At 40.5% G+C, this 288,358-nt stretch overlaps 3 protein-coding genes and 2 long non-coding RNA genes across 5 annotated transcripts; 1 reads left to right on the forward strand and 4 right to left on the reverse strand.

Moving 5' to 3' along the window:
* Positions 1-4,475: 4,475 nt before the first annotated feature.
* fzd1 (frizzled class receptor 1) lies at positions 4,476-8,157 on the reverse strand. The gene is made up of 2 exons (XM_076148552.1): positions 7,240-8,157; positions 4,476-6,807 (listed from the first exon to the last, which is right to left on the reverse strand). Exons 1-2 carry the CDS (start codon positions 7,815-7,817, stop codon positions 5,712-5,714), a joined length of 1,674 nt encoding a protein of 557 aa, XP_076004667.1. The 5' UTR covers positions 7,818-8,157; the 3' UTR covers positions 4,476-5,711.
* A 1,692-nt stretch (positions 8,158-9,849) lies between these two features.
* cdk14 (cyclin dependent kinase 14) lies at positions 9,850-139,725 on the reverse strand. The gene is made up of 15 exons (XM_076148578.1): positions 139,242-139,725; positions 133,700-133,731; positions 94,444-94,689; positions 90,676-90,770; positions 90,016-90,095; positions 86,255-86,349; positions 83,812-83,874; positions 75,385-75,508; positions 66,797-66,917; positions 64,972-65,065; positions 54,104-54,167; positions 49,966-50,014; positions 45,599-45,738; positions 40,842-40,985; positions 9,850-14,521 (listed from the first exon to the last, which is right to left on the reverse strand). The coding sequence occupies exons 1-14, from the start codon at positions 139,333-139,335 to the stop codon at positions 40,870-40,872; spliced, it is 1,413 nt and encodes a 470-aa protein (XP_076004693.1). The 5' UTR covers positions 139,336-139,725; the 3' UTR covers positions 9,850-14,521; positions 40,842-40,869.
* Positions 139,726-147,327: 7,602 nt separating this feature from the next.
* LOC142999064 (pituitary tumor-transforming gene 1 protein-interacting protein) lies at positions 147,328-160,150 on the reverse strand. Its single transcript, XM_076148459.1, has 7 exons — positions 159,898-160,150; positions 159,593-159,639; positions 158,770-158,878; positions 157,937-158,045; positions 155,817-155,882; positions 150,410-150,456; positions 147,328-147,581 (listed from the first exon to the last, which is right to left on the reverse strand). The coding sequence occupies exons 1-7, from the start codon at positions 160,010-160,012 to the stop codon at positions 147,532-147,534; spliced, it is 543 nt and encodes a 180-aa protein (XP_076004574.1). The 5' UTR covers positions 160,013-160,150; the 3' UTR covers positions 147,328-147,531.
* A 39,612-nt stretch (positions 160,151-199,762) lies between these two features.
* Positions 199,763-201,048, forward strand: LOC142999025 (uncharacterized). Its single transcript, XR_012963246.1, has 3 exons — positions 199,763-199,966; positions 200,384-200,499; positions 200,757-201,048. It is a non-coding gene; the product is annotated as an uncharacterized LOC142999025 (long non-coding RNA).
* Positions 201,049-201,596: 548 nt separating this feature from the next.
* LOC142999024 (uncharacterized) lies at positions 201,597-204,056 on the reverse strand. The gene is made up of 3 exons (XR_012963245.1): positions 203,908-204,056; positions 203,263-203,365; positions 201,597-201,860 (listed from the first exon to the last, which is right to left on the reverse strand). It is a non-coding gene; the product is annotated as an uncharacterized LOC142999024 (long non-coding RNA).
* Between the last annotated feature and the right edge of the window lie 84,302 nt (positions 204,057-288,358).

The raw sequence follows: 288,358 nt of genomic DNA on the forward strand, positions 1-288,358 counted from the left end.
ACAACACATCAGACATTCAAAGGTGGAGAATGACAGGGAAGTGGAGTTCACAGTGTCAGGCAGCATTGGGAGTGCTCATTTGGTGAGGTGCTGCTGTGAGAGCAGCAGAAAAACACAGCTGACCTTCAGGGAGTTTGGGCTTCAACAATGAACATTAAAGGAGGAATCATCTTTGGAAAAACATGAACATTGGATGTCCATTCAGGGCTCTAATCCCTTTTTTATAGTACATTCCACTATGAGTTCAAAAATTCTGTTTAATATGCAAATAGGTTATGTGCACTGAAGATATCATGGAGAAATATATACATAATATATATCCAGAGACTGTATTGGATGTTTCTGGTAAAGATCATTTTTGCACGTTTTAAAATCTGTTTGTATTGGCTGAAACGACCCATATTACACAAGAACGATTTTGTTCCTGCCTCCCCTCACATAACTCGGTCATCCTTGTCTGTAACAACCCAGAAAATGGGCCAACAAGGTTGAGAGTATCAGTTCAATGAGAGGGATTCAGACTGGAGTGAAATATTGCGTCACATTTGGCTGAACTATAAATCAGTTCAGTTCTGTCATCAAGGGAAGACAGATAACTAGTCTACAACATTTTAAATTTTTGAAAAGTCTTTCAGTCTGGAGAATCTCACCATCATCCTGTTTAGCACAATCAGCAATGAGGAACAACCTGCCAGTCAGCTGGGTGCCACATTACAGTAAATGTAACTTTCACATGTGTTCAGCAGTGATTTCAAGTAGATTTTTGCGTGTTTAAGACAAAATTCTGTAGCAACAACATACACAGGTCTACACAAGCAAAAACGTACGCTAAATTGAACAAAATTTAAGCTCTGACTAATTCGCCAGATCTTACTGTGTGGTAACAGCCTCCTAATTTTGCTCCATGCATGTGTTTGGAATGCAAGCTTGCTCGTGTGCTACATGTTTGATACTTAGCTCAATCAGGCACGGTGGCCAAGTGGTAAGGCTTCGGTCTCGTAAACCGAAGATCGAATCACAGGCCACAAATGAGCATGTCCACTGGGGGACTTGGCTTGGGAACCGGAGGGTTCAAGAGCATGGACAGCCAAGCCAGTTTGCCTCCAGGGGCGTTTGCCTGAGGGTGCCCTTGAGCAAGGCACTGAAAAATACATGTATCTGAATGTAAAAATTCTTTTAGCTCATTTTGATTTGTCCAAGTATTGCTACACTTGCTGTCACAGATAATTTCTCCGATAATTTCTTCCACTTTGACAACTATGTTGTGCTTTGAACCAATTAGCTATGATGCAAAGTGAACACAAGCTACAAAGCTATACTGCATGGTAAGGTGAAACTGCTTGTGTACCAAGTTTCTCCTCTTCATCAGCCTGTCTGTGTAAATGTTCTTGTGGAACCTCAGTCATTCCAGGTCGTTCTTCATTGTTTTTACAAATATTTATGTTTCCAACTTTTAAAAGAAGTGAATCGAAACTAAATATTCCAATTTCTTCAGTTCTGTATTACGTTGCAATCAACGATTGCTATACATCACTTTACTGTTACTTAGATTTTAACAAACCGACACTTGGTGTAGGTGCCGTTCCTCAAGCATGATATTGTCAATCTTGCAAATTATGAATTACGTGGTAAACTAGGAAATAATTCAGCATTGTGGAAAATTGCAGCATTTTGTTGACTTTGCAAAAACAATACAGTCACGGGTCGGTGGAAAGCTGCAGGGACTGTGCAGAGCTTATTCTGTGCTAGAGGGAGCTTTGTTTTTCAAAAAAGCCTCTGGGAGAAAAACTTGCAAATCTCATATTAGCATTTTATGTGTTTATTTATAGCTGGCCAGTGACACAGGCTGCTCATTTTAGGGGCAGGCTGTCAACAACAAACAAATCCTGATAGGCCTACAGCAAAAACAGCTGCTGCTGACAAGCACAAGGTGGAAAACCTAAGTGAAGGTGATGATCTGTGACCCCTGACCTCAGGATGTCTCCATTACACACTAAGTGTGTTTTTCCAGACCTGTAGTTTGTGATTTCTTGTCTGAATTAGGGACTAAAATGTTACAATGTGACATTTACCCTGTGGTTGAAAAAATCCTGCTCGTTGCTTCCAAACCTTGGCTCTCGAAGGCTGCTGGACATTCTGAACACAGCCACGGAATAAGACAAATACGCCACTACACCCAGTGGCTTAATGATCTTCAAACCACTTTCCTCTCCAGTATTACACACTACTTTTACGAGCAAGTGAGGGAAACGATCCTGGTAGTAACTACAGACAGTCAGTACATAAACATGCAATATATACTATTTTTCCCCCTCTATACTGCAATTATGGCAAAAATACCTAAGTAAGACATACATAATTAATATTAGTTGGCTGAGTATAGATGAATCTTAATATAAGTGTGAGGAGAGTCTGCAAACACATTATATTCTTTGTTGCTTGATAAATATAATTCTAATAAATGATTCAAATCTTATTCTGGTCTTTCCAGTTTCTACTTTTTTGTCATTTATATACTACGTCCACAGTAAAAAGGTCTTGAGTGATTTAAATTTAGAGATGCAGGAATAGGGTACGCAGCCTGGAGGTGTGAGTAGAGGAGAGGCCTGGAACAATGACTGAGGCAGCTGACACCTGAACATGGCAGCCAAGCAGGGGTCAAACGCTATTTTCAGAGCTGCGGGCATTAGTACATGGCCTCATGGGGACCAGATTAGACTGCATTCCACTGAGACAGATGATGCTCTTTTCAGGGTTTCTATATTGATGGGATTCCTGAAAAAGTTATAGAATTTGGAAATGTGTTAACCAGGCCTGCCAAAGCTTCCTCATGGTGATTGCGACCAAAGCTCAGATGACTCAGGCTGCACTCATGATAAGCTTGAAAAAACAAACATAAATTATAGAGAGATACATAGTATACCTAAATAGACAACATTGTACTTGTTGGAACATGTTTTTCACTTTAAACTGAGATAGGCCAGCAGTTTGTCCCTGCTTCATGACGTTTAGAAATTTGTTGCGTAGATCCCAGACCAATCAACATACTGATAGACAAAGAGACAGAATGGATACTATTTGGGTTTTACTTCAAAAAAGTGGTTTTCCCAAAATAGTTGGTCTGTTCCTTTAATAATTCAAGTAAAACAAATAATAGACATTCTACAAGGCTGTGATAGTTGAAATTGTCTTTTTTGTTTTCATGAAGCAATCATTATGGAATATGTATGACTTTTATCTATAAATATAAAGGTTCTCTTGACAGTAAATGCAAAGGAAATGACTTCAAAGCCATGACAATAGCAGAGCCATCAACACATGAAAAGGATTATTATGAAGCGGAAGCACCGTGCGGAAGAGCATCTGACAAGAGCACAAGTCCTGATGTGTGTGTGTGTGTGTGTGTATCAGGCTTCACTGACAGGAGACGCTCTGCATCCCCGCACAGGCCTTCCTTTGTCCTGCACTGAAGACGTGCTGGCTGGTCTGTCCTACTGTACACACACACACACACACACACACACACACACACACACACACACACACACACTCTCTCTCCACTGGCATCTCATCAGGCTCAGACTCTCCACATAAAGTCTCTTGCCAGCCATCACTCATATTTTCATCCGTCAGATTTGGAAAAGGGTACCAATAAAAGATAAAAATGTATCAACTATTATTTTTGTGGTAAAGAATTATATATGTGCACAATGGATACCTTCTCCTATTAGATGACTCCATATGTAACCATATCTAATATTTACAGTGCGAGTATAAATGTTTGGACACACCTTTAACCTTTGCACAATTTGTTGTGCTGCCAAATTATCTCACATAAATATATGCAACATATAAAGTAGGTGTACTCACTTCATCTGTTATTGTCCTGTTCAGTATCCTGGAAGATTAACCCCTACTGGAACACTTGATAAAGGAAGGATGAATAAGTTGCAGAATGTAAATAAACATTACATCCCACTATATTGCATGCATGCTGGATCTATAGAACTGTTAGATTCAGCCTTCTATATGACTCTTAGTCTATGCATTAAATGCATTTTCAGTCAACTTGAGAGCAACTGCAGGTTCTAATCCCCTGGTTTGATTTTTGGTGACAGGTAACATCTGCTACATTAGGATCATGTTTGAAATCAGCAGCTAAACCTAAATATATGAAATAATGACGTCATCAAGACTTGATGAGTGTGTTAAAAATAAGATGGCTCTTGTTCCATGTTTAACAAGTATATTAATAATTACATATATTTTAATGTTATATTTTGGAACACTATTCAAAACCATAAAGGCTGTCCAATTTGTTAGACACAGTGCCGCACAGAGACAGAAAACTTCATTTTTAATGTATGCTGTCCTTTAAGTCGTTTCTTATTCAGGTTCAGTACATATACAGACCCTATTAATATGATATGAATGATGACAAATCACCGCTTTAAAGAACCAGACCAACATGTGTGCATGTTCTAGCACATTTATTACAAATCATACACTTACATAATGATTGCATATACCATGTCCCAAAGTACACATTTGTTTTTATTGTGCTTTTCTACCTTCCAGAAAGTCACTGGTTTGGTTCATTTCATTATCATATCAAAATCAACCTGCAGAATGTGGAAGCTTGTTAGGTAATCATCTGTCACAGTGAATTTTCACACCATATGTATATCATGTATCTGTACACATACGTGTGCATGTAGTGGTTTTGCTGTGACTTCAAAAGACAGTGAATATCAAAAAACAACCCCATCACTTTTTTAAAACTTTTGGAATATTTCATTTATTTCAACATTTCCAGCTCAGAAAAATACATTTTAAAATTTCACGACTTTTCCAAGATTTTTCGTGACTATAGAAATGCTGGTTTTCCTTCTGCTGAAAGGAAATGATTATGATTGTAGTAAGAATAACACATTCAGCACAGTCACACTTTGATGATTATTAAACTCAAGTAACGTTGAGTCTCTGCAAGTTGATCATCATACCATCTTGAAATGCGTGAAAACAAACGGTTTGGAGGGAGAAAGGAAAAAACAAACCAAGTCTAAAAGTCTTTAACAGCCCACTGTGAGCTAAAACAGGCAAAGACACTGGCACTGGTCCTTTCATCTGCTGTGATTGTTTGTGCTTTATTTGGAGAGGGATGAAATGATGATCAAAGTCTGAGCTACAGGTCAGATCCATCTGTCACATTCACAACCTGCTGATCCTTTATTTTCACAGACTACTGACTTTTCAATTCATAACCCTGGCACTTCCAGCTTAACTGTACAACAGACAAAACCTAGAGCTGGTTAATCAGGATCAGAGGGAGCCACAAGGAAGCACTTGGGGTTCACGGGACTGCCTAGAATAGAATCATCACTAACTGGAAGTTCACTGATCAAAGACAGTCTTAGTGGTGTCCAGAGAAGGCCAGGTCCTGAGCCCGCTAGATCCTTAATGCTCAGCTGGTAATATAGTACAATAATATAGTATAATATATACAATTTATGGCCAAAGTATGAAAAAGTCTTAAAAAAGCATTTTTTAAATCTTTAAATACAAATATATACTGTACTTACAAAAATCTCACAAAATGTACATTATGAAAACATGCCACGTCTCCAGTAAGTCCATGGAAACCAAAAGAAACGAATCAAAGGGGTTTATCATTCACTTTGTCACTGAGTGAGGGAAGGGGCAGAGACACATCACACTGTGGTCTCCCCCTGTTTACTGTTAGCTAGTCTCGTGTAAAACCTCCTCCAGGAGTTGAGGGTCTTTCCAGACCAGATCCAGAAACCAGAGGTGATGCCCACTATGAGTGTCATCAGATACTTGATCATGAATACTGTGAAGTCAGGGCTCATGTTGGGGTGGTTTTGGATGGGACAGGGCACAGCGTACGTCTTACATGTCTGGCTGATCCACGTCCTCTCCCACTGCTCTCTGAAAGCCTGTTCATAGAAGTAGCAGGCGATAACGATAGTGGCTGGCACGGTGTACAGCACGCTGAAGATCCCTATTCGCACCATTAGCTTCTCCAGTTTCTCTGTTTTGGTGCCATCGTGCTTCATGATGGTTCGGATGCGGAACAGGGACACAAAGCCGGCCAGGAGGAAGGACGTTCCGATGAACAGGTAGACAAAGAGCGGCGCCAGGACAAAGCCTCGCAGGGCATCCACGCTATTAATGCCAACAAAGCAAACCCCGCTCAAAACATCCCCATCCACCTGTCCTACTGCCAGGATGGTAATGGTCTTGATAGCAGGCACGGCCCAAGCTGCCAAGTGGAAGTACTGAGAGTTGGCCTCAATGGCCTCGTGACCCCATTTCATCCCTGCGGCCAAGAACCAGGTGAGAGCCAGGATGACCCACCAGATAGAACTGGCCATGCTGAAGAAATACAGCATCATGAAGAGAATGGTGCAGCCCTCTTTCTTAGTGCCTTGCACCACAGTCCTTATTTCATTTTCAAACCTATCATTGCAAACCACTTTGTCCTCCAGCAGAAACCCAGCAATGTAGGCGATGGACACCATAGTATAGCAGCCAGAGAGAAAGACAATGGGCCGCTCCGGATAGCTGAACCGCTTCATGTCCACCAGGTAGGTGAGCACAGTGAACAGAGTAGACGCGCAGCACAGAACCGACCAGATCCCGATCCATATCCGGGCGAATTTGAGCTCCTCGTCACTGAAGTACATCATCCCGTGGGCTCTCTTGGGTTCACACGGAGCGCCGCAGTTCTCCTGCCCGAGAAAGCGGTAGTTGAGATACGGCGGCACCTTCAGCGAGGCCGGGCACCTGTGCCAGCCACACAGGGAAGACGGTTTGAGTAAAGGATGCACAGATTTACAACAGCATATATGCAGCCTGTAGTCTGACTAAACACCATGCAGAGACACAGTTTGGGGGTCAATTTGTCTTTCATTAAACGAAATCGTTTGGATAATTCCCTTCAGCACGACGCCTCCTTTTCTTTACATACACAACATGAAAGAACAAACTGATGACCAGAGGGTAGATAACAATACTCAATGCGCATTGCAGGTGAGGGGGATCAACATAACTAAAAGACAATTAACTTGCTAAATAGAAATTAACAAACAAATATTCAACAACCAATAATTCATAATCAATATGCCTTAGTCAATAAGCAAACCATTTATCGATGTGTTCATTTCACTTTGAACATCGCATTGATGGAACGCTGACAGTAACGGACGCGTCACTGACCTGAACTGACCCTTTCCGTGGCGGTTGTCAAAGGTCGGGGCCTCGGTGAGGTACGCGCCCGGGCTTTCGGTGTCGGTGTTGCGGTCGGACATGTTCTGTCCCACGCACAGCTCCCCGGCTCCGTGGACCGGGAACGACTCACACGCGAGGCTGTCCGGCCACTGGAAGCCGAACTTGTTCATGAGCGCCTCGCAGCCCTGGCGAGCCCGCTCACACAGAGAGCGGCACGGAGGCAGCGCCTGCTCCAGCACCGTGCACACCGGCGCGTACATGGAGCACAGGAAGAACTTTAGATCCGGGGAACACTGCACTTTCACCAGCGGGTAGAACTGGTGGACCTCCAGCCCCGCGTCCTCCTGGTTGGTATGACCCAGTAGGTTGGGCATAATGGTCTCGTTGTACGCGATGTCCGTACACAGCGGTATGGATATCGGCTGGCAAAATCCGTGCTCCGGTATAGACATTCCTCGGTCCCCGCCGCCGCCGTACTGCCCGTTCACGCGGTAAATCCCAGCATTCAGCAGCAGAACGAAGCAAGCCAAAGTCAAACCCGTACGGACGAGTCTTTTGTAATCCATAATGAAGGTTAATGGCTGCTTGTCGCACTTTCAATTTGTTGCTGAACTAACTTGGGTCGCCACTGCTCCTCAGACTGTGAGCCACTTCCCTGAACGCTCTTTGTCGGATTTCTTTCGCTTCGTAAAAACAGTGCTTCTTCCAGCGTAATGTCAGTGTTCCTTCAGTCCGCTCAGTCCCCGAGGAAAGTCAAACGTAACGTAGGAACGTAAAAAAAAAAAAATCCAGATATTTAATATCAGAGTCGATTTCTCCTGAAGAAATCCATAACGTTGAGCTGGACACAGTTAACTGCGCTCCTGCCGGCTAGAAGCGTCGCTCCGTCTGCTCAAGAGGCAGAGGCTCGCGACTCTCGCTCGCTCACTCTCGCTCTCTCGCTCTCTCTCTCTCAGAAATAAAATGTGACTTCCTGCCAACCCTTTCTAAATAAAAGTCTATTTACTACTCTAAATAAAATGACTAGCATATAAAACGACATATTTCAAAGCACTATTTAATAATGGCCTCACAGGTAGATATCAAAGTCAACCCATATGAAAAATAGTGAGGAACAATGAATGAAACCATTCAGCTGGTTCTGTGTGTACATGTAGATGTACAGTACGTAGTCGTCTGCTCGAAGACTGAAACAATTACTTCCTGTTTTGCTGTCTTGTCTCTTTCTTCGAGTAGCTTTACATTACAGCGCTCTCTCTCTCTCTCTCTCTCTCTCTCTCTCTCTCTCTCTCTCTCTCTCTCTCTCTCTCTCTCTCTCGCAGGGATTTAGAAGGTTTTTGGGGTTAGGGAGAGTCTGTAACTTCTTTCCTAATGTTTACCCTATTTGCATGACTTTTGTTTTCAATTGACCTCTGTAAATTTACTTTATATTCTGAATGAACAGCCTGACAAAGCGTAATCAATTAGTAAATTACCATCAATTAATGAACCAATCAATTAATTAATTAACTGTCACCAAATTAACCTTTTGTTAATTTAATTTTGCAGCTATATTTATTAAATCTAAATCCTATCCCAAATGTTCATGATCTGTAATATGTTTTCCTTCCTTGCTACTTTTTACACCTGGCTGTTACAATTTTGTTACCCTCCTTTTCTCCAAAAATCCAGGTTCTACACTGGTGCACTTTTAGGCTATTTAACTAGTTTTTAATGAGATTGAGGTCAAGTCTGCAGTGGATGAGTTTAGTCATTCATACCAACAACAAAGTCCAAGAAAGTTCCCATGTAAATTCGCAGTAAACTTCATAACCATGTGACTGAGCATGTGACACTTGATGCAAGCCACATGGATACATATCTGCATTTGTGATTTCTTTAACAAATAACTTAGTGTTTACTCCATTGTTAAAAAAGCATCGTCAAGTGATTCAAGAATGCATCATGCTCTGTGTAAAAATAGTGCTATCAAATATTGGCTTCTAAATACTATGCATTGAGACTTTTTCTTCTGCAACGAAAAATACAGATGATCCCTAATGTAGACAAGATGAGCAAAGCTTTCCAACTGGGAATGTAGCCTGTCTACCTGTCAGGAGGAGAGAGGCGAGGAGTGTCAAATGCACACTGACAGGAATGCCAGAAAGCCACCCAATCCAGCCAGATTATGGGTTATATTCCAAAACATGATGCGGTCCATGAAATCATACCCCAGAAAAGCAATGTTTCATATTCTGCCTTGTTTATATGAAACCTGAGGTGCAGAAATAATAATAATGACAATTGTGCTTGATCAAAGCATAGCACATTATTTTACCTACCTTCCAAAGAGCTGCTGGTTTCAGTTTATGTGATGATGTAATGCTATATGTGCACCATAAGTGAGGCCCCCGTTAATGTAATATCAAAACATCTAATAATCTATACATTTGAAAGTCTATTGTAACAGATGAAACAAAGTTGCAGTGACATTGAAACAACAGAGGTCACATACCAGCAGAGATCAGATTTGAATCAGATCCAGGACCACAAATATGATCTGGAAAATAAAATCAACCAGATTTGGTTTGTGGGATGAAACACACAAACACACACATGTGGAGCATTAATAAATTTTATTTTTGGGTAAAACAACATTTAACAACATTTATAGAAGGACATTACATCTTCCATAATACCATTACATACAGGTTGTAACAAATAATGCAACAGCTAATCTACTGTATACTATAGTGTTTCACTTGAAGTGACCAGCGACACTTTCCAAACCACTTGTGAAAAGGATATATTTCAGTGCAGCATACAAAAAAATAATAGTAAAATGCAAGAGAAGCTTTGTACAAAACCAAAGTTATAAACACAGGTTCATTTTTCAGGAAAGCAAGGATGCACGTTAGATCCATCTGTATATACTGAGTGTGTTTCCAACCTATAGTTTCTGTCCACATGGTAAAGAACCTGAGAAGGCCAAAAATAGAAGCGTTTCAATATTCATATGTGATTTATCTTTGAAAGATAAGGGGACATCTACAACCCTGTATACAAACATAGAGGAAGCATCACTATTTTATTTTACAGAAGGTGTCTCATCACCTTAATCATTTCCGTCTTTGACTCTTGGTATTATTAGAATTTTAACACATTAACAACATTTGTCACAGTGCTAAATGTGCAAATTCACTACTTATATCCAAGTTGTCACTTCATTGAATATACAGTATATTGAATGAATTTACATTGGAAATATTCAAGTTTTTTTTGAAGAGTGCTTTCATGTACTCCAAAGTATTAGTTTTCCTACAACATTGCAGGGCCTTAAAGCTCCATAGAAGTACAGGGGTGGGTGATGATTACCACACAGAAAGTGTGCACCAGGAGAAACATACCAAAAGTAATTATTCAGCTGCTAATACTGCCTGCAATCCCTTAAAGCCACACAGGGCTGAACAATCTTAGCACAGCTACATGGTATTAACCCTCTTCTGTCACGCTGCTTCATTGGCATTACCGACCGCCTCTACTCCCTTTTTTTTTCCACCACACAATCGCAGCCTGGGGATGACATTGAAAAGCTGCAAGATAACTTCGAGTGCAGCATTTCTACACAAATCACTTCAATCTGTGGTTCAAAGCTTGAGATCGTATTAACATCTGGAAGGAAGGCCGGTTTGCTTTGTGCATCAAGCAAAGCAAGTGCATAAAAGCATGGAATGTAGGGCAAAACTGATTATTTTTTCTAATAAAGTGCTTTTACAAAACGCTATTTGGGAGACATTAGCTCATATTGATGTATTTTGCCTCAGGGGGGACGCTCTCTGGTCAAACAAACAGTCATCCATGTGGTAAAATGTCAAAGGTCTCCACAAGGCTCAAAATTGCTTCTCTTCATCGAATCTGAGAGGCTGCCACGCATGTACAGGTTGGAGGTGTCTGCAGGTTAACACTCTACTCTGACTGATATGGCTACATCGTACAGGTGGGAAAAAAGATAGTTTTCAAATCAAAACAAATTCTGATTCTTGAGAGAAACAATTCTGGAATTCTCACGCAGATGAAAAATCGAGACTTAAAACGTTGCATATTGTTTAGCTTTTTACAATTGTATGTCTAGTAGCATATGGACAGAGTTTGATGAGGAACCGTAACACAGACTCACTCTGCAAGGTCTTAATGAGCAGCAGCCTCTCAGTTTAAATCTCTAAGTCTGGACTCACTTTGGATTTTACAACATTAATGGCCAACTTAATATTCAAACTTTGTCACAGAAAACAAGGTATTGTAGTAATATAAGTAACATATGGGAACATGTCATCACTGCAAGCTAAGCTCTGACGGGGCTCACCTTGATACAGCTAGGCTGAGCTCTGTCCAATAATGATAGCCGGCACACACTGGAAGCAGTGCTTTGTATTCCATTGCTTACTTTATTTACAAGGACTATCGCCCATTTACTCATGGTACCACCATCCACATGAGGAGGCAGCATGCTAAGCAGTGTGTTTCAGATGTCCCTCTCCTTGGCCACATCCTCAGCTATATGTAAAGAACCATATTGTGTTGTAAATATGCCGATTTCCTCAACATGCTTCAGAAACTTTATAAATGACCAAAAAAGGAAATAAACATACAGTGCAAGCCAGGGCCAATATTATTGTTTCTGTAGGTTTCAAATCAATCCATTAAAAAAGGAAGCCATTATTGTATTGATAGTACTTCACACTGATCATTGTACTCTTAGCTCTAATATTCAGGTACTTTCACACAAAACATCTAAACATCATTGTCAGCGTGACGCCGTAGAACATATGCGACAGGTAGGATGGATGTTGAAGGGCACACGCAAGGGAGTCTCAGCATGAGAACATGTCAACTCGTGGTGGTGGACGACTTGATCAAAGTATCTCCACATGTGTCTCATTTGTCCAGATAACAAAAGCTCCAGTCCCATCTTAACATTTGACTGATGAATCTTTCGAATTATTGACATAAATCAGCAGTGTCTGATGTAATATTGCAGATTTTGGATGGCATCAAAGTGAAAGGAAGGATTGTCAGGATCTAGATCAAACAACACATGACACAACCTATTGCCTTTTGCCTCTCGTACATTAGGTCATATGCATGGAAGCACCAGTACTTAGGTATTGCCTGTGTTTAATACACATTCACTCACACACACATAAACACACACCAACCTTTCTCCAACACACACACGCACACACAGCTTTGTCAATTCTGGTATTGCGTCTGTATTCTGCACACTGGTCGGCGCTGTCCTTGGTATGTTGTGATGTGCACCATCAACATCAACAGATATTAAGAAGTAAAGGATTTTCAGCTGCAGTACAAAACTCAGATTGGTCTGGTTGCTTCATTTTTCCCTCAAGTCAAGTCTGAGTCTCAGGGATGTAGCTTTGACTTACAACTACACAGCCATCTTCCAACACTGACTAAGAGGAGCCTTGGACCTTCCCCTTACTGTAGTGGGAAATATACTTGCAGTCAGGTCTCCAACATAGAGGTCCAGAGGAGAATTAGGTGGTATTTAAAATAATTCCACATTTCAACAACCTTGGTCTTTGAGCATGTGGCAACAGAACTTCTCAATTATAACAGACTTCACAGGTGTGTTCATCTCTGTTTTCACATCCAAAATGATCTTAGATGTGAAAAAGACGAAATTCCAAACGTTTCCGTGCTACTGTTGATCCTTACTCACAAACCTGTCGGATTTACGGTGCATGCAGCACACCCTGTGTCCTCCACTTTTTCAGCCATAGATCATATATTTCAGCAAATAACCTGGTGTTACTAACAGTACATCTGTCTGCATTGTGACAATGACTCGAGCAAGTTGTTCCCAGCTGCTCAAGTCCAGCAAACATCTCCAAAAGTCAGTAATTGTGATATTATCAGTTATCTGGCTGCTTTGCTGAGACATTATATCCAGGCCATTTCCATAACTTTGGGCCAATTTCATCATTATTCTATAAACATTTTCAAATTCCATTACTTTTTCTATTCTTTCTTTTTTTTTTTTTTACAATAGAAAATTTGATTTGCCTAAAATACAAGCCGAATTGATCATATACAATTTCTTGTATATGTGTAAGTCGGCTACCCTAACCCTCACCCCACTAGGCTGGAAAAGATGGAAAATGAGAAAATATCTTCAGAAGATCAAGTATTGTTTTGGTTCAAATACAGCATCTAACCCTGATTACTACAAGTTTCTACAAGATATATTTCTATGGTGTAAATCAAACGTGTTGACGAGAAAGTAACAACTGGCTCACAAATATGATGATGAGCTGATCAGTACAAATTGTGGTAAAGTAAAGAAAAGCAAATACAAATTGTTAATTTCTTATTTGACCCCTGTTGAGACATTAACAGAGGTCAAAATAATACAATAAAATAAATAAAATAAAAATTAAATCACTTCTTTAGCAGATGCTACCAAAGAACTTGGGATTTCCAAAATGGCCATTAGAATATTTGAAGTCTTATGAAGCTAGAAAGCCGTTTATCATCATGATCCTCACCATCACCATCATCATCATCAGCATGGTCATTAGGTGCTGTCAAACTGCAGGAACTCTTTCAGGGAGCTGGAGCCAACACATGCCACATGCCATCCCCCCTTAGTTCCTTTCAGCGTCACACCTCCTATTGTCTGTCTGCCTTCTCATAACCTGGTACAATCTGTTAGTAAAGAAACTGAAAAACATTTAAATGTCTTTCATTGTTTTTTTTTCTTTTAGCTGAGTGCATTATTGTAGTCTTATGAGTCATTTTTGCTTGTATACAAGTTTTTTGTATTATTTTCTTCATTTGTGTCTTGGCAAGTGAAGTATAGTGGTGAGAAGATGTAGCAATACTAAAACTGTTGAGTATATATTTTCTAGATGAGTATATTGTACATACAAATATACATTCTTAAATAGGTGGCTAGTTACACAAAACACATTATGTACCAATAGTAAAGTCATGTTTATACTGTGACAATGATATATGAGTTATTTTAACCTTAAAAAAGTAAACAAAGTTTGCAAATGAAAACATAGGTACTGTTCAATAATGCACACATGCTTCTGTATCTATACACACGCACACGCACACGCACACGCACACACACACACGCACACACACACACACACACACACACACACACACACACACTGTGAAGGTAATAAATAAAGAGAACTGGGGCTCTTTCATTCATCTGGATAATCCTCCTCAGCATCTTCGTCTTCACGCGTTTTGCCATCTGGAACACAAATAAATCAGACATCACTGTCAGTAACATAGATACAAACTTAGTGAAGCTTTCACATGTCAATGCAAACAGTAAAGATCAGATCAGACAAATCAAAGCTTATTCTTCAGTAATGAAACCTGTTAGTTTGGGATGAATCTGATCACATTTTCACTCAGTACAAATTTTACTCTTTTACCAGTGATCATTTTTTTATTTCCATTTCAATTATTTTATCATTCTCCTGAAAGACACAATGACAACACATTCCTTACAGGATTCCAGTATGGGTCACCTGGCACAGGGGGTGTAATAGATACTAGCCAGAGAGCATTTCACAGATTGTGACGTGGGCAGGAATGTTGATGTGTCAGTTACTGTAGTGCCAATGGAAAGAGGCTGTGTAGATGGAAAATACAAGTTATTTTCTATTTAATGAGCAGTAGATCTGTTTAAGTATATCCCAATTTATGAATTGACTTTATTTATACTGTACTTACTGTAATGAACTGTATATATGCATACTTTATTTTTGTAATGCCATTCCCACCTTTATTTTGACATGAGCTTTTGCTCAATGATTTTACTTAAATATTACATAACTATACAAATATAGAAGCTATTTGTACTAATTTCAAAGCTGTTGTTATAGGCACAGATTGGATATTATCATAAAACATTGATACGCCAAGTCTTCATAATGTAAATTATGAATCGTGACTCCACAGTTTATCTTATCAACTAACATCCAACTGTATGCAGGTTGTGTATATTTTACTGTTTTGCATGCTTTTAAAAAAGAAAAGAAAAACAGCATACATTGTATCTATGACATTTTCAACATGAATTAACAATTTGTCTTCAAAGAAAAAAAGCAGTAAAATTGCCACAATATAAATGAGAAGATGCAGAATACAAGATGCAGTGGAGAGTAAAAAGAAGAAGATGACCAGAAGGGGAACAGTGAATTTGGAGGGATATAGGGATGGGAAGGAGGAGGAGGATGGAGAAGATGAAAGGGAAGGAGAAGAAGATGGTGAGCAGGAGGAGAGTCGGAGCAGAGGGAGTAGAGGATGAAGAGAAGGAGAGAGGATAGAACGGAAGAGGGGGAGAGGGTGAAGAAGAGGACTACTAAATAATGCATGGCCTCTCATAGGTCCTTTCTACCTCGACAGCCCCCTTTATCCCCTTCTCATTCCCCCAATCTCTCTCTCTCTCTCTCTCTCTCTCTCTCTTGGAAGTCATTTCCAGTGGATGGAAGCCTGTATACAGTATGGACAGAATCTCAAATCAAGGATTTGAATTGTGAGTCTCTTTGTTTCAGTTCCATGTGAAAGTGCAAGTGAGACATTACACAAGGGCAGACCATTGAACAGCGTAAACCAATGGGACGTCAGACAAAGGAAGTTTAAGTAGAAAGGCTGAATGGATGGATGTAGCAGCATCTACCTTACCTTACCTTAGCAACTTGCACGTTTAATTTAATTTAATTTAGTTTGTTCATTAAATTTCATGTGTTTTTAATTACATTTTTTCCACAGTTGTTGCTTTATATGTTGATCGCACCAACGACCAGAAAAAAATCCTTTTAAGAGTAAACTTAATTGGCAATAAAGCTATTCAGATTCTGATTCAGATTCTGATCTAGTATGAAAACAGATACCACAACTCTTTTAAAGTCAAGGTCAGGAAAGCTGTGTATCTCTATCATGTGTGAGTGTGATAGGCAGGGTGTCATCACTCCTTACTACGCTGTCATATGCTATGAGCTGACAATGGATTTTTTTGCTATTTAAGGGATCCCATTTACTATGAACAGATGTAGGTTTCCGCTCTCTTGGGATGAAAGAGAAGCAAGAAGGCGAGTGTGTGTTTGTGTGCGCGCACTAGGGAGTTCCACTTGGGAAGCAGATGGAGCTGGTGGGTGGGTTTTGTGGGTAGGATTTAGCAGGCATGACCAGCTGCTGGCTATCCTGTAATAGAGGGTATCTCACTACCCCCCAAAATAATAAGGTTTGGAACAATAGACCAGAATTGTTGTGCCAGTTGTATTGCTATAATTGAATGGAAGCTGATAAAGACAACACTGTTGCTAGATTAATGCCACTAAATTCACCACATTGCACTTGATACCTTTAAAACCCTCATTATGTAACTTTTTCTGATCTGTAAATGTAAAATGTATGTATATAGTATACTGTGTATATTAATATACATCCCTGTAAATATGATGTGGCCCTGTCACACCTGCTTGGTTCAGTCAGATTATTCTTAGTTCCCTTGGCCAGCTAAAACAAAACATATTTAACAATCTTCACTATGAATGTTCCAGAATAAGTACTTTGGGTCTCCTGAAAAAAAATCTACAATGTATATGTGGTACTGAGTGACAGAATGAGCTCCTTAGAACAAGAAATATGCAGACAGTGTAAAAATAGTCTGTCTTTGTCCAGGTTGAAGTGTTTAATGTAAGCTGTAAAAATGGCCACAGATGCCACAACCTTCACTTGGTAGACTACAATGGAGACCTGACAACCACGTCTAACCCTACAAAAGCTTTCACGCAGCTCCTCTGGAAGCAATCTCAACCCATTGCTGCACACTTTTGGAGCCCTTCATCATCCTCTTCCTCTCACTGTCTCCAGGTCCAAATATAAACCATCTCCTCATTCCAGTAACTTTCCAACCAGGTTTATGTCTCCAGAAACCTTCCGCCAAATACAAACCTTTCATCCATGCTTTCTGATTGATCAAAGACCTGTCACTACCAGGGAATCGCACTTATGGAAACATTAATTCCCACCAGATGGCCAGCAGGGAGGCAGGGAAAACAAAAGAATATACTCCACCAAGACATTGAAAAAAAGTACAGAAACAAATGCAATGTTGCACAGGTTTTCCATTGTCCTCTACATTGTTGACTGTTTGGGGCAAATGTTTATAATCTCAATGTAGGAAAAGGAACATGTTAGAATGAAACTGAAATATCTGCTTAATGCAATAAAATGCCATCTCATAAAATACCAGTTTAAACAACATTAATAAGTTAATCGTTAATTAATAATCAACATTGTTATTGTTAGTAATCATGAAAGATCAATACAATCATCTTACATGAAATGGATGGATACAATGTGTCAGTGAGTGTGTGTGGGCTACCAAAAAAATACATGCACATGCACAGTACACTTAGTGAGTACTTTTGGTAAGTTGGCTTAACTTCACAAACTATGATTGGATTTGGACAAAGTACAGCTTCATCCAGCAGTTATTATATGTCCACATACCTTCTCTAGAGTGGTTTTCAAACATATTTGGCTGAGGGACTGACAGACATGGACCCCCCATCCACCCATACCCCTCTGAGCCAAGAGGTCATGACCTCTGACCGTTCCCCCCCAGGGAAGTCCCGTCATGTCTGATCCTGTTTAATGAACTCAGTCAGACTGCCTTTAAATGTCACTCACTGAACACCCTGAGCAGGGAAAACAAATGGCTGAATAAGCTGCTTTTATCATAGCTGTGTATGTGCGTCAGTCTGTGTGTGTGTGACCTGAATTGAGGCTTTGGATTGATTTTGATTAACTTGAAACTTTTTCCATTTACACTAATGCAGAATTTTAATTAAAGCCACAGCTCCCCACAGAAACTCCACTGTACTTAAACTTTCCAGTCATTAGGGTCAGAGAGACGCTGTGTTGTGCCCAAGTCTGTGTGGAGCTGCCATAGCTACACCAAACACTGCTCCTGTGCTGACCAACTGCTCGACAGTTCAACGTCTAATGAGGCAGCGAGGCAAATAATATAGTAATGATCCAGTTCATGTAGAAAACAGTAGAAAACTTGAAGACAATTTGACCAACATACTTGTCAGACATGCTTTGTTCAATCACATGATGCCACACGCACGCACGCACGCACGCACGCACGCACGCACGCACGCACGCACGCACGCACGCACGCACGCACGCACGCACGCACGCACGCACGCACTCAAAAACGTGAAAATGACAATAAGTATTATCCACAATAGTGAGAAAAATGATTCATCTTTAGTCAAGGTCAAGTTACTCACAACGACTCTAGTTTAATAACATTTTGAAAAAAAAAGGCATTTTTTAGCCAGCTTTTCTTGAGCAATAAAAAAGCAGTACAAAAGCAATACAAAAAATCTTAATAATGAAAATAAAATCCTGTATGACGTTTTGCTCTTCATCTTCATCGTTTTGTATGAAAGCTGTTTCCTTACAGAATATTGTAAGACAAAACCGTCAGAAGAAAACAATTTCATATGCAGCAACAAATCCAAAAACAGAAAAGAGTTTTCTGACAGCTTGATTGATAATTGCCTCCATTAATCAAGTCAAAGATGACAAATAGTTTGCTTAGTGAAAACCCTCTAATACAGAGGCTACTAATATTTGTTTTACAAGCAAAGGAAGCTGTTTGCTCTGGTTCCATCAGGTAATCCAGCCTGGGCCGACTCCTAAAATCAACACTGAGGGATAGACATCGCCCCGAGCCAAAACTGGACTAGTCTAAAAGTCTGAAGCCTGCCCCAGCATTAAGCCTGGCCATTGTGCCAGTAATGCAGAAATTCCTACAGTCATCTGCCAACAAAACAGGAGCCACAATGAAATATGGGCCAGTGTTGGGAGGAGAAGAGGATGGAAAAGTAGGGGAGGGAAATTTCAGTAGGTGGTGCAAGGACAAAACAAAGCTGCATTAAGCAAAGTGTTCTCTATAAAAGTAATCCAAATGAATGGAAACTTTCAGTGGACTCAAAATACATATATCTTTAAAATTAGGCAAAATTATGTATTCGTATGTATTGTTCTACTGAACATTTACTGTCCTGAGACAGTTTGACAATGAAGTCATAATCACCACAACTGTTGATATTGAGAAACGAAACTTAAGTCATCACGTCAACATAACAAAACTACTTATAACCAAATTATTATATCATTGTTATGTAGCAGCCTCTTTTTCTGACTAAAATGGGTTGGTGAACGCATGTCTGAAAAAAAGAAGATCCATCCATAAGATTTAGCATTATTCAGGGATTTCCTGATTGGTGAAGAAGCGGTATGCTGGGGAGCAGCTGCTTCACCTTGTGTTACATTAGCAGCAGATTCCACAGAGACTCTGACCATGACCTGAGCACTGGTGCTTAGCTGGGAAAGTTGTTTTAACTTAATGCTCATGGCTTATAGCCCCAACACTCCATCGCTAAAGCACACTACAGAAGGCTTAGGGCTCTTGATGTGGTGGGTAATTCAGACAGATTTAACATGATTCAATGGGCACAAAGCATCACGTAACCATATTCCAATCAAACAAACAGCATGTACAAGCATTTACATTGAACAGAGCATTACTGCAGTATTTTTCATGACAAGCAGCTCCATAATTGAAGCTCATTCACATTCCCCCATGTTAATGAGGTAATGGTGTTGGCTAATGCTTGAGGAGGAGATCAGATCAGCATTTTCCATTTAGATAAGCTGACAAATCAACAGAGTGGACTAAAATTTGATTGTAAATTGGTTAATCAATAATCATGTTTTCACACCAATGAAGTGACACATATCAGTTTCTGAATGAGTTTTATGAATTCTTTATCTGATGTGAAAATTAGAAAAGACTTTCAACTAAATTAATAGGCCAGTGACAGAAGCAATACTTTTAAATGTTTTTTGGAACAATATATGCGTCCACTGAGGAAAAATTATCCTATTGCTGTAACTTTGCACTAGGTTCCACAGCCGTCTGAGGCTGTAGGTCTTGTTTCTGACATAAACAAATGGATGTAAATTGCTAAACCAATTTTATGCAACTGAAGATTTTGGTATTGATTTGTCCTCCACATGCAGGGAGTGGACTATCTCACTGTTACACATAGATACTGTTACCGGGCCGCTTCACAGCTATCGCTGTGTTGGAAAATGGGAAATACCAATTTTACAAGTTCGAAATTGCGTTCGAGCAATTCCTGGTATTTTTTCCTCGTTTCATCCGAGAAGCAGTTCAGATGTGATTATTACAAAATATTTGACAGGTGATTGCCTGGATCGGCTAATCCAAATTGAGCACTTCTAGAGCGTATTGTTGTCCCTTTGGGACATAGCATGATGGCCATAAACAAGGCCATAAACAAGTGTATTTCTAAAAATACCTGTCCACGCTCCAGCCCCCTACAGGCATAGAGAATAGATGGATTGATGTTCCTTTGAGGGTTTTTAATAAATATCAAATAATCCACATGTTTCAAACAAACCTGTCATCAATGATGCCGCACCATATCCATAATATCAGAGGTAGATCAAAACAAAGTATGATAAAAAAAGTCAAAATTTGACCTCATATACGATATAATCCCCTCTTGCTGCCATGAAGTAGAACTTTAAATAACTGTGGTCCTGTTTCGTGCAGTCAGAGGGGAAAGGAAAATTAAATTGCACACTGGGCTCCCCAGCTTGTGATACTGCCAGCTTTCTGCTCGAACACTAACACTTTCTTCTCTGTTTTTCTTGCCTTAGTTCTCAAGGCCAGAGTCAGACACAATCACACAATCACACAATCACACACACACACACACACACACACACACACACACACTACACAGACAAGCCTACTTTGAGCTGTGCATTCACGTGTTACTTATTACCACATGTCCTGGCAGCAGACACCCACTGTTCAGCTTCTCCAGTATCAGTGATTAATGTCTAAAATCACACACAGCCCAACAAACTCTGCATTCATGTAAGAAAAGACTTAAAGCTTCTGCATTCACAATTATAAAATGCGGACACAAACACAAACTGCACACACTCAGTGCCCTACAGTGTGTGCTTTTAATACAGGTGCAAACCATTATTTCATTATTCACACATTCCTCCATGCAAACAGAACCCAGGAACAACTCATCTGTAGTTATCTCTGCTATACTCTCCATTAGCTAAGTTAACCTATTATCAGCAGGTGGCAGGCAGTCTGTTGGTGCTGTTTATTCCACAACAATCCCCCGCTGACAGTATCATATCCTGCTTATTATAAGAAAACTTACTAAATAAATAAATAATTTCACACAGCACATTAACTTTAAATGCATTTATTACTAATTAACAAGCTCCAACTCATTGAAACAATCCTATTCCTGTTGCTCTACGATAGCCCAGCGACTGTGCTGCTACGCTATGACAGTAGAGTCTAAACTAGCTAGCTAGCAAGCTATAGTAGCGGCCTATTTGGAGTTAAAGTTAAATAGCAAATTTTGATTAACTGCAAAATGTGACATACTAAGTGAAACATCTTTAGGTATGTTGATGCTAAATCCCTCCCACTTTTCAGTTTTACAGGTTGACACATCTTCTTACCAGGTAACAATAAGAAGGTGCTACTAGAATGTAACGGCAATGCTAGTTTGTAGCTTAATAGGAATGTGAGCAAGTCCTGGCATTGTGATACAAAGTAGCTCAGATATGTGAAACAGCAGTGAATACTCTTTGTTAAAACTGCATAACATCAGTTTGACTTTACTTTCTCCTTGCCTACCGTTTTTGGATTCAGGCAAAATCACATGAACAAATCCCAACGTTCAAAATACACAATTACAAGAAAGGATGTTGTTCTTTGCAAACAGCCATCTGACTCTGAAACTTGTATAGCATCTACATGTGACCTCAACCTAATCTATATGACTTAAGAAACTACTTCTGATCTATATTCCTCTTAAACATAAGAGGACCACCACCACCACGACTCGTACTAGTCGTATATTCGTCGTATAGTCGTCTGATATTGTATGAGGCACTGAAAACAGATTCTGTGTACGACTTTACAACAAGATGAGTTACAGTCTGAGCTGAGGCGCACTTGAAGCTATGTGACGGCCATCTCTCACCAGGTCAACGCCTTCATCCACTAATTCACAAACACACCCTTTGGCTAGCGCTTGCCAGATTCCCATTCCATAAATCCTTATTTGGAGGTTGTGTTTTTCTTGTCTGGGTCTGGCAGACGTCCCCCGCACTGGGGTTTATGCAAGGCAGTGGAAATACAGAAGGGAAGAAGAGGGGAGGAAGAGGAGAAGGTGGGGAGAGATTGGAGAAGGAGATAGAGAATTAGGATGCAACTCAACAGACGTACAGCTTTGGGCGGGGGCCGATCCATTTGTCAAACTGAGCTTTGACAAGGTGATATAGGAAGGATGGAAGGAAAAGAAGGAAAAGAGAGAGAGAAGAGTTGTCTGAGAAACAAGCTACTTATAATTTCAAGTCATGAGTCAAGCTACTTTCTTAGCTACTCCACTACATTGACTTTTGTCCTTTTTTACACTGAATGTGTTTGTATGGATACATTTTCCATGAGGCTAAGTGGGGTGACTGGGAAGAATGATGCATCCTGGGATATCTTCAAGGGAGCAGTAGTGCTGGTAGTGGTGTGTTTAAGAATTCAATGCGAGTGTGTGTGCTTTGTGTAAAGTTGTGAAACAGTCATAACACTGAGAGTTATGACTGGATAATGTGTTTGCATCACATTGTATTTGAACTCTCCTTTCTTTGATATTTGCCAGGAAAGACGTGGATTGGAAATTAAGATTTACAACTCGGAGCAGTGTTACCATGGCAACTCTAACTTAATCCTTGGACAAACTACTTGATTTTAATGTATGTATGTGTATTAGAAATGTCTCTTACAACAACCTTATCTAGAATGCTATGACTGGTGTGAGAAATTTGCCTTTGGAGAGAAATCTTTATTAGTTGTATGTTCGTGGATTTCAGAAATAAATAAAAGCAATGAGCCGCAATGGCTTTTAAGAGTCAGGGAAATGCACTGTGCAAATAGAGAGATTGTGTAATTTTTCAAAGGCCTGAAGCCGGAAACAAACACTGTTTAGTTTAGTGTGTTTGATCTTTGAGAAGATAGTGTTCTAGTAGTCCACTCATCCTAGGAATCCTCATCTCTGCAGGGAAGTTGTGAATCACCGCTGAACAATGCAGACTGAACAAGCGGTACAGGCTCAGGTCTGAGGCCTGAGTACAAGCCAGCAGACAGCCCCTCGTCTGCAGTATTTGTTATGTGAGCACAGCAGACAGTGTGTGTCTGTATGGCGCATAGCTGCTTTGTTTACCTTTACACATCAAACCGTACTAACATAGTTTCACTGGCTCAGTTGCTTCTTTACCTCCCACATTAAAATGTGCGTTCTAGACTAAATGTTTTCTGCTTAGATAACGTGAAAGCCCTCTGCCCAATGCAAAACATGAGATTAACGACAGGGTTCTATGTCTCTATACAGTACGGGTGGTTAAACAAAGGTTTTGTCAGTATAGGAGTGTTTTGATTTTGTTCTCCAGGTTTTTGTCTGTACTGCAATTAAGGCAAAACAAAGATAAGGCTTATGAAGAGGCTTCTGCTGTTTGGAAACCATATGAGAATAATTCCTTTATTATATCAAATGTGAGCTGATGGGGCAACAAACCAAAGTAAGTGGTTAGGAACAGTCACATCTAATACAAATCTAAAGTATGAGTCGCATACAACCATTGGTTAATAACCAGGAAAAAAATGAATTCAACTCATCATTCTATTGAATATAGCGACAGGTTGATGACTGAACTAAGTACAACAAACATCAATGAATGCACACAATATGACTAAATGAGAAAAACATCTGCTTTTGCACAAAAATGAAAGAATAAAACAAAATTTAAAAAAAACCCAAAAGACTGAAAGAGAATTTCAAACATTTGTCTCAACAAACGAATCACTGTATTCTGTGGGAAGCTAACTGCTCACTACATATAATAACAGTAACCACTAAATCATGATTATATGAATCCAATAAGTTTTGAACATTCACAAACATGAAAGTATTTCTCTGCCCTTTTCAAAGTATTTGATATGTGAGTTTATGGTGGAGTAATTATATGAATATTTGTCGGGTTCCATCAGTTATGAGTTGTTGACAACTGTATGCATTTTGAAAGGCAAATGGAGGGGAACAGTTTGGAAACTTGGCGTCATGACAACCTGAATGGGTAGTTTGCTTTGCAAAGCCAGTTGAGTTTTTGCCAAAGCCACAGTGAAAAGCTCAATTAAATTCATCACTATTCCCACAGCAGCTTCAGCTATTTCACAGTGTTCACAAGTAAAATATGTGTGTGTGTGTGTGTGTGTGTGTGTGTGTGTGTGTGTGTGTGTGTTTGTATGTGTTTGTGTTCCTTTAAAAAAACATATTTGGCAGGGCAGGAAAAAGTATAAAGCATGACTAGCAGTATCTAGAGGTTGGCTTATTTGATAAAAAAAAGTGAATGTGTGAAAAAAAACACAGCATTGCAATAATTGTGTTATTCTTCCTACATGCGAGGGTAAAAACTCAAAGGTGGCAAATGTCCAAACACAATGACCTGCATAAAAAAACTGTTTCAGTTTGATGGTTTCAGCAGTATGAAAACTTGGCGATGTTTTCAACTTTCATTTCAATCACTGCCCCTTATTCACATGTGGGGCAGTGATTGAACAATTCAACAGGTAAGCAGACTGAGTTGCTGATCTCCTCGTCATTCTGGTCCCTGAATTTTTCCTTGTTCTTGGGTTTCTCTCTCTGTTTGGTTTTGTCCTTGTCTTCTGTGTTACCCATTGGTTTGTATGTTTGTATTTCTGTGTTCTGTTATTAATCCAGCTTTACTTCCATACATTTTGTTCTGCCTTTTAGCCCTCCTCCTTGCATTCTGAGCTAGCTCTCTGTTCTCTTATAGCCAGAGCCTCACACATATGGCAATATTTCCTAAGCAAATGTCTGACTGTTCGAATTCGGGCTCAATAAAGCTTTTAAATGCACTGTAGCCATCTGTGTGGGGTTCTACTGCTAAATAAAGGACATGGAGGCTAGCAGGTTAATTTTAGAGCTCTGTGGTGTCATTTAGACTACGCTCCCTCTGTTTGGATTTAGCTCTACAAACACACACACACACACACACACAAACACACACGCACCTACACACACTATTCCTCAATGACTTTCCTTTCAGGTTAAGGAATACATAATAGACGGTTGTTGTCTTGAGAGGACAATTGTGAGATCAGATGGTTGTGGTGCCTCTCTGGCAGCTGTGGTGTCACTTCCCTGTGAATTAGTTTGTTTTGGGTTGCAGATGCTTTGTAAAGACTGGGTGTTGCCCACCGTGGGATGTGGATGCTGTATCATATTGCAGAGAACATTTGTTTGGAACGCCACCCAGACATGCTGAACTGGCTGGTTGGAGACTGTATCAACAAGCTATTGTTCATGCCTCAATATGTGCAGAAAGCCGATAACCAGTGGTTATTCTGTGTCAGACCATATATGTACAAATCCCAATTCCAAAAATATTGAAAGTGTGTAAAATACAAATAAAAAAAACCAAACAATTAAAGCAGAGATTTACTTCTATACTATACTTCATTGAAACAGAACACATGCAAGATCATTAATGGTTTAATTGATCAAGAGCAGGAGCTCAATCAAAATACAGTGTATACGGTGTGTGTGAGGAGACTCAAAGCCTTCCGCTTTCAGATCTGTAGGGTTACACAAATACCCATGTGTCTTGTGTCTACAGTTTCCTGTGCGTGTTCTCAAAGATAATAATATCTTTCAGAAATAGAAAGTGCTGCATGAGCTTTTCTTCTTACACAGGCATCATCATCAAATTTATCATCATACATTTCTTGTTTTCTGATATGGTTTTAGCATTGTTTCTCTCACAAACACAAAATGTTGTGAAAAGAGAGTTTTCAAATAACTGCTCTATGTTGTTTTATTTGCATTTTACACACAGTCTCAACTTTGGATTTGGGGTTTGTACAATTGTAAACATACTTAGGATTGGAGTGCATTATTCAGGAGTGCTGTAATTCAGTTAAACATTTGGTTATGACATTCCTAAATGAAAAAGTCCTTAATTACAGTGCAAAAATGAACACAGCTGAATTGCCTTTATTACCTATCAAGTGCCTCTGACAAGCGATCCAATAGTAACAGGTAAGCGAAGCACATTCACTCTTTCTCCATCACAGCAGAGGGCTGCTGTTGATGGCTGTGAACACAGTGCAGCTGCTTTATTGTGGTCTAAACGGCTGAATTAGGTGAGGTAATCAGTTTGAACATGCCATTCTATTTCGGTACGTTCTCCTCTCTCTTACTAATTGGATTACAAGCAAATGCAGACTGAGCAGCGTGGTAGGTAAGACACATTTAGGTATTTAGGGGAGATAGAGAGAATCTGAGTGAGAGTCAACAACATTAATATTTGGGGAAGTGTCTATTTATTTGTCTGTTTGTCTGGGGTGGGGTGGGAGAGGACATAACAGGGCAGGAATGGCTCTAACAGCAATGACGTTACAGCCAAAGCAACCTACTTTAAACCTGGAGCATAGAGAGCAGTTGTGAATATTACTAAAAGAAATAGATGTCTACAACAACCTGCTTTGATAAATTAATTCTAACGTCTGTAGTTATGATGCTTACACTCTTGTGTGCACTGTGATGAAGGCACTGTACTTCTCAGAGATTTCATCCAGTCACATATTGTGGCCTACTAAATAACTCAATAAACTTCAGTGATAATAAATTGTGATCTTATCACTGAACTTTAGTTTAATGGATTTTGTGGGATTCAGGCTTCATTCATCCATGATGTTTGTTACTCCCCAAAATAACCTGATAGCTCCTGATGGCCACTGTGAACACAACACAATGATATATCTACTAGAAAATATATAGTATAAAAAGGCAAAACACACTCGCACACACACAAGAACAAAATTTAAACGGGGGTGTGGACTCAAAATGCATGCTTGGACTCAAGTCACATATTTTCTGTTTTGAGATTAAATGTCAGTTGATCACAGAAGACATGCAACTTAACATTAATGAATCAGTTATACAAATTATTTTTAGCCTGGACTTAATATTGACATAGAGTTATGTCTTATATAGGAATCAAAATTTAAGATTTAGGATTTATGACTTTGCTTGAGGATCTTCACTTGCCTGTCTTGACTAGAGACTTTAGTTCCAAGTCTATAAAACAGTATGTAGCAGCAAACTGGAATTTACTTTACTTTACTTTAAAGGGGATCTCATTACATTTTCTCAAGGAGACAGGCTAAGGTTGTGATAATTATAGCATAGTATGTAATCATTAAAACCCTCTCCCTTCCCCCAGCAGCTTTACATTCCATAATCCATATATTCAAATGTAGCACTGACACAGAAATGGTATGCTGAGGACAAGAGAGCAGCACTGGCACAGTGTACCGCAGTGCTGCCTGGTGGACAAGTTCTGGGCTTTTTGGAAGGTAGGAGCTGTTATTTGGAGGACCACTGGTTTGTATAATGAGCCCTATGTCTCTCTTACAGACATAAATACAAACAAACGAACAAAGAAAAAAAACAAAGATCTTCATTTGGTAAAGCTTCTCCATCCAAATGTTTCATCATTCAACTTCTGCTGACTAAGGAACACTGTGTTATAATTTAACAGGCACATTTAAAGGCCAAACTCTATTCATATTCTGTCCCTGTGCAGCTACTGTGACAGAGCCATAACCATGCTGCTGCATGGCCCAGAGTTTGCAATTTTGTGTGATGAAGATTTAGTTCAGCATCGCCCCCTCTGGTGAACACAATTGTCAAGTGTATTAATTAGCCTATTTTGTGTAAGTATAACGATCTGCATAGCTTAGTTAATTTACACGGCATGCATAAGAATGAAGGAGAAGGATTGCAGAGGAGGAAATCTGCTTGGAAAATTTGTTTCTTATTTACATAATTATTTAGGAGCTATGGCTGAAATGTTAGGCTTTAATGTATTCCAAAAAGGCTGGTGTTTGCTCAAGGATTGTGCACAGGGACTCAGCTGGTTAATCAAGAATATGTATAATTCATTTTTCCGAGCACGAGGTCTGGCACTGTGGCTGGTAAGATGAGTAATTCTAAATGTAATATTTTCTGCCTGTGAAGATGAAATAGTATACTCTGAAGACCTGCACTGTATTAGCAGTGCCCAGCCTAAACATATTGTAATTGGAAGATTTTCTGAGGTTGAGAATGTGGATTGACTATTGCCTGTACTGGCCCAACAACACTTCTACCTCCAGCCTCTATGCCCCCCGCTGAGACCCCCACCAATCAGTATGAGGCTGCATACACAAACAATTTTCAATGCTTGTTTCAAGCCCACATCTCTGATACACTGAGCAAATGTACAAACAAGGACATATGCGCACACACACACACACACACACACACACACACACACACACACACACACACACACACACACACACACACACACACACACACACTGATGTGCAGAGATTGAGAAGTGAATAATCTCTATGAACCTTGTGGTCCATGACAAGCCACCAGAGATCACATTTACATTTGAAAAGACTAATTACCAGGCTGCAGTGCAGCGAGCAGGAGGCGTACTGTAAGACAGGCCAGCACTGGCACTGATGCTGCTCATTGCTTCAGTGCACTCTGTTATACATCTCAAAACATAAAATTCAGAATATTCCTTACGACTTGTCAAACTTCTTTAAATAATGATCTGAAAGGTTCATCTATTTGCCAGTAAGTCACCATAAGCAGGGATATAAATGCATGTATGAAAGACGAGATTACAGGCAAATACATTTTATTCTCTGTCCCATAACCTCAGACCAGTTAAACAAAAAGAATAGTAAATGGCCCTCATTAGAGTCCATACCTCTACCAAGGCTGAACAAACCTAGTTAATGGGGTTCAGTCATATTATTCCACCTCATGTTCTTGCCTATGGTCTTGATTTGGGTTCGCCAAAGGAGGAAGAAAATGCAATATGAACTAATTTAATATCTTTACTTAAAAGAAGCCAAACTGCTTGGCTTAATGGGCAAATGCTAACTATTCTCTTTCGGAGCAGGAAGTCAACTGAGCCAAACAGTAATAACATAACAACATAATCAGATCAGTCCAGATACTTAAACACGTGGCTTTGTGTGGATAATCAGATGCTGGATTTTTCCTGAACAGATGAGAGATGTGATGTCCTGTTGAGAACAGACGTATAGCTGTGGCCTGGCCGCAAATGGACAAATACCACGAAGGGTTAATAAGCTGTACCTCAATGTTGGGCTTGGCTTCACCGCGTCCCGCCCATTGGGACAAACTAGGCTCAGCCCCACCCTCCCCCCCTTATTTCCACTCCTCTCCCCACCAGTACTGGGGATTTAAATCCGTCTCCCAGGTAACACACACAAGTGTTGACACACGCGCACACACACACACACACACACACACACACACACACACACACACACACACACACACACACACACACACACACACACACACACACACTCTCTCTCTCTCTCTCTCTTAATAACAGGCCCTGCAGTGCAGAAAGCATAGCGCCTTGTTAGCCAACAACCAGCCGTGAAATCACTCCACAGCACTCCCAGCACGATGAGTCAATCTATACCTCCTGTTTCTCTTTGTTGGTGTGTGTGTGTGTGTGTGTGTGTGTGTGTGTGTGTGTGTGTGTGTGTGTGTGTGTGTGTGTGTTTACTGGTTTCCCCTGGCCATGCACAGCTCAATCTTTGACTGGGTTTCTGTCTTTTGTTCAGACTTCCTCTAGCTCTGTAGCTCAGCGCCAACACACACCTCAAGCTGTGCATCCAAACACAATATTAAAAAATTAAATTAACGTTCCTTTCTTTAAATAAGACGATCCATCCACCTCTTCTCATCCATTCTGGTTCTATTTCTGTTTTAATTTTGTGTCTTTCACGCTGACGAAACCTTTTCAGGAAGTCAGGAATTACTGTAATTTTGCACCAACGATCCAGGACCTTAAACCCCTGAACCACGTTAGTTCTTACAGAGTGGAGTTTAGCAGACTGATTTGTCAGACACAAGCTTTCCGACCCCATCAAAAAACATTTTTGTACAAAAATTTGAAAAGGTGTTTCTTCAGGGAGGCAGTGTAAACAAAGCACCCGCATGTTGCTCCATCTTTCTTTCCTCTATTATTTTGCATGACTCCTGTGGTTTCAGGTACCTCACTCACTTCCTGCCCTTGTGTGTGTCCCGCCTAGATTGTCTGATTAGTTTCGCCTGTCCTGATTAATCTCACCTGTTCCTAATTATCACTCCCTCTATAGTGCAGTTAGTCTGTGAGTCTGCTCTCTCTCTCAGTTCATCTTTGTTCTTTGAATCAAATGTTCCAGCATTATTTCCTGGTGTATTCCATTAAAAAACAACAACCAAACACAGACTGCATTTGAAGTGTTGCTCTGTACTCTGGATTTCCTGTGTACTGAACCCCTGCAAGACTTTGATTCTTCCTGCTCGAGTACTGAGTCATGCGTTTGAGTTCACAATCTTACTATCAACAGAGCAGGCAAATTACCTTGAAAAAATAAAATTCCGTTTCACAGTATGACAGAATTACAGGCACTCCTGTTTACATTTGTTTCAATTATTTGCATCATTTGGATGGTAAAATGCAGCAGGTGTTATCCAGATGCAAACTTAGTCATTTCCAGCCCGACAGTGAGGCAGAAAACAGCAGCAGCTGCTCTGTAAACACATCAACACTACCTGGTAGTTCTGCGGTTTGAGCCACTGGATTCTTTAGGTGCAGTGAGCTGCCAGCAGTTTAAGCTGTGTGTGTGTGCAGCTCTCTCCCAGTAATCACACGTTTCTCAGCTGCAGCATTATGCTAACTTCCACTGGCAAAGGGGAGGGGCCAGGGGGCTGCTTTGATAAGTCAAGCATGGCAAACGTGAATGAGGCAGAGACAGGCGAGGCAAAACACACATTCATTCCTCACACAATGCTTAGCAGCACTTTTAATTAAACCTTATCCAACATGATGAATAATGCAACAGCCTCCTCGCAATCCACCATCTCCTTTCTGCTGCTTACCAGGCTGCATTCAACCATCTCACCCAGTCACATGCATACATTAGGCAGAGGAATGGTGAGGCAGAGAAGAAAGGATGTGCTATCTTCTGTTAAACAGAAAAAAAAAATACTCTGAGGTTTTTGAGTTTTACCAACCGGGGAGAAACTGGCAGTGTATAAAGGAGGACATGAGAAAGGGATTTTCTGCTGTTTTGATGCTTTTGTCTGTCATGGTAGTACATATGTTCACAGTTTAAATATATCAGTAATAAGTGCAGGGGGGCAGTTTGTGTACAGGGCAAAGGGCTCAGTGTGTAGCTGCCAGAGACAAACTACAACATGTAACATCCCCCATGGGAAAGACGGTTTCCACTGCATCAGACAAGACCAGGCACTGCGAAACACATTAGTCACCCCCCCACCCCCCTAAAAAAAAAAGAAAAACTTTTTGAAATACTCCTACAGGGAGGGTGAGAGGGGCTGGGAGGGGGTGGTTGTCTGTGAGAAAGAGAGAAAAAGGGATATTCAGAACATTGAAAAGTGAAAGGATTGTATGGAAGAGTGAACCCATTACAGGGCAGCCGTGCTGGGGCATGGGAAGACACAGAGAGGCTACAGGGACGCCATGAGAAGATCAGCAGGAAAACTCTGACCACACAGATTGAGTCAAGGACGGCACACGGGGCTGCAAACATTTGTTTTCACACAATCATGACAAACATAAGAATCATTTTCGATTTATAAAACAATAATGCACAAATATGGCTAGAAATGAGATTCTAGAAAAACTGCTAACTATTTGTGGCTTGGTGTGGAGGTTGAACTTTACTGTTTACTGTCATTGTTTCATACTGCTTTCAGTCAATCATGGCCAGTAGTTGGCAAAGATTGATTTATGTAAAAAGTCATGATGGTTACTAAGAATAGCTGAGGTCATTAAACTAAGCACAGGGTATTAATAAAATACAATACAATGTTAAAGAATTACTAGCATGAGTGCCAGTAGAAGCTCATTTTCCCCACTACAGGTGTAGTTCAACTCAAGGAGTGAACCATAATTTGTCCTTGCAGTCTCTCAGAATAGCAGAGAAGTCGTCCCCCTGCCTCTCCTGTAACACTCGACCCTTTCATGTACTAATATTAATTTCTTGCCAGTCTTCTTGCCCATGCAGTATGGGCTGATATACTGGGCCCAGTGTGTTCAGGACCACTCACACACAGGGCTTCAGTGTGCCATCAACACAGACACTCCCCCAGCGAATGTATAATTTGTGAGTCATGTCCAATTAAGGTTGAGTCCATCTCCTGCTGGCTTCCTGTCTCGAGAACACCGGCAACGCAGCAGCCACAAGACCCTCAAGCTGGAGCTGCTGAGGTGATGGACTTTGAAGAATACCTTCACGATTTTGGATTAAAATTCAAACATTATTTGAAGAACTCATTTGCAAAACTGACTAACCTTACTATTCCTAATCTAACGCCGCCAATATTGTACAAGTGACAAAAATGTCACTTGTACAATATTATGAAAAGGTGAGTAGTAGCTTCTCATCTAATTTATTCTCATTCATACCATAAACCTTCAGCCAACATACTGTATGTTACTATACAGTGTGAGAGAGCCAAGCATTCATGTTCCCATATGGATAAATCCATGTCAACTTAAAGACACACATTGTTTTTCCATCAGACAAACTCCTGAAGACTTGCATGGCTGATATATTATTGTGTTGTTTATTCTGTTTAACACTTTAAGTTGGCTAGGAACTGATCCTCACGTGTAAACACACAGATGCACACAGTCATACCCGCACACACTTCCCTCCTCACACAGGACTTCCTCAGTTCCTAAAATCCACCTAAACGCTCACCAAACAAAACCTGCGCTGTCCTCACACTGCGTCTTTCAGACAGGCTCCTCAGGCAGGCTGAACCAAAAGTCCTAGAAAAATTGTGGCAATAAGAAATTGGAAGGCCAACCTATGCATACTTCAATAGAAGAATGAGTGTATGTGTGCGTGTCTATTTGATTTGCATGTGTGTGCGCGCCAGATTATGTAACCTGTATTTGCCTTTTGCGACGTGTGTGTCTGGATTGCATAGTGGAGACCGCAGTTTGGAATATTGGAAAAAGTTCAAGGTATTTCCTATGATCAGAATCAGCTGTGAGAGCTTTTGTATGTTGGACAGCAGCTACCCATGTTTGAAAAAGAATAGTACATATATTATGATAAAAACATCAAAAATAAACATGAACATTAATTGGAATATGACAGCAATATTACTAACAAGTGATGGAGGGTTTCAGGAAAGGCAGGTGCGGAAGAACTCACTCAATCGTGGCTATTTCTCACTGGAATAAATATCAATCAAAGCTCAACTCATTTCCCCAAATGGTTGACGCCAAAGATGACGTCAACCAGTTCCCTCAGCAAAGGGGGAGAATCTCCAGATGAACTGCTCTGCTGCTGGTACAGAGGACATAAAGCGCTCATTAGTGGGAGCCATATGTTAGAGGAAAGTGCAGGAGAAGATGAGAGATGCAGCATTTCACACATCTCCAGAAAACATCCTCCGTTAGATTTGTTTACAGCAATTACTTCCACCACTTACACCACACTGCTGTCATATCCTTTTCCCCAACTCTACTTCTTCCAACGCCTGTGTGTGTGGAAATGACACACGTTGCTGTAAACACCACAATGAGACAGCGTGAAACCCTGGTGCCTGGTTGGTTACGTGACCGGAAGTCTCATTTTAAGTGACCTGCCCCTGGTCCACTGAGATTGGTTCATGTTTTGCACGTTGCATTGTGAAAGCGCTGCTGCTGAGCTTTCAATGACACTGTGATTTTGCTGTCAATTCGCTCACTCACAGCCTGTTAAGAACCGGTGTCATCTGAGCACAGACAGCAAGTGATGAAGTAAGTGATGAAGAGAGTGACAGAGGGAGAGAGAGAGTAAAATTGGGACTGGAGGGGATCTTATGCTAATAGGAGGAGCTTGATCTCCTCCTCCATGTCATGATAAACAAATTACACTGTAATAAATTCCGCTCCACCTTTTTCTATCCTCACTCTGTGCTCTTCCTTTGCCACCTTCACCTCCTCCTTTTGCTCTGCCTACCTTCTCATTTTCATGCTCCAGCATCTTCGCCCCTACTTCTGCATTCCCTTCCTCTACCGACTCTCCCTCTCCCTCTCTCTTCTCACCATTCTTTCATTCCCCTTCCCCCCTCATTTCTCTCCCTCCCTACACCACATCCTTCCTCTTTCCTCATGCTGAGACTGATAACAACGTGTTATGTGCGTGCATGCATGTCAATGTCTGTAAAAGTGGAGTCATGAGCCGACCACAACCCTCCTCCACCCCCTCTCTTTTTGTATTCTTTTTACTACTTCTTTCTCTCCAACTCCAGTGATCAAATCCAATCCTCTGGCCTGACAGTCAACTTGGCTCAGAAAGATTGGTGGATATTACTTTGCAACCAGTTGGACCAAGTAATTATTTTTCAAGTTCTACATTTTGGGCCTGATTCATAGTGAGTTAAAGTTGTGTTACACAAACAGGGCTGTTTCTTCTAAAACTGCAGCTATCAACGATTCAGACTAAAGTTGTTTTTCATTGGGCCCGATCCTCTCCACTCCAGACAGCAGCTGTATTAACTCCTGCGATACTGTTTAATATGCATCTGGAAAGATTCTTTATTGCATGAAATCCACGTCCACAGGACACCTCATGCACGAAAACAACAGGGAGACAGTATCCGTCTCAAGTAGATCCACAACACTAGCCCATGCTGCAGGTTCAAGCTTAAGAGTTCCTGATATAGGTGGTAAACAAGTTCGGTACACAGTTTATAGCCTGTAAAGAGTCTGCTGCCCACTGCTCCATGCGCAAAGTTTGCACGAACCATCCCAAGGGACAGCCTCTCCAAAAGGCTGTCTGTGGCTTTGAACACATGAATGGCTTGTACACACATTTTTGGAAATGTTTCACACAGTAAAGTTGATAATACAATCTTGTTTGCGCATTGCCAATTCTTGTTGTCGTCGTTAGTTCTTCTATACATACAGTAGCTTTAAGCCTTTTGATTTTGTGTTGGCATGGTAGCCACATATGGCTCTACTCACAATTCACCCACACTGAGCCATAAGAATTCCCCCTCTGTATAATTTAACAAACACATATGTGCTCGGAGCTTTGGTTGGAGGTGGCAAATGTCACAGCTACTGCACGACAATTTAGAAAAGGAGGAGATTGAATACATTTTTAAAAGGAATGCAGCCTACATGAAATTAATTTTCAATGCAGCAGAATCCACATAGAACACACATCTTTATGCACCAGACCTATTCACTGCAGCTCTTGCTCTACTGGCTCGGTGGTGCAAACACCATATCCACGGTGCTCTCACATATAAAGGGAACATTAAAGTGATGATTGATTTTTGTAAATGTAGAATTCTGATGATTTTTGGCATTTACTTCCCAGTTCTGTAGGCCTTTGAATAGAGCTACTTATTATGGAGCTAGTAACAAGTTTAGCTTACGTACAGTATATTCAGTATGTTCACTGTTGCCTCCTAAAGTGTTTCCGACGACAATTTTGATCTTAAGTAGTTGAGAGAATGTCTAGGAGCTATACATACATGTTTGAAGTGAAAACAGCTCCCAAAGAAAATCGATTTTACAAGGCATTACTGTCCTGCTAGCATAACCTAGTCCTGACTGGGTATCCAGGAGCTATATTTAGCTTTTATCACGGTGTACATAGCTTCTATCTTTGTGCCACTGAAGTAAAAGCATAGAGTTCCATTCAAAGGTACATGTTCCTGGCAAGGGAATGTCAAACACCTCCAGAATGCAGTAACTTACGAAAAACAAACAACGTCAGTGACCTAGTTGAGACATATGTGGCCTGAGATGTATTAAAATGTGTAAGATCACGACAATATAACTAGCAAATGAATAAACCAGATGCAGGAAGTGAGGCTCTATATAAATTGTTTACATTATTTCAAGTTAGTGCAGTTCACAGTGCTTTTCTATAAGGATAAGATGAAATGAAAGCCGAGATTACTAGCAGACACTAAAGCTGCACTGTTATAACAGGCAGTGAGAGAGTAAAACCAGCTGATTTTACTGAAGCTCCCCATTTCTCAAGGCTATGCCTCTGGTTATCCTTCCTTCCCCCACTCCCACTTCCCCCTCAGGCTCACAGCAGGGATATACTTTAAATCACTTTGTCCTCTACCTAGAAAAACTTTCTGACAGGTCATTTTGTGGGCCGCACATCTCTTTCTTCCTGCTACAGAGCCAAAAATTGGATTTCTTTGTCCTCTTGACTTTGTAAATGTTGGAGACTGGTGGTTCTGGTAGAAAGGCAGGGAGGGACTACATAGTCTCACTTTCATGCATATTCTGGAAGATTTCCGACATTTTTTTTTTGTTGAAAGCATGGCCACTAGAGTGACACCTTAGGCAAAGTGTGTGAATGACCGTATGAATGTGAGTGCATGTGTGTAACTGTGGATGTTTGTGATAAATACCTGGCACCGGTATATTCCGTACACTTGCTAGCTTTGCCTATAGCTGTTATCTTCAAAGTGACACAGGGATGCTTCAGGGCCAGATGTGCTGTTGTCAGCCTGTGATGGCCGTCTGCACAGACAGACAGTAGAAAGGCTCCAGCTTTGTGTGAAGCTGGGCCAGGTGACCAGCACAGGCACAGGGGACATCAAAGTGCCGAACCGCACTGCTGGTAGACAAATAATGTTCAGTCTAATTTGTCTCAGGCATCACATATTGGAGTTTAGTTTAGTTCTTGACTGTAACCAGTCAAAATACCACCTGGCTGGTTCATTCCCGACTTCTAAAACATGAACACTTTTGAGGGTAGAGTTGCTGAGATTGTCCGTGGATATACAGTGACCATTCTGTTGTTTTAAGAATAGCGCCCCGCCCCAACAACAGTTTTGTGTTCAATCGCAGCGCTAATTTCGTAGCGCACTAAGTAGAAGTAATTCAATATGGCCCCTGAGGTCTGATGGCAAACTCCAACTGGCCCATGATAGGAAAAAGGTTCCCCACCCCTGTTTCAAAGAGTGTAACAAAGAGAATCTGCATTTTCAAGAGCTGTTATAAGACACATGAATTATAACACATTCTCTTGTGTATAAATTAGTGTGATGTATTGACAAACTAAACTTAAATTCTCTCCTACTTTAACTTAATTCTGAGTGAGTTAGCCTTTGTGTCTCCGTAGTGACTGTGTTCATGCCACAAGCATACAGAGATGGGGTGATGTGTGTGTGAGAGAGGGAGACGCAGAGCATTGACGCTTGAGGAAGAAGTTTGGTGTTAAAACACTGCGTGAAATGTGAAATCTAAAGTTTTCATCATAATTAAATTGATAAATCAACTGAATGGCTTAGATACAGAGTACAGATCATCCACTTGCTCTTTGTGTTTTATGAAATCCACCCAGATTTGTTTTGGTCAGTGAGTTTGTGTTTTCACCTCTATGATGTTGCTTTGTGTTCCCTGATTGAATCAATCTTTTAGGCGTTGTTGTGTATTCTGACAGCAAGCACGCTATGGCCATGTTTTAATATGCTTTAGCCTGCAGTCTCTGTATTGACGCTCTGAGAAAGGAAGCTGTCTCCCACTTGTTGTTGGCACTTGGTGTTGAACTGTGTGGTCACTGAGTCGATTAAAGCGGAGAGCCATTGCTTACACCAGGCACCTAGTTGCATCAGCTAATCCTGTGAATAATGCAGAATCATGAATAAACATACAGCACTTTAAAGGAGCCCAGTCTCTTTTTCTATTTCCCCCTTTTTTTGTCTTCTCTACCCCTTCTCTATCTCCATCATTTCATTTCACTCACTCTGTCTTTCTGGCTTTTACTTTTTTTCATCACAAAACAAACCCACTAATTCCCCACCCTGCCCACCATCCATCCCAGCCAAAATCAAACACTATTTCCCCTTCCTCCATCACTCTCTCTCCTTCCTTTTATTCTTCTCTCAGGCCAAAGCAGTGACAGACAGTGGCAGTGCTGTAATGTCTGTGTGTCTCGGTGAGGGCGAGTCAGACTCGGCCTTCACTCTCAGCTCAATAGCTACCCGGGCTTCCTCAAAGGCAGCGATGCAGCCAGCACAAAGCCTGCCCACTGGGAATAGACCCACAAAAGAGAAAGGGCTGCTTGCCTCCTTTGCTCTGCTCTGTCTGAAGCTGCCTGCCTCCACCACCTCCTATAAATAATACAATGTTGCCTCAACAAAAAGAAATCCTGCCCTGCTCCTCTGAGTTCCCTTTCTATATCCCCCATCTCCTCTTCCCTGTTTCCTTTCTCCTCCCTCTTTCAGTTCTGATTCTACTAGCAGAAAATCTGAATCAGAAAAGTATTAGGAACTGGCTTAGACGCATTCAACTTAATATTCCATATACTGTATGATTTCTATGTCTGATGGATATTGTCTTTATCTAATAAACCACACTCTAGTCACAGTAAACTTGAATTCTACTCTGGTTAAGCCATTTAGGCGAGTTTTAAATGTAAGGTAAACATCCTGATCAGATTGAAGTTGTAATAAATCAACATTTGTGAGTAACAAAACTAGATTATGTGATGATAAATGAAAAATTGGTTTACTCATCAAGTAAAAATTAAAAATAATTACAGTAGGTATAAGCACTCTGGGCATCTAATTCTTCACCTGCTAGCTAAGTGAAGAATTAGATCTCTTAGTCATCAATTGAAACACTCTTCGAACAGAATCCCATTTACTGCACATTTGTGCCATAAACTGCAATACGGCTATCTCAAAGTTCATTTATTTCAGAAATTCAATAAAAAAAAAGTGAAACTGTCATATTTATAGATTCATTCAGTATCTCAGAAAATTAGTAAGTAAAAGTTCAATATTGTAAACTCACGGTGTCACTTCTTGCCTTTAAATTGTCTCTCAGTCTGGTTCAGTCGACTACACACAATCATGGGGAAGACTACCATATTCTAATTCATTGAGATGCACCTGTATAGTATACTTTTAATGTGCACCTAAACCTACAACAAATGTGCATTTGGTTAGTTTACTAGTTTACTTAGAAATGCCCTGCTAGTTTGTATCGGTGGTATCTAGCTGTGGATGCTGGTGACTCTTAGCCATAGTGATAGAAAGTAGCCAGGCTATGTGGAACACTAACGGGTCACCTGGATAAGTGCTACATTCAGAGGGGATTATTGAGAAAAGATTGAAGGTAGAATTCCACGATTGACCAATCATAATTGAGCATCACGTCTCAGCATTGTCACAAGTGAGTTCAAGACCTGTTTATCCAGACTACAGTAACAACAGTTCACAGACTCTGTAACCCCAGTATGATGACAGGACATTTGAGATGCTGTAATCACTGACCATATTATCTGCTAAGTGGTGCAAAAACAACACAACAATGACTGCTGAGGAAATGGAGACATTAACAAACTGAGAAAACATACAGTAATTATGTGGACTACCAGCTGACGGGTTCATGTGTCTTGGTGTCCCCTTGCACCTGTCAGTAATTATAGATGTAATCTGGAGCTCGGTGCAGCGCTGTGTTGGTCCCCACACTGCCGAGCCCATCATTAGACCAACCATTATCCCTGTAGCTGGCCTCTGCACCTCTTATTACATGCAAATACTGCAGCTTTATCCCTGTGTTAAATAAGACGCCCGTCTCTAAAGAATAGGACACCCGCTTCGCCCACTCAAAGCCATTCCACCATCTATTAGTGGATTCTCTGCTTCAGTGCAGACGGGGCAGATCTGACGGTGCTTAGTGGGGGCAGAAAGACTACTGGTCCCATGTAGATAAGTGCTGGGCAGAGAATTGTATCCTATAAATGTATGTATATTGTATATATGTTTGTATATAACCAAATACAGGTATCTTTTTAACACTTGAGGGAATGATTTCTGTGAGTTTTTCAATACAGCCAAAGCTAGTGGGAAAGAGAATCCTACAGGGCGCAACTGTTATTATACTATATTGTATGGGGAAGGGGTTTTTAGTATGTTTGCATGTGTCTTTGTGTGTGTTTTTGTCTTTGTAATTTGTTATTACACGTAAATAATAACATATAAATAGTACTATAAATAAAATAAATGGGGATAACAGCACACACTTTCATTTTCCCACTTACAGGAATTCACAGAGAGTTTAAGAGAAACATCAAAACTGTGTTGGACTGGCAGATTTGGAAGGAGATGTGATTGTTGATAGTAGATGTCAGAGGCAGCAAATCACAATTTGACCATTGGAAACTTGGTTTCCAAACGTATCTGTCTGTCTGACGAAGCATACTGAGGTCTTGTATCTTAGTGAGTACGTACCTGGCGAGCAGTTGTGCACAGCCTCACATCAGTGTTTGCTGCCGGAAGACGCTTTTCCATGACTGTTCCTTCGTGAACACACCTGTATGCTGTCCCCACATTCTGTCTGCAGTTTGACATTTGGTACCGTGAAGATAGAAGACACTGCAGAGAAAGGAGACAGACAGACAACAACCATGTAAAACTGACAGAAAGTGTCATTACTGGCTACATTTAAGAACATTTTACATTTGAGGTGACACTGCATAATATGACACAAACCCTTCTATTTGACCCAACACCTGCTGTCCCCATGGGAATGTGAATGTATTACATTTGGTCTCTAAAGTACACTGGTTGGATTTATGATGTTATATGTGTATATGAGGTATGATATGATGTGATAGAATCATAGCAGTTGAGCAGCTGAGACAATTTGAGCCCTGAGTGAAAACAACCATTAAAGATAAAGTTTGCAGAGTCAATACTTTTAACCAACATGCTTCACTTAGTTTTCAGTGTGAAGCCATGAGAAAACTAAGTCTAGGTCTACTAAAAACTCTTATAGAGGCAGGTGAACAGGTGTTAGAGCGTGTGGCTGAGGGACCGTCCTCTAAGCCCTCAGTTTACGTCATGTGAAGAGGAAGTTTCAGGGATCGACATACAAGGATTCAGGGTCTTTCCATGTTCTTTGTTCAGGGCCCCCAAGGCAAACCTACGTCTTTTCAACTTCTGATACATCCCCCTGGCAGTGATTTGTTCAAATCTCACAGTGCTGGTTGTGTCACTGGGTACAGGCCAGCAGGTAAATTCTCTATCTCCCTTCCTGCTCTGATTTAGAGGATGAAACTAACTGTAGCCACTGCAAACTACCCTCTCTATAGATTTCACTGCTGCCTGGACTTGTGCCCCCTACCAGCATTGTGTGGCATAAAAGACCTCCAGTTCTTAATGGCTATGTAAGATGTTCTAAGAGGACGTATCGAAAGGGCTGTTCGGTCGTAATGTACTGGGGGAGAGATGTTGAAGATGGTAAAGAGATTCTACATTTCCTCTGAATCAGAGTAGAACTGCTCCAAATGCAAAAATGCTGCGTTGGGATGCTGTTTGGAATGTGGTATATACTATATGATCAATACGAGCATGGAGATAGTATTGATGTAAACCTCGAGGTGCAGAATATCACAATACTGTTTTTTTTCTTTGATGTAAAGAAACATTTTTGGGCATTTTTTTTCTGGAAAAACAAGAACAGAACCATTAGGTCATTAATTGGAAGCGTTCAAGGTTGTGAATAGATAAGGATTTTCTCCAAAGAGACTTAAGCTAGAAATCTGACCCCTACGTTTGCAAGAATACACAGTCTTCTTACTGGAGACTGGGTCTCTGCTCTGCTGAACCATGCATGGTGCAGAATATCTATGAGACTCTCTTCTGCACTAGTAACCAGAAAGCAACCCTGACAATCTGGTTCCTACTGTTCCTACTGTAAAGTGGCTGTAAATGTAACCGATCGGGAGAGAATTTCATCCATTATGTCAGAGAGAGGACATCTTCAGGAAAACTGAGCAGCCTTTGATCAACCTTTTGACTCAATGCTACTAGACATTGAGAACTTGTCACCAACTCCTTATATATTTAAATAGATGGCACTGTTGCTAGTGTAGAACTTTGGCCTCCATATAAATCCAGCAGGGTCTACAGAGACAGGAGGGTTTTCTCAAAGCTCTCATTGCTGTCAACATTCAGTGCAGACACCCACATACTTCTACTGAAACCAAATTAAAATGTCACAATCCAATCCACACACCTCGAGAGCTCCATTGTCTGTGTAATTCTGTCTTTGTTCCCACTAATCTGTCTTGGTATTGTCTGCATAAATCTGTAATACACATGACAATAGACTGCGTGATCGGCTATACAGAACAAACCACTTATCCCTACACGGATAACACGGGACATTTTCTTGAAAAGTTGAACACATTTGCTGCAGTCTAGTGGATGCTTTCTTTGTTTTGTCTCATTTAATTTACAATGCAGCGGTGCAGAGAAATATGTTTCTGCTGAGCTCTGCACTGATAAAGGAACAAGATCACTGAGCTGGTTTGTAACCAAAAACAAATGTAGTGATCAATTCTTCTATCTTTTCTTGGCTACATCATTTCAACACCTCCTCCCTCACAACACACACACACACACACACACACACGCACGCATGCACGCACGCACGCACGCACGCACACACACACACACACACACACACACACACACAAACACGTACGCACACACACATGCAACAACAAGAGATGAGATTGCAGACGCTCATCCCTGTTGATCAGTTCTTCGTTTTGTCAAATCTATAGTAACAAACAAATAATTATATCGGACTTACATATGAATTTTTGGCTATTATCCACTACAGTGTCAATTCATGCTGAGCCGACCACCTGTATCCTGCTCCATTACACTTGCAACCGTCCCAAGAAAAGCTAAACTGAGCTGAGCTATCAAACTGCTTACAAGTGGTGCTGTTACCCAAACTCAGCTGAGCGATGCTGAAGTGGCATTGCTGACAACACATTGCATTGTTATTGACACGTAGCCCGCACTGAGGTTTAGACTTTACAGGAAGAAGGGTGAGAGTCACAGAGAGGCAATTATTTAACTTTTATTCCCACAAATTTGGAGACCCTCAACATTTCTGCACCAGTTCTTTTAGCTGCTCTGTAATTCACACCATGACTGAGAGATATTGGTGCAGCTCACCAGAGACTTGGACTTGAGTCAGACTCTTAAAAGTCATTGTTTGTGTCAATTTGCTGTAACTCTAGGATTAACAATTGTCATTTAATTCAGTGGAAGGTGCATAAGGACTTGTTTAGGACTTCAAACTCAAATTTAATGACTTGGACTTGAGACTCAATTGTTACTTGTAGATCAATGACTTGGTCCCACCTCTGCAACTCACCACAAATCTTCCAAGCTCTGTCATGAAACAGTTAACAAATGTCTGCCATGTTATGGCTCAGTACACTCTGGTTCCATAAATAGAGCTGTAAAAAGACTCAGCTACAGTAGGCGCTGATCGACTCCTGTCCTCATTTAACAAAACTACTTCAATTAATTCCCATTCATCCTTCAGTGGTTCAGCTGCTTTGAATTTGTCACATGTGCATGCCAGAGAGAATCAGAGGAAGAGAGATAAAGAGACAATAAAACAGAGAAAGAGAGAGAGCATCATCTTAGTGACTGCCCCCTTCTGATTCTCTTCATTCATAACAACCTGCTGGTTGCTGATAACAGGATTAATAATGCAAAAAAATCCTAATCTGGGGGCTTTTCTAATGGAATTCTCATATTAAAATTACCACCATGTCATGTTGCGTGTGATGGCAGCATGCTCAGGCCTGCTGAACAGCTTTACACACAACTAATGAAACCAGCTTAAGGGATTGTGATGGTACCTGTCAAGTAATATGGATATACAGTTATCTGAAACACATTTTCAGAGAATAACCCCATTCTGTAGGATTAATTGATATGTAACCTGAAATCCATACGGGAGCATGGATAAAGCCTCTGACACGTGCAACTAACAGTTCTACCATCATGTAACATGAACCACTGCATGTGTGAGGTTACTGTGAGTTTGGAGCGGAGGCTGCAGTGTGCTTTTGCTTTGGGCAAATACAAATCAGAGTGATAGAAAATCAAACTGAGCGTCTTGCAGCAGCCAGCAGAGGTCCAGCTGGGTTTACAGTCCCAGCGGCATCCACATAATCAGACAGGCTTTCTCTACATGAACAAAAACAACCCTAGGTCGCTGCTCGCCTTCTTCTTTACACAGACAAAGACGGAGAGAGACTGAAAGGGGGAGAAGGAGGAGAAGGAGGAGGATACTGTATGATACAGTCCAACTGAGGGAGCTCAAGAGGAAGAAATAAAAAAAACAAAACACAAAGGAGAAAGAGTGAGACAGAGCCTGAGATACAAAGAAAGAAACAGAGAGAAAAGATGTTTTGAAGTGCCGTATTTTGTTTAAGCAAAATGAACTTCTCTTCACAAAAACTAACAAAAAACACCCTTACCGGATTTAATGTCAGTTATTCTATAATAGTATTTTTCCGATTTCAGTAAACAAAGCAAAATAAAGAAATCCTGAGACCAAAACAAATTATGAATAAAATAATAAATTCTTCAATTGTGGACAGTATTTACTTATAATGACAATATAAATGAGCACAGCCCCATTTCAGTGATTAAAGGAAGTGTTGCTAGTAGGGATTAGCTGCCTAATTGGAAGGCAGCGCAGTGCACCAGTGTCTCTGAACAATACTCAGGAAATAGTTACATTTTGCTCTGAACAGATCAGGAAAAAGTCTGTAACTTCAAACTTTAAACACAATATATTTATTTATTTTATATTTATTTGGTTCGCGGTTGAGTTTGCAGTGAAATGCGAATAACATGGCGTCACTTGTATTGTGTGTTTAGAGAACTGTTGATTCCCTCTGCCCAGATTGTTCTGGTCAATAACACTTACTACATAATCATGTATTGAGCTGCTTTTCCTTTATTTTCCAGGTACAAAATTTCAGTAACCTCAGTGGTGTACTGTATGACACGGTGCCCCAAGGAAAAGCAAACAAACAAGATACAATACAATGTGATATTCAGATCATCTAACTTCATAAATTGTTATTCAGATTCAATGCTTAGAGTCAGTCAGCAGTACACTGTGTTGTTGGCACAGTAAGCAGCTTGTGGGGGATACGTACTGTCTTGCAGCTCCCAGAGCCGTGGAGGAAGGTGGCTGAAATATTCATGGTTCAGTGCTGCCTGGGCTGAGAGACGGTTCTTTGGGAAGCATTGGAGGAACCTGGAGGCCAACTCCTCAGCATGGTCCACATAGCCCAACCTGAAGCACAAAAGGACACAGGGTCAGAGGCTATGGAAAAAAAAGAGACAGACTTATCACCATACAGGCCATTTATTTGGTATAACATGGGTTAACTTTAACACCCTTGGCTCCACATCTTCCCATGCATTCCCTCCCAGAGATCAATTTACTTTTTCTCCAAGTTATAGAGTTGCTGACAACAAAAAAACAAGCCTTACTGAGCCTAATTATGCTGAAGCTTTGCTGCTCTGTGAAGGAAAAACTGCAGAGACACTCACTCACACACACACACACACACACACACACACACACACACACACACACACACACACACACACACACACACACACACACACACACACACACACACACACACACACACTAACGCAAAAGCAAAGTGTTGATCAAAAGAATAGTGAATGTATGTGCCTGTATACTAGATTTTTGTGATTGTATTGGAAGCTGAAGTCCTAATGCGGCCGTACCTAACAGCAAAGGAGGAGAAACGATCTAAAGTAAATGAACAGCTAAAACTTCAGTCAGTAATTAGGCATCCACTCCATGAAATAAACATGATGTTATTTAGCAAAGCTCACAGGCCCTGCACTCACAGTACTTTAAGAGCTTCTAATGTTCTTTGGGCTTCTCATGGTTGGCTCCCTAGTCTAGCACTTTGACAGACACTCCCATGGCTCTCAATGGGGATCTCAACTATACTTATCAGCACAGAGACAGAGGGAGAATAAATCTCTGCACAGCTCAACACCATTCAGCAAAGAAGCAAAGAAAGAGGCAGAGATAAAGTTAATGAAGTCCATCAGGGCCTTTTCTCGCCTCTCACATGGAGCTTGAATATTCTGTATAACTCGGCTGTGAAGTTAAAGAGAAACCCACTCAAAGTGTGAAGATGCACTGATGAGAAGGGCCCCAGAAATATGTTTCTAAGCCAAAAACATACATAATTAAATTGATTGACCAGTATGTTCATGCCTAGGTGATGTCTGCCAAATAGTGCCCACAACTGCAGTCATCAAGCCATCTGTTCTTGCATGGTCAAGGGGGGCATGGTCAGTCTGGATGACCCTGGATAGGTCGCCAAGTCTAAAGGCCCCAATATACTTAACTCAGAAGACTTTTTTAGGGAAACATGACACAGTGAAAGAATCAAGTCAAGGCAACGTTTTTGTGTTCTTTGGTCAGGGCCACTGAAATTGAAACTGAGCTTTCAACTTTCTTCTATTTAAGCTGCCCGACTCATATTTGGACCAAATATCACATGGCACGCCAGGGGGACATTGTAGTTGTTAAGGCAAAATAAAGTCTTGATTTCCTCCTGTATTCTTGCGAGACTGCATGAAACAACAACTTTCAGTCACACGGGACAGTCACCTTTTACAAAAATAGAAATTAGAAGTTGTCGTTACACAAATAATTAATTAGTTATTAGTTATTGTTCTTTATATTTAATTGCAGATGTTGAAGATCAGTGCTTTCTAACAGGTCTTCACAGATAGACACAACTACTCCACCTTTACACAAGTAATACTGAGATCCCTTCACAACAACAACAACCTGGACATCTGAGATGAATGGGCAGTGGTGACTGCGAAAGCATCTTACTGCCTAAAAGCACACAAGTCCTGAAGAATCAAGGTTTTCAATTTAGGTACAAGTGAAAACATAAGGGATTTATTGAATATGGGAGCAATCGTCATAATTACACATGAATTCTGCATTTATGCAAATTTGTACTGAAATGCACATTACCCTTTCCTGCTCATCAACAGGAATCTTTATAATCCATATCATATCCATACTGGAGATAATGACAATAACTGTTGAAATAGTGAACTGCACTTGACCAAAGTGTTGGATCAAACCAAAAATCCAGATATTACTGTTTCTGATCAAATTGTCTCATTAATATCAAGTGAAATTACAAGCTTCCCATCATCAATTGTAGTGCAAAGATATACGTGATCAAACTCCAGCACCGCCATCATCAGCATGGTATAATGTGGGACACAGTGGCAGATTTCCTAGGACAGAACATACAACACAGGCACCGACTACCAAGCAAACATGTCATGAGATGCCCGGAATCCATATTTTCTGTCTAACAGCGGATGTGCCTGACTTGTTTTGTTATGCGGGTGCAGGAACAAACAGGCAGAGCTCACCTGGATGTGAACATGCTGGCCTTTGAAGCTGTTGATGGAGGGGTACATTCCTCCCTGCTAATGTGACAGCTTAGCCAAACAAATGAGAAGGTATCTACCGTATGACAGATGATATCACCTCAAACTATCAGGCGGCTCAGCCCGATGACCCGTTCACAGCCGAGGGACACGTGTCTTTTCAAGTTCGTCCAGGAGGAAACCACAACAAGAAGCTCCCCAACACAATAGAAAGTGATGCTATTGGCTGCTTTTTCGCCAAATTGACAAAAGCAACCAGGATTCCTCTACACACACATCACACTTTCACATGAAGAGAAGTGTGAGGGCAGCCTGGACACATTCCCTGGCAAACAGGCCTTAGCATGTAAATATAAGGAATATCAAGTTCAAGATAATGCACTAGTTGTTTGAGGAAGGAGATCACTGAAGAAATTTTGCTCTGTAGCTGCAAAAACCAATATTTCATATGCTCCAATTTAAACATAGAAATCTATAGGTAATTGAGCACAATTACACCGTACTGGGAATGTCTTGGGATCCCCAGGAAGATCTGGAGAACAACAATCTGTCCATGCACATGTGAACACTGTTAAGTTAGAAAGGGGTTGATCGTTACGTGATCAATTATAAATAATAAAATCTATCAAACTCTGAGCTGAATGACACAGACTCTATTCTGATTTTTAATAAATTAAAAACAAAAGTCTGTACAGTGGCTTGGTCTAATCATGTATGTTTTGACGTGCACCAAAAAATAAAAAACTCCTCAGCCCTCAGGGATTCACAGCATATTGTAGACATTTTTACAGCTGGGAGGGGATACAGCTTTACAGATGAGGAAGGGCTGATAACAGAAACAGCAGAGTGAAGAGGGAGAGCAGCTCTGGAGCCACAGAGAAAGTGACTGAATATGTTTATGTCAACTGCATTGCTGGCTGGCACATGATAAGAGGAGCTGGAGGGGAAGTGGCCATCCCTAACATTCCTCCTCACTTGCTTTCTTCGCATTCTCATTTCATCCTGGACTGGAGCAGGACCAGGAGGTTGAGAGGAGACAGACTGGGGTGACTGGGGAGTAAATACATCTCAACCTGTTCTCAGTTTGGATTTGCAGTTTACATTTGTTTTAATTAGAGCTTTTTTCACAAGACAGCAATGATGATAAGCAGTAGAAGAGGCCAGATTGTTCTTTTTGTTACTGTGGTTATTTACACATTTTTAGTGAAGCCATTTGCAATCCCACTCCCTTAGCCACCACCACACGACAGTCAACTCTCATTAATTATTTATCCTGATCTTCCATCATTCCAACACAAATGCAACAAATTCCTGGGAGGCAGCATCCCGCAGCATGGTAGAATCATATGATGACCTCTGCATTTGGTGAGATGTGAGTGATATGATGTAACCCTGGATTGGGAGTACAGACAAGTTCTCAGGCAGTTCTGATAAATCACATGAGGACCACAAACTATGCTGGTGCTATATGAATGGGTCCCTTGTGTCGTTGGTGGCGTTAAGACAGCTATAGCTGCACATAAAATGTTTATCTGGAGCATCTAAAGGTCCCAGTGGAAAGGTTCCACCATTTAAACAAACTCCACTTTGCCCTCTGTGGCTGCCCCTGCAGATGCCTGCCTGGGGCTAAACAGTGGCACACATCTGGAAGCCCCCCGACGACGCCACCATGCCCATTTCCTGCCATATGCGCCTGGTTTACCAATGCAGAATCACACAGCAGATGATGATGATAAGATAAGTGTGTACACTGCATGAAGGCAGTGAACTAGAGGATGAGTATGTGAGTAGCAGAAAGTGTGTGAAGAGTATTAAAAGGCAGGAGGAGTGTGTTGAGATGCCTGGGGAGAATTCCCCCTGGGAACCCGCCTTTAAAGTCAGGAAAGAGAATGAAAACATGTCCATCAGCCACAACACCCCATGCGTGCTCACACACACACACACACACACACACACACACACACACACACACACACACACACACACACACACACACACACACACAGACGTACAAAAATTAGTCTGATTAGATAAACAATCCACTCACTTATTCCAGGCTTGTCTGAGCTTCTTTGCGCTGTACACTGTGAAGCGGTCTGTGATGAGGAGAGAGAAAACATTTAACACCCAAATATAACATCTGATACCAATGGATCTACCATCACTATGTGCTGTACATTCATGTCTGTGCTATCATCATGATAACCACCAAAATATGCAGACACAAAGTAAATTGAAGAAAACAATTAATAAATACATTGTTAGGATGGAAAACAAATCATCATTTGAAAGCATCAAATGTGTTGCAGTGACGAAGGTCCACTGGAAACATGAACATCCTTCCATCATCATGTCAAATATCGGGATAAAATGCTGTTACACTTAAGAAAGAAATCCATTGTACTGCTCGGGCGCAGTGCCACAACATTTGAGCTCATTTCCTAAGATGAATAAATGAGGAAAAAAAACACATTTGTGCTTTTTCATAATGAAAAAAGTGTTTTTCCTAAGCTGAGGGGAAATGCAAATGAAACAAAAAAACATCAAGTGCAGTGACAAATACTATACTATACGGTCCGTCACACGATGGGCTTTGGGTCCAATGGGACGATTGTGGTTTAAGACGTGAGAAGGGTCATCTAACATGCATGATTTAAAAAAACAATTAAGAATGTTTTTTCTTTGGTTTTAATGATGTGAATTGTTTAATGCAGTGGTTTCCAAAGTGGGGATATTGCACGGAAGAGAAAATTTGTTGAAAGCAGAAATGCTGTTACGCAAAAGGGGGGGCCCTGCAGAAAAAGTTTGGGAACCACTGGATTAATGTATAGAACAAAAACCTCGCTGGCTATCAAATATATCTTATTGGCAGCATTTCGGTGTGTGGTTTGTTGTGCTACGGCTTTAATTGATGATTCGCTGTCCAGTTTCCTATGGGGAGAAGCCGTAGCTGTGGTTCACTGTGGCAGACGCTGGGAGAGGCACCTGGGGATGGAATTACTGTTGACTGTTAAATGTGAGGTTAGCCCTGTTACTAATGATTAGGTGGGAGGTAGCTAACATTATAGGGTTTCACATTTCAAAACTCTGGTGGAAGCTATGATGTGGCTGGTGTCACCGGATTTGCCAGAGCATTTCCCTCACCTTCCCGTCCTCACAGTGCCTGGGATTGTATGTGGTGGTGAGGAATTGGACATTAAAGAATTACTCAAGAAGGAAACTACAGAAGTGAGGATGTTGAAGTGAAAGTCAATGTCATTTTTAGGCTCAGACGCCACTGAGAAACCACTTGTCACCTCCACATCTGCTGCCAGACGACCATTGATGGATGTCAATCTGACAGTATTCTTTACAAAAATGTCCAAAAAAGGCTTTGCAAAAACAACAAGAGCAGGAAGGCAAAGTGCTGTGAGATTTACCAGTAACATGTATGTGAAGAAATATGTTGTTAAAAGTTATTCACGTGTTTTTTTGGTTTGTTTCAATGCAGAATAATAGACTACCTTTTTATTACATAGTGTGATGGATTGACTGCAGGCCTGGTTAGACTGATGCAGCTGGACCATGTGACTGAAAAAGTACAACATGTCCAAAACACCACGATGCAACGTATTGTGGGTAGTCTTATTTCACAAATGTGGTAAAGCTGATGGTCCAAAATGATGAGTGAAAATGCAGAGTTTTCAGTAAAATAACTTAAAAGTTTAAAACCCTGCATGCAAAGCACTGCAGCATATATAGCTACTGCTTAGTCAGACCACATTAAACTGTCTGATTTTTTTTTAACTTTGGAATGACACACTTTTTCCACAATTGTGTTTATTATGCTGAGAGTGTGTGAGGCTTTGCGCCACTCAGTCTCTCCACAGTTTTCTTAATCTCAGCCAAAAGCAGCATGTGGACACACGGTGAGGCCGACGCTGCCAACCACCAACCAAGCCAGATACCCAGCAGGCCAGTTAACCAACAACCAACACAACCAGCCAGCCAACAAGGATGCCAAACTGCTAACCTGCCAGCCTGCCAGCCTAATCCTACCAGTCACCCATCAAACAGCCAGCCTGCCCGTCAGACCAACAATGGTCTCGTCAGACCCTTACCCAGCGTCAGGGCTGGCCTGAGACCGGCTCCAACCATGCAGGTTGCTGGAGGTGAAGGCTGGCAGCCACAGGAGATGGAGGGTAAGAGAGAGGGAGGGGAGGGGGAGGTGGGCAAGACGTCAAGAGGAAATGACAAAAGACTTCCTACCAAATAGATTTCTATATTCAATCAACAAACACAAGAAGTACAATTGAAAGACTTACTAATATATATTACAACTGTACTGTTTGGAACACTGGGTCTATAAATAATTAGTTTGACCCTGCTGTGTTAGTTTAATTTAATGAACAGGTTAGTAAATGTTAAGTAAGGTTCTTAATCGATAATAAGATACCCCTTATATCAAAACCAATGTCCTGCATTTGTCCCATGAATTTCACACATAATATGAATGATTTGTATATGCAGGCATGAAGTGTAACGGCACTGAAATAAGACCGGGTGCAGAGAGACAGATAAAGAGACATATGAGTGGATATGAAAAAGTACTTAAGGAACATTTTTCATAACCTCCAAAGAAAGTTCCGTCTCAGCTCTGAGGTCAAACCACACCATTATAACTCAAACGTGGTGGTGTGGTGAGCAGTGAGTGTGTCTAAGCAGGGGACCACACTGGAAGAATGTGCAGTTCACAAGCAGGTCAGTTGAGCCTGAGTTTTTCATCCTGATGCAATACTGCCATCTGCTGCTCACAACCTTACAAGGCATTTTAGGTTTTCTCAGGCATTTACCCACACTACAAGAGAAGATTGAGCCGATTCCAAAACTCCTTTTATCTCTTTCAAAAGATGCATTCAAAAGAATTCTTTCCACTGTAATAATCTGATCGGACGGTGTCTGTCAGTGTTTAGCCACATACAGTGACCTGTTGTAAAACAATATCCTTCATTATTCTTCCTTAAACATGGTATGCAGAGTTCTAAATGCAGAAAAAAAAGTAAAACTAATAAAAAAACGGAGAAAGTCTGATTGTGGCTCATATGTGGATGCTTGTTTTATCCTATGAAGGGTTAAGAAACAATCAAAGGAGAATATTTCACAATTCCTTGCATGTTTTACATTTGTGTGAAATGTGTGATAGAGTAAATGAGTGTTTGAGAGTTTTAGTTACTTGTTCCTCATGTTCCAGTTATAGTGTGTAAAGAATTTCATTTTCTTCTGAACTGACCACAAACATAAATGTGTATTCAGGTTTTGAGTCAGTTAATCATAAAATGTTAGACTATATCCTAAATATTTAAGGTGAAAAAAGTACCTAAGTTCAAAAACCAATTACAGACTAAAACTGTTCATATTGTCACCATTTATTAACATCCATTCTCACCATCCAGATACTGAGATCTGCTCACAGGACATGCAGGCACACATTTAAATCAACATGTGTCCTGGTTATCTGGATGGCGACTGCATTGGGATCAGATTTCGTGGGCGTGGCCAATAAGACTATCCTTCCTCCACAATTTATTCATTAGAGAACTATTAACTTGCAATGTCCTCAGATCAGACAGCGATACGCCAACAAAGCATTAACATGTGACCTCATTATCTAGATCACATATCTGGACAGGAAGGACAGATGTTACTGCAGGCGTCCTTTCTAACTGAGGATACGCTAAGAGATTACACTATAACACATCTCTATAACATTCCCAAAGCTTTAGTGATATTTCATCATTTCAAGGCCTCGAAAAAAAAAATGTCTCCAGGATTTTCTTCTCTGTAAAAACCTTTTCTAAATTGCAGATTAGATTTGGTTGTTTACCTGTGATGACATCTTGTGCTTTGTAAGGTGCAGCATTGTGAGTCATATGCCAATGTAACAATGTAGTTTTGCTATTGGATTATTCTAAAATGGCCTAATGAGCTCCCATCGTGCACAAAATATATATATTAATTATAATATTATATATTAATTATTTATATACAAATTATTTTTGTATTCATTGTCGTTTTTTTTCAAATGAAATATTTTCAACCAACAAATAATTAAATTACTTGATGTTATGTATGATAGTATGAAGACAGTCAATTGACATCCATGGTAAATGAACAAATACTACAATACTACAACATGAGCGTCTCACCGTGTTTGAAATGAGGCAGGGAGTTGACCCCGGGCCAGGTGTCCTCAGACGGAGTTCCCAGCACCTGCAGGACAACACAGGACAGAAAGGTCACTTACAAAATGACAACCTTTTTAATGTTCATATGAATAACTGCACAATTCATCATGGAAACTTTTTTAATTTGCTGTTCCAACAACTATGTCTGGTTTGTCTCTACTGCAAAAAGCCCTAAAGTACTTTTACCACAAATTACTGCACAATTCTTGCCAAGGACTTGAAATTACTGGTGTTGTGTGTTTTATGTTGTGTGTCTTCCAGTGCATAATGAGTGAATTATGTCCTTGGTAGGTTCAGCAGTCACAGAGAGTAAGGCCTGATGATTCACTGCAGGTAATTCAGCGCCTGTTGGCATGCGTCTGTGTGCGTGTGTGTGTGTGTGTGTGTGTTACTGACAAAGATGACATTCAAGCAAAATTGCAGCTCATTGATTGTGCTCTGATTAACACAACATGTAGCCTTTATGGAAACCCTGGCTGGGTTCTCAAGCGCAGAATCTAGGTTTATGATGACAAAACACAGAGGAGTGAACATGCCTTCCACATGATCCATCACTGCAGCCTAATAGTTTCCAGATTGCCTCTGATATTCCAGAAACTCTCACACTGCAGTAACTGGAGGAGGCATTGTTGCTTTATACTGCCTCTTATTGTGCAACAGAGGTGTGTGGTGGATTCATTGGGATGAATGTGTGAGATGAATCTTGTTGCAGACAAAAGAAATGCAGGGAAAGTAAGTGAAAGTCCCATGGCTCATAAAATTACAGCTGGTTTTAAAATCTAAAACTAAGAGGAAACACAAAATGACAAACGAAGCATGAGCAGATATTTGAGGTATATTGCACCATCATTTAACAAAATAAATCGAGAAATATGTGTGTTGCAATCGGCTAATATAGATGCTGGACGATAAAACAACATGACTCTACTTTGTTCAGGGGTCAATAACAGCGCTGTGGATTCAGGTCAAATTGAACTTGAATTCAACTGAAAAAGTTGCAAATCTGCTCTGATACCTCTGACCTGTCACTTCATTGGATCTGAAGAATTTTAGACTTGTTCTTTAGACTTTAGACTAAAGATTTGATTCCTAAACAAGAGGAGGTTTTATTTGTATAAAATAAGTTCAAACGATTACCCTGGTAGATGTACAGAGCACCTTCTCAATGCTTGGGACTTGGCATTTGGTTCGGGACTTGAGACTTTCAGTCACGTAAAAGCTCAATTTGTAGCACTTTGCCATCAGGTTGATACGGATAGAAAGGGGACAGACGGCTCAGCCACTCACATCCTCACTGCAGCCGTTTGGATTTATTGAATTATCATCTCTGTACGATGTCAGTAGTTTATGTCTGAATTGTGAGGTGGATGTAATAACAATAAAGCCCAGCAGAGGGCGGTAAAGCACCATAAGGGTGAGATAAGTGGGCAGTCAGGAAAAGAAAGGACATTTACATTTGCAAGCTCAACTAGTTTCTGTTTAGTGCATCTTTAGCAAGAGAATTACGAGTACAGTGTGACCATTTAGTAACATTTTCCACTTTCAAGACAAAGTGTGACAAAAGTGTATGACTAGTGGCATTATTACAAGATAAAGTGTGTTCATTCACCACAGTGCTGTATAAACTATGATTTGCAGACACAGTTTACTTACCCAGTTTGACCTGTTTTGAATTTCTGTACAGTCCTTAATAATACGCTCATGGAAAACTACACAAAACAAAAAAAATACGGCTTTTTTATTTTATAGAAATTACACTAGATATTTTAAATGCTGCACTGACCATCAAAATCAAAATGTCTCCTTTTTTCAGAAATCTGGTCACCTTCAAATGGTGTCCTCGCACCTTGCTCAACCACTGGACCGTCTTCATCACCGCAATGTCCATTGACTGGCTGTCAGAGTGACAGGAACCGGTGGTCACATGGTAACAAAGAGTGCTACAACAACAATATATCAAACTTGAAATCTGCTGTGCACTACTTGTTTTACCCTCATGCAGAGGTTAAATGTCCATTATTGCAACCAGCTATATATGTCAATTGTTCTCCGTATGACTTAGAACATTGAACAGAACACGTGTGTATTTCCTCTGCTCTGCTTCATGTCACACTCAAAGAAAACAAGACAGAGATGTAGAAGGTGGAGAAAGTGAAGCCTCACAGATGGGGAGGGATAGAAGACCCAGAGGAGGAAGATCGCGGTGAGGAGTGAGACAGCAGTGAAGAGGATGAGTTATGGAGGAGGAGGGAAGGCAGCGGGAGTGGTACAGGCGTGCTGAGGGTAATGAGGGGGTGTGTGAGCGGTCCTCAGTCCGGTCCTCAGCTGGAACCTGCTTACATTATTGATGAATAGAGTTCAACGCTCTTTGAAGTGAAAAGAGTGAGTGGAGGTGCGGGGTTGGCTGTGAATGTCAGTGTCTCTATGAGGAAGATTTTGAGGGGAGGAGAGGAGTGCCGGCCACACCGCAGGGAGCCTGAAACATCACAGCCATCAGGTCCATTCACTTACAGCTTGTCACTTTCAGAACTGCCAAGCATAGAAACAGAGTGTTTTGGATGGAACAGTAAGGTGACCTTCTATTCCAACCTAGCACACTCTTAAACATGCTTACATGTGATCTGCATTAAAATACTCAAGGGCCAGTAATGCAAATTCCCCCTACAATCTATATTGAGGTTATGCCATAGAATATATTGTGCTTATATTCTATATTCTGGTTTATAAAACCTATAAATCCACCCTTTGACCCAGATCATGCTACATTTTTCCAAATCGTACCACAAAGGCACTACGCTGCATCTCCTCCATCACTTTGATGCTTCTGTCTATTTATTAATTTGCTGGAACCTTTGAGTGCAGAATGGAAAGAAGGAGAATCTTTTACTCAAGGTACCATTGCTGCTAAGATGAGTGATGTTGTTATCCTTTGTTGGATAGCAAATTCTCCATGGCAGCACAGTTTGTACATGCTCATCTGACTCACGGGCAGATGCCACAACTTTCCTTTTGCTATGACAGCGACTTCTAGACCTTGACCAGTAAAGAGTAATGAGCCCATGAACCAACGCAGTGAAATGGATGCCGTGCCAATCTATCAGCGGGTCAGAGGGTTTGGTGTCTGCATATGTCAGAATGCAGAGTGTGTAAAGAGAGAGGGAAAGGGAACATGAGAGAGAGAGCATCTGAGGTCAAAGGGCACAACCCTGAGCTTCATTCTGCATTTGTCTACATTCTGCTACATACACAGACCACCCACAAGCACAATTAAGTCTGCCCTTCATACACACTTGGCCATGGCATGCATTAATAATGCACCTGGACATACATTACTAACCTTTTCTTTAAACTCTAAAGCAGGAACAACATCATCATCACGGCTGTCACTATTCAATATTTGATTGTCAATTCATCTGCTATTTATTTCAATTATCAATCACATAATCAATATTTATATATATATGTATATATGCAGTATATATGATGTGTCCATCAGTATTTATTTCTTACTTCCTACTTAGGACAAGTTCCCAATCCCTACAATAACAATTGCATTAAATCCTGATAACAAGTTAAAATGATTAATTTGGATAAACAAACTGTGGGCTTTGTTGTTGTGAGCTAGGAATAATGTGCAGTGTTTTCATTGCTTATCAATAATGTAAGTTATATTTACTGTGTGCCCGATGCTCTTTGACTGATGCTCTTGTTTAGAAGTGTCTCCAGTAAAATAAGAACATGGTTACTACCATATGTTCTGAGCCTTCAGCTACATCGCCTCCATATTCCTCCATCCATCCTCAATCTGTAAGCTAACAGTGCTTTCCTCTCTGCGAAGATCCCATCCTCATCCTCGCCTCACTCCAAACCCCCCCAGTCAAAGCCACGCAAATTGGTGTCACGTCCAGACAGGGGTCATCCGGGTCAACACCAAAGCCGGCCGGGTCAGCTGTCTCCCATTGCAGCCGGGTGGAATGTGTTCAGTAAGCTCCGACTAGCCTGTCTGGGTTTCAACAGATTGTGTCACTGATGCAGCGGCTGTTGTTGAAACGGCATTATTTATCTCCCACATGGCCTCTGGCTCACTGCTGAGGGGAGAGGAGTCGCTCTGTCGCTCTGTGCACCGGCTTACTACACACTCAGGAAATATAGTTCTTCATAGAGACAAAATAGTTCTGTTTGCTTTCTCCACAGTAAAGAAGAAGACAGAAACCTTCTCTAATGCACCGCATGCCTCCATGACTCTGTACAAGATATCAGTGACATCTTGATCTGACCGTTTATTCAGTGGACTACCAGTTTCTGTCATGACCTCCATTAACTCTCCTCTCCTCCAGCTGTCACCCATGAGCCCCCCCGTCCATCGCTTCACCACCTGCCTCCCATTCCCATCTTCACTCATCGACCTTCAGTATACATACCAGCCTATCTCCAAACATTTCCTCCTCAGATCCACTCTGAAGTCCTTTCACGCGTTCCAGCAATCCCGTTCCTCTGTGCAGTCTGACCCTTCCTCTGCCCTGGACGTCTGAGTATTTTGCCTCTTCCTCATAGGATTTGTTGGCCTACCTGCCAGCCTTCCCCGGGTTTAAACTATAAGCCTGCACCTCATTTTTAATTCCTGCCTTGCCCTTTGGCTCTCCGTCAGCGACTACAGCCTGCCCTGACTCCAGTTCATAGCCTGACACCATTAGAGACACAGGGCAGCTCTGCATTGTTTGTGTGTTGAAGTAAAGATTCAGCGCACACTTAAGATAGCAAGTTGAGTTTAAAATGACACAGTAACTGGAAAGGTTTATTATCCCATTTTAAAATGACGTGAAAACTCCTGGAATTGAACTGCCAGTGTACAGGATCTGTTGATATGATCACAGATGGATTGCAGCTGTAAATACAAATATCTTCATTGTTTTTCCTCCATTGTTCTAGATTGACTTGTCAGTATTGGGATGACTATTACAAATATCTTTTCAAAACGTTTCCAAGCCAGGAAATGTATGACTTTTGCATTTTTGTCACGACCATAGAAAACCTGTTTAATCCTCTTTATTCTGCTCTAGCTGCACATATGGAAGAAATCGAAGAACTTGACAAGTCACGCTTAAGATATTCCACTTGTTTCATACTTCAACTTATCTCTGTCATGACACTAATGTGTATGAATTCAACCAACGCACACAGCAACATGAAACTCTATAACATGGTAATGTGAAGGGTTCATCTGTGGCCATTAATCAGACTTAGCACGGAATATTAATGGAACCATCCTGTAGGCACCCAATGTAAACATAGTAATTAGACTAATAGCCTCCTTTAATTATTGCCCATTATGTACGTATAATTAGCCACTGATCTAACACACAGATCATGCTACAGAAACACATGTGTCATATTATCCATAGCTGCCATATTGACAGTGTTCATATTTCATGATGGACAGCTCTTTCAGTCATACTAATGTAAGAAGGCAGGAGGTTGTCTTACACACACACACACACACACATACACATTGCTGACAAACACTTTAAGCAGTGGCTGACAGGCTATTTCCTGCAGATAGACCTGTCCATAATCATATAGTTCTTCCGCTGGATACAATCTTTTGTGCGGTGACAGCTAGTTAACCGGTGAACGCGGCCCTGACTTCATCCACCATCACTTTAATTCAAACAGGCAGTCTGTGAATGTGTGTGTGTGAGACACAAACCGCACTATCTTTAGAAAAACACAGGTGGGAGCATACACTGTGACAGAGGCTCTGTGTGTGTGGTTAACAACACTTGTTTTATAACAAAGGATCTCAGCATTCATCTGAAGAAAACCTCCATAAATAAAAGCATTTTCGCAGTTAGATGGCGATAAATGAACAATGTGGAGGTGTGGTGTCACAAAGAGACTGCTGCTGTGAAGATCTGCAGCAACAAATAAGAGTCTGATAACAAAGTTGGACATCATCGTCAAGCGTTTACGAGTTTGTATCTTTGGCCATTAATTGCAGGTACAATGTAAATAGGTCTTCAGTGAATGAGAGGGGCATGCACAGTGTTTAACAGGCTGTGAAGTGGTATTGTGACTTGTAGTGATGGTAGCAGAAGCTGGATTTAACTCCTTATGTCGGCGCGTTAATGGTTAATTATTATACAGTATAGATTGCCATGAAAGCAAAGCATTGAATGATTTGTTTCCCATGTCATGTCTTATTCCTATATATGTCAACAGCCCGATCAGCAGCACCATTTCTGTACTTCCCTTGAATACTCGTTCGACATGTCAAAGCTCCACAGCGCCTTGTGATATTGCAGCTTTATGGATATGAAGTTCAATCTGTTGCCTCTTAAATGGAGATAGAAGTTGACCTTTTGTTTCCCCTCCACAAACAGCGACTTCTAAAATGGTTGTGATGGCACAATCTATTGACGGTGCCCTTCACACTCGTCTCTGAGGCTGTGCATCATAACACTGACCCATCTGAGAACCCCGGAGAAGACAGACAGGGATGGAGGACATCCATCTGTGGGATGGACGCAAATGTCAACATCAGGCTCATTCTGACAACTGGGCTAGTTTTTCCCCTGATGCATTAGCTTTCCAAGCCTGATGCCTGCACATGTGCATATTTGTCTTTTTTCTTCTTTTAGCAGACAGCTGAATACACAAATCACAAAATAAGTTATTGGGTTATTTATGATATTTGTACGTGAAGGCACCCAACACTTCATACTACTGAATTATAAAAGCTTTAATTAGACTGTTATGATGTGGAAATAGCTGTTTAATTAAGTATTACATTCATTTAGTGATATTGAACGTATAGTAAAGTGAAACCCTCATGTTATACTGGCTCTTCTTGTTGTGATGCTATACTCAGAGGGAATCAACACAATTCAGCACAGGGAGAAAACCCTTCTTTATACTCAGCTATGTGACAAATTGATCATTTCAGGGGAAATTTACTTTGACCTCTAAATCCTGAGCTAAAGTAACAATAATGTGGAATCTGTTCGAGACAAAGAGAGGAAAATGTCTTGATTAATCATTTTAGCCGCGCAAACTCCACTGAGCCGTATCCTGAAGGAGGAACGATAGGCTTGGTACCAAAATGTGTCCTATTATCAAATATAAAGCTATAGTAATGCTGTCGTTAATAAATAAAGTCTCTGTGGTATCTGTGTGTATCCCTTTATCTGACATCAAAGCAGCAACAACCATTTGGTTTTGACCTTCTAGCAAGTTCTCCTCATCTTTCTAGACAATGCATATTTGAAGGCGTTATCCACTGTTTTATTCTTCTCTGTGTCAGTTTGTTAGATTGATACAGTAACTAGATTATTTGAAAGGTTGTGAACCTAAACATTCATGCTTCCAGCCCCCATGGTGATCTTCCAATAGGTTTGATCTGGTAGATACATATTCATGCAGGGGTCACATAGAATCACTGTAACGTACCAAACAGGGAAACAAACATAACACAAACCACCATTTTGTTAACACCGGTGTTGTAATACTTCATGCAATCTCACACACAACACATGGAATTGAATACTCATTTGGAGAAAGTGGGATATACCAACTACAGCCCTAAATCACACAGATCCTACTTCCTCGACAGAGACAGAAAGTCAAATGAGATTTCTCACAAAACTGCAAAGCCCCGAAAGGGAAGTAGCATGCAGCTGTGCCTCACAATCAGTGTAGCCAACGGCCATCCCACTGCTGGGCCTCTTTCCCCTCTCTTTGTGTGTCTTTGTGTCTGAGAGGGGATCTGGGATCTCTGGGGTTGAAGCCTCTTACAGATGTGTGCAGGCACCCCACTTTTCCCCTTCTGGCATAAAAGACAATCAATATGAAGCATTTCCCTTCATCCCTCTCCCCTCCTTCTTGCATTCCACGCTTTGTGTGAGATCTTCTGCCTCGAGGGCTTCCACCTCCTCTCCATATCCCCTCATCCAAAAGCCATCCATTCTTAGATACATATCTTTAGCCTTCAGCCCAGGGGCCAAGCAGCAGATGAAATGCTTTGTCTCCGTACCTGACTTCTTCCCCGGTCAAACCATTTCATACTCTCATCTCTATAATTGTCTGCATTAATTATTCAGTCCTTACAGCCTGTGAATATAAATCCAGTATGTCTGCCCTGCAACACCCCACTTCAATTAAGACGTCGAGATTGAAATTATATTAAATGAAGAGGTGGCAGATAGGGTGATTAAAGGATTCACAAGGCCTGGCATCATTTTTAAATATTTATGGCATCCAGCAAATCTATGTATTACATATACAGGCTGTATATATTTGCTTGATGGCCTGTATTAGGGCTGAATAGTACCAGGTGGAGCACACTTCTGCCTTTAGTCTAGTGTGAATCCTTCCATGCACAGACTTAAGGCTGCTGTACTGGATGGAGCATACAGTATGAATATGATCCCTGTTTGCTTGTTTTGTTCTGATTGAGGGAATAATGTGTACCTCGGCAGCCTGGATGCATAATTGCTTTGTTTGCTATTGTCTCGTTGATTTACCGATGTTATATCTGATGGAGCCATATAACCTCATGCTGAACCAACCATTTCTATTCTGTAGACACATTAGGTAAGCATGGTTAGGTATTTATAATATTTATAAGCCCGGGCATTATCTGCAAACTTTCATAGCATATAAAGTACAGTAAGTGAGTGATATCAGCTTATTGAGTTGGTTGCATTCTCACTGCAAACAAACTGCTCTGTGGAGCAATTGAGAGCCTGCCGTGACCAGCCTCTCTAGACGGCGTAAGACTGGTTGATTTGGTCTAGGTCTGTGTAGATCCAGCGTTTACAGAAAGTACTGATGTAGGGGCGGAAAACGCTCCAGGTTTCGGGAATAAAGGCTACAAGCGAACTACGTCTGCATACAGCCTTAGACACAAAACGTAGAAGAATACACACGGTCAGCAGCTCAGAGACATGTAGCACAAGAGGATAAACAGATGTTAAGGTCTCCACATTGTTCCACTAGACCTGCCAGTAAACATGGTTCATGCTGGGTAAACCAAACTTTAATTCTATTAGCAACATGTTGAAGAATAAATCCAGTTTCAAGGATCCAGTGATGTTTATCCACTCACATACCAAACATAGACATCTATTGTATGTATAAATCAGCCATAAGTAAGTGAAGAAGCCCCATTTAATCAATTACCATGAGATGTGGATCATTAGTATACTATACATCCCAAGTACTGTTTCATTATAGTATTTGCTACTTTTTTTCCTACCAACAATTTGAACAATTGGTCACCAAAACGATTGCATTTAAAATCTGACCACTGCAGTAAAACCTTCCACCAAAAAGCAACGTTAGATCAATAATGGCCTGTACATGAACTACATGTGTTGTGTGTGTGACATATTTTGGATTATTAGTTCAGTTATAGGTACACCTTCAAGAACAAATGTCTACAAAAAAAGCCCTGGGCTCAAAGTGTGTCCGCTATCATCTGTCGGAGCAAAGTGCTGCCACTAGGGATCTGATCTGACTGATATGAGAGTGATCGATAATCAGCAAGTTAACACTGTGATACTGGAGCACTGGTCATTTCGTGTTGACAAATATTTAAAATATTCATATATTTTTGTCTGTTTGCCCAACAGAGCTTTACTATGAAGCGCAAACACAACAATCATGCATGAGTGAAACAGGTGTGTGCTACTTTTCATGTACCTGAACACAAACACAAGCTCTTTGTGATTTACAGGAGACTGCTGGACCGCCCACCTCACAGCTGGCCAGTGGCCGAGGAAATAAAATGCTCCCGGAAAAACTATCGATAGCATGAAAACCTCTCATCCAGAAACACACGTCAAGTAGAGGAACAGCAAAGGGTAGTTTAGCACCACCTGCTGTTAGACAGAAGCACCGCAGCTTGGCAAGGCCCACCACGATATGGGCGTGGCTCTACTAGCTAACTTGCTATGCTGAGAAATAAACATTTTCAATAATATTAAGAAATGAGGCTAAATGGTTCAAAATCAGAATCTATATAGACGTGAACATCCATGTGGCCTAAACATGTTTAGTTGCATATTGTACTATTTTGCAATGCATTTGCTATGAATGGCTGCCTATGTTATGTTAAATATCTATCTGTATCATACTTTACCATAATTCACCATAATAAATATTGATATAGGGTTGAAAATGTGTAGTATGGCATCTCCCTATGGCTGCTACAGCTTTTTTGGGCGTGTTTTCTTTCCACTCTAATGCGCCACAGGACTCCGCGCACCACGAGCTGTGCACCGATGTGTAACATACACACATCTGACATTTTTCATACTTCATTAAAAAATATTCAAAGGAACGGTGTAGTCCAGTGCCAATGTATTGAACAAGTACTTGAATACCCAAACAGTAGGGGGCAGCCACGCTTCTTTATCTTCAAGTCTTTGTCATGCAGATTGGCTGACTGCTAATTGTTGCTTTAAGCTCTGTTGTCGTGTGTCGTATGTATAATGTGTCAGCAGCAACACTAAAGGACTTTATTAAGTTGAGTGCAGCAATTGCATTAATAAAATCTGTGTTTAATAAGTGAGCAACATCTACTGGAATGAGTGTTTGTACAACAATACAAAATCTGTTCCTCTGCTAAACGAGACATTGACGACCGTAGCATGTGTATAAACATATATTAGTAACAATGTATTTTGATTGTATTGAAATCAATCAGGGGAGGTCCTGCAGTAGTGATGCATGATGCAGAGCAGGGGGTCTCCTACAATAGATGCCACTGGATGAACAGCCACATACTTCACACAAACACATAATTAGGCAGCGCAGCATCAGTGACTCACCAGGAATATCCTCTCCAGCTGGTCCTGGATGTCCTTCATCCCGGGAAAGGCAGCCACTCCTTGAATCATTTCAATGAAAATGCAACCCACTCCCCTGAAAGAAAGCACAGCCAAAGAAATGACATCTTATTAAGCCCTCGCCACATTAAGAAAATGAACGCCAATGAGTCAGACTTTCATATTTCACATCAGAAATATATTACATCTCTCATGGAATGTGGGAAACCATCTGCCGGGGTGTAAACATTGTAATTTTTATATCTCAACATAATTTGCATTGTATTTCCTATTAGAGGGCAGTATATTTATACGAAGGCGGCACTGATTTCAAATCTCCCTAAAAGCTATAGGAGACCGTTGAACCTTTACATAAGGGGTGGGTGGGGGGTGGGGTTACTGTTGTCAGAGCTCATTTGTCAAACAGGTATTGTATCCTGACAGATTCACTTTCTGGCTGAGTGCACACTAACCCTGACCCACAAAGCATGAAAAGCAGCTCTCCTGTACTGGCCCGCTGGAAATTTCAAATAGAATTGTTTTGTAGATAAATCTGTCCAAAAATATTGTCCTTCTTTGTACCGCATATTTTTTGTGGACGTAGGTAAATTTCACAATGAACAGGATTCTTCCATTTCCAAAGCAGATATGAGACGTTGTGTTAATGAGTATGTAAACTTGATGTCTCTCAGTATGTGAATAATTTGCTATTTTTGCAATGTGGCCTATAGAAGCTAAAGCATTACTCTATGCACAATCCCGCCTCTGCCTGAATGACTTCAGTGTGACTGGCAGTTGTGTGGTGACAGCAGCAGCAGCAGCAGCAGCAGTTCGGTGAAGTGCAAAGAAAGGCAAAAAATACAGCAGTTCCTCGTCTGTCTTCCATCACATCCTCACCTCCAAACAGATCAGAGCCTGTAACCTGTAGGCTGCTGTGATTGATGCGTCTGATGTCAGGGAGACAGATCTGTTCTCCCAAGAGCACAGCCAAAAGGTGCTTCTTCATGGAACACTGCTTCCAAAGTGACCAGGGCTGCCTGTGTGTGTGTGTGTGTGTGTGTGTGTGTGTGTGTGTGTGTGACTATCAGTGCAGTGGAAAAGTTCCCTGCAGTTTTGCTCACCTGCTAAAATACCCTCAAAGCAAACCCCAAGCCCACAGAGCCCCACCAAGAGGTCTAATTGGGTGTGGAGGGATGCAGCTGGGTGCATGTGATGGGATGTCCCACCTGACTCCATGTCCAGACAGAACAGGTCAACCAGCCACGATTGATATAGGTCCAGAAAGTCTAAGCTGTTGATCTCAGGATTAGGGTATGTTATCTAGAGACTACCTGCCGAGTCACATGAAGGAGGCACAGGCCAATTATTTTTAAACCCAAGGTTTCTGAGACAGTTACGGTGTTATGGCACCTGACAAAACTATTCCAATATCCAAGATATGATGGGCTGCAATTCAGTATTCTATAATCGTGACCAGTCTTTCTACAAAGTCATTTTAGTGTTATCAGGTATGTATATATATATATGTATATATGTATATCTACTCATTTTTAAAAAACATCTTTGAGTGTTGCATTTATTTGTTTAGCAAACATTAAAGCCTGTTTTTTATTCAGTTTTTGTTTACATTCTGCATGTTAACATACTAAATTGTCTAATGAGGAACAAAAGATACAGAACAGACAAATCTATTCCAAGGACTAAATTTAGATTAAAGCCAGGTTTTTTTTTATAATTTAGCAGACCTAGATATCAAAGATGAGGTGCAAATAGGCTGCAGAATGAGGTTAAGTTGAGGGTCTGGGGGTCAAAGGTTGGAATTACCCACCACATGTCCAGGCAGGTGGAGTAATCCGTGGAGCCCAGCAGGACATCTGGAGGCCGGTACCACAGGGTCACCACCTCATTGGAGTAGGTATGGCTGGGGACAGACTTGGCCCTGGCCAGACCTGAGGAGAGAAGCAAGGCAATTTGGTTCAGAAAGCATTATCATTGAATGACCTTCACCACAGCATCTGAAAACAAAGAGCGGAGCAAACAGATACGGCAACATAGCAGCCGATATTTGAGCAGCATAACATGACACCTAACAGGATTCCTGTGGGGAAAATGGGTCAGCTCAGTTCAGCATCATAATAATAGCAACCGCACCAGAAAGCAGAACTTGAATAAGAAAAGTAACACAGGAAGGTACAAAATAAAACCCATACTTCTGGAAAATTGGGAGTTATGAGTCTCCAAATATACAGCAGAGGAACATATTTATATAAACTGACTGCAAGCAGCTGTTTTCAAGGAATTATTATTCATTACAAACCATGCTATGACATGTAGGACTGATCAAACAAATGATTACTTTGCGATTCCTCAGCAGCAGTTAGGCTGAATATGTAAATTCTGTCCAACTAGAGGAAAAGTCATGGACTTATTACACACAGAAGTGTTCTTCTCACAAGGAACATAAATGTGCTCAGCAAAGAAGTATAGGCAAAAATAGCACTGTGCTGATTTCAATCTAATTACAGTATTTAAGATAAGATAAGAGAAAACTTTATCCCGAGGGAAGTTTATGAGCTGTTTGAAATATATTCATATTATCTTAACATGTGTACAATCAAATCCTTAATTCTTAATGAATTACTTAAATAGTTGGTTCAGAGAGGAGAGTGTATCCCTGAGGTGTCATGGTTCTGTACTAGCTAAGACAGGAGAACATAAAAGCCGCAATGATTTCAGGGAAGTATATTGAAAGAAAGACTTCACAGCAAAATAACATTTAGGTTGTTTTTACTGTGCTTGAATATCAAATGGGTAAGATTGATCCAAAATGGTATGTGATATTTAAGTTAAGCCAGTCTTTCATCTAAAAGAGCATGAACTGATTTAGGGAAAAATCTGTGTTTAAAGGAAGTGAGGTACAAAACAATCAGAAGCAGATTTATAGCTCAAAAGTGACTTAAAGAATAAAATGTCAATGTGGCACCACACACACTATTCTGTAACACCATTATCCATCTTCCAAAACAATGTTAAGGTCATATTTACCTTCAAATGTTAGTTATTTGAATTAAAGAGCAAAATATATTCAGGAATTCCCTCAACTACTGCTGTGAGGACAGTAAACACTTGGTGAGTATTATTTTTATGTAAAATGATTGTATTTGATGTTCTATAGCATTGAAAGGTTGAAACCCATAATGTGTATTCCATGTGTGGTTCAAAATATTAATTCACATGAAGTTAAATAAAAAGTTACAAGTAACTCTTACAATACGTCTACGTCTGTAATGTTTATATGCAATTTGCAAGAGTATCATTTACATAGGTACAAATGTCTCCTTCATCAAAACAGCCTCACTATGCAGCAGAGAGACGTAAGTACCACTTCTCCCCATAACAGGGAAAAATATAGGGAAAGAGCATTTGCCAAAGGAAATGGCAGAATATTACTGGCATGTCAATTTGCATGGCATCTCTAAGATGATCCGGCCTTTAATAGAAAGTAAAGACACCATAATCTCACATGAACAGTGCATTGCTGAAAAGTGAGTCAGCATGTCAAAACCTCGATTATACAGCAATTAAGGCAATTAATTGATTCTTAAATACATTATGTGATCACCTTCAGACAAGAACAATCGGCACAAACTGAAGTACACTTAGTCTAAAGAAAAGACCTATATTATATTATATAATATTAAATATATTAGTTGGACTTCCTTCTTAAATCCTTTCCTAGTTTTGGACCTTTAGCATAAAGAAAATCAGCTGCATTGTTTGTCCCCTGATTAGAGCAGGTTTTGTGAGATTGCTACATAGACTTAATATTTTCCCGAGAGCACCCACTTTATGGAGTCCTGTGAGTATGTAATAAGGATTTCAACAAGTTCTACAAAACAATATGTTAAATTATGCACATTAGCTTTAAGGCTTTGAGGGAGAAAAAGTGGTGCTAAATTCACCATTAAACTCCCTATGAGTTTCATCCGCACAGCATGAGTTTAACCAGGTTGTTTTAATTTGGCTTTAACATTTAAACATGCGATGACATAAATCACAGTTAGCTGGTAAGAGTACACAGTAACAGTTCTCCCAAGGCAGCTAATTGCAGCACAGTGCAGAGGCAGCAAGCTTTAATGAAGCTGATGCCATTGCCTCTTTGTCTCTTCCCAAGTGGTCTGAGAGCTTAATTAAAGCATTTAGCTTGGTAAGAAAAAAGGACTTCCTGCCCTGCTGCTAGTCCCATGTGTGTGGGAGGATGAGCGGCAGGAGGTTGGGTAAATGAGACGAGGGAGGGGGGTATTTAACATTTTCTTGTCTTGGAACACCCACAGGAGAAAGGAGCTGCAACCACCATTCATCAAGGCCGACCACTGTAATTTCCACACACTGATTTAACACAGAATAGACAATGTCGGCCCCCGCACACCGAGGGGCTATCATTTCCACAGAGGAGGTGTCATCATGAAAAGAGGCTGCAGTCGCAGGAGGGCGGCCTAGTTAGAACATGGAGGAGGCAAATACAGAGAAAATAATCATGGTGCACCAGGTCTGGGAAGTTTGGAGTAAATAGATCAACGTTTTTAGTGTTGGACAGCTTGAGATGTACGGCACTCAATGCTTAATGGCGCCTTACATTTCCCAGCATGCCGTTCATGAAGATCAGGAGAAAAGGTCTGAAGTATGGCTGAGGTAATGCTGTAATATCCAAAAATCCTGCACTGCAGCTTCTCTGTGTTTGGCGGGTGTTGGTGGGTGTGACATTGGGCGAGGAAATGCAGTCACAAGTCACATGTTGATATAAAAATGTTGCAAGAGGGATTGCTGAAAATCGTACTAAGCAGTCATAAAAGTTACGGTGATGGGGCTCCTTCCAGGCAGGTAAAACCATGAAATCATATTCTCTAGCCATAGGAAAGTGCTGTTAGCACAAACATCGAACGTGGGTGACACCTAAAACTATATATACTTTGACACTATACTTTTCAGGTACAGATTTGAGTTAGATATACACAGACACTATGTAGCTTCTGGTTTCTTGGGCTCTGACAGTTGGGTGACCTCATACAATAACCTATAGAAACTGTCAAAATGAAACCATGACCGTCTCATTGAAATCCTCATGAGTCCCAACTACAGAGGAAGTTTCTGCTTCAGAGCATTCACCTATCTCACCTATCTCTCTCACACACACACACACACACACACACACACACACACACAAACACACACACACACACACACACACGGACCCTCTTCAGCTGTTTTGGTTCACCCCTGTCGATGACCAGGTAGATGAAGGTCACCAGTGAATTATAGATCACACACACACTCCCACCCACACGCATGCATGTACGCACGCACACACACACACACACACACACACACACACACACACACACACAGATACGCACAACCTCACAAGAAGCCCTGAGATACTGGAAACACCAGACAGGAGAATCAAGATAATATTTTTCCTTGGGGAGAAACACTGCTTGTCTGTGAAATTCTTATAGAATTTAAAAGCTTCAAAGTTTGTAGTTTGAAGCCTCCCCCCTCCTGCCTTCTAACATACATCACATTGCGTGCAGGACTTCAAAACAGATTAGAAAATTACAAAGAAATGTGGAAATTACATAAACTTCTTATAACCAGAGAATCAATACAAGCCTACAAACCAGTCTGAGGTGTGTGTTCTGGGTGGTCAAAGGGATTCAAAGATGTGCAGATTTCAATTTTGATTCCATTTAGGGTCTACTTTGAAACTATTGAATGAATGTGTAAAAACTAAAAGCTGCATATGTGCTCCTGCTCTTGTTTTCATGAGTGTCAGGGGTTTAAGCAGAGAAATTTAAATATATTATATATTGATTTCACACTATATTCTGCCATAAAAACAGTGAAAAGTAACAAAAGGCAGAATATTTCACCTTTAAAATACACAAAAGCATGAATGTGTGCGTGTGTACATGTGTGTGTGTGCGCGCGTGTTTATGCGTGTGTATGTGTGCGTGTATGTGTGTTTGTGTGTGTGTGTGTGTGCATATGTATGTGTGCGTGTGTACCACCTGCCACTTGTCTCAGCTAATTTCCCAACACAAAGTGGACTATAATGAGCTCTGCATTAGCAGCCTACATGGAACCAATGCGATCATTACTGTGCACAACAACACACACATTTATTTTTCCTTCCCATGCTGGAATGTAAAATCTGGTCTCAAGAGTGCACTAAAACGTGCACACATCAGTGGTGCAAGCCATGCACTTCCTGAGACTATCAGCACCCTCCAAAAATCCACACGCCAGCCCACTGTGCCCCGGGCTGTGGCGAGGCGGAGGGTGGAGCAGCCTCAGATGCCTCTGACATTCCCACAGCCCCATTGTCACATTGCTTCAGTCCTCAGACATCACTTTACCAGCAGCTGTTAACTCACAGCAGGGCAACACCAACTCCCTGCAAATATATACATAAGAAAACATTCCACCATGACACACATACTGTGCCCACTTCACTGTACACATAAGATACTCCAAATAGTAGTAAGACGATTTAAATTTGGCAGTAAGACATTACTTAATATTCAGGTCATTCATTGAAAACGGAAGCAGAAGCCCTCAAAGATGACTGGAAGACATCGCATGATCCAAAGAAGAGAGAAAAGCTTTAAACAATTGTAGATGTGGACACAGGGACCATGGAGATAAACTAAACCAAACTATCGTAGCTCTCAAAATGGCCCTCACAAAGTAAACACACACACACTCCTATGGTGTGAGGTAATTTTTCCTGTGAATGTCCGATAAGGTTTCTAGCAAGTAACTGCTGCTAATTCGTGCCAGATTAGTGATGGAGGCTGGCAGCTCATGGCAGCGCCTCAATACTCCAGTGGAAATACAAGCCGCCTTTCAGCAGACTCATTATAACTGTGGACACATTCAATCTCGCATAAGGATCAGGAGTATGTAGGGTGTAAGCAGTGGTCATCTGCAGTTTCATTTACTTCTATAATTAGGGTGCTGTCATCAGAAAAATTGTCTCAAGGCCTAAGTCATTTTGTATGTGGGGTTGTTGCCATCACTACATGTGACAGCAGGATGGCCCCTGGAGAATAACATATAGAACAGCATCACACAGCAAAATGGCTAGAAGGTTTGTGGAGAAGTCAAGCAAGGAGGGGTTTGTCTGAGGGCTACTTCCACTCACTGCATTGTTCGCTGCTTGCTCCTGTTTCTTTCACCTTTGCAACATAAGCAAAATGCAAATCACAAGGAGTTTTCAAGGTCTTCCAGTGCTGATCAAGGATGATTTACAGATTGTTTGTTGTGTTTATTCAAAGCATCCCCATTAGCTGATGCTATGGCAATCCTGGTGTCCACACATGACATACTGTACATAACACCTTATATGATAAACATTAAATTGCATTAAAGACACTACATTTCATGTATATACAACAAAACATATAAGAAAAAGCAAATTACTTAAATACTTAATATTTTTGAAATTCCAGTTGAGTTCAATAACTAATTAGAACTATAATGCAGGTATAATAATAAGAATTATGTCATATTATATATTTTATTATTATCATCAATGCATTCATATTTTCTGCCAATAGATGCATCTGCACATTCTTTTTGCAAAAAGGAATTTTCATTTGGCAGATATTAAGGGTCAAATTATTACCACTTGGATATGGCCTTGATATTTCTATGACTGAATGAATGTCTGTTTTCTATGGGCTGGGAACCACAATATGCTCATTACCAGCAAATCTGGTGCAGTGGTTATGTGTGACTTTGCGGTTTAGTATTTGGTCAGAATGCAAATGTTGGCATCATTGCGCTAATGGTTGAGGAAATGATTTGCTTAATGGCACAGCATCAGAGACTGGAGTGCAACATTTCGGTGCTTGTTCTAACAGAGCAGCCCAGAACTGGATTAGCAGCCCTTATTTGTGCGAGTTGTAATTTTCAAGATTTGTTTTGGATTCATATAACATATGAGCAGTAATCCAGGTGGCACAAAATAAATGAAACTTGATCCAGCATGTGTGATTGTACATTTGGAGAATGTTGTCTTGTGACAGAAACGTCTCAGCCCTATTTTCTCGGTGCTTGCTCCATGACAGATGACTGTCAAGCACAAAGCCCAGAAATTACATTTAGCCACCTGTTGTAAGGGTTCACCAGTTAAGGATGGCTCTAGTTTAGGCTTAGAAACCAGATTGTGTCATGACCCAAAGACAATATGTTTAGTTATGGATCTAAGGCAATATTATTTGTTTTGAACCAATCATATACTAAAGCTAACTCAGGTTTTGTCTAGGTAGTTTATACAAAACTTGATTTAATTCCTAGCATGTGATTACTGCATGATATACAATGGAATCAGCATAAAATATAAAACCAAACACAAAGTCCTTGAGATATACTACATGCTATACGACTACAATTTGGTAGACTAGCTTTGTAATAGAAGCCGACTGCACCGCGTTTGATTGTCTGTGCCTACACTGCCATCTGCTCTTCACGAGACACGGCCTCTAGCTGATATATAGAATGTAACCCTCCACATTGACATCAAGTATCCAAGTGTACACAATTAAGTCTAGTCTAATAATTGGCAGTTGTTATTTGTCAGTTCCTCATGAACCTCAGCACATCCTCTATCTATTCCTTTAGGAACTCTCAGTCTATCACCATTCACCGTATGTTCCCCCTCTCTGTCTGCAGCTCTCAGCCCCTCTTTGTGGTCCCACTTCCTCCTCTCTGTTATTTACCCCAAACAGTGCCATGGGTCTCAGCTGTTAGTATTCTTGTTGCCAAGGCCAGGACCACAGGGAGCCCTAGCACACACACACACACACACACACACACACACACACACACACACACACACACACACACACACACACACACACACACACACACACACACACACACACACACACACACACACACACACACACACACACACTTCACCTTCCTCATCTGGCATCCCTCAGGCGAAGGCTGATTTTGTTTTTTTGTGCATGTTTGTTGATGAGTATGGCTCCAATGGCTGCATAATAAGCCAGAGGAGTTTCTGCTCATTTAGTATTTAGTCCATTTTTTTTCTCCTCCTCATTTTCCTCACAGTAATATTTCTCCACAAATACGAGGTCTGAATTATTGATAGAGCTGCCACCCTCTTTCCCCCCATCTGTCTGGGCCAATGGACGGAAGGGTGGAGGGGATGGAGAGCTTACAGGACATAGGAGGTGTGTACAAGAATGGAGTGAGGGTAGAAACTGGTGGATGGGTGGAAGAAACAGATTTGACAGCAGGATGCCAGTCATGCCATACAGACTGAGCCATATGGTGCCACTTCAAGAAGGGGCTTATGACACTCAGGCAGGCGCACACACACCACTGAAGGGAACATACATACATACATACACTGATGATGATGTTATTCTGGAAACATACAGAAGTAAGGACAAAAAGTTCAAATATGTACTGAGAGTCCTGATTTAAGAAAGACCATGATTGGGGAGTCTTTCAAATAAAAAGACCTCATCACCTTGGAAATGTGTAGTAGTAGTAGATCAAGAAATATGTTGATATATGTCCTGTGGTGCCTAGTGGTGCTGAATTATAGCTCAGGGAAGTTCCCATAATACAATAATACAGTTTAGTATTTTATAGTATTTATCCTCTGGGGAACATATGCACACAACATTCAGCTCACTATAGTTCTATATCTAATAAAAGTGGAATGTTATGCTTGAATGCATGGCAGAAAGGTCTGGGGTCACAAAGAACATCGAAATTAGCCCATTGGCGAGTTCATTGTTTCTGCCCTGTGCTCTCAGGAGTTGTGGTCTCTCGTTCTGTATCAAAGTGCTTGATGGTGCAGCTGGCCAAACAATAAGCCACGCCCCCACGCTGACCTGCTGCTGTTGGGCCAGAATAATTCCCTAACTGTCCTGCTCCAACAGTCCCAGAAAAAAACAGTAGCCATGTGTCCATTGTATGAATCACTAAGTTACATTTTTGTGATATTTGAGGGTTTTTTAATTTTGATTATGAAGTTGCAACTTCAAATTGTGTAAAATGCAGGTCAATGGAAACTCCAATTGCAGCAACCATTGTCTCTGTTTGTACAAGGTTTTGATGACGATACTGAAGTACAACACTTATTAATAAGGATTACACTCAAAAATATCATCAGAACCAGGCAGAGGTTGTTAATTGAACAGTTCTCAATTATCAAACAAGTCATCAATTATCTGCCACATCTACTTCTATGTTGTGCTAAATTACACACATAGGGGGCAGTCATTTCCCTCAGGATAATACAACTTTTTATCTTATCTTATCTAATCTTATACACACAGTTCCATATATAGTGTCAGTGTTCAGCGTTCTTACCAAAGTCAGCCAGTTTGAGCTCTCCAGTGTCACTGATGAGTAGGTTTTGTGGTTTGAGATCACGGTGAAGAATGTACCTCTGGTGGATGTAGGACAGGCCTCTCAATAACTGGTACAGGAACAGCTGGAAGAAAAGATTCACAACTGAATGTAAGAGAAAGGGCTTAAAGAATGATTAAAGACAGATGTGATCATATTTATCGATCAGATTCTGTAAATTTCAACTAATACTACAGTAATAGTCCTTTGTAACTGTGGTGCCATTAGTCTCTGCCTATATCTACACCCCTCTGTTCTAGCATGGCACCATTACATCCATCACACCAACAAGAGCAGGCATGAAGCACAGAGGCTATTCATAAAGAGCTCAATAAAGCATCCTGAAATGATTCTTCTTTATCTAACAAACACATCCTAATCAATAAAGACCATCATTCACATACACACCATTTATTTTCTTCATTTAGGCTATTGACCAATGATCACATAGAAAAGCCATTACAGAGCCCATCTGATTTTGCATTACAAGGACGCAAGAAAAAAACCCACATGGCATAGTCGACTTTGATCTGAAGGGATTGAAAAACTGTAGTGCTGAAACTATTAATAACTGTAAGAAGTTGTTGCTGTTCCTTTTCCTGCCTTTTTAAATAAACATTTGCTCGTGCCACAATTCCAGTGGTTCTCAATGCCTGCGGCCATGGTCCACAGCACTGCATTATATGGGTCAGGGAGAGATGAAAACCCTTCAGTATCTGAGGGAACACTGACCAGGGACCAGGAAGGGGAGCCTCTCTGCTATACACACACACACACACACACACACACACACACAGATATTATGATCTTGGCCGATTAAACCGATTGAAGCACCGTGATATCCAATCAGGGATCGGTCTTGTCTAGCAGCTGGAGTCACCAGGTCAGCACTTTACTATTCCAGTTGCTGTTGGCTGGCAGGAGATGAGCCGCCGTACGGAAAATTTGCATGGGAAATGTGTGTTTGCCCACGTTTATGAAACAGACTTCTGAAAACAGCTTACCTTGTTAGAGCGCAACTGCACCGTAAAAAAAAAAGAAATCAGTCTTTTCTTCTCCATCTCAGCTTTTCATTTCAGACATCAAACCTGTCTGATAGAAGTCTTTCCTGTTTGGAAGCTTCAAATAGTACCAGAGCTGAGTTTCATTTGCATTTCATTTGCAGAAAAGTGAACTGCTGAGGGCAATTGGAACAGGAGTACAAATAGACAATCGCAAAATATAGCCAAACAGGCCAATTATTATGTTCAAATCATATAGCGCCTCTCTATAACTGCACAGATTTCTGCCCTGCACACTTCAAACAGGAGTGAAAAGCTTTTTTCTTTGCTTGAAGTCAAACAAAGGCTCAACATGCTGTGTAGTGGACAGTTGGCTTGTTGACAGATCGGACATCTGCTAGTATGCGAGCTCACCCATCTATAATAAGTGAATGAGATGTCCATCTGGCTAAAATGATCGAAATTAATAACACAGTTGAAGGCGTTGCCATACCAATTAACCAGCCTGCAGCGCTGACTAAGCTAGACATGGTGAGAGAGGGGAAACAATGAGAGAACAAAGTGGTTCAATCAAACAAAGAAAAGGGAGGAGAATAAAGCATGTGAATGTTTCATGTCGACAAACGGCTGTGTGGGGTGAGAGGTACAAAGTAGAGCCGAAGGAGAGGAAGGAAAGTCAATTTATAGTGTCGAAGTTAACCCTATAACCCCCACGTTCACATTCATGATAACTTGGATATTACTCAAAACAAATATTAAGGTGTCCTAGATAAATGAATAATAGGTTGTGAGCTGACATCCAATGCTATTTAAGGTAAATGCATGCAGATGTGGATGAAGAGCACTCAGGCTGAGGTTTGGAGTCTCAAAGCATCAATATGTGTGAGATCAGATCTAAACTTTCATTTTGAAAGGTTAATCAGTTGAGTGGACATACTTGTCTGGTTTATTGATCACTAAACATGTGAGCTAAATATAACCGAAAGCATCACCGTGATTTATGTTTGCCTGATATGCAAATACACTTCTATCAAGGCCAGCAAGAGACTTTGATGAATGAGAGAACATGGCTGTGTGATGATAATTGTCCTCACTGACATGTCACATCTGGAACTGTGTTTTATGAATCACCACCACAGAAATCTCATATATAAATACAGATGGGCTATCAAGACGCTGATCATGGCCTGACCCAGCGTCACTTGCAAAGCTGACACGATCCAAACGTTGCAGTGCGATGTCACTCATATGTGACATGCATCCAATTAGTTTAGAAAAGTGTGAACAGCAAAAACACATCTGATCTTTTTATGTCAGATTTGGGTAAGTATGTAGTAAGAGAAGTAGATGTATTGTATTTTGCACACAAGGGTCACTTCAGGAGTGTGATCTGTTTAGACTGGATCAGTGTGTTCTCTGAGAGCTCACTGAGAAATGACTGTAACAGAAGAGCGTCATACGTGCAGGCTGTTGGTGATGCAAGATTATTTTGAGAATCACAGACTGGTAACAACAACATGTTAACAACAACATGTGCTGAAAGTAAAATGTTTAATAACTTATATGAATTAAACAGGTTTGTGTGGTTTAAAAGATAATGTAGGTGTGCCTCCATGGGGGGGATCAATGACATCAATACATCTGCAGCCTGTTCAGGTAGACCTGCTCCAAGTAGGTGGGTGTGACAGGTCACTTGTGCCACACAAATGTCAGTGTAATGCTGGATGAAATGAACCCAAGTGCTCCTCTCCTCCCTGCAGTGCAAGACAAGTCACCAAAAATGTGCAAAGCTGGCTGGAAAACCTCACTATGGATGCAAAAGGCCCCAGGTTGCCTGTACAAAAATCGAGCCCTACATGTGAAAAATGTAGAGACTCTTTACCTGAAGGGGAAATGCTGAAAAATACAGTATAGTAAATGAATACATGTGTGTGTTTGATGGGGTGCGGGGGTTCTTGGTGTTCATAACACATCATTAATTCATAACTGCAGGAGAAACAAACACTGCAATCCTTGTTAAATCATCCATTACCATAATATATCACCTCGGGAGTGACCCTGCTACGTGAACAGCAATCCATCGTCGGCACCCCAATCACCACACTGCCATTTCTCTAATGATGAAGTAGTTTATGCCAACATAACCAAAGCATGCAGACCTCTATATCAAGATAAGCAATGTGAAAAATGTGGAATACAGATTGGCTTTGTAGCAGTGAAATGATGTTGAATTGGGCATCTCTGTCTTAATATTCATTGTGGAGCAAAACATGAGGTAATGCATCAAAATGACAGAAGCACAATGAGGTTCACCAAGTTTCACTGAGACAAAAACAAAGCAAAGCAACACAAAACAGGATATGAGAAGATGTGCACTGTATTTTACAGGCAATTAATAATACTATGGGAAGAATATAAAGACTTTCAGTTATTCAATTCCAAATAGATATTCAAAATGAAATCCAATGGTTTGGGTTAGATTCACAGGGATGCTCAGGCCCCTAAGCATTCACAAAGATAATGTCTACAACTCACACACTGACATCTGAGGAAGCTTCATATTTTTCATCAAATACCATCAAAGAAAATTAGATGGAAATTCATTAGGTTTTTTCATAATTATTATCAAATTCTGACTATTTCTGCCTCAACACGGTTGTTTACAAGGTCAACAAGCCGCTGAAATCATTTGAAATGATCATTTACAGATGAATATCAATTTCCAGTATGAAATCAAAGTCAAATCAAAAAAAGTCAAATCAAATCTCCATTAGAGGCACTGGATCATCTAAATGCTAAATCATCACATGCTTCTATCTCTCTCTAAATACAGACCATCATAGAGAGAGAACAACATCGCTAGCAGCAGCTTTATGCTACCAACCACTTTGCACTTTGGATGTGTTGTGGTACTAATCTCCAAATCCAGCCACATGCTTGTGTTCAAACCCTTGGTCATTAGGGTTTTGTGCAACAAAAGCTCCTAACCTCTGGATTCATTGAAAAAGCTCTAAAATGGCGCGTTGCTAAAATGAGAAGAACCTGTGGAATCACTCAAGGAGAGATAAAATGAAAGAATGTTAAATGGAGTGAAAAGGGGCGACCATCTGCCAACAAGCGCTTATCTCTCCCTCAAAGCATCTGTGTTCAGTGTTCTCTGTAATGGGCTGAATCAGGAGACAGGATCCACCTACACCACTGCTCTGTCCACTGAGGACAATAAAGGACCAGATACGTCTAAAAGTGTCCTTGCGGAAATACAGCCTGAGAGCAGCTTTAGTGTGTGTGCAGGTCCTGTGTGTGGTAATACAGAGCAATCCAACAGCCACTGCAGACTTTAGAAAAACATGAACGCATCATCTGCAATATCACAGAAGTTGTAAAGGGATTTTAACCTCTCATGACACATCATGTGAGTAACTGTAGCTATAACATTCGGATTCGGTCAAGGCGGGTGGGCATGGCAACAGCAAGCCGCTGACTGTAATAATAAGCTCTATTACATCTTTCAAAAAGCATCCCAAAAACTTTTAAGCCAGACAACGTTTTCTGAATCTGAATCAAATTCTTTGAGAAATACCAAAAGTCACAATCAACCTTCTGAAAATTGTCAGTGAGGCTACCTAAATATATATGTGTGTGTGTGTGTGTGTGTGTGTGTGTGTGTGTGTGTGTGTGTGTGTGTGTGTGTGTGTGTGTGTGTCTTCCTCCTGCTGATGAAATGCTTCTGTATACTTGGATATTGTAAGATACGTGACATTTAACATAACTGCATTGTTATATTCAGGAGATAGTTCCCTTGTTTGGGCTGATGTTGAATTAGCTCCCCTCCATCTTTACACCATCATTTATGCTGTGATTACCTGTCACTTGAAGCGATGTGACTGGACACTGATGACTGATGTAGGATCAGCAGCTTCCCTTGTTAATGTAATTGTAAAAGCAAATGTTAGCCGCGGTTTGGCCTGCAGACATGGTTTACTGTGGGTGTCAGTTTCCCATTGATCTGTGGAGATGTCACTGAGAGACGGCCCTTCAGCTGACTGCATATAATCTAATAAGAGGAGCACTTCAGCTGCAGCCTGGATGAGGTCATACTCACTTGTCCTCAATTACAGCAGCACAACTAACGAGCTGTGGTCAAGCACATGGGGTGAGAACAGTTTATAGTGGTGCACATATAAGACAAGATCTAAGAGATTTTATACTGGATCATCTGCTGCAGCACATTTTCAACTTGATACTTCATACACACATACACACGCTGCTCTCTGGTTCTTCAGTGGTAATGACATTAGCAGTGAACGTCTCAGTGTGTCATCATTTGATCCAGCACATGTGGATGCACTAATAGCTTTTATGTTACCGATTAGTACATTGGAAGACAGTTCCTCAAAGTCAAAGATCCAAAAACATACAGATGAAAGAAATGAACCCTCCTAATGTTTGAGTCCAAATTAGTATTTAATTTAAACACAGCTGAAGCGAAGCAATCTTTAATTACGTCAAAATAACATGACAGATTGTAAATATCCTCCACTTACATGAGCACAGCAACATCATCAGAAAATATACTAAGTTCAGGAAAAGGAACTAGTAATATCATGAATGTGTGTTGCAGTCTACTGAGTACAAAAGTTCATGTGACTTCAAGAGACGTTCAATTTGTGATTGCCGCAATTCTACAGGTTTGTGAAATGAGCACATATGAAGGTCAGACATTAGTGTTGCTACAATCATCTGCAAGCACACTTCACTACAAATGTAGAAGGCAGTGGAACACACAAAGTGTCTCTTCACAGTCTGAAGGTTATTACCAAATTAGATGTGTAGCATCTCCTTATGCACATATCTTCTTCGCTATGTACCAACAAAGCTGCTTTGATGGATCATTCCCTTCCCTGTAACATTACAGCAGCTCTTCCTGGCTTGATGATATATTTAGGGTTTGTAGGAGGTTACTAAATGAACAGGTAGGAATGATGACCGACTCAATGAGACTGTGACAGAATGCGATGTTCCATCATTGGTGACAGTTCAAACTACACCAGTTATATAACAGAGAACATTTTTGCCACCAAGGATTTACATAAGTGATGTGTATTTTTCCTGCTGGCATGAGCCTCAATGAGATTCACATGAATGCTTTAGGATTATTCCAAGAGAACAGAGTGGCGTGTTGGTTAGCTCCCGCTGACTTTATTAGTTATTGGCCAAATGCCAGAGTTGTGATCATTAAACGTGTTCGATGAGGCTCGTGTGGCTTCCCATTGCAATATAACGAATTTGAGTCCGTCATAACAAAAATGATCTTTCCCACGTCCTTTGTCTATAAAAAAGAGCTCTTATCTCCATAATTTGACTGCAGATGGTCAACAGAATCAAACTTTTTTCCTTATCCTAAACTTACTTATCAGTCCCACAAAGAAGAATGAACTGGACACTGGCAGGGAGACTCTGCCATCTAAGCAGACAGTGTGTAGAGTTTTCCAAGATGGACTCATTCCGCATACTACAGATATGGTCACATGATATCTGCCAGAAACAAGAATATATATTTTTTGGCAATGATTTCATCGGTTTTTCCTACGATCTTCAGCTATGTTCAAGTTTTACAGGGTACTTGTGTAACCATGGTCGTATATCTCCTGCATTTCCCTGACAATTGAAAGACTATGTTAAACATTTGAAGAACAAGGAAATGAGAAATTATACCAATATACACAAACTATTACCGTTTTCATGAATGTTTTTTTTAATTACTTTTATCATCCCATCCCACCTAAACACCTAAATTACTTCTAAACCTGTTCCCAGATTATTTTGATAGTAGAGTAATCCATTATCTGTGGTGGTTTACTGGAGGCTGACAGTTCCAGGTTAGCCAAACAATGGAGGAATGTCAAATTCATACTATATTACGGGTTGTCAGTATAGGTGCAATTTCCTGTTATTCTAAAACAATTTTAATATAGCTGGTATGTCAATGAAGCTTCTCTACTCTACAGAGCTTGTCAGCTGCTGTATGTTTGTGTTTAGGTTGCTGGGTCTCTTCGTCAGTGCTGCCCGTCATGTGTTCGCTGCTGTTCTCACCGCTTTGACGTTCGGGCGGTGAAGTCAATATTGTATTGACTGCATGCTTGCGCGGCCAATCACCGCTCGCATGCAAACAACTCTCAGACAGCGAAGACGTCTCTCTTATCCCTGACTATTTATGCAGTTATATAGCTGAGTTTTACTTTTGATCATGACACAATTACATAGGTCCAGACATCTGTGAATCAAAGCTCTGGCTATGTGTGTAACAGATCTGATTGTTTCTGAGCAGGGTCATCAAAGTAAATCAGATTTTATTGCATTTGCATCTATGCTTCTAGATCTGAATCTTATCTGATCTCTAGCTATGTGATGTTGTGAAATGTTGAGATAACCTGCACAGGCTCACATCACTGTCTTCATCATTCAGTGTGTACACATCACAGCCCAGTAAACACAAGCGTGCCACAACAGCAACAGGGATCAGCGGAGAGATGAGGAGATTGTGTATTTATTACACAGTGCCAGAGTGAAGTTTCATTATTTCGCTGTCTGTCTGTTGTTGTTAAAGAGCGCATGACTACCAGGTGTTTGGTTCAATGTGAGCGTGCAAGTCTGAGAGATGATCTGCTCTCGCTGGTATTCATCCTTAATAACCTATACCCACTTGTGGATGGGCCACAGTACTTATGCTACGACTTAGGAAGTCAACACAAAGTGGGTGAAAGTGTGTGAACAAATGAGATGAACCGTCACAGTGACAAGCAGCTGATGTGCTCTTCCCATCACGTGTAAACAAACACGGTGAGAAATCTTGGGCACCGTTTCTGTAACCTCATGAACACACTGAATAAAATATCCAAAACCAAAATGCCACTTTCGTGTAGCTGCACCCTTAAATAAAAAAGGAAATGTTCTCATAGCTAATTAAAGAGAAACCTTAGTGTGAAGTTGTGCTACCAAAATGTGTCTAAGATCAGCAAACTTAATAAAATGACCTAATTAAATGGCCTTTAGATATGAATGTACTGCTTGTTAACACATTTGCATCTAATACAGTTTAAAGCTTCTCCCACATTTCATACCAAATAAATTCATCAGTCTGAAGCAGGTCTTCATTTCTGAGTGACAGTGTGTTTTAGGAACATCTGACCGAACATGCTAATGAGGTAATCTTATAGAAATGCCTCCCCCCAGGGCACTAAAATGACCAGTATGATATTTTCATGTATAATGGAACATTGTTGACACAGATTTCCCCTCATTGACTATTTAATCTGTCCAATTGATTTATGAATTACAAATGTAATCATTGGACAAATTGGCATAAGCATGACTGAAGACACTGTACCTTCACGTTGTCTGGATGGAGCCCCCCAGGGTGCCTGTCCATGTACTGACACAGGTCTGTATGCTGCAAAGAAGAAGAAACGTGTTATCATGCATGATGATGCAACATGACACAGAGCAAACGTCAACTCGATCACGCCATTGTAGTTCAGCTGTTTGTTGTTCTGAACCACTTTGTTCTGATTGGTCACCTGCATCAGGCATCAATACTGGTTAGTTTAGCAGCCAGGCTCTGAGGCTTTTCTATCAGCGTGACCCCTGATGACCCCTGATGTAACATGTATGCAGGGATGTGATCTGCCCTCACCTCTGTGTGCTGCTGGCACACTCAGGATGGAGATGCAGCATAGCTGAGGTCAAACTGATATTTACGTTCCCTCAGCATCATCTCCATCTCTGCGTAATTCAGACAGACACTCACTTACTCACAGACACGCCTGTCCGTCTTCCTCAACCCCTGCGCTCCATCTCTCCATCTCTGCATCTCATCGTCTCCTTGCTTCTCTTGTTGTTTTCTATCCCTCGCTAATTAATTCAATCATTTTTACCTCAATTCACTGCATCTCCCCTTTTCACCATCTGTCTGTCAATCATCATTTGCTATGAGCAGAGCGACAAATTAATCGATTTTGCTTGGTGGAAAAACCCCTCAGCATGTAAAACAACATCAGCTGATTACTCTGTTCAACACAAGATAACGGATCAACAAGAATACTGCACAAATTTCACAGTTCTATTTGAAATGTCACAAATGAATGTATGGAAATATGATACATTCCCAAAGGCTTTTGTAAACAACCATGTTAGCCAGTGTATGTGCAGATGCAACTGACACCTGCAACCAAGAAACTACATTCCAAGAATAATCACGAAGGGTTTCATTTAGTTTCAGTTACATTAAGTGTTCACTCCCGCCCTCTCTGGCCTGTTTAAAGGGAAAAACCTCACGGCGCTCCACCTCTCATCTCTCATTAGCACTCCACAGACATCTGAGCACATCTCATACAATCCGCCTTTAACGCTGCACTTTGGACACACGCAGCATTGCACTCTGTTTCCCTGGCATCAGACGAGGCAGTGATGGAGAGCTGAGTAAGCCCCTTCTTGGTGGAGAGATTTAGCTTTGCTGGGCATTTGAAGATCAAAGGCTGACCTTAACATAAATGAAACCATGAAACAGAATCGTATTTGGCACAAAATCAAAGACATTACTTAAGGCTTGTTTTGAAACTAATGCTGCCAGTATCTTATATTATTATGCATGGACATAAATCAATCTGTGTTTAAAATACTTTGTACTTAAGTCTGCGTATCACTTATCAGTTTGCTTTTGCATAATACACAAAGAACATTAGAGAGACCTTCTTATTTTTCTACTCTTCCATCTTTGAAAATGGATCCATGGTTGAAAATTGTATTTTCCCATGTTCTGGTCTGAGGCTTCATGGGTTAAACCATTGGCACCAATTCCAACAGTGTGCTTACAAGGTGTCTCTATGTGGTGGATATGATCGTTTGCATTATGTTCACAATAAATACCAGCTAAAATCTATCTTGCAGTGCCTCTTCCTTTGGATATTAAAATGAAATAACTTTTTTTTACATGTTTATACATCGATGATTCATTCATGTTTATTTCTCCGCTGTGGTCCAGGATCTGCAGAGGGGATGCTTACATTCTTGATTTTTATTTTATGTTTGTTTATGAATACTACAACACTACACTTTACCACAGCAGACTGGAGCAGATGTAGGATTACTGTAATTACCCCGAAATGACATATAAAGTTTTTTAAAACCTCCGTATTGACAGTTGTCACAGCTGTTGTGTTTTGATATTTTTCATTCACCTTCAGTGTTTATGGCCGCCATAAAACGCATAAATACACACAAGGGTGACATACAGGATTGGAATTTTATTATGCATATGAAAACTTTCCTATAGGCCATGAATGCAGCAATAGAAACCGTATGCTACCACAGGTGCATACAGAACTGCTGTGGAACGGTACTTAAACAGTGACCTTCCAGTAAAATGGCTATCTGGCACAAACAAACTAGTCGCTGGTGGTTCTGGCACCTAATCTATGCTCGAGCCGGAAAAACTGAAAGACTGAGTCTGGTTTTAACATAAGAAGGACGCCCTGTAAACTAGAGTATGCCAATCAAAATATCTACAGCTCATGTTTTTGTGGGCAGAGTATTAAAAACTGGAACTCAATAACCACACAGACACTCTGAGGTCAAATCCATCAAACTAAAAACACACCAGCGCTGACCTGTGCTCCCTTATAAAACGGTGGTTTCTTTCCCTTTTGAAGGAACACTAAAAACAGATTCTCGGGCTAATTTCAGAATCCTATGGTTCACCTATAAAGGGGTCCAAATGGGTGATGTCAGTGTGTGTGCAGTGGGACCACATGAGGCTAGAGTGCTGCACTCACCACATACTCAAAGACCAGAGTCAGCGTTTCCTTGGTGTGGATGATGTCATGGAGTAGCACAATGTTGGCATGTTTCAGGCCTTTCAGGAGAGACGCTGCAAAGAGACAGAGACAGAGACAGAGACAGAGACAGAGACAGAGACAGAGACAGAGATGGGTCACTGATCTGCTGTGTGCATTAAATAGCATCATCATTGTAATACAGCACAAGCTTTCTAAAGACAGAGTGATTATAAGGGATCATGAGGGGATTAAAATAGAAAAGACTGAGTGGATTTACTTGTGTACGTTCTCACACTAATTAGTCAACAAATGTACAAACTAAGCCTTCATTACTTTGGAGGAGGTTGGTGTGATCACGCATCTATGCTGCACTTCTCTAATGCACAGACTATTTATCCCAGATGTCCCTCTGGTAAAGGTGCATCCTGCCTCTCTTGCAGGGAGGAGTCTAAGACATTCCCACAGGTAGCCACTATGCCAACAGGGGGCACTGCTGAGCCAGAACTATTCCTTTCGTTTGTTCGCAGTCAATGATTTTTCCTGCTGGTTCTGCTGCTCATTTCGTTGTGGAATGTCGCTGAACTTGTCTGCAGACTGGGCCAATTAAGCCAAGCTGATACCAAAGGCGTTCAGGACATTTCAGCAGCATCCAGAAGGTTTCTCTGGAAATGGTGCAAGCTCTGCATTCATCCATGTGATTTTACAATTTCCTTGACCGTTTTGTCTCGCTGTAGCATTTACTTTTGGAAAATATTGTCAATTAAATGGAAAACCACAGTGCGGTTCTGCTGACGACTCTCTGCAGAGGACCATGGGTTCTATTTTCTAGAAAGTCACGACTTGGCAAAATCCATTAACTACTACATTGTACTACTTGATTATTTCTTAGTACGTTGGCCTTTCTATCCTGTAACTCCATCCATTAATGAGGTGGTTCAAAGGGTGCAGCTACAACTTTGAAATGTAAATCCTTGAAAAGCTTTCTGTTGGTGATGAAACACGCTAGTAGCTGAGGTGATTAATCCCTCAGGACAAGCAAACTACAGGGCCAGTGATTACTTGTCCACACAACCTCAGCACAATCCTGTCAACAGAAAGCCTATCGACCTACACCATCCTATCATCATGTGAACAAGAACTCCTTTACGCTACGACTCCCTCCCCACCTGAAGGGTAAACTTAGGAGCTGATGTACTAAAATAAACGTCTCACGCGCCATTCCAGACCATGCTACTTTGCGAACAGGTGCGCTATAGCAGAAACACACAGTCTTTCCTTTTATGCAGATTGGGCTCATAATCAGTGAAGTGTGCCTCACTTTATGCATACTGAGAGGATCACACAAATAAACTGATAGGTATGGTTGAGTGCGCATTATGTAGGATTTATTATGTCAGGATCATTTGTGCGTGAAATAGCCTCCACCTCTAAGAAGCAGGTGCAGATCTACACAGGTACAGCTTCTAAAAAGAGAGGAAATTAGATTTTTATATACCTATGATCTGCAGATAGAGTGTACGCAGAATTATATGCTGGGAAAAAGAAATCCAAGGACTAACCTCATTTCCTGGATACCACACAGTATCTCACTAACTTCAAGACTACATTAGCTCACAAAACATGATACCTGCATGTCCATGTTTTCTGATAAATGAGTATCTATTACTGTACCGGATTAAAAAATAGGAACACTACATCCTTTCTACAATGATCCACAATTCCAAGACAATTTCATCTCATTTTAATTAAATAGTTTTATCATTTGCAGAAGGAAGTCTCAGTCCTGATTTCAGTCATCTGTAGTAATATTTGGTATTTGGTGCTTAAACTAGCAGCCGATTTCACAGGTAAGCAATTTACACCTGAGTTATAATAGCTTTCAGGGGCATCATTATACTTAAGCCTCTCTCTGTAGCAATTATATAGAGAAATTGCAGGCAAACAAACAGCTGACAAACTGAAACCTCTGCTGCTTACAGTGGAGCATCACACAGATCTGTTTCATTAGGACAGGAATGTGACAGAGGCATAATAAGAGCCATTTTATCATAATACCTAAATGGAATTTTCAGACTGTTGCCAATGTGATTAACTTAGCAAACACAGAGTTCTTTCCAAGGGCACAGGGACATGCTGATGGACAGATATGCCGAGAGGCTGTGAGTAATGGAGCTTCATGAATACATTCATCTTGTATGAGGGCCTTAAAAAAAATCTGATCAGCAGATCAAAGACAGGACTCCTCTCAGTAAGCAGCAGGTTAGCGCTCCAGTCAGATACACCTCAAAGATCCTGTCACCAGATTGAAGATCCATGTGCACACACACACACACGCACACACACACGCACACTGTGTGCTTTATTTGCATGCACTTTATGGACCACTGGTGTGTAATTCTGTGCACGTATACAGGCTGGGAGCTTCCTGACCAGTAATTGCTGAATTACTTCAAGTGCCTTTCTGATGCACTCAGAGGGAGTTTTTTTTCTTTGTCTCTGTGTGCGCATCTGTGCAAGTGTGTGTCTGCATGTGTACGTGCATGCATGACTGTGTGTGTGTGTGTGTGTGTTCGAACTGCTGAAAGAATTTAGCAAATCAAACAGACAAAGTCGTTTGTGCCTGTAGAGGTGAGTGTGTGTCCTCATGTTCTCATATTAAGTCACAAAATTACAGAGTGCATGTGTGTTACCAGTATGTGTGTGTTAGTGTGCGAGGGGTGCGTATGTAGTTGTGTGTGTGTGCAGTTTCACTAGTGCGTGTGTGACTGTAAAATGGGGCATTTTCAAATGACTGATTGCTTTGCTGTCAAAAACAAGATGGACACAGAAATGCTGTAACTGAAAAACAAAGAAAACAAATCTGAGAAAATACAGCAGAAACTGTCAGTGTGGCATCCAAAGTAACAAGAACGCCATTAAAGTGTCACAAAACAGTGTAATGAAGGAGAACCCACAGGCTGCAGCCCTCACACACAGGAGGGTGTGAACTGTGTCACACCATGTGTCCGTACTGACAGCACACATCTGGCGCTGTGTTTTCTGACCAGTGCTAACCGTTCCAGGTTAAGGAATTTTAATTCACTAAGAACTAAACTCTTCATTTTAACACCTTTGTCTTGAATACAAATGTATTGTGTTAACTGAGAAGAATCTCTCACCAGGCCATCTGTCAGCGAGACTGAGAGCCTGTCAGTGCTCCCTGTGGCACCACCAGGCTCCACTGTGCTCGGATTTACATTCAATCAGCACAGAAAAAGATTTGACAGGGTGTTATAATAACATGCTCGCAAGATGAAATCCAACTGTCAGAACCGAAGAGAATCAGACACTTAGAATAACGCTACCGGCTTCTCTCTTTCATTTTTATTTCAAATCATATCAAACAGCATGGAAATCAAAGTCAGTGGAACTAATTAAATGCCAAGTCATCAGGTTGATATATAACAAAGACGTGTTTAACACTCAGCAGTCTAAACACAGGTATGAGGTCATCACGCTGAACGAGGCCTTTGGTCATCATACTGTCAATAGTGTCATGAATTTTACAATGATATTATTAGAATGATGTAATGACTGTAGAACATTTTCCCCCGTGACCCACTGTCACATGACACGACTCCCGTGGCTGAACCATCACTCTGTCAGCCTCCTGAGCACATCCAGAGTTTGTTTGTATGTTTAGGAACTGCATACACCTTCTATATTTCACCACACTCACAGTACTTTGTGGTAGTTTGGACCATTCTAGAGTAGATTACCTTCTCTTATAGCTGTGAAGGGCGTGCCCTCCTCCTCCTGCAGGCGAATCACCTTCAGAGCGACCAGTTTCCCATTCACCCTGGGAACGACACGGACACAAAAAAAGTAATGATCTGCTGAGATTGTGACATGAAAAAAAGAATCTATTAAAATCAGTGAAGCAGGAGAGCAACACAAATGATTCAATGTGATTCAGCAGCAGTGGAGTGAGGCCAGAGGATTACAACTGAATGAAGCTCACCCATCACAGAGAAACATTAAATAACTTCATTAACCAAAAGACTAGATCTGTATATTTAGACATTTTCATTCATAAGCTTTCTAGATTCTAATTACCAAAACCATGGAAACAGACTGTAACCTGTCAAAAATAAAAAAGTGGATCCAATCTGCTAAATCAATAGATAATAATATCCATTATGCAGTAATTGATATAATAAAAGAAATTACATTTAATGTGTGGGTTGTGCAGCTCTGCCAATATGAGAAAAATAATTTAACGCACACTATAAGCGTTAATGATATTCAGGTAATTCATTCAGTTACACAGACAGAAAAAGACCCAAGGAGACATGGAGCAGAACTAAATGTGGTGAGAGAGGGAGGGTGAAGACTATACAATGCTGTTGATAATGATGTCACTTGCACACATCACTTACTTGCTTTTGCCTTTGTAGACTGTGGCGTAAGAACCTTCTCCCAGCTTCTCAAGCTTCTCGTAGGAATCTGCCTTGCCAAATTTGGGGCTTGTAGGCTGAAGGAAAGAAAGAGACATGAAATAGGATTTAATGAATTCAACTCACTAAAGAATAGCCTCAAACAGATTTCACAGTCTCTAAGAAATGTGGATCCTTTCTGCTGCACGATGTGGGGGGATGTAATGTCAGCGAGGAGCACAAAGAACTACAGAAAGAAGAAGTGTGAAGGCCACTTTTGCGTGAAATGATCCTTACAGACACTGAACAGCTGACTCTAAAGAAAAAGGTTAATTTATAATGATGTTATATTGTTTTCATGGTTATATTTGATGGTTCTAACACAGTAATGCTGATTAGAATTCCTTGCTAGGCTAACAAGGGTTTAAACACATTTTGACCAATTCATTTGCAGGACTTTACACCAAACTTCCACTGTGATGGAAAATGAAACGTGTTACCGAGCTCATGTTTGAATAATCCAGACAAAATCAACCCAATCACATGACTATAGAGGCACAGGTCTACACTGCGTTTTTAATGCACATCTGCATCTGTATTCTTCTCCATCTCTTGTTCCTACATCCTCTGCAGCACACTCTCAGCATTTCTGAAAGCTTCTCTAAACAATTCCTAATTTCCCCTGAGACAAAGCAGGAAGTGAAATTGTATCTGTGTGAAAAGGAGTTCTGAGGACAGATTTTCTCCTGATAGACACAGAAACATCTCAGAGAGTGAACGACCACACCAATGCTTCTCAAAGAGACTCTGTACAATCCATCAACTTCAATGATTACATACATGCATGTTCTTCATTATTGTCTTGATGATCTGTGAATGCATGTTGAGGGATAATTTATAAAGATGAGCCAAATATTTGAATACTCTTTTAGAGCAAACTGTAAAGCTCAAACCCTTAGTGTGACTTTGGGCCATATTAAGTGAACAGAAACAAGAATGACCATCCAGCTGTTTGGCAAAGCATTTTCTCACACATTGCACAACAGAATCATTCATGCGAAACACCAATGTGCTAAACACACATCCAGAGTTTGACTCTGGCTTGTGTCAACCTCCAATTGCAGCTTCCATACTGAAGCCAACGGATGAATCAGCCCTGAAGTGTGGAGGCCATTCTCAGGCTTAACAAGGAGCTCTATTTCTTTAAGAGGACAGCTGTTTGACATCTAGCTTCAAGGTAATGCTCTCAACACTGCTGCATTTACTTTACATATAAATAACTGTTGTAACCTCACGCAGAGGACAGAAAACTTTAGATAAAAAGCAGCAACGCTACCAAGTTTCCTCCCAAGACACTGCAGCTAAAGATCAAAGAAACAACACACAGATTCCAAAGTTCTTATTTTTCAATGCTATAATCTGGAAAACAATCAGTTAGCTTCCACTCTACCTTGCTGCAGCATTGTTCTACATGCAGAGCACAGCAGGCCGTGTTAGGGACATCTGGAGATGTCCATTGAGAGGGGGGTACTGTTAGGATCTGTCTTGTGAACTTCCTGTTTTATTGTGAAACCCTGTCGTTAATCTTTACTTCCTGCCCATGTGTTTCCCATCATCGTGATTACCTGTCTTCCCTAATGTGTTTCACCTGTGTCTCTTTGTCTCCTCCCCTGTCTGGTGTGTATATGAACCCCTGTCTTACACGTGTCCTTCGTCGGATTGTTGTTTCAGTTACCTGATGTTAGGTGTGCTTATGTGTTTCCTGTTGTCCTCCGTGGCATTACCTCTCGTGATTCCTAGTTTCCTTGTATAGCTTTGCCTCGTCTAAATAAAGACTTCCCGGTGAATCTGCACCTTGGGGCCATGTACTGTATGTGCTGTTACTTTAATGTCCCATCCTGAAACTCTTGCTCAGTCATGGTGGATTCTCTGGCCACATATTTGCCAGGTGTGTAAGCAATCAGATGTGTAAGCAGGTAAAACATGTTATGGAACACAGTTAAGGACCAATAGCTTTGTCTTACTGGATGTATTACTACAGACATGTATGTTTAAAATGTATTTCTATGCTGCACTCTACACTCAAATTAACACAATTGATGTCACATTCATGTTCTGCCCCTCCTAACATTAAATCTGAGATGAAGAGTACCTCAGAGCAGGTTGAGCAGTGTGTATTACTCTCATCTTTCAGTTGGGCTTTAATGCAGCATTTCTGTGCAGTGACCTTTTAAATTCCTGCAGTTTTTGCTGATAAAAGCACATTATCTCCACGGAAGAGGCTGATAAAGAAGCAGGGCGATGAAGAAGCACTCAGGCACAGGTGGGTGTGTGTGAAATGTTTTCAGGAGTTGGGAAAATTTACCAATTTGCTCAATTATGGCTCAAACAATTCATTACCAACTCCCGGCATTGTGAGCAGGCAATCAGTCACGGCCCACATTGCAGTTATTAAATCTCATTAGTGTTCACGTTAATTAGACATATTGCATTCAGAGCTAAATTAAAAACAGAAACACGTTCATAAAGCCAGAAAGTCTAATCTGTATGCTGTTTGTGTTTAACCTTCATTCAACGGACATAAAGAAAGAACAAGGTGAATCATTGTTTTCAGGTTAGAAAAAACAAATCATCTATTCAATGCTGGAAACAATACTCTGTCTATCTGCATGTTCATTTGAGCAGCGAATTGATTGTCTTAATCTATTATTATATATTTAATTGAATGATACTCGGGAAGGTTTCCATCCTTCTGATCTGTGTCGCTTCAGAATAAGTTTGGGTTCATTTCAGCCCAGATCTCACCACATCCAAAATATTGTCGAGCAACAAAGTAAATATTTAATGGTTTGTAAAATTGCAACCTACACAGTATCAGCCTGGAGCGCTGAACGCCAAGCTACTATCTGGCAGCCTCTATCTGAGAGCCACAAACTACGGGCAGCTCCAGGAAGCTCGCGGCTGACACAGAGGGATCGTGCTGGAGCTCCTCCACTGTTCACTGAGGATTTCTGTCTTCTTTCATAGAAGCACCACAGCCACAGAAGCAGTGAAAAGAAACCAGAAGAACTGCCTCCAGATGTTGTTGTCCAGAGGAACAGCACCTATACGAGATGCTCTCTGAAGCAGCATCCTGCCATCTGTGCCGTCTCCTGATGACTGTTATTGTGGACAGTGTATCACAATATGATCCTGTTCTAACTTACTAAGTTTCCTTCTTCTACTGTGCATTGTGATGTTTATATTGTGATTGTCTATAGTTGGCACACACTCTTTCACTTGCCTTATAATTGTGATATATCTGGTTTCTGGTTCCTTATATTCCTCAGTTTCTTGTCTTTATATAGCACTTTTAAAAATATGTTAGTTGGTCTGTTTAATTTTCAATTAATTCACCGCCATTCAACCTTAACAACATGACACTGCAATGTTATAACAAAAATCACACCGAATATTGTGTTTGGCTATGAACTGCAACAACAAAAAAGCTGGGAAACTTCTCCTGGTACTATTTTAGGGAAAATCTTAGAAATTGCCAACAGTTAATGTATTCCTACTACAACTGTCACTAAATGAAGAAGTTTAGGGGGAAAGTTTCACAGTAACAAATATTGAACACCATGATTTTAGCACAAAAATGTTGGACCTTTACAAAACACTATTTTTTTAATAAGCCCCATATTTAAAGTCTGTCACCATACATCACTACACCACTATAGAATCAATTAACCAATACAAAAAAGGATCAACATTGAGATTATGTGCACTTACAGAACTTGGACTAGAGTGTCTGCGCAGTTTGGGGGACTCCTTGCCGGAAGAAGAGCTCTTGGCGTTGATGCATGCATTGTTCTCTGAGTGGACCCTCTTCACCTGGCTAGCAGGCTTCTCGAATGGGTCGAATCCGCTTTGCGTGCGCTGAACTCTCACCTTCTTGTCCTCAGGGATGGTGTCCAGGGGCTTGATGACCGAGTCTGATCCCTGGCAGCTGCGTGTGGACATCTTGGTGACACATATCTGTCAGAAAAATGCAGAAAAAGAGGAGAGGATGTGAGCGATGAAAAGAAAACCAACTCCATTAGGGAGATTACAACTATTCAGACCAACAATCCAGATCAGCCCAGGTTGCTTTCAGTCCTCTAGATTCTTCCCACTACATCTCAAACCAGCTCCACCTGCCCCGGATGTTCACACCCTCTCACAGTAGTTTCACCCTGACACACAACTCTACATCCATACTTTGGCACAGACAGGTTTGAAATTGTCTCTTACAAGCCGATCCGTCACACAAACTCTCCTTTACATGCATATATCCTCACTCAAAGTGCCGTATGAGCGCCTCCTTGGCTGCGGTCTGTGTGTACTGGTTACAAAAGAAGCGTGCGGCATGGCATGTTTTGCCACGGTTTTCTTAAGATTAAATATTTAAGCCTGGGCTCTCCTGCAGGAAGAACTTCTAATTACTCTGATATACAAGCAGGAGTCACGTTGCAGCTCCCTGGCAGGTTCTTTACAGGGGCCAGGTTTCACTGTACACACTGATGCATTGGCCCACCAAATGGATTCTCCTCTTGCTTACTGACCTCTGCCAACACACCCATCTAAGAGCAGCATTTTCACACATTGGCTTTGAGATTACACTTGAGGATGACATTGTTCTGATGATCCATGGACTGCTTGCTTCAGGTTAGTTTTACATCAACCAGTAAACTGTATGTACTGTAAAATAAGCCATGAAACACTTGCTCTGCTTAGAAAATGCCTGAAGGGTTAAACAGGTGTTAAACACAGTGAGAGCAAGAGAACATGGTACAAAGACAGAACTTCCATATGTTATAGTCACATGTGGTCCAACGTAAGAGATAACCAGATACAAAATTGTCCCTATATTCAAAATGTTTGGCTCTAAAACCAAACCAAACTAACTGGCAGCAATAATGTTAAACTGACCCTGCCATCACTGTATTGTTCCTGTGTCTCTATGGTTACCCTGCATCCTCTGTGTGCTTCTTTGTGTTGTTTGTGTACCTGTGGGCTAAGTTACACCCTCCCTCTCCTGAGCTCCTGCAGCTGGCACACCTGCACATCATCTCCTCATCAAGCTTCTGCACTACATCAGTCCCGGCCTTCCTGTCAGTCTTCGGCAGTTTGTTCCTTCACCCTCAGTGGCAGTCTCACTCTCAGGCTAACTTAATCCCAGCTTTGTTTATCAGGTTTGCTTTGTGCTTGCGTTGTCTCCCCCCCCTGCGCTGTTGATTTTCCTTAGTCTGCCCACTTGTTCAGCTCATGGCCACACGGTTGCCTGCTCACTCTCTGCCACCTTTCCAGATCTTGATCCTTACATGTAGGCCACTGGGTCAGCTTCACCTTGCTGAGTCTACAAATCCCAGTCCTCCGCCTGTCTACCTTCATCCCTGTTGACTTCCGTCGTTTTAACTCATTCAGAGTTGTGTGTTGCATTTTGGGTCCACTCGTTCCTCAACCTTAACATAAACCTACTACAAGCAAACTAAGTTATTCAGCAAAGGACTGGAAACTAGACTGGCTAGAGGTCAAAGTCGATATAGATCAAATCCCTGGAATGACGTCCAGATGCAGTGGCAACCGTGGGGTTAAAAAAGTGGTTTCACAAGCAATAATTCAGCTGACAACATGTCAAACCATATGGAAAAAAACTTCTCCAACTTTGAAACATTCCAGCTGAAATGAAAGAAAAGTGTATATGTGTTACCTTGATTGTTTTCCTTCCTAGTTCCCTATACAACATTTGTATTGTGTTAAGTTAACTTGTGGCACATGAACAAACAAAAACTATTTAGGACTTATCACTACCAGGGATCAATACTTGAGGAGAAAGTGGAACAGGGTCAAGTAGGTTCAACAAGGCTTCAATTCTTAGCGCTCCTTAGAAGAAAGGGGACAAGACGGAATGATTTTTAAGTTTTTCCAAAGTCGACACAGAGAGAGGAGGGTGGAAAACAGAACCATGAGGAGACAGACTGGAATAAAGGAATGTGTATCTAAAGTCCTGGTGGTTGTGGTATCGAGCAAAGAAGAAACTGAAATATTTTCTTTCAACTTATCATCAGAACGGAAAAAGAAGAGCTAAACAGTTATGATCACTTACTGATCTGATACATGATAGTGGTATCAGCTGTGAGGTCTACATCAGTGTCAGTGTGTGTTTGGTCTCTAGGAAAGTATACAAATGCAACTCACAAAGCTCCAAGGTGGCGTCATTACTGATTTTGTCTGAAAATGACTTGGTAGTGTGCATTGTCATATTTCACTGGTATCTGTATGAACCACTGCAGTTTTGGCTTCGTGACATCCCTGCTTGCAACCACAATTGCGTCATCCCATTTTGAAATGGAAGAGATTCAATGAATTGGGATTACATCTTTCATAGCTCTGTTGATGTAGTTTATGTGGCTGTTCACTGTTTCAAGCCCACAAACAGGCTGACTGGATGGAGCCTCAGATACCAGCTCGCTGAGTCACAAATGACTCAGGATCACAGCTTTCCAACTGGTTACTTGAGTGAGTGTGTGTAAGAAGTTGCTGAAAACAACCAGTAGATGTACAGATATGGGCTCCAGTAGCTGATAGCACACAGATTGGGGTGTTGATCATCAGTGGGATCAGTAGTGCCCTCTCAGATTCCCGTCACTTGATTCAAATGTTCTATCAATGCAGCTGTAAATATCAGTGTAATACTGCTGCATACAGTCCTGTGTAGAAGAGCCAATAATGGACTGTGCTCCAAGATAATGTTATTATGGGGTTTCCTCTACACCCCCCTTTCTTTACAAGGTGGTGGGGTTCATATGTTTTATTCATCTGTGTCTATTAATCCATTTGAAGACAGGACCACATCTCCATATTGTTACAGGCCTGCTGTAGGGGATCCATCAATGTAGCTCATTTTATTTTAGTCCTTTAAAACCATGCTTGAAATGACAGAAGGGGCTTCCAGGCACTGCAACAAGTCCAGTTCTCATTTACTTAGATATCTACCCTGGGCTCAGAGGCTGAAATCTAGCATATTAGATTACTGGACTCATGTTAGATTGATGTCGAACAATGTTGAATATTTAATCCAATAAGCACCATCACTGACCCAAAGATGATCTACGTGCTGCTAACTCGAGCTGCTTCTCAGTCCAAATAGAACAAAACTCCCATGTTTCCTTACTCTTAGATCTCTTGGCTCTGAGTTGTGTTTTGAAGCTTTTCTGAACATGTATTCTAATATTTGACCAGTTCAGGTCAGTCAGTGCTGCTAAGAGGATAGAAGAATGTGGACTGGTTGCAATCCAAAGCTCTGCCACACACTTGATTTCTTCTTCTTCTTTCTGCTTTGTCGTTGTCTGTGACCAGTTAGAAGTACTGATGCACCAAACAAGTATTTCAATAACAGCCATCATCATCGGCGATCACTTGAAGTGGAGGTTGACTGTCCTGCTGTCAGTGGGTATGTCATGTATATCTATGGGTCCTTCATCCATGGACCATCCTTCTCCCGAGCGTTCTGTCCAGGGCCGTCTCATCCTAGCTAAAGTGGCACTTTTCTGTCCTATTACTTCAGAGTGCAAAGCTATATATTACCAGTATTTACGTGCACAGGTGAAGATAACGCCCGCTGTTGTTGCCTACTGTGGTGAATTGATGATTGCAGCATGTGAATGTCCAGACTGGGAAAACCCAAACGAGACAGGAAAGCCCCAGTGCAGATGCAATTACACCATATTGATTCCAGTTGAAGAACAGTCTCCCTAATCACCTCTAATCCCCCGCCGGCATTTGATACATCAACATACACATACATACGGATACACAGATGTAATAAACTGTGTTGTTTTCCAATCTATAATGTATTCTGTACTGCTGCAGTGACCCCGTTGCCCCTTGAGGGATCATTAAACTTCCATCTTATCTTACTGTTGTCATACAGTAATGTAATAGGTAGACTATAACACAGTAGGCAGGGCCCAGCTAATGCAACTATCTCCACAGGAGTAGTTATTGATGACATTAGCTTGAATGATGACAATAACCACAGAGGCCATAAAGGACCAATCAGCCATAAAGTCTACTCATGTGCTCTGCTAACTCATGGTTATCAGCCATGTTAACCCAGCCACATCCACGACTAACCTGCTGTGTAAATGCATTTCCATTCGAGTGAGACAAAGCAGGGCTATCGGCTTGCTGGGACTCATCTCTCCGGGCACAAGGCAGCGATAGTGAGACGACACACAAGAGGAGAGGCTGGAAAAAACACCTCATCCATCTCCCATCAACACTGTCTGCTCTGCGCTCGCCTTTGTTTCAGTGCTCTTGAATGGCAGATGAGGCTTTCTTTGCTGCTGTCTGCCCTAACTCGACAGCTTCTTCCTTTGTGACGTCTCTGTCTACTTCTGCTGACAGGGATCGGCACATAAACACTACACACCGGCAAGAAATCTACACAGAGGCTAACAAGTCACTGAGTTGGATGCTTTTGGTGCTCAGTGAGCTGAGAATTTAGTCAGAAAATGTGGTTTATCTGATAGCATACCAAGAGGGTTGATTACAATCACTTTCATGATATCATCGCTGATCTTGATTGACTACAAAGCATTTTGACTCCTCACTGCTATGCATAAACATGTTTTATTAATTGCTTTAAAGGTTTGGGGGAAGATTTTATTGATTCATGAGGATGTTTTGTACATCAAAGTGCACTAGTTTGAAAGAAAAACCACCTTTCAGATCACTTTCCTTTATTACATTCCCACAAGCTGTAACAGTGAAGTTATGTTGTTATGAAAAGCCTAACTTTTGGCATATCTAGTGTCCAACTTCCTTGATTTCATCTGCCTTTCTCTGAAGGACAATGTGACTGCAGATCACTCCCATTAAGTGAATCAGCAAAAGAAATATGTAAATGCATTTTTGTTTTATTACAGCCATCACTTTTGCCTTCTTTCCTCTTCATCATTTTCAATGCCAGCCTTAAAACGTTGTGGTTGAGAGGCAAATTCATTACAGACTGAAGTGGAATAAAATATTCTAACAGCCGGCTCATGGGCCCAGATCAAGTGAACGGTTCAACCAGCACCACGGAAAAAACAGCAAATACTCTTAACTTTAACTTTAAGAATATATAGAAATAAAATAAATTCCTCATTAACACCCATCTTCATTATCCAGATACAGATAATCAGGTCACATGTTCATTCACAGTGTAAATGCTCACAGATCACATTGCATCATGATATTATCAGAGCTAACTGACCATTTTTTTATATTGCTTTTGTTTACGAATGGATAATCGTCCACAGGGCGAGAGGAAGGATGTGCTCAGTTAGAGTGTTGACCCGTCTACTGCCATCCAATCGCAATGCAGACAACATCCAGATAATGAGGACACATGTTTAGGGAAGGTAAAGATGTAAGTGACAGGATGGGATCTTGGGTATTTGGGCGGCGTGTCTGTATAATGAGAACAGGAGGTATAAACAGGACCATACTTTGGGTAAAAGTCACAGTTTTACAAGTCACAAGTCTCAAGTGTTGGCACCACAGCCTCAAGTCAAGACAGACAAGTCCCCCAACAAGACACAAGTCATAAAGTTCAGTCCTACTGTGCTTTATATCAAATTTACTGCCAGGACAATAATTACTAGAGTCAAACACAAACTGCAGAGGCAAATATTACTGCAGCGCTGCAAGGCTCAGAACACATTTACCTGCATATTTGTAAATCATAATAACATCGCATGCAGTCCAATATTAATGATGACAATGACTCACAATGAATTTGTGGCAATATTGTTTTGTTTACTCATTTTTCTCTGATTTTAATAGCAAGGCCCTAAATGCATTACAATATACAGCCAATCCTCTTCAGATGGCTTTAGTGCCAGTGTAGCTGACATCATATGACTACATTTTATGAGTCAAACTCAGAGAATATATCAGAGCAAAGCGATGAAAAAAGCATGTCACAGAGTATAAAGGTATAATCAGTTTGCTTGATGAAGATCCTGCAGTTTGTTCTATTAGTTGTATATATTTACACTATCTGCCCATAATGAGCTCCAGTGTTGCTGTGCTGATCAATATTAGCAACTCCAACAAGAAGCCTCACACTTGTGAAAGGAGTGAAGGACGTTTCTAAGGCCCAGCAGACACCTTAGGGGAGGAAATGTTCTGGCCAGGGAGTCAGCCAGACGTTCTAGCCCCTGATTAGTACAGCCGGCCATTAGCTTTGATTGGGATGCTGGAGAATAGAAAGCGCAGACATAAATGGCTAAATTGGCTAGCTTCCCAGCAGCTCCAGCTTCAGGAGCGTGCAGTCATTGAGGAGAATGGCTTTAACATGGCTACATCCTTACCTCAGCCTCCACCCCTCTCTCATTACCTTGCAGCCCTGCAGCACATTTCCCCCCCCCTCATCTTCAAACACACCGTCAGGGAGGGCTTTGAAACCTGAGCCAACACCACACATCATCATGAAAACACTTTGCTAAGCAGAACAACTTCTCACTTTGTAACACTGCAGAAGTACTGGCGGCAATTTTAGTATTCTGACTCCATCAAATCAATGCAGCAAACTCCCAAAGGCTGGGAAGCATAATTTCTTTGATCCTGCTCTTTTTCACCCAACGTTGGAATCAGAATTCCCAAACTGCTCAATTCCAGCCTCAGGATTTTCCACTGGTGAATGAATGTAAGATTTCATTTGGTCATGACAAAATATGATTGATCATGCAGTATTGTTGGTTATGTCATTTGTTATTGTGAGCAAGTTATCACAGGCTCTGGTTGTACAGTGGATGTAGACGTTTCAAAATCTAGACTTTTCTAGGTGAGATGTCTGGCCAGTCAAAGACTTAACCTTATGTTATCCAGGTGGATACGTGTGCAAGTGATAGGCCCTCAATTTTACAAAATTTATTTTTTCAGGTAATTTGGGAATGGATTAGGTCACCGACTTTTTTTTGTAAATTACAGCATTCACTTACCCAGTCTGTAAGTCTTTGAATGGACTCTTATGGAACCCTGTGTTATTACTTCAATAGTACAAACATGGTTATAAACACCACAAAAAAAGCTTTAGATACATCATCTTGTGGACTGGATAATGGCCCATTTCACCCCATAATTTTCTTGAAAATGCAAAAAAATCCTACATTTCTGTTTAATTTTCTGTCATCACGTATGAGGGAGTCGGCTGTGAAAATGGTAGCGAGTAAATCACATTTACCGAAGTACCTAAACGCTGGAGAGAGAGCAAAGCCGAGCGACAGGTGGATCTCTGGAATGAGGGAAGATACAGGTGGAGGACTAGAAATGAAAAAGTGGCTTAAAGAGCCAAATCAAGTAATCAACAGGTGGTAAAATGAATTCATATCTGTGCTTATATATCTGTTTTTTGTAAATATGGCCTTTCCAACGGAACAAGTTATCATATCTTACAAGTTCTGATTAATGGAGGGGAAAAAATGCAAAACTTCTGCATATTCAAGAAATCATCATCATCATCAGTCATGTTTACCTTTTTTTTTTCTTTGGGTCCTATTTATCCTGCATGAATTGTATGCAACAACTTTCTCACAGCTTGTATTACATCATATGCTTTTCAACATATTTAGGACAGGGATCCCCAAGAGTCCATTTAAAGGTTTTCATACCTAGTTAATAAATGTCAGCTATCTGCAGAATGCTCTTACTTATACAACAACAATGCCAGTGGCCTAGTTAAGATGTAAATGACCTGAAAATCATTACATTTTGTAAAATCCCCGGATAATCACTGTAAACATATTTGCAGTGGAGGCATAATTGCGTGTTCATGTCTGAGTCATTACCAGGAGGGCCTCTCAAGCTAACACTTCCATTTTGTCGCCACTTGATATGAATCACAAGCTGTGTCACTGACTTCACTTCATCCATTTTTCACTCAACTGACGCACAATTATGTTAGTGGTGAATCAAAACGTGGTGTCTGCACTCAATGCCTCAGCTTTACACTGAAGCCATGCTGTCTATCCTGACACCAGCTCCAGGGAGACAGACTCTGGATTGTTTTGGAGCACAAACAAGTCCTATTGATAGAATACTGATGGTGTGTTGTGCACAAGACAACGCATGAAACATGAGACAAGACAAGTGTCATGTACGACAAGAGAATCCACTGAGAATCTGTAAATATCAAAACTAGGAGATCTATTTCTATGACAGAGTAAAGAGCAGTGAGAGCAGCATGAAGTCAAAGGACAACAACTGGACTGGAATATTAATTTGAAGACCCACTGTTCATCTGAAAGGGTTTCTCAGTTATAGATTAACTAGATAGATGTGTTAAATTATATCAATCTAACACCTACACACACATTGTGCAAATTAGGGGGACATGGTGCAATCGGGTAAGAGATGTGAATACATGAGGCAGCATGTAGTGAACTCTTGGTAAATCGTGCCTCTGGTGAGAATGTCACACACACACTTTTTCAGCAGTTGATTACATCCAGCCAGGTATATGAATGTTTTTTATAATATAATTTACACTCACTCTAATAGCCTGTAAGAAAGCATCAGCTGATTAAAGGCCAGCAGATATATGAGGGCAGCAATGACACACACACACACGAGCTCCAAAAGTATTTCGGGATGAATTTTGACTTATCATTCAATCTTTTCTCTCAATGTCAATAAACGGAAGCAACTACTGCAACTTTCCATTTCTGATCCTGTGTCTGTGTGATGTGTAAGTGACCTCTTCATATCTCACACCCATAGACCCAACACAGCTCGCCCCTGAAAGGCCAGACATGGGCATGTCATCCACATGCACATATGCACAACAATGAGGACTTTTCTCTGTGATAATGAGTGGGTGCCATTCAGCCATTGCTCACACAATGTCTTGTTGAGCATCTGGGTTGTGATTTGTTCCATCAGGCTTAGTTTTGGATGGATTGGATGGAAGCTTCTCCATATATATCTAACTAGTTTATATTCTCCTCATCTCGCCACTAACTCCTGTCACTTCTACAAATTACATCTGGGAAATATACATTCCATTAAATATAAATACAGATTTCTTTGGCTACTAGTTTCCCTCACAACACTCTGCATGTATATCTCCACAACAAGGTACTTCACATTTGGTGGTAAAATGCATCATGAACTGGCAGAGGAAAACACTTTCTGAGGCAATGGTTGACATATTTCTAACTTGACTCAGCACATCATTTAGGAGCTTTTAAAGGCTTGCATATTAAAGGCTTTTTAAAGGCTTTTCAAAGTCTTAAGTACACGGTTCCATAGATTTTCATTCAAAGGCCTAAAGATGCTGTTATGTGAAGGCTAAACATTTCCAGAATGCTTAATGTGTAATGCTCCTAATGCTTAATGCTTCTAGCTTGGATGGAACTGACGTGAAATTAGGAACTTACTATTGGCATCACTTCTGAGATACACTTCATTTTTGGTTCAGGTTCAATATTACGTTGGGGTTCAATGACAAAGCAAAGCAGCCCATATATCACACTTGCAAGAGAATGGAGATGACCGATGCAAGATACAAGATAGATGATACCATTGGACTCAGGTGGAGATGAATGAAGAAAGTCAAAAGGAAAATGAAACGTTTGGAAGTCATTTGCCATGATGTACAGTGAAGCGCAAAAGCTGTGAAGTATGATGCCTAATAAACAGCACTTAGTATTCATGTTTAGGGATTCTGATGAACATTGTAAGAATGTTGAGTTGTTTCTGGTTGTCTAGTCGTCAGGTTTGGGTCAGACTAACAGAATGTTGTCAGATTACAGTCTATTTCAGATTCTAAACTCTTCTGTGTGTTGGACCTTGTCGTACTTTGAATTGCTCCGACTGTGAACTGGTCCAAATTGAAAACACATACTTTATCGTAAGTGTTGCACTCAGACAGCGCCCTTGCATTACAGCTTTATGTTGGGTTAAGGATGTTGGTCCCGACTCAACCTCTCCCTGAGATGCAGCCCTTTATTCTGACAGCACTTCTCATCTCTCAGTCACATGAAACCCTGATAGTCTGGTCCACTCCTCCTTCCTTACTCTCTCTTTCTTCCCTAACAGCTTGGCTCGCTGTCTTCCTGAGGCCCTGTAGAAAGCCTCAGTACACGTCTGAGACGGCTGCCACAGATGGTAATCGGCCTGTCTCTGTCTGTCTTCTCTGCCCTTCCCCATCATGCTGACATTCCAAAGTCCCTTTAAGGTACAGAGAAGCATGTTGCAAATTCTTCCAAAGTGGGACGGCAGAAATACTGCAGCAGAGCGTCCATCCATTAGAGGAGTAAACATCAACACCACAACAACAGAAAGCCATCTGTTAGCACAGTGGAGAGGTGGTGATGCTGATGTAGGGTGGTCCGAGGACGCTGACGTGCTTTCAGGCAACATGCCAACAACAGACTTACTTTTGAAAGCTGTGGATGAGGCGTCTCACATTTACAGAAACCACCTGAACACACACACACACACATACACACACACACACACACACACACACACACACACAGCCCTCTCCATTATCTTGCAACTTACTACCGTCACATCCTTTCAGAAGCACTGAAGACTCAGATGGGCTGTCTAGTTCTATGCTATCATGCTAGCATCATCGTCCCCTGCACAACACTACTCCCCCCAACGCAACACACACACACACTCACTCACACACACACACACACACATCATTACAAGCAAGCACATGACAGTATTCAGTATCTGCCTTAATAAGCCAATACGCCTACACATGTGCACATTACATAGTGCTGTATCACATGTGTCTGGGGAGTACCATTCACACTCATACACACACACACACATAGCGACGTACTCAAAGGAGAGGAAGGAGGAGGGGATAACAATGGATGCAGGACAAAATCAGCGCTAGCATCAGTCTTTCCTCTTACCTTCCAGCAAGAAACAGCTCACCTGGATGCCTCTGAACAGCAGACAGAATGCATTCAGGCCAACCTCTCTCCCTGCAAAACAGCTCAAAACATCTCCCTCCCTCACCGTCTCTCTCTCTCACTCTCTCTTTCTCTCTCTCTCTCTCATTCCCTCCCTCTCTTTCCTTCTCTCTTCCGCTCCCCTCGCAAGCTGGAAAAGATGAGATTGTACTATGAGCAAGAGGGGGGGGGGGGGGGTAGGGGGGGACGACTGTAATCCAAGTGGTAGGTATTAGAGATGCTGTCTTGTTTCTGGTGAACAGCGTGAGAGACTGTGGGCTTGTCGATCCGGAGGGACAGAGGAGGGAGGTGGAGGGGTGAGGAATGGGTGAAAGGCAGCAGATGGGAGAGGAAAAGGCTCGCTGCTTTTTTCTCTGCTTGGAAATCCCTAAACCCTAGAGGACCCTGCTTAGCTGAGATGGTACAGCCCAGAGGAGTTAAAGGAATAGGGTTGTGTCTGCAGCAGCAGTAGCAGTGAGCAGGCTACAGTGCAGCCCGGATAAGTGCATGTGAATTGAAGCCGAGCAAGACTTACACAAGGCGCGTCTGTCTGCCAGCAATCCCAAAGAAATGTGAAACCTGGATTTGTCCTTCAATACGATGAGTACTGCATCATCCGCAACAAGACAAGAAAGTGATGTCCACTCTCCGCCCCGCTCCTCTTCAGCTCTAAGTGCAGTTGGAATTAATCCAAAACTTTTTTTCCCCATAGGAAGACATTGCCTCTTCAAAAATCATGACCTTCAAACAGCGGACATGCCAATATGACAGTTTCATGGAATACACACACACACACACATAGGAGCAGTCCAGCAGAAAGGCTCCAGCAGAGTCCAGCATGAAGAGACGACCGTTTGGAAATCAGAAAACAGTGAGACACATCACATTTCACTGTCCTGAAATGAAACACCCGACAGTGTAATGGACTCTGCAGGGCCGGGTTTCTGTTTACTCAACACAACAACACATGGGCTTTTTACTACACAATATACGAAAAAAGGAAATAGTACTACGTAAATAATTATAGGGTATATTTTGATCCACATTTGATCATGATATATTTTGGCTGTATTTGTGTGTCATCTGTTTGTTTATTACAATAAGATTTCCAGTGAGGGGAACTACATTATATTGAAGTTCAAACCTGTATTTCTTCTGTGTTTTATTTACCTCTATTGTCATCTTTGGTCATCTTTAATAATGCTGATGATCAGTTCCTTCCAGTCTTTAATAATGGCTGCTGTTACTGATCAGTGCAGACTTTACTAGTTGAGGCAATTCCTGGAGAAAGATTGCCAGAAAATGATTAGAATACTTGTTTATAATGTGAGTGCTTCAGTTTTGTTTCTTTTTTGTGGACCAAGCCTCTTGACTTTGAATTGACCTGGAAATACTGTGTATAGAGATAATAATGTGTGTAACCTTGTCTCAGTACATGCATACATTACTGTCACACATTCATGTCCAGTGCAACGCGGGCACGTTGCACTGCCAGATAGTGTGACACACTGTGAGCTCACAACATATGATCACACGACAAATGCAGTTTGTTTGTGCAAAAGGAGTGAAGGACTATACGATTGATTTAATGCTACAGCTTGGTGCAGATATTGTTAACTTCAGTTACCAATGCCTTCAATTATTGCATTTGTATGTAACAGTCTTGGCGGGGTGAATGTGCAACTACTCGCTCAGGAAAAATAGCAAATACTTGAGGAAGAAGAATGAAATCAGAAACCAGGGCCCGACCCTGCTGAACACACAAGGAGAGGAGAGAGGAGCGCCACACACCAAAGACATAAAAACTCCATCAAAGTGTAAATCCACTGAAATAGACTTTTCTAATCTGAATATAGCCAAAGCACACAAGCGGCGCTGAAATGGAATAGAAGCAATGAAGCAACAAATAGACAGTTCCCCAATAATGTACTGTGTATACATTGTGTATACAGAATATATCTATATATAAAGATAGAGAGAGAGAGAGAGAGAGAGTGCATAAATGAGGAGCCAGACTGGTGCTACATTGCGTTTTATCTTTTTTCATTTCTCCTTCTCTCTCAGTCTTGGATGACCTTGACTGGCAGGCTTGTTGCTACAAGAAGCACACCGTGTCTATTGTGTTGTGGCGAAGCAAAAGGTGTGAAATCCACAATAAAATGGCTCCGATCGAATCTAAACCACAGATCGTTTCTGAGCCACAGCGGAGAGCAAACCAGAAAACTGCACAGAGGATTATTTGCATTTTAACTGGATTCAACAATTCACCCCCCCCCCCCCCACACACACACACACACACAATCACACAAACACAGGGTGCATGTGTGTGTTGTCATATGTTTTGGAAATGTGGAGTGGAAAGCCTGTAGGTCATTTATTATTCAGTGTTGCACATAAGATGCCCTCACAATTCTGCTCTGGAATTGTGAATAGCACACACACACACACACAAACACACACACTGTATACAGGCCACAGGGGTTTGTGAAGGGAACACCGGGGGGTTAGAGGTGAGCCGTGTGTGAGTATAGAATGGCAAACAGAGAGGATGAATATAGATGTACTGTACCTGTGTCCAGAATTGAATGAGATGATGAAGGGTGTGTGTGAGTGTGCAGGCTTGCCACGATGTATCTGTCAGTCATTGGTCAGATTAATGCGAAATAATCAGCAAGCTGCCCAGGCAGTTTGCTTTAATGCACACACACACACACACACACACACACAGAGAGCTGTCAAATGCTGCTTGTCATGAAACACTGTTAACGTTCTCTCTGGTCTCCAGTGTTTTGTTCCACATAGATAGATAGATAGATAGATAGATAGATAGATAGATAGATAGATATTTTCATTACATTTCAGCCACTTTCATGCCAAAGCTACAAGATGCAGCGAAGTGCTTTCAGACGTCAAATATGACTCAACATTTCACTTACTGGATAAATAAATTAGGAAGACATATACTTAAAATATAATATAATATAATATGTAATACTTTAAACATTTTCATTAGTGGCAGCTTAACATCCTACCCTACTGCTTGTGCTTGTTTGTTTGTGTGGAGTCGCAACAAGCACCATTCCTACAGTCGCCTCCACACGCGCCAAAAACATGTGTTCAGGGGTCCGGCATTAGCATGGTGCTTTTGATTTAATTTACATAATTGCTTGACTAGCAGTTTCATATTTGCAATGCTAATTAATGGTAGAAGGAACGACTGTTCCTTCCGGAACATTCACCGTTCCTACATTGCCGGCACGAATGGAAGACATAACTACTTTTCAACACACCTTCAGTCCGGAACTAATTTGTCAACACACAACTTTGAGTGTAGTGCAAAACAAGCCCTTTCTCTTTCCAGAGATTAACCATTTAAATGCCAAAGAAAAAGTGACCGTCACTGTCAGCGAGCCGCAATGCATAGCACCACTGTACCGTATGTTTACCTGTTTTTATTGAGACATTCAACTCATTTTGCAATTGTATATCAGTTCTTTGTCAGGATATTTTAAAAAATTGCGGTTCGAAAAACTGTGTGTCTCTAACTCACCAAAAGAGGAGTGTTTCGTTCTATGCTTGTGAAAAATCCTTTATTTAAACAAAGAATCAAAGATGAGCAGTTTGGGCTCTTTGGTGAAACTTTTTCAGTAACAAACAGATCAACCCACTAAAAGGATTTCTGACAGTTATGCCAGTCACATGATCATTCCTCATTCAACAGACTTCAAATAACCAGCAAAGACTGCATTTCTCTCGACATCATATTACATTACGAGCATTTGGCAGACGCTTTTATCCAAAGCGACTTACATTACATTACCACCATTCGCAGAGGGGGGAGCAATTGAGGGTTCGGTGCCTTGCTCAGGGGCACCTCGGCAGGGGCTCGAACCGGCGACCCTCCGGTTCCCAAGCAGAAGCACGTATCACTGAGCCACTGCCTCTCATATAAAACATCTACCTCACCAAATCTACGTGACTAGAAGTTCCAAAACATCAACCACATGAAACCAATTCACATGCTAAAATATATCATTAAGTCATCATTAGTAGTGTAAATATCTGTATCATATTCAGTGAAGTTCTCGGCAACTTTGTACGATTCTACAGATTGTATGTGTCACAATTAAATACATACTAACATCTTCCTTCCATCATCTTAAGTTGAGTCAATGAGGTCAGATGAGACAGTAAATGTCTGAGAAGTTGAAACTTCAACTAGAAAAGTCCAGAGTGAGATCAGAGCGGTCAGCTTTGCCTTGGGTGGCTATTAGACTGTGCTCACACTCCAGCTGGATGATACATCACACTGCCTGCATGGACATTAGACACACTAAGCTACATTTCAACAGATCTTTCAAAGCATGTGGAACTGAAGCTGCATTCCAACAACGCATATGTAGTGTGTGTCCGCCTGTGGCTGACCTTGACTCCCCACTTTTAATTAAAAAGCCTAACCACAACAAACCAGCACCTACCTCTCTGAGGAACGTGACAATCGATTGACAAGGACAGAAGTAAATAATGCAGCAGAAACTCCATTTCCACTTAACACAGGCCATGATGGAGAGTTGAATGACCTAGAGAGGATAAAGATCCCAGCTGCTGCTCTTAACTCTCCAGCTGCTTATATGGCTGTGTGCGTGTGTTTGTGTGGATGTGTATGTGTATGTTTGTGTGTATGCCGTGCTTATGCTGACAAATGTTCAGTGATATTCACACCGCTGCCTGGCCTAAATTCCTCTTGAACTCAAATAGCACATCTGTGCAGGGCTCTTCCCTCCTCTGCCTCTATCAGGATTTAGGATCCTGCCTTGTTATGCCCCTGCTCCCCCTCCTGAAGAAAGAGAGCCTCCATGTTGCTCTCCATCACACTGCCATTGTTATTCTGCAGTGCACTCCACATTGCCCAGCACCTCCCGGCCCTACAGATCAATACATGAGCAGAGTAAATCACTGATGCACAAACAAAAAGTCTTTATTAGAAAACATTTTTAGGAGTAAGTCATAAACCAGAAGGTCAGCCTTAGGGCCAGAGCCTGCCTAGAGGTGGTCAACCAACCCATCGATCCGTGGGTTGCTTGTTATGAGGGATAAGCTGGAGCTTTGTGCTGCTGACTGGCATCAGAATGCCAATCAGTATTATGACACGACACAGGCACATGAAACACACAGGGCTGCTGCTGAATTTCAAGAAGCACTTTAAATCCAATTCATGGCTATGCATGCTGCTTTGTGCCTTCAGATGAGCGCTTATATATTAGTGTCGCAGACGTGCACAAAGTCTCAAAGCATTAAGTGCTCTGGAGCTATAACTTCTAAGGCAGGATTGACCTTGGAATGACTCAGACAATAACTTCCAAAGCCTCACAGCTTCACATGCAGAGTGAAAGGGCAGAAGAAAAAAAGGAGGATCCTGGTCTATGGGGACACATTAAGAGAAAAGTCTCACACAAACATAACAGAGAAATGTGTCCTTTTCTATCTAAAGGGAACAATGTGAGGTGCAGAGCTCATGGGTGTCATATGAGTTGATCTGGATGAGGCATGTCTGTGTGGGGATACAAAGGTGAAGTGGCACGTGTGTATGTGTGTGGGGCATCAATAGAGCAGACATAGGATTCATGAAATTACATCAAATGAAACTATGTTGACACAACTCATAGTCATATGAAATATTAACAGTCATAATAATGATCTAAAAACTAGAAAAAAATATTTACAAATAGCAATAGTAATATAAACAGCACCACTAACCCCAGCACAGAGAGTGTAAGGCAGATGGTAGTTAAAGGTGCAGGAGTAAGTATTTCAACTACTACTGGAAATGCACAGCAGTATGACATCTGTTCTATGTATTCTATTGTATGTAGTCGTAACCATTAGCAGCAGAGGATGAAGTGAGGTAGCAGCCCTGCGTAGGAAGCTGTATCTCTGTCTACATTTCAATGCAGAAAGGATGAAAGCTCAGCTTTGCCACCAGATGGCAATGCCTCTCCTACACAATGGAACACTAAGCCTTCAAAGTCTGCAAATACATCAATGTTTTTATGAGAATGTGTACCAGCATTGGCTCAGTAGTCATCTAGGGTAGGTAGCTGGTTCCTGGTTTGATTCTGGGCTCCTGCTAGGGAGCCTGTCAAAGTGTTGCTGACCAAGAGTGAACCCCTCATTGTTCCTGATGTGCAGTTCAGTGCCTTGCATGGTGCCCCTGCCATCAGTGTGTGACTGGGAGGTCAATGTGAAGTGTTTTGGATAAAAGCGCTATATAATTACAGAAGAACACACAAGAAAATAAAGGTTGTTCTATGTATATTGTTTATGTTTGTAATGTAGCAAAATCTGTTTTGATTGCAAAAATCACATCAAATTTTTTTTGAAATCCTGGGGCAACTGTCTGAAGACTCATTTGGATGGTTAATGTATAAAGCAGGGTCGTGAATTCAAATTGGCAGGTTTTCCTCGTCTTCCTAGAGAGCTTTGGGCGGGGCAGGGAATTTTCCTGACGTTGTGGCTCTGTAAAGCCCTTTGAGACATTGTATGTGATATTGGGCTAAACAAATAAAATTGACTTGGCTTGACTAAAGGCAGGTAGTTGCAGTAGTGCTACTTGTAGCAATTGTGCTTCTATTAATTGGGCCTTAATTAGTATTGGTAGTGTTGTAGCCATAAGAGCAGTTCCAGCATCAGCCTTAGTAGTACAAGTGGCAGTAGAGTGCTAGTACCGGTAACAGCAGCAGTACAGTATAATGTCTTGATGACACAGACGTGATTATGTGACTAACAGCAGTCTCATGATCATGTGTCACTCCAGAAGCATTTGGGCGGGAGAACGAGCACATGCCTCTTAGATGATGTCATGCCTTACCCATCATGTAGCAGCTCAAAAAGGATTTAATGAAACTACCCTGATTAAGCTTTGGCTGGAATACAACATTACTTGAAGACCACATTGAAGTAGGAATGTGTTAGTGATTACACAGCTCTAGAGTATCAAACGTCTCCTCTTTATCAACACAGGACATTCAGTTATGAAGCTGGTGAGGTCAGCTAATGGCTGTATGGAGCCTCTGTTGCTCTGTCATGACTTTAGACCAGAGAACTGCTTTGAATTAGAATTGTATGATTAATCAGGATATTCATGGTATTTCACATCATGTTTGGGTACATTATGAATGTGTGCTACCTTGAATACTCTGTTTATATGTACATAATTAATATTGTTGCCTTGATTGAAATGAGGTGTGACTGATTTCCCCAGCGTACACTGTCTGTATACCACATGCAATTTTGCGATCACATAATCTAGGTGTGTTTGTGGTTTGGTTAGATTAATCAAACATGTATCAATTCGTGCCAATTCCCCTCTAATTATGGTGTTAACATTCCATTTGGAAGAATGTTTTTGCCACAATCAGAATGGGGTCAAAGTTTGAATGTGTTCATGTACAAACATTCTTGTCTGATATAGAGGAGACGTTCATCTTCCAGGCAGCCAAGCCTCGAGACAAACTAATTAGCCTCAATATGAATATGGACAGTCCCAGGAGAGGGCTCATCCCTAAAATTAAATATACACAATGTTTAGATTATGATAGACCTTATACTGTATCTATGGGCCGCTGTGTGACCAGTGATATTACACAATTAGACCTGATCTGACATCATTTTTAGTCCAGAGATGTGTTCTACAATCCCATAAGTGAAAATGTTTTAGATTGATCTACTAGCATTGTTTTTCTTTAGCAAATGAAGTTACAAAAACTAACAATGTTCGAACAAATCACTAAGGCTCCCATCAACCTATTTAGAGTGTAACTTTATTCAAACCACAATCTAGGAGATCAGGGATTCAACAACCCCCCACCCCAAAATAATCATCACTACATTCTTGCAACAAAACAATAAACTGCTGCAGGGGTGTGCACGCCCCTGAGCTGCTGAGTTATTATAAATATGAAGCCTTGTGTCCTTCCTTTCCGTTTGAGAGGGAAGGAGCATGCAATCCTTCGGCTTTGGTTGTGCTAAACTGTTGAATGACAAAGCGCTTTATCTGTAGCTGGATAAGGAAGGTTGCAGCCTCCAGGAGATAGCAGAGCAGACACTGAGGATGAAAGACTGTCTTTGTTGCCAACCCAGTTTCAGCACGGGAGCCTGTCAACAAAGCAGCTATTGCAAGCTTTCCACCGAGGGGAGAAAGAAAGATGGTCACACAGCCACCTCACTATTCACTGTGCAGAGCTGTTAAATGTAAGAGGCCATATCTTTGGGTTTATGAGACAAAGTTAAGGTCAGTCCGGAATCATATAATAAAGCAGAAAACCTTGTAATTTTCTATGCTTAAATGATGCTTTCTTTGCTCTAATAAACTGAAGGAAGCAGTGTCAAGGCAATGACTTCTTTAGTGGCAAATAATTCATTAAAATACAATTATAAGTAATTATAAGTAATTGATTAAGTGTAAATTAAACGTGTAGTTCAAAGGGTCATGACAGTGAGGTGCATTTTGAATAAGAAAAGGTCAATATTAACAACGTTATCATAATCATTTTAAGTCCATTTAACAATTTTTTACATTTAACTAGAGTCATAATAATGTTGAACTTGAAGAATTGCAAGAAACAATTATTCAAATACTGGAACAGCAGGATTTTATTGGTCACTGATCATAGTAGGCATCTTCCAAATATCTGCTTCATTACAGAGGGGCCCATTTCACACACATAAATATATATATATTTATATAGAGTATATATTTATAACGTATTCAGATTATGGATCATGGAGAGCAGGACTTAGTATATGCAAACTAAGGCTTTTGTTTAAGTAAAGAGCGCTGTGAAAGGTCCAGGAAAATGACCCCTATGACATTGCAACAGTTCCATCTTGTTGGTACTGAAACTGCTAAAGCTATGAATTGCCACTGAGACAACTGCTGGAGATTCACTCTCCTCCCCTGAATGGAGCTTCCCAAGAGACTGAATTGTGTCAGTGAAATCAATGGGGTGCATTGTAGAGGCCTCTATACGCTGTATTTATTTTAATATTCAGACATGATTGCAGAATGTATAGTCTTCACATTCTACATCTGTTTGTTTGTGATATACAGTTTGTTGTCTGTGGATTACTGTAACAAAGAAACTCCCCTTAATGTCCGTTAAGTCTATCTCCAGTCATTATAGGGTTTAATTTAAACATTTGTAAATCTTGCATTTAGTTTATGCTCATTTGACTTGACTCAAAAACAAAACATAGTGCTGGTTAATTTATTTTAAAGTGATTCACAGTGCAGTTATAATATGGCAGCACTCCTAAAATCACACATCATTCTGAAATGAAGTTGTTGTTAATAAGCTGTCCATTTACTCAGCAGTCTGCACTCGTGTCAGCATGTGTTGCAGTGCTGATTAAATATTCAGACTTTGACATTTCTCTGTCGTGTGCTGGGCACATTTATGAGAACAGCAGTCTGGGGCCACCAACACATATCATCTATGTTTATGCTTGTTGCTTTGATTTAAATGAGGTCTGAATGAGCAGACAGAATGGCCTGCCACCATCATTCAGGGCTGATTAGATGCTTTAATATAGGCACCAGCAGCTGTAAACCATTTAATCACCAACATCAACACGAGAGGCGAGTGCAAGCTCTTTACAGCCACACACCACCAACGGGAGTCTCCTTGCTTTCACTCTTCATCACTCAATGCTCTTCGCTCCCTCTCTGACTTTTTCACTTCATACCGGTTACCGCAAGCCGCCCTAGTGGTGGGAATCACAAATCTCTGCAGGTGCCAGATGATTTGATCAATAAAGCAATCTACCCACTCTCATAGGAGAGTAGCACAGTGGCACAGATACATTTAAGAAGCCACAAGTTCATACCAGTTGTATTCTGTTGTTACTGAATAAAAGTATGCACACCTCTGATTCAGCAGGCGCAAACATAAATTTGACCATGACACAAACAATTGCCATTTCAAACCTTACAAACAGTCTTGAGCATATCAATTCACCAACAAACAAATCATTTACTAGCTTAGCAACAACTGAAAACAATGAAAATCAGGAAAACATTCTGATAAGCCCTTCAACAGGCTGCTCACTTTTTATAATCAAACCGCAGCTTGATCATGACGTCATGTAACTGTTGCATTCTTATCAGCCATAACTCCGCCAAAATATGGAATAAATTAGCGATCTTACCAGCATTCTAAAGCTTGGTATGTCCTGTAACAACAGCTACCCAGCATGCGTGCTTTTAGACGTAACGTAAGCAGGAAACAGGGTCTCTCAGCGCGAGTGCAAAGGGCACTTGCGGCCTGCATGAGACTGCGGAAGTAGCAGAGATGGTACCGTCGAAATGAACGTATAATGAAAGGTTTTGAGCTTTGTTTCAGCTAATAAATGACATATAAAACTTCTTTTAGCCCTTCTGAATAGTTTACACCACCAACTCACAGAATATGACCACAATCCAGTAAAACATCAATAAAATGTGATCCATTCAGCCTAGATAGCTGAAATTTGGTACAGATTTAGACAGCAGCATTGTGAAGAGAAAATGTGTTCCAGGGCTCCAGGAAAATCTATAAATATTATGGCAAGTTATTGATATAAAACTACACAATGTTAATGTTTGAAAAAAGATTGGATTTTTAGCTGATTCTCATTGATAATGCTATTTTTCTTTTCTTTCAACACATGGAATCTCATGGTGAAGATGTCTAGAATAATTGTTGAGCTTTGCTGTGTTTCTGTGATGTGTTTAAAAAGAGTTATACGCATAAAATAACAAGCCAAATATACAGGTGAGCTTTAACAGTGCGTTTTAAGGGGTTAGAACAGCCTGTCTCTGTCTGCCTCTGCTGCCCTCACTGTCTCACGTTATCCTGGGGATGTATCTGTTTAACTTGAAATGTCTCAGTCCAATTAAGCAAAGGAAACTTTTCAAATCTATGATACACACCAGTGAACTCCGCTGCGGATCTGGACAGAACATCATTCACTCCACACTGGGAACAATGAAAATCATGCATTTAAGGACGACTGGGCTGTGACAAAAGTGTTAGCTGTACCCAAAGGAAGCATGGCAGCAGCATGCCTTGTGTGATATCAAACAGTGGCTACTGCACATGGAACAATAAATTGACTAATGGATACAGAAAAGAGCGGGGAGGGGGCACTAAACACACGGCACTTCTGAAAAATGAAGATCTCTGAAGATATCTTTTACAACCTTTTATTATTTATCACTGTGCTCTCAGCGTTAGACAACATGCGAACACACTGTGGCTTTGATGTCTTGCCTTCTTCAATGCGTGCTGATTCTTCAATGCAGCTAGGTTTTATATTCCAGCACTCCATTAGCTAATGAGTGATAAGAGACACGTATGACACAGAAAAGTCTTCCATGGCTGTAATACAGAAAATATGCCGTCCTACTGTGATTGATTACACAATAATAAGTTGTGCTGTCAATGTAAATGAGGTTTTCACTGGTGAGTTTGGAAAAGTGACCGACATATCCACAGATGGACAAAAGGTCATTCATTATAAATGAAGGAATATAACAGATGTGATCCATCCAAAGATCAACATACAGAACTCATTTCTGGCCTCCTGAAAATGTCAAAGCAGGGAACATTCACACATGTACACTCCACATACTGTACACGTGAACCATTATATGAACCGTGGACACTTTTAATAACTTCAGTTAAAGCAATCAACTTTAGAGAAGAACATAACAGCATTCTGTGTAAGAGAAATTATATTTATTTTACTCCAAAGGTCAGTGGACATAGTTTCATTTCTCCTTCATTTCTCACAGGCCGTTCACTAAAACCAATGTTTACCTTAACATTCAGGCTGACATCAGTTATTTTATGGAGAACTGCATTAATGCGTTCATGCTCGCCCAATATTAAGCTGGTGGAAAGACCTCATGATCTGTCCTCTGTCTTCACCCTTTAGAGAAGACAAACTTTAGCTTTTATAATATTTATTGTTCATACCTCCACCTAGGAGGATAGGTTTTCACCAATGTTGGTCTAACCATCCATCTGTCTGTTCCTTATGAACACAAGAACCCATTAACTCTTCGTACTAGTCGGCCTGATGGTGGCGTTGTAATAATCTTTTACTTTTTGGCCTGTAACATTTCAACTGGAAGTCAAAATGTCTCACTGGGTCTATCCTCTTCCGTGGCTATACCCCACACCCATTTGCATACATATTTGTATTTTTCCCCCAAATAGTTTCTTTGGTGTCTTCCCAAAACGTTTTGGGTAATTGTCCCAGTTTGTCCCAAGTTTAACACATATAAGATCTTGACAAAACCACACAATCATTTTATAATTTTACAAATATTTTTTTTATATGCATTCCTTAATGTTGTACTGGGACTGTCTGTCAAATGTATTGGGCATGGCTTCTTCATCAAACGTGCTCTATCTCATGAATGAATTAGTCTACTGTAACCAAACTTCAATCAATTGACGCGATGAGGGTCGACCTGTTAAATTTCCTGATTATTCATCACTGGTATGGACTCCAGAATGATTATTTCACAAGCAAACTGCAAGACTAGCTGGCTAAACTAAACATAACAGCCAGCATGGAGCGTAGTCAGCATTATATCCCATTCCATTACCCTGTTTCATGTCTCATTTCCTGGAAATCACCCTCTTCTATCAGGGGCTTCTTGTGCACAGTCAGGACCCATTTCGTGGCTGCACACACCAACAGCACTGAGCCACAGACCATATGGGGGAGCACTAAAGCCTTCAACATGATGGATGTGACATCACACCTGACACCCTCATCGCAGCTTACTTCACGGCAGAGCCCACCAGGCCACTTCCTCGTCTACATTTGCATTTTAATACCTCAGCAATATCTAATCCATTAGGTTTCCTCCAGGGCCAATTAATGGAGGGTTAATTACAGATGAAATTAGACCACTCAAATTCATGATGATGTGCTCTCCATAACCCTGCGCTCATAGGCAAGGCACCATGCTGACCACGATGGCTGAGAGGACTCCTCCTCTTTCAGGACACGAAGACTGGTGTGAGGGCAGGCTCATTTTTTAAAGATGGTACTAATACTCACATGCTGGGGGAGATAAGGGAGCAAAATTAAATCAGTCCTCAGTTTGGAATCCCGCAGAGTGAAGTGAAAACCGAGCGAGCACACCGACTTTGCACTCTTTCAGTTCACCTTGAACTCGCTCTTCAACCGCAAATTGGGAAAATATCTGACCTCATAGTCTAATACTTGCAGATTAGGCAGCAGCTGTCACAAATCTGTCTGACGTGGCCAAATAAACATTGCTAGCAGTATAAACATGAACTGTGACAATCAGTCAGTCAGGATTAGGCGGCACAGAGGAAATCGCATGGAAGAAAACACATGCACAGCACTCACAACTAATAAGTTCAGTCAAACTGAAAAGCTAAAGGCTGAAGCACGGATCATGGAATGAGACAGAGATAATCACATGTATATTTTTAACTGTGTGAAAGTATGACACACACTTTATTAACACGCCGCTCCACTTCCATCAAGCGCCTGCACTTACTCTAATGAATGTTACTCCTAATCTGAATTCACTTCACTTGGAGCCTGATGGCAAAAAGGGGTGAGGGACCGCTTTGAACAATAATATGTGTTTATTGATCAGGACCACCGTGAACTTGAAGGTAATCAAAGCTAAAGGCCTAGATGGGGCTGATATGGGGTCAGCTAGCAACTCCTTAACAAACTAAACAAACCTATGTATGCTCCTCTTTATTGCTCTGCTCTGAATGTTTATGCTGAAGGTGGTCCAGGTGGTACTTAGAGGGTCATGGAGGTCATCTGATTGTGAGCATGAATAGCCATGGCCGTGTTTTCGGGGGTTTATTTATTAGTGTAGATTAGACAGATGCATGAAGAGATGTCAACTTAGTATCTAACACACTGTGATACCATGATGGTTTGAGTTTAAGACAATGGATTCAAGTCGAACCATGAACAGCAAACAAAGTAAAGTATGAACAAAGAAGGAAGCAACCAAATTTGGAGGCACAATCAATCTATCCCATCACCTCAAACAGCATCCAGGCAGTGAAGATATATCAAGATGAATATTATTTGTCTTAGAATTCTCCTAGAATTGTGTTCACGAATATCCAAATTGAGTGTGTGTGTGTGTGTGTGTGTGTGTGTGTGTGTGTGTGTGTGTGTGTGTGTGTGTGTGTGTGTGTGTGTGTGTGTGTGTGTGTGTGTGTGTGTGTATTTGTGTTATACCATTTGGCTTAACTGTGGAAACGGCAAGATAGCGGAACAACACAGCAAGTCATTGACACAACTGACCACCCATGACTCATTTCACTACCAAATGTAAATGAAGATGTGTCTTGTTCCTATCTGGACATTATTAAGACACTGCAGCATTGTTATTCTTGTTTTATTGACTGATAGAACCACCACACTAAATGACAAAATGCTGAAATGCTTTGGTGGAGCAGCTCAAACCTCCAGCTTCTCCTCACACACCTGTGCAGACTGATCTTCTCTCCCTCTGGATCCAAGCTGGAATCTATAATGGTTTGGGTTTGAGGCCTGCAAAAGCATCTGTTCATCAATATGTTCATAACTGTGAAAATGTGCTCAACCACAGAGAAGAGCACAGCAGTATGACAGAAGTTACAATTACAATGACATCTGAAGATTTTAGTTGGCTGTCATATCAGATCCACACAGCTGTCAGGCCATGGCAGCTGTTATCAATGAACTGTGATGACATTGATTGTTATTGTAAGCAGCCCGGACATGTCCACTACACACTACATGTAGGATATTACAACCACTTACACACCTCTCATTTAAACTTAAATCAGTGGTTGATTCACCGATTTGCATCTGTGAATCAGTTTAATAGTTCACAATGCAGTTGCAGTGATTTAAAAAGCTTGTATGTGAGAAAGCCAATCACGGAAATCCAACTTTGGACATATCTTGGTTATTATTGGAATGTTTGTTCTACTTCAACACATCAGCAGAGCACAGAGGGAGCTCTCATCTCCGAGTGCCTGCCCTAAAGCTTCTGCACACACACACACAAACACACACGCCCGTGGAGAGAGAAGAAGCCAGGGTTGTGTCTTTAACAAACACACCCATGCAGAAAATGGAGAGAAATGTTTTTCTTTTGTGTTTTTGTGTCTATCTTGAAAGTGAAGTGTCAGTAAGACATACTGTATATGTACATCTGAGCACTCTGTCTGTTTCAGGCAGTGCATTAATCAATTGTTAATAAATCAAGATGCAGATCATATTAGTCTCATAGAGAGATTCACACCCCTCGATCTCAGTATCTACATTCGTGATCTGATGCCAATGTCATCTGATTATGTGACGATGAACCATTAATTGATTACATTTTATACACTAAAGACTCATTCACTAAAGACATGTTATGTACTTGTGTAAATTAGCGTTTGGCAGATTTTTTTTAAAGAATACAACACCCTCTAAATGCACTGTGATACTGTAAATAAAGCTCAAAGCTCCAATGGATCTCTAGCTTCAGCATTGAGTCCTACCAGAAAGTTGTAACCAGGATTTTTTTGGGGGGGATTTTTGCTATCAAAACCACAGATTTTTCTCGACCAATTTTCTAAAATGTTTTTGTTTTTCCCCATAAATCACAACTTTACACTTGTTCTCATAATGTTAAACCTGTTGTTTTAATAGCCCTCCTGGAGACGAGCACTCAAACACTTTACATCCGGCTGCTCTCCACTTCACTCTCCCAGGAGACTTGATGAGCTAAATGAGTGTCGGTGTTGTGCCGACACCGACGCTTACTGACAATGATTCATTGTCCTAATAAAAAAACAAGGGCAGAGCTGTTTCATTCCACAAGAAAAGTCCAAACTCGATTTTCCAGGTACATAAAGTAAGCAACTATGTTGTTGCTGAAATATTCGTCTTTGACAAAAAGATTACTGCACAAATCCAAAACAATCAAATTGACATGGAAACTTCAGCCACTAAATCTAAGAAAGGATTCAAAAACAGGCTTGTATACACAATGAAGCAAACAGTGTAATACACAAGAGATCCGTGTGAGGCAACTTACTGCAGTGTGAGTGCCTACACAGGCCTAGAGACGGGGAGGGGCACTGTGAGATAGATAATATAGAACTGTATAAACGCAAGGCTTGGCAATTTCAAATTCAAAGGTAATAAATATAAATCAAGTGAAATAGATTCATGAAGCACTTATCCCTTGATTTCATGCGTGGGGATACAGATGTGCATTTGTTAGCCACAGGTTCCACAGGTAAAAAAGGATCTTTGTGAAACAAATGCTGAGACACACAGGTCTTCCTATCTGAATGACAGGAGAGCAGGAGGGATTTGGCTCAAAATGTCTTTGTTGGCAGGTTGAGCTATCACAAATAAGATCATCAGAAATAATAAGGTTTATTAGATGTGGCAATAAAATGAACGGAATGTGTCGAATAGAAATGTGTATAAGTCCTTTGGCTCTCTCGTGTTTAGAAGTTTGACAAATACAATTAAATAAAAATAGTTTGAGCCCTGCTTCTTCCAACGCCTGAATACAGAGCATCCAGCCCACACTCTGATGCTCTGTGTGTGGCTCAGAGCACACGGGGGAACCCCTACACACTTCACTGCAGTGGCTAGCAAACCATATTGTACTGTATATGGATGCTTAATAGACCTTAGAAACCGCTGACTCTGTGCAGACTTCCAGGTCTGTACAGCATACATGGAATGCATTATACAGGTGTGTATGATCAGCAGGTAAAGCATGATCACATATCCTACACACACTCTCATTGTGCTGTGAGGCTATCACATTGATCAATCCTAAACTGAGTTTTTGCCAGGTATGAGCAGGAAAGAAAGCAAAATCAAACTTCTGCTAATACCAGTGTACCACGACGATGTCTTGTTGTATGGTGTCTCATGTAAATGCCTGAAAAACAAAACTTGTGCGTTGATGAAGTGCTCTATATTTATATTGCTCCCTCTGGAGTTGAATCAGTCAAGAAAATTCTTTGTGTGTGTGCGTGTGCATGCGTGCGTGTGTGTGTGCGTGTGTGCGTGCGTGCGTGTTTGTGTGTGTGTGTGCGTGTGTGTGTGAACAGATAGGTAGTAGGAGGCTTGTGCGAGATCAGGACAAAATGTTCTATCTAAATAAACTGACTCATCGACTTTGTGGACTTAAACATTGATTGAACAATAACACGTGAGCCAAACAGTTTCAAACACCACCCAGGCTTCCTACAGAAGAAGTTTACCCTCAGCCTGGTCTTTCTTTTTGTCTTTTTGTATGGTGCTGTGGATGTGAACTACTTTTTGGCTGACGAGATACTGATGCTCTGTGTGAGCCAGCAGAGCTCTGTACCCATATGCTGAATCATATGTGGGCACTTTCACAGCAGCCGTTGGAATGGATTCCTCTGGTCCACTAGCTTGTACAGTACGTTCACACACTTGATGCACTTAGCACTGAATGTGGTTTTGAGGATGGACTGTCTGCAGCTCCACAGCATTGAGACTGAACAGATATGTCAGTGAACACAACTCAAGCCTTAATTATATGTAAAATAAAATAGGTTAAATATATAATATAATAGACATGAAATATGGCCAAATCCAACTGAGCAATAACATAAACAGATGGGGTCGTGTCAACTTTATTGATGTCACACAATCTGGAGTAAAAAAGCTTGTGTTCTCAGTGGTCGTCACGAAAAAGTACCTTCTTCTGTTGTTATAAGAGCGTGTTATCATGTCGCAGTGGTTTGCTGGTACCAACCCGCTAGCTAAACAGAAAATACACTTTTTGTTAGCCGATAGTTCAGGTAGATTGTGTTTTCTGTTACTGTAACCAAATTGGATGCAAACTCAATGCAGAAATCCTGATAATCCTGATAAGGGTTCACTAACCTTTTCTTACCAGGGTTTAATACATGTACTTTGTCACTTTCAACCTCTGTAGCCAAATCAAAGGCTCAATTGGAGTATTTTTTATTTTTTTTACAGCAGCGTAAGTATAAAAATGTCACTGAGTGATGGTGTGCAAAGAAGCTTACATATATAAGAAACTCAGCACGATGAAATGTGTGAATTCCTGCCTGTGATTGCTGCCAGACAGCCTGAATATTCAACATGCCGCAACCTCACACAGTCACACTTCCCAGGAGCAGTTCCACACAAAAAAAAGTTGTTGTTTTTTTCATTTCTTGAGCACATGGATTACAGCTCACTCTAATTCTCTGCTGTACTTAGCAAGCTCACATCGTGCCGCCGGCTGAATATGTTGTATCTGATACATGACGGTGATAATGACTTTTACAATAGCTGGCTGCTATTTTTTTGTGCTGCAATTACAGCCTGAGCAAAGGCTGCCTTTCCTTACGAAGTGAGACGTCGTTGCTCTCTGCAGTGACTGAGGATGAAGAGCAGAGAAGTATAAAGTCCTCTGCAATGCAATGACATCAAAGCAAGGCGTGTTAAACCACTCTGCCTCCATTAGTAGTCAAATAAGGTCCAATCTATGTTATGTTACCTATGCTATGCTGTGTCATGTATTTCCTACTGATGTACTTCATGTCAAACTTGTCGAACTTGACATTATTTACTAAATGTGCATTACAGAGAAGAATCCCACTACCAAAACTACAACAATTAGTGTTCTCAGTTCCCAAATGTCTGCTGCGTAAGGCCTTAAAGGTGATGTAACAAACTCGTAAACATGCCCCTGTACCATCTTTACATTCACACACACACATTTTTATTCTATCTGTCTTTGAAATGTCCCACAAGCCTTTCTTCATATTAAGTCAATCATGGGGGGCCCTAAGTTTGAGAAGAAGTCAATATGGGCAAAGCGATATAAAGGATTAACTTGAAAAGGATCTTATCACTCCTGAACCCTTGACTTTCATTCTCAATCATCACTCTGTCCATGCGTCTGATGGTGGCAGAGGACAGGGAGATCTGTTATCCTTCTATCTGTTGACCTCTAACCTGAGTTGCCAGAAGGATGATACAGGTTGTACGTAAGGGGACGGAAGATTACACTGAACAATACCCTTCCTCTACAAAGTGAAGTGGTACGAGCCTCGGGACACACACGCTGTTATCAGGCTTTAAGGGGAGACTAATCAGCACCACAATGTATTCCACAGCAGGCTGAACGGCCTCTACGCCACCATCTCACGCTTTCATCAGAGCCCTTTCATCTCGGCCGATTCGCAGGTTGATAGCTCCTAATGCCTTCTCTCCTCCTTGCCCCTCAGCTTTTATGCTCTCTGGCTCCACACTTTATTGAATTCATGTCAAGGTTTAAGTCAACAACTATGTATGACAAATCTTCAACACGTGCAGCAAGCCCTTTAATCATCAGCCTTTTCTTTGTCATTCCAGGGAACGCTATCAGCGGGCCACATTGATTGGATTTTTCTAAACCAACCAAACTAAGGTGCAGTAATTGAAGTTCAACCACAGAAATCAATGGAAAGGTCTCCGTCTTTGTTGTTTTGCCCTTGGTACCTACTAATTTTCCATTCAGCCAAAACATTTTCCGCACACACTTTTGACCTATTGCAACTTATGACAAGGTGCAGTCACTGGGGTTAATGGAGATATTTGCAAAATGGGATTAAAACTGTCATTTTCAACAGCCATTTTTTCCAGGCTGAGTGTTCTTCAGTTTCCGTCCCCTGATCAGGTGAGAAGGGAGACAGACTTCACCCAGAGTAGATCAGTTTGAGCCTGTTATCACCTAGATTATCTCCCTGCCACATTAAAATGCATGAATAAATGCTTACTACAGCAATTTCCTGATGTCTATGTGATTTTTGGCTGCTCTCTCATAAGGACGCTTCCACAACAAAGGTTCAGACCCATATTAAGATCTAATTCTGCACAGCACCGCCTCCTATGACGCATTTGCACCACAGGAACAACGTCTGAGAATCTCTATTCTGATAAAAATGAGACACATTGAAGTCTAATCAGCCCCCTTCTCTGGTTTAAATACATGATCAACCAGCAACTGGACAAATAGAGTTCATTTCTAGTTCTTGTCTTACCACAATCACATACACAAATATCAACATTCTTTCCCATATCTCAGGCTTAAATGAGAGTTTCCTGTGACTCGGCTTTACAGATGGCTTGTGAAATTACATGTAGCTATCTGAAAAGTGCTAATTTAAGGTAGTAAAATATTAATTAGGTTAAATTAGTCTGGGGGTGTAGATGAAAAATAAATCCGAGCTCACACTGAGACAGAAACAGTTGAGAATAGTGAGACTGTCACATGGAAGCACTGGTGTATTATCTGAAAAACAAATCCAGCAATCCATTAATTCAAAAATGATTTACTTTTCCTGGAACTAATGACAGTTTTGTGCTTTCAGTGAATTCTCCCAGGGCTTCCAGTAATTAAGGATTACATTCATTGCATTAATTTTTGATCCTGACACATGAAATAATTCAGCTCCAATTCAACTGGGAATAGATAATGAAGTTCCAGTATGACAAAATCACAGCATCTCTTTTACATCTCAGATTAAAATTTGATCTCAGTATCCTAATACATCGTCTGTTGATAGGACTTACATTTACATCTTTGTGCAATATCAACAGATTCCAACCCATCCTTCCTCCTTGCTCCACAGATGATCTTCATCCATTTGAACATTAACTTTTTTTGCATGGGCTTTCAATGCCCACATTGCACATGCAGGTAGCTTTGTGTTGCAAATAGCAACTCCCAATGATCTAATGAACGAGCGAGTGGAGCCAGCAAGACAGAACTGGGAAAGAAATCCAAGGGCAGATCTTATCTCACAAATGAATCGAGGGCTGCACTGTCAATCGTATTAGAAATCGTTATCACAATGTGAAAATGTGCAATTAAATAATTATGAAAGGATACAGTTTAGTTCAATACATAATGCCTAGATGTTTTTAGCTGTGTATTTTTGCCCTATTGAGTCCCATTGATGGCGCTGCTGTGCTTGGAAAGTGTTCAAACAATGTGACAATATGTCCTAGGTTAAAAGCTATGTAAAAACAAACCAATCCTTTGAGTTGAATGTCATGGACACAATATTCGATTTCACAGCAAACTGCTTCATGGTGATTACATAACCAGACATCAGTCGTTCACATTCAAACCCATTCTGTGCTCTTTTTCTGTGAGCTGCAGCACTTTTACAGCCTGACTGTAACCAGAGCAGATTGGACGAGTCAGGTCTTTATTTCCATTAGACTGAGACAGACAGATACAGAGGAGGACAAGGAGACTCAAGGGGATTTCTCAAACATTTAAAATCGTGAAAAAACAGATACGGCTGTTTTTATAAAACCGTTTCACTGTGCATTACCTGTAACATGCATCAAGTAGGGTTTTAAAAAAAGTATAATAATAAATGATAAACACAAAACACAAATTACAAAGTTTAACTATTATTATCTGGTAATAGTTAAACAAAAATGATTATAAAAAGAGATAAAACATATTTTCATATGTAATGAAGTATTCTTTCAGATTCAGGGCTGTAAAGCAGTATTCCATCTCCTGAGATTAAACTTCTTAACGCCATAATAAATTCGGTGTTTTACCCATAATGGCCTTTTTTTTTAGCATTGGCTTTTAAAATCACAGAAAAACAGTTATGCTTAAAACACATGGTCGTCTTGGAAACACACTTCATGCCCCAGTATGCTGTAAATCGAAAAAAATGGACGAAAACACCATGAAGTACCTGCCATCCCAGAACACAACCGTCTTCTACCTCCACCCAGCTGTGATTGGACCAAACATCACATAACTTGCTCCATTTATGATCTTTGTCCATTTCTAAGAAAAACAATAACTTTTCTTGTGTGTGATGTCACCGCCCACATTCCAGTGACAGATCCAATTTGCAGCAAATCACAACTCCGACTCGGATAACTTTATGATGAGACCAAGCAGATCCGGGAGGAGGAGGCAGGGTGACATTTACAACTTGTTATCTCCTTTATGGGACACCACTCTATGCATTGCATTTACACCTGGACTTACCTTTGAAAGAGATCTGATCACATACTGACTATACACGTATGTATTTGGATAGCGTACCAATCACACTGTGTTCTGTCAGCATTTCTACCTTTCAACATGTGACCATTATTCACTATTATTATCATTAGTAGTAGTAGTAGTGTTATAGAAAACCTTTCTATAGAGAGCATGCCAGTAGTGTCACATTTTTGATCATAAAGCAACCAGCATTCATTTGCCATGGTCATTAAAAAATAAAAGATGAAAGTAAATTCCTTAAAAAGTCATATAAATGTGTGTGTATGTGAATCATGTAAATGTTAGAATTTGAAAAACTCTAGGATATATAACATCAATCGAGCATTTGGATGAACCAGTCGGCAGGCCTTGTGCAGCGAAGTGAGGACACAAGGACTTCAGAAGGACTTGGAAAATAGCATACAGTGTTTTTGGCATTGAGCTGCCAGTACTCGCATAGCAGACAAGATAAAAGACAACATAAATTGCATCGTTTATATATGAGGGACTTTATTCCCTCTTTATCATCTGCTGCCTGCTAATTATCCCTTGACGCAGGGAACACTATTGATACTTTCAGACCTAATGTTCACACTTAAACTAAACATTACTTTATAATAAACTATCCAGAATAGAAAGTCATTCCTTCAGAAATGTCCTTGCCCAGGTTCCTACCACGCTTCAGGTACCACGAAGACAAGGGCGTCAATAGTGCTGTATCATTTCCATGCGCACCAAACTTCAGAAACAGCAGAAGCAACGGAGGGAATCAAGCCTTCACATAAATTGTCACCCGCATATGTGGCTGACAGGACAGCACCTCCTCATCAGTCTACAGTGTGATGGAGCTGCTGTGTATGCCTGCTGGGATAGGGAAAGCTTGCGTATCTACCAATCAGTGATGTGTGGAATTGTGAGCTTCACCCAGCAGTAACCACCCTGGAGTGAGTAACATTATTCCAATGTGATAGATTGAATTTAATCAAATTCCTGAGTTGGGGGAAAGGCATTTCAAGAAACCTGAACAATGAGGCTAGAGAAAGAAACTGCTACAACTTTGTGCAATACTTGAAAACTCTTGACTGATCTGGAGTGAATTAGTGGAAACATAGACTGGCTGAACTACTCTGATGTAATCAAATTCTAAATCTGACCTAAGGCTGGAGGACAAAAGAGAATGGGACAGAACCTGGGAAGTGAAGATGATGGAAGTAAATGGCTATATGAAGGGGAAATATATCAGGACAACCAAGCAACAGGACAGAGTTGATTACCTGATATTACCCAACAGCAACACCGAGTGATGAGACAGAATGTGACAAGTGGTTTTATAGTGCAACGAATCCATGCAAACTCAGTGGAGGGAGTTCACTTCACTCTACAGTCACTTGTGAACTGAAAAACTGAGGCCCCAATCAGGCTCCATTAAAAACTGAATATATGGCATGAAAAATGTTAATTGATGTGAAGCATATGTGTCTGAGAGGAGGAGGGCACATAGGTAGAAACTGTAATAGTGTTTCTGAAGGACAAAAGTGATAACATATTCTACTACTATGTGATAATGTAGTAGGTTTGGAAACAAAACTTACAAAGGTACAAACTCACAATCCATAAATGATAATAACTCATATATGCCAATGGTGTGTATGTCAGCTTTAAAGATACAGCATTTGGTTAAACCAGTTATTGAATCCGTTTTTATAATGTTGACAAACCCAATGGGTCGAGGTTATAATGATTGCTAACTCTTGCCAATGATGTATTAAAATTGACTCATGCTATTAAACCATTTAGTGTACAATTGATGTATTTATCAATGGATCGTAGATCAGAAATACGGCTGTTCATTCATTCCAATAAAAGCTGTCCAAGCTGTCACGGGGCTCAGATAATGACAGCTATGTTTCACTCTTTGCATCTACCAGTAATTATTGGTAGATGTTGAAGATCACAGTTGTGATAAATGCAGTAATTCATAGAGGACTGAACTTTATAGCAGCACATTGGAACAATACATTTTCACTGTCACGATATCACATGATACTACTGGGTCTAAAGCTGTTATGGCTCTGGTGGAATTGATTGCTCTACTGTATTCATTGTGAGTCTGGATCTGCTGTGATAAATGATTTGTGTATAAATACTGACTACTTATGTTGCTGTGGGTTTCCATAACCCAAGAAAAAGAGCAATGTTGGATCATATTATTGGTTTCATTGTGCTCTCTGAAAGGAATGAGAACACTATCACTGTTGATCGTGTATTCAGCTCAGCTCAGCTCAGAATACCTGAGACGCATCACTACGGCTTGGTAAAAGGAAATCTATAGCTAGTTGGGTGAAGCACATCAACAGAGATAAGATGACAACATCACTGACAGAACAGCGCACAGTAGAGCAGTGATGGCTGTTGTAAGCATGCCAGACTGCATTAAATGGTTCTTTAAATGACACTCTGACAATTACACAAAATGTAATTTGGGTAATTCTGGAGAGCTTTGACATTTACTTCCCAGGTTTGTATGAAGCTTTATGGATCTGTCAACTAAACACGTTAAACAGCCTCTAAAATCACCTCTGCGTGATTTTAGAGTTATTGTCAGCTACATATACATTGTGTTGACTATGGCCTCAGAAAGTGACCTTTGACCCTGACACCTCTCTGTGGAGCTACACATGCAAGAACTTTATGAACCAGTATCGGATGAACAAAAGTAAACAAAACGACCATAGCTCACCGGTTCATTTTGTTTCTTTTGTGTCAGCTTTGTCAAATTTGTGAACATTTTTAAGTAATGACATCACACTACAAAAAACGGAAAGGAAGGAAATGGTGCAGTCTGAATGCAGTCTCAGTCTGAGCAGCCTTCTCTCTGGTTTAAAGCAGCACATAGTTTCCTATTCACTGCGATAAATAATAATCTGTTCAGCAGACACGGGGCAAACAAAAGCTCTCTCTCTCTCTCAGACACACAGGAGGCATGAATGTATGCACAAACACAGCCACACACTTCGCTGATTTAAGTAGAACCCCTTTCTATTCTCATTTTGGACCAGCTCTCTCTTTCTCGCTCTGTTACAAACATCTTCTTGAAGCACAGGAAGACGCTTTTTTCCTTCTCAGATTCTTTACATTCTTCCATGGCGGCAAAGCCCATTTATAGCAAATGGCCCCTGCTAATTCCCATGGCACTCACTTTTAGGAATGGTCTGCTTCGCGTTGTTTCACCACAAAAGTCCCCTCGCAGAACCAGAACACAGGCTCTAACTCCTTATCACAATAATCTCAGCAAACTACACAAACACTCCTGATGCCAGATACACATGACATCTGGGACATTTGAGATTTTACATCCTTTTGCCAACACAAGTAATGAGTTTTCCAAGTTCTTTCAATGGGAAAATCTCACAGTGCAGCATTCCTCATTGGTCCATCTACACCACACAACCACACAACAGCTGAGTCTGCAGGATGAGAGAGCAAACTGTGTGTGTGTGTGTGTGTGTGTGCCAGTTATGGTGAACAGGAACACGTGATATCAGGAGCTTATTATGGGAGGTTTATACATCCAAACTTACTCACCTAAAACACAACCATGGAGAAACAACCTGAACATGGCACATATACTAAAAGACTTTTTAAATATGACCCAAAACGACAATCCGACCCAGTTGAAATAGAGCTGAAGGTACCTGATCCAAATGCCCAAACTGAAATATGGACAGAACACCAACATTAGCAACAGCATGATTATCCACCAACTAGTAAGCAGCTTTTCTTTAAACTTATTCCTCATCTCAGCAAGAAATGCCTTCATCTTTCCAACACTTCAGTTCCCGTCTCACCTCAAGATGCTCATTTTCTCCTATGGATCTGTTTACACCTTCCAGTGCAACAGTGAGATTACACAGTATGAGCGATGATATGATACTTTATATTGGCATTTGAATGAATACGCTGCCTCCATTCTACCCTGATAGGATACAGAGAGATTCCAAATTTAGACAAAACAAGGACAATATTCATTCCATGTAGAATGTGATAAGCCTGCATCTGTACATATATATATAGAGTGTGTATATATATGTACTGTATAAGGGGGGATGAGGGGGGGGTGACAAGGCAAAATGACTAAATGTCTTTGTGTCTGGTCAGCATATGTAGACTGACAGAGCTCAGCCTGTTGTGTCTCTCTCCTGTACTCACTCTAGTGAAATGTTCTGTGCGGTTCCTTTGTCATCTTCCAGAATGTTTTAGACCCCCGAGCCCCCTTGAAAAACAGATCTGAATCCCAAGGGAACTATCTGAATAAAGGAAATAAATAAAGAAAGGAATCTTCCAGCAGCGACGTGGCAGTGTTATGCCACATAAACACAAAGCCTCCTGGTGCCTTATCACTTATTCATTAATCAAAACCTTGTCACTGCCTCTAGCAGACTATTAACTGGAATCCCAAAGCTTAGATAGCAGTGAGGTTGTTACTGTAGGTAGAAATCCACAGCAGATGCTGGAGAGTCAGTGTTACTTTAACTCACGAGAGAGACAAAGCAGAATTTCTGTCACCACAAACGCAGCATCTCAGTAATCTTTACTGTCACAGCAACCAACTGCCTACAGCAGCAAGCCAAGAGGGAATGTGAGAGAAATCAATACAGTGTATTGAGCTACGCATCCAATAACTTATCCATCATGGCTATATTAAAAAGGGTTTTGGGATGCCAAAGTGATTTGGTGGCTTTACATGGCTTCAAAATACGTGTCCACTTTAAGTGTGGAAGCATCATAAAACTTGATTCCACGTGGAGCCATGTCCTCTGAAGCTACAGTGACATGATTCTGTAGCCTCTGAATTATTATCTGGGCCACAAAACTTGATGATGGAGAGCCACCCCAGGCCTAATGCTGTACTTCTCACTGCAAGGGGACTTTTGTGAACATCTCAGCATATTTACACCATATTTTAGGCACAAATGTGTCAAATAATGTTTGTCTTTATTTACTTAGGGACCACACAGGTATTGTGGGCGTGCCTGAAGCTATCTGATTTTGCAAAAGCATATCATTTTGGAATAATATTGCAATTTCTATTTGATCTACAGTATGATCATGTGACCTATTTGCTTAAGGCTGAAAATGCCTAAAGTCACTCTGATATTACACTACATTTATTTACGTATTTGACATATTTCCATTTGAAACTTTTCATTTTTATAAGATTCATTGTGCTGCCTTAGAGGTACGCATACAAACTGCATGTTTGTGTTAATACTGTACATATCTACTTTCCCTTCACCGTTGCCATCTGCACTGCAGTCACTGTGTGTGTACAATATACATGTACAACAGTGTTAGTTAATACTAACTAAATGGAAGACATACAGCAATGCCAAATGTAAATCCCTAACAGTAACTAACAGCAACAAGAATCAAATTACATATACGTAAGCAAAAAGCAACTATTTCCGCCAACATCCAATGACAGAATTCCAAAATTGTTGGAGTTGGACAAGAAACAGCTTTTCCTTGGATAAACATTTTTTTTTACTTTTGGGAAAGTTTCAGAAAAGCATTGGAGCCTTGGCTGCAGTAGTCATATGGAAGGAATCTGCTTGGTGCATTAAGTTGTGTTCACTATGTGTGTGTTGCAGTACCCAGAGACTAATTTGGCAGCCAAAGAAACTTCTGATGGCAACTGACCCTGAGGGACATCTGTGAGATGAGAGGGAAAACCAACACGCCCCACACATGAATACATCACACCGCATATGCACTGAGTTACAGCAGGGTTCCCATCCAAAAACTGCAGTACATCCTGACAACATCTGGCCAAGAAAGACCTTAATGAAAAATAAGACATGCAGCGATGTGGCGTCGCCCTGAAATTAGGCCAGACATATCACAAGATCCCACATTTCACTTGTTTTCAACCTACCTCATCAAAGCCACCGTCATCTTTCTTGAAAGCTGCAGAGGGAGGAAAGAGAGAGAAAAATGATCACGCGTAATCTGGACTGCATCTTTTGAAGAATAAACAAATGAGAACAGGACTGGCAGAGATCATGCACAGCAGCACAGCAGCACAGCGCAGACACTTGTCACTGTGTTTCAAACTCATCACAAATTCATTCAGCGTTCAGCAAAGCAGTTACTAATCAGTCGTGGTGTCTGTCAGGGAGAAACTTTTTTCTTTCATTTCATTGAAATGCAAGAAAGAACAATGAATGCAGAGACAACATCCCGTAACAACATCGGAGACAATATCATAACAGCCGGCCTGTACTAGGAAAGCTGGGCATAAACACATTTCCATATTTTCTATTCTATATTCTATTATTTATCCGACAATTAGGGCCTGTTTGGGGGCCTCAGCACAATTGCCACTGCTCACACAAAGTACCAAACCACCTCAGTGAGAGCCTCAGAGCAGACACAGAACATGGTCAGCATAAAGCCTCACATTGCTTCAAATGGACTAGTGTCGTGTGGGAGAGTCACTCTGAGAATGAACACTATTCTGCAGCTTTTAACTAACGTTTGAATTGAATTTTACAGCTCTCAGTGAGTGCCAGAGCGCAATTCTAACCCAGTCATCCACTCATTACAGTTTTCAGTTTTTTTTCACACTGACAAAAAGCCCAGATCAGAGGTGAACTGACAGATGTGAAGCAATATCTCACAAAAGATCTTGAGAGTCAAATTGTCAGGAGTTGGAGATCCAAACCAGGACTCAAAGCAGAGAGGCGGTTGTACTGACAATAAAAGCCTTCTATGCTTGTATGGAACAAATAACCTATTTTATTTACAAGGCCATTTTTGACCAAACATTTGATTGATTTGACCAAAATGTAGAGGCATTTTAAACACACTTGCAAAAATAGAAATCTGCTAAATAAATCACGACTTTAAGCAACAGTGTTTATATGAACAAGTGTATATATTGATGTACGGTTTATTGATAATTAGAGTTAATCAGTAAGACATTATTCCATAATGACATCACATCATCCCCACCTGCTTTGCTGGGGAGAACCTCTACAGCTGACACAATTGTTAGTACAGTGTCTCCCTCCAAGGATAAGATCATTTATTACTTTATTGGTACCAAAAGAGTAGTTTATAGCCAGTCTAATCTCCATTCTTCCCTTGTTGAATACCTCACTCATGCAACACTTACAGTAGGTCTATTGTTAATGTTACCGTGTTTTGGTTGTGAGTTGTTGTTCGGTGTGGTTGTTAACTGCCCGCCTCATGATGTAATGGTTAGTTTTTCTCAAGAAAGAGCAAATTTATGTTCTCAGGTCATGATCACAGTCGGAAAATACAAGGCTAGCTATTGTCAACGTTGTTATTGGAAATTGTATTGCAGGTTTCATTCACGTTGATTGCGTTACAGTTATTATAAGTGTCAATGTGAGTCTTTGGAGGCATAAATGTGGACTATGGGTCATTTCCGACACTGCTCTCTGCATTCAAGTAGTTAAAGTAGCTCCATTCTGCTTTAAGTGTTTGAAGTAGTGAATGATTTAAGTAATATATTCTGTTGAAATATTACACAATTACTAGACATGAGTAAAACAATGTTCTATATAGAAATATAGTTACGTGGAAATAAAGGATTTAAGTAGCAAAGCTTCTCGTTGTGACTGCAGAGGATGGCAGTATTTCATTTGACATTGATATCCATCATAGTCAGGGACGATAATAACGCTGCATCCTTTCTGACAGTGATTTACGCTGCAAATACACAGCAGAAGAAGCTCAAGGAGAGTTTTATGAATAAGTAGATAATGAGTTTTAAGATTTAATTTGACAGCATCACGTGACATCCCTGACGTCTACGTTATCTATGATGGGAAAGAGAGAGCAGATGGCTCAATGATAAAGTGAGCTAAAATGGCTTATTTATGTCAGAGTGATTGTTTTGGAAGCTGAGTCCTCCCAACTAGCGAGGCATAAAACGCTTCCTCTGTCTCCTGAGACGTTCAGTACAGCGTGACTCCCTGAAGGAGGCAGACACACAGACAGCAGTATTACAGCTTCGAATCCACAAACAACGTCACTGCACCATATACATTCTGCAGAGGGAAGAAGTCGTATGCGTTACAGCAAGTCACAAAACTTGAATACTTCCCTTTCAAGGATTTCACCCTAACATGTCTGTTTAGATGTCAATCCTGTTACAAGAGAGTAACATATTTGGGATTTAAGAAAATGTGTCCTCAACTTTGTATCTTTGGTTGGTGTATGAACATTTCACATCTTAATTCAGTAAAGGTTCTCTGCAACGTTAAGATAAATACAATTACATACTGAACAAAATCCTCTATTTCAGTGACTGAATACAACATTAAAAATATTTATCCAACACATTTCACTCCTGTACTGAAGGAATCAGTGAGAAGGAGACACAAGAACACTGATCAAAGCTCAATAACCAGAAGATAATGTCAACACTTCTTCTAAAACCCACAACACTTCATTACCACTTCTAGATTTTGATACTGGATCTCACACCTAGAGAAATTTGCATTTTGATGTCCCACTTGCAAATCCTTGTGAAATGAAAAACTTGTTCATTAAGTTGAACTACATTACTTTTAGAATGTAATTGAAATGAGAGGAATGATTACAAAAGAACAAAAGAACGTTATTTGCTTACATATATTATATATATTAATTCCATTTGTACATTTATTTATTTAACAAAGGAAATGGGAGCTGCAAGTTAGATTGAAAAATAGTTATTTGCACTCTATTGCATTTCATAAGAGGTAAGTATTACTAAAAATATGACTTTACTAGTTTATTACCTACACTATCCGTCACGCTGCCATGTGTGCTCTACCTACTCCAGGCTCTGTCTGAGCCATAATATAACATAAAGTAATGGCAAATGTTAGTCCCCAGGAGGTCGGAACGATGATCAAGTATTAATCATCAAGGAAGTCCAACCACTGATGAAGGAAGTTTGCTGAAAATGATAGGATCTGATGACAGTGGAACATAAAATCCACTTCAGCGCAGCAGGTTTGGCTCACACAGCAGCAGAGACATGTAGACATCTAGACGAGAGACTGACTTCCTCATGAGCCCAAAGCAGCTGTAGGATGACTGTAATCACCACAGCACGCTGCAGGCATGCCACCACTTCCATCATTTGGAGCTCCTCACACAATTAAATATTTAAATAAACTGCAGCTTGTTTTGATTTGGGACTCGGATGTGGCCAAATTGCTATTCTGATTTGCAATAGATGAAATGTGCAGCACCAGTTGCATGTTAATGTAAAATGAAATCTTCATAGAAGACACTGTGATCAGAATGCCATCCTATGAGCCCGACCACATACTCATGCCCACATTGAGATCGGATCTCAGCCAAATGCAGCCAGCTGTAAATGCAAAGAGTGCAGCAGGGACACATTTGTCACCCCACCTCCTCAAGCTGGTTCTTCTCCTTAATAAAGTCTATTTCAAGGGCAGTTGCAATACATGCTACCAATCTTGGGGTCATAATTCCACAAGCAGCAATATGCAAACTGGATCAAATATTTGTTCGATACATTTTTTATGAATACAAAAATATAAAATGATTATGATCCACTTGGAGCTGCTGTTCATCCTCCTGCAACTCATACTAACTTATTAACCTAACTGATGGAGACCTACGCCGAACCTCAAAGTGCATTTCTGTGGATTCTATAAAGACTTTATCATTTTCAGGTCTTTTATGTCTGAATAGGTCAGTGACATGCTGGAGATATTTAGCGATTGCATTCCAGGTCTGTTGGCCTGGTCTGTTTGAATAGACCCATTACCTTCACAGCGTTAATATAAAAGTTCTCTTGAGCACTTAACATTAAAAATACAGACGTTTCAGGCTGAAATGTCACAGGAAATGATTTTCTGAGGCGACAATTCACATTTTTTATCTAACTAAACTTCTAACTCAAGTAGAGGAGATATTAAGAGGATTTCCAACATTTTTAGCAAAGGGATACATGTGGATCCATTCAAAGGCCTACAAACCTGGTAACCGAATGCCAAATAGCCTCCAGAACGCTCAAAAAGAACAACAACAATGTCTGGGGACCTAGTTTCAATGCAAGTGACCTGAAATTCATGAAACTTTAAACTGTGATTGTGCAGCGTAATTGAACTCCCAGTGCAGCCGTGCCTACTGGGACTGGCTGAATAAACATTACACAGACAGGAACAATAAAGGAGGGCCTTAAATCTGCTTTGCTAAAGCAGCCATGCAGCAAAGTGATAGCTGGATCAATGCGTAGACGTGTTGACTTAGATGAGGGTTAAGACGGCCAATAGAGGAGGAGGAGCATCTGCACAGGAAAAAAAGTCAATGTCAATCTTTTTTCTACCGCAACATCGACCCACGCTGCTAAACTCACTACAGCTCATTTCTCATCTCTCTCATAGGCAGCATCCCACCTATTCAATCTGTGCGACTGACTGCTTCAAAGGACACTAGCCTATGAAGATCTATGGCAGGGGCAATTCCTGCATGTGTGTGTGTCAGCAGTCATGGGTGTGTGAGGATGAGAGAGAGAAATGGGGAAGAGAGAGAAATATGGAATGGGACCAAGGGTCTACGCTGACAAGCCACCATGTGATCCTGTGTCTGTGGTTATTGATTCTTATTCAAACAGTCATGAATGAGGTTGTGCTCTCATCTTAGATCTCTCTCTTGGAACGTATGAATACGACTGACCCTGACGCACAGGGCTATGAGAAGTGATGTCCCTGTTTCTACTCAGAATATACTGTAGACATGCCAACTACTTGCTGCAACAATTACTGTAGTAGTAATAGTAGTAATAGTAGTAATAGTAGTAATAGTAGTAGTATTAGTAGTAGTTTGTCATTACAGGTGGACCGTGTTTCACTTTCATTTATGCAAAATCTATATAATATAATTTATATAATATTTTCTATTAAAGCTCAAAAGTGATGACAGAAGCCCAGTTGAAGAAGAAACACTTAAGACTAAAAGAGGACAGAGGGGTTAATTTCATTTAACTTGCTGAAAAAGGTGAAAATTCGCAAATCCTTACATCACGTTATAAATTTATTTCATAATCCTTTCTCCTAAATGAGCTCAAAGTTTCAGTTTAACAGTTACAGTTCCAATGAAAACCAGAGATAATGCTGGTGATGATGATGGTGGTGGTGATGGTGGCATGATAAAGATGGATAAAGCAACTATAGCACTGTGACCTCTTGTTAGACACATCATTCCTCCTCACTCCCTCACCGAACTGAAATTTCCCTCGTTAGTTCCTCTGCCAGCTGAAGAAAAAGAGAGGAAACTACTCCGCGATGAGATGTGAGAGTTTAAATAAGACAAACAGTGAGCAGCCATCACTTCAGCGTGACTTACTGTTGCAGCTGGGGGCATTTCTACACTCAGCCTGGACACAAAAGGATGGAAAACGGATAACGGGTCTCTTTTCTTACCTATACTCCGGAAACTCTCCGACAAAGTTCTTCTTAACTTTTTCATTTTGCCGATTTTCTCCACAGGCTGGGAGGCTGGCAGCAGGTCGCACATTTTCCAGCGACTTCAGCGGACCGCGGACTGGCTTTGATTTTGAAGCGGACGAGGAGGAGGAGGAGGAGGAGGAAGAGGAGGAGGAGGCGAGGTGTTGAGCCTGCGGGGCTTCTTCAGCCCAGCTGCGGTAAACTGGTAAACACAGGAAACGGAGCCTCGGCAGCTTTCACTTTTCTCATCAACTAGTAGCAGCAAAATGCCTCCAAGAGCGACTCAAGAATGCAACTACATTTCCAAAGAGGGAGAAAAAAGTCCGCGATCAAACAAACGCATCAATGTGGAAAAACGTGCTGCGTAATTGAGTGCGTAATTAGGTCAAACTGAGCGTTAACCAAGACTTCTCCCTCTTTCTTTCTTTCCCCTGCGTCCCACTTGTTCTCCGCTCCACCGCAGTCGGGAGAGAGATGTCATTTTTGGGATTCTCTCTCCAGTTTCGACCCTCAGACCCCGCCCCGGAATTCAGTGATTGGCGCGCGTCGGAAGGAGCTCCGTTCTCATTGGTGCTTCAGACTGTCCGTCCCAGTCTAAGCTCCACCCTCTAATGTGGAGCAGAAGGAGAAATATTTTCCTGGGGACTCAGATCCTGGTCTGTGCTCCTGCGTAGCTCTGGAGTCCACGCCTATCCCGAACCCACAGCCCAGCACCGAGCCAGCTAGACTGGATCACAGCGTCCCAGCATACCAAACAACACTGGGAGTCCACATTTCATCCCATGGCTCTTATTTATTAGCATAACAGTGCAATTAACAAGCAAAATCCAGAGGCGTTCTATCACTGTAGAAAGCATGTGTCATGTCTGTACAATCCTCTACTTTTATCATTCTAAAGGTAGACTAATGAATCACTGTAATTATAATTATGTGACTATGCACAGTTTTGGAAGGTGACTGTGGTTTTAGAATGTTTAGTAATGGATGTGTGAGCATTAGAGCCACTGTTGGAAAACATCTAAACAGATTTGGAGAATAGAGTTGTAATTTTTTCGAGAAAATAAATGCATATGTTGTGAGAATAAAAAATGTGTTTTGTAATTTGAGTAAAAAAAGGGTTTCACTTTATTCTTAAAATCACTCTTTATATCAAGCCCTTGGACGTTAGTATCATATGGTGTCACCTAGATCTGCAGAACTATAAGTTTATAGGCATAAGTGTCATACCACAAGTCACGACTTAGACTCAACTTAGACTGGAGTCACACATGTACTAATTTGATACATAATTAAAAAGAACTGACTACAGTAAGAACGGTCACCTCGCAATTCTTTATTTAACATTCTCTTCACAGGCACATATCACAATCATCATCATCATTCAGTGTCAGCACCTGGCAGGCTGGTAAATACGGTGTAGAAACGTGCAGAAGATGAATTTCTGATGATATATTTGAAGACGCTTCCATCCAAGCTGAGCTACCCACAGTTTATCAAGAATGTGTGTGAGAAGTTGGGTTATACTGTCATTATTCAACTGTCAAAATACATTTTTGTTGATGTTCATGGGCGCACATGGATCACATTTTAGTAGGATGTGCTCATGTGTTGCCTTTTAGGGCAGAGCGCTGTGTTCACACTAGCTTCAGGTAGAGGTCACTTACAAACATGAATGTGAACCATCGAGACAAAGGGATCAGATCTGTCTCAACATGTGACGTGTGGAGTCTTAATATTGCCAAATACTTACAGTAAAAGCTTCTCAATGCAGGCAGGCATTATTAAAACGTTGAGTCAAGTTAATTGAACTCTGATAATAATAGGAGATTGCAGGTTCAGATTTAATGTGGAATTTTCTTATCACCACAATAGAGTGCTTGCATCCTGAAAAATCCATGGGAGGAGGAGGATCGAAGTGTTGTCGAGCCTGCACGGGATCTATCCATCGCTGGGGTTGAGGCAATGTGAGGAATGTGAGAAAGCTTTTTATTAGTAATACATTAATTACAATTAATATACGGTGTGAAATAATTTATTCCTTCGGCAAGAAGGTATATATAGTAGGGTGATGTCGTGTCAGCTGAAGGTTATTCCTCTGATAATCACCTGCTGACAGTGCATAATTCTTCACGCAGTAGAGTTTGGAGTAAAGCGATCAAAGCATTCCAAACTCTGCATCAGTCACCTGGATCCTGCAGTCACCCTGCCTGACATGAGCACTTCACAGGGATCAGAAGAACAATGGAGCCTAAACATCTACCAGTGCATTTGCATAAGTGTATTGATCCTTTATGAACAATACAAACCAGGCTATGTGATTTTTTTGTAATATATTTCTAGTATTTGCACATCGACTGCATTCACGTGAGCTAAGTTACATGTTGTGTAGATGCTGTGCTGTCAGATGAGCCTTTTCAGTGCAAAAATGTGCCTAAATGCTGGTGGTCCCCATGGCTGCTATTCATGATTGTGGCTTTAAACGAGTTCCGTTACTCACCTGATTATGCCGTTTCAAATTTGTCATCTTTTCCAAACATGAAACAAGGTTTAACCAAGACTTGCTCAGCTTCAGATGATGATGCCCAATGAGCTGCAGCGACTTTTGGTCAGTCATGAAAGGGCCATTGCAGAAAATCTATTCAGCAGCAGTGTGAGCAGCAGTGTGTGAGTTTGGAAGGTTGTGTTGGAAATAAATAAGGGCAACACTTCTGATTAGAGCTGTCTCCATTTGGCTCGATGTTTATCAATCAACCCTCTAAACCAGGCCATTGCGCAACCATCCATGGGTTGCAGAGGACTGAAAATCTTTCTAACTGTTGTCTAATTGGTTTGACTGGAGGACAGATAATTGAGATAAATGCACATGTTCATTAGTGAGAACGGTTCTTCCATTTTAAAAGGTTTATTCATTTTGAACAGCTCACCACTGTAGCTCATTAACAAGCATCTGTGTGTGATATAGTCTGAATTCAGAAAATCTGACAAAAACATATTCGCCCAAATCAAAGTCACATCTGCAGTGCTTCTTCCTGTGGTGTCTTTAAAATATTAGTATTCAAAGTATCAATAAAACTAGAGAAAGAAACAGTCAGGTCCGTCAGTCCTGCCTTAAAATGTTTACTTTTGTTTCTCTGCCAGGTAAAAATCTCAGATTTTTGTGTCTTCTTCAAACCAGCTAATGAGGCAAGCAAAGCAAGAAAAGGAGGTACGGAAGAAAGAAGGAGAGAGATAATGAGGCATAAAAGAAGGGGGGAAAAATGATTTTCTTCATCTCCTTTCAGACAAAGTGACTTTATTATCGGCACCTAAGAGGTAGAGATAGATATTACACATCATTAAAACTTTGTCACAGGTTAGCACTGCATGATGCCAGTGTGCAAACCTCCCCTGTAGTCTACATTCTTCCTCCCAAAACCTGCAGTGGACCAAAGATTCCCCCTGTATAACTGACTGTAATGTAATCAACTGCTATGAATTGACTCGTAATTTATTTGATTCAATGTGAATGAATGACAGAGCAGGAACACAGCTCATTGCGAATGGCCACATTGACGTTAGCTAGATTTTTTTGGCATTTACCGGCTGTAATCACGAATCTTGAAACCAGGACTTTGCTCATTCCTCAGATAAATGGTCCCATATGTGATTAAGCAGGCAGGGAGCAACCATAAACAACAACAAACAAGTCCCTCACAACCAAAGCATGGTAGCAATCGCATTAAACCTGCTCTAAGTGAGGTATTCAACAATGGAAAACTGGAAATTAGACAGGCTTACAAACTGAGGTTGGCATCCATAAAACTGAGAGATGAGATCTGGGGAAAAAAATATAGAGACTATGGGAGACAAGAAGGAAACAATACAGTCAGCAGTGAAGAAAAGACTCCTAAGACATCCTAAAAATCTATTTCAGTAGGGTTATCAATAAATGATATCAATATGCACTAAGGACATTTTGTTCAGATGCAATAAAAGGCAAAAAACATTACATTACATTACATTACATTACGGTCATTGAGCAGACGCTTTTATCCAAAGCGACTTCCAATAAGTGCGTTCAACAAAGGTTGATAAAAGAACTTCAGGTCACAAGAAATCGTAAGTGCATTTCCTTCCAAAACCAGCAGCTAAGAGCATAACTAGAGCTGGAGTAGAAGTGCAATAAGTTAGGTACCAAGATGAATGAGAAAAAACCAGAAGAGCTAGGACAACATAGGTGATGTCCTAAGAGGGCAGACCTGCGTAGTGTCTCCTGAAGAGATGGGTTTTCAGCCTGTGGCGAAATATGGGCAGTGACTCAGCTGTCCTGACATGGGTCGGGAGATAATTCCACCACTGAGGTGCCAGAACAAACAGCCTATTGTGTTTATCTGTGTGTTGAGCTTTCTTTTTAAAAGTAACCTGTCTAGATGTTTCTTTACTAATCTTTTTATTATCATGGTAATAATGATCAGTTAACATGTTAGTGTTTATTAGTTTGTGTATTTGTCAAAGCTTCCCAAGTGTATGTAAAATGCTCCGAGATTTAGTTCAGCAAGGGCAAATATTGTCCTCTATAAAACTTATTTCCTATGCTGAATGTACTTCAAATCAGTGTAGCGTATAGTTGTACTCATATATACCACAAGTGTCTGCAGTATAACTTGTATAAAGTGTACATATTGTCATTACATGACAATAGCCAGTTTCACATTCTGCACTTTGGACCCCTTATTGTGTGTACTTGTACTCCTTATCGTGTCTGCTCTTATGTATTCTTGCATGTATTCTTGCATGTTGATGTTTGATGAATCTCTCAATCTTCTACTCTATTGCAACTGTTGCACAGCAATTTTCATCTTATCCTATCTAATCTTATATACAGTAATTTGAGAAAAGACTTAAATAATTAATACTATGTGCTAACCATGTATATATTGGTAACTCTAAGCAATTGGAAGCACTGCAGCTACTGTACATACTGGAAAAAGTACATTCAAAAACTTACAGTATACTAGCTGGGTGTTTAAAGTGGACATATCAGACAGCTGCTCAGGGACAACTGATCCGTCAGTGATGCTCCCACCAACAGCTTTTCACATTTACAAATCATTTTAGACGGTTTTGCTGAGGAATCAAGCTAGCTGTCTACCATTTTGTCAAAATGTTTCATCATGAGTAGCGTCTCCCTTTCTGCTGTGCTGCATTGTGGGACAATAGTGTCCCATCATCAGCACACTCATGAGGACTGAATATAGTACGTACAAGGACGTACGAGTCTAGACAGAGTGATGAAGCTTAGCAAAGTTGACCACACTATATAGAGTTTAGTATAATTACTATTTAATGCACATTTGAGACACAGTTATAGAATTATAAATAGATCCAGTATTGTGGGTCAGCAACACCATGGTAGGCAAACCCCTGGGTTAATTCTCCTTCCATTGCCCTTGACCAAGGCCCAAGCTGTAGACTTGAGGTTGGTCCCTGAGTGCTACGATGCGGCTTCCCACTGCTCCTGGTATGGGGGAGTGGGCCAAAAGCAGAGGACGAATTCCCCCCTGAGAGTGTGTGAGGTCATTAATCAATTTAAAAAATGCACCTCACCAGCATTTACACATGACCCTGTGACACACTGGAACCACTCTGGAAGTTGTGTCTGGTAGAAATACACATTTAAACTGTGGAGAGTCTGGTTGACTGGTCTTTATTCAGACAATTTGTGTGTGGGGACAAATGTTCTGATTGGCAAGGCAAGAAAAACCTTATTCATCTTATACTGTACATTTAATGCACAAGGGAAAGTCATTGTGCCTTAGAAGAACACCCACCTACATGTAGCTTATTATCAATGAATTATTATCATCATTACTCCTTCAACATCAATGCTGTTACTAAAATGAATCACTCTTAGCGCAGCAAATTGTCGCATGTCATCCATCAAGACATCAATGTTGTTAACAATCAATTGATTTATCCTTAGAAATGTCAGACTAAATCAATTCACATTCGGAGTCACAGTATTTGTAGCCACATTAAGTCTACTCTTGCATTTATTTTGTCCAGGGAAATAAACAGGAAAAAAGAAATGTTGCTTAGCAGCCCAAACGACTGGTTTTGAGAAGGACCAATCAGTATCAATCTTGTTGGATTGTTCTTTAACAAAGCTATAACTGATGAACCGTATAATACTCAAACTGAGGCAAAATCTTCTTATTGCAGCTCACAAAAAATGAATGTTTACCCATTAAACTGTTCCACTTAATCTGTGTTGAGCTTATCAATCGCTTTGGGACCGAGGTGGGAAATTGATGAACAGTTCTGTGTGTCCCCTGATGTGTCCTCTGGGTCCAGCTGTCATTAGGAGCCTGTATGGGTCTCAGGGCCTGAACCTGTCACTGCCAGAGGACACAAGGGTGCCATGCATTCAATAGGTCTCCACTTTTAACTTTCAAGATCAATATAACAGACTAAAGTCTAAAGGCCCCAGGATATCTACCCAGATGATAAAGACAATTTATAGGCTGTAAACTAAACACAGTGCCTAAGAACTCATGTGTCTGCTTTTCTTCTGATACATCTCCTTGACTGTTCGTCCAAATATTACATCAAAATAACAACACAAGTTAGGGTGGTGCTGATTTCCCACTTGTAATTCCAACACGCTGGGCAGTGTGGAAATCTGTAATCAATACGGAAGAACCATAACGCCTGAATACTGGAAATGAAGGAATACTACAAATACTCATAGATTATTCATATTTAGGGTCAGGGATATGACTATGGTAAGGCATCGGATTATGTAGCCTGAATTTTAAATATACAGCCATATTGGTACAAAATATAGAAAGTGCAATATTCCGGTGTCACGTGATCTCAGCTGACCAAACCCATCCTTCATGACGGCGTGTGGGTGAGAAGACATTGTATTACTTCTGGGCAGCCAGAGGAAAAGTGTGTAATAATTGCCAAGCCAGAAACACAAGCCCATTCGTGACTCTTTGTACATATGACTACACTGAACTTTATGAAAGGCTTAAAAGATAATTGATTGACACACATTTCATTCCTGTGGTGTCAAGTTTTTGTCAAGTCAAAACATCTCTACTTATTCAGGTCTTTACTGAGGACTGTAATGACCTGCACATTTTTAAGCTGTGTGTGGATGATTCTGTTTCTATACATCCGCCACACAAGAAAGCAGTCCCTCCATCGTGACCGTGGCTCTTCCTTCGCCTGTACAGAGCAGAGTGCATCATGAGTGACAACTTAGACCTTCCTGCCAACCAGCAGCCATTATCATTCTGTTGAATGTAATTGCTACACCTTACGCCTGTGACCTTGATTTTGGAGTAGTCAAAAAAACATCACATCACAACACTCTGACCCCGTCATATTCTGCAAAACAAATTCAGTTACCATGAGAAGTTGAAGATTTGGTGGCATATCTGAAGAAAACACCCAGGCTGCTGCTTTCCTTGGTGTGATAAAGGAAAGACAGAGCCGTCCATCAGGTGTGTATGAAGGTGGATTTGGATCCTCTGTGCACCTCAGGTATGAAGACCTTTACTCCAACCTGACAGACCGGGCTCTGTTTTTCCTTCCTTAGCAAATGTTTTGGTTCCAAATACTTGCAATCTGTCTTTTAAATTAAATCTGATGCACTTAAGGGTTTTCTCTCTATTCTGTATTTTCCATTATAGGTGGAGTGTTTTTGTTGTGAAGTTATGTTTTGCCCTGTGGTGGTTGGTTTGACTGACTGTTGGTCACAAAGATTATTTGAAAAAGTTATGAACACCTTACAGAATTGGCATTGTTGCACGACAGCAAGGATATTAATATTGTCTCAATATTAATCAACCAATAATGTTTTTTTTCTAAAATTATCAGACCTTGTTCTGAAAAGAGAAGACTTTTATTTTCTTATCATATCAGAATTACAAGAGTTATACTCTACTTCCTTCATCAATACTATATACAAAGTGCAAAGACGGATATGAAACCAATCAAAAATAACAAAAAGGAAAATTGGAAATTTTTAGCTAAAAGTTTAAAACAAGCATCGGCATAAACACACAGGACAGCATTCTAATGAAGCATCAGAAAGCAGAAAAAGAAAATCCATGGATTAGATTTCAATCATGTAGAACAGTGACGTTTGTGTGAATTTGATCATTCAGAGTAATCGCTGATTTTCTTCTTCATTTCTTGTGCCACTATCCCAAACTAAAACAGAGGGCATACGTGCAGCAGAACACGCTGCCCAAGGCACACAGCTGCTGCTGCTTCACTCGTTCTCAAACTTGCTGTATGGGTGGTCCGAGTCAGCAATCAGACCTGCACACAGGAAAATGGAAGTCAGAGCAAGAATGGAACAAATTAGCAGACAGAAGCCTTGTTTACAACATGCAGTACATGACTGGCTGTGGAACTGCTACTTTGGTTTACTCCTTCCCCGTGTTTCTCTGCACCTCTGGAGCAGAGTGTCTCAAATTGTCATGTTATGGAATGAAACGTGGTGCCAACGCTTCATTTTGGGAGCTGGTCACAAGCCATCAGCATGGAGAGGTTACACTAACTCTGACTAATGGAAGATGTCAATGAGTGGCTGCTGGTGTGTGAGGCATTAATCTGTAGAGGAGACTTCAGGCTGTGCTTCATTTTTTATGCAAATGTATCTATTCTTTAATGTACATTTATGGAATTGTGTTCCTTCAGTCACCGAACCGAACCCCTGCACCCCCTCTGTAATGCATGTGTTTGTGTGTGATTTGATTGTGAATTGCATGTAATAAGACAAATAAAGTATCTTATCTCATCTTAAGTAACTGTAAAGTGGCTTGTTTATAAAGGATTAGATTAAGATTAGTGTTGTTGATTGACTTTTGTACTACAGAACTGTTTACACAGTGCTGGGGAGGACAGATGGTGTCACACAGCCACATTCATTCATAAAAATTTTGTAGGCTGCCTCTTTGTATCTGTAGTGAAAGAGGCATAATAACAGTATTTCCTCATTTGCATATCTTGTAAGACATTCATAAAACACACCGCCACTCAAAAATTAAGACCTGTTTCAGTTTGACAGTGAATTTATTCAATTGAAAGTTGGGTGAATTTGGGTTAAATTGTACAGTGACTGGCCAATTCATCCTTTCAGGACGCATGGCGGTCTGTGTGATACAAATGTAGCCACTGCTTGAAAGAATGGCTAAGTGTTGGATCACACAGAGGCTGTATAGCAGTGAATACTGAGAGGTTCATTGGATTGAGTTTCACAGAATCAAAGAAAACTGAGAATGAGAGGGAAAGAACCTTGGCTGTAACCTCTCTACAAGTGCAGACTCATGTAACACATGGACACACACACACATGCGAGCTTAGGCAGGCAAGCATACATGTCATCTACACAGAGAGAAATGACAAAACCTGCCATCTGACTTCACTGATGCTGCCCAGGGACAGACAAGCACACACAGGCCACTCAAAAGTCTCAAAAGGAATTTCATCAATAACTGAAAAAATTACATTTTAATCCTATGGGCATCTTTGCAGGCCCATGCTAAGGTCAGAGCTATTTATACCACTACTGTAACATTAAGTGACTCTAGCACTGCTTCAAGTTAAACAAACTTGGGGAGGTGGGGAAGTTCAGGATGAAATCCAGGAAGATGTCTAAGCTGCCACATCCGTCAGGTTTAATATCCGAGTCTCTAGAGCTGCACAATAAAGCTATTAATTAGCAAAAAATGAAGCATTAAATGTGTCTAACCATTCCTGCAACCGGCCAACTGCTGTCTCAGCATTAAGTGAAAATCACAGCAGAAGTAGCCACAAAGAGTTGTGTGTGTCAAGAGGGAGGAAGGTCAGCATTTGCTAAATACAAACTAGGGAAACTGGGGCTTTTATGCTCAACCACAATTGCAACTTTAGAATGGAATGGGGGGTGGGACTGGGGTTTGTTTCCCCTGTTAGTACAGTTTGACATGTACACTTGTGCATGGAATGTAATGTCAAGCCAGGTTGCATATTTTGTCAGGTTACATTGTAATGCAAACCACATTTTTCTAGAATATTACATCATTGCACAAAAGCATTGGTCAACAATAGCACCAAAGTAGGAACTAATAAGATTGAGTTGACTGACAGTAACAGGGATAAGCGGTGATGCATATGCGACATCACAGACGTGTGTATGGCTTCATCCTGCGGCCTCAGTGTACAGTTTAGAGAAATAAACGTTGAACTAAAAAGCTCAGCTGAACAGACGTGAAAGTGGATGTGTAGGTGATGCCTCTGGGCTCTTTTGCTCAAATTTGTTTAGTGCACGGTGTGCAGTTCTCTGGACAGCAAGTCAATGGAGCTCAGTACAGATGCTGCTGCTGCAACCTTAGCCAACACCAAAGCCATTATGGGCTATGATACTACAGGACTGTTCTATACTCAAGGACAAACCATTGACGGTTGCTTCACTGTGAAGTCATAACAGGACTCAGAATTAACATTGCAGTGTCATAAATTATGCTTAAATTGATAGAAGCCTTAAGGAATAGGAGTTGGTGTAACCTACATGTGGCCCGAATTGCCCTGCTCTGGGACAATACTGCTGAATAATGCATTGCTGGCACTGTGAATGGAAATCATATTCAAAGACACTGACCTGGAAAAGCTGAAACAGATTCAAAATGCATCCAAGGCAAAGTTCATACGGAGGGAGTAGAACAGGAGGGTAGGTTTACATCGTCAATGTGTAAGAATTCATGTTAATGTAAGGTGTAAACGCAGACGTGTGTGACCTGGCTCCCAATGTGATCACATCTGTCCAATAGTAACGTATAAATGCTATATGTTTAGTGGGATAAAATCTGAGTTGCACTGCCTCGTCTTTCTCATTTTGAATTGGAGATGTGAGTTGCCCCTGGAACACAGACAGAAACAGCCTGCACAAAAAAGGCAGCTATCTTAAAAATGGTTTAAGATCTTCCATGGATCTAGGCAGAAGAACGGTCTTCAAACATGTAATGGACCTCCCACTGAGATCCAATCACAATACAGGCAGTATCCTGTTAGCAAGCTTAATACTCAAGTTAAGCATATTGAAATTAAGGATGAAGAGCTGTTTGCCGTCTGAATCTATCAATAAGGTGAACACACTGCATACATACCATACTTCTTGCGGATCTCATCGTGCCTTGCTTTTCTCTCCACCTTCCTGCAAAGAGAAGAGGCACAGGCTCAGACATTTTATAGGAAAGAACAAATGTAGTTTAGTTCAGGGGTGTAGCATGCATACAGCTAGAATCCACCAACCTACCTTTGTTTCAAACCAACTACCTGTATGCAAATTCCGACATATCAAACCTAAGATGCTTGAAATGGCAAATAATGAATGCGTCTTTCAAAATGCACATACAAGGTTTGTTCCCTAGTTTGAGGTGGAAACAATATATCCAATTAAATGAAATGTATTGAATTTGAAACTATTTTGACAGAGAAGCCACTGTCATCACACTTATCATCTGACATTAACTCTGGTACATAGAAACAAATCTTGCAAATCTTCTGTGTTTCGTGAGCTTTTAAAAAAACAGCTCGTAAACAGCTGATCAAAATGTGGTCTACTCCCACCACCTCCCCCTTTCACCTGCCTTGGTGCAAATGAAAGTGACAACAGATGCAACCCTCACAAAGGGAATGGTTGTTTTGCATGTGGTGGCCACAGATATTTGTTTCCTTATCCTTCCCGACAGATTATTCTCTAGTTTTGTGTTCTGCTAGTGTCCATGTCACTACTCCTGGCATGAGGTGGCACCTGCAGCCCAATCAGGTTGCACAGGTAGTCCAGCTCCTCCGTGATGGCACATCTGTACGTGCTGTTGCAGGGTTTGCTGCGTCTCCCGGCACATTCTCAAGAGCATGGAGGATTTACTAGGAGACCGGCCATTACACAAGGAGAGCTAGACCGGGCAGTGGAAGAGCGTCAATCCAGCAGCAGGACCAGTATCTGCTCCTTTGTGTGAGGAGGAACAGGAGGAACACAGCTAAAGGCCTACAAAATGACCTCCAGCAGGCTACTGGTAGGCATGCTTTTCACCAAACAGAAACAGACTCCATGAGAGGGCATGAGGGCCTGGCGTCCTCTAGTGGGACCTGTAATCACAGCCCAGCACCGCGCAGCGATAACCAGTCCTACTCCCACTCCTACTCCTGGGTTGTGTAACAGCTGATCTCCTGGTATTTCCTCACTTCTTGCGCCTGCATGTATGAATGTGCCATCCACAGACATCGAACTGCAGCAACTGGCCAATGAAAAGGGCCAGGTACAAAATAAACATTTAATTGGCTGTCACACATCCCACACCGCTATCTAAAACAACAAGAAATATAATTTGCTACTGGGATCGCACAAGCATGAGCATAGCATGTTTTGTCCATTTTGACTCTTCTGAAAACCTCACAGCTGAGTGATACAATATTGGTAATGTGCGCATATTTGTTGGGATGAATGTTTTGGCTTTTACATCTGAAAAGCTTGAAAACTGATTGGTATTAGTAATATGGATAGGATGACTAAACGGGAAGGTGAAATTAACTGCAGGATTCTCTCTGCAAATAAACTAAACTTAAGGTGCTTTCATACCTTCCTTGTTTGGGGTGACTCAACTTTATAGGTGTTTCAGACCATTTGGGCATGATACACAAACATGCAAACACATTCTGAGTGAACACCGGACAAACAAACTGGTCCAACAACACTGACATCTTTGGGAACGTAAAAGTCACTTTCTCTCTCTTTCAAGCCATAAACAGCTGCCAAGGTTTTAACTGGCAGTGAAACAAGTAGAGCAACAGGCCTGCCATCAGCTCTCACTCCGTCTTTCTGAGAGATCACAAAGGCCTGGGAGGAGATTTGGTGCGTTAGACCTGAAGGACCGTCAATTCACTTCATCTCCGCACAAAGAGCTGCTGTAAATCAGTCTGTCCTTTATTGCCAGGTAGTGATCTGTGAGCAATCAGGGTGGCTGAACGCTGCCTGCCATCTGCCCCGCCAGCCCATTACAGCCGTGTACGCAAGTGATTGACTGCCTTAAACGCCCCCAACACACAACCATGGAGTCAGGAAACAAGTGGACAACAAGTTGAAGGATCTTGTCCATGGAAACAGGACAAGATCTGAAGGTAAAACGAGGCTGAGTAAGACCAGCGTATGAACACAGAGGAGTGCCTGGACTCTCTTCCAATAATTACATATTTTATTCAAAATGAACAGCAAATGGAGCGATTTCCTTTGCATCTCTTAATTACAGCTCCACAATTTTTCAAATCAAAACAGTGATTTATGTGCAAAAGGCAAAAAGCTTAATTTAGCAGCATAAGGAGCACTCTAAAACACCGCCAACATTGTAGTGGTATCACAACTGCACAATTTACAACCGTTTCCTTCCTGATGTATTTAACAAGAACATGAACACTGAACTACAATCACTTCAGCTTGGTAATCAGTCTACTGCAGTGATGTATCGCCACCAAAGTGCTGTGCTTTAAAAAAAGGGAGGCACCCAAAATATTTTAGCACAAAAACCTACATCCATTTTTAATACACTAACAAGGTCCACGCAACTAACAAACTCTCTTCCTTTTTCCACATCTTTACAGGTCATGTACGCTTTCAGAAATAACGCGTCTTAAACTGTAAATCATTGACTCAACCACAATCCATTAGGAAGATATCAACATCTTGTAGAAAATAGCAAACTATTAAAACTACTATTAAAGTGGATCTACATCCTTGCCCTGTTTTGATTGGCAGGAAGGGGAGCAGTCATCAAGTCACTTGGCCTTTCTCCATCAGACTCACTGTGCCCCCCCCCCCCCAGCTCTATCCCTGAGGAGTGCATGGAAGCTGTTTCTCTATGACCTTTCATAGTAAACAGAGCGGACAGGAGAAATGGCAAATATGTGAGCTGGGTCTCTTTGCATTCACACTGGGCCAGGATTTAACTTTCATCGACCATCACATATGGTTCAGTCAGTGACCTCCACATGTGATGTAGGCTCATCTCTAAACGATGGCCGGAACATTTTATATTCTTTTTACATTCACTTCTTGTTTATCAATTCAGACTTACTTTACCATTAAGAAAGTATTGTGCTACTATAAACTCTTCTTGCCAGCTCACCAGTGTTTGAAATATAAAAGTCTGGCACACAGAAGAGCTACATGTTTATAAACAGGTCTATCTTCAATTCTTCCAAAGATAATACGCATACTGAATTAGAGTGAAAATGTACAATACATACGTTGGAATAAATGACCCCCGTCTGTACCACGACACACTTCATGTGAGGTAATGGTGCAGTTATTTAATAACAATGGCTTTGTAGGCTGCAATGTAACTTGGTTCGCTGAATTTACATGACACATTGTTCAATTGGCTAAGAGAGGAAGTCCATGAGAATGCATGTGGAGGTCTGCCCTCATTATAGCATTTACATGCCTCAGTAAATAGATTTTCAATTGCATAATCTACATCCCTTATTTGAAGTCAGGATATGTCCAAGTGCAATTAATGTTTTGAATATTTATTTCTATTTGCCAACTCAATTCCCAAACCTCTCCATGTTTCTATGGTGGAATAAGTACAAGGGACCTTTCTGTCAACACACCCACTATGCCCTCCGTCAAGCTTAGACACAAGACATCTCAGAGCGACTGTCACTGTGTAGTTACCAAAGAGGACAACAGTGGATTGCAAGGAAATAAAAATATCAATTGAGATTCTGGCTCGACTTGTCAGGACTGGGATCATGTCTAAACATTTTCATGACTTTTCCAAACCTGATGTTTTTAAATCTACTAGATGTCATTGAAAAAATACCAACTTCTTTACTTGAAGGAGAAATGAGCTAAAGAGATTAATTATGCAGCTGTTTAATAAAATGCCAGTAACTCGGTTTCAATTGAGAACTTTAGTGGTGTGAACGCTGTTTCAAAGGCTTTTCCATCCAGACAAAAGACATATTCCGATGCAAACACTTTGATCTTTGAGCAGCAATATCACTGGGCTTTCAAAAATCTGTAGTGGTCAAATCCTAGAGGGAGCAGTTAATGTCTTCCTCTAGCCAGGGCTCAGAGGATGATGAAGGCTTAGTGCCATGAGCTCTCTCTCTGGGGGCGAGACAACAGCGTCTGGAGGCACTAGCATCTCTCATGACGGGCCTTCTACTACTAGCTATCTGAATGTCCTGTTCAGAAGACGAACCACATCTATGTAGGTCACTAAACCCTGACTTTGGAGGTTTGATCATGCACACCACAGGAAACCCTGATGAGATTCTTCAACACATGAGATGCTCACATAGGCGAGACAAGACAACAAAGAGACTAAGCCATGGATCTGACATTCCATCCCCACCCCTACAAGCGATGATGATAATCCTCCGTTACCGACCATCTTTCTGCACGAGCGCCCCCGTGTACCAACACGTCATTCAGCCGTCCTCAGAGGATGAAGACGCGAGGAGCTCCGGAACAAAAAAGAAAGAGGTGGCTGAGACATTTATGAAGTGAGGGAAGAGCGAGGCTTCCTGGGTTTCTCACAGTACTACAATACACACTGCTATATGACTGAGGGACAAGCAGCCTGTCCCCGGGATTCTACAGGATGTAGCATCTCTATTTATGGCCAGACTACCAAAGAGCAGCTGTTCAGCATTGACAATTCAATTGGTGTTGGAGGATGAGAGCAGAGGAACAGTGAGCTCCTCTGAGGGAAAAAAGCTTGTTGAGACTGCAGAAACAGCACAGTGAAGCAGAAGTACCACTTTATGTTGAGCAAGGAAGAATTCTGTTGAAGTAAAGTGGGATTCTCAAAAGCTATCTTGAAAGCGACTGGCCAATGAGCATGAGTGAAGTGGACTATGAAAACTATTCTGTCAAGATAATTTATGAAGTCAAATCTTTGGTTTCTATTCAGCCGTCCGAGGCAGAACAGACAGAATACAGAATTGTTTTACTCTATTACATTTCACAGTTTAATGTACCGTGGTCTTAGGTTTATGGGGTTTTTCCACACTCATAGGAAACAATTGCGATTATGGGTAGTTTTGACTGACAAACTTAGGACAACAACACAAATGTATTAATATTTTCTTATTAAGCACTGAAAACATTACATGATTTAATAGCTTGGATAGCTATAGGTTATTAGCTAATAGATTAATTGTCACTTTCCATCATAATTTCTTTTGGAACAATGGCTAGAAGAGCATGATGAAATATTGTCCAAATAATCAGTTAAACAATAATCCGCTAATTTCAGTTAAACTGCTGGTAAATGTACTGATACAATACCACCCTGGAATTTGGGGTTAGGGCAAACACAATAACTGGTTTCTGACATGAAGATAAATAAAACAGCTTGTTTTTGATCATGCATGCTAAACCAAGAAATGAATTATGTCTTAGCAAATATGGTTCCAAGTCAGATATTGGGGTAAAAAAAACAGTAACTTCTACAATTTCCAAAGCTTCAAACCTTTTTGCCCAAAGCCCAGAGTGAATATCCTTACCGTTCTTCAGCGCGCTGTTTGTTCTCAACTCTCTTCCTGTTAAATCTCTCTTCATCTCTGTCCACCCTTAAAACAGAAGCAGAGACGAGAGTCACATTTAATACTGTTGCTAGAACATCTGCTCACACCCGAGTACGAAAAGGAGAAACATTGTACCGTTTCAGGGCTTCCTGTATTTGCTGGTTTTCCCTAAGGAGTATTTGAACATTCAGATTTGAAAATGGATACATTTAAAAGGAATAAGGAATAAGGCAAACAGTAATATGATGTTATGTAACAGTAGATCAGTTATAACATGGCACGTCTTCTAATAACTCTTGTCTCTCGCCACACCATTAGTGTAAAGTGCTGCCACACTGCTGATTTCTTGGACACGTCTTCTTTCTGCTTGCGTTATGTCTGACAGTAGCAGACGCTCTCAACAGGGCTTACACAACATTTTCAAATTTTGATTCAGTGTATTTTAAATCAATATTGCAACTCACTGAAGGAAAGAAGAGTGATTCAAAGTTCTCTCAAGTATGATATATTTCAGGCTGCACTTCAGCAAAAGAAATTGATGTTGAAGACTTAAGTGCAGCCTGTGCATGTGAAATCTTTCATAATAATAACATTGCTTTGTTTATGGCAACACCAGGTGAGAATACAGAATGTATGTGGTTATATGAATACACAAGAAGGAAAAGATAAATGGAGTGATGTTGCATCTGGTATGTACATGTGTTTTCTTGCACAAAGTTCACTTCCCTAAAATGACGGACAGATGCAGCTACACCCACACAAGTTCCTCTGGGACAGGGTGGCCTGCAGGTGACAGACTGACATGACATTTTCATTTTGGGATGTTCACTGTTGCTCAATAAGAGCGCCAAACAGAGTGCTTTAAAGGAGGAAGCAAACATCATGAGGCTGCTGGTGCAACCGCAGACTGGAAATAGCTTTGATTTGTGGCCACATAACTCTACAAGAACAGTTGCTATAAAGTGGCATACGAGTGATCAAATGGGATCAAAGCAGCCGTGAAGAGTCATTAAGTATTATTGACATTTGAGCACAGCGGTAATATAATTCTCAGGCCACACCCAGCTTAGTTCAACACAGGCGCTGTTCTTTATGGAAAATCCAGTTTTCACAGTGTGCCAGGTGAGGAGACGTATGCAGCGTCAGCTAACTCTGCTCCATTAAACAGATTTACAATCGCATAATCTAGCGCCACTTCTTGTAGTAAGAAAACATTTACGCCACTTTGAATCTAACTATGGTGTGTGATGTGGGCCATGGTTAAGCACACGTCTGCGGGTGTGTGTAGCAGAGGTGCGTGGTGGGACTTTGACAGCTGAACATGATAATCAAGCAGAACAGCAACGAAATGTGTGATCACATCCTCACCTAGTTATCCTCCATTTCAGTGAGAGCAGTGGGGTGTCTCATGAAGCGTGAAAGCTATTTTACTTAAGCTGTAAGTCGGGTTTTTCTGTGTCACAAACATGCCTCACTTCTGGTCACCTATGCTCCACGGCTTGCCAGGTACAGAGCAAGTTATGTTGAAGCTTAATGGGGCTGAAATATAGAGCACCCCCTCCTGACCAATCAAGTCATTTGGAAAATGGCAACACCGTTTTGTGGAGGATCCCATTGAACAAAGGTCACATATCGTTAGGGGGTCTCTCTGTAGGACAAAGATATGGAGATACTGGCAAAATGAATGTCTCCGTACACGTTACATAGAATTATAACAAATTGGACACCACACACACAGGCATACACCTTTGTGTGATTGCTTTAAGATTTTAAATTCTGTAAGGAGAAGCTTAACTCCCCCAATCATAACAAACACCTATGTTGACTTTCTAATAAATTGTATTATTTCTTCCTTTGATCAGTGTGTTCCTGACTTGTTACTGGAAATTGTAATAGCAAACATTCTAAACAGTGATGAAATTAGAGTAATGTGTACCATTGTGTGTCCGTGCAGCAATCTACGTTTTTAATGACATATAACCTGCAATGTTCAAAAGAACAGAGTTATACTATACTACTATATTGAAAACTACCTCCAAAAAGATTCATGAATACAACCAGTGAGACAGCATTGCTGTTCAATTGGCACGTTAACTTACCGGGGTTGGCGTCTCCTGCAGCAACAGCAGCAGCAGCAACAAACAACAATGCTGATGAGGATGACTCCGCCCACCACAGCCATGGAAATGATCAGGGCTTGAAAGTTGACTGGGAAACACAAACTGAATGAATATTTTACATCCTAAACATTACAAAAGCTTTATCAAAGTAGCTGCATTTGTATGTTTCAACCTGGATTCTGGAGTCCTTTAATAAATCCAAGGTGACATTTGGAGGATTCTTTCACAGCAACCAACAACTACTGCCTGAAAATTTGTTTGGCAACAGTGCCACGTGTCGGTGCTACAGTGGAACTACACGTCAGACCACATGTCTCAATAAGGAAGCTGTACAGATACCATCACTTCATGAGAAAACAAAACTAAGGCAGCAATGGTGGTTACCAATATAACTTATCACTGCTAACTGACCCGCATTCCAATAGTTTACCATGAACAACCTGTACTATTGAACAATTGTGCACAATTGTACACATAACCTTTTGAGGAAAGGTATTCACTTTGCTTTTATAACAACTATTGGACAGTATTCTATTTTGGAAAAATAGGGTAAGGAGCTCCTCTCCTCCACTTGGTTACCCAGTCTCATACACACTGCAGCTGGAAATGTGGGTTTGTTATTTGTCAAGAAGCATTTAGTCATTTATACAATAGTAACAACAATATTTGCAGTTTCTTGTCAACTAAAACTTACCATCTGTATGATAAGTGAAACAAATAAATACTATGTCTTCATTTACAATAGAAAACCTTTCATAGCTGTTAAACAAGACATTGGAACGAACTGATAAAAAAAAAAAAGATCAACTCACGCCAGCACACTCCCCAACGTGCCTGGGACAACTCGCACACAGATGCTGGAGGAAGAAGCCATCTGACTGGGTACTCTGTGCACGAGTTGTTGGTGAAACACCACAGGCACTGCAGGCAAAACACAAGGATCAAACATTATATCTATGCTTCAGTTAAGATGACAGCTGCCTATTTCATGTTGTTATATGCAATGTAAGATAGATAGATAGATAGATAGATAGATAGATAGATAGATAGATAGATAGATAGATAGAAAACTGGGAAATTATTATGTCACACCAGCATTACAGTTAAGACACGCTAAAATAAATGAAAACACAGAGTAGTAAATAAATAAAAACACAGTCATAATAAATAGAATAAAATAAAGCAGTGGATGATGTTCCATAGTGGACTCGGCCTGGGGACCAGAGGGTAGCCAGTTCGAGTCCCCTGTGGACCAAAAAGCGTTGACTGGCAGCTGGCAGCTGATGTGTTGCCAGTTTGCCCCCAGGGCACTGCTGAGGTCGCTGGCTGCCTGCGGTGCCTCCTCCCGTGCATGTGTGTATGTGTGTAAGAGGGGCGCGCAATATTAGATGTGTGTGTGATCTGCCGTGTATGTTATGTATAAAACTTTCTCATCGCTGGGAGCAGGACGCATTACGAAGTCAGTTCGTCAGACATAATGGTGTCGGAAGCGTGATATAGCACTGAACAAGGCACCGTATCGAACACCCTTTATGGGATCTCTCGGGCAAAGGTCTGCGTGTTATCAGGCTAATACTGCAATACAGTATTTACAACAACAATAATAATGATTATTAAAAATGGTCAAACCCTTACCTTTGCGTTTGGAACACATTTGTCGCACGTCGTGTAGAGAGAGCAGGCTGGAAAGAGAGAGATAAGTCAAGTTCCACGAGAAGGAAACGAAAGCCATGATAGCTAGCTCAAGACCAGAAACCAGGTGTTTACGCTCACTCCCAGCTGTGACCCAGATTCAATAGCATTACTTTTCCTCTAAAGTTCCATCTAATTTAAGTTAAACTCCTCTTTATACAGTATTTAGTCAGTTACTTTCCAATATTCCGCGGTACAGATTAAAGTTTTTGAACAGTTTGTAAATTTTGAACTGACGAACAACTTACGCGGCGGAGGTGGTGGCGTAGATTGGCATTCCGTCTGGCTAACAAAGCTAACACACAACACCACGGCAGCTAAAAACACCGAAGAACTCGGCGTCTGTCTCTTGGCAGTGTTCATCGTTAAAATAAAAATATGTATGAAATATAGTAAATGTGCTTGTCTTCAGTTGCTGTTAGCTTGTCTTCTAGCCCGCAGCTCTCGGTTGTTTTACTGTCTTAGATTTGCTTAGGTGACTTCCTGGGTTTTCACGTTTACGTCACGACGGCCCGGGCGGGCGGAGTTCCATCAATGAAAAAACGCAAACGCACCAGTTACACCCCAGCGTAACTGGTGTAAAACGAAGTATTTACTTTGCTTTGTGTAAGTAATACCACATTAAACCTGAAAAATGTTTTTCAAAAGAAGAAGTCTTGTGCCTCTTAACCCTTCTGCCCTCCTCGGGCATTTATGGCCATGTTTGCCCTCTTTTGTTTTTTGTTTTGGTGAGAATTCTGGCTGTGTCACAGCTTTTGGCATGCGTTTTCGCAAGAACTCTTATTTTTAGTCAAATATTTTTGAAATCCATCGTCTTTTACTCTTACTTTTATACTCATTTGCACCCTATGGACAGCTTCGTGGCAGAAAAAGCCGCGCAAATAAAAACTGCTGTAAAATCATCATACATCAATATTATTTTCTACTTTTTTCCCCATAAATCTCTTAGTTGCCCAAAACTACCAAAGATTCAATCATTTACAGGATTTTAACCCTTTAAATGTCTTTAAACTATTTAAAGGATGTCTTTATTTGTGACAAAAACACAGAAAGGTCATTATTTTTCATTAAATAAATAGTACGGGGATGGGGCTTTGGTGGTGATAAGAGTCTTGGATCAGCATCAAAATTGATTTAATTGCATTAGTAATTTGTTATGTAGAGTGAGATACTCCCTTTGGACACCTTCGTGGCCAAAAATGCTCCGTTGTCTTCCATTAAAACTAAAAATTTTCTAATCTATATGCCATTACTTTATAAAATTGTGCATTCTCTAATGTCAGCCATTTGATAATCAAGAAATGGTGATATTTGTCATTTTGACTGTATTCCACCAACTTCAACCATTTTCCCATTGCAGCCCCAAGTTGTGTGTGTGTTTGTGTGTGTGTGTGTGTGTGTGTGTATCGTTGGCTTTCACAGCCAAAGATACACACGTAGATTGGCTGAGGGGTTACTAATGCAATCAAATCAATTTTGTTGCTAATCTTTGACATATCCAAGACTCTAATCACCACCAAAGCCCCATCCCCCTACTATTTATTTTATGGTAAATAATTACTTTTGTGTTTTTTGTCATAAATAAAGACATCCTTTAAATAGTTAAACAGGCATTGAAGGGGTTAAATCCTGAACATGATTGAATGTTTGGCAGTTTTGAGCAGCTGGGAAGTTGTTTAAGAGATTTATGAAAAAGAAAGTAGAAAAGAATATTGATGTATGATGATTTTATAGCAGTGTTTATCTGCGTGGCTTTTTCTGCCACAAAGGGGTCCAAGGGGTAGTACATTTGAGAAGGGCATAAGGGTTAAGACTCTTCAGCTTCTGCATGTTTTGATTGTTTATCTAAGATGGACGTCACACAAACCTTTCAACTAAAGGTGAAAGTGATATATTTGACTAGCATTTCGGACATAGCCTTGTACTGGTTCTCGAAGATAGACTGAGACATATTAGGGGTGTCAAACACACGGCCCACAGGCCAAAACCGGCCTGCCAGATGGACCAATCCGGCCTGCAGGATGACTTTGCAAAGTGTGAAAATAATAAGACATTCATTTTCACAAATTGAATAGATTCTGATAAATAATTCTTTCATGTCATCTCCATCTGTGAAGGCTTTCAGCGCCTTAGATCTTCTTGAAGTTATATTTGCCCTCCCCAGCGGTGTCGTATTCGCTCTTTTACGTTCATATGCAGCTTGGTACTTTTCAGTAAAAGCTGTGTGTTTGCTCTGGAAATGTCTTTGAACATTACATTGATTGTTGTTTGCTTGCTATTATTACTTCTTTAATTTCCCTCCATATAGAAACACATTATTGTTATCAATTAATTATCATTTATTATTCTCTCCTGTATTGTTGGCAGCAAGAGCAGATGTATCTGTCCATGCAGAATTAAACTCTGTATTCCTCCAAGACTTGTTAAGGAGTTATCCAGGGCTTGGGTGTCAGTTCAGTTCACCTTACTACACATATGTGGAAATGTATGTACATTTAAAATCATTTCTAGATCTTGACAAGTTGTTTTATATATACTGTATTGTTATTATCGTTTGTTGAAATTGCACTTGTTTTTCAGGTTGTTCATAATGTTTTGTAAAAAGATAGTTCATTAGATGTAAACATTTTTTACAGGCTATGCTAGACTAGTGGTTGTGTGGGGTTTCTGGGTGGGATGTCCTCACTCTGGTTTCTTTTTTTTCTGTCTCTGTCTCTGTCTCTGTCTCTGTCTCTGTCTGTCTCTGTCTCTCTCTCTCTCTCTCTCTCTCTGTCTCTCTCTCTCTCTATCTATTACAACCAATGATGCGATTTGTCCTAGCCTACATTGCTGTTTGTCATCTTCCTGTAAGTTCTGTATGTACCCTATGACATCATTGCAACTCCAGTCTACTTGTACTCTACCTCAGGGTCTATGTATAAAGTTCAACAACAATAGTAGGGATAACACAACCTTCATTCCTTCTCTCCATCTCTCTCTCTCCTCTTTCCTCTCTTTCTATATAAAAAAATATCTCCAAAATACCCTACACCTGTATGCACAATGTCATGTACAATGTTTGCTTCAATAAAAACAAATTGCAAAAAAAAAAAGATGTAAACATTTTCAATTTGTATTTGTACTTCTTTGCACTAAAACAAAGGGAAAACTTGGAGTTGTACATGTGCATCCAGTTATTATGCTATGATTTTTTACTGCTCCGGCCCACTTGAGTTTACATTGAATGTGGCCCCCAGACTGAAATGAGTTTGAAACCTCTGTATTAGAGAGTGAAACACCAAACGAAGAGGATCCATTATATGTGCCTCACGAGTTACTGACGACATTTATTTTTTAGAACGATTTTTCAAGTAATCTCTGTCCGTGTTTCCAGTCAATTAATAACATTTCTCAGGTAAGTTATAAATACAATGTCTTAAAAATGATTGCAAGTTTAACAACTTGTATCAACTGTCTTAATTTAGGCCTTGACACTTGAATTTGGTACCAAGAGTTCAGCCTTGTGACTTGCAAAACAAAATTTGTGAGCGCACGTCTAACTGCTGCCCGAGAGGAGCAAACACTGCACACTCATTTTGCCCTGTTGTAATTGAATTACTACGTGTTACCTTGTACCTTACAATTGAATCACCCTCTGGCATTTCGAGACTGAATTAAAAAGCTGTTAATACCTTTTCTGATCAGTAGGTGGCTCTGTAACCTCATTAATTGTTCAGCCTGTTCACAGTTCAGTAGGATGGTTACATGCTACACAGGAAAGAAGTGTAAATCTGTAGATATACATATATGATACATTTTGTACAGGTCTGTACTATATAGTCTATTATGTACCGACATAATGATGAATAAACATTTCGTGCATTTATTTCAGAATAAGTACAAACTGCTTGTGGTCGCACATCCATGGGTTTGTTAGGATGAGCTAAGAACCTGCTCATAATGACGTAATGTGAGCGTGATATTACTCGCTTCCCAGATAAGCTGCCTTTACCTTACAGCGATGTTGTTCTGCCTTCTCGTTTATGCATCACGAGTAGAGCTAGTAGTTATGGAGCCTTTTTCCTTTTCCTTACAATAAATATAATGATTAAGGACAGCAGTAAACACAGTTAAAGCATAAAGCATCAATCATTATTCCACATTTAAGATTAACTTTATTTTTTAGATAAATTACTGATCCACATTTCCTGCCCATATCACTCTTGTGTGAAACATTCAAGTTTAAGATACCACCGCTCACCATTGCAGTGGTAAGCGGTGGTATCTGTCCCTGCATTGTGTTTGGTTGTGAACGGAGCGACTGGCTTCTGTGTCTATTTCTGATCTGACATATAAACAATAGTAAGAAAACCTTAGCACACACACACACACACACACACACACACACACACACACACACACACACACACACACACACACACACACACACACACACACACACACACACACCTCATAGGGAACACAAAGCTGCTGGAGAGGATAGGTGGACAGTAACAGTGGAGGCTTTGACAGTCAGGTCATCCTAATATCACAAGGTATTGACAGATAATACGTCACTATATAAACTTATAAACTCTTTCTAACCCATTAAATTAACCAGAAAATTCTGAACGTAGTGTGCATTACTGTATAACATAGCCCACGTCTTTGGAAACCTTAAGATAACAATGTGAAATAAAAGCATGTGTGTTTGAACAAAAATCTACTTTGTGAGGACCTGCCGAGAAGAAATGAAGAGTGATCACGACATAGACACTTAGACTGCAACACCCTCCTCACTGGCTGATGGGGCAGGAAACATGTAGCTGGACGGCTGTCAGCAGGAATGAACCTGTCTCGGCTGCTGCTGTCTCTTCCTCTTTAATTGGTCTTTCTTCTCTGGCCACTTGGTGGCGTCATTTCCCCTCTGTCTGGTCTGGTCTGTTCTGTTTCTTCCCTCACCTGCCTCAGCTGTTTTTCATCATCCTATCACCCACTTCCCTTTATATTCTCTCTCGAGTCACTCCTAAGATCCTGGTTTGTTTTCCCGCAGACTGGCTTTTCGTGCCTCCTCTCTTTACGTCCGTGTCTTGCTACATCTTGTATTCATGTTCTTTGCTACGCTGCTTTGTCTTTCAGCTGTCCTGTCTGATTCTTTTTTCATTGTGAGAGTTATTACCTTCTTTGAGCAGTGTTGTTTTGTTGCTCAGGATTCTGTGTGCACATTGCTTTATACATGCTTTTGCTCTGTAACTGGGAGCCTTTGTGTTTAATTACTCTTTTGCCAGTGTCAGTTTAGTGGCCTTCCAGTGTTTTGTTTTTGGTGTGTCCTTTCCTTCTGCTGTTTGTCATCTGGTGTACAACCTTTAGTTTTGTTAACTATATAACTCACCTTGGCACCTTGGTCTGCCTTTGGATCCTGATCAAACCAAATCCCTCACGGAGCCTTTTGTCATTCATGGCAGCGGGGGTCCAAGTAGGATTTATTCACATTCTGAGCTTGCTAGGTTAGCGTCAGCTGAAAGTGTAGAAGGTAAAGCACAGTAACAGCAGCAGCAGCAGGGCTAAACGACCAGAGATCCAATCAAAGGGAATGTCACCTCAAGCTACAGTTCCTCACTGCTTTGCTTCAGGCCGCATGATAACAAACCAGAAACAGCAAGCTTGGAGATGGAATTGAAATGATGACATAACACAACATTCAATGTAATGTATTGTCGAGTAAGTTGTGGCCTTTAGTAATGAAATTGTTACATAATTTACAAAACTCCAGAAAGTGAAGGAATTATTTTTACATAACGAAGCAAATAAAACACTGTGGATCTTGGCAGATACTTTGATGGAGTGCAAGACTTATGAGACATAAACTTGCTGTAAGCAATAAGTAATTACTTTTAATTGCTTGATCATACACATTAGATACAGAATATTGGTTATCAGCAGCTTCAGTCAGATAATTGATTGGAATCTGCACTGACAGAGCCATATTGGTGAAACCCTAGATTACTACATTCTGTTCTAATTACATTTCTTGTCTTTTTATAGGCGGATAATTTGCCCATGTTGATTTTTTAATGTTGTAGAACATCATCAATCAGATTTACTGTGTTTGTTTGCTGCAAATATGTGACTCAGCTTAAGGTTTTCCATTACTTAATTCATCTTTTAAAAGCCATAAACACCCATTACTGTCGTCTGCTGTGGCCTTTTTCTCGTGAGTGAATGTACACTCAGAAGTGAGAAGTCTGCCTGGATAGTAATATATACTATTAAACAGTTTCAGGAAATAGTGTAGATTTGTGTTTTGAGATTCTATATTAAATGGTATCAGTCTGTGGCAGTCAAACAAGTCAAATTAAGTAAAGATAAAATGCCCATATGTAAAACCCCTTACAGCATGTCATTAAATTAAAGTAAGTTTTAGTCAGGTTCAGGTCCGTCCAGTGTTTTGTTTTTTCCAGGTGGCAGACAACAATCAAGTCAGGGAAACATGTCTCGTTGGATCTCACACCCTTTTGGCCTCGGTCAGTGTTTGATCCTGAGTTTTCCATATAGGAAGGAAAAAAAGTCCATGAGCAGTGTGTTTATGATGCTTAATGCAGCTCTGAATTCATTTCAGAGCTGCAGTTTTGTGTTGTTGAAAGTAACATAAAACATTTTCCAGTTTTGTTTGTATTTCTGTCTTTCTCCATGCTCTGACTTTGTTCCAGCTCACCTTCAACTCAACTCAGCATCTAAACCTCCCAAACTGGAATACAAGGTTTGCATCTGATATTTTAATTAAATTGTACTTTTCTTTACCGTGTGTACTTTAACTCGTGCTAATTTAAGTAAGTTGACATGTAGTAGCTTCTCTTGTGAGTATTTTCCACTGTAGCACTGCACGACTCTCACTGAAGACATCAGGTGGGGGCTTGGAGAAGAGCTACTCCACTTGCTCCCACAAGAATAAGCAGGAGGGATTATATCCCATATGGACTGGGAATGTGTTAGGATCCCTTAGGTGGAGCTTTGTTCAGCATGCTGCCTCTGTGTCTCTGACCTGGATAAGCATTGGAAAAAGGGATGGATGGATGGAAGTGGTTTATAAAATGAGTTCTGATAATGAGGGGGAATATTAGTTCCTTTGAAAATCATTAAAATGTCAAAAGAATTTCTGAACAGGAACTGTTATCTAAAGTAAATGTCCTGGCCTGAAATATTGAGAGGTAAGATCACAATTTACGATTATAATGTTTTACATCTATGCTCATTTTGAGGTGTTTTGCAGATTTCGATCGATACAATTAGAATTACAATATCCGGAGATGAGAAGGTATCGATAGTAAATATACAAATTCTTGTAGTGGAATAGTTTGATCTATAGGTGACATGAGAAAATTCTGTCCTTATCCCTTTCACTATCGAAGGAGCTTTCATTTTCCAGATTGAGTCAACAACCAACACTTGTTGGAGTACAGATTCACAATCCCGCTCCTTGAATGAATGCTGGTGTGTGTATGTGTAAGAGATGGAGAAAAATAAAAAGGATGAAAGAATGATTTAGAAGGATCTGTTTGAAACTGATGATTGGTTGAGGCTATACCGTATATCACTGTATACATGTAACTGCAGTATTTCATACTATACGTTGTAAGCAGTGGCGCCACCGGGGGGGGGGGTCGTGGTCTCCCCTGGATATTAGCTGGCCACCCCCCCACTGGCCACTTGACTTCCATCACTCACGCTCCGGAGTCAAAGTCTCGGAGTCACAGTGGCATCGAGCATGACAGTGCACAGTTGCGCAGGTGAGGGGGGAGGGGCGCTTCTATCGCACACTTGCCGGTGAAAATCACGCACAGCAGCACCTCAACTTTTAGCTCAGGCTTGCTTCTAAATCGGAGTCAAAATATATATTCCTGTCTAGTCTACTCTAGTTAAAATCCAATGGCGTCACGGGGAGGTGGTGTGTGTGTCGCAGTAGGTTACTACTGCCAAGAGCCTCAGAATATCATGAAGACAGGCAAAGATGAGAAAAGAAATGGATCCCAACATTAAGTTTCAATTGAGAAGATCAGTTACTCAGGGTTTTATAATGCCAACAAAAATAAGTGTAAGTTAAAAAGCCTCTAAATGCAAACAAGATGAGAATGCATCTGATTTAAGCCATTTTGTGTTTAAAATTAACATAATGTGCCAGAAGTGCTCCGATATAAAATTCAATCCGATATGGTTTTGGTGTAATATACACAGTTTCAGTCACATTCATCTTTCATCTCTTCCAAAATATATATTCCTGTATATTTTGAAATTTTTGTCGCTAATAGCTCATTAGCTATGATTAGTCATTGTGCTGCGTTTTGTCAATTTGCAGACAATGAAGAGAAAGTCTACAGACATCTCTTCTTATTTCAAGTAGAAAGGAGAGGCCAAGCCGACAGGGGACCGGTAGCGGAGGGTTAGTGAGGAGGAGGAGGGGGAGGATGCACTAACACCGACAGCATTAAAGAGGTGTTCCACCAAATGTTTTAAATGTTAACTTAACTGAGTCACTTGGACTATAGTGCAATGCTGTTAATGTTAAAGAAAATGGAAATTTCTAATTTACAATCTAGCATGAGCATGAGAACAAAGGGAGCGATGACCAACAATCTCAGAGAAATAAAATGAGCATGATCCTCCAGCTTCAACTCCACCACTGAATCAGCTTTTATTGTGTTTGGAGGGGCACTTTATTGTTGTTTTCATTTCAACATGATGAAGAGAATTATAAAGTCAATTCAACAGATCTGGCTCACCATCATTTCATATCTAAGTGTATTTCATATATATTGACTTCTGGTGTTTGCTCGCTTGTGACTCCTCTAGCAAACCATCTCCATGTTCCAAGCAGAAGAAAGGGCCTTTGGAACATCCTAAAACATGGCTGACAAGATTCATTCTGAGGCCATGCACGGTCTAGGAGTGAGAAATGGTCAAAGAAGAGTTTCGGAACACACTGACACTATAGGAAAGGCAAAAATAGAGAAATTAGCAGGCATCCGGATAAACAGTGACAGTCAGATTGAGCATTTTTGCACTTTTTTCATGTAGCTAGAAAGATACATGACCTCCATTATTATGGATAAACAGACATTGAGATTAAATGATATGAAAAAAATAACCAGGCTGTGGCAGAATACAGTAAACTTTTGTGCATCTCACAGATTTGTTTATATTTATAACTATCCACAGCTCGGGTTTATTGTCATTGTGAAAAAAGTATGTAAATGACATTCCAGGCCAATGCAAAATATAAAAGTAGAACATTTCCAAAATGTACATTTGTCTAACAAACTAGACATTAAAGACAAACCAGCCTTTATAGAATGAAAGGAGTGAGACTGGCCATGGAAAGAAACTGATCCCACATCTTATGTAATGTCTGTTGGAGGGCATTGAGGTCAGACAGGTGACTGGTGGGGTCAGTTGGATCTGGCTGCCCTCCACAGGCAACTGGAGTTTTAAGGTGTCCTCTAATGTCTGAATATGTTTTCCAATGATGGTCTGGGCCATTTTGATGATCAGCTGTTGGGCCCTCTGATCAGACCTCTGAGCACAGGAGTCCCTGCCGCCTGTAGACTAGTTTCACATAAGTTTCAGACGACAAAACACTCAAAACAAGTCATAAAACATAAAGAAGAAGAATATTCCCGCTCTGTTATCTAATGTTGATTAAAAGTTTCAAGATGAGTAATGTGGCTGGCTGAGAGGATAATGACAAAACATCATATGCACCAGATTTATATTCCACTTCACCCAACACTTTTGTGCACAATGCACTTTGTAAAATGTATATGAATGAAAGAAGCAGGAGCACTTGAATATACTGTTATTATCTAGACCAGGAACTGTGCACTAAGCTTCATTATGGTGAGCTTTTAGCTGTCTACATAATGGTTTTTTAAGGAAGTGAGAACTAACAATAGCTCCCACGAGCAGTGAAAAACACAAACTGTCATGCTGGGTTTCAGTAAAACTCCTGAGATAAGAAAGGGAAGCAATGCTGACAGAATTTGCTGAATCAGGAAACCACAATATGATAAATAGCCAATTCAAAAGGCACTGAGGCATGCTAGACCCACACCTCAAAGGGCCCAGGAAGGATTCTCCTTATTTCTTTCAGTAAGTAAGCTTAAAGTAAAATTAAATTGACCAAGATTTAATCAAATCAAAACTAATGAGCTACTGAAATAACAAACGAGATGTTCTTGACCTTTGTCTTGCAGTTGTGATTAGAAAAGCAACATTCTAGGCTCCCACTCTGATCAGGCAGACAGCAGCAGAGCCTGTTTAGTGACACACCGCTACTCTTCACACATGGAAATGCAGTAAATTCAATTCAATTTTAATATATTGACTTGAAAATCCTTGATGGAAATAGCAAATATAAAAAGAATCTCAACAACCCCTCCAATGTCAAGATTAAGTTGATGTTTTTGCCCTTTTTGTTCTATGGATCAGCATCAGATGTCACAGAGCAGAGAAAGCAGCTTTCCTCCTCTCCTGCAACATGCACAGCTTTACCAGGGAGACACACACGGTGGCAGGGACCTTTTTTCCACAGGAACATCACTTTGTTTCTTTGGCAGGGCCTTCGTGCTTAGTGTGAGTCATGGCACCACATCTGTAGCACTTGGAGTTGTCTGAATATTTTGCTCTCAGGACAGTGGGGCTTTACTGAATTGCTTTTGAGCTTGCTGAATTTAGACTTTTCCTTTTCCTTTGCCTTCAAATACTCTGTCCAGAGTTTTGCTGTTTTTATCAATCTCCCCTGATTGTCTTGCCATGTTGAGGGCATTTTCTAAATCCAGTTCTTTGCCATTTGCATACGTTTCTGAGCTGTGTGCCAACTCAGGCACTATTCTATCCCTGCTCAGCATGTAGCGTTTGATAATTGCGGTTCTCTGCTAATGCATACAAGGCAGCAGTGAGACAGACTAATTGACACTCATTTTGCTTCTTGCTTGCACATATTAATTTGTGTTTAATTAAAAAAAAAATATTTTTCCTATGGATGTTGTAGATGATATTGTGAGACACACTGATGTCAAATAAAATGATCAATCAATCGAGAGAAACCTCTAATTGTTACCAAATCTGCCTTGAAACTCACGCAGTGTGGTCCCAGCTTCAACTGAGGGCGCCAGTGTCCTGCTCTGTTGGTTATACACAACACCTGCAAAATCATAATGGATGTATAAAGAGAGGAGGATGATGTGGAGATAGGGTCTGCTATACAGCAAAGCTTTTACAGTTTAACAATCTGTAATCACTCCTGGGACTGACGCTCAGATCAGCTCTTACCAAATGGGAAACAGAACAGCAAAAGCGAGGAATAATAAAAGAAAAGTGATGACAGCATCAGAGTGAGGAAGGTTGAGCCATAACGATATGATAGCTCTGAACACATAAAGAGGAGAGGAAAAGATAATAGTCTCAAATATAGATTTTTAGTATCACACAATTAATTCATATGAAGATAAATATTTCCTATTGATTCACGATGGCTCTAAATTGCCTCAAAGGAATCAATGGCCTGAATAAGAAGCAATTAGTTGACCTTGGAGATCTATAAAGCTGCAGTATCATTTCTCTGTGCACACTGCAGGGATAAATAAGGGCATCATTAGTTGTATTACTCTCGTTTTAAAGATGCAGTTTGTAACTATTTGTAACTAACAAAAATGAACTTGTAGTGAATTTGATGAAACCCCCCTCATGTCCTCACAGATATTTACTAGGCTCAGAGCTCTGAGTAACCATGAAGGGCCCCACAGGACGCTCTCATGCCCCACCGCAGTGACACCTGGTAGGAACACTTTTGGAACATGTTGGAGTGGACTTTCTGGGCCCATTCATTGTCACCAATTCTAGGAACCGCTACATCCTCGTTGCTATGAAATATTTGACAAAAAGGCCAGAGGCATATGCAGTGACCGATCAGAGTGCCATGACTACAGCAGAGCGGTTGGGGTGTGAAATGTTCTGCTGATTTGGGGCGCCTGAGGAACTACACAGTGATCAGGGGTGGAACTTTGATGCATAGGTGTTTGCCGAGGTGTGTCGACGCATGGTAGTGAGTAAAACCAGAACGATGCTGGTCCATTCCCAAAATGATTGGCTGGTGGGGCGTTTCATTCCAACACTTGCCACACAGCTTACATCACAACAACAGCATGACTGGGACAACCACCTGCCCCCTGATCCTGTGGGCACACAACACTTACACATGTATGAGAGAGAGTTGGAGACACCAGTTAATTTAGTTTTTGGGTCACCCACAGAACCTGGTGTGAGTATATATTGGTGGGTATATTGATTTATTTTTACCAATATACACCTACCTTTCCACGTTTATGTGTGACACTAGACCTAAAGCCACAGAGAGATGGAGTGCCGTGACTCTGGCTGACCCAGTCAGTCCTGCTGTGGTTGAGGCAATGTTGGAAGGATCATAATTGCAAGATGTTGCAATAACATTATAATAAAAGCAGGCTCAATTTACACAAAAATAGACACAGGCGCTGAAAACTAAATGTATCATGTTCTCTAGGAAAGCCTTAACATGCCAGGCCATGGCAATGGGACTATTTGTCCTGAGTAGAAGGTTGTAACTTGTAATGAATTAATTAAAAAACAATAAAAAAATAATATACTATGTGAAATTAATTGTTTTATTGGTAAGTAGCCATACAATAAACTTGATGATTTATTGTCAGTGAACTTATTTTTCAAGCATATAATCACACACACACGCGCACACACACACACACACACACACACACACACACACACACACACACACACACACACACACACACACACACACACACACAAACACACACACACACAATACATAATAGGTATAATGGCATACATTATTGATGTAATGTTGCTGCTTGCTGTAAATATTGGGAATGGCTGCCTAAGCCCGGAAATAATTATTAATGAGAAACCTTCGCAATCAAATATTGTATAATACTGGAAATGGACAGAGCAGCACAATATCAAAGACTTAAAATGGTCAGAACTTCATCAATAGCATAACACGTTTTTTATTGAAATCATAGGCATTTGAGCAATTCTCTAACCATTCCTATGCCGATGACACCCAACTCTTTCTGTCCCTCCCATCAGAAGATTGAAGACTGCGCGGATATCAACATGCCTGGATGAATGAACGACACCTGCATCTTTTCTTATCAAAGACTGAGCTCCTTGTCATTTCAGTCAATACCTCCATACAACCACCAATCAGCCTCCAGATTGACTTCTCACTTGTCATTCCCACAAAGTCTGCCCGTAACATTGGTATCACGATTGTAACTGTACAACATCAGGAAAATCAGACTCTACCTTTCTGACAATGCAGCACAGGTCCTGGTCCAGGCTCTTACCTTGATCACTGCAACGCCATACTGGCAGGTCTACTGGCAATCATATTCAAACCTCTGAAAATGATCCAGAATGTGAGGGCTCTTTGTGACAGCTCTTTCACCAACACCTTCACACATAATGACTGGTGTAATAAGTATCTTAAAAACAAATAAACAAAAATCTTTCTCTGTCTCTCTGTCACTCTCTCTCTGTCTGTCTCTTTCTCTCTCTCTCTCTCTACCTCTGCCTCCATGCTCTACCTCTGGCTTCATGCTCTGCCTCTCGGCTCCTATGCCCTGTCTGACTAGAACTCTTGTTCTCTCCTGATCCTTGCTTGTGTTGTATTTAAATCTCATATGTACGTTGCTTTGGATAAAACCATCTGCCGTCTATGCAATTTCCCTCAAACGAATACATTATGTAAAGACCAGTGCCTCTTAACTATTCAGTGGTTAGACACTGCATATTTTATTTTTCAAAAATGCTTTTCATGCTATTCCGATTGACCATACAGTCCAGTAGTGTTTTATTTGTGTGAGTGTGCGAGTGTGAGAGATGTGCCCATGGGTATTGCATACACCTGTATATGTGAATATGTGTGCCAATGCCTACTATTGCCCAGTGAGCGGCTTGAGCCCCTGCAGGCAGCATGGCATTGGTTTGATATTCAGTGCTGTGCCAACATAATGAGACAAGGGAGAGGGCAGAGGGCCCATGCAGACAGATGGCCATAACCACCACACTCAGCTGATAACTATAATGGCCCCATAGTAGGTGCATAAAAAAGCGTAAAAACTACTTTTTTGCATGTTCCAGCAGCGCCACAGCTTTACTGCTAGAGACTGTGAAAGAAAAGTGGTCGGGCTCTACTGATAACTGCTGATGTCTGTGAAAGTTCTTAGTCATCAAGGTCATTGTATCCAAGGAAAGTTAATCTTAGGCAACTGGACTTGCTGGTACTTGAAGACGTTCCACCTCTAATCTGAAATCTTCTTCAGTTGTGAGAATTAACTTTCCTTGGATAGCTTGGATATCAGTGCCTGAATTGCTGTTATACTGCAGAGGGCAAATGAAACAGATCAACACACAACTCAGAATCAGAATCAGAATCAGAATTGCTTTATTCACCAATTAAGTTGACACTTAAGAGGAATTTGCTCTGGTCCTAGGTGCGAACGTATAACATATAAAAAAGACAACAAGAAACAACATATAAAACAACATATTTAAAACAACATATAGGAACAGCAGCTCGGCCAATAGTTAAATTAAAAACACACTAAATTAAATAAGTTAACTAAATGAATACTGATGAATAAAGTGTTAAAAAACATGCAGGGGTTTATTGTAATAAATTAACTTAATTGAAGTCTGTTAAATAAAGTGAATGTGCAGGGGTTTATTATGAAGTGTTATGAAGGTTTATTATGAACTCCAAGTGCAAATGTGTTAAACACAAGATGCAAAACAGCCATTGGAACTCAAATACAGTCTTATTGGTCTGCTTATTGGTCTTATTAATCTCCTTGAAGCCACAGGTTCAAGAAGGGAGGATTGAAGTGATAATTCCAACTACAGTGATTTAACTTGAACATTTTTTTTTTACTTTTTTTTTACTTTATTCCCGGTCAGTCAACAACAGGTTAATTTTGTTCTAACTGAATGAGCCAAGGGCTCACCCTCCAATTCCCTGCTACTGCACTCCATAGATCCATTTATTAAGTCATACATGGGCCAGTCCATCGCCATGTTTAGGAGCCACACCTTTCTGTTTTGTCGAAATTGAATCCGTGTGTTTAGGGACTCAGGTTGGGGCAGTAGTAAGAGAGCAAGAACTTAAATATATTTTTAACCCTGGTCTTAGTGGCCGTACTCTAGCCTTGACAATTGGTGGAAATGCAGGGCTTTTTGCTAGATGCCACTTTAATGCCACAAATACTGAATGGGGCAGAATGGAGAAACACAACTTTTTAAGTGGCAGAGTAACTTATGAGGGTCCAGCATTAAAGGCTAGCGAGGCGACAGTTCATGTAGAGCCCTCTGGGCTCAGCTGACCCTAACAAGCCATTTCTGTTATGTGTTGCAGTTTCCCCGCTATTCTGCCGTGTGGGAGGTGAGGGAGGTCGGCGACTTCTGTGATGTGCTAGCAAAGACTGCCAGCAGTTTCGTGTACACTCATCTTTACACTGTGGTGCTCTCCCACCTCCTTATTTGCTCGCAGCTCTCTCTCTCTTCTATTTGGAGCTGGCAAAGGAATGTCTCAATTCTGCCACATTTCATCATTCCACTTTTGAAGGCTGATGGGTATCTTGCTCACTGAATGAGACAGAGGCGTGTTTTTGAATAGACGGAACGGTTTATTCAGATAGGCAGAACAACCGAAGTCCAAGATACGTGAATCACACCTGCTGTTCAATCAGTCACACGTCATAATCAATACATAAGGAGGCTATTTTCAGGCCAGAAATAGGAAATGAGAGGAGTACACTCACCTTCAATTGCTGAGTTTCACAGAGAATGAATAGGATTAGGAACCATCATAAATTGGGAAGAAATGAATGTTCATACGCTGTGGTGGATTTAATGTGTGTGTGTGTGTGTGTGTGTGTGTGCGTGTTTGTGTGTGTGTGTATGTGTGTGCCTGATGCATCATAATCACACTCGATTAGATGTGCATATAACAAATTTGTTTGTGTTACATCACCATGGCAACAAATTCAAGATATTGATTATGTAGTGCTTGTATTATTTGGCAGCCATCACAGGGTTCATTAACACTGTGTGTGGTATCTTTGCGAGGGCAATATTCTGCCACATTAAAATGCAGACTTATTCATATTTCAATTAATAAACATGTAAAACACTTTGTCACTTTGGGTGATTCCATCAAGGGTGAACAAACTTCCTCCAGTTTCTACTGCTGTGGTTCCAAAGTAAGTGTTTTAACAGTGGTTCAGTGGATTTTGTGATTGCTCATCTGCAGTGGAGGCTGTGTGTGTCCCTGGCTTTTGCCCGCAGCTAGTAAGTCAGCCATCATTGAAATGTAAAAGCAAGTCTTTGAAAGCATGAGAATGGAATTTTCTTTGGAGTTTTCCAAAGACTGCAACAGACTACAGGATTATGGTTGCTACAGGGTTGTTTTGCTACACTTTGACATAATGAAACAAGCTAAGCAGCTGCAGGCACTGCAGAACATAGTGGCAAACTCAGCCAGCCCCCCACTTGAAGGCATTTTGTATTTTTAGGTAAAACTTCTTCAAGGGATGTGCTAGACAGGTTTTTATTTAAGTACACCCTTCTTATCTGTCTACATCACAAACTGACACTGTGATGGAAAAAGTGGCTCCATCTCTGGTTCAGAGGCATATGAAATTCTCGTAGAATTACTAAACCAAATGATTAAATCAACGAGAAAGAACTCTCAGGTAGGTCAGCACCAACTGCAAAGGTGTTAGGACGTTTACCTTTGATGAAGTGACACATTTGCTGACAGAAGACCAAGCACAGGCTCTGGAACACACCATAAAATACATCATAAATATAGACATGGATTTCAAATTCTTATAGAGGGCAATTGAACATTTTACATTCCCCTCACACACTGCAAAACAAAAGAACCGATACCACCAGCATCATTGAATTTTTGCTGTATTTGCCAGCCTTGATCTATAGACTTGGCAATAAATGTAACTGTTCTGACATCATATTTCCTATAGAGCTCATTATAACTTGTTCAGTACTTGAAAACCCTAATGTTTAGGACCTTTGTAACAAGACTTTGACTAATCAATCTCAACCAATCTCTGACTGATGTCAACTTCAATATTACCATTCCCAATTTTTCCATCACAAAGGTCTGAAATTGTCTGGGTCCCTATTCCGAGACTGGTTTCTTGTATGCATGCTGTTGTGACTGTTTCAGACAGACTGTACTAAGACAGAATCTGTCAAGAATGTTACGAAGTCAAGTACAACTACAAAGTGTGTTACATGATACATGAAATATTATCGCAAAACATAAATATATTGCAATATGAATTTTTTCATGACTGAAAACCAAATACTTTCAAGTGTGTACACAGTTTTGGCTGACCTGGTATTTTGGTATGAAAAAGCTTTTTTTTCAATCATCTTTAAAAAAGGGGAAATGGTGATGAATGTATGCGTGTGTGTTTGTCTAGTCTTTGTAATCTCAGTGCAATTTATCATACAAATGGGGCACAAACTTTCACCTCAGGAGAGAGGAGGGTCTGTACCAGGATATCTGTCTCCTGCGTGTATTTGTATTCTACACATGGTTATAAATGGGGATATAAACTGGAATAATGGAGCAAGCTTTCATTCTTCATTCTCTCACATTGCAGACACAGTGACACAAAGCAAAACCCCTCACACTGTTGCACCTCATTTGGCAAATTGTCTGTATTGGATTGGCAGAGATGGAGAGTTAGAAATTGTATCAAATACAGACCTTATTTGGATGGTGGAACAGGGATCTTCTGTTACCTTCTCTTTCTGACAGGTATTTTGGATGAACCATATATGCATGATCATTCAGATCAACAATAGCATTAATCAAGGCAAGAAGTGACTAGACACACGCACACACACACACACGCACACACACACACACACACACACACACACACACACACACACATAGCACACACACACACACACACACACATAGCAAGCAGGAGTCAATAGCCTAATACAGTCAAAGCCACTGACATCACTGATCATGCAGAAAGGCCGACTTAAGGAAGATTATCTTGGCTTGATAATAACAGCATCACGCAGAAATCAATGGAGCTGATAATACAGCTCAAAGCTGTAGGGTGTATTTATTTTGCACTAAGCAAAGCTCTCGTTAAGTCTGTACAAACCCACCCAACGCGGTTGGACATCGTCTCTCATTGTGCAAACAAAAAGAAAGAAAGAAAGAAAGAAAGAAAGAAAGAAAGAAAGAAAGAAAGAAAAACAGGAGTAAAGATGAATGTTTCCCTTCTCAATTCAGTCGGTCATGTCGATTAAGATGTGAACTTTTACAATTCCAGCAGCTCAAATTCAGCTTCAGGGCCTTATCTGAAATTAAAAAACTCCCCTTCTCCCCAGCTTTGAAGTTTTCTAAGCCACTCAAATAGTTTAGTTCAGAGAATGTGGAAGCTAAAGGAAGCTTTGATTTCTGGAGTCGGCTTTGCCTGTCACTTTGTGTTACACGCTGGCTGATCTAAAGTCTGTAACGCACGGACATTACCACGCTGTCAGATTTTTCCCATTCCCCATTCCAGTGTCTGATTCACCTATTATTTACTGCTGCAGAAACCAAATGATGGACAACCAGCGGTAGAGGTGGGTAAAGAATTGTGACTCTTTCAATGTTTCACTGTGTGGATCTTTGACATTTTACCACATAAAGATCACACTATATGGCTGACTGTTTACACAGGTGATGATGCAAAAAAAGATGACTATAAACAACTTGAGTAACATTTTGACATCTATCAACTGATGTAAACCCATTTCCTTTTGCAGAGCAAAGTTCCTGGTTCAGTGTTGGTGTCTTTTTGACTTGTTTCAAGTATGTTCCTGCTTCTTTAAGTTCGGTATACCTCTCCAGTTATTCCCGGATCTTCCTGATTTTTCTTCGACTTTTTGATATCAGAGCCTTGAGACTTTAGATAGAAATCATGTGACTGATGATGGTTGAACCAGCCAACTCTTCCATGCAGCCAGTACACCAACGCCTGGTTTGAAATGTTTTAGCACATTTTTGCCTACATAGAGTGACTGAGTATGCTAGGCACTTTGATTTAAGCAGTACTGGAAAGCATTGCCCATAAGCACCTTATGTTTCTCATGATGTTAAGTACTCTAAATAAATTAAGTATTGACAAATTGTGCCTGAGATTGGAGACAAATGCATGTCACTTTGGATGGAATGAAATGGGTGAAAATCATTCATCACAATATTTTTCAACCCTTTGGTGATATTCCATCTATCACTTGATATTAGATCACCCACACAGTTTCATGCAGGTGTCTGTACTGCATGGACGCTGTGTGAGGAGGTGGAATATATTGCTTGTGCTTTCAAATTTAGTGGCTTCCTTCTTTGTTTAGACTTTGTTAAACACCATGGTTTACTCTCGATCCCAAATCTCTCCATATTAAAAAAAATATACCAAGTCTCCATCTCTTGCTGCCCAGTTTCATTCACTAACATGGATAAAATTAAAAAGCTTATTTTTTGTTTAAATCTGTTATTGGCGTTTCTTCCACACTAAAACAGTGTTTTCAACGCTCGTAAATCGAGCTTATCCGACATACTGTCCAGAGTGGATAAATCTGCCGACGCCGGATAATCGTTGTAATGTGGAGGAGAAGCCGGAGCTTTTTCCAAAAACGCTGTCACACAGTCGCTCGATTCACGCTCTGGTTGTCACACAAACAGACAGAGGCAGATGAGCATGTCGAGCTGTTGTTCTCTTTACTCTCTGTGCTGAGCACTTCAATTTTATGTAACACACAAGCAGAAACCACAAAATTCTTTACAATCACAGCAGCTGTGGTGTGGCTTGTGATGAGCGCAGTGGTGGTTTTAAACAAGGTCTGGATGGACCAGTGTCTGTCTGTACCCACCTGCTCTCTGCACACAAGCAGCAGGGAAATTATGTGTTTTCAGGCCTTGTCATGTGGACAGGCTAAAACTTGAGTATCCAGGCTACCCATACTCTCCTACACTTGCAGTTGCCATCTTGCAAGGACATAGATGTGTGGTTGGGCTACACCTTGTGATCTCATGCCTTGCCTCAGAAGACTACGCAAAGAAGCTTAGAGATCACTACCTAAATTTGGCAGCAAATTCTGGGATTCGTTTTCATTACATCTCAACTTTAAACTTTTTATCTATTTATTCACAATTTAATTCACAATTTAAGTAGTGTGCCTGTTAATTTAACAGCGTCCCGGAGACAAGCTTGCACCCTTTACACGCAGCTGCTCTCAACCTCACTCTCCAAAAATGTAATTGCAAAATAAATTCAAAACTAAACATTTATTTGCCAATTCTTTGTCAAACTCATTAAATGGAGCTAAATGAAAATAAATGACATCAACAGCTGAATTAATCAAATTAGAATTAAATCAACTAAAATGCTAAACGCAACATGGATGTTATTGGTAATATCTGTAATGTATAGAATCGAAGTGCTAGATGACTTAAACGTCTTGTAATTTACCACTAGATGGTAATGTGTGTCATTTGAAATCAACAAGTTATGAACGGAATGTCTAACCGGAAACGGGTAACGCTTCAGAAAGCTTAATTTCGTCATCACTATACCCCAATGCCCAAATGCAAGACATCTCTTAGTAACTGCCACATCTTGACTGGATACTGGAGGAATTAAGAATATCTCAGCTGTTGTCCCTCACATTTCCAGTGCTTTTGTTATATTTTATAATTTTCTCCCTGGATACACATTTGGAAATTGTTACGAAAGATTGTTCTGACTGTATAACCCAGGTTTACACAAGGAGGCCATTTACAATTTTGATTGAAATAAACAGAAGAATTGAACAATCTCATGACGGAATACACGCACACACAAACTGCAGGTTCAGAAAAATGTATCACAATATTGGTGACACTGATTGATCTTGAGGCAAGAGAGTTTAAAACTCTGTAGTGAGTGTATATTGTGAAAAAACAACAGTAGGTCTCAGAGATCAAAGATGTCAGCTCTGTGTATGTCTTGTCCTTGCAGTGGAGCTGACTCACAATCCAAAACAAACAAAGCTAACACAGAGACCTGGTGTGGATCAGCTCCCAGCGGCCCTCACTTATCACAGCACCACACACAGACAGCAACAGACTCCCTTTTCCCTTTTCCACTACGGGGCTGAATAGTACCCAGCCATACCGAGCTGGTGGCCTGCTTCCTTTTCCACTGCATTCAAACCAATCTGGGCAGAGCTGAAGTGAGCTGAGACAGTTTTTCTGGCCATGTCACAGCAAAGCCGAAGTGTTCTGCTCTCTGCCCTCAATGGGGCTGTAATGGCGTTCTGATGCAATGATTGCCTTGAACATTGATTTGATTGAAAATGGACTGATATTCACAGCAAATCTAAAAGAAAAACGCCTTGACATTTTTTTGTTCATTTCTAATGGAGTCCCAGAACTGGATTGCAGAGAATGTCGTTGCTTTTTGATCTGAAAGTCTACATGGTCCGGGGGGCTTGTGGGAGATTATTTCCTGTGTTTTCTAATCTAATTTGCGCTAATCTTCCATTCGACATAGATATAATCCATCAGGCATTGTGCACAGCTCAGCCGTGCCCTCTCCTGGGAGATTCTCCTTTGATGGAAATTGAAGTTTACTTATTTTAATATATTTATGTTAATATATTTACAGGTTGAATATTTATGTTAGTTTGTCAGGTCGCCTTAGGTGTTAATTGTTGAGAGAGTCCTCAACAGAGGGAGTATGACACATGTTCCACAGTGGCGTGTAAATTGTCTTTGCCGTGTTGGTGCAATTATAGAAGATAATGAAAGAAATAAAGCGCAGTTGATGAAGTTGAACTGTAGCCCGTTCTTGTCCACAGCCGGAAGGACTTGAGGATGATACAACACCCAGAAACCAGGGGTACACAAACAACACCTGAGCCCTGCTGAGAGCTTGCACAGGGGCTGATTTAGTATATCTTGAGTAGGATTCACCAGCAGTGGAAAATAGAAAATTGGAAACCTTCCAATCTCTCTAGATGACCACTCTACCATCCTGAGCCATGCCACCCCATAATAAGGTATGCTAATATATCTATGGCTCATATAAACATATGACAGCACCAAGTTTATGCAGAGGTTAATCAACACACTGACAGACTGGGCTCATGTTTTAGCCTGAAAGTACAAAACGCTACGTAAGCATCTGGCTAACGTGTATACCTATTCTTAGATTGTTTCTGCAGGATGTGTGGCGACAGCATTGACGTCACTGTTTTTGATGATAAATAAAACAATGTTCTTTTTCTAGTTTGTCTGTATCAAAAATAAATCCTCTCAATCACCTATTATTGGACCTTTGTTGTTAAACTCACCCACTGCAGGCCAGTAAATATTGCAGTTTATAATTTTTCATTATTCATTCACCTTTTCTCACGTTCTTTGTCACACAGTTCATGATGACTATTCAGCACGATATTTGCACATCAACATCCCCATCCATTCAGATGCTTTTCTCTTCACACATCTTTGTCTCACTAGTTTCTGTGTGACAGCCACATCCACAGTTGAAGCTCAGTGTTTAGTAAAGCAAAGAAAGCTTTGGTCTTGGTTGTGGAAAGGAAAGTAAGCATGGATCTTAACTGTACAGGCATTTGCTCAGAAAGATACATGTTACAATGTAGCAACAGCCCATACACATACACATATAACTCTGTCGCTGGAATGATGTAATCTCTCAGGTGTGTCTGTAAGCCTGTCTGGGCACAATTGGGTACTCTGGCTAACTTGTCGCCATAACAGCATGTTTAAATAATTGCAATTTCCCCCCAAAAATGAAATTTTCTGATTACAACCATATCTCTACTTTAAATGGCCAGAATGTCTCCCATTACCTTTGTCATTTACTAGAGCTTTATCTCCAACTTTCTTATTTTAGTGTCAGTATGTTGCTTGGTCCTTATGCCTGATGTGACGGTGTATCTTGTTCTTCTTAAACCTCTTCATACCTGTTGTCATGAAACCTCCAGTTCCAGATGAAGGTCATGAGCGGCAGGGGGGGCAGTAGCTCGTCCATAGGCAACCCCTCTGTAATACATGTGTACATACATGTATGTACGTTCATGTGTTTGTGTGTGTACCAGGGGGTGCAAGACAAATTTCAAGTTGCATGTGATAAACATTGTGAATTCCATGTGACCTGCCAAATAAAGTATCTATAAATCTTAAATTGAACTGAATTCAGGCTCCTACAAAGCAATGAGTGCAAACGGTATACAGGAGCTGTTGTTTCCTTTGTCAATGTCACTTCTGCTGTCCTATGTGTCGGTGCTTATGATACATGTGTGCAAAGACTCTACAGGCAAACCTGAACTATCATGCAGCCAAAAAAATGAAAACAAACAAACATGAATAAAACATGAATATGAGAAGAATGTGTCAGACTAACTTGTTATTTACCATTATGCATGCAGAGCTGATATGTTAAATTAGTGATTAGTGATGACATTCAATAATCAATCATTAATCAAAGGGCGCTGTGAACAGGTGATAACATATCAGGGTTAACACATCTACAGATGGACATGTTGAAGGTTAGCATGTGCTCAATATTTTCAGCTGTCTGAAGGCAGAGCATCCTCACAACTTCACTTCAAGCTAAATGTGCGTTATGGACATGATGTTCCACACTTTGTCTAAAAGTAAAATTTAGAATCATGTTGTGATAGTTTAACATATGGCCCAAACAATTACTACAACTAGGAAATAATCTAAATTCGGTTCTAAGTCTATATTATTTAGTTTTCCCAGTACGGTAAATATCTTGCCTCTTTTATATGCAGGAGCAAAAATGTTTCAAAAATACAATCAAAAATTTAGATTCTTAAATATTGATACAGCATTTTTGTCCACTGTGCTACATAACAAATCATTGCAAACCATGCCTATGGCCACTTGCCCTTTGCTTAATCAAACATGCTGTTGTGTTCTTGCAAGTGTCTCATTGTGTTTTCTACTTTAGTGAAAATACTGAATGTTTTCAAAATATGATTGAATCTCAAGTGTATGTTAAGAGTTACTCATGCTAAATTAAAAATAGATTACGGCCTGATTTTCCCACTCACCAACCACATCTGGACCATTGCTGATACAAACTCTTGATCTGCAGCACAGCAAAGCCCACTCCTGTAAGGTGGGAGCCTCATGGAAATTGGTCAGCGTGATTTGAAAGGCTCACAAGGCATCATGAAAGCTAGGGAGATATCCACTGTGTTCAATATTTGCACCCATCAGTGACTCCAAAATATGTGGTGAGAATCACGTTGTGACTCACAATCAGGGCAACAGCAAATGAGGGCAAAGACAAGGGGACAATCATCTATCACGCTGTGTCAATTTTCAGGTGATAAAGAGTAACTTTGAGAAAGGACAAACTCCTTAGGAATGAGAGATCATGGTGGAGGATGTCACTGTGTTGCTGATTAGTCATGTAGAGTCATGACTTCAAGAGACTGGAATATAAGACAACACTGTCATGTAGTGTGGATTGTACAGCTTTTTAAACAACTTTGAAAGCGGTGTAGCGTTACATCCCTCTTTTGGTCTTGGAGAAATCAGGGACGACAACATGCATGACAACCAATAAGTGAGTTTAAGTGATTTATTACAAACACATGTACAACTGCAGACAAGGGTCTCAAAATGGGAGGGAGGATGGGACGAAGAGGATATTCCAAAACAAAGAAACCAACGTGACAAAACCAGGCCACCTGTGAGAAAAGAAACAACTGAAGCACCTTACTGGCTTCTCTACAAAGTAGATTTCTCAAACAACAAAGGGGTGACAAGAACCAACCAAACGTCAAGTCAAAACAACAACAACAAGTAACTCAAATTCACTGATCAAAGAGCAGGTTATCACAGAGACAAAATGAGAGAGAGTGAGAACTCCTCAGGTGTGCTCCTTTGTACCTCGCACCGAACCAAGATTTGCCCTCGTTAGCTAAAGGGCAGCGAGGCAGGGCTGCCTAGGTGGACACCAATTTCCCTTAATACTCGAGAGAACAGGGCAGGAGCGAGAGAAAGAAGAGGGTTAAGAAAACACAAACCACACCCTGTTACCCCTTCCTAGCACGTAAGCTGTAGTTTGAGACATTACAGTACGTGCCAGATTTGAGTCTCACAAACTTTATGAGCAGACGCTCCTCTGGTCTGGCAGAGCATTTGCCTTAAGTATTTTATCCAGGAAGCAGAGGGGCAAATCCAAAACACAAGGACAAAGGACTTACTAATTAATGCTATTGAATTTTTTTGGCTGAGATATGAGCCACTGTGGCTGAATGCCACCCCCAAGCAACACAAGGTGTCACTTTGTGTGTGCCTTTCTCTGTGGTAGAAAGAAGAATTCAGACATGATTGACAGGGAATTGGCGGGTTTAGATATGGAACATTCTGCCGGTAATGTTGAGGAATGTCTCTTTAGGTTTCAAGGGAATTATTTCTGGCAGTCTCTTCTTCCAAAATTGGGCAACCAAGCTACACCCAGACACCAGTAGTAAGCAACAATGTAATGGGATATTAGCCTGAGCTGTTCTCTCATTTGGACTGTCTGTCTCATTTCATGGCTGAAATGTGAGAGCTGCAGAGGTGTAGTTCAAGAGTTGAGCTTCCACCTTCATCCTCTGGATCAAATCTTTTCTGGCATCTGTCAGTCACTCTGTGATGTTCTGTACCAAGTGTAATGGCATCTGGAGCAAATATGTATGAATACACAGGTAATAGCCACAGTAAATGAATGTGATGTAACCTTTATCCTGCTGAGAGAGACCAACTGCACAGAGGGCTTTTTAATGATATGCACAGCTGCTCAAACAGGCACATTTATGGGCTCTTTATATTCTGACACCAACTGGCATGCAGCGCATATGAGCCCTTTGTTGTCTACTGTGATAGTTAATGTCAGAGGTTTGAAGCTGTATATGAATATTTATGAGGAAGCAGCCAGACAATAAAGAATGACGAATGCTTCACTTTTGTTGAAAAAAACTAAGGGAGAGATAAGATCTATCTATCTATCTATCTATCTATCTATCTATCTATCTATCTATCTATCTATCTATCTATCTATCTATCTATCTATCTATCTATCTATCTATCTATCTATCTATCTATCTATCTATCTATCTATCTATCTTCTATACATATCCATAAATCCAGACATACATAGATAATGTAATGCTATTCAGAAAATAGAAATAAATGATACATGAGAATATAGGATGAAACTCTGACTATATGGAATTAAATGCTGATATATTTGGAATGGGAACTGCAGAATCGGACTCTCGTGATCGTGCATGGAACGAGTCCTTGGTGTTTGCACGTATTACACTGTTTTTTCACATTAGGCGGATGTCCTTAATGGTTCCCCACACCACCAAGTCACAGCACCAAAACACATGAGGGTAAACCGTGGTGTGGTGTGTGGAAAGATTAAGGATGAACACACACCTTAAGTGTCCTTGTACTGGTAATTATGCTCCTATACTTCTCCTAACTGCTAGAAATAACCTTGATAATTAATGACACATAATAAGAGGGCAGCAGTGATTCAAAAATACTATTTTACCTTAATGTAATTGAAAACACAAACGCAAGTGCAAGTGCAAATACAAGATAATAAAATTTGAGTGATTGACTGTGTTGTATTTTGTAGAAATCCAGTCATTCTGAATTTGATGGCTGCAACTAGTAACTACAATTAGATTCCTCAATTCCCGATAACGATTGCTTATTGTTGTTAAAAGGAAAGGAGGTAAACATGTTCCTGTCCCAACTTATTGATAATGAATTTGAGGCATCAAATTGAGTTAATATTTGCAAAAAACGATTACGTTGATCAGTAAAAACATTATCCTAAATTTGTTCGGTTTTCAATTAAGTGTGAAGAAAAGAGAATTTTGAAATCAATGCATTTAACACTCAACTTTTTTAGGAAATTTGTTTGGGTTTGCTTTTTAGTGTTTGCACATCTCACGGTTGCCAAACTCGATGACACCATAGTAAGTAGCAAGTAAAGATAATTAGTTAAGAGATGTGTATTTGAGTATGATTGGATTTTTATAAAGCAGGAGGCAAACTTTGTTTCCATTTTGCCATTTTTTGACTACATTTTTAACAAATGAGGAATGCTACGTTTGCGTATCCATTCTGATAGGTCACTCATGTGTCACAGAAGGCTGTAGCCAATCGGCTCCTGCAGCGTTGCATTCTTCCTCACATAGCCTCAAGGCTTGATGCGCACCATTGCTTAAGACAACATACTTGCTTTTGGTAATTATGTTCTTGTGAGATAAATCTGTTGCTTCCAATGACAAATTGCTGCAGGTCAAAAATGGTAAAAATGTATCTTAAAACAATGTAACCTCAGGCTTTAATCAAAGCAATTTTTTCTCACTTTTTGTCGTACTGCCTCCATCTTGTTCTCTTTCCTCCTTACTTGTCTCCTGAATTTCACAACTGCTCCTGCTGGGACAATCAATCCCTAATCACTCCTCCCTATGGCTGCCAGTGAGACAACTCAATCGGTGCTAAAATATGCTAATTTTATTCCTCAGATGATTACACCATGAAGTCAACATTGATCTTCCATGACCTCCGAAAAAAACACAACCCATCAAATCAGAAAGACTGATGGGGATATGTGTTTTTGGAAGTGTGTGTATGTGTGTTTGTGTGTGTGCGTATGTATCAGCCGTGTTATCAAGGATTGACAAGTACATTTTTCTTTCTTTCAAGTCTTGCTCTTGCATTTCTATGTCTATACCTTATTGAAGGTGTTGATATATTGCACCAATATGCAACATAAATTAAATTTAAACATTTCTTTTGTCAAATCTTTTTAAAATAACAATTTAGATCTTCACGAGACAATAACATAGTTTGGTCTGGTACAAACTATCCCAGGTGTACTTGTGTTTGTTGTGTGATACCAGTAGTTTGATTAGTAATTGAATCAGTAATCAGTATTTGTATATGTATATACTTTTACCTTGTGCCTTATGGCTGAATCTTCTCTTTCTTTGTTGTTTAATGCCTTGCAAAGGATGCGGTCATATTTCCGAATAATTCAGTATTTTAAACTGTTGTTGATGTTATTTGAATAGTTGATTAAGATGAACCAGAGAGTGTTCTGTGTGCTTTACTCAAAACTACGACAGTATTTTCTACTTGTTAAAACCATTACCTTCATAGTCAGGAGTCCAGACCTGAAAGGGACTCAAGGATAAATACACCAATCCCTCAATCCAAACAAATCCACATAAAGAGAGAACATCAACACTGGCAGCAGCGTGATATGTCACCAATTCAACAGCAGTTTTTTTTTAAACTTGTTTCTCATGTCGGTAAACACTGTCTCCATCTTATTTGCACTTCCTTTTACTCTTTACTTCTCCTCTCGAAATGTTTCCCCTGCTGTGATAATGATGCACCAAATGATCAGAGCTGAAAGGGAGTCTGCTGGGATCCTCTTGAGTACGAGACATATTGACATACATACCTGAGACCCTGGGCATTAAAATGAGACCTTACTTGACCCAGTTAGACAGAATATAATTGGGACCAAACCCAGACACGAGGCTCAGCTCTAAATTCAGGGGGACTGAGTGGACCCATGAAAGACTCAGTTATCAACAACAGAATTAGTTGCTATCTGGCCAGGAACTGTCAAAATGCAGTGGCTTGCTCTCGACCAAAGTGTTGGGCTCACTGCCAGACTGCCATCGCTGTACTTAGATGTTGCTCCTGGCAGCAAAGGCAAAACATAATTGAATAAGTAACTGTACAAATACAATTAAACTCCATGTCAGATTATAGGTACATCATATTTTAGAAGTGGACAACACTGATCACTGGCTAATTTCCAGTATTTAATGCAAAAAAGAAAGAAGGTGTATATCCTACTTACTGCAGTGTGTGTGTGTGTGTGTGTTCAAACTGTTTTACATCATGTCACATAAGCATATTACACCGTACATATGTTGACTATAAGCATGACTACATTCACCATACCTCATGGCATGACCTATTTTAACTCACTGCATGCTCACCTTACTGCATGTGAGAGAAACATTTCTATGTACAAAAGCCACAGACATTTGCCTGTAGGGAACTTGTAAGTCTTAGCAGCCGATTTAAAATTGGACTTGTAACCTGCAGGGGGCCAAGCTATATGAAGAACGTTGGTATTTGTTTTTTGTAAAAATCTGGACAGTAAGGTCTGTTGCTCAATAGCAAGGCATTTTATTGATCCTACTACAGTAGTTACACCTCCTGCAACGTCATTATTTTGAAAAATTATACAATTGTGTCATTTACCTCAAAGGAACAATAACCTGACTTGTTTTTTGGAAGTTCTGTCATAAACCATAACCATGTACAGCACTTATTGATGTCTAATTTGACACTAGATGGCAGTATGACTCAAGCCATCCTCTTGCAGTCCCATTTACCCACCCTCCCCTCCCCCCAGTACTCGTGCTGCCCAGCCCAGTTCATCTCTACGTGGGAGCTGCAGCCTAGCCTCTTTAATGGAATGTCAAGAAAAGGCAGCATTGTGCCGCCTGTTTGAAATACAGAGTGGGTTTAAACAATCTGCTTCCCCTCCTCAAAAAGCGGCACCATCACTGCAATTCAGAGGTTGTTCCTATTTCACTTTGAATAACTCTGATAAAGTCCATGTGGTTGCTTTTCACCATTGCTTGAGAATACTGCATCGTTTTTCACTCCTCAGTGAAGAGATGACAAGCAGGTTATTCCATGGCAACACTCTGCATTGTTAGACTTAAGTAGCTGCATTTTGGAGAAACACTTCTTAGCAAACACAATGTGCCTCCTTCCTACTTTGCCATACAGTATGTCTCTGATATCACACACTGAACAAATACTGAGCCACATGCAATTTCTACATTTGCAGAAAATAGATCTGGGTGTCAGTTGTTATTTCTTATCTCTTCCATCATGTTCCATCACTTCGTCCTTGCCCCAGAGGACAGTGATTTTGGTGTGATTGAGTATGACCTCACATAATAATATGTCATTGGAGTGAGCTATACATACAGTACAGGGCACTAGGAAACAGTTTAATATACAGATACATGCATTTGGACAATATATTAGACAATAATTCTTAGTAGTCTCCGTAAAACACAGTACATTTCACATAATCCAACATACATCATTCATAGTACATTTAATAATACATTTTCCATCTGCATCTATACTGTGCTGTCCAGAGCAGTCTCTCAGAGTGATGCTGAGATTGTCACTGTGACATGTCCAGGTGGGAGTACTACGCTTTTGCTGGATCGATGGTTTGCTTTGTGCAGGGGTTTGTGTCTCTTTGGTGTTATCGGGTTTCCCTTGTGCTGGGCTGCAGAGTCTTTTGTGTCCTTAACTACTTAGACTCTACAATGGGTTAATGGAACAAGCTTTGCTGGAGAGCTACACTTACTGTATGCTTGACCTCCCTCAATCTATGGTGTGACTCTGTGGCTGATTGGTAGTGATATCTGAATGCACAGTATGTGCTGCATGTACTGTGTAGATCACAGTGAAAGGTTGGACATTTTGTCATCTACCCTATGCTGCAAATGCACATTTTAGAATCCATGATGAAAGTTGCGGATGCAGTCACACATTTCATTCTCTCGTCAGTGAGTGTTTCATGGGAACAGGTGAGACAGCCATATATTGGTTTGTGACAAACATATGTAAATGTCCAGGATAAGTATTTAGTAAGTATTTAAGATGGCGTCTTGGAGGGAGCAGGTACTCTCTCCTCTTGGCTCTTGCTTCATACTCTTACATTTCTTGGGTCTCTGTCTTGTTTCTTGACTCTTCTTCTTCTGCTCCTCTTCTTCTCTTCTCCAGGCTTCTATGCCTCTAATTCCCTTCTTTTTGTTTCTTTCGATTCTCCTTCTACTCTAACATGTTGTCTTGTTTTATGCAATTGCACAGTGGTATCTATGCCTCTAAAAAACTTTCCACTCGACGGTAATGGTTCAATTTTATCAGGTTCATCAATTGTTCCCCAGAACAATTCACTGATGCAGCTGGGGAAAGGGTTGCAGAAAATGGACTACCATTGATTGCAGTTGACCAGTGTTGCAGTTGTTGTTCAAACGTTAGGAGGAAAGGAATCATTACACAAACGTTTACATGGATGCAAACAACACCTTAATGGGATCTTTTGTGGTCACGAAAAATCTATGGATCAATAGGAAAATCTGAACTTTCAGTATCAAACAAAGATATTTATGACGAATGTTCTAAGATGAGCAATTGTGTGTTGAATAAGAGGCACAGCAGGGTAGACACCACTTGAAATATGCTTGCACAGTAGCTATATTGGTGCATGGACCACATAGTGCCTACTCTGAAAAGTTCCTGGTAGAGCAGTGTCTAATTTCCAAATTGGGAGAAAAACATCTTTGCCTCTGCCCATTGACATTGTGTCAACACATTGTTTTTCCTTCAGAAGTTTGACTCTCAGGTGTGTATGCCAAACAGACCAGTGTTTTTCAACTGGTGTGCTGCGGCACACTAGTGTGCCGTGAGAGATCATCAGGTTTGCCGTGGTGTGCCGAAAACTGTCTGACAGATAGCAAATTTCTAAGCACGCACCCCCCCTCGACAGAAGTGTTGCGTTCAATCGTAGCGCAAATTGCGAAGTGCTCCCCCCCCTCCTCAACAGAAGTGTTGTGTTCAATCGCAGCGCAAATTTTGAAGCGTGCGCCCGCCCCCCCAACATTTTTTTAATGTAAAAAAAGGTGCCTTGGTTCAAAAAAGATTTAAAAACACTGAAACAGATAGCTAAACTGGCAAAATGGCAGCCTCTTGTTGATTTTATTAGAATCTACTGAAGACCAAAGGAGAAAGTCAATGTCATGAGAGATATCGCTAACATCTGCGTTTGGTTGTGAAAAATGTACCCAATCAAAGCCACGTACCAAGCAACCATGTAAGAATACAGTACATCTGCAGAAGAGGAGACTGAAAACATGTAACCTTCTTCCAATGAAGAAATGATTTATGTTGTTGGAATAATAACATAATGCTGCCTACAGGCAACATATTCCTCTGGCTCTCCTTGACAACAGGAAACAGCTGTTTATTTTTGCTTGGGCACTTGTGCCCTTTGTGGTGTGTTTCATTTCACTGTGGCTGCAGGCGAGTTTGTCTGTCTGTTGTATGCATTAATTACTTAAGAAGAAAGTTCAAATGTCGTTGTAGAGCTCCATGTTAACACTTTCTTTTATTGAATTGATTACTTAACATTTTTGTCACTTAAGTAAATATAATGTATATAATGTTTTGTCATTATTTAGATTTACATACATTTATATTGACTCATTTGGCAGACACTTAATAATCATCCAAAGTGACGTACATGTAACATTTAAACACAACACAACCAAGGATACGAAGAGAGCAAGAGCCATGAAGCTACGTTCTAGTGAGACAGGGCATAGGTGCCAAAAGGCAGAGCATGGTGGCAGGTAGAGATAGAGAGATAAAGAAAAGACCAGACATTTGGTCAGAAGGCGTTTACAAAAGAGCTGTAGGTCTTGAACTTGAGTGGAGCTTGGTAACTCATTCTACCACCTAGGGATCACTAAGGAGTTGCTGGGTATTATTTCGAAGAAACAAAACAGCTTCTTTAAGGGTCGGCAACTGTTTTCCAACACTCGCACCTTCTATAAGTACCTGAAATCTCACCAGAGACTGTTATTTTCCTGGATGCTGAAAAAGCCTTATCAAATACATGCAAGCATCATTGCATGTGAAGAGATGCAACCCCGAATAAAAGACTACAAACCATTTGATTAAAAGCAAGATAAGATAAAAGAGGGAGAAATATGAAGAAATAATAAACTGATCAAAAACGAAGGCACAAACTACAGGGACAGGGTAAGAGAAACCTGAGAGAAGTTAATAGGTTAAAAAAAAAGAGCAGAGATAAAGCAGACTGCAGAAATAGCTGATGTCACTCAGGGCCAGAGGAATATATCCAAATCTGAGAGGAATTGTTGAAATCTCAGGAGGCATTGACCTAGACAGCGACAAAGCATCCTCTTGACCCTAAAGGCTCAACTCCAAAGCCGTGAAATAGTGAGAGGAATAAGGAAAACACAAAGAATAAACTAAAACTATTAGATTGTTATGCAGAGAGAATCAAGGCTCTTAAAAGAAGCGAAGAAGGAGAGTCATATTGGTTGGAGCTTGATCAAACAGGTGAACAAAACCAAGAACACACTCAGTATCAAGAGACACCGGATAAGAAAAGCAGATAAAGGAAAGGGAGGCAGAGTTAATGTGGTTATAATGCTTCCAGGATGATTTGGGCCCAGGTGCGCCTAGTTGCCTCAGCCCTGCCTACCTGAAACACATGAACATACAAGCACAATACAGGCCACAAGGCTGGCACACCCCTCCCCTTAAAGCTGGGGACACATCGGGTAAAAACAGTCATAACCGAAATGTCAAGATCAACAATAAGCAATTCACTGTAATGTTGCAGCAGCAACACGCCAAAGAGCCAAAGCAAACCAAACACTGTTCAGCACCATCCCCCTACCTGCAAATTCAGAGCTAACTAAGCTTGCCCCTAGTCTTCATCATCACCCCTGAATGACGGGGGAGGTGATAGGGGGTCATGAGGCTTCCAGGATGATTTGGGCACAGGTGCTCTGAGTTGCCTCATTGACAGACTTTCAGGATGCCATGAGCTTTCTGGAGACAGCAAAAACTGTATAGTTCTTCCAGGGAGGGGAGTGGGCAGCCAACATTCTTCTGGGCCGAGGTGATGGAGTGCTCTCCTCTCTGCTACTGTGCAGCTGGCAAACCTGCTTTCTGACTAGGTGCAAGGGGATGCGCAATCCAACATTGTGGCACGCATAGATGCAGCGGCTCAGTGCTCTCCTTTTGGATATCCTGAGGATCCTCAGGATGTACAGTCTCTGCTGTGCTGTTTTCACTAACACTGTGGTATAAGCGCCCAAGGGTCAGGTCCTCCTCTATGTGGATGCCCAGAAACCAGATGTCCGAGACTCTCTCCACACAGATCCTGTTGATGAGGCGCAGCACCACCATATATATCACGGTTAGCTAGCATTTCTCATTTGTCAAAAGATAGTCCATGATCACTACACAGTGTGTGTGTGTGTGATGGGTCAGTAAAAGACCATCCTAAAATGTTGAGTTGTTTGTTTTTCAACATTATGCCATAGATGCCTTAAGAGTTAAGAGATCATGGAATTGGCATGCAGAGCTGTTGCCAGAGTAATGAGTGTTCATTTCTCCACCATAAGCCACCTCCAGAGTCATTTGAGAGATTTTGGAAGTTCATCCAATAGGCCCTACAACCACAACACCAGGCCAGGACATCCACATCCAACCTCTTCACCTGCAGGATCACCCAGCCACAAGGACAGCTGCTGAAACAGTTACTTACACAAGCGAAGGATCAGAAATCACCTCTCTCCTCGTCCTCACCGGGATTTGTCTGTGTCGATGTGATTGGGCAAGAACTCCCCTTCAATGACCATAGGCACTGATAAATCATGGTTTCAGCTCAGCTATACAGAGCAGATGACAGACATGAGTGAATGGCATCGGGTGAGTGAACAGGTTTCTGATGTCAATCAAACCATCAAACCATGAAGCCAAGTACATGTGCACTAGACACCATTCCTCCCAGTACCTCCCTCATGAAACAAGAATAATCAACACATCTCTGCAATTAGGTTTTTGAATTGAAACAGTTTTGGTAAAAACTCTATTTAGGAAAGCTGATGTAGACATTAGCAATCTTGCTAATTACAGGCACACCTCAACTTTGCTTTACTCAGGAAATTTCCAGCTCTGAAACTCGGGAAAAGGGAGTAAATGACTCAAACAATGTGACTGTCCACTTTTTGTTAGATTTGAATAATGCATTTGATACTGTGAATCATGGCATTTATAACAAGTCTGAAATTTCTTGGTTATTTTATGTGAGGCAGGCATTTGACATTGAATTCATTGACCTACAATACTTCTTCAATGCTTCCTCATGGAGGCATTCTAGGTCCTACCGTTCCCTTTTTCTCTTTTTCTAGTTAATACACCTGTGGGAAAAAACAATGTCAGTTTAGGGAGTCTCAATTGAGAAATGGTGTTTAAATGACAATCAAGACACTTGGTCTGTAAGAAGACCGTACAGCAATACTGAAGGATCCGGCAGTAGAAATGGAGCATAGGTCCAGACATGACACTGGATGCTGACCAATATAACCAAAATTAGCTTTTGAAGCAGTTGCAGTTTTATTGCGTTGCTGAAGAGCAAGTAGGCATAAGTGGGGGAGCATATGGCATTTCTCACAGCCAATCTCTCAGCCAGTAATGGAAGTTGAAGGGGTGACTTCCTATTATGACCCAACAAAATGAAACCAGCACAGTTTATAGAAAAAAATGGGTTCTTTATTCCAGATTCAGTAATTAAGGTGAGTTCTGCTTGTTTTGACAGTGAATGAAAAGTAAAATCTAATGAATGGAAGAATAAATGGGAAATATAAAAGGCATACATTGTCTGATAGTACATAAATAAACATACATGTATAAATAACTGGAAGCTTAATATTTTTTTTGTGTAAATAACTCAATAGAAACATTTTTCCACATTGAGTTACAACTGACATTTATGGGTTAAAATAAAATTTATTAACAAAATTTGTTAAGTGCCATCCTCAACTACAACTTGTGGGACAGAACCTCAGAACAAATGAGAACAAGAATATAGCATTTAGTATTTCTAATTTGATGCATTTCAGCACACAAATGATCTGTCACCTACAGAGTAACAGGGTCTGTTCTGGTGAATGGCACCATTTCTTCACAATTATTGTCAGGAGAGCACTCCACGCTGCCCAGCAGTGCCACTGGGTTTGCCGAGTGGATTGTTGCCCAAATGACATTGCATGTTTCAGATTCAACCTAATCTTTTTCGACCACTCCACACCACCGCCTTTACAGCATTGGCTGTGCTTTCATTCACAGAGACATGTTCCAGCATTACTACCAGCAATGTTCCTTGGTTCTCATCCTGTAATCAAATCATCCGGGATTCTGGCTTGCACTCACTCACAGACCTCCATCCCCCAATTTGCAGGCACATTTACAGAAAGAAAGCTCTTTGTGAATGAGGCTTATGTGACACAAGGACAGACATTTCTTTGGCAAGGCACATGTCTGGGGTGACACAGTAGCAGTCGGTGCTTAGCAGTATCACCTCATAACAAGAATGTGGGTTTGGATGTGAATTATTTGCATATTGAGATGGACTATGGATAATCACATTTTTTATTTCATTTGCAGTCATGAAACATTTTGGAGATTTTTTTTTACACACATAGAGGGGAAGAAAAGAAAAGGAAAGAAATAATGAGACCTAGGAAATGTGATACACAGCAACGGTGACTTGAGCTTGTGACTAGTACAGTGGGGTTGTACAGGTGGTGAATAGTAACGCTATTGCTGATAAATAATTGTGCAAGGCAAATTGTCACGGTTCTGTTACATGGGTCCATGTGTGTAACACATTGCCATATACAGATTATTTGTATACATATGGGGAGGACGAAAGAACAGAGAAAAAGAAGAGAATTAAAACCATAAAGAGAACCTGGCGATGTAATGTTTATGTGAATTAAGACAAAGGGATGACAAACAGAGGAGAGAAAGCTGGCATTGGTCGACCCGAAATGTGTGCTTCTGATAGTTTGCATGCAATAACTCATTAGTGCAAGTGGTAAAGCATCAACCCAAATGAGCTTTGTGAGTTTGGCTTTAAGAGTTAACTCTTTCCGCCATCCCTTGAGACTGAGGATGATAAACACATCCCAACCTTTGTTTGATTCTTAACTGTTGTTTCCTTTAGCTATTTCAAACATCTATGACTAGATGTTTGAATGGTCCTTCTGGCACTGGGATGTGACCTATTGGTGTTGTTATTCCTTTTCTTAAATTATTTTGGGCACAGATTGTGATCTGAACGTCTCATCCACCAATGTTTGCGCTAAATGGCGACAAATATCATTGTTGTTTCATTTTTCTTATCACTTCCCCCCTTGCACAGTGATCTACACTATGCAAATCAGAAAGCAACATGGTTAGCAATGCCACAGGTCCTACACGTGAGCTCTACAGACCCTTCTCTACAGCTGACGCCCCTCTATACCACCGGATGCTGTGTTCATATGGGCTAGCGTCCTGCTGCATTAGAATTTTTTTTATCCTTTCTTGCTAAAATTGCTTTTGCCTTAAGCTACACTTGGATATTTGCCCCTAACACACACACACACACACACACACACACACACACACACACACACACACACACACACACACACACACAAACACACACACACACACACACACACACACACACACACACACACACACACAGTATGTCTCTTTGACATGCCTACTCACATGCATATTAACATCTACCTCCCTCCTTCCAACACAAAAATTATGGACAGCCAGTGATCTGTCGGTATAGGCACTGCTACGGTGAAATATATGTCAGTGGCTGGAACTGCTTTGTGTGGATGAGGCAAGAAAAATGAACATCTGTTATGCTGCTGTATAATCAGCATTGCTGTGTGGGCGGTGGTGATGAGAAAAACTTTGGTGAGTGATACCACGATTCAGTGCCTTCATTGCATCCAGAGGGCCATCACTGAGTTTTATCATTGTTATCACACAAATGGGAGTAAGTAAGGAGGTGGGACTCGCTTTATGAGTGATAAGAGCTTGCATGCTCTGCAGAAACCCAGTGCTGTCCACAGCGCTGTTGTCATGGTGGCATTCCAAAGGTCTGACAGCCCATGTTTCGACATCACAATAGTCCGAAAAACGCCCCATTGGACCGAAAGCCCATTAGGCCAACAGCCCGATTCTTGAAAACAAATACCCTTTGCCCAGAAAGCACTTTGCTCTGAAAATACAAACTTTGAGTTTTTGTATTTAGTGACTGTTGATTTTAACACTTTCAGGCATTTGATGAATATTTTCAAAGCAATGGGCTTTTGGAGCAGTGGGTATTTGCTTTCAGGATAGCAGACTATCTTAACTATTGGTCATCAGAGCATCAGATTAATGGGCTTTCAGTTCAATGGGACGTTTTCTGACTATTTGGTCGCTGGAATAACGATGTAAGACCTGTGGGCAAACCCCATTTTCCTCACAGCAGCAGAGATATAACACTAGCTGTTTTGGGTTTGCATTTACTTATGGCAATGCACGATCTGCCTCTCTTTACAAGTCTTGTACCAGTATCAGAAAATGGAGAGTTACAGAAAGAGAGACAGAGATTGAGTGTGAATTTAGATGAGAATGACCTAAATAATAGTTAGAGCGATACAAATTGGGGTTTAATGTGTTTGTATGCTTGTCAAAGTCATTTGTCTGTGCATGTGTAGTGGCACTAGGTCCCTCATGCTACAGCCTACTATCAAAATGGGATTTGAGGAATTGTATGTCAAGCCAGCTATTCATCAAACATAACAGCAGAAAGAAGCAAGATTGAATGGTGGAGATAGCATCTTCAATCATCGGGTGTAGGAGGCCACTTTGCGGGTTTCATCTCCACAATATTGGACACACAGGACCATAAAGTGAATATGATGTGCAAATAGACCTTCTTTGAGGAAGCTGGCTGTAATAGCTGAAAGCGACATCCACCGAGGTGCAGCAGATATTGTAAACTGTGGACTTAATTTGTTTAACATAATCAGTCCGTCATGTCACAAATTTTTGACAGACAATTTCCGTAAAGATGTAAGGCAATTATCTATGTGCCCACTTGAATCAATTTCTGTGATGCTCATCTATCAAAGCTCAATAGTGTCTTGGTCATACAAAAATGTGTCAACACTGCTTTGGTTTAGTGAAATTTGGCATATAATTTACACACCTAACACCTAAACACCTTGAGCTTTTGCTAAGGTAGGTTCCACTCGCTTCTAGTCCAGAAACCTTGCCGCTGTTTTCCTCCTGCTTTAGTAGATTCTGGGCTTCTACCATCAAGCAAGCAAAAGAAAGAATTTGCAACATTTCTGAGACACATTAAAATTGGTTAAAAGGTTTGTAGGTACGCATTAAACAAAAAATGTAATAATAACACATAGGAGAGGATATTTTACCATAGTTAAGAGGAAATAGTAGGAGAGCTCCACTAAGCTTGCCCTCCTGTGTGCGTTGTGTCCTTTTTGCAGACATGTGGAAAGGGCATGAGAGCATGAATACATTTCTGACAATTCAATTTAGGTTATTCAAAATTCTTCAAGCTAGACAAAAATGTCTCAAAGAAAGACTTTATGACTGCAGACTCCATTGTGCATCACACATACGTACAATACACAGCAGAGGTTCAGCAGTGACCTGCAGCAACCATATGTGCATCCAATTCTGTGGTCTTTACAATGTTCATGCAGAATATTAAGGTCTGTAGAAATTTGATGGCATCAATTATAATAGAGAACATTATAATTTTAAGGTGGACCGTCCAACTGTATTTTTCACTCTCTTATGGGAGGGTACACCTTGATCAAAGAAGAAAAAATCTTGATCAAGTCATTCGACAGCGTCATGGCATTCCAGACAAATACCACTCTCGTGCTACACTACCATAGCAACCCTGATGTACAGTATTTTTGCAGTGGATTCAGTTTATATAGTGCACAAGAGTAAATGGAAGGCTTTATTAAAAACCCCATCACCCTAGAGAGCAGCACACTGACTGCAGATACTTACGGTGGCCGAGAACCGCCACCGCTGCAAATAAAAGAAGCGCTGCAAAAATAAAAAAGCTGGTGTGCAAAAATAAAAAGCTGGTGCAAAAATAAAAAAGGCGATGCAAAAATAAAAGAAAGTCTGCAAAAAAGAAACGCTACTGCAAATAAAAGAAAGTCTGCAAAAATAAAAAAGTCGGTGCAAAAATAAAAACGGTGATGCAAATAAAAAAGCCACAACGGAAGAGGGTTACCGGGGACTGTTTTTGCCGATGCACCTGTGTGAGTAGAAGACGACGCCGACGCACCTGTGTGAGGAGAAGAAGACGGCGACGACGACGAGAAGAAACTACGAATAGGAAAACGAACTAGAAAGTAAGTGAACATGATAGTGTTTAATGTCGCTACGTGTACTTTTTAATGTGTTATTTGGTTAGGCCAGGTAACCCCAGGTTTGAAGTTGAACTGGAGAATGCCGGTGTATTGTTAGCTTCGGCTAACACGGGGAGACCACTAACGAGAGTGGAAGCAACTGACGGCTACAGCTTATTACTATCGTTGTTGTTGTTGCTTGTATCATTAATAGTCATGCTAACAATAATCTAAGGCGTGGGTAACAATAGTTATTTGGATGAATGTGAAGTTTAAGCTGTGTGAGGTGGCCAGGGACTTTTGTGAAAATACCATGACCATAATGTCAGATTGAGGTATTGAACTGACGGCTAAAATGTTCATGCAATTTAAATCCAAAGCAACCTAATGATACTTGTTTTTTTTGTTTGTTTTTTGCAGATCATAATGAATTGTCCTTTTTGTGGACACCAGCAGCCTCCGAAACGACTTTGTCGGATTCAGAGGTGATCATCATGAGTCCAAGCTCTGCAGAATTCAGTGCAGCTGATACATTGGTGAGTGCCACATTTGTTGTGTCTTACATTGATTATATTGTAAGTTCTGTCTGAAAATGAAAATGTTTCTAGATTTTACATAGAAGCCATGTTTCTGATGAAACGTGCCAAAATAGCATTTTAAATTACAGTAAATGTTGCAGTGTCCTGGCCTACACATATTTTACAAACTTCAATATTTATGTTCAAATTTGTTCAGCTCTAGTTCTGTCAATCAAATTTGAAGTGCTCACTGATATATTGTTTTTTACTTCCAGATATGGGAACCTGCAGATGGAGAGTCAAGCACTGATTCAGCAGCTCTGGTAATTGTAGCTCCGAAACATAGTCTATCGTTCACACTTAGCCTTGTCTGAAAATATTGTCACACAATCAAGGCTTAAACTACTTAAAAGAATGTGTCACGCTCTGACCTAGAGATCCATGTTTGTGTACATTATATTAAACATTTCATTTTTAGACTGTTGTCAAGACCGCACATTTTTATTGTATTTGATATCAGGAATGTGCTTGCAGCTTCAGCTTGTTTCTTTAAATAAAAAATAAAAAAAAAAACTACAGACTGTTCTTTTTTTTTTTTTTTAAGATTTTTTCAGGCATAGACAACTTTATTACAGACATTTGTACGTTGCTTTGGACAAAAGCCTCTGCCAAATGACAGGGGAGAGAAGAAAATGACAGCAGCAATATACAGCAGCAGCAAATACGACACATAAAAAGAAGTTTGTTTTGGTGTTGTCACAACACAAATATGTCCCTAAAATTTTTACAGACCAGCCATGTTTTTCAGGGTGATGTAGTTCTCTACAGCTGATTCCCACTGCAAAGGAGCTCTTACACCACTCTGTCGTTGCAGTTCTCCAAAAAGAGTTTCATGCTCATCCCCAGCAGGAGTTGCTTGCACTGGCATGATGCTGGTGATGTGGTTCAGGGTTTGGGCAGATGCTGGGAAACCACAATTGCTAGGAGCAAGTACAGGAAAGTGTTCACACTGAGCAACACATCAATTAAGTTTCACTTTCATGGTCATTACAATTATCTCCAGAGTTTCTTACAGGACAAGGATGCAGAGACCCAAAGACAAGCAATGATCTTAGGTTAAACTAAGTATCAAATATTAGAGAAAGCATTGCACATGAGGGAAAACTTTATTGTGAATCTTAAATTTTATAATCAAAATGTTACAAAATATTTTCAAGTGCAGTTAAGTACCCACATTTTAGAGCACCACATTATTTCAGTTTTTACGTAATTAATAATAAATAAGGTGACTCCAGGAGGTGAACTTTGTGTTTGCAGGGCTGCCATTGAAGAGATGCCTCTCCCTCAAGTCACTGAACAGATCCATCCAAAATTGGCTCCTAGATAGAAAACACAAATTCATCCAGGTCATCGTTCTTCAAGAGGTTTAGATTAATGTACAAGTCCACTTACTACTGACTCATGCCTTTTGGAGATTTCACTACAATATACCCTTTCCTTTAAAAAGCACAGCAATATACATTAAACTGAGAAATAATATAAATGCATACAGCAAATACAATAATCCAGGGTCAAGTAAAACATAAATGAATTAAAAGTGACAGAAACCTTTGTTTCCGGAACCAGCTTTCAATCCGCTGGTTGGATGTTGAAGTGCCATACATGTGGCTTTAAGCTCCTGCAAACTCGTCTGCATGCTCTGATCTCATGGTACATTGAATGGCGGCCATTATTCCATTTTCAGTGCCGCAATCTGTGCGGAGCCGCTTTGGAAAAACTCCATGCTCAACTACACAGTTGATGTAGTTTTGAGCAATTACTGAAGGGTCGTTGTTCGTCTTTCCACAATTCAGCCACATAATTTTTCTGGAGAAGCCATCAATGCAGCCACTTATGCCAATTCCAAAAGGTTTTAATTTATTATACCCATCAACGTGCCAGGTTTCGTTTGGTCCCATTGAATGATATGCCCTTCGAACAAATCTACGTCTGCAGCGATTCTCTGTTCCACATGGATCCAGCTCTGCCATTAGGTGCATCGTCTTGTCTGACGACAAGAGAGTGTTTCCGTTTCAGAATCTGCAACATCGCTCTATACCCTAAAAGCTGGCCTGATCCCTTTAGCTCCTCGGAAATAGCTGCCTGCACAGTAGCAATTGGAGTGTAGTTGATCCTTCTGGTCAGGCTTGCATGTTTTAGTCTTTTTTGTAGATTGCGAAAACTGACTGATGTGTTGTGTTTGGTTTTCAGTAAGTCCACTATTATTTCATAACTATGGCCCTCTGTGAAATATTTTTGGATAAGTTCATCCACTGGAGTACTAGCTTCAGGACCTGAGGGGTAGGACGGAGGACACTATATTAGAGGCTAAATGATGAACTGCATAATGAACATTTTCAATTTTTACAGAGGTGAATAAATGAGATTGTTAAGATTATCATGTGTGGGTGACATGGTAGTTAGTGATTAGTTATTGAGGAATCAAGCTATTCAATGCACTCGTTAAAGTTAATTAATTGAAAATGTCTTTATATAAAAGTAGCATAGTGCAAAACACTCAAAATTGTTGCATAGGATTTTTTTACAGGGATCAGTAGCCTACTAGACTAAGAAACTTTCTTAATTTTTCATGTCTTCAAATTCATTGTATTCCACATGCCTCTGTTATGGATTTCACCATATGAAGTGGTATATTCATGACTAACAGACAGTATATTCTCTGAAAAAGCATAGCAATCCATCATGTTTAAGAACCTCATTAACTGTCAGAAAGAAATGTACCTTCATCTTGAAGACTCCTTAGGAACCTGACATTTCTACAGCATGAGCCACAATATACCAGGACGGATGGAAGGTTCACCCCACAGAATGGACAAAACATGACCTGGTAAATGACAAAGCAAAAACAGTCAAGTTTAGGATTCAATCTGACATTATGGTCATGGTTCTTTCTCAAAGGTCCCTGGCCACCCCACACAGCTTAAACTTCACATTCATCCACATAACTTCTGTTACCCACGCCTTAGATTATTGTTAGCATGATTATTAATGATACAAACAACAACAACGACAGTAATAAGCTGTCTTCACTGTAGATAGTCACCACAAAACGAGCTCACTCACAGAGTCACAGTCAGATGTTGGTCCAGAAAGTGTGTCTCCAATGCTGCTGAAGCTGTTTGAATCTGAAGCTACTTAAATAAATGAGTGTGATGGCATCACGCTAACAAAACGATGTCATCCAATAACTCAAACTCCAGCTATGATGTCAAACTGACATCTGGTTAGTGGTCTCCCCGTGTTAGCCGAAGCTAACAATACACCGGCATTCTCCAGTTCACCTTCAAACCTGGGGTTACCTGGCCTAACCAAATAACACATTAAAAAGTACACGTAGCGACATTAAACACTATCATGTTCACTTACTTTCTAGTTCGTTTTCCTACTCGTAGTTTCTTCTCGTCGTCGTCGTCGCCGTCTTCTTCTCCTCACACAGGTGCGTCGGCGTCGTCTTCTACTCACACAGGTGCATCGGCAAAAACAGTCCCCGGTAACCCACTTCCGTTGTGGCTTTTTTATTTGCATCACCGTTTTTATTTTTGCACCGACTTTTTTATTTTTGCAGACTTTCTTTTATTTGCAGTAGCGTTTCTTTTTTGCAGACTTTCTTTTATTTGCATCGCCTTTTTTATTTTTGCACCAGCTTTTTATTTTTGCAGCGCTTCTTTTATTTGCAGCGGTGGCGGTTCTCGGCCACCGTAGATACTGTATTTCATAATAACAACTAGAGGCATAAAGTCTTTTTAATATTAAAGCTGAGTCACTCTGTTGCTCCCTGTTCCCTCAACACCACCCAGAGGTTAATGAGACTGGTTTCCCCTAGCCCAACACATTTTCCTTTGGATGACGCTCTGTGGTCACATTATTGTATTTTGTGTTGTTCGGAACTGATTAAAGCAGCATTGTGTCAAACTTGCCATTCAAACTATCTTCTTCAGTAGCAAGTTTTGTCAAGTTTCATATCAGCCATGTTGGGTTTCCTTTGTGTGGATTTTTCTTCGACCTTAAGGCTGCAACAGACAATTGTGCGATTGTGGCCTGTCGCAGATTAAAGTTAACCGAGACAGAATCTTAATCTTATTTTATCTGTCTACAGCAGTGGCCCTCCTCGATCACAGTATGAGACATAACCACCAAATTAAAACTGAAACACCAGAAATCGATACGTCTACCTGTAACCCGTAATTCATTTGTTTGAAGCTGCTTCATTAGTGCAGAACATTAAAATGCTAAAATAAGTATCATTTTGTTTTGATCATTCGATTACATCGCATCAGGGCTCCCAAAAAATATAAATGGGAAAACCGAGAACGGTGTACTGATGACGCAGATAAAGATGAAGCTTTATTTAATAATCTAATAATCAGTACCTAATTTATTACATTATCCTTATTGTTAAAAAATAATGCACACCGTGCCTTGCCTTCCATGCAAAAGAGCCACATGTGTGGCCATATATAAAACACTTAGGGTGTAACGCTAATGGCATTGCTCCGACAAGTGAAGCTCATTCAAAAAGCTTCCAATTACTCACATTACCTTCACATCATTGTCAGTGTGTCCCAGGTAAAAGCCAATGAAAATCAATATGAGCTGCTTCAAAGCATCACTTTATTTTGCTTCCTCTGATGTCAAAGCAAATTGAAAACCTATATTCTAACCTTTAAAACTCTGGTACAAAATAACACCAATAATTATAACACAAATAATAATAACACATATAATAATAACACACATAATAATAACACAACTAATAATAATCATAATAATCATAATAATCATAATAATCATAATAATCATAATAATCATAATAATCATAATAATCATAATAATAATAAATCAACATTGTACTGTACAAGATCAGACCAAAACATTTGATTCAGATAAACGGATCAAATGAGTGCCTGATACAAAATATCAGATTTAGTCGTCAAAATGTCATAATATGCACAAGCTTAATACAATACATTCAAAACACGACCCACATTTTATAGGCATGAAATGTACTCTTTGACCGAAACTGCTTACATATCAATATGGCGATGAAGGCACACTATAGCAACACCTCTTTCAAGACAAACACCAAAAGAGATTAACAGATGTTTAAGAATGAGGAAACTTTTTGAATGGTGCGTTAACAATTCCCTCTTTAACATATGGCTCATAACAAAGTTGCAAAACTCACAAAAACTCACAACTCAAAATAACTAACAAACCCTCCACTTAAGTAGATAGATACAGAAATGGGTGTGGTCCTCACCGATAAATTTGCATTCAACCAACGAGTGTTAATCCGCAGAAATATGCAGTCACACAGCGAATCGTAGACCTTGTTAGGGCCATCCACCTCATTAAACCTCTTTAGGCTCTTCTGGCTCATTAGGTCATTAAGGAACACCCTACAAATACAACTGAGGACATGGCGCTGACAGCAGATCCGTCTTCCTGGACATTAGGAATACATACATGCTTGACTGCATACATGCTTGACTGCAGTATGATAAAGACAGTATATGGTATTGAAGTGGCCTCCTCCACAACTAAGTGGTGAAGCCGTGGTCACCACCATGCCCCCCATGTGACTTATGACCCTGATGCTGAGAGTGTTTTTACTTTCAATTTTAAATGTTGGAACTATTTAAAAAAATGTAAACTGATTATGCTAGAATATGATAGAACATTTTAATTGTCCTATGTTTAGTCTATGTTTGGTGTGTGGTGCATGATGTGAAAATTATCAGTGTAATATCACGGTGCCATTGTAATGCAGTTTGATGATATATAGAACAGTAGCTCTATAAAAGAGTGCATACTGTATATACTCACACAGTCTATATTCTTTATCATTGGTGATGGAGGCCCAATCTCACGATGTAACTACATTCCCTTCCCCCATTATGGCCACCGCCAGATGCCCCATATAAGATGACAGGGCCATTACATTTCCCATCATGCAATGTGTTGTGGGATGGCACATGTCAGCAGCAGCAGAGAAAGCCAGCAAAACGCTTGTCAGAAGAAGGTATGCCGTTCCCCAACGTGTCCTCAATTAATTTACACCAATAGAAAGTGCTGCTGCTTGTCAGTGCCATCTGGAGCCTGTCCCTTGGTACCTCAACAGCACTTGATGATTAGAGGCAATGGGGTGCAGGTTGAGGGTTTGAAAAAGAACTGAAACAGATGATGCTCTGTCCTTAGCTCAACAAAACAGTAGAAGGTAAATATTGTAGGCAGAATCACAACCATTTTGAGCCGCAAAAATATGGGAAGAAGGAATGAAGATTCATTCAAATACAAAGTGGAAACTGCTATACGTTTTAAAGTAAAAGAGGCTGAGTGAGTCAAATTACAGTGAAAACTAATTTTGGATTAGTTTTCACGGGGCGTTTTGTTCTTACTGCTTCCTTCATATTAATTACTTTTCAGCCATTTTTGTTTACTGCGTTGCATGGAAGAAGGCAATCGTAATCATATTTTATATAGATGTGTGTACTTATTCATATTCGTATCAGTTTCAACCCTCTCTGAACATTGCAGGATGTCTGTATTTTGTACAATATGTTACCATAAACCACAACAAATGTATGATTGGAGAAAAAAAGCCACTACACCAAAACAAAAGCTCATCCCATCATCAGGGCCTGTTGTGTGTTTGCTTTGTTGCTTCAAGGCCTGGACAGTTTACAATCCTTGAGGGAACAATAATTAAAAAGATTACAAGAGAATGTCAGGGTAGTGCTCTGGACCTGAACTGAACATGGATGATAGAGACAAGAATCCCAAAACACATACTAATAATAACAAAATCAAATAATAAACAACAGAATGGTTAAGAGGGAGAGCGAAATTTGTGTTTTACAAAATCTAAATCACAGTTCAAACCACCAACAAACAGAAACTGTGTTCGGTGACCTGAAGCGTACAAAGAGAGAGCTTCCTCTATTGATCAACCAAAACAAAAAAGAGTAGAGAGGGTGAATCAAAAAACGTTGTCGAGGGTAAACAGCATCTCACAAGCTTGTTCCTATTCACAAATATCTGCTACTAACCACTTTTAGAGGCCGAGTTGGTGGCTTTTTCTATTACCAGTCTGCCAAACAAGGATGCACAGTGGTATGCAGCACATGTGGGTGCCAACCATTTGTGTTGGTTTAGTTTCAACACAGTACATGATGTGATGTGTAGAAAGTGTTCCTCAAATAGTAAATGCACTTAATCTCATAGGGGGAGATTGTTCGCTGTTCAGGCACGCTGTAATTACGTAGGCGGAAGGTGGTGTAGACTGGGTGCAGATTGAGTTTATCAAAACGCTGTACTCCAATGTAATTTTGCTTATTGTGTTAGTAAATGTATGTTCTTTTCCTTTTTAGTATTGATCATCACAGCAGTATGCCGCTGGTAAGGCTCTAAATTTACATGTACACAACTGTTTAATGATTTAAAGGTACGGCACATGAGCATATTACAATTTATTAAAAGATATCTATTACAGATATTTATTGAAAGTAAACTTTATTGGAATTTGCTGTGGAAGTTCATGGTTCAGTATATCGATTTAGAGACCGCTTGTTGTTTGCGTCGGGCATCAAATTGGTTGCAGAGATATTCCACTTCTACGTTTGTGTGGATTCGTACTCCACTAACACAGCAAGATTGTGGCAAGAGATGAAACTCTGTGCAGGCTGAAGTGGATGTATGAAACATTGGCACTGGCTTTATTTAATGACCAGACACATTTTGTTTTTTGTTCAACTGTCTGGGAGTGAGCTATTCCAATGTGTCCTGTGCCTCTGTTCAAACACAAGCCCTTGGCTTTAATATTTCCTAAACCTGGGCAATAGGAATAGCTGACTGACAAAGCAACTCTACCAACATTACTGTTAATTAGTCTATTGTAACCAAATTTGGTGGACATGTTCCATAGGTAGAGATGCATGCATCCATGTAGGCCACGGCCATTTTCAACCACTACGTTTTAGGCCGTTTTTTAATTTTCTTTAATGCAGTTAAGTTTAGAACAGTGGGATCTGGAAAACTGTAAAAGCTACATCGAACAAATTGAAAACCTGATCCACTACGTAACCATATAAAAAAGTACACAGATTTGCTCGATTGGCGGTCCAGTAAGCAGTTTCATCGTATTACTTGGGAATATATGAATCAATTGATAGAGTCGAAATTACTTGAACATGAAAGGAATCATTTGTCCCAATGATTCATACATACATACAGATCAGACCACAGGGGTAATTAAGGTAGAAATCCCAGTGTATTCACCAACTTTTACTTTCAACTGCACCAAAACGGAATTATTTTGTGTTCTTGAAACACTTCTGCAAAGCTGCACTCATGCTGTTTGTTCATCTTTGTGGAACCTTGAAGCCTGAAACTCTGTGGAGGCAGATATCACTTGTGTTTTATCATGGCATTGTTCCTAAATTGCTAACTCTCTGTGTCAAATAGCTTTCCGAATTGTATGAAGGCACTGCTCAAACATTATTTTGTCTTTGTTTCATCCTCTGTCTTCACCATGCTGATTACTGTCTCCCGTGGACTCACGGTGGAGCTTGGTGTGTTTGATTGAATTTGGAGAGCAATTTGTTGAGCAAGGAGAGGCAGCATAATCCAGTCCCTACACACCACAAGTAACTGTTAGTTTTCTATTAATTAGCATGTGTGTGTTTGTGGGGGCTTGTCGCTGTGGTTTGTGCATTTGCATCTGTGTCTTTGTTTTGAAGTGTTAATTTTGTGCATTCATGCACACATGTGTACAAAGCAGACAGTTGTCTTTGATGATATTCTTACCCAATCCTTAACCATTTTACAGCCCAGACACATGGCTCAAGGTGATTTTCTGCTTTAATTTCTAATTTTGAAAAAAATAAAACAATCAAGCAGCCACAGATGGGCTGGTTGCCCTTACAGTCTAACACTTCATTAATGCCCTTGAGGTACTTTGCTAAAGTATACGAGGTATGCATTATAAATAGAATAATCGACAGTATACTATTGTAATGTACACCTTCAATCTCATCACAGCTAAGCAGACTTCATGGATAATGACTAAAGTTGAACTTCTGATTCTTTTTTTTCAACATTGCATTTAATATTTGCATGTCGACCAGATTGCTTCTAGAAAGTTGACAAATTAATTAACAAGAATATTATTACATTTTATGTTCACCTGAGAGTTTATAATCAGTTGAAACTACAATCAGAATATAGGTAGGTCAACTCTTCGGGTGAATGTGAGATGTGATAGGACTGTTGCATAACATTGACAAGGACATCATAGCAATGTTGCACAAACCCCTAATTGCTAAGTCAAATGCCCAGCTGAGGATTCAGTGGTGTAAAATCAAAGGGCACTGGTGAACAGAGATGTGCAAAACAATATATGGTGAGTCATCCTCCACCATATTCTCCATGCATGTGTGGTACACATCAAGATAATGCTACAGCCTTGAATGACTTCTACAGTACAGTGCAGGGTTCTGATGGCTCTGTTATGCTATGGGGAGATTTTGCTGGCATGGTTTGGATCCACATGTCCAAGAATACATGCAAAGGCAAGTACTGTATATGAGCAATAACATTTCTGACACACATGTTTTGCATGCATGCCGCAAAGTGAAATATTTTGAGGTCCTTGGAGGGAAGGAACACTGCAAATCAATTCAAAGTTATTATGAGTTATCAACTTAATCTGACACCTGGGTCATTGCGGAGCTTCTTGTTAATAAGGAAATGCAATAAAATGTACAGGTTAAAAACCTTAGACATGGTGAGTGCCACGTAAACAGTAGCACACTAGCAGTTTGTGTGCTACTGAAGCAGCAGCATCCAAGTGTGTGGGTGCTACTGCATCATTAAGCACCCACTCATTTGCATGCCCTGTTACCTCTTGCATAGCCATCGGTGGGTGTACAGCCTATCTTTAGCTTGATTGGCTTAGCTATTGTATGTTTCTCATAAAGGTTTTCTTGGCGTATTCGTGGTTCCGATTCAGTTAGCTATGGCGGGTTTGGAGTCACGAAAGCAACATGTAATGTTCGGGCGTTCTGGCTCTCATGGACATTATGTTTCTCATAAAGATCGGGCTGTGTATAGCTTGTCTTGAAAACGTCTGTCAATGTCATCCAGTGTTACATGACACGAGTCATTTTGTATATATTCATATATATGTGTACGTGTATATACTGTATCTGTGTGTGTATATACAATATACTGTATATTTATGGCTATGCAGCTTACACAAATAATTTATACCACTCTCGGCGTACAGATTCCAGCATCAATTTGACTAAGACTAAACTACAGTGTAGTACCCTGTGTCAATTACTGCTACTTGGTCACTAACTTAATTTTGCTGTAGCAGGCTCAACAAGATTCCGACAAGGTGACCTTTGCTGCCTACCCCCTTACCCAACCTACCCACACCCTGGTAACCCAAGGCTTCTGTGCTCATTTGAGGGGCCTTTTACCTCTCAAACACCTGCCACAGTTCAAAGGCAAACAACAAAAAAAAACATGTGTGTGGGGAGTTGTGTGTGCACATGCACGGTTGTGTGTTAACAGTCAAAATGACAGCTCCATTTGGGCTCCAGTATTCCATCTATAGACAGATGGCCAAAGGTGGGGCTTATTTTGTAGGAGACAATGAAGGGGAGGGGGGTGGGGGGTGCGACGGCTGGTTAAGTGGAACCTTTAATATATGTATGTGCAGGCCAGCCCCTCTCCTGGCCTGCACATACTGTGTCATTGTTCAAAGCAGGGTAACTCCATGGTGTTTGCCAGGTTTCACTTGGTATCACATCAAATGGAGTATATGACTTGTCAGATGAATTTGTTATATTTTTGTATAAATAGACATGTCAGTTCATTAGTGCAGTCCTTTAGTGCAGTTCTATTTGGAGCAGCAGTTCATGTAAGTAGTTAAGGGAGAAGTCCAGGAAAGCCACTAATCTGATGATGTTGTGGGGGGAGGGGGGAGGGGGGAGGGGGTAGGAAGTTACTTAGAGATAAGAAAAATGGCAGTGATGGGGAGGAGGTGGCAGGAAGGATTCTGCCATGGAGGAGAAGATGGGGCAGGGGAAGGGGGGTGTTGCGGGGACTGGAGGGCTAAGCAGATCGCAGAGGGATCCACAGAGCCCTGTAAGTGGACACACCCAGAGTTCCTCCGGTGGACAAAGTCTGTCTAAGCCAGAAATAGAAAAGTGATGTGTTATCTAGCCCCTTTCTGTGTTATTTTGACCCTGAATTTTAGACCTTTTGCCTTTTACAACTCAAAAAGGGAATTGGAACCTACAAGGCATTACTGATTTGTTTTCGCTATCTGAAAAAACACATGATCCGACCACGTTAAAGTTGTTGCGCTCAGGACAGCAGCAAAATAGGTAAAGGTTCGTAAAAATACAGAGAGCTATTGCCATTGTAAGACTTTCAGTATGTGATTGGTTTGAAGAAAATATTTAAAACTCGTTTGAAGCCAATAGTTAAAATAAGTTTATTTGTGCTACAATGCAGTCGTATATAACATCACCACAACAATTAATTGAATCAACACCATCGATAGGGAGGGGGGGGGAAGTGTATTACGCTGTCCGTGAATTTCACCGGCAAGTGTACCTGCACCGGCAAGTGCGCGATAGAAGCACGCATTTTCATTAATTTTCATTAGTTTCCTTCATTTGATTGGGTTTAATCATTTCAGTGGGTGAATGGTGAATTAGTCTTCCTTCCAGTCTTCATTTACATCTTCTATCACTTTTTCTATTGACGAATTTGTATTCTACTATTTTGCCCACATTTTACGGTACAGTGACTTATTTTTCTTTGCCAAGCAATGCACCATACTTATTTTGTAGCCAATTAGTAACTTGAAGTTGAATTTTGTTTTGCTCGTGGCAGTATTTTTTATACTTACTACGTTGAATGATTTAACTTCCTGTGACTCAGAGCCTGACCTTAAACAACCTCTGAAATCTCAAACTGCCTGCTCCGGGATCCTGCCATAGGGATTCGCAACTAAGCTCTCTACCAAGTCGGCCGGACCCAGATCCACTAAAACCTGCCATCATCTCAGCGCTCTTGAGCTGAAATAATCTTAGCTGGGTGCACTGACCGAGAGAGAGACACCTACTGACCCGCTCAACAGCTGCGCTGTGGTAATAGAGGACAACATCCCAGCAACACATGTTTTGAGATCAATTGTATGACATTCCTCCAGGGATGATCTAAAGAGTTGGTGTTGTGCTCTGATTAATAAGACGTTCAGACCACTTTATAATTTCAGAACCCTGTTGAACTCTTTTCGATTAATCAATCAATCAATTAATCAATCAAATTAATTCATCAATTTTCTCTCCCTCATTCACTATTGCTCATTCATAATTTAATTTGCCTTTAATCCCATGATAGTTGATATGTTGATGTTACTACACATTCCTTTTGAGTTTGCATTAATTCACTTGCTAGTTTATTAACTTAGTAATAAACATCCATTTATTACTAACGGTTTGTCTGTATACATTTCTTTAAAGCAAAGTACAGAGGGGCAATGTGACAGAGAGTTCACTATGTCTGATATGAGACTGATTTGATTGAATTGTCTTAATTGAATAGAATTGGGTTTGATTAATTTCCTTCCAAATTAATTTGAAATCAATAAAGCAGTTCACAAATCCCCAGCTTTGCATGTTAGGTGGGTTATACAGTATGTTGCCACTTTTCTCAGCATCTGTGTTTTGGCTAATCAAACCATGCAATGCTATTTCAGTTCTAGATCAATTAATCCATTGATAGTTTGTCCTTTAGAGTCAAATTGCTATGTTCCAACATGCCCAATCAAACTAATATGGAGGGAGACTAACCCGAGTCTGATAAAACCGGACAAAATCACATAGATATCAAACTGCCTTTAATCTCTCAGTACAGGGTACGAATATGAATGAATTTTCATCAGACCACACATTGTGCCCTCGAGACTAGAGGGACAGAGTGTACCCATTTTGTATATCAATGCAGAATCTATGAGTCAAGACCAGGACTGGGCCTGTACGTACTGCAAACAGGATGTTACAATACCCTGTAATATAGAGCATAACCTCTGGCGTACTGTCACAGCAATCTCCCTGGCACTGCCATAAATCAACTCCAACTACTCCCCCATTATCAGCTCATGTGAATAAGAACAGACAAGACTTGGACATCAAAGGCTATTGTATAAATGTATATTGGATCTACTGGAGATGGGACTTAATAAAATAGTGGGGGCTGGTCAAACTCAATCACTTTCTCGTTGCTGTCTGCTTAGAGATAATTCACTTAATACGCACCATACTATATTTCCTTCAGCTCCCTCAGCCTCATCAGCTTGGCCTAGTTTGACTGTGGTAGCAGCGTTGTGACCCTCTCTAGCTCTGCCCTTTCTGCTGTTCCACCTCCTCTTTCCACTGTACTGAACCTTGAATTTAGGGAAATAGGTCAAACACTTCATTGCATTCTGAGTCAAATTGAAGCGAAATATAAGAATCACATGTCTGAGATGAATCACTCTAGCCATCTAGTCATTTCTGTCAGAGACCGGGTTATAGAGACCAGGTTATATTGAAAGGAATGGCTACCTACTGAATTTATATTTGGGAGGCAGTAGCTCAGTGGGTAGAGCTTCCGCTTGAGAACTGGAGGATTGCCGGTTCAAGTCCCTGCCGAGGTGCCCCTGAGCAAGGCACCGAACCCTCAATTGCTCCCCCCTCTGCGAAGGGTGGTAATGTAATGTAAGTCGCTTTGGATAAAAGCGTCTGCCAAATGCTCGTAATGTAATATTTCCATTTTAGGAAAACATCCTTAGTTTTCTGTTGATTTCTGTTAAAATTCAGGTGTGGTGAGTCACAAGACAAAATGATGACTAAATGGTCTTGTTAGGTTCCTTAATTAATTTTAGTCAGCATTGGTCAGTATAGTGCTGCATCATAGCTCAGGCTAGCCTATGTGGACATCCTGCATGGTTGGGCAAAGTCCGTTTTTTTGAAGTTGACAGACCACAAGTGTCGTGCTGGGTCCTGGAATAAATACTCATTGGATTCAGATGCTACTCATGAAGGGATAACTGCTCCAAAACAATTTCAATCCAATGTATGCTTATGAGGACTAATATTGGTTGTAGGCAACAGAAGGCAAAACAGTGTCAGTTGCATTGAGAGGCCAGGGGTTAGTATAGACTGTTTCCCCTGTTTGATAGCTTGCTATATTGGTACAAAAAGTTGTGAAATGTGGAAGTGAATGTATTTCAGTCATCTCATCTCTTTGCAATTACTGTAATATACAGCCTGTGGGTCAAACACTGAAATTATACTGTGCTCTTTTCATCTGGCATGCATAATTTTTCCAAGTTTAAGTTTTAATTTTATTATCATTATTTTTTACATCACATAGTTTGGGTAAGATTCAACTGCATATTCATAAATTCAGAGCAATTATCTACCCATTAGTATTACCTACCCATATATTCATGTGATTATTATAATATATTTCCATTACTCTCCGGAGTAGGAACTACATGGTTCCTACAGTCAGATCACTCCTGCCACATACTCCTACAGTTAAGCATCTCAAATGCCTCATCCTGGAGATCCTGGATTATCAACGAAAAAGACTGATTCTCTCATACAGAGAAAAATATTCATTAGGGGTAATGCGCAAGCATTGCACTACATTCCATGTATTGTTGAAAAGTGTGTCATACAACCATTTTCCTTCCTCCATAAATGCCTGTTACCAGCCTTTTTTAGCATTTGCACTTAAAGTGTTATTTAAGTCTTTCCTCATTTATATGTCGGGAAGGATATTCATAAACCATACCATCACACAGAAATTAGGACCCATTTCAGTCTGACGCTACATTACAGCAGTATGATACCTTTAAAATCTTATTTGCCTCATGTGATCAGTCAAAATTACATCTAAGCTTTTCAGTTGATTAGTCCCGTTACTTAAATGGAAAGTTTTACTCTGATCTCTGTGGAGCTGCAGCGGTCGTAAAGCATCTGCCTCTCTATTCTGTATATGAAACACCCCGGGAGTACAGGAAGGTAACACAAATACTGGAGCAGATAAGTCTCAGGGTAAACGGGGAACAACAAAGGAAACAGAATACTAACAAACAAAGAAAACAGGTTAGCAGGGAAAACGCAAATGTCTAGCATACTAGCCATGGTAGCAAAGGGTTCTAAGGTTAGCACAGATATCTCAGGTTTTAACAGGTGATACCTGAAACACAGATTAAACGGGCTAACGAGGGTACCCAGAAAAACAGAATCCAAGCACATAAACCAGATATACGAGAGCAAACAGCAGGCACAGGACAATGGGGACAAAACCAGACTTACATGGACAACTGGAACAAAACCAGAACAGGTGTGGACAATAACAACAGCTGAAATTAATCAAAATTCAGAAATAAAACGGAAATGAACACAAGACGAGAACAAAACACAGGATCATGACTCTTCGTGTTAGGTAGTTATGTAAATGTTAGGTAGTTTACATTAACAATTTTAACCAGATCTATTGGCAGATCTATTGGCAAGGCAAAGTTTACAAAAGTCAACCCGATTTAAACATTCAGATACAGAATATACAGAATGATAGCCATCTTATACAATGGGGGGAAAACCACAATTTTTATGTCCGCCCCTGTTGCTCTAAGAGCACTCCCGGAGATAATATGCACCCCTCATACCCAGCTACTTTCCACCTCACTCTGCTGATATTTATTAATAAAATAAAGAAACAAGTAGGAACTAAAAGTTAACATATGTCATTTCACTTCGGTGTTAAGTCGAAATCAACACAGGCCACATTACCACTTAGATTTTAGCAAACGGTTAATAGGTTTGTAACAGTTTGTGATGGAGCTGTGGGGAGACATTAAGAGCTGAATGCGCTTCATATATGATAAATATGCAGAAAATAGGGAATTTATGCTGCATCACGGAAAATAGTGTCATTTCATTGAATTTGCATACAACTCTTCAATCTTGCCATCGCAAAAAGCTACATAATAAGGACTGATTAGGAGCCGACCAGCTGACAAACTATGTAACTATCTTACTAATGCCCAGCACCATCTGGTTCCGAACTCTGCAGGTCACATTATTACTGGAACACTTTGGCATGAACACATTACTGCCATGCTCTGTGACCTTCACTTTTTCCCAATAAAACAACAGATTGACTTCCTAATTCCCCTCCTCACTTTCAAAGTGTTACATGGCTCAGATGGCTGACCTCAGTGATCTCCTACAAGAATACATTCCCCACATAACACTACGCTCCTCTTTGTCTGGACTATTGCTCACCACCTCAGCCCACCTCTTGTGCGTGGAGTGCAGGCTTTTAGCCACTTTGCCTCTGAAACACTCTTGCACCCCACCTCCACATCTTGGACCCCCTTTCACATTCCAAAAAAAGCTGAAAAACCATATATTTATTTCCACTGAAATGCCACGCCACTTGTCCTTTCACAGCACATTTTTTTTTCATATTAAGTATTTTTCATGTATTTCTGTTTTGTAAATTAATCTTTTCACATTTTAAATGCAATCTCTTAGCTTTTATCTTTTAAATTGTTACGTGACCTTGAGGTTTTGAAAGGCAAGCTCATATAAAATCTTGTATTATTATTTTTGTTATCAGTATATATAAGACATAATATGTAATAATGAATAGGTGAATCTGTTTTCACAGATATACATTTTAATTAATGCACACCTTTTTACAATTTTACAAAATCAACTGTGTTTTCCCCTATCTAAGGAAGACTTCAGATTCTGGTCAAGAGTGTTCTAAATATTTTTAAGGACCTTATATTTTAACACAATGCAACAGGAATACACAGTATATATTTGTTAAACTCTGAGGAAACTGTTTGCACGTTTGATGTTGTGGAAGGCTCTGTAGTTTGTTAGTGTGCTTGTAAAATGTCAAACACTGACATTCAAAGGTCATCTGACTATGCCAGCACATTTGATTTGGGATTATCATCGACTCACTATGTTCATTCGGTCAAGACAGTCAATATTGTAGAGTTACGAGACAGTGAAGACGGTGTCAATCAAACATCTGTCATCTCTTTCACCAAAGTCAAAGACACCAAATTCCCAGCTCATTTTCTCTACCTTACTCTGCAGACCGTAAATTACCTTCAAAGAAAATGTTTGTACTTCCTAATCCATGAATTGATACAATGGTCAGAGGGATCTGAGATCACAGCATGGCTGTATTTAACAATGATCAATCCACATGACTAACCTTTCTCACCCAGCCCAGGCTGTACTGCTTCCTGTTTGTGAGCTGTTTGTAAAGCATATGTATTGGAACAATCTTTTGTCTGCGCCTGGCTGGTACGTGGCTGTTTTTATTTTTCAAGTTGACTTGAGGTTTTATAGTTTCACACGCAGGGCCATAGCCAGCTATGAGGTCTTGAAACTTGAAAATTGAATGTCTTAGGGCAGGGGTGTCAAACTCATTTTAGTTTGGGGCCACATTCAGCCCAATTTAGATTCAAGTGGGCCGGATAAGTGAAATCATAGCATAATAACCTATAAATGGGTGTAAATGGACAAGTTTTCCTTTGTTTTAGTGCAAAGAAGTACAGGTTCATATTGCAAATGTTATTTACGTATCTTTTTACAAAACATATTATGAACAACCTGAAATTTCTTAAGTCAGTGTTTCCCAAACTTTTTCTGCAGGGAAAAAACAACAAAACAACTTGTATTTGTGAAGAAATGTGAACTGAACTCTCCAAAAAAGTCTTGGAGGAACATAGAGAGTTTAACTCTGCCTGGATGGTTACAATTTGCTTTCACTGACAACAATACAGGTGATAAATAATGATAATTAATAATAATGAGATGAGAGAGAGAAATTATAATGAATAAGAGAGTTAAAAGGCAAAATATTCCAAGACATTTCCAGAACAAACATGAAAAGTACAAAGCAGGAAAGGAAATGAGCGTAAAAGAGCGAGTTGGATACTGCTGTGGAAAGCTGGGGAGAGCAAATCGATCACGAAGATCAATTTGAGAAGATCGTAAGGCACGGAAAGCCGCTCACAGACGGAGATTACATGAAGGAATCATTTACGAGAATATCAAAGAATCTATCCTCGTAAAATCACCTTTGTTAACGCTGATGTGGGAGCTCTGCATTTTAGTGTCGGGATGCCGTCACTTCGCGTGACGCAAAATCGACATGCATTGTGGGAAATTAAGTTTATGGACATTTTACGCTTAAAAGCTCTTTGCCCTGGCAGGCCACATCAAATGACTTGGCGGGCCGGATTTGGCCCGAGGGCCTTGACTTTGACACCTGTGTCTTAGGGTAACCAAAGTATTTACAATGCAGGAAGAAGTGTTATCAAAAGTATATGAATTGTAGTCCATTCTTTTAGAACATGCATTTGTTGCTTTTTGTCTCACGGGAAAGATTATCATTAATGCTCTTGCCCATAGCCCCTAGCCCATTACCCTTGGCTGAGGCACAAGGCTGTACACCTCGAGTTGATCTCTGAGAACCCCAGTTGGTGCCCAAGTGCAGAGGATAAATTCCCCCACTGGGATGTATAACCATTCTATAAAAATGCAAAACATTAATTCAATAATTTACATCATTAAACTGCTTTCTCTGGTGTCAAAGCAAAATGAACATGTCAAACCTTCTCTGCTTTAGAATGGAAGAGAGATACAGTAATGCCTTTATATCAAATGTATTGATCAATAACACATGTGAGCCAAGTATATTTTTTAAACATTACACAGATTTCAAGAGTAAATATGGTGCTGTACTTCATGAATTATCACAAAACTGTATAACATTGTGTCATTTGTTACTTAATAGCCAAATAGTCAGGATGTAGCAAATGTTGAAAACACTTAACATAGCAAGTGTATGCAGATTAGTTTGCGCACAGCATGAAACAGTAACTCTGCCAATATTGGTCCACACAAACACAACAGATATGTGAAAAATGTAAACAGGGCCCTTAATTAACTGTTTCATACTTAAAATGGGTTATATTAAATAAAGATTAGTTTAAAGGTCTCAGGCTTGTGTGTAGACTGTGCTACAAAATGACCTCAGTGTTGTGTTTGATCACCTTTCCCTGACAGATTTGCCTTCTGCACTAAAACACTGTTCTCAATATCTCCCCTCACGTGGGAGTGTTGGCTGTCCCTGTGGAAAGATATTGGCTTTTAAATTAGGTGACAGAAACCTCACTTTAGTGGAGCTGAAACATAAGAAACAGACCACCCAAAACCTGGGATTGGGAGGGGGACAAGTTGGAGACAGTGGGTTTATTCTAGTTTATGCAATCTGAATCTTGTACAATATAAAAAGAGAGAAACTGCAGATGTCATGGGTACTCTAGACAGGGAACAGAACTGTGTGTTCAATACAGAATTTAAGCTCTGTACCATTATCGCATATGATACTAGTCACTGCTCATGAAAAAGTAAAAAATGTTTTCTCTATTTACACTGTGTAATGTTTCGTCTTAGTGTAATCATTGGTCAAAGCTCCCAAATTGGAGCTTTACCACAAATTGGGTTTAAAGTTCATCATCAGGTGTCACTAATAGAGGTCTATCCCTTTAGTGCTGAGAAATGTTTAGGTCAGTCTACAGTTATCTCACTAGTGAGATACCTTGGATGTGGTATTGATATTGATTGAAACGTCTGGGTGGCGCTAATATGAGTGTATGAGTATTACTGCAGTATTACAAATAGAATACTTCAAATATTTCAAGAGGAAATGTTGTAAAAATCTTGCTAGAATAAACTCGTTACATTTTGAGAAAAATGTAGAAATATTATGAGTGTAAAATTGTAATATTTTGTGAAAGAAGTTAAAAACTATAGAATGACGTTTAAATCTTTTTTTAAATGGTTGAAATTGTTTGAGAATAGAGCAGTAAGGCCTGCTGGAATGTTAAAAGTAGCTTATGACATCGTTTGCAGTGAGATAAAGTGAGCGGGAGGAAATGACAAGAAATGAGTTGAAAATAGTTGTCTCTGCTGAAGGAGCTGAAGCAGCTTGGAAGAAGTATTAATGTGATATATAAGTCCAAATTGCATTTATACACATATGTTCATTCTGTGTGCCACCACCTCCCCCATATCTGATGCTTTCAGAATCAGGTATTTCACATTATGGGGATAATACAATCTGAAAATAGACAATTCCCGAACGCTAATTTCACCTCACCCCCACACAAATACATAAAGATATTCATTGTCATGAGACATTTTGGCAGGTGTTTACTTGGTGTGGGTGTTCAGCTTGAAGATACAGCTTATAAAATGCTTACACTTAAAAAAAACACTGATGCCCAAGTGTGATGGTGATATCTGTTAATTGCTGCATCCCTCCTAAACAAACCAGAAACATAAGGTACAACTCTTCTTGCGTGTTCTAGACAAAGAATTGAATCATTAAAACCAACAAACTTAAAGTACTGATCTGTTCACCGGCTTCTCCGTGGTTCTGTAGAAATTGGAATAAAAGTTACGTTTAAAAGAATCAGGGATGTAACATTAATGTGACTGTATAGAATATGTGTGTGTTAATTAGTTTGAAGATATGTAATGATAGGGATAATCCAAGCTAATATAAATTAGACAGACAGGTTGTGATCATTTGAAGAGTTAAGTGTAATGGAGTTTTGTGAAGCCAGACAATGTGTGTCCAGGGAGAGTATTTTATGGGCTCTATTTTAGGTTGGAATTGTAGGATCAAGAGCATTGTGGGCTGTGAGGAACCAAATAGGTAGTAAGTAGTAGTAGGAAATGGAGGAACGACTGATTCTGCCATGAAAAAAAGCTGTTAATGTCTTTATTGAGCCTGATTTGTTCCGTGACAGTATGATGTGTGTCATCTACAAGTAAAATAGTCAGACATGCAAAATAATTAAAAATAAGAAGTAGTCACAGTATATGTAAAATTGAGAACCTAAAATGTTCAGAAATTGATGTTAAAACACTGTTAAGCCATTAATCACAACTGTAGAGTTGCAAGAGTATTCAGTAATGATTTACAGTGATTGTGTAATTACTGTTTGGTATGTAGAGAGTGATGGGGGAAATGTAGCCAGATTAACAGCATAATAGATGAATAATGTTGTTCTCACTGAGCATTTGTTGAGTTAATCAAGTCTGCTGTCCCTACTTGAATACAGCTGAAAGGAGCTGAAAAAGTAGCTGCAGGTGGGTGCTGCTGAGAGACACAAGAACTGCAGCGTCAGTAATGGGTCAGACAAATGCATTCTTAGACTATAAAAAGCTGCAATTTCAGACTTAAGGTCTGCTTTTATAGGAATGGGCTCTACTGGCACATTGAATTTAGAGGTCATAAATAGGAGACAGTATCGACTAGGCCAATCTTCTGCAATACGTTTGAACAAAATAAATTGAAAAGATACTGCCGCCCTCTCAGTTCACCATTATCTTTCTTCCAAATCTTCCAAAACACAATTTTAAGAGCATGACTAAGTGTAAAGTCCAGCTTGCCCTTAAAGGCAGTGATTAGTTCATTACAATCATCAATATACAAATATATTATGAAGAGCAAAAAACGTACTGATGCTTTTAATATTTTGCGTTTTTGTCCTGAGCTTGATACTGAAGCACTTTTCACTGCTTTGACATCTATGTGGAAGTGAAAGGTCATGGGGTGACTAATGGTTTTTCCTGCAGATGCATGAAGGTACTCAGCAAATTTCAAAGCAACTTGCCTTCTTGAGCCCTCTTGGATGCAAAGTTGCGTGCAGAGTTGATATTTTGTCCTGAGAGTGGAAACTAGAGGGCAGCTCAAATCGAAGGGCTAAAATATGGAGGGCTCTTTTACCTGGATAGTTAGCATGTGCAATGGATTTCTTGGCAAACAATACATTAGAATTTTGACATTTCACGTGCACATTATGACTTGAGGGTTGGAACTGCTGACCCAAACCATAGTGTGGAGCAGGAGGCATAACACATATCCACAATTGCAACAAAACCTGCAACCACAAGTAACCGTTGGACATTTTGTGGCAACCTGGCAAGGTGCTGGACAGGCAGATGGATGCACAGACTAGAATGACCAGCTTTACAATTTTTTGTGTGGTGTCCTTTATTATTTTCTCAAATGTTTACAGTAAAATAGTAAATGATGTTGAACAAAAACTTTAGGTTGTTCCCTATCAAAATATCCAGAAAGCTGCTCTGGAAGTTTGTTTTGAACATTTTTATTGAAGAAAGCATTTAACATGACAATGAGCATGCAGTTATGAGACATTTTGGAGACTGCGTTTTTATACGCAGAGAGGAGGAGGAAAGAAAAAGAAAGAGAACAAGGAAAGAAATGTGATTGAGACCTGATGTGTGGAAATGTAATACACATGAGGACAAACAATGGTGACTTGAGCTAGTGACTTTTGCTGATGAATAATTGTGTTCTGTACCCCGGTTCTGTTTCATGGGTCCATGTGTGTAACCATTGCCATATGTGGATTATTTTTATACATACAGGGAGGGAAAAATTAAAAGAATGAAAGTAAAACAAAAAGGGGAGAAATCCCATCCAAAGAACCCCCCCCCCCATGCCAGCAGCCACACAACACCTAATTTACACACACCCATCCTGGCCCGCCTGTGATAAAGAAACTATTTATTCAAGCTTTCAATCATTTGTCTGGCAAAGCCTGTAGCTCTGTAAAGTAAGAGAGAAGTGGTTGCCATTTGTGATAGAGCTTATCGGTGTGTACCTTCATAGTTTATTTGATTTCCTCGAGTTTAAGAAAAAAATAGTGGTCTTCAGCCATCGTGAGACAGAGGGAGGGGCGAGGGATTTTACACTGCAAAAGCAGGTGCAATCTAGCAAGCAGAGATGTGAAAGTGATGACATGAGTCGAGTGGAGTCCCCAAGATGGCAATATGAGGGAAAGGTTGAAACTGTGTTCCCAATATGGGGAACATTATTTTAAAGTAACCAGACCAGTAATTGTGTAACCTGGGGTAGAAGAAAAACTTGTTACTTAGGTGTGTGGGTGTGGGTTCAAACATCTATTACATTTATCTTCTATCTCTGGGTAGATCTCTGGTTTAGAGAAGTGAACCCTGTGTATAACCTTGAACTGGATGAATGCCAGACGAGCACAGGGCGAGACACTGTGTAGTTTGCGTATGGCTTCCTCCCACCAGCCCGTCTTGAGTTGGAGTCCAAGGTCACCCTCCCAGACGGCCCTTATTTTGATGCAGAAGCTGTATTTTTGATTAGATCAAATTATTTGATTGTTGGACATTCAAAAGAGTAATTGCTGCATATGGGCTCAGTAAGTCGACATACTGATCCAATCATTATTGTCTGTAAATGGCTAAACGGAATTACTTCTCTTACAGCCTTTATACATAAGCCACCTATATCTCAACTGTCCCAAGAGTATTCACACTGAGTCCCATATGCCCGACAGGATCTATTATCATTACATACTCATATCAATCATTTAGTCTGAAATCAATAACGTCAGTATGACCTGGCATGGGTGATTGACTTTGGTTTCGTCTGCCATGTGCAATAATGTATATAACTGTGATAACATTGTGATTACCTCACCTCACCTCACTTGCTTGATTTATGCAGCCAGAGACAACTTTCAAGGATATTGCAAACATACTTTTAAAACGCTGCATATTTTTGAGAGTACCGCATGACCTCATAAAAAGCCAAATAGTTTATCTCAGCATTTGTCATACAGTGAGAGATCAAGTCTATTAAAATGTAATTGAGGCAGTTGTTGTCAGACATGCTTTGTGAGCAACAGGCAATATTTTGTTTTATATATCAGTCTATTTAATTCTGCTGTCACACACACACACACACACACACACACACACACACACACACGCACACACAGCATCTCTGTTGCTAATAAAATTGTGTTTTATGCTTGTGTAAGACCCTGAAAGATGTATCAACGATGTCAGTTTGCATATAAAACCATGTTTGTCTCTTGACTGTTTGTTCAGAACATATAGATTATCCCGTGTGACTTTCCCTGCTGCACATGTCATTATTTGTGTGATCAATACACCATTACCAAACCTCAGTAATAGCACTTAGAGCACAGTCATTAGTCACCAACTCACCCATGACCAACGGAGGATGTGATAAAATTAGAAATATTTGCATGAGATGATTGACAGTGTTATCATGCATTTTTCTGTGTGTGCATATTCATGCAAGTTATCATTGTGTGACTTAGCCTTCAATCAATGAAACTCCAGCGGCTCATTACTGTGAGCCACTCCCAGAGTGTGCAGACTGCAATCACTGAGCTTTTACAGGATCTTTATACGAGTCCATTTTTCTCACAGGCATCCCATCTGACTGCTACCAGCTCTATTGTCTGGGAATGACCTCAAGGTTCTCTCTATAAAAACAAAATCCATACCTCCTGATGCATGTACAGCTGCATTTGATTGGAAATATTGATCGTGGTCCTATTGTTGCTGGATAATGTTGTAAAATGATGTTGCATGAACCGTAGCAAGAATGAGTGGTAGATTGTGTTAGCTTCATCAACCCAAACAAAAGTCAACCTAGTCGAAAATCTTTAACCGGATCTTTTTCAAACAAGCCCTTGAAAAGCAGTGTGCATTGCATATTTGCATTGATTACTCAATAGCGATCAATATATTTTGATGCAGTAATTTTACTTTAGGTTTCACACTCGTTTGCCATTCGTTACCATCCACTAAAAAAGAAACAGCTGATGAAGATCATTTGGGACTGGATTAGGATGTCCCATGCTGATTGAAGTATAGAATAGGTCATATGAGTTCAAATGGTTTTCTTTCATTCATTTACATTTGGGATGAAGCATTGAGGTTTTTCCAGTTTAACATTTAGTTAAATAAATGGGTGACTGATAATTAATGATGACATAAAGCAATTACTTATAATAGTAATAAAATACTACTAGTAATACAAAATGACTGGTATCTGACATCACAGCAATTTCATTAGGTTCTAAACATCTGGTCTAAACACTATTCTAAATCAATCCAGCATATAAATATATAAATGGCAACATAGATTTATTGCTATTTCTAAAATAGCTCATGGGTTTAAAACATAAATCACTCTTACCCGCCAACCCTTCTTCCCTGTTTATGGCTTGATTGGTATATTCGCAGGACTATTTATCCCAAGGCCCATTACCCTAGAGTTTGAAACTGTGTTGCCCAACAATGGGTCCAAAAATCTTCTCCAACAATAATTTGAACTTTATCTGTATTGAACAAGAATAACAAACATTTAAAAAGTGAGGGTTAGAAAAATATAAAAACTTATCTCTAAAGAATTATGAATGTAAAATGCAGAGGTAAAAGAAGACACTTATAACATAGCAGTTAAAACTAAGGCTTGATCAAATTAATGGAATATGGTGAATATGGTAGAATGAACTACCAATCTTTCCAACTGACAGTGAGTTTTAGAAAGTGATGACATTTATTGTTAGAACATGGCCATCGAGAGCACTCGCACAGCTTCAGAACTTCTTTGCAGACACAGAACAGACCTCGAGCAACATACAGAAACACTATTCTATATAAAAAGCTCCACTGATAATGTGACTGTGAACATATACATACACATACCGGATATATCCCAACCTCAAACCCTAGTGACTAGAGGGCTGAGCTGAGGAGGGGCATCAAAGCAGCCAAGGAGGACTACAAGAGAAAAATAGAGGACCATCTGACTCATTACAGTCACGGCAAGACGGGCAGGGACTAGAGAAGATTACCAATTACAAGGGCAAAACACCTGTGAATCTCGGCGTGGACACCTGACTTACAGAAACACCAAGTGAGACGTGTACTATAGACGGTAAATCGAAATAAAGAAGCAGTTGGCTACTATTATCCCTGTCCATAAAAAGCCAGCTCTCAGTAGTCTAAATGACTACAGACCAATAGGCCTCACATCAGTTGTTGTGAAATGCTTTGAGAAACTCGTAGCACAGCCCATCAAACCCATCCTCCCTCCCAGCTTTGACCCTCCTCAGTTTGCATATAGAGCAAACAGATCCACAGGAGACGCCATCAATACAGTCCTCCACACTGCACTGAGCCAGCTGGAGAGCCCGGGGACCTATATAAGAATGCTCTTCATAGACTACAGCTCAGCATTGAATATGAGTATTGTAAGTATAACAACCTGGATTTTCCCTCATCCATCTGCGCCTGGATAAGACACTTCCTTAGGAACCATCCACAATCCGTCAAGATCAGCCCCGACAGCTCCTCCACCATCACGCTCAGCCCTGGCTCCCCGCAGGGCTGTGTGCTGAGCCCCCTCCTCTATGCTCTGTTCACATGTGACTGCACTCCCATCTGCTCCTCCAAGACAATCGTCAAATTTGCAGATAACACAACTGTGGTCGGTCTGATCACTGGAGGAGAGGAGTCTGCATGGTCTGCAGGTTGAGTTCTGTGCTCTGTCTAAATCGTGCAAGATGAACAAACTAGCACTAAATCCTTGTAACATGAAATTAATGGTTCAGGACTTCAGGATCCTATCCCCCTTCCCATAAATGGAGAGGGAAGTGGAGAGTAGAGAGGACTGCAAAAACTACAGTGGTAGTTAAAAGGTCCCAGCAAAGACTGCACTTTCTAAGACTGGTCTGAAAAAACAACCTCAAGGAGAATCTGCTGGTGACCTTCTACCGCTCCACCATTGAGAGCATAATGGCGTACTGCATCACAGTGTGGTGTGCTGGCTGCTCAGCTGCAGACCAAAAGGCCCTCCAGAAGGTTACTAAGACAGCAGAGAAATTATCAGCTGTCCACTGCCTTTTCTGGAGAACATCTTCAGCTCGCAATGACTGAACAGGGCCAGAAATATAATTAAGGACACACACTCAGGATTGTTTGCTCTCCTGCCCTCTTGGAGGTGCTACAGGAGCCTATGGAGCAGAACAAACTGACTCAAAAACAGCTTCTTTCCCTGGGTCATAAGAACTGTGAATCGAAATACTTGAAGTACCTTTCCCTTTTCTCCGCACTTTTCTACAATGAGCATCTCAGGAGCGAAAAAACTAATTTATTATTGATTTGTTTTCATTGGCATTGGTATTCATTTATATTGAATACGATGTTTGTGTGATTTGCAGTGTTTCACTGTATCATATGTAGCACTTTTAATGTTGTTGCACTGCTTGTCCAAGGACAATGAAGACATTCTAAATTCCAATCATTGTAATCACACATCATTTCCTCTGGCAGGTAATTTCTAAATTTCATAGCCCTGATGGCAAAGGCTCGGTCACCCTTTTGTCTTCAAACTAGACTCCTATTTAGCTACAGGACTAGCTCCACACCTTTAAGGCATACCTACTGTATGTGCTAAACTCATTAAAAATCAAATTTGTTGAACATTGCCACCAACATTTACAAAAGAATATTTGCCACTTAGTCCCTGAACCAATCACAAACTGTACGAATAGAATATCTGAGTTTACCGATCCATGTCAAAATCACACCATTTATTTTTCAATCAACAACTCAGAGCTCGTTAGTATAAGCGACAAGCACTTGAACCTGCCACAACCTGTGTTGCTTTAGACCGATACAATTTTTTTTGCTCCACTAAGGGGAAAGTGAGTTGTCATCAGATAATTGTTATTTTGGAGAGCTGATGTGTTGTCGTGCAAATTTTTTTTATCATTTTCCTGCATAAATATACTGAAAGTTGAATTTGTTGCTCATGGCTGAATGGAGCTGCACCATGTATTTTAGTCCAATCAGAAGACTTTCATCAAGTTCCACTGACTTGTATTTGTAAAATGAAAATGGCAAAAGAAAAAAGGGCTACGAAATTGTGTGGTTGTTTTCAACAGTTTTTTGACATTGATATTTCAATTTCTTGAATGTGTTTTTAGGCACTCTTATCAGTCAATAATTTAGGTTCTTATACTTCTACACGATAGAAATTGACAAGGTAATGACAAATTGTTGCAATTCTGTCAGGAAAAGATACAATGCTGTGCTGTACCAAAACAACTTTAAGGAACTGAATTAAGGCCTGAAAAGAATTACAGAGAAACATTTGAAATGTATTTGTTTCCAGAGGGCTAACGCATTTTTTTTAATATTTCTCGTTTTAAATGTAGTCAGTTTTTGTTATGAATGCAGTAAACTTACTTCTGTTTACCTTGCCTTTATCAGAATGTATTGCTGGATGCAAAAAAAGAAAACTACATCACAGCAGCAAACAATGTTTCTTTCACAAGGAGGTTCAAACCAGACCAACACTGACCCATGAGTCATTTTTTTTTTATTGAGGGGCATGATCATCAATAGAGACACTGAACCATATATTGTCCAGGTAAGAGCAAGTACCACCGATGCCAAGTCAATGCATCAGCCAGATGATTCAAATGTTGGGGAATTATTGTCAAATGCTGCACATAAATCAAGCAAAGATCAATGTCAGCAGTCTTATCATGATGGAAAATTTTTTATTTAATATTGTGTTTTTTAGAGATAACCCAAAGATGGAAACAGGACACTACTTTTTTGGGAAAGAGGAATGGTGGCTACAGGGATGGGATAAAAAAAAAAGAAGCACGGAAAGCTTTTTTTCTTACATTTACTTACATTTCTTGCCCTTTACTACTGATTCCCTTATGGCATGGATCTGTGCAGGTGGTGTCCTTCAGGAAGACCTCTTGGTTGAGCCAGTTCTGGAGTAGGCAGGTTACAGCACCTAAAGTCTAGAGCGGAGTAACATGCTACTCGAGAGAGTCTTGTGGGATTTCTGTGGCCTCTTAAATTAAATTTAATATTAGATATTTCATATGCAGTCCCCATCACTGACCAGCTAGCACAGGCTGAGAGGTGAATAACTCAGCTGTGGGACAGGCTTTGAAAGTAAAAGGGTAAATAAGCGACATAGTTAGAAACCGGATTGTTCGACAACCAGGCAGAGACAACATCACTCACTTCACAGTGAGAGCCTGCAGTGATGTATAATCCAAAATGCATGCCACTGCACAGCAAATCAGGCAGGGAACAAACACCCAGAGGCTCAAAGTGGGCCTGGTGCAAAAGATCCACCAACAGAGCACAGGTTAAATTAGCTGTGACAGCTCTTTGCATAGTTGCAATTGTCTTCTGTGAGTCAAGGAGTCGGTAATAAACCAATCCAGTGATGATGTAGTTGGGACTGAGAGATGAAGTGACAATCAAGTAGTGAATTAGCAGCAGTGTAAATGTTTCACTGAGTGCAGAGACCAGAGCAGTGCTAAAGCATAAAATATATTATCAATGCCAAAAGCAATGTACGCAATATTCGTAATGTTTAGATATTATATATAGAGAATAGATTTCCATATCTTTCTCCTTAAAACCCGCAACTTGCAAACACAGGCACAATTTAATCTAATCAATCAAATTGTTCGCTCAGCAACAATGCCACAAACACTGCTCAGTATAATCAGGACCGGCCTTGTTAGCATCCTAGCCTAGCTGGCCAAGCAGAGGGTAGTGTCCGACAAAGTTTGAGAGTCCAGCTAGGTGACTGGACAGAACCAACCAACAGAGCAACACGGATTTGATCGACAGCAGTTTCATCCGCCAGTTGAGCTTCTAAGCTCTCCATTAACATCAGCCAGCTCGGGTTGACATGTCAGGGCCTTCTGGAGCCTGTGCAAAGTAGGTAAGGCACATGGGGGTTCTCCCGTAAAAAGGAACTTAGAATAGAAGGTTTTGAGCTGTTTTTCAGGTCATATATGACTTTAAAAACAAATTTTAGCCTTCCTGAACAGTATTCGCCACAAACTCTCAGAAAAAGACCACATTAAATCCAGAATAGGTTCCTCATCTCCTATATGGCTAAAATTTGATGGAAAAGTGTGTGTGTGTTTATTGAAAAATGTGTATGGTTATTTTTATTTTAATTTCTAATGATATTTTGTGTGATTCATTAAATGGAATCTCATTAGTGTGTTGCTGTGATGTGTTTATAAAGAGTTATGAGCATAAAAAACAAGCAATAAAAGGGCAAAAGTTAACATTACAGTGAGTTGAAGTTAACAAAAAGTGTCAATCTTGGCTAATGCTTGCAGGTGTTGAACAAAAGTATATGGAATCATCTGCAGTCGGACTGGAATTTTGGGCATATTGTCTACCAGGCAAGATAAAGAGACACGAGGGAATTTGGCAAAGACAGTTGAGGATGGGTGAGTTGGTGGTGTAGAGATGGTGACACCATTTATGATACACACCATTAAGCTGTCAATGAGGCAGCAGAGCTCTGGCTTTTGGGATTCTCTGCCTGCTTTCTTTTTGCTCTGTGTATTCCACTGTCTTTTGTTCTCTGACCGTTTCTTTGGTTTCCCCCACAGGGTTTCCCATCAGAGCAGATTTTCAGCATGAAGTACTCAGCAACGCATTCATCTGTGCCCCCCTATTTTCCTCCCTTGTTTTACAATGAATCTGAATTCCTGTTCACAAAAGTCCAACATGAATAAATGAGAAGAAAATGTGAAGAAAAAGCACAACAAATAATTTTCTGCAGCACTGTTCAGGCCAATGCAAACATTTGCCATTTGCTGTGGAAAAGGGTGATAGGATGACTGTGGGTTGGTTAGAACATTTAAGACAGTTGGTTCATTCGCTTTTTAAAACACCTCCTCATTGTTGAAATCTGTTTGCGTTGGAATTCCAGATGCCCATGTTTCTTCATTACATCAAACTAAGGACACATACATTTTTGAGCTAACTTTTTTGTGAAGCACAGGTGTATCCAACCCATCCAAATGATATTCAGTCTACTCTTGTAGCGTCATTATGCCTTATGCCAGTGATGATGTCATAATCACTGAATGAGAAAAATTTGCTTTCTGAAGTGACCATGAACTGAAGTGCAGGAAAAATGGACGACAAGTTTCTTGGTGGAGCCTCATGCTGCTGCCAGTGTTTCTGTTCTCATTCTGTTTGGGTCTGTTTGGGTTGAGCACCTTTTAGTAAGAGATTACTAGAGAGTTAGAGTAGCAGCTAAATTTTCAAGTCAATTGAAATTCGTTGCGGTCTTCCATGAGAACTTCACTATGTATCATGGGGGAATTGAACCTGGAACCTTCTGCCTAACAGGCAAGCGCCTTCACCTGCTAGGCTACCAGGGCAGCCCCTATAAGCCAGAACAACCAAGAGTCGAGGAGGCACATCTGCTTTCCAGATCCTCCCACCTGCAGGCTCCGCTGTAACTCGCTGATCTACACGTGTCATAGCCCAAGGTATGTTTGATCCTGGTGCACCTTGTATTGAGAAGTTCATGTATTGTTTTATGTTTTTAGGAGTAGTGATATTGCTAGATGAATCAGACTTTCAAATACTAAAATGTTAAATAAATTCATGATTGCTAAACTTTAAAATACTCCTGGTTATTCGTAATGTGATTGTTTCAAGTAGTCCCGTATTTCCGCGTCTTCTCATGACAGGGCCAGAGATTTCGGCTAGTTTGACTGGCAGTGCGCCCAGGACTGAGCTAGGGCCAGCGAGATGCTCCCTGATTGAGCGGGGCGAACACAGGGGAAAGTATTAGAATGAATCATATTTCGGTGGTCTAAGTGTATGGCTTGTCAGACACGCATGGAGAACGCAAAAACTCCTGCCTCTGAGCTGATGAGGGTGTCTCTCCTCCTAATATAAAGTCCCCCGAAACTGCTCCTAAACGTGCTGTAAGATGCTTGTAACCCGGCTAGTAGCAGTCTTTATGCGATACGGGGATGCCCTGTTTGAATGAACAATCGAGCTTTGGCGTAATAATGAATGGATAATCAATACTAAAGTAATCCGAGTTCCCGAGTGCTGAGAATGACCAGAGACGCAACTTCTCATCCCAAAACAAAAGAATTGGCAATCTAGTTATAAGAATCAACCAATCAGAGACTGAATTATCACTAGCAACAAATACAGTTATCTTATGGTGTCAGATAAACAAGAACACTAAATAACAATAATAATAAAATAATGATGCCGAGCCCGGAGATTCCGCTAGCCTTCCCCGCTGTTATTGGCTGCCATCATTGGACCAGAGGGCGGGACTTCCTGGTTTGCCAGAAGTCTACATTATCTCTCATTTAGTATGGTATAATTACATTGAAATAAGCATAAACCCACCAACTTAGTCGAGTGAACAGACCTAGGTTTTGAGCTTGTACATTGATTTACCCATGTATGTTAACGCTTTTAGCAGATCAAGCCATGCCCACATGTTGCACCTGTTGGACTCTCTCTAAACATAGTGTCATGTATATTACACACATTCCTTCTGTAATACAGACATTTTCCTTCATAATAACGGAGTAGAAAGGTGTTTTATATACTGCGAGTGACATTTAATCATTTAATCACACTCTGATGTCGTCATATTTAGGGCACACAAGAATATTGGACATAAATACAACATAGACAGTGTACCTACATGTGTACATATGCGTGACATGTATTTGTTGTGAAGGTCCTTAAAAGCTTTCTGCCTTGTTTCAACATTCAAGCATAACAGAGAGCTGCACAGGTGAGGTTTACCATCCAAAACACAAATAAACAGCAGAACTTTGTTTCTTGGTCTCCATCAACCTTCACATCTGTCTGTGTGCCGGTCACGCTGTGTGTATATTACCAGCCATTCTAACATTTCTCTTCACTTTCTTTTGTCCCTGTCTTCCATTCCTTTGCTGAGCTGGTCATTTTGCATGCTTAAAACCCTTATAAAGACAGCAGTAAAAAGCTTCACTTGCATCTGGTCGGAGCAGTAGAAAATATGCTTGAACTGCGAGGTTCATGGTAAGTCCATTTAGCTCCTTTGAGCTTTCTCTATTGAGCAATAAGTTCCAGCGCATTTGATGATCTAGCTCTATCTAAACTGAATGTGTATTTTGCCAATGAGCCAATCTAACCCCATCCTGTACTTGTTTACTTTTTGGCAATCTTATTTGAATGCAGGGGTAACAAATACTGCTCCAATTGCTCATCAGAAGGTGATATATACCTATAAATGATACAGTGGTTACAATCTACAGAGTTTACAACTTGCAAATAAAACTTTGATGACTGTTCAAAGGGGAGGCAGTGGCTCAGTGGGTAGTGCTTCCGCTTGGGAACCGGAGGGTCGCCTGTTCGAGCCCCTGCCGAGGTGCCCCTGAGCAAGGCACCGAACCCTAATATTGCTCCCCCCTCTGCGAAGGGTGGTAATGTAATGTAAGTCGCTTTGGATAAAAGCGTCTGCCAAATGATCGTAATGTAATGTAATGTTCGATTGCAATTTCCAAGTTGTATATAGTATAATTGGCATTTCCCAATTTCCAACATCACACAAATTTATCACAAGCCATTCACCAGCACATAATGTATTATTATATGTTTGTATATATTGTATTATAATGTATTTTGCCTTTCAAGATTGTTGTCATAATTTGTCACATGGACTCAGTCTCTACATCCTAAAAACTGTCTTTAGAATTTATACTTGTAATGTTTAATTTAATAAAAATCTCAAAATAAAGACTGTTCCCAGTGTCTTAAATTATATTAGAATTAGCAATGCCCTATCACCTTTGCCAGCCAATGGTAAGCACTATCAAAAACTAAGATAAAATGTTTGGGTAGGTCTAGATATTCTAAATGTAATGTAAAAATATTGTTATGTGTGAGTCATATGGATCAATGCAGATAGACTCGGGCAATCCAGAAAAACAAGACAGTTCAAAGGCTAAAGGACGCCATCAGGCATGCGATGGGTTATTCGCTGTTTCATGTCAGCCTGCCCACCTAGTTTTGTAAAAATGTGTTCATAACTTTCATATAATCCTCTTAAAAGACAGATATGCCAACACAGGCAAGAACATTACCTCTTTGGCAGAGGAAACAATAAAAAGTGTAGTGCGACTATATCTGTCATTTTCCTCCATTGTTGCAGTGAGGCTTGCAACTGATTGATGCTCTGCTGATGTTTCAGGTATGCGCTGCACTTGCCATAAGTGCAAACCTTTGCGCTCAGCTTTTCTTGTTTATATTTGTCTTGGTGGTTTGTGAATGGCTTGAAGCTTTCACTGGGGCACAGCGTAAGTCTTGTTTAAATTGAGCCATCACAAGAAGAAGAAAAACGTTATTAGTATGTAGCCCCTCTATGTGGAGTTCAGTGGTTTATATGTGAGAGGACACTGGAGATATAACAGAGAGAATAATTATAATTTTCCAGCGTAATGCAAAACAGATACAAGGAGTACAGCACTTCCCTGATGAGGTTTCAGCTTGGCTTGTTTCGCTATGATAAGTGTGTTTATTGACTCATCAAAGACGTATCCTAGACTCATAGAAAGCTATTAGGCTGGTCAACAATGGCAGCCTGTATTGAAAGCTGAGGGCTGAATAAAAATGAGAGGAGGGCTGTCTGAATGCCAGCTGAACGGCTGAGGAGTGCCGACCTCATTTGGAGTGTGGACCCTCGAACAGCCCATCCCTGTCAGTATTCAATACTTGTGTGAATCAGCATCTATCAGTCCTTCACCACTAGCAGCCCCTCACCCCCAAAAGCATGGATGCAGTTCCAACAGAAATGATGACTTTGGCCCTCAAGCAAACACACGGCCCTCTGGGCACTCAAAGTAATACACTAAACCATGAGGAGGCTGTAGAGGGACTCAGAAGTGATGGAGAGGAGATGACAGCAACAAGCCAGGAAAGACAGAAGGTATGACAAATCAATTAACATGTACATGTAGGGCTATTTGTAGACAAAGTAGCTCAACCTTTAATTAACCTAGAAGTAATAGATATTGTGTAACTTAGCCTTAAGTTACTGTCCCACATCCATGTTGTGTCCAATCAATACAAAACTCAGGGAAGGCAAAACTGACCCCAGTGAACACTACAGCAGATATGTGACATTTGCAGGAAATGAGTGCTTTGCACTGACAAATGACAGTGTGACACACTGTGAGAGCAGAGCTTTTGAGACAAGCACCACATTTGTGCAGTAAGAGTATTTGTACACGCAGACTTATTCACACACACAAAAAATGTTGTTAATCTGTGCCATAGGCGCACAGGACTACATTATAATAATAAAGTAATGTGCTCATCTTTGTGCAATTGAAAAAGCAGTGACAATGCCATATTATTTTTTATAAATATAACAGTTTTGGGAGGCAAATGTTTGAAGTCCTTAAACTCTATCTCTATGAGAGTACAGCCAGGAAACACAGCTTAAATGGTTGACCAAATATTACTTAACAATAATTTTAAATTGCCCTCAGCCAAGCCTGTTGTGACTCCACTTAAAATGAAGAATGTTATATGGAATGAACAATATTGAAAAATACCCATTAGTAAACTTTTAAACATTGCCATACCAAGTTTCAAACTTGTTAAAGACATTTTAAAGACAATAGGTGGATAAAACCTTATTTAACCCAGCGCTCACAGTTTTGTCAGTCCTCTTAAACTTGCAAACCCTAAGCTTGTCCCTGACGCTTCAGGATTATTCCCAAGCAACAGAATTTTTCTCTGTCAGCCATTCCACTGTACGGTACAGACTCTAAATAAGGGGAACATATAGAGCAAATAGAGAAAGAACAGCATTGGGGGGGCGTGGGGGTCTGTGTGCTGGTTTGCTGTGAGCATAGACTAGATGTGAGGTTTCTGATTGAGTGTCAGCGCTGAAGGACACATAGAAGTCAGTGTCCATGTTCCCCACTGCATTTCGCCTCCCACATGCTTTCCTGATGGGACTTAAGAAGTCATTTCAGCACGCAATTCATGTTTGATGACTTTATTGATTTTACTTTCCCCTTCTCCTCTGTGGTTCTTTTTCCATCTCCCTCTTTTCATCTCTGCCTCCTTTTCTCCTTTCCAGTCTGCCATTCCCTATTGACTGTAGCACACACTCCGTCTTTCCTCTTGCCACAACCCCAACAGTTCTCCTCTGCATCTTGCTCCTGACTTTCATTATCCAATCCTGTAAATAAAAACGGCTGGAATTGGTTGGGGACTTTTTATTTGCAATGCATCACAACCCACTGTGTTGCCAGTAATGTACTATACTTTCTATGGAGAATTCAAGGTCAAGTGTTACAAGTGCATCATTCATTTCTTCGTTTGTATCTGCAGATGATACTGATATTTCTCATTGTCAAGTTTTGGTTTGTGACATTATCACTCTCAGGCTTGGGGCGTAATGGAATAGATATAATGTCATTATGTGATCAGGATACACAAACAAAACGACATTACAGTTGCAGTAAAAACAGCTAATCTGGGCACTGGTACATTTCATAAAAATAGAGATTACCAGTTGGATTACATTTTTAACTAATCGATCATCCCGTCATGCGCACATGAACACAACACCTCTCACAACACCACTCTGCTCTCAAGTGAAGCATGTCACAGCTGCCAGTTCACTCGCCAGATTGTGTCAGAATGTACCCTTAAGATTTTCCAATATACGACTCTGAGAAAAAGCAAGCAGCACAGATGAACCATGTGCTCACAGGCTGGAAGGTGGTCGCTTCTTCCTTTGGGGAGATACAAGTCAAATCGAAAGCAAGTCCAAAATTCCTGTACTTTCCTCAATGAAACAGCTTTTTTTTATCACCGTCTATCTGTTGGGTCAGTTTGGCTTCCACCTCAGACGTAAAGTGGCCCACAGAAATACAGGTGCAACAACAAATACAATTGAACATATTTAGATACTATTTGATAACTAATTCAAATGTTGGCTTGTCTTCTGCATATTTCACATTGAGGTTATTGAAAAGTAATGGAAAACAGCTAGTTTACATTACTTTAATATTTTGATTTGGTAGGGCAAAGTTGTCAATTTAATGGTCAAACTACATTCCAGCCCTTTCCCTGCTCTCATAAGCTCTGCTGTGAGACTCAAAGAATTTGGTGACAGGAGTTTCCTCCACATGGTGTCTTGACTCACCCTTAGGGTTAGGGTGAAATGTTTGGACATAAGGATGGAGCTTAGAGTAGAACCACTGCTCCTTCATGTTGAAAGGAGCCAGCTGAGGTGGTACGGGGCGCCTCATCAGTATGCCTCCTGCAAGTCTTCCCAGGGAGGTATTCCACACACGTCGCTGTGGTCATAAGGCTCAAAATCTGAATTTGCATTAGGCTTTCTGAAACACCGTGATGGAATTTTTGTAGCAGATGACACATATAACCCTTTAGTGCAAACGTGGATTTTGAAACAATAGGCCTCATGCTTCCTTTCAGTAACAAGGAAATAATTGTGATTTTAGCACATGATCATAAGAAAGTAACACATGTATGGAATCTAGAGTGGATTTGTCTTGTTAAGAAGAAAGAACAAGACTGATGTCCTTGAACTGTCCGAATTATGAGTTTTACTGTCAGAATCCTGATCTGAATGAACGTCCATAGATAGTCAGGAATAACAATACTAGGCTATATATGCAATTATATAGGGAATTTTTCCCAAATTTCGAACAGGTGTAACTAAATCGTCATTCTTGTGTCCACCCCAACATGACAGCAAACAGGCAGTGGCTCAGTGGGTAGTGCTTCCGCTTGGGAACCGGAGGGTCGCCGGTTCAAGCCCCTGCCGAGGTGCCCCTGAGCAAGGCACCGAACCCTCAATTGCTCCCCCCTCTGCGAAGGGTGGTAATGTAATGTAAGTCGCTTTGGATAAAAGCGTCTGCCAAATGATCGTAATGTAATGTAATACAAAAACCTCACAGCAAAAGAGCCGTGTGCTGTTATGGATAACAGAGAGAATGCACCATCCTCCTTAGTGGACTGGTAAGTTTTCCGGTCTCTGTATTGAGATGGGAGGCTGGCTACAAGGATGAACTGCTGACAACACCCAATTAAAATAATCATTTATCACACAAATTCAGAATACGATACCATTGAAAGATCCTTTTGGTTACTATGGTTCCTAGGCAAAGCTTTTTGGGTAGCTCTTAGCACACTAATTGCATTCAGCTGAGGACAACAATCACAATGAGACTGGTTTGAGGAGGTGGTCACGGTCCAGACCTTTTTGTTTGTTTCCACACAAGGCAGTATCACATCAAGCTGACCAAAGGCATCTTCAGGTCAACATGTTGAGTGTTAGGATGCCGTTGTATCTGCTCAATATGAGCTCCATGCGCATGGGACCTGAAGGCAGCACACAGGCAAACGTTGACTAACAGTTCACTCATTACAGAACATTACACTGATGTAATGAGTCACAGCAAGAAAAAAAAGAAGAAAAGGTTTATTTTGAACATTGAACATGAGTCAGATTCCCTTTACAAATGCATGAGGCATTAGGTCACATACTATAACTGTACTGAACCCTTATAGGCACAAAATACATTTTCTAAGGTCGGCGGGATAAGTTGTCATCAGAAACAGAGGGTGTAAAATAGTGAGATAATCATGGGGCTCCGTAATTCTCTTTTATAACATGACATTACATATGATTCAGTTATTCAGCCTGAATGACTGAATGACTCTCTTCCCTTTCAGTTTTTCTTTTTATTAAAGAAAGGTATACTATGTAACACCCATGTCACAGCATTAGCAAATAAAAATACATCCTTGAATAAAGCTTATACTCAAAATATTGCTATGTTTATTATAGCAATATATTATATGCATTTTTCTCTTTAAACCTTTAGGATATGTCTGCAAAGACTTTTGAGAATCTGTTGAGGCGATATAAAGTTACAAGCCAAAACCAAAATCACATTTTACAGAGTTATTATTTAGTGTAGCCACAAACAGTAGGATAGCCGAGGCTGGCTACATTGACTGTTGAGTTCTGCTTCAGCCAACATCAGGTGACTGTAATATTCCTGAATTTCTTCCTCACTGAAATTGGTGAACTACTTGGGAAATAAAAATAGGTGAGTCAAAATATGCAGCATCAACATTGAAGTATGTCATCCAGTTGAGATCTGATATGACTTTATTCTAATAACAAACTACTTGTAGCATCTTAGGTCGGGAGTAAACAAACAAAGCTCTCACATGAAGACGTGTGATGAGTCGAGAGTGTCAAAGATGCAGAGGAGATGTTGTGGAGTCTTGAAGGCTGTCCCATTAGAAGCCTCGTATTGATCAATTGCAGCATCATTTACTGTCAAATATAGGAAATGCATTCAATTCAGTTCAACCACAAGGGCAGATATAAGGTATCCCCACCAGTGGTAAAAATGAATGACCGCAGGGAGACACATTAAAAGCATTTTATACCCTGGATTCGAGTGTAAAGATATTCTTCAAACAAATAACCTGTTTGCATTTGAGAGGATGAAGGTGTCAACAGAGTGAATATGGTCTGGTTTGAGTCATACCAGCACCCACTGCTGATTGAAGATGAAGAGACAAAAGCGCAGATAAGTGCCCTGACCCTGGAGAGCCATTGAAACATTGAAACATACTGAGCTCTCTCTGTCTGAACTAAAGTGGAGGACACTTTAAACCAGCCAGAGACAATTGTAAGAGGGCAATTTCTCCCACTAAAACACACTGAATGTGAGAAGATAAGGGCTGATGGACATACTTATGCTTTGGTGGACAGAGGTTGGTATGTGGAAACTACAGAAAGGGAGGTCTGTATGAAGATAGGAAAATGTCTTTTTGTAAAATCTCACCTTGTATAAACCTTCAAGGAGACTTTATTGCATTTTAGATAAACGTATATTTTATAGCATTTTTTTTTAATTAACCACAGCTGCTTCAGAATTTCACTGACACTGCGACGCGTGAACTATCATAAAACAATTGCCGTGTTCTTCCCCCTGTGGGTGCTGGGTCATCTCTGTGGTTGCTTGGGGCATCTTTGCTCTCTGATGTCAAAATATATGAGCGTAGGGCATTTAGATTTCTTTTATACCAGTAAATAGGACAGAGACTCAGGGTTGTTGCTCAGAATGCTGTGGTGTGCTAATGTAATGTAATGTGTGCTGAACGAGTAGCACCATTGCTATGACAGGGAGGAGACGCACAGGAGTCAGTCAACATTACATGACCTTAGGATTCACCAGGGAAATGTTTTTCTTAATAAGATAGCTACCCCCGCGCATAGCTCCTCAACTGCTGTCAAAAGTGTTGATTTGTTGCAATACATAAGTTTTTATATTTTTTTAATCAAGTCAATTTCATTTCACAATACACCATGGACATACAGAAGAATGAAATATTGTTTTTCCTGGACGACAGGCAGTGAGAAAACAACTAATAATATTGCCACTATACTATTACTGCTGCCATTCCGACTGCTACTACAGACAGTGACTTGCTAAACAACTGTTTTAGCCGTACCTCAGGGACATACGGTCAGGGGAGGCAGTCATCATGAAAACATTATTATTTTTTTTAAATAGTATTAATTTTTGTCCAGTGATGTTTGCTATCAATGTAATTCCTGTATGATTCCAATGATTGCTATTGTCAAAATTGCTGAATTTGTGTATTTCTTGTTCATGCGTGAGCCCACAGGTTTTGGGGAATTGCAACGGCAAATTTAGAACACATGGACGGTGCAGAACAAATGGGGTCTCTCTGAGCCGCTACGCTAGTATGTGTGTGTGTAAAAAAATACTGATATTAGATATGAAACAAGCAGCAAGCAGCCAATTGAATGGTGAATTTTGAATTCATGTATTTGAAAATCTGACTCTGAGTCAGTGCCTCACCAGCCCCAAAGCTCACCGCCATCACTTTTGTATCTATATAGGCACATATACACATACATTATATATCTATATAAAAATAAGGGAACACTTAATCATCAAAGAATAACACCAATTCAGTTAAACTTCAGGGATATCAATCTCTCCATTTAAGAAGCACAAGTGATGGTGAATAAATTCCAGCTGCTTTGATGCAAATGAAAGTGACAGCACTTGCAATGGAGAGGCAAAAGCAAAGGTTTTGCATCTGGTGGCCACAGACAGTTGCTCTCTCCTTATCCTTCATGACTGATTCTTCTCTAATTCTGCTGCTCTTGTCCTTGTCACTACTGGTAGCACGTTCCTGCAGCCCAATCAGGTTGCAGAGGTAGTCCACCTCCTCCAGGATGGCACATATCTTCCGGCGATCGCAAGAAGTTTTACTGTGTCTCTCAGCACTGCACAGAGCATGGAGGAGATACCATGAGACCCGCTGTTACACGAGGAGAGCTGGACAGGGTCGCAGAAGGGCATCAAACCAGCAGCAGGACTGGTGTCTGCTCCTCTGTGTGTGGAGGAATAGGAGGAGCACTGCCAGAACCCTACAGAATGACCTACAGCGGGCTACTGGTGTGCATGTTTTAGTTGGACGTGCGTACAGGCACACGTCGGCCATAGACACTACTGAGTCATATTATGAGTTGCTATGAGGAAAGTCACACAATCAGCCTTTATCAGCTTGGAATTGGAATTACTTTTGGTATGATTTCGAATCAAGCCCTCAATGGGTTGATGATTTGACCGTTGACCGTTAAGTCATTTTGTTCTCAACAATATACAAATTATACAATCTAGATAGAAATATATATCGGTAGGGATGATGGCAGCTGCATATCAATGGTCTGATTCTGTGTAAATAAACGATCAATAAGCACAGCTCATATTGGGTTAGAGCACAGTTTCAATTTGTCCGCTTTCATCAGCCAATAGAGCACCAAATATTAACAGATAATGCAAGCTTTTCGAAGAAATGAAATAGTGTAATGTACTATTATAGTGGTCACTGTCTAAGCCTATAAAGTGGCCGCTCCCGCCACATAATGGTTTTTAAATGTCCCAATGTGATAGCCACCTTGCTGGCTGACTGTAGCTGTACCTTCAGCATGTCTTCCCCTCTTCAAGTAGCGTTTTTGGATTCAGCTAGAAATAATCCCCCTTAAAGATGCCTGACAGTTTCCTTTCAGACCGTTTTCAAAATCTTTTACATTGTGTTTTGTCATAGGACTGCAAATAACTAAGACTAGGACACTTTCTTTTTTTTGCTATTTGTTTTTATTAATGCAAAAATTTTACATGACATTGCACATAGAATTATAGGATATTTTGGAGATTATTTTTTTATACAGAAAGAAAGGAGAGGACACTTTCCTAGTCCTAGTCATCATTTAATCACCTGAAGGACCTTCATTACTACCTGAAATTTCATAGTGCATTATCAGTCACAATTCTGCAATAATTTTTCAGTTTCAGCAGCTCCTTCTATGATATTGGGTGTTTGAGCTCCTGGTGACCTTAGAAATATGGATAAAATGAACACTGATGTCAATGGTGGCCCTAATTTCCCTATCTACAAAAAAAGATTGACTGAAAGCCTTACCTTTCAGATGGAAAAAAAGATGATGCTCGCGGTTACGGTTTCAAAACTTCACTGGGGACAGCCAATACGAATATGAGGAGTCAAACCATGTAGGGGTGAAAACTATGATCGATTAACTCTATACTGTATGCCCTCCAAATAAAATAACAGCAACCCTCAATTGATAAATATTAGGGTTGATATTAGTGTGAATAACTGATGTTAGCCGTGCCCTTGTCTGAAATCAACTCAACATATTGGTCCACAGATTATGTATTCCAGACATAGCAGACATTTGTTAAAATGTCTGTCTGCTTTAGATTTGAACTCTGAGTGATATTGTAACTATAATATATGCATGCTATACCTCTGGATATATCAAATTTAAAGACAAACCAGTGTGATATGTAAGCAGAATGACAGCTTTTACTGCAGTACCGGTTCACTGACGTTAGGTGGCAGGCATGTGCTTTTGGACCTGAATGAACAATCCCAGCATCCTCATCCAGTGTCACACACTCATGCCTGTACATAGAGCGCACACACACACACACACACACACACACACACACACACACACACACACACACACACACACACACACACACACACACACACACACACAGGATTTGACACTGTCAGGCAGATGACAGTGTCTGGTTGTACAGAGTTTCTGTTTAATCCAATATTCCTGGATCTGGACCTTGCCAACACCTCAGCTTCTCCAGCTGGCTGTGTCCAAGCAGCCGTGACACTGCAGAGATTTACAGGATTGTGGGGAAAGAGATGGACACAAGACTCACTGAGGAGGAAGATTGCTTCCAACCAGGATGAGGAAGCGTGTGAAGGATAGGAGGTATATCCTCCTTAACCCCTTGTGTTACCATGGATGAACACAACAACATATAGGCATGGAATTTGGACCTTCTGAAATGTTACGTTCTAAAATATACAAATTATATTAATTCCAACCATGAACAATATAGCTAAGTGTGTATGTAGTCTTCCAAAGTTTGACATTATGTAGTATATTATGAATATAAGATATATATATATAAAAAAAAAAATAAGCTGTGACAAATATCAAATGTTGGTAATGTGAAAATCTTATAATAATAATAATAATAATAATAATAATAAGCATAATATGCATTGGGTGCCAACAATTGGTCACTGTGTATTTTAGGTAGCATGCACTCCTAAATGACCAAAGCTGGGGCTCACGTTTCTGAGGAACAGGAAGGGTGTTAGATACTCCTCTGAAGATTCCACCTTAATGATTTTTTGCTTGTGTATAACAATCTAAACAAGAGCAGAAGAGGAGATGGGACATCCCATGTAAAAACTATATGGCCACAAGTTATTCACACACCCAGGACCATGACATAATTATATCATATTAGTCCACAATACAAAGAAATGACGCTTTCTTGATTTGTGACATACAAATGTATGATGTCATTAACATGGAGGAATGGTTATATTATTTGCTGTTGCTTCTGAAACTGCACGAGTACCTCAAAAGGACCCCTGAACCAGCATGCTTGACATGATGCCAGCCCTGAAGTGTGGGAGTCTGTGCATCAGGCTGCCTATGCCACTTCAGAAGTCATTATGAGCCCACAACATATGCAACACACGATCCAAGCAGGGGCTTGTTTGCTTTCTGAGTCAGAGGAGCTTCTTGATTTTAGCACTGTAATAAACAAGAGCATCACACAAACTGCAGCCAGTGCCCCGTTTCCATGCTGTGATGGATGGCATTACGATTGCATGGTCAAGCTTTAATTCTCATGGCCACTAAAATAATATCTGGCAAATCATTTAGTCCATTATAACAGGTGTCCATGCATTATTCTGACTAACACAGGATGTCCCCTCTCCTCTTCTATATTTGTATTATAGACCCATCAAAAGCATTTCATTAAAAAACATTCACGGGAATTACTAAAATCCCAGGCTATGGCCAATCGGGCAAAAGGGTGCAACACAAACACAGGCACAGGTTACAAGTGAAACAACAAAGGAATCACGAATAACTCAGACAACAGAGAACCAATAATATATTGCATGCAAGCCACAGGCCTAAGAGGTGGTAAAGAGAGGAAAACAAAAGATAACTCGAAAAGCGACACAGAGCGACACAGCAATAAACAGAAAATACTAAGCAGGGGACAAGATAAATGTAGGGAAAGCTGGAACTAACAATACTTAAACAAACACAATGACAAATGAGGATGAGCAGGGGAACAAATGAACTGGAACAAGGCTAGTGGACATACTGTAAGAAACACAGAACACGAGGGCAAAGCCAGATTTACCAGACAAGGCGCAGACAGAAGACCCGGACAAAACCAGAAACCAGAGAAACAACAAGAGGAGAGGGAAAGACGCAGACTAAATCCTCACGAGACAATGGGAAACAGGTGTGGACAATTAGTCAGGTGGAAATAATCAGGCAAAAACAACGAGGGCCGGAAGTAAAGCTAAATACAGAACAATAGGAAATACTACAAAATAAAACAAGAAATGAACACGAGACACCAAAACACAGGATCATGACACTGCACTATAGGCTGAGTCATAATTATCATTGATCCAAACTGATTCACTGATGATCCAGTAACAATACACACTGTGCTGTGTGGACCAGGCTGTCAGGTGGTGCATGGCATGAAACTTGGGACTGATCCAATGCTGAATCATGCGCAATTTTGACTATAAGACATAATTTCTGTAGAGGAATAGAGCTGTCACGGCAATTTCATTTCTACAAAAGATCACATTTGGTTGGGGAAATGGATAGAGCCTGTTGCTGCATGTGTTTTCTTTGTCTCCTCATTCTGCACTTACTGAGAAGCAGCCTCTGGAAAACCACCACTTTGAAACACCACTTTGAGACAATCCAAGAGAGAACATTTCCCCACAACTGACTGGATTTATCAATACGAGCAAGGAAAGGCAGTCACAGTTTCATTGTTTCTAGAGTGACATTTTGATAGACTGGTGTTATTTGCCTGCAGAGTTTAACTCATTGTTTTCTTTTATCAGCATTGATTTTCGTACTGACCAACTCCCTCAGCTCCCATGGGGTCATGGGTCAAATAGGAAAGCACAGTTTCTTATCCATCTGAGTGATTCAGCTGTGTGTGACCGATGAAACGGACTGCTATTGGGCACAAATGATAAAGGTAATGAGAGTAAAGAACACTTTAATGGGGTTCACCTAGGATATAAGAAGTAGAGCTTATCACTAGATAGCTCACATTACTAGAGTTCAGGGTTTGACTTTCTTGAGTCATTCATTGTGACTCAATTTAAATAACTTTAAATAATAATAATAAAAGCTATTAAGATAACCGCAACATTATGAATACTTGTAGGACCCTAAACTCATCATTTAGATCTTTTGACTTGGCTGATGACTTGATTTGGGACAGAAGTGTTTTGTTACTGCATTCAGTTTCAGCTGCATCAGAAACGCCATGAGCTGATTAGAATATAAAAGGTTTAGAAGGCATCTTCACAGTTACACATTTTTGCACACTAGCTGGTGTAAGTTAAGATTTGTGTTATTTAATTCCGACATTGTACTCTTCCTTGTTCAAACTTCGGATTTACCAGAAGACGTATGCATCTCCCAGGTGAGTTATGTGAAAAGGGAGTGTCCGCAGCTATCCATGATTCAGATACTTGAGTCATTTTTCATTACACCTGGTCCTCTCAAGAAGGGAGCTGTATTGACTCTGCTCTACTGTCTGATATGTGCAGGAAACACTTTATTGCCTGAAATCCACATCCACAGGACAACTCGCGCATGAAAACAAAAGGGAAACTCTTGCAATAGTATGGTGGAGGGGTGGATGCAATAGACTGTTCACACACACCTGTGCAGTTAATAAAATGTTATAATTATTTCTCAAATATTTATTAAAATCATATTATTAAAATGATGCATGTGGTGTGACTCATTGTCAGTCTGCACAGGTGTTATTGCAGACGGAAAACTATTTTCTGGCCTCCACTAGATACAATATTGTCAACAGACCAACAGTGCATTCAGAGATTAGCTTGGCTAAGCAATCCAAATGATGCCGAAGATAAAAATCCCATCCCTCTGTTCTCTATCACCTGTGCACTCTCTGTCCTATCATCCTATGTTTTCATTGCAGTCCTTCAGTGCTTTTATAAGGCAAGGCTGAAGTACAAAGTAAGAGAGTGTTTTTTGTTGCCAATTTCTGATTTGACTGCACACTTACCGAGAGACGCTGAAATTGTCATTCTCTGTTTTTCCAAGTAAGTGCAAAACATGGAATATGTGTTTCTGCATCAATTCAGTCCTCTACGTTCATGATAAATTCACAGAACAAAATCATACTGCGGTATTAGTTGTGATTTTAATGTCTTTATGTAGTTTTGTCCAAGTTACTTACAAGTTGCGTTTAAGAGCTTTTCCTATTATACAGGCAAGATTGCAGATACATGACTGTTTTAAAGGGACAACAGACACTGAAAACATCCCAACCCCTTCAAAACTGAACAACCAGCAATCTTGGTTGAGGGCCATCACATCTGAACTCTGAATACCCCACTTTTAAAAGTGAAAGGAGAACAGCCAGTTCATTGTGTTCTCTGGAATTCACAGTGAGTTTTAAATAAATATTGGGGAGATATACAGAGTAAAAGTCCAACAACTTTTCTTTAAAAGAGACCCAACTGGAAACCAATGATTGAACCCCAATGTATAACAATATACTTCTTGTGTTTTTGCATGAAATGAATGACATAAATGAAGATTACTTGAGTCCTCCCCCCACCCACTACTGTTCTGTTCTAATACAGGAACAGGTCTATTCTGTCTGCCATGGCTCTCACCTGGATTGGCAGTTTAATTAACTCTATATCTGTGAGCTGGTGGTGAGCAGCATTTTCACTCTGTTCAAGAGGATGTATAAGAACTGTGATCTTCAGGTGCTGTTACATGAACATGATTGCTGCTAGTCAACTGACTATATACAAAAACAATCCGGAAGATTGTTTCTCTTGTATTTATTCAGTCACTGTGTGTTGCAGTCTGAATTTACAGAACGATAGCAATATGCACACTATTGCCATGTTTATCAATGCCAGCAGTCTTTCTGTCACTCAAGCAAGATTTTCACAGCAGGATCCCCACACCTTTCTCTTCCATTATTTTATTGTAAGAAACAGTTCAACTAAATCAACACTGCCTGCATGTGATTCATCATTAATGTGTTCATTGTAAAGGCATTAGATGTCCTTTACTGTGAAAGGGCCTCAGGAAGCGTTGATTATGCCATTTAGGCTGGATTACATGATTAACAGCTCCTATATTCATACTTCAAAATACATGGGACAAAAAGCAGGCCACTGATCTTTGTGCATAATGTAGTCTTCAAGAACTGTGTTTTGTCTTCTCAATTTTTGAGACCACCCTCTGGCTGTAACTCCTCCAAAAACTGGATTCCAGCAGGGGGAGCTTAAACAGGCATTTGGTATTGGGACAAATCACATTTACTCATTTGGCAGACGCTTTTTCAAAAGATATGAGCAAGCAAAGATGTCGTAAGGAGAGAACAACAACAGCCATGAAGCTATGTTTTAGCAATGTTCTCATGGAGGCAGGTATAGATAGTAGAGAGAGAGAGAGAGAGGAAGAGATCTGGGAAAGGCAGCAGGAACAGCTGTGTGTCATCCGCATATGATAAGAGAAGCCATATTATGATTGTTGAGTGAGTTTGTGTATAATGAAAAAATAAGGGGTCTTCTTGAATCTTGAGGTACATGTGTTGACAAGCAGTGTGATTTAGACTCTTCCCTCCTCCATTACACTCTCCATGAGAGTTAGGAGTCTAACCAGTGGAGAGCAAATCCTAAGAGGCCAAGCTCAGAGAATGATGGTGGTCACAGGCAAATTGTTACTTGTCCTTCGTAAAACCGGATTTTCACAAGAGAAAGTAGGTGAACCTTCACAGACAACAGAATGTGTGTGACTGAGTAGCAAATACTGTAGCACAGTTCAGTTAACAAGCCATGAGTGCTTTGTTTTGACTCAAACAAAAGCAAAAGATCAAGCAATATTTATTCCAGCACGCACTAGTGATGTGTTAAAGTGGAATCCAAGCTCTAACTTGTTGGTGTAGCTGTTCTCTGTTATGACAGTTTGAAAAATATCAGCGGTTGCTAACAATGTGTTGTGTCCTCATTGTTTTTTGCTGTGGTCTGCAGTTGTTTTCGAACATTAAGGCATACGAATATGGCTAGTCGTAAATTCAGGCCATCAAACCAACCGTAACCCAAGATTGAGATTGTATTAGTAGGATTTCTTCACAGGATGTAGTCGAATTGGTCCGTTCAGGTTCTTGTAACTGGCCTCAGACCTCTGGACTGTCCACCTTCTTAGATAGATAGATAGATTTTCTAGATACCATAAGTAGAAAAGACAGTTTTTCTTGAAGAGCTCTCTAAAACAATTGCCCAAATCACCATAAAAGACATCTTTTGGCAGTGAATGTTGAGAACAGCAGAAATCGACGAGGACAGAACGCACCTCTAAAACAACTGATGATACTTTCAAACTGTCATGACAGAGAGCAGCTACACTAAAAAGTTAGAGCTTGGATTCCAGTGAAATGTTTGGTGAAGAGATAATGCATGGAAACACGGGGAGGCAGTGGCTCAGTGGGTAGAGCTTCCGCTTGGGAACCGGAGGGTCGCCAGTTCGAGCCCCTGCCGAGGTGCCCCTGAGCAAGGCACTGAACCCTCAATTGCTCCCCCCTCTGCGAAGGGTGGTAATGTAATGTAAGTCGCTTTGGATAAAAGCGTCTGCCGCTTGATCGTAATGTAATGTAATGAAATATGTCCTTAGCCCTGCTGTCTTTGAAGTGAAGGTTCACCTTCACAGACAGCAGAAAGTGTGTGTGACATAGCACCTGTGAACCTGTGAAGGTGAACTTTCACAAACAGAAAGTCAGGTCTCACAGTGGACATGTAACAATTTCACAGGCAAATCTCACTTGACAAGTAATTACTGACTCAGCAGAACAGATCAACAACTCCATCAATACTGTGTCCATATTACTGTCATTGTGTGCTCCATAAAACCTTAATGATTTCCCTTGTTCCCCCATAATAACAGACAGTGGTGGTAATAGTGCTGTCTTCTCTGAAGTCTTTAAAACTCTGGCCAAGATCAATATTAGCAACATCATGTAATTACCATTGATGGCTCCATTGATGGCTCCATGAAGTCTGTGACAATCAAATGCCTCAGAAAGCCACAAAGGTGGTTATTAGCTTTATTGTAGCATGCAATAATTTGGCATATTAAGATCTGTGCTTGGAAGTTGTAATGTTACCTATAATCACAAAATTAATGGAAATGAATTCGCAGTCAATAAATCTCAAATACATGGAATTTGGAGATAATGATGGTCATATTGAGATCTCAAAGGTGTGTCACAGCTTCGGTGCTGTGCTGGAAGTCTCTGAAAGCACATTAGGTCTATATTCATCACAAAGATATAACCAAATCTCAAAAAGAAGTCTTTTCGAGGAAGCAATACTTTAGGTTCATCTCCTATCTCATCAATGAATTGGGGAGCGAGAGGGAAGGAGGGAGGAGAGGTAAAGTCTAACGGTGTAATACTGTGTAACTTTTACTGGGTAACAGCATTTCTGCTTTCAACAAAATTTCTCTCTTGTTGCGCAATACCTCTGCACCCCCTAGGGGGCGCGCCCCCCACTTTGGGAGCCACTGCTTTAGCTGAATGAGGACCAAAATATACTGTTGCAATGTTTTTCATATGAATAACCACTCATCATTTCATTAACCCTAATCCAAACCTGTAATCCAGAAAAAGGACTCTGAACGGGTCGGATTCAAAATATTATGGTATGTGTCGGGTCAACATAAATTCCTAAGTCCGACCTATCCCGACACAGAGCAGATCGCTTTGATTTCAGGTAGGGGTCAATCCAACAGAACAACCATAATCATGAAGTGCTGATTTACCTGTTCATTAAGCATTACATTTCAGCAGGTTCTCACAACCTTTGCACTGAACAAACCCAGTTGGTTGTTTTACCTCATTGCACACAATGGCCATGATATTCATATGTTCAATTTTCACTTGACTCTACTAATTTTTTATCAACCTGTACAGACAGATAACACAGAATGCAAAAACATGGAACAATATTGTTATCTGGACGCTCATTCTCCTGCTGTGGGATAAAGAAGTATTGCCCTGTCATTTGGCATGTCGCACCCCCCTGCAATAGCTCTGCAAATACAAATCGTACCGTAGCATCCTGGATGCACATGTACACATGCACGCATGGGGGGAGGTCGCACTCCTAAATGTTGGCCAGGGAAAGACAGGGAGGGGTTCAGTTGTGAGAGGGAAAGTCAGTGAGTCTCTTGTTGTTGTTTTGGGTGCACCCCCAACCAGGGCTTAGGTGCATAAATAGGGAATTCCTCTCTAATAATAACAGCATGTTGAACATGTTTGCATGTTGGCAATAAAGAAATTATATTAAAATATAACGAAGAAAGGGCAAAAAGTGGGGAATTTTGGGGAATGTATGCAATAGCTTTAGAGGTAATTTATTTAAGTTCCTGGATTGCTCAAGACCATGATTGTAGTACATCTTACATCATCTGGAATTTTCATCTGGCAAGAGTGGGCCCACAATAATTAAATGTACCTTTTCAAGATTTACTGCAGATCATTGGTAGGAGACCAGTTTCTGTTGGTCTGAGAGTTCTGGAGCGTAAGTAAGCAGTGAGCAGCTCCGACATCTATTTAGGAGCTAAACTGAGTGATTTGTACACACACTTGAGCAATCATTTGAAATTTATTTTGTATTTTATTGGAAGCCAGTTAAGTGAGTATGGGAGCAATATGTTCAGTTTTTTTGTCCCAGTGAATACTCCGGCAGCTGTCCCACAGTCTTTTTTGGAAATCCGGCAAGAAGGCCATTGCAGTAGTCTAGCAGAGTTGTAATGAACGAATGTGCCACTTTTTTAATATCTGACGGGGATAACATAGATTTGACTTTGAAAATGTTTTTAGGTGATAAAATGCTGTCCTAGTTATACCTGTAATGTGGCTTGTGAAGTTGAGTTACTACAACCCTAGGGAGTCCAGAAGGAAGGGGTAAATAACATCAAAGATGATTAGATGTAATCAGGGGAGAAATGAACCAGGGGGATCAAAATTAACCAATGCCAGACAACAAAATAGGTAACAAAATGGTAATGCTGCTAAAGGAATAAACTAAGCAAAACCAATAGTTCTAACTCACAATATGGAATAGATTTTCTAACTATCAAAATGAAAAAAAAGGCAAAGAGAACCTACTTCTAACTAGCTACGCTGACTGCCCAAACAAAAATACAGAGGGTGGCATCACTCTTAAACTAGTGTGTCTAGATCACAATCAATTGCTACGTGTAGGAAATGGATAGGGCCCCTTACCTGCTCCAATTCCCAACCCACATGAAACACATCACTCTTACATGCTAAGTCATGTAAGAGCGATGTGTTTTACTTTGCTTAGATTTGAACAAACTGTACCTAATGACAAAATTATCCCCAAGAGTAGAGAGTAAGCCTTACTTAACTTACTAACCCAACTTTAAATATAAATAATCACAGGTAATAGATACAACCGTGAGGGAAACATTACACAATTACTGTGTAATATATGTGAATATGAATGGATGAGTGCAAAAGAATTGGGAAAAATGTGAAGTTCTCTGTGTGTAAAAATTTTAACTGATGTGATAGAATAGCTCATTGGTAGTAAAAATTTGAGCTATGTAGTGGTATTTTGCTTTGACCCCCACTGTGTTCAAAGTGCAGCTCTGAAATCATTTTAAGTGATAATAATTTAAGACTTCCCTAGTGGTCAATCAGGTTTGCTTGTCAATACAAGGGGTTTGAAGTGTCCCCTGCCCCTCCCTTTCCTTAGAGGGGGATGTTCAGTGTCCTCTTACCAAAATCCTGCCAGTCTGAAATTGTGCTCACCCAGCCTGGAACGTTTTTACTTTTCTTATCAATATGTATAATTTGATAATACATAAAACATTTTGAATGTATACAAAATTATATAAATAGTATCTACAAATTATTGATTTTGATTTGATATTTAACTATTTCTCTTTTTGTCTACAGTGTCAATGATCCCCAAGGTTGTCACCTTTGGTTTATTTTGGAAATAATAAAATAAGGTTGCACTTGTCCTGTGTTGAAATCCTTGACGTAAAAAGCAAATTATATATAATTATTTATAGGAAAGAGTCATCCGGCCAATTTGACATGCGTGGGAGCACAGATGTTTGTGTGATTGGTTTTTAAAAAGCTGTTGGGGTTTCATGAAATATTTAATTGGGTTGCTGAGTGGATCTGGATGCTTAATCACAGTCTGACAGTGCACATTACTGAAAGTAATGATGGAACACATACTGTATGTGCCATGAAAGAGACACCAGCGATGTGTGCAAAAGGCCAAATATTTCTGTTGGTACGTTTGCTGTTTTAGGCAATATTCTGGTGCTCAACCTTTACTTTGACTGAAATCACCATCACCATCATCACCACTTCTCAGTTATATATAGTGTGACATGTCATTGTGGAAATTAAGGTTGTGATGGCCTGGGCTTTTGTCCTGTTGCTTCCACATTTGATGGGATTGAAAAAAAACAGAAGCTTTTAGGTTAACAACAGGCAACAGATAACATTTTCCATGGTGGGCCCACTCGTCAGAGGTAACCTATTGGGTTTTCAGATGCACTGCAGTGAGCAGTGACCCCCCATGGAGAAGGAGAGATGACCATTGACACACTCACAAGCCTTTCATGACTATGAATAGTGTCCATACACACATGGTTAGAATGACGGTTGCACATCAGGTGGCCCACATGAAGTGAAGAGGATGGAAAGAGCAAATATAACTCTACATGTCCACATCAGGAGTAGAGGAAATAATATTTAGTATGTTATCTAATTGGGTATGTTTCCAACCATGTTTCCAACCCCAATTTCGAAGCGCGCACTCTGAAATTTTGGTCTGTCTCGCTGGCCGGAAGTGAAGTTGGATCATTCCCATAGCACACCTCACGGATCTCACACTAGTGTGCCGCGGCACACAGGTTGAAAAACACTGGGCTATGACATGGAGGTCTGTGCGACCCTCCAAGGATATGGCTCCCCAGACCATCACTGACCCACAGCCAAACCGATAATGCGAGATGATCTTACAGGCAGCATAACATTCACTGAGGCGTCTCCAGACTCTTTCACACCTGTCACACCAGCTCAGTGTGAACCTGCTCATCTGTGAAGAGAAAAGGTCGCCAAAGGCTGACCTGCTGATTCTGGTGTTCTCTGGTGAATGCCGGTCGAGTTGGACAGTGCAGGCTGTGAGTAGAAGTCCCACTAGAAGACTTTGAGCACTGATGGAGTCTGTTTCTGACATTTTGGACAAATGCATGCACACCAGTGGAGGCCATTTTGTAGGGCCCTGGTAGTGCTCTCCCTGTTCCTCCTTGCACAAATGAGCAGATACCAGTCCTGGTGCTGGGTTGATGCTCTTCTACGGCCCTGTCCAGCTCTCACTGTGTAATGGCCGGTCTCGTTTCTCCGTCATGCTCTTGAGACTGTGCTGGGAGACATAGCAAACCTTGTGAACACACAAATGGACGTGCCATCCTGGAGGAGCTGGACAACCTTCCATCACTTGTGCTTCCTAAATGGACTGATTGATATCCCTGAAGTTTAACTGACTTGGTGTTATACTGTGATGCTTAAGTGTTCCCTCATTTGTTTTTGGCAGTGTACAATGAAAATGATGCTGATGATTTTTGGAGGTATCTCTGTAATAAAAGTATTATATCTGTTAAGGGGGACAATGTGTCTGAGATCTTGATGTGTCTGTATACTGTGTCAGGCAGCCCACTGCACCCTTTAAAAAACTTGCTAGTCAGGCCATAATGACCTAATTTATATTAATTCATATTATAGACAGATTAAATACATCACAGTTTACCTAGCTCTCCTTGTCAAGGGGAGGAGAAGCACTTTTGCTCAATCAGAATTCAAATTAAGTTCACTGAAATAAAAACATGTCATCAGAATTTTGGAAGCATACACAGGATTTTGTATGCTGAGGGGATTATTTGCTGAGGAAATTTGTCGAGGACAATCAAAAAGTAATTTACCATGTTTTTTTCTGGCTGTATACACATTTTTGTTTAATTGGCTTGAATAATAATGCCCATATCTTTAAATTGAATGCTTAAGATGAATATAAACAGGCAGACTCCCATCTTTGTGGAATTATTTTACACTGGAAATAAACACCTTAACTCCTGTTTTCATTCTAGTGATTGGTCTACAATTCACTTCTTACTCTTCCAAACCTATTTGCAAATCCTAATCTTATTTTAATTGTAAAACCAAACTATGGTGTCAGCTAAAGAATAACAGTAAAATGTCACTGAAATGGGAAATGTGCTCTGGTAATGTCCTCTGTTCCTAGACTGCAGCATCAGCAGTCCAAGTAATTTGTACTGGAGTTATGGGAAACTAACAGATTAGCCATCACTGGTACTTTGCAAAACCTATGACGTGATTTCCCTGATGTAACATACTATATTTGGCTCTCATATGACATCTGTTACATATCAGGGGTGGTAGTTAACTTATACTGTTGCTTATAACTCTGCAAAACTGTATATTATTAATTTGTTAGTGAGTCACTCTTCTGTCTACAGCATGACCTTTTGCTGCATGGGTGTGGAGTTGCCAGGATACACTTCATTACCTTGTGAGAAAAGGATGAAGACATTGTTACAAGTGTTCTGTAAGTGCTCAACAACTCAACAACTGTACAGTACACAACTATTCATTACTAACAACGCTATACACAACGACTGTATAAGTCATAAGCTCGAGACACCATGTCCTCATCTCCTTCTCCATTTTGTCCACATGTAGATCACATTTCCTAGGTCGCAATCAATATTCCTTTTCTCTTTCTCTCTCTTTCTTTCTCGTTTCTTCCCTTCTCTCTGTGCAAAATAACAGTTGTCTTATAACTGTATGTCTGTTGTCATGTCAAATGCTTTCTTCAATAAAAAAAAAGGAACTGCTTTCCCGATATAGGTGACATTGTGTTAAAGTAAAGTCTAATTTGTCCTCTACCTCTGTGTACATTTCAGATAGTCTCTTCGCACCCCAAATGAAGGCTCTGATCATTTCGTCTAAAGAGTCAAGGAAATGTTTAGATAGGAATATGGGAAGTCATTGAGACTGTTTCAGCAAAACATTAATTTGGATGACATAGATTTTCACAATTAAGGAGAGGTTGTTCCATCTCTGAAACTCAGACTACTCTTTGGTTTAATCAGACTCACCAGCAGGCTTTGATACAGACTGCTCAGCTGTTTTTGTGCAGGAGCAGGGTTCATGGTACAGGGTGCAGCTTTGTGCTCATTCACACATTTTATCTTCCCATTACCCGTGGCAGGTTGTCAAGTTGGTACCTTGGTGACACTCCCTGCACTCAAGATGGAGGACAGTCACTGCATGGGGAGTATCAGGCAATCCACCACTGCAACTTTTAGTTTTCAACATTCAGCAACTGAGCATGTAAAAGGTGCACTTCTCACACCAAGCACCCATGTAAAGTTGTCTTTTCCTTCACCACTTATTGGACACTTGCTCATATTTGTCTCCAAATATTAGTAAAATAGTATCTGTCAGTAGTTACTGAGGTTTACTGGCTGACAAATGATATAGAAGCAACATTACTAAAAACAGCATTTGCGTGGCTCAATGAAATATGTATTTGGGGGAATTTATATGTAATACTGCAAGAGTATGCACAATAGAACTGAGGAACTAAGATGTGACCAGGTCCAGGCCAGGTCCAAATTATATGAATTGGTTCTGTGTGTCAGTGGGGGGGCATTCATAAACCAGCACCAGATTGAGCATGTCAAATGTTAATGGCAAAACGCCTGTTAACATCCATTCATGGAACACATTGAAGGCCTAACAAATAAGGGCCTGATTCAGACTGACGGTATGAAACAATGGTGATGTGGAGTCAAATGTGTTTATTATTAATAACAATGTATAATTGGAAGGATTTGATCAGCTCTTGCACATACAATATTGTAGCAGCACTGCATCTCTTCCCACCTCTGTGCGCTCTCTCTCCCTTTCTCACTCTCTCTCTCTCCCTCTCTCTCTAAAACACACATACTGCACCAAATCCCTCTAGCAGCGACATGCAGACACGACTGGGTGATGCAGAAACACAGTAGTCTAAGAATAAATGAACAACCAGGCATTTTGCACACATCACAAAAGTCACCCGGTGGCTTTTATAACAATGGACCCTAACAACGAAGCCACCATTTCGTAATACTGCTATGCGACTGTGGAGACGGGTTTGTATTCCTATGTTTTTGTAATTGTTGTTGGATCTCCAGTTTCTCACCAAAATGCTGCTATACTGTGCTACTTGTCCTGTTCTCTGTCTTCTTACTATCTCACTATATTATTATTTTGTCTGTTAATCCATATTTCCTAAGCTACTGCTACTCCTAAGCTTCTAACTGCAATGTTTACAACTTGTCCGTGTTGATAAATTTCTCATCATGTACAGTGTGTACCTTATATAACTTATTTTGTGACAATCCCTCTCCACATAGCTTAATTATGGTGCCATTCCAAGTAATTCATTTCATTCTTACACTAGTAACTCATCCCTTTTGCAGAGCTCTAAAGTCGAGAACTATCATCTCTTTGCGAATTTGATGTGTACTTTTACACCAGAGGAGTGTAAAGTGTTGCTCTTACAAACTGTACATAGCAGCTCATTAATATGCTGATTTTCTTGGCACAGCTCTTACAACAAGGTATATTGGGACAGTGGTGCACATCAGGTTCACATAGGTTTTCCCTGGATCGACTTTGGCACCTTCAGTAGCTGGGAAGTGTTATTGGGAAGACACAACCTACAAGACCCAACCTACAGCCCACAAATTGAGTTTTCCACATTCAGGCAAAAATAGGCTGCATTTTCCTTCCATTAAACATCCGGGATACAACAATAACATTTGCAGCACCTGAATAGAAAGAAAATCAATAATGACTGTGTGTTCCTGCAGAATTTTTTATCACAGCATTTCTTTTTCTTTAATTACATTTCATGAAAGCTGCTTCAATTTGAATGGCATGTATCTAGGCGCCAATAGTTTTCGCTATTTAATTAGCTGCAATTATCCTCACAGTTAGCTCAAGGAAACATGAAAGAGAACAATACCGTAGAAAAAACCTCGAGTAATTATCAAAATTTGAGCTGATCAGCACAAGTAAACTGGAAAGACAAAGAAAAAGATTATTACATAATTGAGAAGAGAAGCAGCTCCTTTCACTTTACTTACTTCATTAGTTACACATCAAAGTGATTTTCATTTATGGTCTCATGTAACATCTTTTACCTGTAAAAATGCTTATTTTATTTTTGGGAATGTACAAAACTCAGTATCACTTCCAAGTTGTTAGTTCCGTGTTTCTTTGTCTGTTTAACAGTTTATCAGTATTTATTTTATTGTGCCACTGTCTGAATCATGTTTGTAAGGAAAGTGCTTAACCTTTGTAAAAGGTAGCTGTGACCTTTGCTGAATATAAGCTAACCTTTAAGAGGTTTTACAGTTTCAACTTTCTTCAATCACAAGTTTCCACAACACTCACTATGACATTTGTAAGGAATAATAACATTAATAATATGTTTGTAATATCTATTTGGAGCCTAAGCCTGGGGCTCAATACGTTTCTCATTTTATATATATATATAGCATATATATATATATATATTTGTCCTTTGTCCACAAAATTCCAAAATGAATGTTGTGTTTTTACAGATAAAGAATAGATAGATACTGTGCATACACATACTCATTATACTCCAAGGAAATAAGCAAAACAATTGCAAAACAACTGGACTACAAAGATCATTTGAGAAACGAAAAGCAGCAATGTTATCTTCACCCAATTTTAAAGTCAATATAACCTCTGATAGCACCTGTGACTGACATAAACTCACATATCTGACCCATTCATTTATGACTATCAGTGATGCCAGACCGACTCATCCTTCTAGAAGTCGTTAGAGGTCATAACACATTGCCAGACTTAATGCCAGTAAGAGCATTTTCAGCGTGAAGGTGTGTGACGTTTCTGTGTCATCTATTTTCTTTGCCATGGTGTGCCAGGAGTAATCTGAGAATTTCCTGTACAAAATAAGTATAATGAGTAATGAGTACTAAAATAGTCATTTGCATTTTGCCCACAAAAAAGTGTAGACTTTCTTACATACTCCTAATGAAAAGCAAACACCAGATCCCATTTCCTTTCATGGACAAAATGCATCAAGGTGATACCTTCATTTTGTTTCACCATGAAAATATACATTTCATTTGGAAATCCTTTGTTAAACCTTGCAGCCCATACTTTTTGTCATTACCATAACATTCCAAAGACATGCAGGTTATGTGACTTTGTCTGTCTCTAAGTGTCAGTCCCGTGTTGAACAGGAGCAGCCTGCCTCTCCCCCAACGACTGCTGGGACAGCCCCGCACAGCATCAAGGTAATTTTCAGATTTTCGTTACTTTTCACCATTAAGCATCTGCTAGCGAAGGGTTAACAGACTGATTGACATATCATTTTTTATGTTTACTAAAATCCCCATGTGGTTGTGAGGCCATGAGTAATGGCTAAGGCTGCTAGCATACCAGCTACTGTACAGTAATGGGCTCATTCTGCTCCTGTAATGTAACAAAACTATATTTTGCACTCCATTCATGACATTTGAAACTGATCGTTTTTTAAGTACATGAATACAATTAGTTTAAGTAGTCAATTCACATGTAAGAATGTGGACCATCACATAGAAATCCCATTACAGCTCTTCAATGTGCTGCTTTTTCTTAAGATTAATTTCAGATAAGTTGCTCTGATAATCGCTAGGCGACGAAGCAGCCACTGAGAGTGAAGAATAAATTCTATACATAAAAGAGAGGATACCCAGACAGGTGGATTAGAATTGTGACTCATTTTAGATAATCTAATCATGTGCACACATGTGCGCACACATACAGATCCCCCCGTCCCCAATCGTCCCCCCTTACCTAACTCATCTGACCATCTTCTCACACCTTCATTCTATTTTATGCACACAGCCTTTCTACAAACCATCTCTCCTCTGTCCATCAGGTAGAGTCTGGGCTCCAGGTAGGCTTCGATCATATGATGCCTGAGAGAGAACTCTGATTGATGACTGCCTCCTATTCTCATGTCTGTGGTATCCTAAGTGGTTTGAAGGACATTAAAGCTGAAGGGGATATCATTATTAAAAAAAAAGCAATTGATTTTGTCAAGAAAATGCACCGTTTCATTTGTTGGAGATAATAAAATTATGTAACATGCAATCTATATTAAGATTTGTTATCCAGAAAATGAGAAACTGGTGTCGCGACAAGATATGAATGCACACATGTGTTTTGAGTGCAGTGTAATCTGACCATTCAAGGATGTGGCCTGACAAGTATAGCGCTGCTCACAATCCAGGTCTTAATGCTCAATTTTGGGCATATCAAATCTTTTTGTCTCAAGAATGTACATACATGTGTGTAAATAACCTGTCAAGCACAGCAGGGGATCAGAATCAGATCGGAGCACGTGCACAAATGACTTAGATCTGATAAAAGCAAGCTTTTTATCAGACAGTACATTTTATAAAATGAGGGGAAAACAAGAAAACATTAGGGAATATTCCCAAAATGTCATAAACATTCAACCTGTGTATGTCACACACCATAACATACACTGAGATATTATATGCATGCTCATTAATATGACATTTCTAGCAGATTCCTTTCTGCATTAATTTGATCTTTCGTGTAACACCCTTAATTTGATTACCCTCAGTGCCAAAAAATGACCAATCTGAACCTCATCACCAATGCCACACACGTTTTGTTTAGCTCACATGAATCCAGACTTCTTAAAGTTTAATTGGGAATTTTATGTCACCTGCATGTGACAGGAGACGTATTATTCCCTTCCAACACCTGCCGTCCACCAAGGTCATCTTCAGTCAGGCCCTACACACTCAACAAGAAGGCTGCCTGATTTGCATGCATAATATGGCATTTCTCTGTTAAATGCCTTGTCAAAAGGGAACACTTTCTTCAGGAAATATAATGGCTTCAATTTCAATGGTGGGCCCTGCACAGCTGGGTGCATTCTATAAAGCTATAGATTTTAGTCCTTTATAGATTGACACCTCCATATTTTGGTGTTTCACATTGCAAGAGCAATGACAGATTTTCATAGCGGTGAAGAATGGCTTTTAACTGCAGTTAGAATATTAATGAAGTGCTAAACTTTGAACAATATAAATGAGACATTAAAAGCCCACTGTCCTGAGATTAAACTGAACAAGTTGGTTGCTCCAGGCCGGATATGTTCAGAGGGGTAATGAAGTTTGGTCACTGCAATGGAGAGGTTCGAGGAGTAAAAGGCCATTTTAGCCTTCTAAACATGACATTTTTCTCCCGTCTACTTCCCTGTACCTCTCAGAGAGGAAGTCAGAGGCCTGACCTTTACTAGTTTCCTTCAGGCTTTGGTTGAGCAAAATGCCCTTCTATATTTTCATGTGCATTTGAACTAATTGAATCTTAAAAGATTGCATGCGAACCTAGAGCTGTGGTAATGAGAGCACAACTGCCTGAGCACAAAAGGTCTGCAAATTGATAGAAAAGGTGGACGAGCCCTCTGACAATTTGCCTCAGATGGAGCCTCCAAAGGGCAACCTCCCACCCGTGTTGATCCTCTGCGGGATCTAAAAGGGCACAATGGGACGAGTGCTGAGTCTCAGCCTCTAACCCCCAGAGCAACCATCCACTCTATCAGTCAGACAGTTATTCTGATTCTTGATCATTCAGTTGCTTTCATGTACTTACAGTATGTGTCACAACCACAGTACCAGAACCATCACCAGTTAGATGTTGTACTACACTGTCTGTACTGTCTGTCTGTGACAGGTAAACCAAGAACTGCATACAGTATGTAAGCGGCACAGATAATTGGCTGAGGCCCAACCCAGGTCAATGGCATTGTTTTTGGTAAATAAGCGATAATTGCTCTTCACTTATCATGTGCATATGCCTTTGAATGGGCCGTACTATTTCTTCAACAACAAAAATAAATAATGCATCCTGTTATGATCCTGTTTGGTGTCTTTTGTTCATTTCCTGTTTTATTTTGTAGTATTTTCCTGTTGGCATTTTACATTCACTGAGAAGGATTGTCTACGTCAAACAAATCATTAGCCTGTATATGTCTATTTACTTACAGATGAACATTCAGGTGTGGCTTTGATTGGGCAGGGTGAAATTTCAATGGTCAATGGTCAAAAATGTGCAAATTTAGTGTCATGGTTGAGGGAATCACAGTCATACATAGGAAGAATAAAAGAAAACTGCTCTGGTCCTGCTGGAGTCCTCAGCCATCCCCGGGAAAGGCATTTTCCAGTTGCTCGTCAGTCCTAACAGGCAGTTATATGAGCATAGAGCAGTGATTAAAATGACATCAGCACCATGGAAACTATGCACTGTGCCATTCCCACAAGGAAAATAACAGGCCTATTTTTAGGTGTATTTCACACCAGACAATTAAATATGACGTTTAGTGGGACAATTAAGACCTGAAATGTGTTCTGCTAAAGAGCAACGAAGAGGGCATCAGAGAGGCTCCACTTCAGTTTGAGAAATATGTAAAGTCACAACTGACCTGAAGCAGGAATTCAAGGTGGGACAAGAGTCGCTTGATGATTAACATGAATAGCAACAACCAGCCTAACTGAACAGCCACACCAGCACATTTGGTATGTGATGTCATAATGTGTACACAGAGGGCTTACACATCTTTATTCATAATTATAGAACCACTGCATGTAGAAATATGTGCTTTGGATAATGTATTGTTACGATGTCCTGATTATACCAAGCAGTGTTTGTGGCAGTGTTTCTGAGCAAATAGTTTAATTCAGTGGTTCCTAAAGTGGGGATGCGCCCCCTAGAAGGGGTGCAGAGCTACTGCACGTGGGCGCGGTGCGGGATACATGCACACTATACTCTGATACTGATACAAAAGATCACGATGTCAGTGATGTTGTGTTTTTTTCTTTCTGACAAAGGATTCAATTTGTAAAACATTGCATCGCATGTTGAGTAAATCGTTGTGTATGCTGCAGATTTATGAAGCCACTTGCACACACAAAAACATCATATTCCACCCACTTAGTGAATGGGATATGATGCATATTGAAATGAGCCAGTGTTGCGCTGCACTTGTATGTAAGAATGGCAACGTCTGAGCCCAAGAACAAAGAAAAATGTCACACAGAAAGAAATGTACTGTATGTACTTGTCTACCGTGGAGATGAGAAATATGTTTTGTCTGGGCGCTGTAGCAGTGGCATAACAAATGTAAAACAAAGTTGATTGAAATTAGACATTAGTTGAGTGGGAGTTGCTGCCGCTGTCACTGCAACAGGCGGGTTTTCACGCTGTGATTTCCATTCAGCAGCTATTATGAGTGCCACTGTATCGACCACAGAGGGAGTCACAGACAGGGCTAAGGATTAATGAATCATTTTATGTAATATGGTTTAAATGGGCTTAGGTCCATGTCGATGATGGGTGCAACTGGTGGTGGAAAGTGAGAAGGACCTTGTTGCCCTCAAGCAGACTCTCCAACCAGCTACGGCTGACTTGGACCTGACAGTCACTGAGTGAAGCAGATCCTGCAGAGTTTGAGAGTTTGAGCAATTGACAATGTAACCGATTAATCAAAACAAATGACAATGGCACTCAAAGGGCAGCAAAATATACATTGAAATTCATATAATATATAATATGAAATATAAAATCTATTCTATTGTTCCGTTAAACCGGCGCCTCTAACTTAGCATTGTGCTATGCGTGAATCTGAGCCGGAAGTAGATTCAAATAGATCCAAGCTTTTGTTTTGAAAGGGTTTGTATCTCTCACTGGAGAGGATAAAGATAATGTGCCAGTAACTATCCTCAGAGAAACTGGTATTCGGCTTTATGCTTGATAACTTGTTGCCACTCTCAGCTGAACCTTCATGTTATTCGGATCTCTTGGTTTCCCTTTTACCACACTCAATTAAAATGTGTGGTAAAAGCCCCTGTCAATAAAGAACACCTCTATTCTCCTATTCCCAATAGACCGATAAGTGTAGCAGGGCGTCTTCAGTTGCCGATTAAGGGCAGAGCTTTCTTCCTAAGTAACGATGTTACAATGTTTGCATTTCACTTGATTCAGTTCCTTGCCATTCACTTTCTTCTGTTTTCTGCACGCAATACAGACGCCCAAAGCAGTCGCAAACTGGGCAAAATTGATCTTTTAGATACTTTTATGATGACTTATGTAAATAAATTCTCTGAAAACGTGATTTGGTGGAGAAATGTGAAAAAAGTGTCTTTGTTGTCTCCTGTAGCAGAAACAGATTTGAAAGTGGACAAAGAAATGTTGTTCCAGGCCCAACAGAATGACACCAAGCTGGGAATTCACACCCAGTGTGAAAAGTGGAGGATCTTTCGATGCCTTTCTTTTGTTCTTGCAGAACAAAGGACTGCACGTCACCCATAGTCAGAAGGCCTACATCACTGTTACTTTTCTGCTTTTGCTGCTTTTAGTATTTATGTTTTTAGTTTCATATTCTGCTGAAGTGATTGCACATAAAGTCATTTCACATAAAGTTCTTTCTTATTTGTATTTTTTAATCTTATTCTCTATATCAGTGGTTCTCAAACTGTGGTACAGGGCTCCCTGTAGTGCTACGCGGACGAATCAAATAAAAATATCGGAAATGCGACTTAAAATAAGAATCTCATCTCTATATCAGCAGTGTGTGACCAGGCTGGTGACCAGCATAAGGAGGAGGCTGTTGTGGCTGTTAGTGGTTCTTCCACACGCTACTGAGGCTCCTGACTGTTTGTTAAATGAATAAATTGTAAAATTGCCCAACATGTCTTGTTTCTTCCTTGTTACTGATAGACTTCAATCATCCAATCCACCAAACAACACCAAACAAGAGTCAATAGCAACAGCAGAATAAACTGTTTGGCATTGGCAGAGAAGATTTGGCAAATTTTTCATGAGCGCAACCGACATACTCAGCTGTGCTGCTCATACCACAAATGCATGTTCCTTATAAATGGGGAATCCATTTAAAAGGGGACTAAACAGGCTTTCCAACGGTATAAAATGTATCGCCAAGAAGCATTGTTACAACAGAGAAATAATCTACCAAACACAAATTTCCGAACTTTTTGTTCGATGTTTAGTTTATTCTGTGTATATTATAGTACATTTTTGCACTTCTGGTTGGATGCCAACTGCATTTCATTGGCTTGTACCTGTACTTTGCTCAATGACAATAAAGTTGAATCTAATCTAATCTTATCTAATTTTGCATAGCAGCTGAATAGGGTCGGCCTACGCTACTGTATTTTAACATCGGCCATAGTGGTGGTACTTGGAGAGCCAAATATTTTCTGAGGTGGTACCTGATGTAAAAAGTCTGAGAATCACTGCTCTATATGAACCTGTGCACATGCAACAACATGGTGACTCATGAAGTGAGTCTGTAGGGATAATATCACACAAAAATAATGGTTAAGACGGCAGGGGTAGGGGAAATGTGTGAAGTTAAGAATACTGATGGAACTGATGTTCTTGGAAGTAAGGCATCACTTGAATCGCCGCCCTGTGAAGAGCCCTGGAGAAAATGAGACATATGCTATCTTCCTTTGCTGGGCTAATGCATGTATGCATGTATCTGGAGGAGGCGAATAGTGGAGGGCTGGAAGTCTCTTGAGAAGCACATGACGGGGAGGGTCACACTGCTCAAGCATTTACTAAGTATCTGAATAGAGGCCTGTCAAAATATGTTATCAAATAAGAATGTCCCTTCAAAGCTTGGATTCCTTACAAGATGTTTCACTATACATCCAATTTGAATTATGAACAAGCTCACTGAACTCATTTGGAAAATGTACCTCTTATTAAAAAAGCATTACTGTCATGTCTTGCCAGATTATGTAATGTCATGTCCTTAATTATTGTCACGCCATGTTATTGTCTATTCATGTTCAGTGTTTCATGTCTTTTCCTTGTCTCACATTCTGTTAAGTCACCGTGTTGTGTTGTCTTGCACTTCCTGTTTTGTTTTGAAACTAACCTTCCCTTTCGCTCCAGGTCACTTCACTTCCTCCCTTTGTGTGTTTTCCTGCTTCTGTGATCGTCTGCCCTGCCCTTGATTGTTGTCACCTGTGTCTCCTTACCTCATGTATAAGTAGTCCATGTCCCCCCTTGTCCTGTGCCAGTTTGTCTTGTAACGTCCTATCAAGTTCAGTGTTCAAGTCCAAGTATTGTCAAGCCTAGCTTTTGGCTTTCGACCTGCTCCAATCTTTTGGGCAGCAGTTTCAGATTCTTACCTCTCAGGTCCAGGAGCTCAGAACACTAGTGATGGCGAGATGAAGCTTCATGAAGCTTTCCATCCAATGGCTCGACACACAGGCCCGAAGCTTCACAACGGTTCATTTGCTCTACTGTGCCACCAAGTGGACAATAAATGTAAAACAGGCACTGATTGTATTGACACCATGGATTTGGTGTGTGAAGCTTTGAATTTAATAAATCAGGAGTGGTTAACCAGTCCAGCTCATAGAGCCACAACACATCCGAACACCATAGAGGAGAGCCATAGAGGTGACGGAGAATAAATCAAAATACAGGCTGGCGGTAAAATAAGTCATCGACACCTTGGCAGTGCCCTGGAGGCAAGCTGGCAACTCACCAGCTACCAGGCTACTAACTTGGTCCATACGGGACTCAAACTGGCGACCCTCCGGTTCCCAGGCTGAATCCCTATGGACTGAGCTACTGCTTCAAACAATAGACAATGAGACCGGCCCATCCCATAATCAGACAGCCTCGGGAGACGCAGCAGCGCAAAACCTCCGGTGTTCATCTTCATATTTTTGTTAGGTTTTACGCTTTCCTGCATCCATGGTGCCAAATATAGACATATGCATTTTAGATGTTTATTTTACAATGTGAAAATCTTGTACACCAAGAGAAAAATCAGTGGGCACTCGAGCCGAGCCACACATCAGCCGTGGGATCGATTGCTTTTCGATGCCCCTCATATCTCGAATCGCACGCCATACCGGCGAACCAGCTCCTGAATCAGTCACGTGGTACAGCAGGTTCGCGAAGCTTCGAACGTCACCACATACGTCACCAACACACGTCAACACACGCCTTGATACACGCTTCGCCAAAATCTTCCTGGATTACTCAACACACGCTTCGAAACCTCGACACGAAAGGACACATCACTACAGAACACCGCCTTCAGCGCATCCGCAGCCGGCCCAGGTACACACCGATCTGCTCCCTTTGTCCGCTCCTGCCCTGATCCAGCTCGCTTGCCCGGAGCGGTTCTCCGGCTATTCCGGAGATTGTCACCCATTGTTGACGCAGTGCGTGCTACATTTCGAGCTCCAAGCCGCCGCCTTTCCATCTGACCGAGCTAAGGTGGCATTCCTCATCTCCCATCTCACGGGGAGAGCGGAGGCTTGGGGCACCGCGGAGTGGAGTCGGCTATTCCTTCCAGACGACTTTTCAGAGCGTAACATCGGGCCGAGAAGTGGCAACAGCGCTTGCTGCCCCCTGCTGCAAACCTGCAGAAGGGGGGCTAGTTCAGTGGCCGATTATGCCATTCGCTTCCATACAATTGCGGCAGACACAGACTACGTTCTCAGTGTCCACTATATTACAATGTGTTTACACTGTAAGACCATATTGTCTTTGATTTCTTTCCCTTGTTCCTTTCTCCACGGATTAAGGATTGTTTTGTGCCTCTCGATCTGCCGGAGGATCTGGGTTCCCTCATCGCTCTCGCCATCAGAACTGACAGGAGGATCAGGGAGAGGAAGGAGGAAGCCGGAGCCGATCCAGCGCCACCTCGCACGGAACAAACCTTCAGCGGAGCAGTTTTCAAGTCTCTGTCAGTTACACACCACTTGGCACTTGGGACGCACTCGACTCAGCCCGGAACAGAGACAACGCAGATTCAGAGAGGGCCTTTGTTTCTACCGTGGGCAGAAGAGACATCGACTGGCCTCTTGTCCGGTAAAAGGCAGGGCACCAGTAAGGAGGCTGTTATGTCCCTGTAGTGACTCAGAGGGTCAACAGACTTAGGTGAGGGTGCAGGGATACAACACCAAGAAACAATATCAATTAAATAATGTTTATTTTAACAAAAAGCAAAAAGGGATCAAGGAGGCCTGTTAGTGGCACCAAATGAAAATACAACAGAAAACAATACCCCACCCCCCTAGCAGGTGCTGAGCACCCAAAAATACAGTGGGTGGTGCTCACTCTAACCTAAGGTTTCTAACAACAGGTAAACCTACGTGATGCAAGATGTAGACCCCAGGGTATCTTCCTGTCCTCACTTGTCCCTGCGTACAACACAAAAGAGTTAGCAAATAATCCAAAAGGTAGGAGCTCAACAACCATACCATACCAAACCAAGAGTGGAACAAGAGAGGGAACTGAAGACAAAGGGGCTGTATATATGGTGTGGGGATAGTTGATTGGTGATATGGAACAGGTGAGTGGTGATGACTGGAACCAGGAAGTACATCTGAGAAAATAGGAGACGCAGACCAAAAGAGGGAGACAAAAACACCACATAACAGAACCAAACAAGAATAGGCCTACATACATAAATAATACGTAGACACCATACGTAACAGAGGGCCTTGGTGAGCCCAATCCAGACTAAAGTAAGTCCCTTGCTTGAGCTCGTACTCGCGCTGTTGGCAGTTCCCTTGGTGGCCTGCGCCCTGGATGGTCGCTTATTGAGGCGGATTACTCACCGCACTCAGCCGGTCCGCATTACTTTCCCTGACCAGCACACAGAGGAACTGGAGTTCTGTCTGTTTCAGGCCCCTCAACCCCCGGACATTCAGTCCCATGTAGACCATGTTCGCCAGGTGCTTAACAAACTGTTAGCCAACCAGCTCTACGTCAAAGCCGAGAAATGTGAATTCCATGCTGCCTCCGTCTCCTTCCTGGGTTATATTATCACAGCCAACTAAATACAGATGGACCCTGCTTAGGTCACTGCTGTGGTCTATTGGCCTACTCCTGTTAACAGGAAAAGGGACTAGCAGTTTCTTGGATTCGCCAATTTTTACCGTAAGTTCATCTGTAACTTTAGCACAATTGATACTGCCCTGCATGCACTCACCTCTCCCAAGATTCCTTTTTCATGGAGTCCCCAGGAGGAAAAGGCCTGTTTGGCCTGTTTTAGGTTCAACTTCACGTTATCACATCGGCCAGGATTACAAAATGCCTGTTTGAAGCTGAACCTAGTGCCAGAGAACCCGTATCAATCCTTCCACTTAACCACGTGGTTGGAGCGGTGTCATGACAGATAGAGGAAGATGTTAAGCAGGCTAATATCAGTCCAGCACCTAGTGGTTGTCCAGGCAACCGTTTGTTTGTCCCAGTAGCACTGCGAGCCAAGGTAATTCAGTGGGCTCACACGTCCCTGCTATCATGCCATCCCGGGGTTAAGCGGACCATGTTTGTGCTGAAGCAACGGTTTTGATGGCCGTCCATGAAGTCGGAGTTGTCTGAGTAAGTGGCGGCCTGTCCAGTCTGTGCCCGGAATAAGACCTCATCCAGGGCTCAGATGGGTCTGCTCCAGCCCCTTCCAGTTCCTCAACGCCCATGGTCCCACATCTCCCTTGACTTTGTGACCGGTTTTCCACCTTCGAAACGTAACACGACCATTCTGACGGTGGTGGACCGCTTCAGTAAAATGGCGCATTTCGTTGCACTAACTAAGCTCCCCTCTGCCAAGGTAACGGCAGAGGTCATGATGAATCAGATGTTCCGTATCCATGGTTTTCCCAGTGACATTGTATCGGACAGAGGTCCTCAGTTCATTTCCAGGTTTTGGAAGGAGTTCTGCCACCTCCTTGGCGCCACCGTCAGCCTGTCTTCAGGTTACCACCCGCAATCTAATGGCCAAATAGAGCGCCTCAACCAGGACCTTGAGATGAGCCTTCGTTGCCTCGTATCCCAGAACCAGACCACTCTCTCCCTCTTCCACTGCACCAATGGATACCATTGGCGCCTCTATTTCAATCAAACGAGATGGAGGTCACAGTCAAGCGCTGTTGCCGGATCTGGGCCGGGGCTCGGCAGGCTCTCCTTCGCAGCTCAACCCGGATGAAGAAGTCAGCGGATCGCCACCGCAGACCAGCTCCACAGTACAGAACAGGCCAGAGGGTGTGGCTTGCCACAAAGGACCTACCTCTCCACATCCATTCCAGGAAGTTGGCCCCCAGGTTTGTGGGTCCTTTCACAATCTGAAAAATAATTGAGATTGTGCCTAAGACTCCCCAGGTCATTGAAGGTCCACCCAACATTCCACGTCACCAAAGTAAAACTAGTCCAGGACAGTTCCCTTGTGCCCACATCAAAGCCTCCTCCTCCCCCTCGGATCGTCGAAGGCGGTCCAGTATATACGGTCAAGAAGCTTCTTGCCGTCCACAACCGGGGTCGGGGTCGAGGTCGACAGTTCCTAGTCGACTGGAAAGGTTACGGCACAGGAATCGGTCCCGTCCAGCAAAATCTTGGACAAAAATCTCAGCCGGTAGGGAACTTGAATGGACACAACAGAACCCCCAAAGATGCAAAGTGCAAATTGTAACCTTAAAATAGTCAGCGTGACCCTAAACCAGTGCTTCTCAATTGTTTTCTGTCAGGCCCCCCTTGGAAGAAGAAAAAATGTTGCGCCCCCCCACCCTCTGCCACGACGATAAATAGTATAATTTGTCTATAAAATTGTTACAAGTACACCTCTGCATAACATTGTATCCTTATTAACGTTTAGGAAAACTAAAAAAAAGAAAAAAGAAAGAAATAGATCCACTTACAACAAAGAATAACTTTATTAACCTTGTTTTTTTAGTGTGAACCAGAAAAGATTTAAAGTGCAAACTATTTTACTATATTATACCAAACATTTTCAAAATCAACACATCAACCAACTAATTGAGCCTTTTGATCCTGAAAAAAAACTTAAATAAAATGAATAAATAATAATAAATTAAATTGGTCAGCACCATGGTCAGCAGAGAAGCCAATCTCACAATGATAAGATGTTGCAAAGGGAAGAAGAATGCCCACAGCCCTCTGCCCTAGGAGTGGATACTGCCTCTCTACACTCTACTACCAGAATTCCCTCAGTGTCTGTGATGTGAACCTCAGTCTCAATGTGGAGTCAGACGTCATGTCAATGAACTGGTCCTCCTCTGCAGAGCTGAAACCAGTGGGAGCTGGTGCATTGAAAGGGTCTCTCACCCAGTCATACTGGGAAGTGTTTTCAGGGAAGTACTTTTTAAAGAATCCCATCAGTGATGAAATATGCTCCTTATTACATGGAATCACTGAGGTGGGATCATAGTCAGTAGTTTCAACAAATTCCTGCAGGTTCTCAAATGAATCAGTATGTCCTTCATCAAGTCGTCTGCCCCACATCGCAAGCTTTCGCGTGAAAGACTTGTCAGCAATGTCATGTATACGTCTGGCGATCGTGTCATTGGACAGAGGGATAGTTTTTAATTTTTCGGCACTTGCGTCATCCAGCATGATAGAGACCATCTCTGCAGGAAGTATGAGCTCCTCTGCTATGGTGTGGTTTTTTTTGCACCAAGCAATTTGGTACGCCACCTTATATGATGCTAACAGTGCTCGCTGGTTCACCAAAGTAGCATTCACGAAGTGGGATGTTTGTTGACCATATTCGTCACGTTTTCGCTGAAAAAACTCAAGCGGCTTATCAGCGTGGTTGGGGTGTGAGGTGTTCAAGTGACGCCTTAATTTATTTGGCTTCATGCTGTCCGCTGTCAACTTTTTTAGACACATTAAACACACCGGTCTTTCCTCGTCTCCCACTGTTGTCACTGTGAAGCCAAGCGCTACATATGATTCGTCATATTTCCTCGTCTTGGCTTTCGGGATATTTTTGTCTTTGTCATTATCTCCGTCTCTCTCTGCCTTTCTTTTCATCCCTGTTAAATATGTTTCCATTGTGTCTGTGTGTGTGTGCTCGGTGCTTCATATCTCCAACTCTAACAATGAGAGTAAATGGAACACTACCTGCCATTTACTCTCATTATTTCACCTATTTGAGAACTACATGTTGGCGTGAAAGCGCCACTGCCACTGCCACCTATGGCATGGTAGCGGCTGTGCAGTTACACACTCTGGTACTGAAAACTGGCAATGAAAAAGTGAAAGGTAGTTTCGCCGTGCATGTTCCACGGGGTCACACGCGCCCCCCTGGCATCTCGCCCCCCTATTTGAGAAGCACTGCCCTAAACAGATACTACTCTCCCCTCTCACTCACCTTGGCGAGGCCCTGCTGTGTCGGGACATGAATTTACGACCCCACCTGAAACACACGCACTTTTCCTTAAAACACATACACAAATACATACATATACATATACATATATTCAGGATTAAAGAGTGCCTTGGAAGAGAGACTCTGTTATCGTGTTGAGTGATCTCATGAAACTACTGTACGTCAACAAGGCTAACAGTATGCTATTATCCTCTCTATTATCTGATGTTTCTAAGATTAAAATTGACTTTAAGATACTTTTTAGGCCATTTGATCATAGCATGGTACAACACTTATCTTGCAGTAGGTGGAAATGAGTAATATTGATTAGTTATTTTGATAGTGAGTGAGTGACAATCAGTAGTTAATTATTATAAACATAAAAAGTAGTAGTAGACTATTACTCTAAGAAAGCTTTATACAAAAAATTGTATTTAATCATAATGGTAGACTTACGTAATTAAAACTCTTGTAAATTCATTAATGCATTGTTTGTTAATAATTGATTAAATCAATACTATAAATGCTTTTTTGAGAATGAGTAAAAGAGGAAGTCTACAACTGTCACAGGTAGGGAGAGCCTGGGCCTGAGCAACTTTGTCATTAAACAATTGTCACAACTTCATAATAATAATTTGATAATTTAATGCAAAAAGTGGAGATTTTGAGCTTCAAATTTTCTGTTTCAATCAAGCATTTCATTATAAAGTCAGAGCAATTCTTTGAAACCATGTTTTTTTAACCATGCTTTTAACCAGGGGGAATGGCCGTGCTCATAAACATAGAGCCTACCCACCTATAATCCTTTTCATCCACCATGTCAATGATAATTGAATCATCCAGATTGATGCTTTGATAGGGATCCCAAGGGGTTTGATCTTTCCGGGAACTCTTGACCTTGCCTTTGTCTATGGTTCATGTATGTTTTCAATCATATTCTTTGCCCTACTTTAAGGCTAATTCTCCCAAAAGTGGCATTGTTGTTGTTCTGACTCCTTGAGACCTCCTTCTAAAGCTGGGGCCACAATATGTGATGTTTACCATTGTGAACGTTTACAAAAAGACTCAGCAGCTCACATTTAATGACTGAACACATATAACAATAGTTGTATTTAAGGAAAACATCATACAACCAAAGGTAATCAAATGCTAGAGACTGACTTTTCGGTGGACAGAACTGGAACATGACAGCTGCATGGAACCTAGAAAAGCAGAGATTATTACTGTAACATTGTAGTAATCAAAGCAGGGTTGAGTCTTTCTGTTTCAGTCATTTGTTTGGTTGATATGTTGGTGGTCAAGTACTTTTCAGAGTATTCTCCTTTTGAATAAAGTAGATTGACCCACAATGCATCTTGAAGAATATAGTAGAGTGAAGAGATTAGAAATATTGTGTAAATCAGCCTCAGTTGATGCACGAGTTACTGTCACAAATTCACATTGTATGCAATCAGTGCACAGCACATGATGAGAGCAATAGCGTCCCGTAGACACTAAAGAGGAAAAGAAATCAGTGGTGTAGCAGGACATTACACTGCCAAATGATAGTGTGACACACTGAGCTTGTTCAGTTTTGAACCAAACGTTATTGTTATTTAAAGGAGTTCCTATTGTCAAAACTGGTGGACTGTTACATAGCCTTACTGGCTGAAAAGTTTATTTAAGTGTTTATTCTCTGAGTTTTGTATGTGCAGTAAAAATTCTGCTCCTCCTGATCCAAATTATTCCCACCACATACCAACAAGTAAACACTTGAAATCTGCTGTTGCTCCTGTTTTAAGTCAAGGAGACATTTTTCTGGAGGAGACTTTGGCAAGACAAACAGACCAGCTGATCATTTTGACTTTAAAATTGCAACAAACTGCCATGCATGCGTGATTCATCGTAGGCACTCTCCCAAACAGGGATGCTCTGCTTTGTACTTCACATACTGTCAATGTATTATTCAGCAGTTCACGTTGAGTGGTTGCTCTCTGAATGGCACTGAGAGGTCAATGGCTCATAGAGCACCATTAGCATTTCAGCCGAGTGCAGGCTGATGTGCATATGTGTGATGAGAGAGAGAGAGAGAGAGAGAGAGAGAGAGAGAGATTCTGCCACAGACAAGTGTAAACATTTTTTGCCTTTCCACTGGGTGATTTATTCCATTTCTTGAATTTCACCTTTAGCTACAGGAGAATGTTCCTTAGCTAGGCACTGTTCTCTTTCACAGATATTCAATCAAACATAAAGATATAAGATGAAATGTATAAATAAATATTCACTGGTGTACACAAAAATGACACAAGGTCTTAAGCTTAAATAACAGACAGCAGGCTTCTTTACTTCACTCAGTATAAAAGTGCGGGGAGGAATGAACAACATATTGATGATTTTTCAATTGTGTAGTGGGCCTATATATGAAAATGATTCATACATATCCACCACAAATCTTTGACTTTTATGTCAAAATGTTAAAAAGAAGAGCACCATGATTGACTATGATTGCCTAGAAGATTTTGAGGCTCAAAGGTATACAGTAAAATACATTTTATATACTGGTTTCGCCCTCAAGAGACTGGCAGGGGACACCTAAACATGCAGATATTGAGCCTGACAAAAAGGAATGACCATTAAAATGTGTGGAAGATCAGATCAAATGTTCCAATTAACTAACAAAGAAACAAGACGAAGTAGAAGATATATACATTTCACAGCAACATACTGTCCAGTAGAGCAGCTTTTCAATTATACTGCTACTGTAACTGAATCCCATCAGCCTCACACACACACACACACACACACACGCACACACACACACACACACACACACACACACACACACACACACACACACACACACACACCCTCAGGGGGAAACAGAAATTATCTCCTCTACCAGCCACCCACATCAGCACTGACCTCTACTGAGTCCCTTGGGGGGTGCTGCCACAGTAGTCATTGATCTACTAATACACACACCATGGGTTTGATTGTAGGTTAGAGGGAGGTGATTCATGATCAATACAATACAAAACATCTGCTGCACTGATAAAGGCCATAATCATGTATTGGAAATATCAAAGTTAGATTTCATTATTTATGTACATGAATTAATAAATTCCATGAATGAACCAGAATGCCCTGTCCATTCTTTACACTGGCCAATGGCCAGCTTCTCCTGCTGCAGTCTCGGTAGGTGAACTGCAAATCCCTTCTCCAACTTTGTACAAATAATTCCTTGTCACTGCATATTTCTCTTAATGAGTTTTTGCATGAGACACAGTCATTTGTGTTCAGTTATATGTCATTTTGTTGCACACGTGCTGCACAAAGGATGAGCTTCTAAACTCACAATGCCCCTTTTATTTTAACATAATTTGTCACAGCGAACACTTGTACTGATGTATGTTAGATAGAATCAGGATGTGTTCTTTACCTGGAACAATATAAAGTGGACCAGATGTACTAAGCCTTTTGCACAGGTTTGGGACACAGATTTGATGCAAGAAAAAAAAAAAACAGTTGCGTGCTGCATTTCAGCTCCATGAGTCAACAAAAGGTGCTCTTCTCCCCTTTATTCTTATAAACATCGAACAAAAAGTTCGGAAATTTGTATTTGGTAGATTATTTCTCTGTTGTAACAATGCTTCTTGGCAATACAGTTTATACCGTTGGAAAGCCTGTTTAGTCCGCTTTTAAATGGTGCCTCATTTGTAAGGAACATGCATTTGTGTTATGAGCAGCACAGCTGAGTATGTGGGTTGCGCTCATGAAAAATTTGCCAAATCTTCTCTGCCAATGCCAAACAGCTTATTCTGCTGTTGCTATTGACTCTTGTTTGGTGTTGTTTGGTGGATTGGATGATTGAAGTCTATCAGTAACAAGGAAGAAACAAGACATATTGGCAATTTTGCAATTTATTCATTTAACAAACGGTCAGGAGCCTCGGTAGCGTGTGGAAGAACCATACACAGCCACAACAGCCTGGCACCTCCTCCTCATGCTGGTCACCAGCCTGGTCTTGGCTTTAAAAGGTTGGTGTTTTTAAGGTTTAAAAGGTTGGTGGTTTAAAAGGTTTTAAGGTTTAATAGGTTTTAAAGGTTTAAAAGGTTTTAAAGGTTTAAAAGGTTTTAAGGTTTAGATGGTTTATAAGATCCACAAAACTGTGACCACCCTCCCTCTATCCAGGCTCTCAGAGGGACCAGCTGGACGCCAGGTAAGGTTCATGGGTTCAGGTTTTAAGGTTGGTGGTGAATGAAAATTGAAAATGAAAATTGCCAATATGTCTTGTTTCTTCCTTGTTACTGATTGACTTCAATCATCCAATCCACCAAACAACACCAAACAAGAGTCAATAGCAACAGCAGAATAAGCTGTTTGGCATTGGCAGATAAGATCATATACAGCTTGCCCTCCCTCCCCCTTCCATAAGTGAACACATTTTTACAAATTGAAAACAAGTTGTATCAGTATCACAAATGTTGTGACAAAGTATTGCAGCTCTGTCTATGACTGAAACAGCAACATCTGTCAGCTCATAAGCGGATGCTTTTTTATTTCTTCTGCAGTTCTTCTGGGGACTCCTGTTGCATTGATTTTATGAGAATAGACACCAAAACTTGTTTTGTAACAGCTGAAGTGGAATTGCATCCCTGTATAATTATATATTTATATATTTTTGCTTCACTGATTAGAATTTGGATTTCAGTTTCACTGAATTTTGATTTTTGTTTATTTTGCAAGCCTGTTGAGGGCTCCATGATGGACAGATTCCACCATTAAACTCTCACTCACAAGCCAAATGCACTTAGTAGGCGGCTACATTCACTGATTGCGTAATTATCTGCAGCCTTCGTAAATTAGACATTCATTTCAAGCTAATCACAGGCACACATAATAACACTCTCATCCAGCTGCAGTTTGTGCTGCGTGTTTCATGTACTGTATGTACATTCAGCCTCCACTTTCCACTCTAGTGTGAACACATATGCTAATATTCCACAAAATTTCACCACAAATTCACTACATTGTATTAGAATTGAACATGGCATACTTCCGTTGTCCTGTCTTTTGTGCAGTTGTTGCAAATTGAAAAATGTGTAATGGAAACACACACATACAAAAATCTAAGATTTTGCAAATTTAAGACTTAATGGTTAGATAGATTGTGACATTTACCGTTATATTTCACAGTTGGATGTGACAGATATTTACAGAACCGTGTTTGGACTGATGAGACTATTCCGTATACAAAAGATGAAACAGAAGATGAAATCTGGTCCACAGGAGCTAGTGGGATGCCATTCCACAATTTAACACAATCACCTCAAGTTCTTAGAGGGGTGTTTGGAACCATTAGAAGACCCTGGTTAGAGAACATCGAATCCAACCAGTGGTCTAGGGGCGTCTAGCTCTAAATGTAAGCAACAGCATTTTAAAATGAACTTCACAATGAATAGTAGCTCGCTACTATTTACTATGTGAAGAGATCAAATAGGTTAAATGTGCAAACCGTATTAAAAACCTTGCAGCAGCATTTTAGACAGATAAGTAGCAGTCTAAAGATGCATGTAATATGCGCAATTTTTCTTTGCACTTTTATTTCATCCTCTTATATGAGGAAATAAAAGCATGAATAAGCTACTCCATTTCTGCCTTTTGACACAGTCCTGAGTTTCACTGTATGTCTTAGATGAAAGGTGGGGCCAACATCTTGATATGAACATCAAATCACCTGGACTGATCTCGGAGATTGTTTTTGTTTTTTTGCTATTTGTTTTTATTGAAGCAAACATTTTACATGACTTGCGCACAATGGTAGGATATTTTGGAGATTATTTTTAAACTCAGAGTTTAAGCACTAAGGAGCAATAATCAAAACTGCAGGAAATTGTTAGTCCTCCAGTTACTAATGGCATTTAAATGCAGTTTGAATGATGTATGAATTGGATGTCAGCATTGAAATTATCGGAGATGTCTTTAAAGCTGATGATAATCATTACATTACATTACATTACAATCATTTGGCAGACGCTTTTATCCAAAGCGATTTACACTACATTACCACCCTTCGCAGAGGGGGGAGCAATTGAGGGTTCGGTGCCTTGCTCAGGGGCGCCTCGGCAGGGGCTCGAACCGGCAACCCTCCGGTTCAACAGTTAATCTAGCTATTGGGCCTATAGTAACTTCCCTCAGCTATGTTATCAACAGTTCAGGTAACGTTGACATAATTCATTTTTGACTGAATGGTCTTCGTACAACATAATCTCACCTCTTCGTACAACATAATCTCACCATAGTCTTAACCAACAGCCATTTATCTAATTCTCATATTATAGCGTAAGTGTTTGGTCTGTGAAATGATTATTTCCTTAGAGCTATAGACGGAGGGAAGCAGCTCAATGTTGACTTCTAATTTTAATATTGTGTAATGAGAAAAGCAAGCTTTACACACATAACATAATGCCATAAAAACACTGTCAATTCAAATTTGAACTTTGTTGAATACAACATTTACATATGGTTTTGGAAACACGGCTAGAGAGAATGTGTGTGTCTGTATGTGTGTGCATGCAAGCGTCTCTCTCTCTTTAGGGCATTCATTTGTATATGCAGAACGTTTATGTGCAAGACTGGTTTCTAGTAGCCAGTAGGTGAGAGCAGTGAGACAGGGAGGGTTGTTTCTAAATGAAAAGAGCTGAATATAAAGTAGGATATTTGGTGAAAGAAGCATAAAACTCCATTGACCTGTCCTGTATAAATGAATTAAAAAGATCCAATTCCAATATTCATAGTCAGCTCCTTGTAAACAGTTAAATCTTTCAACCAATTTACAGCTTTTAACCTATGCTAGTTTGTTTCGCACATAAAGCACACACACACACACAAACACACACACACACACACACTCACACACATACAGCAAATGCCTTTAGTGTCTCCATTAAGACTAATGATGGTCAAAGCAGCTATCATGAGTAACCTCAGCAGCTGGCTTCCTACAATTAAGATTGATGACACGCTGCAGGAGTTATATCTAATATGGATGACTTTAATGTATGTCTCTGTTTAGGCCATGGCCCAGTAAGTCCTCTGCATTCCTTGGAATCTCATGGTTTATAGCTTAATATGCACAATTAATAAAAATTGGATGCCTCAGTGTGATATATCAGCCCTAAGAAATTAAGAGTATATAGGGAGAAACACATTTTCAGAACCTCCTGAGACACTTTGCAACAGAGGGAAACACAAGAGAAAAAGCAAGCATGGCAACGTATTCCCTCTCAGTTTTAATTAGGACTGAGCCTTTTGTATATATTCTGCTAAACACAGCCAGGACAAAAGAAAGCACATAAAGCAGAGAATTTTCAGCTTCAAAGTATGTTTTCCTAATCGGGACCCTGCCACTGTCTGACTGAGAGACACATCCTTATTCACCTTTAAGAAAAGGAAGTACTCTGTATGCAATTGGTTCTTTGATTATGTTGGCTTGTGGACATTTTGGGGGTTCATCCAGCCATTGACGTTTAGGCTAGCAGCTCACTGGGCTGGTTTGAGTTAGTTTTAGAGTAGTTAGGTTTTTCTATCACAAAACTCACATGTGACCCACGTTGCAGTGGCTCACACCACCCAGTGGAAATTGATTTGTCCACAATGCTGCAATTCAAAAAATACTTCCCTTTAACATTGGGTACCAGGCATTCTCTCTAGTGTCAGATTTATGAATTATTCTGTTCATTCGCAATGAACAGTTGTTACTGTTGTTCCACTTGTTTAGTAATTGTGTTGGCTCAGTAGTTTTCAAAACCACTTTGAGCTTACCCAAAGTATTCTTGTTTTTACCTTTCAAAATAGTTAGGATGTGTAAAATACAGATGACATTAATCACCATTGAATCACCAATTTTGATTAACTTATAAATAGCACAACAGAATAGTCTTGGTAGAGGTATGTCACACACAGGTTAGGGTTTAAGAGAGCAAGGGTGAGAACTGAAACGCAAGGCACAAAACGTATAAAACAGTCTATAATACATTCAGTTGTCTAACTGCAGACCTTGGAGCTGAAGCAGCAGCTAGCTAAACTTGGGACTCAGGACTTGGGTGTAGGAGCAGGAACTGGAGACTTGAGTGCTGGAGCTGGTGAGTTGAGGCCACTGGAGTCACATGGCTGGAGACTAAGGAAACTAAGCCCCAAGGCTGGGGCTGAAGAGGAAGTGATTGTTTAATTCCGGCCTAGGGGCTTCTGGGGATTTGGTAGGGTAAACTGCTGTCCGGAGAATAAAATCAGTGCTATCAGAACTGCCGACAGGCAAGAAGCTAAAGGGCTCACGGTAGCCCAAGGGAGGCAGCCACTGGCAATAGGCCATTTCTAAAATATTTGTCATGACCTACTGAATGAGTGGGTTTATCCAAATGACACATACGGAAATCTGCAAGTGAATGAAAGTGCTTGGCAAAAAAAATCAACAAAAAAACAGAGGAGGTTTGAGGAATCATGGAACAGGAAATCCAGTAACAATGAGCAAACAAACATCTCAGGAGCAAACTTGCCACTAAGAAAATCATAAGAGCCCCAGATATCCAGGGAACAAGAGACCGCCAACTGGCAATGGACAAAGTAAAACAGGGAGTAAAAATACACTAGCAACAAACGAGAGAATGTAGATCAGGAGTGTGAGGAACAGGTGAAAGCAATAAGGGAGTGGCAAACAATCAGGAGACAGAAATGAGAACAGGGGAGAACAAAATAAAACAGGAAACAAGATGACAGGATCATGATAGTTTGAGTGCTCCTCTTGCAGAGTTACTATGGAAAGGGTTACGGGTTGGAAATCTACTTAATTTAGAAGATTATCATGCATACATACTGTATATTTCAATTCAGGAGAGGAGAGACAATGATGTTCCAGTTAGCGTAACCCTGACCCAAATTCAGCAATTGTCTGTGACATATCCACAGAAATAAAGTTTTTCATGTTTGTTCAGTGTTATTTACAGTCAGTCACTGAAAATGGCATAAGGTTCCTTGTACTACATACCAGATTTGCTTCACATTGTTCTGCTATACTTATAGTTCAGCCCTGAGTACCACCAAAGGCTAACTACAAGTGTGGGTAAGCCAGCTGCTAAAATTCTTATTTGTTATCTATGTGGAATGGAAGGCCATAAAAAACCAATGTGCCCCCAAAAACTCATTCAAGATAACCGAAATGTGTTTTGCACCTCGGAGTGTAGAAACAGAAGTGGCTTTTGTGCAAAAATGACTTCAATTGAGATGAATAGAAAACCCTTTAATGCGCTTATTGATTCAGGCAGTCACCAGAACCTTGTACACAGGCATTTCATACAACCAAATATTATCAGCACTAATGGCCAATAAAGACCATTCCTGTTTGCTGTGTGCATGGAGATAAAAAGTTCAAAACCAGGGCAGACATATACATCAAGGTGTAAGGACAAACTTACCTCCTGAATATTGGTCTTGCGGCTAATCTGTCATTTCCTGCTGTGTGTGGTCGAGACCTGCCTGTGTTAGTTGGCCTGATTGTGATATTAATTAAACTGTTATTGCATTTGAGTTACCTAGATGCTGTCAGAGTTCTCCTTCCTGTTTAGACAAAAGATGGGGCGGAGGGTGGAGCCTGGATGTATGCAGAGGCCCAAGCCATGGACCATACCAGGAGATCTGACACCAAAGGTGATGGGGGGATTCAGGGTTTTTGTGTTGAGTTTAGTGGTCTATGTTGTCCTCCCATGTCTGTTGGTATTGGTTTGGTCTCTTGGTATATATGTGCCTTCGTATCTTATTTGGGTTCTCCTTCTTGTTTGATTAATATCTAGGTTTTTTTAAGCCTTGTGTTTTGCCTTAAGTAGTGTTTGGTCTCATTTTTTAACCTGTGTTTGTGTCTGTCTTGACTGCCTGCTCCCCGACCAAGTGCCTTCAAAAACTTAACATCATCAGGCAAAATGGCTACCCAGATTGTTGTGCATAACACAGAAGTCAGCATAGTGGCTTTAATGTAATGTAATGTTATTGGAATTGTTCTCGGGTCTGTTCTGTTTCTCTCAAGTGTTTACACAGTGACTGTAGAGGATCCTCATGGCTTAACTTTATCTTAACTTTGACATACAATGTTAAAGATGGTCACATGGAGGGCTAATTAACAGCCTCTTGATGGTGAAATGGTGAAGGAGTATTGTCTCAGTCCCCTGAAAGGTTGTGGATGCAGTCATTTAATTCTCTAGACCAGTGGTTCCCAAACTTTTTCTGCAGGGCCCCCCTTTTGTAGTTTATTTTGTCTTAATATAGGACAAAATATAGCTGCTACAGCTGAAAAAACAATCTCGCATGGGTAGGATGTGGCAAAAGGAAGTAGTGTGGCCATGGCTCTCCTACCACGAAGAGGGTAATCCTTCTCCACCCAAATACACAAGGCAACCAGTGTCTTAGACTTAAACTGCAGCCTCCATTGTTGAATTAGAGGAGACATCAAGGAACTGTTCCTCCTCTGCAGTGCTGAAGTTGGCAGGTGGTGTTGCACTGAAGGGATCCTGTTGTTGTTTAGGATCCTGCTTTGGGAAATACTTTTGGAAATGCGTTTGTAGGGCAGAGATGTGAGCTTTCGTATGAGGGATCACTGTGTTCTGCAGCTTGTTGACCTTGATGAATGATTTGAGGTTCTCAAATGAGTCTGTATTTCCCTCCTTGACTCAATGCTCCCACAACTCCAGTTTTCTTGTGAATGATGTCATTTTATCTGCTAGGTGTCAAAGGTGTGTGTTGGTCCCTTGCATCTGCAGATTTAGTTCATTCAGTTTCTGAAACATATGATGTCAGAAACCACTTCATTCACCAATCATTGACTAAAAGCAAGAAAGGACATAGAGAACAACTGTTGCTGGCTGCCGCTCCCACAGCGTCAACAGAAAGTGACTTTTAAATATGTTTTTGTATTTGGCATGTGGCTCATTGTCTGCTAAAAATGTAGCACAGTGAAGCACAAAGGCAGAGAAGCAGTACGTGTTAGAGTGCATTTGTTTGGGATTTTTTTTGTTTGCTTCCCAAATAGTATTGGTGCAATTGACAGCACATATGAGACCACCCACAGACAATGAAAATGTCATTCTCTGTTCTTCCCAGTTGCTGTGTTTGTTCATTACTTTGCATTCTCTTTATTACATTAAGATTTCAATGTTTATCACACGCCAACATCATTTTGCACACAAAAATGTTTTCAATTGCAGTTGATAAAATCCACGATGCAATTCCTTCCGCATCATTTTTCCAAAGTTACTGCTTTGTCTAGGTTTACAATAGGTGATAATGGATTTGTAATTCCTCTAATTCTTCCTGTACATTTTGGTTAACTGAATGTGACACCACCCTACACCTGACACGTATTTTATACTTCTGTCTGCAAAAGTATAAAATAAAAAATCATCTCTAAATGACACCCACACAAAAGGATAAGCATAACATCAAATCATTCAGAAGAAAGTCGCATTTATTTATGTGGGTGCTAAACCAGACTCAATCTTTTGTGCATTTTCCTGGGAATGAGGTTTTCCTTTGTGTTTAGTGCCTCCCTTCAAAACAATAACCTGTTTATTCCCCAAACCTGTTCCACGGTAAGAGTAGACCGATCACAGACTGATAGACTGATCAGTAGACTGATCACATTGAATATCAGTGACTACACCAAAATAAGAATAAAACAATCAAATAAACAGACTAGCCAAATGAGTGATGATATTGATATTCATAAAAAGTTATTATTACCATGTTCATTAGAATCTAAGTGGAGAGAGGAGGAAAAAGAGAGATGCAAACAGAGCAACTGAGAGGCAGACTGAGAGATGTGTTGTGTTTTCCCTTGTGGGGAAATCTTCTAGATAGTCATGGATGATCCCACACTAGAAAGAATGATAATAACCCTAATATGTTCAGTGCAATACTCCGTCTTAATAACTATTTCCTATATGTTCCCCTGAACAAAAACTGAAAAATCATTGGTATTGGTAGAGAAAACTATCATCAATAAGCAATAAACCATAGGGCTATAAGGGTCGGAATTCTGACCAATGTCATATTACATTTGAAGCCAAAATCATGAAAACTGGACAATATGGGATGATTAATATTGTTCAGTTTTAGACTGAAGCCTGAATGCATTGGGAATAGCCAGGGGCCATTTGAATCTCATTATGGAGAACAACAGTCATCTTTTCTCAGCCACACAGAAGCTCAGTGACTCATATCATTCCTACGACTTTTAATCAGAGTTATTACCTTGAAAGCCTTTCTTGCAGAGCTCATTCGCCTCACTGAGCCATCCTTAAAACACCCAGTAACCACACACATTAGGAGGGTGAATTACTGAAAAGGTTCACCTTAACACGGGGGAACAACTGTGTAAGCTTAATAAAAACTGATAATAAAAATGTGACTCTGTGCGAACTCTAATTAAAAAGCCATTTAGAAATAGAAAAAGTTGCAGCTAGTTGAGCTCCTCAAATCTGAGATCATATTGGTCCCACTGCTGCCCCTTTAATGTAATTCTTTCACATGGCCATCTGAAGAGCAGCATTCCTTTTTCATGACAGTGACATGCATTTTTTCAAGAGACACTGTTCAATTGCTGTGTAGTCCTGATGCCTCGAATGAACAGGCAACTGATGGCTGAGCTGTTATGACTATAGAGCTAAGCACTATTGTTGATTTATTTTTAATGAGTTTTCCAATTATGCAAGCAACAATACCCATTAGAAGTTATCCAACAGAGCTGGATGTCTGTCTGTTATACGGAGCCTGGCTTCAGCTGCAAAGTGAGACTCTCAAGCAGCAGTGTGAAGAGAGGACTAAAACTCAAACTAAATGTCTGAAAGCAACCAGCTAACCATTTCTCCACTTATGTATCTGAACTAGTTCTTCGGGAACCACCTCCCAATGGATAAATTGGAGGTGGAATGGAAAAATGGATTGATTTGGGAGAAAATTAATTATATTCAATTAAGACAATTCAGTCGATTGAATCCCACATCAGAAGCAGTAAGCTCTCTGTCACATTGACCTTTTGCACTCTATTTTAAAGAAATGTACGCAGACAACCCATTGCTAATCAATTAAGGTTTGTTATTTAATAAATATACTAACCACTGAATAAATGCATTTATAAAATGAAAGTGTAGCATAATCAACACATGAAATGTAATGAATGGAATTTAAGGCAGCTTAAAATTATAAATGAGCAATGGTGGATGATGGAAAGAAAATAAATGAATCGGAAAATAGTTAAACACAGCTATGAAATTATCAGTTTGGAGTTCCCATTATTCAGAGTAAGATAGATAGATGGATAAAGAGACATGTCATGCAGTTTATCTCAAATCCTGTATTGCTTGAATGTCCTCTCTGATCACATGACAGTGCAACTCGTGAGGAGGGTCAGCAGGTGTCTCCCTCTTACTCAATTGACCAAGCGAGGATGATTCCTGCTAGTGAGCATTGCAGGAAAAACCAGATAACTTAATTCGACAATTCAGTGGAATTTGACTGCTGATCTGGGGTCCACCAGAGTTGATTGACAGAGCTTGGTTGAGTAACCGCTGTAACATGCTTCCTGGGAGCAGCAGTCAGTTTGAGATCTCAGAAGGTCTTTAAGGGATCTTGAGGGTCGCTGTTGATCAGGCTCTGAGTTAAGATGAAATAATAAAAATTTGAACAATAATAATAGAAATAATTTCACTGTCGAACTTAAACTAAACTTCACGTTACAACGTGTGGACAACATTTTAAGAATATTACATAGCTTGGCAAAAGAAAAATACATAATTGTAAAAAAAATTGTGAGCACACAAGTATGAACAATTTTAAATGTTAAAAGTGCTACAATACATACAAGAATACTTGTGGGAAGAACTGAGAAACTAAAGATGAACTAGAAAGGAACTGAAAAAGAACTGAAAGAAAACTGACTCCAAAAACAGTCTCGGCTGTTTTTATCTGCTCTCACACTTGGGCAGGTGAGAGGCTGCACTCAAGGGAGTTTTGGCGCCAAAACCATTTCACTATTTAGTCCTGTCCATCTTAATTTACGACGGTTACAAAACCTACATGACCTAATCTTGAATATCCAAAATTGACCATGTATCATTGAAATGTTTTAACACAATCCAATGAAGGAAATGAATGAACCTGAATACAGACGTGAAATCAAAGCAACATTCCTATTAACAATTACTTCGACTTTTGATGTCTAAATTTATGATAGGATGTGTGTGTGTGCGTATGGAACAAAATGACAAGAAATTGAGAATATATAATCAAGATCACTTTCTTCAATAATAAGATCTCTCTCCAAAAAGGGAAACTCAAAATATTTGGAATCCTTGTTATTCTTGAATGGGAAAATTTCTGCAATGGTGTCGTGAATCCAAATTTTGGCACACAGGAGGTGAGTAGAAGTTCAAATAGATTCTGTCCAGAGATAAGTTGACATTTTTTATTATGGCAAGGGGATAACGGCACATTATCAAATTCCTGGGGGGTGAGGTTCCTTCCCTTTGTGAAGGTCAGTTTTGGTGAAGAAAATGAGTATGAGTATTAGTATTCCACAAATATGTAACATTGGGTTTCCTACAATAAGAAAACAACCAGCTATTTTCACATTTCTAAGGGAAAACCGTGGGTTGAGGTGAGTTTGTGTCAGTTGAGTCCTGACAGGAACATTAATCATTGATTGTGGAAAGACACAGATCATTGTGGAAAGGTTTGCGTCCAATCCCTGCTGGGAGCATTTCTCACTAAGAGGGGTCAGAGTGACAGGCTGTAAATCAGAGTTGGTTTGTCGGATCAGCATCTGGTTTCATGGCTGGTGGTGGCAGCTGATGTTGACATTTGAAGGCAGAGAAAACAAAAATCCTTAAAACATACAATCTCTTGCATAGCTGCTAGATTTTGGCTATGGGTTTAGATTAAAATCACATACAGAATCTGTTACACTTCTTGTGTGGCCTATGGTGATCAGCATAATGGCTAATAAAGGCTGATTTTGGATGATTTATCATTTTAAGTAGGGTTAAAATTCTTCCGTGGTAACCATGACTGTGGTTACACTGGTCAGTGCACAGTGACAGCAGCTATAGTGTTCTTAGTTCCCTCCTTAAACAGATCTCCTCTTTTCATTACTTCCTTTATTTGAATCAACAGGAAGGCAGCACATTCACAGCAGAAATCTAAACCATAAAGACAGAAGTAGCTATTTTCAGATGTATGTCAGTGATTATGTTTGATGAGCATAAATGTAGCGACTTCATGCCTGGGGAGAAGTGCAAGCATGCACGCACGCACGTACGCATGCATGCATGCGCGCACACACACACACACACACACACACACACACACACAGAGAGAGAGATACTGTGAGAAGCAGAGCAAGAGATGAAAAACAACATAGACTGTATGTCCATTCATGCACAATCAAACTAATTGCACAGCAGAAGCACACAGAGGATTTTATTCCATGTAATTGCATACAGCCCTCTCTTGCAGATTAGATTTACAGTAATTAGTCTTCTCATGTGGAGTGAACACAGCCAGTGTATCCACATTGCATCATTAAGTTTCCCCCCATTAACGCTAGTGAACAATAAAGAGACAGTAGACTAATATGCTTCTCAGGAAGATTGCATTATTAGGAAGAATGTACATTTTTGCTAGCAATTGTTAAACCAACAGAAGAAGGAGACTAAACGTCTATAACCATGCTAGCAGCCCCATGCGGCTATAATGCTTAAAAGAAACCGACACAAGTAAAC

This window comes from Genypterus blacodes, unplaced genomic scaffold (genome assembly GCF_046128005.1).
Source record: "Genypterus blacodes isolate CSIRO-AG114 ecotype Tasmania unplaced genomic scaffold, CSIRO-AGI_Gbla_v1 ptg000040l_1, whole genome shotgun sequence".
In the NCBI taxonomy this organism is placed as follows: Eukaryota; Metazoa; Chordata; class Actinopteri; order Ophidiiformes; family Ophidiidae; genus Genypterus; species Genypterus blacodes.

Excerpts from the sequence above, each read along its gene's own strand:
- fzd1 (XM_076148552.1), bottom strand. The coding sequence starts at position 7,817 with ATGGATTACAAAAGACTCGTCCGTACGGGTTTGACTTTGGCTTGCTTC. Across the intron at positions 6,808-7,239 it reads CACGGAAAGGGTCAGTTCAG|GTGCCCGGCCTCGCTGAAGG; the intron begins GTCAGTGACGCG and ends TGGCTGGCACAG.
- cdk14 (XM_076148578.1), bottom strand. The coding sequence starts at position 139,335 with ATGTGCGACCTGCTGCCAGCCTCCCAGCCTGTGGAGAAAATCGGCAAA. Across the intron at positions 54,168-64,971 it reads AGCTGGAGAGGATATTCCTG|GTGCTGGGAACTCCGTCTGA; the intron begins GTGAGTCACTGA and ends GTTGTCCTGCAG. Across the intron at positions 45,739-49,965 it reads CTCAGACAAGCCTGGAATAA|GTTGGGCTATGTGGACCATG; the intron begins GTGAGTGGATTG and ends TTTGTGCTTCAG.
- LOC142999064 (XM_076148459.1), bottom strand. The coding sequence starts at position 160,012 with ATGAACACTGCCAAGAGACAGACGCCGAGTTCTTCGGTGTTTTTAGCT. Across the intron at positions 159,640-159,897 it reads TACGCCACCACCTCCGCCGC|CCTGCTCTCTCTACACGACG; the intron begins GTAAGTTGTTCG and ends CTCTCTTTCCAG. Across the intron at positions 147,582-150,409 it reads TGAGATCCGCAAGAAGTATG|GTCTGATTGCTGACTCGGAC; the intron begins GTATGTATGCAG and ends TCCTGTGTGCAG.